Source organism: Salvia splendens, chromosome 17 (genome assembly GCF_004379255.2).
Source record: "Salvia splendens isolate huo1 chromosome 17, SspV2, whole genome shotgun sequence".
Lineage (NCBI taxonomy): Eukaryota > Viridiplantae > Streptophyta > Magnoliopsida > Lamiales > Lamiaceae > Salvia > Salvia splendens.
Window position 1 is genome coordinate 27,275,513 of NC_056048.1, and position 281,313 is coordinate 27,556,825.

The window sequence follows — 281,313 nt, forward strand, 5'->3', positions numbered from 1 at the left end:
CAACTAAACGTAAATTTTTTGTTGAATATATATAGAAGAAACATAAGAAATAAAATGCTTATGTCAATAAGTTATACATATGCGGAGTTCCAATATTTCTGTTTTTCCCAATCAGATTATAAAATAACGTCTCTTGGTGATTCTCAAAACAATATTTTTTAATTTCCTTTTTTATTTTTTTATATTTAAATTAAACAACAATATTGTAATTATTTACCAAAGATGCCATTTTGTACGTGAATGATACAATTGAGAGAAAGTTGAAATTTCGTGATTTCATTTTATGTTTCACTTTTTTTTCAAACCTTGTGGGACTGAGTCACGTGAGGAATATTGCTTCATTGGTTAAATTGACCAGTTGTTGAAACTATATAGTCGTGTGAACGTTCGTTTGGAAGGTCCCAGTCTGCTTACCCTCTGTTTCACAATGCTTTGATTATGAAGGTTGAAACCATGTCACTGCCACTGAACTTTTGTTTCGATGTGTATATATATTCATGACACGAACGAAATTTTGATCAGTTCGTATTAGGTTAATACAACTAGAGTTGTCAAATATTGCCACACTAGTAATGTTGGCCCAAGTGAAGCAGTTGGCTCGGTCTGCTTACCAAACCCTAGTTTCACAATGCTTTGATTATGAAGTCTCAAATCAGGCCATTGCCACTAACGAACTTTTGTTTCGATGTATATACACCGGCGAACTTTTGATCCGTTCGTGTTGGGTCAATACAACTAGAGTTGTCAAATATTACCGACTCGTCTCAATTCGATTTATCACACTAGTCATGTTGGCCCAAGTGAAGATGGATACAAATTCATTTGACTCCTTTGGTTAGGATTAGAGTTAGACTATATACATTGTTCGTTTTTGAATTGGACAAAAGTTAATAAATACGTAATTGAATTGGAATATTTTGGAAGTGCCACAATTTAATATTTTAAACATGAAAAGGGGTGTAGGACTAGAAGTTTTTAGTAATATATTTTTATATTAATGGCACATATTAATTTCTACTGCATAAAATATTCTAATCCTTTTAAATGCAAAAAACAAATCGCCCACCGTGGGTAGCCCCACGACCACAAGGTTAAGAGCCTTGCGCTCTACCAACTGAGCTAGACGGGCTTGTTGTTTTTAAAAATATTCAATTGATTAATAACCTCTTTGTTGTATTCTTTTTAATAAAAAGAGTCATTTAATTTAATATGAGAAAAAATATTATGGAAATAGATAAAAGATAAATCATAGAGTTTTTCTAAGTTCTAGTTAATCACATAAGGTTGCATTCGTGTGTGAATAGTGTCTTTTGATGATAATCAACATCGAAAACAATGAACAAGTAATCCAAAATATTCATATACGAAGAGATCACAACCAAGAACAGCCCGAAACAGAGGCATCTTGGTCGGGGCGTCATGCTCGTGCTAACGACGTTTGATTTGTTTCTAGGTAAGGTAATTTCATAAATTCGAACACACCGAAGATGAAGGTATGAAAGGTTGTAAATCATTTTGGAAGGTGAATTTCATCGTTCAACTTTCTTCCACTGGTAAGAACACAAACAACAAATATTAGTAACATAATAATCACACAAAAAAGTACGCAAAGTATTTGAATATAAAAAAGTGCTATCTGTAAAGAGCAAGAACCGCACAATAACAAAAAAAATTCAGAAAATTTAGTGATGCAATTGGAGAAGGCAGTGAATAACTAAGTGAGTTACGAACTAGCATATGACATATATTTATTAATTTATAGCCATGAATTCGAATTGTATCCATTAATTCTCTATTTGTAATGGCGCTAATGTTAAATGGTGCAACGAACAAATCAATTGTTAGGAAAATATATTTATAACCTAAAAATATCTTATTGGGTGACTTAGCATTGCCGACATAATAATATGCATTGTGTGTAATGTGTATCAACAAATTATACAATGTTTATTACATGGTATAAAATTCAAACATTTTCCAAAATGTTTATTGGTCCAAAGTGGAAGGTAATTTTAATTATTTTCCCACACCACGGCGGTTACGTCATTTTTTAGTCACGTATTTGAATTGGATGCAAAATTGAGATAATTTAACGATTTTCCCACACCACAATGGACGGTTACATTATATTTTTGGTGCATTCTCTTTGGCATCTTAACAAACATGGCAGCCACCAAGATTAAATTGGTCCAAAATGGTAGGTAATTTAATAATTTCACTTATTCTAATTATTGAATAACCGTTTCAATAATCATTGAGAAAAAAATGGTTAGACTATTGAGAAAAAGGTGTACGTCCTATAGATAATTTTTTTGGCTACTTTTATATTTCATCTGTTTTATAGTAGTGGAGTTATTTTGCATTTTAGTACGTTCCATAGTAGTAAGTCATTTTCCTTTTTTAATAAAAATCAACACATTTCTTCTCACTTACATTACTCTCTTTTACTTTATTCTTTCTTTATCTCTCTACCTTTTTTCATTTTCTACCTTATTCTTTCTTTACTTAAATCATTTAACACAGTTTTTTTTAAATTGTGCGCCGAAAAGAAACGCTTCCACTACTGCTGAACGGAGGGAGTATTGTATACAGAAGGTGATTTAATGATTTTACTTATTCGAATTAATAGACAATCATTTCAATAATCATTAAGAAAAAAATGGCGAGACTATAGAGAAAAATACAAAAAACCTTTTATACTGCCTTCACTTAGTACTAACATCGCCAGTTAATATGAAATCACGGCTACATCATTTTATTAACGACATTAACATCCTCCCGATATTCATCGCCCTCGCCTGCTTCATCCGCAACGACTCCATCGCCGAATTCCCCTATCTCTCTACAAAACCCTAGAAATCCAAGAAATCAAAATAGACGAAAACCCTAATGACAAAGACTGCGATTTTTTCACTGGGAAATGGGTGTTTGATAACGTCACCCACCCTCTCTACAGAGAGGATGAATGTCGGTTCTTGTCGTCGCAGGTCACTTGCCTGCGAAATGGAAGGAGAGATTCGCTTTACCAGAACTGGAGATGGCAGCCGAGAGATTTCTCACTGCCTAAGTAAGATTCAAAAATAAAAGTTCACGAAAAAAATCAGAAAATATTGAATGTTCGTGTATTTACTGAAAAATAATTTCTTGAATATACTATTTTTTTAGGGAATAAATAAAAAAGTATTGAAAGTTCGTGTATTTACTGGAAAATAATTTCTTGAATATACTGTTTCTTTTAGGGAATAAATTAAAAAGTATTGAAAGTTGTGTATTTACTGGAAAATAATTTCTTGAATATACTATTTTTTTTATGAAAAAACAAATGCTAGAGCCGCAAAACGGCAAGCTAATTAATGATTGATTGTGGAATTTGGTTTAGGTTTAAACCAAGATTGTTGGTTGAGAAGCTGAGGAATAAGAGGATGATGTTTGTTGGGGACTCGTTGAATCGAAATCACTGGGAATCCATGATTTGTTTGGTGCAATCTATTGTCCCTCCAGCTAGGAAAAGCTTGAACAAGACTGGTTCTTTGTCCATTTTCAAAATCGAGGTTATTAATTTTTTAGATTTAATTATCAAATCTATCTCGACTTTCACTACCTTCATCGATTTCTTCTCGAACTTTGAAATTGATCGGTTTCACTAACTAAAACGATCAACAGAATGACCTATATACGTGTGATAATAATGAACATTGGTTCTGCAGTTCTGCATTAAAAATTAGTTCTATTTTGATCAAAATTCTAGTATATAATTAATCAGGATAAATATTATTAACCTAATTATTTGTTGTAATTATTTAGTCTTTCAAAATATAATTATTGCTATTCAAGTAATGTTTTCTGTCTGGATCATTATCTAAACTAGGGCTGGGGAAAAATACCGAAATACCGGCCTTATCGTACCGAAAAAATACCGAAAATACCGAATTTTTGGTATACCATGATTTTCGGTATGGTATGATACCTTACCGAAATATTTCGGTAAGGTAAAGGTCTGAATTTTTATATACCGATGTATACCGCGGCATACCGAAATTCGGTATATACCGTAATTTAAGGTATATACCGTAAAATATAAATATAATTATATATAAAATTGATTTTATATATTTTTAAATTATAAAATCTATTGTGAAATATAAATATAATATGAATAAAATATAGTATTTAATATATTATTTAAATTATCAAATATAAATAGTATTCTAAAAACTCAAATATTCAATTTTCATTGATGTTGAAAGTAAGGTATACCGCAAAATTATAGTATACCGAACATTTGTACGGCATACCGAAAATGAGGTACGACATCGGTATGAAAATTCTCCATCCTAAAAATAAGGTATACCGAAGTTCGGTATACCAAAAATTTTGGTAAGGTAAATGTATGAATTTTTCGCATACCGAATTTACGGTAAGGTATACGGTATGATGGTTTCGGTAAGGTATACCGTACCTACCCACCCTAATCTAAACATAATAATTCATTGTTTGTTTATATATTTTTAATTTGGGTAATGCAGGATTATAATGCCACGATGGAATTCTACTGGGCCCCATTATTGGTAGAGTCGAATTCAGATGATCCTGATTCGCACAGCGTTTTGGATCGCATCATCATGCCTAAATTAATCCAAAAACATGGAAACAATTGGAAAAATGTGGATTACCTCATCTTCAACACTTACATTTGGTGGATGAACACACCCACTATGAAAATTCTGTAAGTTACATTCTCACAATAACTAATTAAATAAAATAATAAAGTTTGATTGAATTTTGGTTCGTCCCGCACATGTCAATTTGAATGATAAATCCCAAAGTTTCCAAATTTTATTAATTGCCTCATGATATCATTTTTTAATGCAAAAAATCGATGCTAAATTGGTTAAAGTTTTGGGGTTATCAATTAAAAGTGAGGTAAAATGTGTAATGATGTGAAAACATGGATGACTAAAACGAAGTCATTTTGGGCTTAAGAAACTAAAAATAATAGCACAAATTTGGTCAAATGGGATAATTGAGAAATTTTGAAACTTCATGATTTGTTCTTCAAATTTTAAATGGTGTGGGATAAACCAGAATTTCATCAAAGATCATGATTTTATAAGCAATTAACCCTTCAATCGTATATCTGTAACGATGGAACAAGCACGTGTGGACAAGTGTAGTGTGAGAGTCCGCTGAAGCACCCTCAGCCGTAATATATCTTTATCTCACTCCTGTCACATAAAATTACACTTCTTTAATGACATGATTTCAATGCTCAATTAGTAAAGCAGAAGATAAATAGATAGATGAAGTTAGCAGAGTATAATTAGTGGAAAATGTGGTACATCTTACGAGAGAGGAAAATGTGGCCAAAAATAGAAGCTGGACTATTTTTATGGGAGGTACGAAAATGGAAAGTAGTGTCGATTTTTATAGGACCAGTAGAGTATTTATTTTGTGAAGAATTTTTTTGTCATAAAAAAAACTAATCTTCTGCCCTCACCCCTCGAAACAGGCGAGGATCGTTCGCCCAGAACTCTACAGAATACGACCAAGTTGAAAGACCGGCCGCCTACAGAAGCATGCTCGACACGTGGTCATAATGGGTCGACCAAAATGTAGATCCAAACCGCACCAGAGTTTTCTTCATGAGCATGTCGCCTTCTCACACCAAATAATTAATTTATACTATAATTATTCCATCTTACATAATATGATGTAATTAATTAATTAATTATAATAGGGGCACGGATTGGGGCAGCACGGAGGGTGTGAAATGCGCTAAAGAAACGGCGCCACTTGTCGACGCCGCGGCGGCGCTGGACATGGGTGTGTACCAGAGTCTGTTTGCCGCGGTGGCGGATGTGACGGGTGCGATGAGAGTGCCTGTGAGTTTCCTTAACAACACCCGGCTGTCAAAGTACTGGAAGGACGCGCACACATCGCTGCACATGACCCGACATGGTAAGATTTTGACGGCCGAGCAGAAGGCGAATCCGGCGAAGTTCGTAGACTGCATACACTGGTGCCTGCCCGGATTGCCGGACACGTGGAACGAGCTCCTTTATGCTCGGATCATCTCCCATTCTTGACCGTTGACGGACTTCTAGTTTTTTTTGTTAATTGTTACTTTCTCCTTCACAAGGTAGATGTTATACATTCTTTTATAGTTTATGTAAAAAAATGTCATATTTTTTTAGAAACAATTCTCTTTCACATTAATATATAAAAATATATTTCTCTATATTTACCTCTTATAAAATCTCGTGTCATTATTCAAATATGATACTTACCTCAGGGAGGAGAGATTATTTATAAAAAAAACTTGCTGTGATTGGGATGTAAAGAAATGAGATTGCAAGTAATTGATTTTTTCGATTTTGGGTATAAACTTGAGAATGCTCAACATAATTATTGCAATGCCTCCTTATATAAACTGTGTTTTCGAAATCTGATAAAAGTTTATACCATGGATTAAGTGTGTGGGGCTGAACAATAATGGCCCAAAATTGAAAATATTAGTAAATAGTTGGGTAAGTTTAAAAGAATTTGTAGGCCTAATTCCGAATTTAGTTTTTGGGCTTTTAAATCAGTAGCCCAGAATAATTTCTTGGCCTAGTTTAAAATTAAATTGTTGAACCCAGATAAGTTAATCTTTTCATAATAAAATCTTTGGATTAATTAAGGAAAAATGAGATGAAATATCCATAAGGAAGATTCCAGGGATGAGAAAAAAATTTTGTTTTGAGATCAAGTCTTAAGAAATCAATCTCCGAATTAAGTGTAAATCAAATGATTCAAATCTAAAATGTGTGCATCTCTATCCCCAATATTCTTTTCATGCGAAATAAAATCTCATTTTATTTTAATTGACGTATGCGATTTAAATATCCATCCAATTATTTTTATTTTTAATAAATATACCAAACATTCTACTAAATCATTTGACTCATATTTCATTATAAAATTAATACTACTGAAAAGCGGAACTCACATTTTACCAACTATTATCACTTTATCTAAATATATAATTGAATCATAACAAACTTACTGGACCAACTGAAATCGTACACTTATATAATTGAATCATAACAAACTTACTGGACCAACTGAAATCGTAAAAAGTGTACTAATACATTTGTAAGTAATTGCCGTTTTGTAAGGATATGGAGTAGTTATTAGAAACACGAATTGAAATTGTGACTTCAGAATGAAAAATTATGAGACTATCCAACTTAATGAAACAGTTTAAATTTGAGTTACACAATGACATATAGGCCAACTAGATCTTGGGTTCTATTTAGAGGTGGCAAAATCGTGCATTCTGTGTCGTTATCGTGTCAACATGATAACGACATGACACGATAACAACAAACATGTACACGACCTGTTAAGAAAACTCCAAACACAAACACGACCCGCTACCCTCAAACACGAACACGACACGAACCTATTAACGACATGAACCACTTCGGATCAACACGACACGATAACAACACATATATGACACGACGCAATAACGACACTATAATAATAATATTATAATATATTACTATTATTTCTAATACTAAATTTTAAATTTTAATTTTAAAATTTTTAAAAAAATAAAAAAAATAATAATATTATAATATATTAATATTATTTCTTAACGTGTAACACGAACACGACACAAAGTTTTCATGTCGTTATCGTGTGGACACGATAAGGACACGAACCCAATAAGCTTTGACACATGCTCCCTCCGTCCGCCATTAAGAGTCTCATTTATGAGCGACACGAGTTTTAAGAAATGTTAAGAAAAGTGAGCGGAAAAAAGTTAGTGGAATATGGGTCCCACTTGTATATATTAGTGTTAAATAAAATGTGAGTGAATGAGTTAATGGAAGGCGGGACCCTATTACCATTTATGGTAAAAGTGAACCGGGACTCCTATTCGCGAACGGACTAAAATGAAAAAACGGGACTCCTATTCGCGGACAGAGGAAGTACCCATTAATTTCGTGCGGGTTCGTGTCGTGCCAAAAATTGACAGCACTGGTTCTATTCAACAATAAGATGTGAGTAATTAAGATAATCAATTATTGGTTAGGTTGTGATTTGCCAAAACATGTTGTTTTGTGTACATAATTTTACAGCTAAGAAAATATTTAAACATCGTCATTTAATTTTCTGTCTTCAAAAATTAAGGGACCGGCTAAAATTTTATCAAATTTTATGATTTAAATATCTACTATTCCTATCAATAACGAGACATAGGAAGTACATTTTTAAATTCATTTTACGAATTTAAAAGGTACCTTGATGTCGGAGTTATTTAAGTTTTCATTCCGACCTCTTCGTAATAATGTGTCTCACTATAAGCGGACACTCCAATAGTCCCGCCCCTTTTTGTCCACGGTCCCAATTTTTTTGTCTACGGCCCCAAAAATTTGTTTCCGCCACTATAGTGGACACTTCCAATAGCCCCAAGCTTTTCTTCATTTATGTTAATTCAATTATAATTAAATTTATCGGACTATACATACTTAGAAGAAAACGGCTATACGAGAAGAAATTAAAATTAAACACTAAATTTTCGTCGTATTAAAGTACATGAAAAATTATACAACGAAAATTTAATCTATTGAAAATCACAAAGGTGTTCACACTGCGCCGCCTCCCCTACGTGCCCAAACTTCTTCAATCAAATCGGCCTGGAGTGTAGTATGTGCTGTGGTCCTGCGCATATCAGTGAAACGTTGGATCAAATATTCATTGCTCTGTGGTACGCCCATCTGGATCGGGGCGGAGGCAATACCGTGACTTGTACTTGCGCCCTCTTCTGGTGCCGAACGCTCTGCCGCAAATCCTTCATCTTATATTATCATATTATGCAATATGATAAATGCTAACATAATATTCGCAACATCATCTTCGTGCCAAACTCGTGTCGGGCACCGTATAATGGCCAACCGCGATTGGAGGACACCAAAAGCCCGCTCAACATCCTTCCTAGCACTCTCTTGTTTGAGCGCAAAATATTGTTTCTTCGGTCCAACCGGTTGGCGAATTGTCTTGACGAATACGGGTCACCGAGGATATATCCCATCTGCCAAATAGTATCCCTTACTGTACTGCGTGCCGTTGGCAACGAAGCTGATTTCTGGACCCTCCCCCTGACACTCATCGTTGAAGAGCGGCGATGACTGAAGAACATTGATGTCGTAGTTCGAACCTGCCACACCGAAATACGCATGTTAGATCCGCAAACGGTAGTGAGCAACGACTTCCAGAATCATCGATGGATGTTTGCTTTTGAATCCAGTTGTGAACTGGCCTTTCCAGGCCACCGGGCCGTTTTCCTCCACTCCCAATGCATGCAATCAATGCTTCCTAACATTCCTGGGAACCCGTGGATCGAACTGTGCATATCCAGCAGTCTCTGACACTCATCAGGGCTGGGCTTTCGTAGGAACTCCCTCCGAATATTTCCCGGATCCCCTTACAAAACTGCCTAAGCACCGTTAGGCTAGTCGTCTCACCCATCTGTAGGTATTCATCGAACATATCAGCTGGCCCGACGTAGGTAAGCTGTCGGATTGCAGCGGTGCACTTCTGATGCGTAGACAGCCCGATCCGGCCAGCGCAATCACGCCGTAGGGTGAAACACCGGTAACGCTTCCCCAAATTCGTCGCTATATGGTTGAAGAGTCGTTGCTGTCACACCTCAACCCCCTGACGTATACTCTTATAATAAATAAATCTTGTATCATAAAAGCAATCAATACACGTGTCTAATTCATAGAACACTCATATTATACAAGTTCAAACCAACACTTATCCGATACATATTTCAAAATATCCTGTAAAGTAGTGGATCCTTCTCACCACTCTATATACTATACATTTATCTACATGCAAAATGATGAGGAGGAGAAGGTTGCCAATATGCGTCAGCCACCGAACCTGATAACAAATGCAGTTCCTACAACCCACGTCAACCAAAAACTTCACTGATATCTTATTCCTGAAAAATATTAGTGGTTTATATGAGCCACAACTCAGTATATATAAATTTCCACCTTCAATCTCACATGATACAAACATCAAGCATATTCTTTTATCAATACATATAATCAGAACAATATATATAACATAATTTAAAAACAAACCATTTCATATTCATATGCATATGCCACTCTATTCAGTTTATTATTCTGTAACAGTCAAGCCTGGTATCTGCCCGGGATTCCTCTATGATTGACCCGTAGGTCCCATTATGATTTGACCCGAAGGTCCCACTGTGATTTGACCCGAAGGTCCCAATATGTTTGACCCGAAGGTCCCAATATGATTGACCCGAAGGTCCCAATGTGATTTGACCCGAAGGTCCCACTGTGATTTCAGATCCAGGGCAAAACCGTCACAGATCCTCTTTAATCCAATGATTCACATAATCGGTATCATGAACACATCATTTGCACCAATAACATATCCATATCATATTCCATCAAATTATCCAATATATCTAAACAAAAATGTTCATTTCAGCAATTAAATATTCATATCATATTCGACCATCAAAATCAAACAATTCATAATCATATCAATTTCACACCATATAATCAAATAATTCACTCCAATTCAACATATAACAACCAACCACATAACACATGTAAAACTAAAAGTGTGATTTATACACACCTTATCATGATAGGTAATCTGGTCGAACACTAGCTCTTGATTCCCGATCTACGTTCCTTGATCCTTTCTACCTTCGGGCTATTTTTCTGCCTTCCGACTCCAACTTCTCGTTTAATTAATTTTTTTTAACTTAAAAATTCCCTTGTTTTAAATCTCCCACTCTCTGCTAGCTAAACTCATATTTCCATCGTAATTCTTTCCATTTTTTTAGTAATATAGTCAAATAAACCGACTCACATATATTAATTAAATGACTCCCTTTTTTGTGTTAATACGTGTACTTCAAATGACTAAATAATTGCAATCCTACATTTATAAGTCTACACGTGGGACTCTAAAATGAGTCCTTATCCCAAATCTCATCTTCATGGTAAGTACTTAGTATATATTTGGGGTTTACATAATATAATACCCATGCACATCTACTTCCATCTACAAAAAGACACATATGCACACACTTATAATATTAGTATATGATAATTAAAGAAAATATATATTATATGCATATAACTCAATTAAGTTAATCATCTAACTTTATAATTCCGTTTAACTTATACACACATATAAACAATTCTATTCATTAGTCATGAAAAATAAAAATCATTCTTATGATACCCATAAAATATATATAATATGCATTGAAAGTAAAATATAAAATGATGCATGTTTCGGGTTAGGGATGTTACAATTTTTCCCCTCTTTAAGAATTTTGTCCACAAAATTCGCTTTCCCCATGAGTTAATGCATCCGATAAAATCACTAACCCGTAAACAGATGTGGATAGTTCTTTCTCATTTTTCTTCAGTTTCCTAAGTAGCCTCTTCGACCATGTGATTCTGCCAACTAACTTTAACTATTGGGATCTCTTTTCTTTGCAATTGTTTAACCTGTCGGTCTACAATATTAACTGGTTCCTCTATGTAACTCAGATTCTCAGAAATCTGTATATCAGGATCTCTCAGAACATGTGACGGATCAGACCGATAACGTCGAAGCATACTGACATGGAAAACATTGTGAATATGTACTAATTCCGCCGGTAGTGCTAACCTGCACGCCAATGGTCCAACTCGTTCGACAATATCATAGGGTCCAATATAACGAGGATTCAACTTACCTTTTTGTGTTCTCAGTAACTTATAACAAAATATCGTAATTGCATTCTCATTTCAAGACTATAATAGCTAAAGGCTTCAACAAACCTGTAGACATATGATTGTCTGCTTTAACAAGTTGACACGTCAAATACCTCGAAACAAACTTTACGACTTTCTTCTTCCTCTTCTTAAGATAGTATTCGATGGTACAATCATATTCTGTAAGAAACTCCATCCAATGTCTTAGTCTCATATTCAACTCCTTCTCATTCTTTAAATATTTCAAACTCTCGTGATCAACCAAAATTCGACGTAGTCCTCCATATAAATAATGATGCCAAATCTTCAAAGGAAAACCACACTGTTAAATCCAGATCAGAAATAGAATAAGAAGCTTCATGTACTCGTGATTGTCCTTGACGCATAAGCAATAAACTTTCCATTTTTTTAATAGAAATCCAGATCAGAAATAGAAAACCAAATCCATGTTGTAGTGCATTACTGTAAATAACATAATATCATGTACCTGTGGAAATAACCAATATAGACGACATAGTCAATCAATGCTTCAACTCATCAAAATTATTTTGACATGCTTCACTTCATATAAGATGAGAATTCTTCCGTAATAACTTCTTCATCAATTCAACCATAATCGAGAATCATTTTCAGTTGACAAATACTTCAATATTCTGTATATCCATTTCTATTCTTTAACCTGATACCATGTGTCCCAATAATACCATATGATCTAGCTAAACTCACACTTACCCAACCTTGCAATAAGCTGTTTATCTCGCAAAACTTGTAATACTGACTGCAAGTGATTAGCATGCCTATCTGTACTTCGTGAAATATACTAGTAAGTCAATAAAAATAATCACTAAGTGATATAGGAATGGTTGAGAGACTTTGTTCATCAATGACATAAATAATTGTAGGTGCAATAGTTAATTTGAAAGGTATAACCAAAACTCATAATGGTCGTACTGAGTTTAAAATGGTGTCTCTGCAACATTCTCTTTAGTTATCTTCAACTGATGATATCTTGATCGAAAACCAGTTACATACCTTGAAATTGATCAAATAAGTCTTCTATTCTCGGTAATAGATATTTATTCTTCATAGTCACTTGATTCGACTTCCAATAGTGTATATAATGTCGCAGTGTGTCATCTTTCTTCTTCAAAAATATTATTAATAATCTCTAAGGTAAAACAGTGAGTCATACATATCTCTTGTCTGACAAGTAACTGTTTCTTAAACTCCTGAAATTCTAATAAAGACATTTGATAAGGATGAATAGAAATAGATGCAGTACCTGGTAGTAACTCAATAGTGAAGTTTATCTCTTGATCAGGTGATACTCCAGAAAGATTTCTACTTCGAATAAATTGAAAAGTCGATGTAGCTAATATAAGACAAGTTGCAATTGGTCGATACCATTAAATATCACTCGATCTCATCTCGATGATTATATTACCATTTCTTTAACATGACAAGCTGCCTTAGTTCGATGAAGTGACAACCAATTTATACCCGTGATAATATCAAATTTGTGTATGAACAAGGGAATCAATATCCGCTGGCAGCTCAACTGAATTAACTCGCACCACAGTCTAGATAAACCATGTATACTGAAACAATGCCAGCTCATAATCAACAACAAACATAGTTCATGTTTAAAGACAGAATCTCTCTTTACTTCATCATCACAATACACTTCTTGCATATATTTATCATAAAATTCTCTAGGAAAATCGTCTGAATTTAGTACCAAAGATTGTATAATAGCTTGTGGGACTGCTTCTCACCAATAGTAAGTATTGCTTCAAAGAAGAGACACTGTATAATCAAAAAGCTCATCTGACATACAACTCATCCGATTGAACATATGTTCTATCCTTTTCAACCATATCTTGGTCTCGGTCGGATCAGTAGTCTCATAAAGTCAACAATTCTATTTTTCGGTGCTATTTAAAGTTTTTACCTCTTTGACTCATCATTGGTCCATGTATTTACTGGAAATCACCATATGATGCAATATGTATATGAGATGCTTCTATAATTAATTGATGATGCAGGGCGGCTGACCCTTCTCTCCTCAGTGAGATATGTTCATGACAATACAAATGCAAATGAAACTTATAACATAAATGTATCATATGATATACATGAATACTATGTCCCAGCGGGATTTTATCCCCGCTCTGATACCACCTTTACTGTCACACCTCAACCCCCTGACGTATACTCTTATAATAAATAAATCTTGTATCATAAAAGCAATCAATACACGTGTCTAATTCATAGAACACTCATATTATACAAGTTCAAACCAACACTTATCCGATACATATTTCAAAATATCCTGTAAAGTAGTGGATCCCTCTCACCACTCTATATACTATACATTTATCTACATGCAAAATGATGAGGAGGAGAAGGTTGCCAATATGCGTCAGCCACCGAACCTGATAACAAATGCAGTTCCTACAACCCACGTCAACCAAAAACTTCACTGATATCTTATTCCTGAAAAATATTAGTGGTTTATATGAGCCACAACTCAGTATATATAAATTTCCACCTTCAATCTCACATGATACAAACATCAAGCATATTCTTTTATCAATACATATAATCAGAACAATATATATAACATAATTTAAAAACAAACCATTTCATATTCATATGCATATGCCACTCTATTCAGTTTATTATTCTGTAACAGTCAAGCCTGGTATCTGCCCGGGATTCCTCTATGATTGACCCGTAGGTCACATTATGATTTGACCCGAAGGTCCCAATGTGATTTGACCCGAAGGTCCCACTGTGATTTCAGATCCAGGGCAAAACCGTCACAGATCCTCTTTAATCCAATGATTCACATAATCGGTATCATGAACACATCATTTGCACCAATAACATATCCATATCATATTCCATCAAATTATCCAATATATCTAAACAAAAATGTTCATTTCAGCAATTAAATATTCATATCATATTCGACCATCAAAATCAAACAATTCATAATCATATCAATTTCACACCATATAATCAAATAATTCACTCCAATTCAACATATAACAACCAACCACATAACACATGTAAAACTAAAAGTGTGATTTATACACACCTTATCATGATAGGTAATCTGGTCGAACACTAGCTCTTGATTCCCGATCTACGTTCCTTGATCCTTTCTACCTTCGGGCTATTTTTCTGCCTTCCGACTCCAACTTCTCGTTTAATTAATTTTTTTTTAACTTAAAAGTTCCCTTGTTTTAAATCTCCCACTCTCTGCTAGCTAAACTCATATTTCCATCGTAATTCTTTCCATTTTTTTAGTAATATAGTCAAATAAACCGACTCACATATATTAATTAAATGACTCCCTTTTTTGTGTTAATACGTGTACTTCAAATGACTAAATAATTGCAATCCTACATTTATAAGTCTACACGTGGGACTCTAAAATGAGTCCTTATCCCAAATCTCATCTTCATGGTAAGTACTTAGTATATATTTGGGGTTTACATAATATAATACCCGCAGCACATCTACTTCCATCTACAAAAAGACACATATGCACACACTTATAATATTAGTATATGATAATTAAAGAAAATATATATTATATGCATATAACTCAATTAAGTTAATCATCTAACTTTATAATTCCGTTTAACTTATACACACATATAAACAATTCTATTCATTAGTCATGAAAAATAAAAATCATTCTTATGATACCCATAAAATATATATAATATGCATTGAAAGTAAAATATAAAATGATGCATGTTTCGGGTTAGGGATGTTACAGTTGCGACATTCTGAATCGCCGGCGGAAAATCTCGGGTGGATAACGGGGGTTATCCACAAAGTAGTCCGCCATTAGACGCTTGTGCGCTCCGGTATGGTCTCGTTGGAGGTCCGCCGATGAGTAATCGCCTGAGGGATCGCGGCTCCGGTAACGGGCTGCTTCCGCCGCGAGCGTCGCATCCTCCTGGGAGGCCTGGTGTTGCACCTCTTGAATAAGAGAATTCCACGCGTCATTCCACAAATTGTCCATTTCAGTCCACAAATTCTAGTGAGAGAAAGTTTGAGTGATGAAGAATTGGAATGGTGTGAAAATAATGAATGAAATGAGGTGTATTTATAGGTAAATTAAATTGAATTAAAAAAAAAATTGCCTCGTACCGGCGCGTCGGGCACCGCACCACTATAGTGGATCCAGACTTTTTAATTGGAGCAATTTCATAATAAATATACATAACACACAACAGAAATAGATTTATATATGTATATATATAAAGAAACAGAATAAGTATATGAAATTACAATGATAGAACTACAGAATATAAACTACCTAAGATCTATAAAAAAAGAAACAGATAAGTACAGTAAAAGAATTGCAATGGTAAAAATACAAAATAGAGAAATACGAGCCTAGTAGTAGGAGAGAGACGTGTATAAATATGTTAAGAAGCGATTTATTTGGGGATATAGTTGTACCACCTTGTTACGGGCTGGGGCTGGGGCTGGGGCTGGGGCTACTAGCACGCGATCTGGCACCGCAAACAAATGCACAATCACAAAAAGGATTGTTTTTATCATCTTTTTTGCAATGGCTCCATTGATAAGGTGCTGGATTAACTACTTTCATGCATTCCCCACGACAAAATTCAGGATCGTTTGGGTCACATTGAGTGGGATAATATTTTCTGCACACCGCTCCATGAACCACACAATCTGAAACGAATAAGAAAAACAGTCATTCAACTATAACTTGAGAAAATACACATTCGAATCGTCATGTTCCAAATGATAGAAATTTGGAATGTATATGACTATCTTTTGGTTACCCAATTAATATGATTCACTAAAGATTAAGTTTGTGCTAACGTGTTTTTAATTTGTTATGGAATTAAGTGTCGATACTATGTGAGATTTTCTATTTATTGAGGGATCGAATAGAAAATGAAAGAATATTATATTTTATATAAACATAAGCTAGGGTTATGGTCCTCAGACGTCAGAAGAACGATTTGATATCTCTATATTCTCTCTACAGACTATCGTGAAGAAGTCTTTGAAAAATCCATAACCGTTGTAAAGCAATTCTGCTATTCAATTCAATATGAATCAAGCTACACTTCAGCTTTACAGTTTCTTCTCCTTCTCCGTTGTTAGTAGCTAATCATCATACAGGGGTTTATAGAATTGTTCATTCAATTATTTCACATTATTAATTTTTCTTCCCTCATCAGTGCACAAATGAGTCTTTTGGTGAGGTACATTTTTGAAAAACTTATCTTATTGAAACGATGTCATATTGAGCATCGCCAAAAGGTTAACGAAATTTCAATATTTCTTTATTGTCTCATTTGTGTACAAACAACGTTGTTTGATGATGCCGCTCAATACGAAGTTGTTTCACTAAAAAAAAGATGGAGGAGAAGAAGATTAAAAAAATGTTTATTTTAATGTAATGATATTGTTTTGAGCATTACTATAAGACATCGCTTTATACGAATTTCACATGATTCTGATATAAATTACTGTTATCATATATCAACTTGATACCTGATGCAAGAGCAACGAGAACGACGATGAATAAAATCGACTTCAAAAATTTTGCCATTTTGAGGTTTTGAATCCTGTGATAGTATGAAAATGAGACTAATAATTAGTTGGGTTCTTTTTAACTATTGAGATTATATTTGTTGGGATAGTAGAAGTGGAATTGGTGGCCATTCATATTTAGTATTGGGATTGATGGATATAAACAATTTTTTAATTATTAAGAAAAGGCATGAAGTTATGGCCATTATCAATATTTAGTATTAGAATTGATGGATATAAATAACTTTAAAATTAGTAAAAAAAAAAGAGGAATGATGTTTGGATTTGTTCAAAATTAAATTCCAAAAAATCTGATCATTTGTTTGGATTTGTGCATCTAAATAATGCTTATGCTGCTTTTCTATATTTTTATTTTCCTCAAAACTATTAGATTGTAAGGATTGTGCAATAAAAAGCCAATTAAAGAAATAATGTTAATATATATGTTAATTTAAGAGTACTTAATAAATATGGAAAGAATGGTATTATTTTATTTTCCTAAGAATAAATTTAAAAGTTAAAACTACCACATTGTGTTACTCGTTAATAACTATAGAAAGAATGGATTTCATAATTATATTTATTGTGTAGTGATTCGGTTTGAAATACGATGTGCTCGGATTTGGCCTCTTTAATTATTCGGAAAGATTAATATTTTGGGCCTCTTTAATTTTTCTTGAGGGGAGGGGGATTTGGGCTGCAAGAATTAAATAGGAGAACCATTTGTCAAATTAACATCTTCATTTAAATTACTGTTTTCAAACATAAAGGGATTGGCAAAATTTTATGAAATTTTGTGATTTAAATATCTATTATCCTTATAAAAAGCGAGATATAGGCGGTAATAAATTTAAATTCATTGTATGAATTTAAAAGATACTTTATTTGTTTTATGTTAATTGAGTAATTTTTTTATTTTGGAAAGTTCCATGATAATTGAGTCATTTATGATTTTAATAAAAAGTAACCATCTTTTTTTACTTTATTCACTATTCATATAACACACTATTTTTAATCTATGTGCCTAAAAGAAGCGACTCTATTAACAAGGAACGGAGTAGCTTACTTTGACGTCGTGACTCGTGGTTATTAAGAGCATCCACTACGCGTCCCGCGCGCGGCTCGTGTTCCGTCCCGGAGGGACGGTTCCGCCGCGGGACGCGTTGATACCATATGGAAAATAGTGTTGATACCATATGAGATTTTTCATTTGTTGAGAAACCGAATAGAAAATAAAAGGGTTTGATATTTTGAATAAATATAAGCTAGAGATATCAAAAGAACGATTTGATATCTCTATACTCTCTCTACAAACTATTTTGATGAACCTCTCTGATCGTTTAAAAGATCTATAACCGTTGTAAATCAATTCTGTCATTCAATTCAATGTGGACCAAGGTCTTAAATAAAGATGATAATCGAGAGAGGTGAAATTCATGGAGCTGTGCATATTGACAGAGAAGGTTTTTAGGAGTAGAAGATTATTTGTATTTCTGTGTTGTGTTGACAATGTAATTCAACATCTCAATATATTGGTGTGAATATTTTCTATGTATGGAAAACACGTATCAATCCTAGTTAATTGATTTATTCTGCAATCTTCTCTCCTCTTGATACGCTTTGACACAATGTACGCTTTGTTCTATAGTTTTTGCTCATTCTCCATTTTTCTTGATTAATATCATAGACATGTTTATGTAATTGTTCATTAAGTTATTTCAACGCCAAACATTTTGGTCAATCCTTATGGTTGAACAGTGAAAATGGAATACTAAAGTACTAACACATTTTCAAATTTTCTTCCCTCATCCGTCCACAAATGACGTCTTTTGGAGTTGTACATTTTCAGAAACTTATTTTAATAAACGGTGTCATACTGGGCATCGTCAAAAGGTCTGAAAACAGAACATTAAATAACAAAATTTCAATATTTCTTGATTTTCTCATTTGTGTACAAACAACGTCGTTTGGTGATGCCGCTCAATACGACGTTGTTTCATTAGAAAAGAATAATAAGGAAAAGAATAATAAGGAAAAGAAAATAAAATATATTTAATTTAATAAAATAATGTTATTTTGAGCATTACCAAAAGACTCATTTTACACGAATTTCACATAATTCCGATTTAAATGACTATTATCATATATCAACTTGATACCTGATGCAAGAGCAACAAGGACGATGAATAAAATCGACTTCAAAAAAATTGCCATTTTGAGGTTTTGAATCCATCCAGTGGCAGTGTATGAATATGGGATTAATAATTTGTTATGGAATTCGCTAGTTTCGGACATATATATCTACCTTATGAATTAGTTGGGTTCTTGTTAACTATTGAGATTGGGCTTGTTGGGATAGTGGAATTAATGGCCATAATCAATATTTACTATTGCGATTGAAGGATATTAACAATTTTAAAATTAGTAAAAAAAAGCATGAAGTTTGGATTAGAATACAGGTCTTGAATTTTGTTAAGCACTGAAATGGATGTTGAAATTTTAATGATATATTTTAATATAACATGGAATTAAAGATAAGCTTAATATATTGGAATTCTTATTAGGGATATTGGTCTCTAAAATCATGAACTTTGGCCAAAATTTGGTGTTTCCCATAAACATTAAATTGGTCTAGAATATCACAAACTTTGCACTTTGTTTGGTATTTCTCACTGCATGTCTATCACCATATTTGACTAACTTACGAGGCTTTTTTTTTTATCATACTTGACACAACTAAATCAATGTGTTTTTCTACGTGATTTTTTATCATACTTGTTATGAACTTAAAAAGTGGTTTAAAATTTCATAAAACGCATCACGGTTGCCCACGTAAAATAAGATTTTGATGAAAATATCTTATTTGTGTCAATTTGGGATACCAAACAAAGTGCAAAGTTTTTTATATTCTAAACCAATTTTAAAGTTCATGGGAAATACCAAATTTGGGGCAAAATTCGTAATTTTAGGGATCAATATCCTATATGGTTTTCACAATTGCTCATCGTAACAAAATATGTACAGTATGTCACAAATATGAGTAGTTTGCAAAATACTGATACTAGCGTGTTATAATTTTATAGTCTTATTTTCTTTTGCTATGCGGATATGAAATAATTATATTAAATGATGTTTAAATTGAATTTGTGGTATAATTCAAATTTAAATATTATTAATATCACAATTTTGCCAATTATAAAGAAACATAAGAAATACATATATCAATAAGAAGAGTGATCCATTGCTAACTCATTATTTAATTGATAACTATAACTAATTTAAGACCATAGGATTTAAGAAAACGTGTGGTCTACACTATGCCACGTATAATTTTCATTTTTATTAATTAAATCGAAAAAGATAAAAAAAACTATCAAATTAGGTTTTGGATAAAAATGTCAATATAGTGTTTCGAATATATCAACACAATGCTTTGAAAATGTCAACACAAAGCTTTGAGAATGTTAACGCATAGCTTATATTGACATTCTACATGTATTATATTGACATATTTTATATATCATGTTGACATTTGTTGTTGTACGAAAAAATTGAAAATTTTCGAAATTGTTTTCAAATTTTGACATCGGAACATATGCAAGTGAGATCTCGTTATAATCCTTATGAAATTATCTTTAATTTGATAAATGTTGTGCGAAAAAATAATTTGAATCGAGAAAGTTATATGCGTTTTAAAGTTATAGGATATTTTTCAAAAGTTAATTACAACTAATTTGTTGTAAATTGACCTTAATACCCTTACTGACGTTTTTGGTTGATCGTATTGACATTCCGGTGCTAATGATCTAGACCCTTAATTTGAATATCTAAATGCTATTATTTAGTTGTAGTTAGCAATTAAGTATTGAGTTAGCAATATACCGCTCCCCTTTCAATAATTTATATATATGGATAATAGGAGGTGTGTTATATTGCTAACTCCCTCTTAAATTCCTAACTACAACTAAATGGTAGACATTTTATCATTAAATCAAGGCACAAGATCATTCATCTACGAATATCAATATAGTGTAAAAAAATATCAATTAAAGTTATTAATGTCAATTAACAAAAAGTTAGTTATAACTATCTTTTAAAAAATATCTCAAAACTTTAAATGATTATAAATATCTCAATTTAAATTAGTTTTTTACATAACATATATCAAATTAAGATAATTTTATAAGGATTCTAACGAGATCTCACTTGTATATGTTCCGATGTCAAAATTAGAAAAAAAAACATCAATTTTCGTATATTTTGGGTAGCAGTTCAATGTCAATATAACTATCATAATATGTCAATATAATACATATAAAATGTCAATGCTAAATTGTGTTGACATATTCAATGAATTGTATTGATATGTTTAATATACTATATTGATATTTTGATCAAAATCCCTAATTTTGGTAGTTTTCTTATCTTTTAATTTAAATAATAATGAAACGAAATTACACATGATAATTTGTAGATCACTAGATCTCTACTAATCTTACAGATTTAAATTAGTTGTAGTTAGCTGAATTAACAATTGATCATATCTCTGGATAATAGACACTTAAATCATGAAATTTTATAAAATTTAGCCAGTAAAATAATATTTAAAAATATAATATTAATTGATAAGTTTTAATATTTCTCAATTATTCTATTAATATATAAAATAATGTCTTTTGATGATACTCAAAATAATATTGTTTCATTAAAATAAACGAGTGATGTTACTTTGGTTCTTTGTGTGTTTAGAGTTTAGCATTTCTGTTGTTATAACTTGACTGAGGTGTTGTTGTGCTCTCTGTTTTCGGTTTTGCGTCTTGACTTTTGGCCGCTTGTCTTCAACTTTGCTCGCTGCTTGTTGGCTGCCTGGCTCGAGCCTTTTTCATTTTATAATAAATCTCATTTTATTATAATGGACGCATGCAATTAAAATCTCCATTCAATTATTTTTATTTTTAGTAAATATATTTAACATTCTACTAAAAGCTGCATATATTTGTAATTAATTGTCGTTTTCTAAGGATATACTAGTAGTAATTAGAAACACCAATTGAAACTGTGACTTCAAAGCGAAACTATCAAATTATCCAACTAAATGAAACAATTTAAAGTTGAGCTACACAATGACATAGAGGCCAACTAGATTTTGGAATCATTTCATAAAACAATAAGATGGGAGTAATTAAGATAATAGATTATTGGTTAGGTTGTGATTTTAAAGTTAACTGAAATATTCATTTACCGAATGACAAGTATTTGTATTTCTCCCTCTGTCCACTACAAGTGAGATGTTTCTTTTCGGTCATTGTTTTGCAAAGATAATAATAAATAGTTAGAGTGAAGAAAAAGTAAGTAAGAGAGATAATATTCTAGAAGAGTGTCATATATATATTATTCTCTTATTTATTTTACTTTCTCTACATTCTAACTATTTATTATTATCACTTTTGCAAAACAACGTCCGAATTGAAACGCCTTGAAGCTGTAGAATACACTTGTGTATAAAAAATACATTGAAGTATTACATTTAAACTCTTATTCCGCCCCCTCTGATTTCGTGGGCAATCAACACTCATATGCACAAACACAATAAGTTCTGGATATAATATCTGCATTGCAAAAGCTCCATTGAAGATGATATGGACTAACTGCAATTTGGCATGGTGTAACACAAAAGGAATCATTATTTCTGTCGCATTGAATATCCGTGCCCAATTTGCATGACATTCCACAAACCAGACAATCTAAAACGAACAAAAAAAGGGTCAACAAAGAGTCAATAATATAGAGAAGAGTCTGGTGAACATTTTTTATTTTTAATGTAATAAAAAGTACTACTAAAAATCAACAAATCAAAGACAAAAGAAAGGATAAAAGTATATATTTAAAAATTGAAATCAAATGTGATACCAGATGCAAGAGCAACGAGGACGACGATAAACAAAATCGACTTCAAAAATTTAGCCATTTGTGTTGTTTTGAAAGATGGGACTAATTATTCATTTTAGAATTTGCGTAAATAGTAGTTAGGACATATCGACATTAGGAATGAATTGATTATTAATTAGGTTCATTGGGTAGTGGATTTACTAAATATTCCGATGGTGCGACGATCTCATTGTAATAATTTTATTTTCCTCGAATCTATTACTAGAATGTAAGGAACAATCTTATGCATTTATAGAAATAATGTTAACAAATTTGGAAAGAATGGTAATATTTTATCTGCCTAAGAAATAAGATCCATCACGTTTTGATACTCTTTGATTGAATGGTGAAGATATTTAACTGTCATTATTAATTATATTTGATTGTGAAGGGATTTTTTTAATCAAAAACACCCAGTATGGACGGGGTTTAGGCAGACTCCCAACGAATAAAATCAAATATGATGCTCAAATCAAAATATATTATAATTTAAAATTATTAATAATTCCTAATAATAATATTAATAACAAAATAACTTTATTTATACAATATTTATACTAGTAGAGTCCCATTATTTATTGTTAAATTATACTAGTAATCATATTTATTATTAAATTATTTATTTATTATGACTATTATATTATTTCATCAATTCATAAATTTGAGTAAAAGTTTAACGTAATTATTAAAATTATGAATCATTATTATATAACGACTATAATCATGTTCTCGTCTCGATCAGTAACTTATTTGGAAAATCTTAAGTTGACTATTAAATTGTAGATTATATTTTAATAGTGATTACTACTAAAAATTACGGAGTATTATTTTATTAACTAAAAATTTAATTAGCAAAATCTTACCTTAATTATTACCTCAATTAGATAGTTTAATTATTATGCGAATTAGTTATTTAATTAAATTAAATTGATTAACAAATATTAATAGTTTGACAAACAAACAAGCTCTACATGGGATCGAACTGGGTAACCAAAGAAATGGTGATTATCATATTATGCCAAAGAAATTGGTGGCCAGATTGGAGTTGTATGCGATATGACAATTAAAAAATAATTCAAACATCGATCGTCATTTAATTTTCTGTTTTCAAACGTTAAGGGACTGGCTAAAAAATTTTGTGATGTAAATACATACTATCCCTGTAAATAACTAGACAAATGAAGTATTAATATTTTAAAATTTATTTTACGAATTTAAAAGATATCTTACTTTGACGTCGTGGTTATTAATTAAAGAGAAATCATACACATAGTTGGGTAGTATTTGATAGAAATCCGTGGGTTCCATCCTAAAATCAATTGGTGATAGGAGGAGAGGCCCATGAGACTTATATAGTGGATTAAGCTCTTTGTGTACACCGATGTGAGATATTTTTTATGTTCATTTTATGTTTCAATTGCCAACATTATTTGATTTATTGGACAAGGCGAAGCATTGGTTAAGTTATGATAGGTTAGTTGAGATTTTTGTTTGGTTATGACAAGTGTTTTTGTTTGATGAATTGCCAAAACTATAAAGTATTTTTATTTCACTATAAATAGGCATACTTGTGCATTATTTATTATATAAGATACATTGAAGTATTCAGTGATGAAGCTAGGAATTAATGTTGGAGGGCTCAAACGACTGTTAACAACTGTGATTTTTTATGTTGATGTTGCCAAAAGCGATTGTAGCATTGGTAGTCAGATTTGCACGAACGAAAAATAACTATTAAGAGTGAACGAATTATACGAAGTAATAAAAGTAGAGATACGTAAAATAGTTATTGAGTGAAGAAAAAGAGATATGGATTATGTGCAAATTAAAAAAATAAGAAGAAAACATAAAAAAGTGAAACATAGAAATAACGACGTTGTAAGGGAGGATCGAACTCATCATCTAATGCTTCTAATAGTACGAAAACCGTTCATTTTTAATGGGACAATCGAAAAAGGAAAACATTTCATTTTTAACGGGACTGAGGGTTTATTACATTTAATTTTTTATCGTTTTTCGGGCCTCTTCATCTTCGGGGGCAATCCACCACTGCATGGAAATGCGCAAGCACAAAATGTATTGTTTATATCATCTGTATCACAAAAGCTCCATTCACCAGGTGATGGATCAACTATTTTCTTGCATGTTCGAACACAAAATTCAGTATCTTTTGGGTCACAATGAATAGGATGATTTTTTCTGCACACAGCTCCATGAACCAAACAATCTGAAACGTATTAGGAAAATAGTCATTCAATTTTCTATATGAGAACCCAATATTATGGAATTATAACTTGAGATAATAGACATTTAAATTATGATGTTCTAAGCATTCTGGTCAATTCCTTATGGTCTGAAAACAGAATATTAAGTAACACATTTACAATTTTCCTTGCCTCATCCATACACAAACGATGTCTTTTGGTGTTGTAAACTGTGGTGTTATTTCATTAAAATGCTAAAAGAAAAAAAAAAACTTATTTTAATGAAACTATTCATATTGAGCATCGCCAAAAGGTTTGAAAACAGAGCATTAAATAACGAAATTTCAATATTTCTTGATTGTCTCATTTGTGTACAAGCGACATCTTCTGGTGGTGCTGCTCAATATTACCGTTGTTTCATTAAATACAAGAGGAAGGAAAAGACAATAAAAAAAATGTTTATTTTGATGAAACGGTGTTGTTTTGAGCATCACTAAAATGGGTTGTTTATACGAATTTACATAATTATGATTTAAAAGACTATTATCACATATCAACTTGATACCTGATGCAAGAGCAACGAGGACGACGATGAATAAAATCGACTTTAAAAATTTTGCCATTTTGAGGTTTTGAATCCGATGAAAGAATATGAATATGGGACTAATAATTCGTTATAGGATTTGCTTAAATGATAGTTTAGGACATATCCACCTTATGAATTAGTTGGGCTCTTTTTTAACTATTGATATTATCATTAGGTTTGTTGGGACAGTGGAATTGATGGCCATTCAATATATAGTATTGGGATTGATGGATTAAAAACAACTTTAAAATTAGTTAAAATACAATTTGGATTTATACAAACAACTTTACGTATGATTTTTGCATGAAAAATTGAAATTTGATCAACTTTTATAGAAGTTGGAAATATTAATTTCACATTATATTATGAAAATTAATAAAACGCCCACCGTGGGGCTCGAACCCACGACCACAAGGTTAAGAGCCTTGCGCTCTACCAACTGAGCTAGACGGGCTTGATGTTTTATAGGACCTTTGATATATAAATATCTTTATATTTTGTGTTCTTTTTAATAGACAGAGTCATTTATTTAATATAATAGTATGAGAATCCAATGTCATAGATGTATAAATTGAGATAGTAGACATTTAAATCACAGAGTTTGTCAAGCCTTGGTTAATTGTATAGTGTCGCGTGTGCATATAATGATTTTGATGATACTCAATACGACGTTGTTTTAGCAAAAGATTTAAAAATAAAATATTAAATAATGAATACAATAAACAAGTCCAAAATATTCATATAAAAGAGACCATAACCAAAAATAGTTCAAAACAACAAAAGTCTCACTGCCTGATAAAAAAAGGACTCAATTTCTCAAATAAAACACAAATAGATAGCAAATTTACAAAACAAGCAAGATTAACTTAGTGATAAAAGCAAGGGTTGAGCGACATGGCGTGTCGTATAGCTTTAATATTATGCCTATTTCATTTCTATATCTTTGTTGTTCTTCTTTATTGTAACTCAAGGAATTATAATTAAAAGACAATTTTATTGTATTGAATGGGTTAGAATTGGGAAATACACATTTCATCAGATTTTAAATCATTGCAAAAGAGTACAATCAAGATTATTAAAATCACCAATTAGTAAGTATTATTTATTTTGTTATTATTATAAAACATCTCTGCATAAATCTCTCAATCAAATTAAGAAAGAATAAACCATTTCTGGGATGCCTCTGACGCTGACAGCGTAGAACGGGTTGATCACGCCGAGCACGAGCCACGTGTACTGCATTTGGGCCACGGAGATGTTGGATGGAGCCGAATATGAGAGAGCTTGAAACATTCCTGGGACTCAGGGAGTCGATGAGGCAGTACGAGAACTTGCCCCCCGAACCTCCCCGCGGCCTTCACGGCCAGTGAGGGGTTGCTGTATCCCAACCCCATCACGCCGTCCGCGACTTGGAAGCTTTGGCCGCGGACGGACTTGCTGCAGCCAACGAGGACGTCGTTCAGCCTCGCCTCCCTCCCTTTGGCGAGGCTGAATGAAAGGACGGGGTTTCGCACGCGTGTCGTAAGCGCGTGTCCCTTCCTATTCAACAAGATTTATAAGTTCCCACTTTCCAACATACTATTAATTAGCATATGGTAAGTTAGGGTGTCGAACCCACGAGGAACGGTAGCATCCGTTATGTATTTCCACACTTAGAAAGGTTTTGGCGATGCCGCCACGCTCTAAATTGGGGTGGGAACTAAACTACGAAATGCAAATAAAACTTAAGCTAAGATTGGGAACTAAAAGTGAAAATAACATGCAAGTAAAAGAAAGCATTTAAACAGGAACGCAGACTGGGCAAGTTGATAAACTGGGCAGTTTGGCAGAGAAAATAAAAGCAGTGGCGAGAAAATTACAACACTTAGCGAAAATAAGAACATTCGGAAATAAAAACAGAGCAACAACTTGCATGAGCATGCCTAAGATTAGAGAGCAAAAGAGACTAAGTTAAAAGACTAAGGAAAATAAACTAAGTGTTATCACCTAAAGGAAGCTAGAAACTAGGATTGTGACCTTAAAAAGTAGCTAAACTAATTAAGTCTTAAAAGCTAAACTAAATCACATGTAAGTGGAGGTTGAGTGCAGAGGTTAACTAAGCTAAAAGGGCTGCCAAAAGTGAAATGAAAGCATGTACTTGTTGTCTCCCAGCTTCTATTACCCAAGGTGTAAAACCATTGGATAAAAGATTACAACTAATGGTCCTTTCACTTAACTTCTAAAACCTGATATCTCTCCTAAATCCACACCATAAGGCACGAAAATATGGAGGACCAAAAGAGTAGATGGCTGCTACATAACTAACCAAGCAAGAGAAACACCAAATCATCAATTAAACTACCTAAACATGCATTGAAAACATCAAATGAAAAGCTGAAAACTAAAGCACTTAAACATGATGAAAGAAGCTTCAAGAACACTTAAACATGGTGAAAAGAAAATGCTTGAGAAACTGATTTTCAAAGCTTGAAAGAAGTTTTAACTAAACAAGAACATAACCAACACTAGAACTAAACAACAAGCTAAAACCGAAATTCAAACAAGAGCTAAACTTAAAGCACATTAAACACAAACACTTAGAGAAATTACTACTTGAAATGAGCTTTTAAAACAAGAACAACAACAATAACTAAGAGTGAGATTTATGCAAAAGAACTACAAAGTTAAGAACAAGCAACTAGAGAAAATAAACACTACAACTAAATTACTACTACTTCAACCCATGGTGAACAAAGATCTTGGCAGCCTTGAAGTTGAAATCTCTCTTCTTAAGGAAGAGAGAAATATTCCTAGAGAGAGAAATAAAACTAAACTAAAGTAAAGCTAAGTGGTAAAGTGACTAGTGGTTCTTGTCCTTGGAAAGTTAAGTATTTTTAATACATATATCCAATAAAAGATATTTCCTTTCTTTTTTACTTTCCAAGGGAAGAAATGGGCGTGTGTAGCAAGTGGGATACATCCTTCATAAGTGTGTGGAAGTGGCTTTAGTCATTTTCCCGTCAGGTTCAAACTGGCCAGTCCAACAGCTTGGGCAGTTTGAGTCTTCTTTGCCTTCTTCCTACACTTTCTTCCATTTTTTCACATTTTGCCCTCTTTCTTGCATGTTTTCCTTTTCACGCCTTCATTAAGCAGCTTCCGAACTTAATGATCCATACCCTGCCAAAAAACATCTTTTTTCATGCAAATATTCAACTAATAAGTGCGAAAAGTGATCGTTTCCGAGTGACGAAAACTAGCCTATCAAACCTCCTCACACTTGGATCATACTTGTCCCAAGTATGTAGTTGGACATTTTACTCAATTGCTAGTTTAAGTCACTTCCCTCTACTTTCTAGACAAACACACACACACTAACTAAAACAAAATATAACACAAAGACATTTACTAAACACAAACAAACACAACGACTCGAGAAACACATGATAGACAAAACAAGCAAGTTGTATGAAAAGCGTAATGATCCCCCAAGGACCAAGCTCAAAACAGATTTTTAAAACATAATTTTTTTCATCGAACAATGTGGTTCCAACCGTCGGTCTCATCAAGATAGTTAAGCATATATCACAAGCAAAAGATTCACTCCCTATCCCTCTCAAAATGTAAGGACCATTCTCTCAATAATACTGACGAAGATGCAATCAAGGAGATATCACTTTATCACATGTAGCTCAAGAGGGTCTTGTACGGGATGTAATGGGGCTTGGGACCATTTAAATATTGTCGGTTAGATCCTAGGGGTCATAAGCTAGTGAGTGTAGTACAACAAAAAAAACTTGTGCTTATTCTTCAAAGAGGTACTAGAAACTCCAAACACAATCACCCATGATCAAACCAACACTAGAGATGCGCTTCACTTTCTTCTTCTTCTTTTTCATCTTTTTTTTTCTTTTTTCTTCTTCGATCTACCTTCCCACTCTTTCCTTGCCAATTTCTCTTTGTTTAGCTTCCTTCCTTTTTTCTTCTTTTTCTGTTTCTTCTTTGTCTTTCTTCTTGTGTTTTCATTTCTTCTTCTTTTTTCTTCCTCTTTTTCTTTTCATGATAGCCACCGTTTTTTTTTCTTTTTTGGTGGGGGGAGACAGATTTGTTTGGAAGTTCACAAATGCAATCTCTTTTCCAAAATGTGGTGATCATGTAGGAGCAACTAAGCACATTTATTTTGCACAAGAGGGAAACCATTTTCTAACTTGAAAAGAAATGTAGGCTCAAGGTTTCAAAATGGCAACTAGGGGTAGCTCTTTTCGGTTGATGTAATCACAAAGAATAAGGCTCAATTTGGCTTTCCTAGTGCCCTCTATCTATGTCATAGTGACCAAGCGATATCAACTATCATGCAATGCAATGTCATTCCATGCTCGAAAACATGTAGAAAGTGTTCTACTTTGAGGCTTTGAACCTTACCATTTATGGGTTTTTATGCTAGTGATAGTGCTTCACATTTCCATCGTACTCAACTTCATTCAATCAAAACCACAAGTTCTTGAATAGATTTTTCAAAACAAAGCAAGTCTCTCTTTTTTTGTGCTACGATTCAATAGGGAGATCATTACCAAATCATGCATCAAGGCTTGAAAAAAAGATAAAACACAACTCTTTACAAAAACGACACAACACCAACACGACCAAACAACGAAACAAACCCCCTCCTCACACTTAGACCTTGCTTGCCCTCAAGCAAGTTTGGTTAAAATGTTGAAAAAGGAAACACATCACATAAAACTTAGAAAGCCAAGAACAACACACAAGAATCCCGCCTCCTCACACTTGGGCATTGCTTGCTCGAGAGCAAGTAGACCAAGTGTTTAGAGAGAGATTACTAACAACACGAAATACAATTACAAAGGCCGGCAAAGCCACAAAACATGCAAAACAAGGCCGACAAGGCCAACACCAAAAAACTTTAAGTAAACACATACATCACACACACAACATATATACACAACAAATAAAAGAGAGGGTTGGATAGAAATCACCTCCCCCGCCATTTGCGGGGGGTACGGGCTGTTGCGGCAGATGGTGGCGGAGCTGGTGCAGCTGCCTCCTTGGGTTTCGATCCCAGCCTCATGTGCTGGGTTGGCGGCTCCTTCAGATTCAACTACTTTATCCACTTTGGCATCCAGACTGCCCTGTTCAACAAACTGGGCAGGATACATGTGTTCTTCCAAAAAAACATCATCAAATCTTGCTTTCCAATCCTTCCAAGTAGACGCATTCAACTTCCTTTTAGGGTCCCTATAGAGTTTAGAACCCTTCTCTGAACTCATGTAAACCACACAAACATCGGGGCTTATACACACGATGTCGTCGGTCGAAGTCCAACCGGTCACCTCCTTATGCCTCTTCAAAACCTTGATCGGCTCTTTTTCTTGACTCTTGTGTAAGATACTATTGATGATCATGGAAATGGTGTCATTTTTTCCCAAAGATTTGAGTTTGGAAGGAAATGCAATCGGCTCCAATTTAGGTGGATGAATCTCCAATGATCGCAACTCTTCTTCCACTCTTGGACTGGGCAGTTTATTCTGACTGGGCAGTTCCTTAGGATCAGACAATTTACATCTCTCAGGTGGGTTTGTGTGATTCCTCTTCTTGCACCAAGTCATTATTTCAGCCTCTATCTCCTCATCACTAAGCCCTTGAGTGTTGAATAACTTGCATTCACTAAATTCTTTGAGCTCAACGTTTTCTTCAATGGAGGGCAATGGATACATATCTTGCAAAAACTCGGCATCAAGAAAGTCGGGACCTTTCAACTCTTTGATCAACTTTTCACCTTGGCCATTTTCCATATCACTATTAATGCTAATGGGGAGAGTGTCATTTTCCCCAAAGCAGACATGCTTGAGGTTAGTAGGCAGCGACTTCAATTCCAATTTTGGAGGCCGAACTTCCGACGACACCAATTCCTCTTCTGCCCTAAGACTGGGCAGGTTGCACTGTCTGGGCAGTTCGTCTGGATTGGGCAGGTTACTGGCAGATTTTGCATGCTCCATTTTGTTGCACCACTTCGTGATAGCCTTTTCTGGTCTCAAAGGTATGGGTATAGGCCCATCGGATTGAATGATGATTTTCTCTTCAGTCTCCTCATCGCTATCCTCTTCATCTTCAAACCAAGCAATCACCTGACTTGGGCAGTGTGTTGCACTAGGCAGTCTGGGACCCTGTTCCAATGATTCCCTCGGTCCGTTATTTGAGTTATTGTTGAATGATGCTTTCAACTCTTGCCCGGACCTAAGGGTAATCTGATTAAGGTTCTCCTCTCTTGGTGGTTGCACTTGAGCCGGAATTCCTCCACCATTCCCACGCATATCATTGATGCAAGTCATCAATTGTGCCATTTGGCATGCAAGATGATCAAAACTAATCATTTGCTCATATTGTTCGTCTTGCATCTCATGCACCACATTGTAATTGGCTTGCAAATTGTTTTGCATGAGTTGTTGGGATGTGATTAGATCATCCATCATATCTTCTAAGCACATGGGCGGCATTGGCGAATGATTTGATTGATATTGGCCGAGTTCTTGTGGCTGGAAACACGGAGGGAATTCTTCTTGATCGGGAGGCCAATAAACATGATTTTCGTATGGCCCTTGGAAAGCTTGGTGATGTACTTGTGGTGGTGGACCTTGATATTGTTGGTTCGAATTGGTCCATTCAAAATAGGAGTAATCACCCCATCCATGATCGTAAGGATCTGTGAAATGATCCATGATTCCCTTTAATGGCGCACCACTCTCATCATTGCCTCTTGAATAGGTTTCCTCGTCAGTTCACTCTTAACTTTCCGACTCTTCAAACTGGGCAGTCTGGTGAACAGGGCAAGTACACGGACTGCCCAGGGCATAAAGCCTAGCTTCAGCTTGTTTTGTCAAACGTGCGTCCTTGTGCAACCTCTTCGCCGTTTTCTCGATTTCAATATCAAACAGCAGCCTTGGAGAAGAGGACCTGCTCATAAACTAAAAATAAAATAAAGAGAAAAAAAGAAAACAACAACAAAAAAACAAGTCAAAAACTATATACAATAAATGTAGGAATACATAACGAGACAACAACACCGTTCCCCGGCAACGGCGCCATTTGAAAGGACGGGGTTTCGTACGCGTGTCGTAAGCGCGTGTCCCTTCCTATTCAACAAGATTTATAAGTTCCCACTTTCCAACATACTATTAATTAGCATATGGTAAGTTAGGGTGTCGAACCCACGAGGAACGGTAGCATCCGTTATGTATTTCCACACTTAGAAAGGTTTTGGCGATGCCGCCACGCTCTAAATTGGGGTGGGAACTAAACTACGAAATGCAAATAAAACTTAAGCTAAGATTGGGAACTAAAAGTGAAAATAACATGCAAGTAAAAGAAAGTATTTAAACAGGAACGCAGACTGGGCAAGTTGATAAACTGGGCAGTTTGGCAGAGAAAATAAAAGCAGTGGCGAGAAAATTACAACACTTAGCGAAAATAAGAACATTCGGAAATAAAAACAGAGCAACAACTTGCATGAGCATGCCTAAGATTAGAGAGCAAAAGAGACTAAGTTAAAAGACTAAGGAAAATAAACTAAGTGTTATCACCTAAAGGAAGCTAGAAACTAGGATTGTGACCTTAAAAAGTAGCTAAACTAATTAAGTCTTAAAAGCTAAACTAAATCACATGTAAGTGGAGGTTGAGTGCAGAGGTTAACTAAGCTAAAAGGGCTGCCAAAAGTGAAATGAAAGCATGTACTTGTTGTCTCCCAGCTTCTATTACCCAAGGTGTAAAACCATTGGATAAAAGATTACAACTAATGGTCCTTTCACTTAACTTCTAAAACCTGATATCTCTCCTAAATCCACACCATAAGGCACGAAAATATGGAGGACCAAAAGAGTAGATGGCTGCTACATAACTAACCAAGCAAGAGAAACACCAAATCATCAATTAAACTACCTAAACATGCATTGAAAACATCAAATGAAAAGCTGAAAACTAAAGCACTTAAACATGATGAAAGAAGCTTCAAGAACACTTAAACATGGTGAAAAGAAAATGCTTGAGAAACTGATTTTCAAAGCTTGAAAGAAGTTTTAACTAAACAAGAACATAACCAACACTAGAACTAAACAACAAGCTAAAACCGAAATTCAAACAAGAGCTAAACTTAAAGCACATTAAACACAAACACTTAGAGAAATTACTACTTGAAATGAGCTTTTAAAACAAGAACAACAACAATAACTAAGAGTGAGATTTATGCAAAAGAACTACAAAGTTAAGAACAAGCAACTAGAGAAAATAAACACTACAACTAAATTACTACTACTTCAACCCATGGTGAACAAAGATCTTGGCAGCCTTGAAGTTGAAATCTCTCTTCTTAAGGAAGAGAGAAATATTCCTAGAGAGAGAAATAAAACTAAACTAAAGTAAAGCTAAGTGGTAAAGTGACTAGTGGTTCTTGTCCTTGGAAAGTTAAGTATTTTTAATACATATATCCAATAAAAGATATTTCCTTTCTTTTTTACTTTCCAAGGGAAGAAATGGGCGTGTGTAGCAAGTGGGATACCTCCTTCATAAGTGTGTGGAAGTGGCTTTAGTCATTTTCCCGTCAGGTTCAAACTGGCCAGTTCAACAGCTTGGGCAGTTTGAGTCTTCTTTGCCTTCTTCCTACACTTTCTTCCATTTTTTCACATTTTGCCCTCTTTCTTGCATGTTTTCCTTTTCACGCCTTCATTAAGCAGCTTCCGAACTTAATGATCCATACCCTGCCAAAAAACATCTTTTTTCATGCAAATATTCAACTAATAAGTGCGAAAAGTGATCGTTTCCGAGTGACGAAAACTAGCCTATCACTGAACCTGACGGTATCGTTGGCGAATATGCCTAGAGTGGCTGAGCCATCCGAGTAGCTAGTCATGTGAAGAAAAAAAATCAGATTAGATGCTATTAATTCAATTTAAAAAGAGAGTATAATGAAGGAATGTCAGTGGAAATATTAATGGATAGTTAACTTATTTTTAAAATGATGAAGTTTGGTAAGATTTGATCAGTTTTGTTATATTTCAAAATTTGAATTACAAATCACAAGTTTCAAAGTTGGTAATTATCCCAGGCAAATGGAATGTCGAGTTGGCAAACAAGTGTGAGAGCATCCACTACGCGTCGCGCCGGCGTCCCGCGACCCGTCCCGGAGAGACGGTCCGTCGTGCGACGCGTTGCAGCTCGCCGTCCCGTCCCGTCCCGTCCCGCGTCCCGTGTCGCCGAGACAAGCGACCAGCCGTCTCGCCACGCACCTAGGCGACGTGGCGCGACCCGGCGACGTGCGTGACGCCCACTCGCCGGCCCGCGAGTGGGCGTCGTCACGTGCTGACGCAATAAATCAATTTTTTTTAAAAAAAAATCGAATTTAAAAAAAAATACTTTATATTTATAAAAATTGTTTTTTATATTTAAAAATAATTTTTACAAATAAATAAATACAACAAATTCGTAATAGCCCACATATATTTGATGGACTTGCGAATTTATGAAACTCATTCTTGGTTGCTTCTCTTTTATAGAGACAACCTTGAATGTTTTATGTTCCACTTTCAATGTGGGACAAAGTCATCCTTGGTTGCTTCTCTTTTATAGAGACAACTTTGAATGTTTTATGTTCCACTTTCGATGTGGGACAAAAAAAATTCATAGTTGCTTCTCTTTTATAGAGACAACATTGAATGTTTTATGTTCCACTTTCGATGTGGGACAATGTCATTCTTGGTTTCTTCTCTTTTATAGAGACAACCTTGAATGTTTTACGTTTCACTTTCGATGTAGGACAAAGTCATTCTTGGTTACTTCTCTTTTATAGAGACAACCTTGAATGTTTTACGTTTCACTTTCAATGTGGGACAAAGTCATTCTTGGTTGCTTCTCTTTTATAGAGACAACCTTGAATGTTTTAAGTTTCACTTTCAATGTGAGACAAAGTCATTCTTGGTTGCTTCTCTTTTATAGAGACAACCTTGAATGTTTTATGTTTCACTTTCGATGTGGGACTAAGTCATTCTTGGTTGCTTCTCTTTTATAGAGACAACCTTGAATGTTTAATGTTTCACTTTCGATGTAGGACAAAGTCATTCTTGGTTGCTTCTCTTTTATAGAGACAACCTTGAATGTTTTATGTTTCACTTTCGATGTGGGATAAAATCATTCTTGGTTGTTCTTCTTTTATAGAGACATCCTTGAATGTTTTATGTTTCACTTTCGATGTGGGACAAAATCATTCTTAGTTGTTTCTCTTTTATAGAGACATCCAAGAATGATTTTGTCCCACATCGAAAGTGAAACATAAAACATTCAAGGATGTCTATATAAAATTGTATTTTAAATTATGTCATTTATATTTTTTTAAGATTTTAATTATGTTTTTTTTTTATTTTAAGTTGTATTTTTATTTTTTGCTGTAATGTTATTTTAATTTTAATGAAGTGTGTTTGTTTTGATTGAATTGGGTTGGAAAAAAAATAAAAAATGAAATTGAATGAATAGTAATTCAGGGACGGAATAAGGGACGGAGCGTTGCAGGTTCCGTCCCTTAGTTAAGGGGTGGAGGAGTAAAGTACAGTGGGGCCCTCAAATAGCGGTCAAATAGTAGTTAAGGGACGTTTTAAGGGACGGTATAGAGACAGCGTAGTGGATGGCCTGAGATTCTGGTACTATCAATGAATAGTGGTGCAAATGTGTATTAATATGACTGATGTATACAATTAAACGACTTTGTTTTGTGGTTTAGAAACTTAAAACTAAAATAATTTTGATTAGATTAGACAATTTGAGAATTTCTTAAACTCATGATTAGGGCTCCCTCCGTCACATAAAGATTGTCTCACTTTGACCGGGCATGGATTTTAAGAAATGTAATGAAAAATGAGTTGAAAAAGTTAGTGGAATGTGGATCCTACTTTTATATAATAGTTTTATAATAAAATGTGAGTAAGAATGAGTTAGTGGAATATGAGGTCAACTACCAAAAATGGTAAAAAGTGAAATGAGACAAATTTTGTGGGACGGACGAAAATGGAACATGGGACAATCTTTGTAGGACGGATGAAGTAGTACTTTAAATTTTATTAGTTACATGATAAACTAGAAATGACTTACTCTCAATTTTCTATATTGGTTCGTCTCATATGAATTATTCTATTTTATTTTTACTATTTTTTACAGTAGACCTCACATTTCACTAACTTTTTCAACTCACTTTTTTGTTACAGTTTAAAAACTCCGTGTCAGGTCAAAGTAAGACACATATAGAAAGATCTATAGAGTATGCAATTAATTTTTTATTTTATTACAAAATATGAGTAAAACGAGACATTTATGAGCAGATATCTACCTCTACCTGTAATCATATGAGCATGGGTCGAGCATAGAAGGACAACGTGAGAGAGACGAGAGATCAGCAAGATCAGTCTTGCAGACTGCGGAAGAGCAGGGAAAAGTCCTGAACGACGACGAGCGGTCGGCGTGGAAGACACGGCCGCCCTGTACCTCGCCGCGGCTGCATTTGCTCCAAGTCAGGTCGCTCCCCGTGTCGGCGATCAGCACCACCTCCTGCGGCGGCGGCTCGCCAGGAGATGGCTCGTCCCGAATCTCCTGGACTTGCCGCCTTGAACCTCACTTTTCTTGATATCGCGCGTGCGTGAACCGTGTCGCTGTCAACTAACCGCCGCAGCCGCTCCACCGAGCGCCACCGCGGGCGCCCCGAAACATCTCATATTTCACCCCTCGGTGGCCATGGACACAATGGGAGGTGATAAAGAGGAGAAAGAAAATGAAAAGTGGTGAGTGCGACATGTTTATTGTGACTGATCCTACGAGTTATGTTTAGTTTGAATTAATTGTTCAAAACAGCTTTCTCAATGTTCACACCTAATTTATATTGATTTAAGGATTGATAAATATGGACAAAATGTTAATTACTATAGTATTTTGTTTTCCGAAGAACTATTAGGAAATGATGGTGTTAGATTGAGTGATGAGGATATTCAGTTGTCACAATAATATTTGATTATGTAATACTTGAGTTTAAAGGGAAAAGTATATTATGTGAATATCGTCCGTGATCACCGATCTCGCTCAATGCACTTTTATTCTGTTTTATATATTTAGTTTGATTATAATTTATTAAAAATTGTTATTTACATAAATAATTTAATAGGTTTCATAAAAATAAGAGCTCAATTTGTTCGTTTTGTCAATAACTTCAAATAAATTAATAGAATGACAAATCAAAAACAATAAATTTTAAATATTAGAATTAAACTATATGTATAAAAAAACAAATAAAGCTACATGTGCATTAAACAAGATTAGTGTTCACGAATGGTACTCAAATAAAATATGCAGCATATCATTTTTTCATGAATTTTAATAGATGTTTATGATTATGTGTTAATAATCAAATTTATTTAAAATTTTGTCAATTTATCATAATAATTTTATTGTAATCCTTAGTGGAGTAATATTATACTCCTATTATGTTGGTCAAAAACTAAGTTGAAATCCTTAGTGATATTTCACTTTTAAATTTTATTTTGAAAAATAATTACCTCAAAAACTATTAATTAAATATATACAAGTTGAAAAAGTAATTTTAAAAGTGATGATATAATTGGTAAGTTGAAAATAGTATAATAGAATTGATACAATTGCTATCAAGGTTATTAAAATCACCAGGATAGTGATAAATATACATACATCCATAAATATACTTATAAATAATTAAACATTTTAGATATTTAAATTAAAATAACCTTATAAATTAATATTACTGATTATTTTAAAATAAATTAATACTTCATACTCATATTATATATTAACCCTTGTGCAACGTATGAGGAGCAGTGAGACTTATAAGCCAAATTAAACTAATCATGTGTGATATTACAAGATTAGGTATTACTCCCTCCGTCCGCAAATAGAAGTCCCACTTATTTCTGGCGCGTTTTAAGAAATGTTAAAAAAAGTGGATGAGAAATAGTTAGTGGAATATGGGTCTCACTTACCCTTGGGAAACTACATGTATTGGGGGAGGGGCTTTAGCCACTAATGAATTGATTTTTTTAACTTTTTTTATTATAAATTTTAAAAATTTATCCATATTATATATATATAATTATATAAAAGCCCCTATTAATAATCTAAATTACCTAAAATATTATTTTATAGTCAAATTATGAAAATTTAGCCCCTACTAACGTTTATTTATGCGTCCGCCACTGCCCACTTATATATATTAGTTTTAAATAAAATATGAGTGAGAGGAGTTATAAGTGGAATGTGAGACGTATCTACCATTTATAGTAAAATTGAACTGGGAATCCTATTCACGGACCGGAATGAAAAAACGGGATTTCTATTCACGGAAAAGAGGGAGTAGCTCATATCTATTCAAAAGAAAAGTGAATCTCAAGATGTTTGGTGGAATATGTATATAGTATAACATAGACAGTCCAATTCTTGTACTAATATAACTTGGATCCAACGAAAAGTAAATATCAAGATGTAGGTTGAATATACATATGCATAACATACATAGACAGTTCAAGTACATATATATACAAAGATTTCTTTACCTTTACTTTTCTCAAACACAAAGCTACCACTAATTGATTATGATTTAATTAATCAATTTTAAGAATCTTAATGACATATCAACTTATCAACTTGGGTTGTTGCTCGAGGAAAATTAGGATTTCATTGTCTCATAATTAACAATTAGGCATTCAAAATTAATTAAAAAATCATAACTAGCACCTAATAACTATAATATTTTTTTTTCTCTTTTTCCCCTTCATATTCGTTGTTGGCCGATCAATCGCAACTAAGTTACCAAAAGAATAGTTTTCTAGATTTAATAAGATTTTCAATTTTCGTGACAATTTGTAATTAAGGGTATTATAATTAATAATGACTCATCGATCAATTGGTATACAATAATGTGATCATTTTAACTTAATAATGTGATGTGCATGGGCCTTGTGACACGTTCTATACCTATATTATAGCAATTAATAAATATAATTAAACTAATAAACTTATAAAAAAATGAAAAATGAATTTATTCAGATTGACTTCACATACTCTAACGATGTTAAGAGGTTTTATTAGATTTTTGTCAACCACGCAGATTGTGTGGAGATTGGGAGTTGGAATTACTTTGTCGAATAAATATTTTAGAGCATCCACAATGGCTTTAGCCCAGCAATAGCCCAGCCACAAACTCCTCCCGCCACATCATCAGCACTATAAATCTTTCTGCCACATCATCAGGACAAGCAAATAGCCCTGCAATAGCCTAGCCACATCACTCAAAATTACATAAAACAAATAATTAACACTCACACAAAATACGGAATTAAATTTACGACATAGATATGGGAAAACCCAATAATAATATTAAAATTTTAAAAAGTACATTAATTAAAAAAACACAACTAAGAATGAGTTTGTCCCACATCGAAAGTGGAACATAAAACATTCAAGGATGTCTCTATAAAAGAGAAACAACCAAGAATGAGTTTGTCCCACATCGAAAGTGGAACATAAAACATTCAAGGATGTCTCTATAAAAGAGAAACAACCAAGAATGAGTTTCATAAAAAAATACATTAAATAAAAAAAATTAAAATTGGCTGGCCGATTGCTCGCCGTTCGGGAGCCTACAATGGCGGCCAACCGATCGGCGAGCGTATCGGCCAGCGCCCGAGAATCGGTGTGCGCACGCCGATTTTTTGGCTGATTTGGCGCTCGCCGCTTGCAATGGTTCAGCGAGCGGACCGGCGAGCGCCGCGAATCGGCTAGCCGGTGCGCTCGCCGCCATTGTGGATGCTCTTATAGCAAGAAAATAGAGGTTAGTTGTTTAAATAATGAAAGTTGCACAATACTAGTATTTGACAGTGTAAAATACAGTATAATAATTATTGCATTCTCTTGACAGAGGTACCATAAAAGTTTGTAGTATCCAATTTTGATTAATTTTGATCATATGTAGTAAAATAAGTGACAATGATTGAGATGCAATTTTTGACCCTTAATTAGTCCACTACATATATAATCATCATCTATTTCCCAACAAAATATATATTTATATAAATCATCACCTTAAGATCATCAAATGCAAAACATCAAAGCATGAAATTCTTGAGAAATGGACCGAAATAGATCAAATAGGCGATCCCTATTAATTTGCGCATAGAAGATAATATAGATGACCAACTAAAAATAATTAACTTAACTTTTTACCAAATAAAAAAACTTATGTCTCTCTCATGGAACCCCATAATGATTCATTGAATTCAAGAAAAACTCTATTAAATTCAATTTTTATATCCGTTGTCATTTGTCAGCCTCACTATCTCAGGTTGAGTGCCATCACTACTTCAGTGTTGTGTTCACTTCATTCTCCATCGGCTTCCATTACCACGATGACCGCTATCTTCCGACACCAGCCCCACAAGTTATGTGTCCTGACACTAATGACAAAATGATGACCGGCCCCTTCGTCGACCAATGAGAGCAGAAAAAATTCTTTAAATCAGGTTTTGGAACTATCTCCGACTTTCCGAGCTGAGTTCACTTACGTGATCCATTGTCGCACCACTTCCACCTTCTAACACAAGCCCAACAAGTTCTGTTTTCTGAATCTGTCATTATCAGACATAAACCAACATTGCTGACCAACCGAATCTTCAACTTAACTCTCTTCCATTCCAACACACACACACACACTCAGAGCAGTTAGCTAGCACAGTAAGCTGGTGAGAACGACAACCAGCCCGCCACCATCAACCTAAAACCCTTTCCTTTCAAGACACCCCCATTCCACCAAATCCCTCTCTTGAAAAATAAACAAACCAATCAACCATCACCATCAACAACAGCAACCTTTCCATCAAAGTCTATGTAACAAGAAAAAAATCCCTACTCAGTCACTTTCTCACTCCCCTTGCTTCTCTAATCATCAAACCTTCCCCATATATCCCCCCAAAATCAATCCATTTCTCATCACCAAAACCCTCAATGAAGCCCACCGCCTCCTCCTCCGGCCGCAAGGCTGACCCCACCCTCCCGATCTTCATCGCCCTAGCCTCCGCCTTCATCCTCGCCTGCTTCATCTACAACGAGTCCCTCCCCGAATTCCCCTTCTTTCCCTCCAAAACCCTAGAAATTCAATAAACTGAAACAGTGGTGAATTCGAGAACCGTGGTGGAGGAGGAAGTTAACGTTGCTAATTCCACTGCTGAAGACGGCGGGGATGGCCGGAAGAAAGAGCCTGAATTCCTCGAGGAAGACGGAGAAGTCGAAAACCCTAATGACAAAGAGTGCGATTTGTTCACCGGGAATTGGGTGTTTGATAACGTCACCCACCCTCTCTACAGAGAGGATGAATGCCGGTTCTTGACGGCCCAGGTCACGTGCCTCCGCAACGGAAGGAGAGACTCCTTTTACCAGAATTGGAGATGGCAGCCAAGAGATTGCTCACTGCCTAAGTAAGATTAATCTAATTTCTTGAATATTTTATTAACTAATTAATGAATTTTGTTGGATTTGGTTTAGGTTTAGGCCAAGATTGTTGCTTGAGAAGTTGAGGAATAAGAGGATGGTATTTGTTGGGGACTCGTTGAATCGAAATCAGTGGGAATCCATGATTTGTTTGGTGCAATCTGTTGCCCCTCAATCTAGCAAGATCTTGAACAAGACTGGTTCCTTGTCAATTTTCAAAATTGAGGTAAGTAATTTTTTTGGCTTTAATAATCAAATGTATCTTGACTTTCACTACCTTTATCGATTTCATATCGAACTTTGAAATTGATCGATATCACTAATTAAAACGATCAATAATATGATTTTCGTGTGATTTAATAATGAACCTTCATGTTTTGATTTTGTGGTTCTGCATTAGCATTAGTTCTATTTTGATCACAATTCTGTATAACTAATAAGGATAAATATCATTAACCCCAAATACAATTATTGCTATTTAAAGGAAAGCTTTCTGTCTGAATCATTATCTAAACCTAATAATTCATTGTTTGTTGCTTGTGTGACAATTTTGGTCCCATAAATGTTAGTTTCCCCCACTTTCTCAAGTACTATTACAAGTTAAGACTTCCATGTCAGCAGCACCTTCCAAAAAATGTGACACTTTTTAATTCCAAGTCATTATTTGTTAAATTTTGATATGTTTACTGCAGGATTATAATGCCACGGTAGAGTTCTATTGGGCCCCATTCTTGGTAGAGTCCAACTCAGATGATCCTAACTTGCACAACGTTTTGGATCGCATCATCATGCCTAACTCAATCCAAAAACATGGCAACAATTGGAAAAATGTGGACTATCTCATCTTCAACACTTACATTTGGTGGATGAACACCCCCACCATGAAAATTCTGTAAGTTACATTCTACAATAACCAAATTTATACAGTATCCTCCATCCGTCCCACTCTAAGTGAAGCATTTCGTATTCGCCACAGGATTTTATACTGTTTTTTTGTTTGGTGCAATAAAGTATAGATAATGATATTTCCATTTTGAAAAATGTGTCAATTAGATTGTGACATTCAAAACGAAAAATGTACTATCACTTGGAGTGAGACAGAAAAAGTATTTGTAACGCGAAACAAGAACACATGTGGATGTGGACAAGCGTAGCGTAAGGGTCAACTGAAGCACCATCGACCATAAATATAACTTTATAGCATTTATTTTGTCTGTTTTCGAGGTATTTTTTTCCTTAAAAAGCTAATCTTCTGCCCTTAACCTTGATATAGGCGAGGATTGTTCGACCAAAACTCGACCGAATACGACCAAGTTGAAAGGCCGGCCGCCTACAGAAGCGTGCTCGACACGTGGTCGCAATGGGTCGACGAAAACGTTGATCCAAACCGCACCAAAGTGTTCTTCATGAGCATGTCGCCTCTTCACATCAAGTAATTAATTTATACAATTAACATAATTTGATGAAGCTATTTAATTAATTAATCAATTAATTATGTTAGGAGCATGGATTGGGGCAACCCGGAGGGCGTGAAATGCGCTAAGGAGACAGCGCCGGTCGTCGACACCGCGGCGGCGCTGGACGTGGGGACGGACCGGAGGCTGTTCGCGGCGGCGGCGGAGGTGACGGGTGCGATGAGAGTGCCGGTGAGTTTCCTCAACATCACCCGGCTGTCGAAGTACCGGAAGGACGCGCACACTGCGGTGCACACGGTCCGCCAGGGGAAGATTCTGACGGCGGAGCAGAAGGCGGATCCGGCGGCGTTCGCCGACTGCATACACTGGTGCCTCCCCGGATTGCCGGACACGTGGAATGAGCTCCTTTACGCTCGGATCATCTCCGATTCTTGACCGTTGATGGATTTGTGGAGTTTTTTTTTTTGAAAAAAAAATGATGTAAAGATGAAATTGTTTTATGTAATGGAAAAGAAAATGAAATTGTAAGAGCATCTCCAATGCACGGATGTCCCAATTGGACATCCACTAGGACTTCCCAAAAACACCTCATGCCACGTCACTAGGACTTCCCATCCCACTGCCACGTCACTAGGACTTCCCCTGCACAATTCGCCCTTCTCATCGCCCTTCCCACTAGGACTTCCCGCAATAAAAAAAATCACAAATTCACAAATAAAGCAATTTACGTTTACGGAAATAAAATTTCAACACGAATACGAACGGGAAAAATTAACAACTTCATTAAAAAAAAACATACATGATTCGAAAAAAAATTTACAAGTGGTGAGAATGAAATGAAGTTCAGCGAGCCGTATATATAGAGTTTTTAAAAAAAATAATACCGGACGTCCGACCCACGCCACAATGGCGGACGTCCGCCCGTCGCCCGGACGTCCGAGGACATCCGACGTCCTTACAGGACGTCCGTATCCGAGTTTCTTCGTTACAATGGCGGACATCCCGGTCGCCCGTCGCGGATGTCCGACCGGACGTCCGCCATTGGAGATGCTCTAAGTAATTGAATTTTTGGTTTTTTGGGTATAAACATGAGAATGTTCAACATTGTTATTGCTATGTCTATGGAGTATGGACCATGTTACGTTTTATGTTTGTGCATAATGTCATCGGTGTGATTATCTTGTGTAGATTCTGCCGTCGTTGATTTCGTTTTATTTCTAATTCTTGGATCGAGTTCTGTTTGTATTTGGTATGTCGTTCAAGAGATCAGTGGATAATATTATTATATAACTTGGTGTGATGAAACTTTTTCTTCTCTTTGAGGCATATTGGATAAAAAATAGTGTGTCAATTAAAATGTGATAAATGTTTTAGACGATGAATAATATTGTGACTATTAAAATTTAGCATACGTACCTTTGAACATGTAAGAATCATGACTGCATTATTTTGTTGATTCTCTTTTTATTTTAAATCTCAATAAAGTAAATAAATCATAAGATTTGCATATATTATGGTAGAATGAAAATCTGGACACCGACCGACGTTACAGCATTTCTTTTTTGAATTGGGTCCAAGAAAAGACATTGACTTCCACCTTTTCAAAAAGGAAAAATAAAAGAAAAAGAACATTGATCTCTAAAATAGACATATACTTTATTCTTCTTCTATTAAAATATAGCTTTATGTCATCAATTACCCTAAATCATAGTTTACTACAAAGACATAATGACCACATTTTGGTACAAGTAGCAAATATATAAAGAGACCATATTTATAACTAGAAGTAAAATTCAACCCAAACAACCTCGACAAAGATTTCTTCAATAAGTAGTCAAATATTAGGAGATATCAATGTAATAACGCGTCAAACTAGTATTTCATTTCTATATTAGAGTTTCTAAATAATAATACTATTAGTATAGTCGTATGGCTTTTATTAGTGGTGAATATTTGGATTTCAGATCAATATTTGCCCAATCTGAATTGGCTGTGATTCAAGAAAATATAAATATTAAATATCCGAAAGTTTAAATCTTACCCAGAATTTTTATAACTAAATTCCAACCAAACGGAAATATGTGCAAAATATAAAAAAAATCCAACATAAATATTTATTATTATATTTATTAGACTTAGTTGATAAAATATTTTTAAATTAAATATCTGGTAGTGATAAATGTACATAAATTATACATACATAATCGTATTTTTTTTGACATTTTACATTGAAAATTAATTTATAAATATGAATTTCTAACTTAAAATAAAGTACATATTGTACTAATCATTCCATAACAATTTAGGGAAATATTAAAATTTTAAATTAAATACCAACAAATTTAAGAAAAAAACTCGAAATCATGTGAAAATTTATTATAAAATTTTCATATCACTTCTTTTGTATTGGTATATAATAATTTATAATATAACAATCAAATTTAAAATTTAGAGGTATTAACTATTATGCACGTGTATAATTTATGTAATTCAATTTATTCTTATCGGAATGTTGGATTTTTTCGGTTTTAGAAATCAATCCGAAACGATTCGATGTGATCCGAAATTTGACTTTCTAAAAAAGTAAAATTAGATTCGGTCTAAATCCAAATTAAATTTAATTGTTGGATTGGATTCAAAATAATTATTCAATCCATGAATATGTTACTCTATTTTCCCCAATTTAGTGCTCGCAATACTTTTTGATTAAGAAATCAGAAAAATTCTCAGTAAAAACAGCGGAATATGCGTGTTTGACCATTGACAAAATTTAGTCATTAAAATCTGCCTCCTCACTCAGTTGACCGCTTTTTGCTGGAAAGAACCTCTGGCTTTACCCACTCTCATTTAATCTCCACGCTCTCAACTTTTACTTTTTTGGGTTAATTATGTAATAATAATAATAATAATTTCTTTTTCTTTTAAATTTGATTGTAAGAAATTTTGCAGTCTTATTTTATTTTCTCTCTGTAAAGTATGCAAATAAAGAACTAAAATATAACGAATTTCTAATGCATTTTAATAAACAATCGATTGGGCTAAACCAATTTTTGTAGTTTTTATTTTACAAAATTAATTATTTTAATATTTTAATATTTTTTCTATGTTATTTTTGTAAAATATTTAATTGTTATGTATCATATTTTATGTTCCACTTAATTCATTAAATACCATTTCTTATACTTTTAACAAAAAAATTTCTAAATTAATGTAGAAAGAAGAAAATACAATTCAATCGAGATAATCATGAAATAATTACCAAATATATGGAGCTAATAAAGTCTTTATTTATTAGCGAGTGATTACAAGCGCCTTACTCGAGCGCGTGAAAGTTTATGTATCTCTTCACCTGGGAAACGACGACGTTTACGGGCTTTCCTTCACCACCGGCATCACGCTATATATATAGCCCGAATTTCAGAGCTGAAATTTATAGTATCACTGAAATTGAAGAAAAACCCACAGCAAAAGGCTGAATCAACTCGCAAAAAAAGGATCATATTCATTTGACTAATAAATTGGGGAAGAATCATGCATTGTGCTGTAGCAGCAGTAAGCTCTCCGATATTCACGCCTTCGCCGAGAAAGATGTCGCCGGTTTTCTGCAAGGCTGCCACCGCGCCGCCGCCGCCGCTCTCTTCTGCGTCGTCGTTTTTCCTCAAGCAAATCGCGCAGCCATTGGATAATGGAGGAGGAGAGGAGGAAGGAGCAGCGGCGACGAAGGCGCCGCAGGTGTTGAAGCGGAAAAGGCCGGGGAGGATTGATATTCCCGTGATAAGCTTGAAAATGGAGGAAGCTAAAACGAAGTCGGATTCGGATAGGTCGAGCGAGGTCGTGTTTGAAGGGGAGGGGTACTCGGTTTACTCCAAAAGAGGGAAAAGAGGTGGCGATTTGGAGGATCGATATGCAGCTGTTGTGGAGATTCATGGCGATTCTAAACAGGTTGATTTCCATTTTAAGCCTTTTAATTTTCGATATTTGTTAATAGATGTGATTTTGAGATGTTTTTGCCATGGATTGATTATGTTTGAAATTACTGGAGATTTGAATTGATTTGGTAATTGGATCCATGAACATTAAGGCAAATTAGAAGGATAGATGCGTTTATAATTGATGAGAATTATCGGTCATGGCATAAAATGATGGAATTCAGATATGCAATCTCTGTTTAGTAGATATAGAATTAATGTTGATGAATAATTCATTGATGATTGCTTGAAGATGTGAATTGAGGAGTTAAAGAGTTTTGGGGATTTGGTATAGCCTAACATTAGCCATAACTGTAAATTTCAGGCATTTTTTGGTGTTTTTGATGGTCATGGAGGAGCTGGAGCTGCAGAGTTTGCTTCAAATCGTTTGGAGAAGAACATAATGAAGGAAGTGGTGAAGAGAGGCGACGAGATGGAGGAGGCTGTGAAGGAGGGGTATCTAGCCACGGATTCTGAGTTTTTGAAGAAAGATATCCGTGGGGGGACGTGCTGCGTGACAGCTTTGGTTCATAAAGGAGATCTTGTGGTCTCCAACACCGGAGACTGTCGTGCTGTGATGAGCCGTGGAGGCGTTGCTGAAGCCCTTACAGTTGATCACCGCCCTTCGTTGGTTGAAGAAAGGGAGAGGATCGAGAGTCTGGTGAGCATTCCATCTCATTGAGTATGACTCAATTGTTTCAATCCATGTTTGCTGATGAGATTTGAATCTGTTTGTAGGGTGGCTATGTGGACTGTTGCCACGGCGTTTGGAGAGTGCACGGATCTCTTGCTGTGTCAAGAGCAATCGGAGACCGCCATCTCAAGGAATGGGTTGTGGCCGAGCCAGAAACTAAGATATTCAAGATTAGACCAGACTGCGAGTTCTTGATCCTGGCCTCGGATGGCCTGTGGGATAATGTAAGCAAGCAAGCTTCATCCATCGTCTTCATGTCTTCGTTTGCTTAGGGCAGTCTACACATTGGACGCTGACTCCTTTCGTGTCTATTGTTGCAGGTTAGCAATCAGGAGGCGGTGGACATCGTCCGTGATCTATACGTGGGCGTGGATAAGCCAGAAACGCTCACGGCTTGCAAGAAACTCGCGGATTTGTCACTGACCAGAGGATCTCTCGATGACATTAGCATTATGGTTGTTCATTTAACTCAGTTCATTTAATCCATTGAAATGAGGATGGTGTAATTTGTACATTTTAATTACTACAATTTTTTAACTGATTATTAGTCTGAGTTTCCAAATGAACAGTCGTTTGGGAAAACAGACCTGTGATTTGGTTTATTTTATTTCAAATTCTATCTGTGATTATGAAAATTATGATTGATTAATTGATTGCTTGATGATGAAGGTGAGGGATTGGCTGTGTGTATGAAAACGTGTTATTGATGGGAGGAAATGAAGTTTATGTTAGAATAAAATGAATTGTGTAAATGAGTAGGTCATCATCCATTGATGCACATGGTCAATTGTGGCTGCTGATTCTTTCTTGTGAAAGAGGGTATTCGCTAGGAAACGTGTTATTTTGCAATTATTTGGAAATATTTTAGTATATTCAACAAATTAATTAGGATGATTCCAGTTTCCATGAGAGGTAGCTTCTTTAACCACTCACTTTGGATCTGATTTGCTCGTACGAACTTTTTATGATTTTAAATTAAACATGTACCTTACAATGTGCGTAACACTCTCTCAATCCGCCAAATCGAAAACGTTCATAATGCTTAGCGATACACATTTTAATAATTTTGGATGGGTGTTAGTCCATGAAAAAGGAATCTCACATTATTGCTAAGTGTTTTGTGGGTGGAGAAAGAATACTAGTATTATTTTCAAATATTAAAGATGTGCCAAATAGTGGTATTTGTAAAATTATTAGGTAGAATAAATTAATAATGAAAGAGATCTTTTGTGGGGCAATGTCCCAAATTATGTTAACATAAAAAAGATGGATGCATACGATTATACGAGCGAGTATCTGAAATTTGATGTTTTATGCATTATTACACACCTAGAACAACAAGGTAATCAATTACATGCATGAAAATATTTTTAGTGATCATGAAAACATTTCTTTTGTCTTAAAATTTGAAATGGTTGGTCATATATTGTTCTCTCTTGGGAAAATAAATCATAAATATGTGAGCAATGGCCCAACTTGAAAATCCTTAACGTTAAACAACGTTGATTAATTGGGCCCGATTTAACACCTGGCTCTTGTCCATGTAGGAGCCCACACGAAGTCTGCATAAAATGATTACTAATTGCAATACTAATATCTATATAATTACAAATAAATAAACATCTTATAAATCGTTTGTGAGATTGAATCGATACTTAGATTTTCATAAAATATCAAAACTCAACTTTCATTGAGGCAACACACTATCAATTTCATATCCGAACATTCGAAATTGCAATTCAAACAATCAAGAAGCTATATTTTCATCTCGCCACTTCCAACTCATCTGCTCAAATGTTACATACCAGTACTATAAAATCTAAGAGTATCCGCATTAGGCCCGCTGCGGCGGGGGCGGTGGCTTCGGCAGTTCCGCGGCGGCCTATTGTGAGGAGCCGCTCCGCCGCGCCGGTCTTCTTCCGTTTTTTTTTCTTCTTAATTTATTTTGTGATGATGTGGCGGAAGAGTTTTGTGGCTGTGGACAAGTTTTCGTGACTATAGTGTGGTTGTTCCAGACTATTGTGGATACTCTAAAAGTCTTATTCAATTTAGAGTTTCGATACATGACAGACGTCCAGATCATAACTATAAATGTATTAACAAATTTTGAGGCGACAAAATTGCTATAAATAGAAAAATCAACTCATACACTTTTATTATTGGGTCTAGTTTGCAATAAGTTGTAAAATTTAATTAATTTGTAAATTAACTTATAATATTTTAATTAAAATTTTAATAATTAAATTAAATTGTTCAGTTCTCATCTAAAAATCTTAATCAAGTTAAAGTTTCCATATATGATAAACGTCTAGATCATAACTACTATACTACAATAGGTATTAAAAAAGTTTGAAGTGACAAAATTGCTACAAATAGAAAGATAAAACAAACACTTTTTTTTGTTTAACCACTACCGAATCCGTCTTTTGGCGGAATCCGACTAATCCTGCTCGACTGGACATGCGGATTAAGGCTGAAAGTCTCCCGACGGGTAAACAAACACTTGCAATAAGTTGTAAAATTAAATTAATTTGCAGATTAACTTATAATATTTCAATTAGTATTCCAATAATTAAATCCAGACGATCAGATCTCTATCATTTAAAAGCGTGTTGTATATATAACCAGAAAACTAATAAATTCATTTCTTAGTTTAGTTTCTCTCACTAGAAAGAAAGCACCCCTCCACTTGCTCTCTCCATCTCTTTTCTTCTCTAGATCTCACTCTCGTTGGTTACCAGAGGGTTCAAGGGGTTCTCTTCCGCTGCTCCAGATCTCAGAGCGCCTGTAGGCGCCGTCGTATTTCCTTCCAATTTGTACGATCCTTGACCAGATCCGGAGCTCCGAACGAGGGATTTGACTCGCCGTCCGTCGTCATGGCGGCCGCAAACGCACCGATCACCATGAAGGAAGCCCTAACGGTATTAGTTTGATCGTTTACCCGAGCTAATTTCGAACTTTGATTCAATTTCTAGCTGCTTTGACTATTCAATTGGATGAAACGATTCAATTTGGCTTTATTATCAATTGGCGTGATGCGCTGGCACTGTCGATCACTTCGGAGTTCCGAATAATTGTTTTACATAATCTCGTTTACTTTTGATCGCAGATCTATCGATTATGTTCTTAGGCTTTTGTGATTTGACTCATTTGAGCTGGTTTCAGAGGAATTCATGTTTTTTATTGTGTCTTGTGGTGATTGCAGCTGACTAGCATAGGGATCAATCCGCAGTTCATTACTTTCACAAATGTGACTATGGAATCTGATAAGTTTATATGTGTGCGGGAGACTGCACCTCAAAACAGCGTGGTTATTGTGGATATGAGCATGCCGAATCAGCCTTTGAGGCGTCCTATTACTGCTGATTCCGCTCTTATGAATCCAAATTCTAGAATATTAGCTCTGAAAGGTGAATGAGTTCTTATTGGTTCTTTTGGTTTTTGAATTTTTCTATATGTTATATTTCATTTAGATGTATCGAGTTGATTTTAATTATTTCAATTGGGGGCCTCAATATGTGGAAATCGATAACTTGTTTAGTCTGCCTTACTTGTGGTGAACTCAAATTAGCCAAAGGCATATTATTGTCTCTGCATATCTGACTCTCACGTGCCCAACTGCCGTTTAACATAAGCTGGTATAATTAATGTTTTTCGATAAGCAACAATCATGAATACATAGAGAATATTTGAAGTAGAACCAATGAACCTTTATATAATGAGAAATGAGCTGCAGTTGTCGATAGAGAATTTAGAAATGAACTATGCTATGATTATTATGGGTTTATTATGCCCCAGCATCAAATATTATTTTCTAATGGAAACTTCCAAAGCAGCTAAAAGAGTAAGGGTCAACAGCTATTAACATAGGAATTAGGAAGTGAGTTTTTTGGTATTCTTATGTCAAGAAAAATTCCTTTGGTTACTCTAACTTAGGATTTTATGTCAAGGACTCAAGAAGGATAATCGTGATTGCTATTTTAACTTAAAGTAGGGATCGGAGTACAGGGTTTGATGTTAAGAAGACTGAAGATTATTTGTACTTAATTATTGTCTTAATGCTTGCGAATTTCTGGTCATAATTATTCTATGAAGACATCTGTGCATTGTGATGTCAAATGCAAAAGACACGAGAAGTTGAGTGATTAGAACTGGTAGGAACTTTTTTACTTGCTCAAACAACTTTTTCTAAATTCTAACCAAAATTTCATGAAGGCCTCACATTTGTGGCAGAGCCTGATTGCAGATTTTGTTCTTTAGGGTGTAGACTCTGTCTGCTTTGTATATTATTTCTCACTCTCTTTATTTCTCCACCAGTTTTCTGCTTCTTCCTAAATTCCTGTCAGTGATATCTTGGTGGGTGTCAAGTGGTCGTAAAATGGCTGGTATAAGCCACCAATAGTCGGCTATCCTAATTTTGAGTAGTGAGGCCATGAGGGAGTGAGGTGGTGTCTGTTGTTGTTCTAGATTGGTATTATCTTGCTGAAGTCCTTGTTTCGTGGGTGCACATGCTCGGGCATATTCATTTGTATAATTGGCATGCTTTTATTTTTTTGGTTTCAATACTGATTGCCTTTCCCCTTTAAATGTATTGAAGCCGGACTCCCTGGAACTACACAAGACCATTTGCAAATATTTAACATTGAGGCAAAGGCCAAACTGAAGTCGCATCAGATGCCTGAGCAGGTACGCTTTTCTTACTTGTTGAAGGCTTTGGTCCATTTTATATATTGTTTTATATCATGGCTAGATTCTAGGTGTTGATTTGCCTGGATATTACGTTTTTCAATAGGTTGTATTTTGGAAGTGGATTACACCTAAGATGTTGGGTTTAGTTACGCAGTCATCAGTGTATCACTGGTCAATCGAAGGTAATGACGTCATATTCTTAGCATCTGTTTCAATTTTGTTGGTTTTTACCTCTTTGTGCTCTCTTTTCATCTCTTTATGATCAGGTGACTCTGAACCTGCAAAGATGTTTGATAGAGCTGCCAACTTAGCAAACAATCAGATAATTAATTATAAGTGCGACCCATCTGAAAAATGGTTGGTTTTGATTGGGATCTCTCCTGGCTCTGCTGAGGTGCGTTCTTATTACAGTTTGATGTGTTTGAATTAATGAGTTTAGATTTGGATGTGCTCTCCTGGCTGTTCTATTTAAAACCTCTCATTAACATCAAGAGTTAACACTTTCTAGTTGGTTCCTGCATTACATTGTGTCTGTACATCATAGTTCTCATAAATTATTTGCTTGTATAGTTGTATTGTTTACCTACCTTAATTCATGTGTTCAACAAGTACATATCTTACTGGTTTCTTCTATAGTGGCCTTTTGTATCTTAATTCATCAGACACATCGTCTGATGGCTGTTGTACCTCTATGTACATTTATTTACATGCCAAAACTGGTAGTGTAAATATAACAACACTACTTTCCACTAGTGAGACTATGTGAGTAATATAATTGTTCACATACTTGGTCGTGGAACTTCTTTGTGGATTAAGTCAGTGATTTTACTTTGTGTGCTGCTGTTTTGCTGTTTTGAATTTTGAAGAGTACCTTGAATCAGTTGAACCAAATCGTAGATACTACTAGATGCCAGTATTTCTGGAAGGAAGAATGCGCTTGTGGTAGCCATTTGTGTCCTTTTACGGGATTTAAAATAATTTTACTTTCTTATCTAACACGCTGTTAAGCTCGGTTCTGTTCATATAAGTATATAACAATAATGCCTAAGCTCATTGGATAATGATGTAACTCCTCTTTTTCTCTTACCGTCCCTTCGATTTTAGGTATTGGGACTCAGTTCAATAGAATTCAACTGCAGATATTTTGTGCTTCAGTGACCATAAGATATTATTTTATTTCTGTCTATCGGTTTATTTTTAAGTTTTTATTCTTTATTATTGAAAACTTACATAGTAAGATGATATATTTCTAGAGGCCGCAACTCGTCAAAGGAAATATGCAGCTATTTTCTGTGGATCAGCAACGTAGCCAAGCCCTTGAAGCACATGCTGCATCATTTGCATCTATCAGAGTATGTATTAATTTCTTTGGATTTGTGATATACAATATGCTGTTTCAATGAACATATTTAGTTTTATACCTTTCTGTCTACTGTGAACAGGTACCGGGTAATGATAAAGATTCCATTCTAATTTCCTTTGCTACAAAGACCTCCAATGCTGGCCAGACTACATCTAAGTTGCATGTTATTGAGCTTGGTGCTCAGCCAGGTGGACTTATCTTCCTTTCTTTTCTTGTTTTCTGTCATTGTCATATATTCTCTATATAAGTTGTTGGGTAATTTATCATGTGTGCCTACTGTCTCATGATCCTTTTCTCTTATTCTTCATCTTACAACTGCCAACATTTTTCAGGAAAACCAGCTTTCACCAAGAAGCAGGCTGATCTTTTCTTCCCTCCAGATTTTGCTGATGATTTTCCAGTGGCCATGCAGGTACCCTTGTTGGAGTACTTTTATAGATGCTAACCATGTCATTTGGCATCTTGTTTTTGTTTCACAGTGCTTATTATATATATATATATTTCATTTTTTGCAGATTTCCCATAAGTATGGCCTGACATATGTGATCACAAAGCTTGGCCTGCTATTCGTATATGACCTTGAAACTGCAACAGCTGTATACAGAAACAGAATAAGCCCCGACCCAATATTTCTAACATCTGAAGCTTCATCTGTTGGAGGTTTCTATGCAATTAATAGGCGTGGCCAAGTTTTACTTGCCACAGTGAATGAATCGACTATTGTCCCATTTGTCAGTGGGCAAGTACGTTTTCCAACTTCAGAACTTCTACACATAGCATCATTTTTTAGAGAAGTTGTCCGTGTTTCAAGAATTTAATGGTTAAATGGTTATTGGCAGTTAAACAATCTGGAGCTTGCTGTAAATCTTGCCAAAAGAGGAAACCTACCTGGTGCAGAGAACTTGGTAAATTTTTTTCTTTGAGTTTGATGGTTACAACTATCTTCATTCCTCATGTTATTTGACAAGCCTATGAACAAAAAAATCCTAGTTTCCTCCCTGCATTTGTTTGTATGCTTTTTTCTAGACATTTCTGGGTACAACACCATCTTTTTATGCAGTCAAATTTGGGGAATAAATAGATTTTAAATTACTCCAATTTATTTTCAGGTTGTTCAGCGTTTCCAAGAATTGTTTGCTGAGACAAAGTACAAAGAGGCTGCAGAGCTTGCTGCAGAATCTCCGCAAGGCATCCTTCGGACACCTGATACTGTTGCCAAATTTCAGGTACATTATGTTCTTTACCTATCAATGATTTTCCTCAGTGCCAACTGCCTAGTGTGCAGCTGGTGGAACTAATGTTCAAATGATATCATTCGTTAGCACTCTCTGTTTGGTTCAGAGTGTTCCTGTACAAGCTGGACAGACGCCACCTTTGTTGCAGTATTTTGGAACACTTTTAACAAAGGGAAAGCTCAATGCATTTGAATCTTTGGAATTGTCTCGTCTTGTGGTCAACCAGAACAAGAAAAATTTATTAGAAAACTGGTTGGCTGAAGACAAACTGGAATGTAGTGAGGAACTTGGAGATCTTGTCAAGGTGAAAACTCAAAAGATTTAATGTATCTACTGCTTTACTTGTTTACCTTTACCCTAAAAACCGTATCTCTTTTTTTTCCTGACACGAATCTGCTTCATGTCAAACCTTCTAGACTGTTGACAACGACCTTGCACTGAAAATATATATCAAAGCCAGAGCTACACCAAAAGTTGTGGCTGCTTTTGCTGAGCGTCGGGAGTTTGACAAAATCTTGATATACTCGAAACAGGTCTGGGTTTAAGATAGCCAGGTCTCGCTATTAATGTCTTATCCTTTGTTTAATCTGCTCAACAAAGTTATTTGTCTTGAAACAGGTTGGGTACACACCTGACTATCTTTTCCTTCTGCAAACCATTCTTCGAGCAGATCCTCAGGTAAACTAAACAAATTCTGATCTTTTCATTATATTAGGATGTGTGCTTGTATTGTTTCAAAACTCTTGTTTTTTTGATGACTTATAATGTTAGGTAGTTATCATTTGGAGCTATAATGTTCTTTGTGCCTGCAGGGAGCTGTTAATTTTGCTCTGATGATGTCTCAAATGGAAGGAGGTTGTCCTGTTGATTATAATACCATTACCGATCTGTTTCTTCAGGTTCGTATATGTCTTGTTTTGAAACTATTCTGACTTACATTACCAACATATTTTATCCTCTTCTCAGTTTGCTATTTCTTGTAAGCCAACCTGGTAATATATATGTGGCCATGAACTTTTTTTTGCACCAGAGGAACTTGATCCGTGAAGCAACAGCTTTTCTATTGGATGTTTTGAAACCAAATTTACCAGAACACGGCTTCTTGCAAACAAAGGTTAATATTTCATCCTGTTTTTAGTCAACATAATTTTACTTGAATCTTTCTAGAACATGGCATGACCACTTTTCTCTTTGTACAGGTCTTGGAGATAAATCTTGTGACATTTCCAAATGTGGCTGATGCTATTTTGGCAAATGGCATGTTTAGTCACTATGACAGGCCACGTGTAGCACAGCTATGTGAGAAAGCTGGTCTTTACATTCGGGCACTTCAGGTTTTGGCCATCTTCTTCTTCTTCTTCTTTGGAATAAATATTTATTCATGTATGTCTTGATCAATTGACTTTTATTTGTAGCATTACTCTGAGCTGCCTGACATCAAGCGTGTCATTGTGAACACCCATGCAATTGAGCCACAGGTTTGTAAAACATTTGTTGATTTTTTCCGTGTCATAAGTTGGTCTTATCAGTGCTTTATGGCCAATCGTTTCAGGCACTTGTGGAGTTCTTTGGGACACTTTCCAAGGAATGGGCAATGGAGTGTATGAAGGATCTCTTATTGGTTAATTTAAGAGGAAATCTTCAGATAATTGTTCAGGTATGACTATGATAAGTGTTACAAATGCGGTTCCATAGTACTATTATGTTTTGTCCCTTGACTCCCTTCAAAACTCTGGTTTATGACGCTTTTCCATACTCCATCACTAAAGTGTGTTGAAAAGTTACCCTTGGAAGATTTAATCAAATTAATAACAAATCTTGGTGTGTGGTAGTTGTCTTATGTTGTGTTGTTTTCATGCAGGTTGCTAAGGAATATTGTGAACATCTGGGAGTTGAAGCATGCATTAAGCTCTTTGAGCAGTTCAAATCATATGAGGGATTGTATTTCTTCCTAGGATCATATTTGAGCTCCAGGTAATCTATTTACAAGGAGTCTTCTAGCATGAGTGGCCGACCTTTCCACTCAACATGATTGCTAATTAGTGTACTAATTATTTATTACCTGGCAGTGAGGATCCTGAAATTCACTTCAAGTATATCGAGGCAGCTGCTAAGACTGGACAAATTAAAGAGGTCGAGCGTGTTACAAGAGAATCAGAGTTCTACGATCCTGAAAAAACTAAGAACTTTTTGATGGAAGCAAAACTTCCTGATGCACGTCCACTAATCAATGTTTGTGACCGCTTCGGTTTTGTGCCTGACCTCACGCATTACTTGTACTCTAACAACATGCTCCGCTATATTGAAGGCTATGTGCAAAAGGTTTGTATTTCTGTTGAAAATTATCATATGGACAAAGATTATGTTATCCTTGCAAAGCTAACCTTGCTGTTTCTACGAATAGGTGAATCCAGGAAATGCTCCATTAGTTGTTGGACAGCTGTTAGATGATGAATGCCCAGAAGATTTCATTAAAGGCCTTATCCTTTCTGTTCGCTCTCTGCTTCCAGTTGAACCTCTTGTGGAGGAGTGTGAGAAAAGGTACTCTATCTGCTCTCTCAGCTTTTATTGGATGCATGTTTTTCCTTGAGATCCTTATGCATGGCCTCTGTTGTGCAGGAATCGGCTTCGCCTGCTTACCCAGTTTCTGGAGCATCTTGTGAGTGAAGGAAGCCAGGATGTGCATGTTCACAATGCTTTGGGTAAAATCATAATAGATAGCAACAACAATCCAGAACACTTCCTCACTACCAATCCGTACTATGATTCACGTGTTGTGGGAAAGTACTGTGAGAAGCGCGACCCTACGCTTGCTGTTGTTGCATACCGCAGAGGGCAATGTGATGATGAACTCATCAATGTCACAAATAAGAACTCTTTGTTCAAGCTGCAGTCTAGGTTTGTGATTAATGGCTTTATTCTATGGTTTCTTACTTAAGTACCTTTTTTCTAGAAAGTTAATCTGCCGTCATCTTTTTCTTCTCAGGTATGTTGTTGAAAGAATGGATGGCGATCTCTGGGCCAAAGTTCTTGATCCTGAAAATGAATTCAGAAGGCTGCTCATTGATCAAGTTGTATCTACTGCTTTGCCTGAAAGCAAAAGTCCAGAGCAAGTCTCTGCTGCTGTTAAAGCTTTTATGACAGCTGACCTTCCTCATGAACTAATTGAGTTGCTTGAAAAGATTGTTCTTCAAAATTCAGCATTCAGTGGGAACTTTAATCTGCAAAATTTACTTATCTTGACAGCAATCAAGGCTGATCCATCTAGGGTGATGGACTATATCAATAGACTTGATAACTTTGATGGACCAGCTGTCGGTGAGGTGGCTGTGGATGCTCAATTGTACGAAGAAGCTTTTGCTATTTTCAAGAAGTTCAACTTGAATGTCCAGGGTGTTAATGTGTTGCTTGACAACATTCGGGATATTAACCGAGCTGTTGAATTTGCTTATCGTGTTGAAGAGGATGCTGTTTGGAGTCAAGTTGCTAAAGCTCAGCTTCGTGAAGGCCTAGTTAGTGATGCGATAGAATCATTTATTCGTGCAGATGATGCGACCCAATTTCTGGAAGTGATCCGGGCTGCTGAAGATGCTGATGTTTATCATGACCTAGTGAAGTACCTTCTCATGGTCAGGCAGAAATCAAAGGAGCCCAAAGTGGATAGTGAGCTCATTTATGCATACGCCAAGATTGAGAGGCTGGGTGACATTGAAGAATTTATTCTCATGCCAAATGTTGCAAATTTGCCAAATGTTGGTGATCGCTTGTATGACGAAGCCTTGTATGAGGCTGCAAAGATTATCTTTGCTTTTACATCTAACTGGGGCAAGCTGGCCTGCACTTTAGTTAAGTTGAAGCAGTTCCAAGGGGCTGTTGATGCAGCTCGCAAAGCTAATAGTGCAAAGACATGGAAAGAAGTCTGTTTTGCGTGTGTGGATGCTGAGGAGTTCCGCTTGGCTCAGATTTGTGGTCTCAATATCATTGTGCAGGTATCCTATAGTTATACCGTTTCTATTTTGTATACATAAGATAAAATCAGGTTCCATTATCAAAATCAGAGAGCTATGAACTTCTAATACTTTGGGACCTTTTAACATTATCTTGGTCTTATAGGTGGATGATCTGGAAGAAGTCAGTGACTATTATCAGAATAGAGGATGCTTCAATGAGCTAATATCCCTGATGGAGAGTGGTCTAGGGTTAGAACGTGCACATATGGGTATCTTTACAGAGCTGGGTGTCTTATATGCCAGATACCGCCACGAGAAGCTCATGGAGCACATCAAATTGTTCTCCACTCGACTCAATATACCCAAGCTGATCCGAGCATGTGATGAACAGCAGCACTGGCAAGAACTTACATACTTGTACATTCAGTACGATGAGTTTGATAATGCAGCAACCACAGTCATGAACCATTCACCTGAAGCCTGGGATCACATGCAATTCAAAGATATTATTGTCAAGGTTGCCAATGTCGAACTATACTACAAGGCCGTGCATTTCTATTTGCAAGAGCACCCAGATCTCATCAATGATGTCCTGAATGTCCTTGCTCTTCGTGTGGATCACACTCGTGTTGTGGACATAATGCGAAAGGTTCACTTTGAATTAATGTGTTATATATGCCTATTAACTTTGCAATTGTTTGGTATTGAACTTTTGAGCTTCAGCATTAATATTGTTCTAAGGACATTCATTTTTCACCATTTAGGCTGGTCACCTACGTCTTGTTAAGCCATATATGGTTGCAGTCCAGAGCAATAATGTCTCTGCAGTGAATGAAGCTCTGAATGAGATCTATGTAGAAGAAGAAGATTATGACAGACTACATGAATCGATTGACTTGCATGATAACTTCGACCTGATAGGCCTTGCCCAAAAGGTGAGTTAAAATAATTATACATACTTCTTCTGTGACCTATTAATTTTTTTGAAATATCTTATCTTTTCTCTGTCTGAACAGATTGAGAAACACGAACTGCTTGAGATGAGGCGTGTTGCAGCCTACATTTACAAAAAGGCAGGCAGATGGAAGCAGTCAATTGCATTGTCGAAGAAGGATAACCTCTACAAAGATGCAATGGAGACAGCTTCACAATCTGGTGATCGTGAACTTGCTGAAGAGTTGCTAGTTTACTTCATTGAAAAGGTATGCCACTGAATTACATATAAGATCTTCCTTTCTGAAGTTATCAAAATATTATGATTAGGAATTACATAAAATATATCTCCTCTTTTTACCTCTCAACATATTTTTTTTCTGTAATTAACCAACAAATTGGTTGACACAATACTTGTTGCTCTTAGCAGTTGGTTGACTATGTTTTAATTTGTGCTAATCACCTCGTATTTTGAAATTTGTTTTTAAAGTTTGTGGCAACTTATCATAGTGCATGAGATATGTGTTTCAAATTTTCATGTGGAGCCATGTGAAATAGTTAATTGTCAATGTTTGGATTTCTGGTGTCTTAACTATTGTTTTGTTGATTTGTAGGGGAAAAAGGAGTGCTTTGCTTCTTGCCTATTTGTTTGTTACGATTTGATTCGCCCGGATGTCGCACTTGAACTAGCCTGGGTGAATAACATGATTGACTTTGCCTTCCCCTATCTGTTACAGGTAACAATATTCTCTCCTCACCTTAATAATACGTATATCCCTAGGTCGCTCATAATATTTAGAGAGCCACCAAAACTCATGTAATTTGTGAACGAGATCGCTTGCTGCATACGTAAGTTCGTAACCATGTCCAACTCTTCCCCATATTGCAGTTCATCCGTGAATATTCTGGCAAAGTTGATGAGCTAATCAAGGACAAGATTGAGGCTATGAAGGAAGAGAAGGCTAAAGAAAGCGAGGAGAAAGATGTCATCATGCAACAGGTATAAATACTAACAATTTCTGTTTGCAGATCAGTCGTTGCATCTGTTCTTGTACTTAAGTTGCGATCATTGTCCTCATTTTGCAGAATATGTACGCCCAGTTGTTGCCTCTTGCTTTACCGGCCCCGCCAGGCATGGGTGGCCCGGGTATGGGAGGGGGTTATGCTCCTCAGCCACCCCCGCCCATGGGTGGCATGGGCATGGGAATGCCTCCAATGCCGCCATTTGGGATGCCATCGATGGGGTCTTATTGAGCCCGAGCTAATTCTCAGATAGTTGGTGAGTGAGAAGAGGATTTCCATGTCCATGTCGATGGACTATTTCGTGTTATCTAGTAGTCATTTGTCAAGTACCTCGCTTCCCTAGCAGTTGAAGGGGCCAGTGGTGGAGTGACCCGAGTCGTTGCTCGGGCTTGAAAATGTGGTAGGGTGTGGATATGGGTAATATTCTTTGGTAGTGAGGCATTTTTTTGCAGCTCTAGGCCGCAAGCAAGCCGAGGTTACTTTGTATCTTTAAAAAGCAGTTGTTGGTAAACAAATATTACGGACTACTTTGCTTATTGTCATTTTCTTCCTTTGTTTGAATATATACTTCCTCGATTTAGAAACATTATATTTTATTGCATCAATCAAATTAATGCTTGTAGCTTGTATTCTTTATAGAGACGAGTTCAATCTTTCAATACTTGTCAACTTTGTACCATTTTATTTCAAGATAATGTACGACTATAAAAGCTCTCTAATTTGAAGATAATGTGTAACTAAATTGGATCTTCAACTTGTAAGTTAGAGGAGAAATATCTTAGCAACTAGTTGTGTGTTGTGATTATTTAGTCTTGAATTCTATTTGTCCATTAAATGTTCTAGTTTGACTTGGGTATGATTTTACGAAATTGGTTGTAGTGCACTCTAAGTTTCAGTTTTATATGGTCTATTTGTTTATAAAATTAGTCATTTTTTATTTTTGATAAATTTAGTTATTTAATGTGATGGTAGGGTAGGGTCTATTCTTTACTAATTATCTTTTATCTATCGACTAATTAATGTAATGTACTCGAATGAGTCATAAATTGTAAGGAATATCTTGAAATGACAAAACAAAATACAATTAATTTGCACAAAATGGGTATATTATTTGTATATCTTTATTATAAATATTTTTATGATAAAAATAAATTATTTGGATTGTAATGAAAAATAGTTGGTACCTTTCCTTCCCAAACACGCATTAAGCAATTATTACAGTATATTTTTTTCATGATCTCATTAAAATTTCATAATTCATGCTCTATTTTCTTGTAAAATTGTTGCGTATAATGGAAATTTTATACTGAAAAGCTTTACTAAAATTTCCTTAGCTGAATTTCAACTGCCGTTAGTTAGTTCAATGGCTTCACTCCGCATCTTGACTTTGCCTCTCACAACCCTAATTTTGGCGCTATTCGTCAGAATCATCTTCGCCGTAGTTTATCACCGGCGAAAGCGGAGGAATTCGGTCGGATTCTTCCATCCCTACACCAACGACGGCGGTGGAGGCGAGCGAGTGCTATGGTGCGCCGTCAAAGCCGTCCAAGAGGAGTCGCCTGACCTCGATTGTGTCGTCTATACCGGCGATCATGACGCTTCGCCTGAGTCTCTTGCCGCTCGAGCGATTGATCGATTCGGCGTCGAGCTGATCCGCCGTCCGAAGGTACATTCAGTTTCTACTAAATGCTGTTTTACGCAAATCTCCCTCAGCAATTTGCTATCATTTGGTTTATATTGGTTATGTATTGCTTTGAGCTCATTGGATTACTTTGATGAGCTTAAAGTGATGCACGATTTTTAATTTCCATGTATAACTAAAGAAGCAGTGCTGTTTTTATGTATGAGTTACCTTTGAAATTAGGTTGATTATGGTTTAGTGAATGTGGATTTTAGTAGCATTGTATGTGCATCAAGTGTAATGTTTGTGGAATGTTTTCATTCTCTTTGTAAAGTGGTTTCTAAGCAGGATTGGTAGTTTGGAAATGATTTTCTGCACTTCATGAGTTAATAAATCTCTTTATGTTTTCTACTGCGTTGTTTTGATAACTAGCAGAAGATTATGCAAGTAGAGCTCCTACTGATTAAAACTGTGTCACTTTACCATGGCTTTGAGAATTTCATTTAGAAGACTGTAGCAATAACTTGCTCTGATAGTTTTTTTTGGTAATCTTTTGCTTTGATAGGTGGTGCATCTTTACAAAAGGAAATGGATTGATGAGACTACTTATCCTCGATTCACTATGATCTGTCAGAGCCTTGGTTCGATGTACCTTTCATGGGAAGCCTTATGCGCATACACTCCACTGTATTATTTTGATACCAGTGGGTATGCATTCACATATCCCGTTGCATGGATGTTTGGATGTAAAATCATTTGCTACACGCATTACCCAACAATCAGTTTAGACATGCTATCCCGGGTTAATGCACGGAACTCTATGTATAACAATGATACTTTGATTGCTAAGAGGTACAATTGTTACTTCAATCTTTGTTCACATTTCGGCATATTTTTCTATCAGGTCTCTGTTGTATCTTCCTGCTGCTGAAAATTTTGTTAATATATGATGCTATGTCATTTATCTCCCTTGCGTTTGTTTTTTTATCTGCTCCTGATATCAAGATGAAGTTAATATGTATTTTTCCCTTAGTTTGATGGCATATGCACAAGAAATCATATGAAACAGATAATTTCGTGAATTTCCTCATTTGATGAACCTAACACTACTTTCTCCTGCCAGTGCCTTTTTCTCACAGTGCAAAGTCATCTATTATAAGCTTTTCAGCTTGATGTATGGAATTGTAGGCTCTCATGCACATCTTACAATGGTTAATTCATCATGGACACAATCTCATATTCAAAAGCTTTGGGGAATTCCAGATCGTATCAAGAGGGTCTACCCTCCCTGTGATACTTCTGGTCTTCAGGTGTGTAGTTTATATCCCATTTTCTGATCCATGCTTACAGATATTTCTAGTGATTATCCAAACAGATCTTCTTTCGCTTGGTGAAACTGAATTAATGCTTCTTTAGCATATGATATATAGGGGAATGTAAAATTTAAGTACTACTACTATGTATGATGGAGATAATAAAATGGTTTATCTTGATCACATATTAGATGTCATTGTGCTTCATTTTGTATGGATTTCAGTCTGCTTCTATAACTCTTGAAATGTGTCTCTAAACAGATGCTGGCATTAGAAAGGTCAATGGAGCCAATAAAGATTATTTCCGTGGCTCAATTTCGTCCTGAGAAGGTGGGCATTTTTTCAGACCAAGGTACCCATGCTTATGGAATCAATTATTTCTGGGTCTGTTCTCCCCTGTATTGGTAAGTTTCAACTTAGATTTTGATTTCTTATGAAACAGGCACATCTGCTTCAACTTGAGGCATATGCTGCTGCCGTCAAGATTTTGGATTCAGATCTGCCAAGACCGAGGCTACAATTTGTTGGGAGCTGTAGGAATGAAGCCGATGAGAAAAGATTGCAACACTTGAAGGATCGGACCAAGGAGCTTGAATTGGATAGTGATGTGGAATTCCACAAAAATGTAACCTACAGGTATGCAATATTTTCCATCCACGTTACATTATATGTATCGTAGACTTGTCCAGTTCTTTGACTCGATTGCCAGTCTAAATACTGATCATCATAGACCTGCCCAGTGCTTCTGTATTTTCATCATTGGAGTGTCAACCAACTATGCACTTTACTTGGAATCGCAGCGTGTCTAGTGTATTGCATTTACATCTTCACAGCGGCATATATCTTTGAGATTACATCTTAGTTGCTAGCTGTCACAGGAGCTTAAGTAGTGCTCTAATTTCATATTCCCTACCTGTCACATGCTTATAGTTTCTAGAGCCTGTTTACTTCTTTACATGTTACGACGATAAGCTTCATACTCTGTTCTCTTAATCCTCATCAGTGAGCTGGTGAGTCTTTTGGGTGGTGCTGCAGTAGGAATTCATTCCATGGTGGACGAGCATTTTGGCATCAGTGTGGTGGAATACATGGCTGCCGGTGCCATACCAATTGGTTCGTATCCATATTTAGTTTATGCAAAGCGCTTTCGCCTCACCATTAACACAGTCTCTTGTGTTCCTCTTTTCAGCACATAACTCAGCTGGCCCTAAGATGGACATTGTGTTACCCGAAGATGGAAAGCAAACAGGATTTCTCGCGAAAACTTTGGAAGAATATGCAGATGCCATCCTTAGCATTATCAGAATGCCGGCATCCCAGCGACTTGAGATGGCTACTGCTGCGAGGAAACGAGCATCGCACTTCTCGGAACAAAGATTCTATCAAGATTTCAAATCTGCAGTTCGACCAATTATGTCAAATACCGCTCACTCCGTGACATAATTTTATCATACAAACACACACACAGCCTCAACAGTAAAATTTGTTCCACCAACTTAGACTGATGATGATGACTTAATTTCCCCCTCTTTTACTACCCATAATATAAATTGTCTCTTTTTTCTTCATTGTGTTGTTATGCTTCTCTCCAGATATTGATCTTAGTCGATAAAAGAGAAAATTGAGTTGTATTTTCTATTGGCATTCCAAGTTAAAACTAACACATTTCATCTTTTGGCGAGGATGGATGCACATGCTTGCTTAGACATTACATTAAATCTAAGCGATAAATGTCGCTAAAATTGCAGAGTTTAGGGCTTTGTTCCATACATTTTCAATAATACTCCGTCCGTCATTAAATGTCCTATTTTCCCCTTTTTGTCTAACCGCCAATAAATGTCCAATTTCACTTTTACTATATTTAGTAAGTTGACCCTACATCCCACTAACTTATTCTACTCATATTTTATTATAAAAAAACGCAGGTCTCACATTTCACTAACTTTTTCTATCAACTTTATTTTATAAAGTCAAACAATTTCTTAAAATCTGTGCCGGTCAGATATGAGACATTTAATCATCGACGGAGTAATTACGAAGTTTTATTTGGTGTTTGGTTTTGATTTGGTTGGAACGACCGTTGAGTAATTATTACTCATTAATTAGGCATGTCAGTTCAAACTATGCCAAAACTAATCGCAGTGAAAAAGTCTATCGATTTGGTGTGATTCAACTGTTTGAGAATAACCTCGTATTTGGATTCTAGCTTATGATGCTGTCCTAATTTAGCCTCATTTATGTCCATGACATGGACGTGAGGATAGTTGACATTTTTCCAGTACAATTTCGTTTAATTGCACCTAAACCAAGATCAACAACTCGTTACGATTTTGGTACTATGTTTCTAGATTACATGTGATGTGGTTAGGCTTTTTTTATCACCAATTTGCAGTCTATTTAGGTTGTTACTGTGAGTTGTTGCTATTCTCGAGAATTCGAAACACGAGACATGATATGAAAGATGATCAGATCCGTCGATCCTTATAGGTAGGGATGTCAGTATAGTCTAATATCTGAATATTTCATCATTCAGTTGACATTATTTGCAAAACAGGATTATTAGTTTTCTACCGTACACACATTTTTGGTTTGCAACATTAGTGCTTTTCTTGAGAGTCTGACAACTCAAAATGGTGGCTCGTGTACTGGTGGCATGGGGAAAGAATTAGTCGCACCAACATGTTTGTGACCAATGAGGACGCTAATCCTTATTTTCGTAGACCGAATAAGTTCTCTCTCTTTATAGGTTTGACTAATTTTTTGTGAATAATCATAAATTTATTTTCAGCTACGTGTATACACAGTGTAGACATAGAAATCAATTTTTCATTTCTAAGCACAGCTGAAATACTACTAATCTTGATAAGTCACAATATTAGGTTCATTGGTGTCGATAGTAGAAATTAGTAATTCATCTTCCCTAATCCTATCCTTAACAATAATCTCTTTTATTGACAAGAAATATTAACCATGCAAAATTGACATAAATTATTTAAAATTGAAGATATTTTACTTAGACCTAAAGTAAATCTTAAAGCCAAAATGTGAGCTTTAAATAGATCATGTTAAACATTGAATTAAGTTCTCCCATCGCGTCACAACAAGGCCAACAACCGACATCTACATACTCTCTCTTTAAGATCCCAATAGTTGAAAGGAGAGAGAAAAGTGATCAACAACCAAACCTCAACACCCACTCAAGATTCTCTATACCCCAATCATATTATATTATAAATAGAATTTTACTTATTATTATACATTAAAATATAAGAGTACATGCATGTTACTTATAATAAATTGAAGTACGAAATTTACATAGTATGTATATTTGGAGATGTAAAGAAGAGAGAAAATTTACCTATATTGTATACCTACGATAAATTGGCTAAATATTAGTATTTATTTTAATTTGCTAGTAGCTAAAGATTTTCTCCAAAACTGGTGATTGATGTAGTTCAGAGTATTATTTACCTTCACGAGTTTTCTGGTCTTTACTTTTGTGTGTTTTGTGTATGTTGTTTTGAACTTCTTCTTCGGCTTGAAACTAATGTGAGACTAATACTCTCTAGTAGATGAGGTTGACATATATTGTCAGAGTATGAATTGTTCATTTACTTTTGTTTTCTTGTATTCGTTTGTTGCTTTTCTTCTGTTGTTGTTTTGGATAGAGCGTTTGCTTTTGTTTATATTTTGATTTTACTATTACTTTTTAGAATGAACTGCTTTTTGTTATTTTGTTCATCATCATCCTTTGACTTCAAGCGTTTTATAACACAAAAAGATTAATTAACATTCAGTAAAATCCGTTCAACAAAAAATTAGTGGAGAAAAGAGTACTCGTCATTAACAAATAGAAATAAGATCACGAAAATGTGATCAAAAGATTAATTAACATTCAGTAAAATCCGTTCAACAAAAAATTAGTGGAGAAAAGAGTACTCGTCATTAACAAATAGAAATAAGATCACGAAAATGTGATCAAATTATATAATTACAAGTAGCTAGGAAATGTTAGAAGGGGACCCACACAATGACTTAGTCGTGAAAGTAATAATTGAAGGAGTTTTGTAGTGTAATGAATCACTATCTTTTTCAGCCGTAATTTGGCTCATGTTAATGTAAAGTGAAATGGACCACAATAGTGAAATGATTGAGTTAAAGGAGAAAAACAAGTATGTTTTGCATGCCTTCACTTAGATAGTTATCATTAAATTCAAACAATTTATATCTACCACTTATTTTATTTGTCCAAAGATCTTATTCTCAAAGATCTATACTTATCTTCAATATGCACTATTGATTTAGATAGCCTTCAAATGATTTTTCTCCACTTATTATTCCTATCCACACTCCTATGTGGTACATGCGGTCAGACCATACTGTCTTAATTAAGTCATTATGTCGTACATGCGGTCAGACCATCCTATCTTAATTAAGTCATTTTTTAAGAAATAGTGATGTTTATACATTAATATAGTAAATTTTATGAAGAATATCTATCGCTTATAATAAACACAAATGAAAATGAGACTCTTTCTCGATTCATAGTATGTCAATCATTTTTATTAAAATTCATGTAGCCAATTTGTAATTGTTGATAATGTTACAATGAAATCATGAGTGTGTGAACTAAAACCATGACCAAAAATTTCATATCTTTCACATTTAATGTAGTTCCCTTACCATCAATTAATATGTTATCCGCATTTCGCGCTCAGCCATTCGAAAATAAATACAAAAAATAATTAATACGATTGAAATTTCAGAAAATAATAATAATAATAATAATAATGTTTCAAAAGAAAAAAAAAGTCCAATCACCGGTATATGACAAATATCTAGTCACTTAACACTGTTACATTAATTATTGATATAAAATAGAGAGATAAGATTCTTTGATCCAACATTGACTGTTTAGTTGCTCAAAATTAAATTAATCCGAGATTACATGAAATTTCATCGGTATTTGACATTTTGTAACGTGCTAAATCTAAACAATTAAACAATATTTAAACAATATTCGTAAAACAAAAAAGTAGTGTTTTGAATTTAAAGTAAAAATGTTCCATTTTGAAAAATGAACCACTAAGACTACGATAATAAAAAAGTAGATCAAGAGATTAATATGGAGTATATATTAAAGTTTAAATGCGTAAATCATATTGCATCATCACCTCACACATGAGTCAAAGCAACATTCTCTCCATCCAAGACTCCTCCAACTTCAAATCTCATCATGTCTACATAATCCATTTTTATAAACTTTCTCTATTTCCTAAAATAATCCATTCTATAATATAACATTCAATATTCTACAATATGTTATTTATTTCATTTACATACTTTCTCTATTTCCTAAAATAATCCATTTTTACATTTTGATATACCTACCAAATATAGTCCATTTTGATATTGTCCTACAACATATCGATTACTATCCTTAACTTATCGTGCGACTTACTATTTCTACCACGACCATAACTATCTTCACTCACAACACTGCAACGCATATGAAAATTTTGTCATTCACAATACTTCAACCACCTTTATTAAAATCCATACGTGAAACTTTAAGCCCGTTTCACTGCAATTCAACAATGTTCGTAGCCGTAAGTAAAATTTACCAACTAACAAAATCCAATGATAAATTTTCCAAAAACACGCTTTCATTAATGCCGCCGATCCTTCGGTTATCCATCGATAAATTTTTCATCGACATGCTTTTAACTTGTTGTTGATCCATCGGTAATTCGCAGTTTTCATAATTATCGAAGAATTTTCAAGATTTACTTACGAAAAGATCCGTCGGTAATCTCGGTTTTTTTTAGTGTTGTGTTGTGTGAATATATTCATGTATCAAAAATTCCAAAATAGTATAATATGTTAAACACAAACTAAATAATTAATTCATAGAGAAATAAAAAATGGCAACAATAGAAGAAAAGTACAATCATATCGTTACCATAATATCCACTTTGAATATAGTGTTATCCAATCACCATCTCTCCTTCTCCACTTGTATAAAAACCAACTTCTCTTCACTCTCTCACTCACCATTTTTTCCCCTTTCTCCCAATCAATGGAAAATTGCTACTGGCCGATCCTCAATCACACCGACGAACCGCCGTGGCTCCTCCCTCCCTCCTCCGCTGCCGACGACCGAGCCGCCTCAGCCTCCCGAAGCCACAGCGAAGCCGAGAAACGCCGCAGAGACAGAATCAACGCTCAGCTCTCCACTCTCCGCAAACTCATCCCCAAATCCGAAAAGGTAATTTCTCTTTCGAATCAAATCAAAATCAAAATCAAATCAAAATCAAAATCGAATCAAAATTGAATCGAAATCTCACTGAATTGATCGATTCCGATCAATGTAGATGGACAAGGCGGCGCTGCTGGGGCACGTGGTGGATCACGTGAAGGAGCAGAGGCAAAGGGCGAAGGAGGCGAGCAAAATCAGCAGCGGCATGCCGAGCGAGATCGACGAGGTGATTGTCGATCAAATTGAAGACGGATCGGAGCAGATCAAGGCGTCGATCTGCTGCGACGATCGGCCGGAGCTCTTCGCGGAGATCGGGAGCGCGCTGAAGGCGTTGGAAGCCACCATTGTCGAAGCCGACATCACGAGCTTGGGAGGGAGGATCAGGGCTAATTTCGTCATTTCCCCTTCTTCTTCTTCTGCCGCGAACCAGAGCGGTTCGATTAAAATGGCCCTTACCCGGCTCCTTATCTCGTCCGGGTCGGGTTACGGCGCCCGGAGCAAGAGGCAGCGGTTCTTTTATCCCACTCTGAGTTGAACTTACTAAGGGAAATTACCGGGAAAATTATGAAATTCGATCAAATGGTCCGTTCCATAGGTTTAAAAATCAACTTGAGAACTATACAATTTGGACGCGATTATACAACGACGAAAAGCTGATCGACTAAATGTAATATATTGTTGATATATTCCACCGACCGACGCCTTTTCTTTATAAATAGACGACATCGTTCAATTTACCAGTAGTACGTCCATATATGATTTTTCTACCTATCATATCAAATGGAGTACAATTTCACATAAAAATTGTCATAGGAAAATTGCGAACAATTCAACAACAATCATGGTTTTTCGTCTGAATTTTCAAAGTTGTGAATTTTGAAAATTGATGCATAGTGAGCTTGTAATCTTTTTATTCATCCACACAATCAACTATGTATATATTTAAATCTCTCACTTATTAGCTAATGAGAATGGAATGAATGATATTCATATTGGGCGTGTGATAAAAAGAGTAGTATAGTTTTCTCATAGTGTTGTTGTACCTAATCATGTACAAATGTAATGTTTGGTTCAAATAGATTGTTTGTAAAGTGGGATTGAGTGAAGTAGGAGATTTCTTGGTATTTGCCTAATACTTGCAAGCATGTAAGAAGATTTGAGCAAACATTTCCGAAATAGGGGGGAAATGTTATTAGTCAAGTTAAGGCCAAAGGAAATGATTAAAATGGTGCATTATTAGGCCATCAAAATTATGGTGGAAATATTTTTTTTGATAAACATCCTTAAAAATATGAAAAACACTTTGGGCAAGTTGTTGGAGAAGAAGCATGAGGTAGGGGTCGAGTGCCACCCCGGCCGGCGCATGCCACAAATGCTCCCAGTCAGTGGCGAACGCAGAAAACAATATTGTGTTCGCCATTGCCCCCACTCAGTATAAGGCAGGCGAGGGCAGTCCATCTCACTATGTGCAAGTGGGAGAGCTCAGTAGTGGAGTACTATATTTTATTCTTAAGTGTTTTTGTACTAATTATTCATTTTGTTTTATGTGATAGAATTGATTTTGTAATCTACATATAAAGTTCCTATTTGACGATTAGATATCATAGTGCTTTTAATATTTATAAGAATAAAATATGTTACGATAAAATAATAAAATGTAGAAAAATATTGAAGAACTAAAATTTGTTCGGAGAGGATCCAAATCCCCAATTTCGATATATTATGAAATTGATCATATGATATAATAATCAATTCAATCCATTGATTAATTCAATTCCGGTCCGATCTCTTTAAGCCCGTGTGAATATGGGCTCAAATTGTATCATTTTGTTTAATGGTATTACTACTATTTTAAGAATCTCAAAATATGGACTTAGTGACTTAAATTAGTCTGTCCATTTTAGAAAAAATAAATTGTTTCCCTATTCTTTTTTATAGGAGTATTTATAAGGCAAAAATAAAATTTTGATGACTACTAATAAACCCGCGCGCCTTATGCACTACTTTATTCATGACTTATCATGTAATATGTATATGGATTTAGATGGACTTGCAACTAATTACTTAGTTTATAGCACTAGGTTTAATTAGTGCAATTGAATTGAGGTTTAGGTGTAATACTTAACTTTCGTCTCGTTACAATTATCAAAGCAAAGCACTTTAACAAGCTGTAAAAGAATAACTATAAAGTACTGTCTAATCCAAGTAACCAACATCAATCTCCAATGTGCATTATACAGTCAACAAGTTAGGCAAAACGTAGATAACACAAAATAAAAATTAATACAATTAAATTATTAGGCACATGCCTAAGTTAGTATCACTAAAATAAGAAAGTGAAAAGCACACACAGCCAAAAAAGACAAATGATAAATAAAATAATAACATAAAAAAAGACGAAATGTTTTCATCTTGAAAGAAAAATTAGTAATCATCCATCAACATCGTACTCTACTTGTTTAATTTATGTTATCATTAAATTTAAATTTATCCATTTGGTTTGATTTTAATATTTTAAAAATTATTACCAAAGTCGTTAATTTTAAAAAACATAAAAACAAAGTTCCGTTTGTTATATTATTAATTTTTTGAAATTACAAAAAAATAATGGATAATCGAACTTTGGGTTTTGTTTAATTTTTAAAATTAATGACATTATATTAATAATTATTTTAAAAGAAATTAGAATCATACTTACTAAATAGATAAAATATAAAATTAATTTTAACGTATACTCTACTAAACTAGACCAATTGAATAGATCTCCATTCGATATGAATCAGACATTGTCCGCTACAATATATTTTCCCCCTCTCTCATTTTAATAAATTACAAATTTATTAAATTATCTTTTATCCTCAGCCATAATGAAAACGATCTTTTACTTTATGATAACTTAACAGAGTGGTTTTGATTTTTTTTATTACTTATGAATTCCACGTGCCACTTCTTTAAGAAAATGGGACCAGCCAATAATCAGAAATTCCGATAATGAAATTAGGCCACATTTTTTATTTAATTTTATAGTTGGTGGATGGAAGATCTCTATAAAATAAGATAAGTATGCAATTAGGCCAAATGGGCAATATATATTTTATTTAATTTGTACTTTAATACCTTTCTTGAGTTTTGGCCAATTTTCTAGGTAAGATATTGTCCATTACAAAATTAATTGACCAATTTAGATCAACTGATTTAGGAAGCAGAACAATATATTCTTTTAGATTTACTCAAAATCTAACATGTGGAGTATGTAAGACTAAGATCGCTTGTATTATTAAATGATGACATCATCTTTACTAATTTGACTGAAGTAGTAGTATAATGTACTAATGGATTAATTATTTAGTTTGATAGACAATTGCCTTTTTTATTATTAGTAAAATATTATTATGAAATTTCTAATTTTTTTAAAATATGACATATTATAATTTTTTACTATGGTATACTTGATTCTCTTTTGTGCATGGCTGCACCGTTATGATAGTAGTATTCTATTCCTAATCTATTTAAGGCATATTTATTTAACATAATCTTTTTGATAATATGGTGCTGATGTCATTTCAAATATAGTCATCACTCTATTACTAACTCATCAATATTATTACAAGTAAACCTTAAATTTACATTTTAGCATCAAATATATCAATGCTTCCCAACCTAAAAATTGCGAATCCGTGACCCAATTAAAACAAAAATTCTCACCTAAAATCAGTTACCCAACGACACAACAACAAAATTATCCATATATATAAATTTTCATTTTAAAATTATCCAATTATCCACAATGCAATATCCCAGCAAAATAGATTCTCCTTAAATCTATGCAAAAAAAGAGCAAAAGAATCTCCCCCCGTTTTGAGGGCCTCCTTTTTTCCCCCCTGAAATAAGAAAATAAAATCCAAAAATGAAAACAGCGAGTCAAACAGGCGAGTCGACTCGGATGGCGGCGCGGCAGAGCGGGCAACTCGAGTGAGTCACGAGCCACATGTCGACGCACTCGGAGTGGAAGCAATGCCGGCACCGCGGCAGCAGCTTCACCTTGTCTCCGTCGCCGAATACTCCGAGGCATATGCAGCACTCGCCGTCAGAGCTGATCGACTCGGTTTGGCTGTGGAGGACGATGGGGAGGCTGGCGATGGAGGCGGCGTCGAGGCCACGCGGCAGCGCGTGGGGAGGCTGGGCGCGTGAGGCGGAGGCGGAGGCGGAGGGGGAGGGAGGCGGGGAGGAGGAGAAGCGGCAGACCCAGCGGGCGTAGAGGAAGAGGAGGGCGACGAGGAGGATGACGGAGAAGAGGACGACGACGAAGAAGAGGGTGTGGCCGCGGATTTGGAAGTTGCGGTCGTCGAATTCGGCGTAGTGCCACTTGAACGGCTGCTCCGGAGACGGCATCGGCATCAGCGGCGGCGGAAATGGATTTTGTGATTGAATCGGATTGGAATTTCAGAATTTGGATCGAGAGAGAGAGGATTTTATTGAAGTTGAGAGTGGCGACTTGTTTATTTAAGGGTGTCCACAGTGAGGAGCCCGCCCCAGCTTTTGTCCATAGCTCCAATTTTTTTATCTATAACCCAAAATTTTGTTTCTGCTCACTACGGTGGACACTTCCAATAGCCTCTAAATTTTATAATCAATTTTTATTTTAAAATATTTTTAGTTTTAATCAGGTATAATTAAAATCATCGCAGTGTAAATAATTAGAAAACGAGGTAATCAGGGCTGAATATTCGTTGTATTGCAAACGGGTAAAATTATACAACGAATAATTAAACTAAAATACAACTAAAAACTCTGCCACCTTCTACTCGGTGTCGGAGTCGGCTTCCTCGTCGGAGGTGAGTAGTATTTACAGAGGTAAATAAAAAAAAATGTAAAAAATCGACAAAATGTCAACCGCCGCGCCGATCGCCGCCCGCTATGGGAGGCGCGGCAATAGCCGCGGCGCACAGGGGAGCAGCCGCGTCCTCGCCCCCCGTCGCCTATCCGTCGTCCGCCGCCCACCGCCCCAGATTCGTCGTCTGCCCCGTGAGCGGACACCTCTACCACTATGGACCGCCCCGAGCTAGCCGCGAGGCGCGGCTATAGCCGCGCCTCACTATTGTGGTGGCTCTAAGTAGAAAAGTTTTAGGCTTTAGCATTGCACAAGGGGAAACGGGCACGCGCGGACGGGGGCGCGTTGGGGGAAAATAGAGATCTAATTGAGCTAAAAGTTTTGGTAGATTTCATATTTAAGTAGAGTAGGTACTAACAGCATCCACTATATGGGCGGCGCCTGCCTCCCCCCGAACCGGCGGCTAACTATAGTGGGTGAAGCGTCCGCCCCGGTGCGGACGCTTTTTTTGGGGTGGAAAAGTGATCGGCGACTAGGCACCGAGGACGCGCCAGGTGCGGTGTGCCGCGCCAACAGGCGAGCCGGCCTATAGTGCGGCGGTGAGCGGCGCGCCGGCAGGGGCCGGACAATTTTTTTTTCAAAATTTTTATTATAAATACCACTCCTCCACACACATTTTCACCCACATTTCAAGCTCCATCCATTTTATTCACTCTCAAAATTTTCACTCTCTAAAAATGCACGGTGGAGGCGACGAATCATCCGGCACTGACGAATCGGGATATGGCAACAATCCTCCTTCCCATCCGTAGGGATCGAGTCAAACTCCCCCTCTGTGGGGATCGAGTCCCACGCCCCCTCCATTCCAGTCGAGGTCGCCGACATCCCCCGCCATGGCAACAAACCCAATTTCGGGGTCAGGCCTCTATTCAGAGGAATTTAGGTCGCTCGACATTTAGAGATTACAGACCCAACATGGACGCGCTTAACCATCCGCGACCGGAGACCCCTTTCCAATCCAGCCAATTTCCTTTCACCGATGCAGATAGATTCGCACTAGAGCAGATGATGGGTTGTTTGAGTCCGGGATTACCGGATACTCCGCCAGCCCGTGTGGATACGCCCGTTCCGACGAGAGTCGGCAGGTTCGGTGGGGCGGGTGGAAGCGGCGGCGAGGGCAGCGAGGCAACGGGGGCCGGCGGTAAACGGTCCACGCACTACACCAAAGCGGAGTCCATTGCTGTGGCGAGGGCGTGAGATGCCGTCACATAGGACCCCATAATGGGCACCGATCAGACCGAACCGAGCTTTTGGAAGCGCGTCCTGTTGGCATACAACGAGTTCAAGCCGAGAAGTGCCAAATCGGGTGACGCGGAACATCTCCGCAAAAAGTGGTGTAGGATTCTGAGAGCCACCAAGAAGTTTGCGGGCATATACGAGAACAACCTGCTCACTGCTGAGAGTGGCCGAAGCGAAGCCGACGTGAAGGCACTGTCTATGTCCTAATTCAACACTGAAGGCTATCCGAAGTTCAACTCCTGGGAGGAGTATCTCATTCTCGAGAACTGCCCGAAATTCAAGGCCATCTGTGCAGAGGAGAGGGGGACAACTCCTGGGGCGAAGCGAACTAGACACAACATAGCCGGGGACTACAGCAGCGGCAGCGGCTACACACTTTAGGCGCCCACAGGCAAGAGCCCTTCGGCTACACACTTTAGGCGCCCACGCCCTCCGGGCCAACATGCCTCTATCCGAAACGCTAGAGTGGTTGCAGGTTCCTCCCGCCTTTCGTTGGCCACGTCTGGATCGCGCATCTCGCAGCCCGCCCCTATACCGCACTCTGTGGGCATTGGTCCCCACGCAGTCTTGCAAAGGAACCTTGATGTGCTGTTGATGAAACAACTGCAAGAAAACTGCCGTTTCTACGAGACCGCAACCGACCCGATCACCAAGGATATATACTACGCGCTCATGTGTAGGATCAAGGATCAACTGGGGTTGTCTGGGGTTGGGGCAGCGGCGAGGGGGGGCAGCGAGCGGCAGCGGGGGAGGCGGTGGAGAAGAGGAGGCGGAATCCGACTCCACCACCGAGTAGACAGTGGCGGAGTTTTTATGTGTATTTTTTTAAATGTTCGTTGTATAATTTTACCGTTTCCGTAATACAACGGATATTTGTTAACTCATTTTCTAATTATTTACATTCCGATAATTTTAATTATAATTGAATTAAAATATACAAAAAATAAAATAAAATGAAAAGTGACTACAAAAAGTGTCCACTATTGCCGCAGACACTTTTTTTTGTGGGCGCGGACAAATAAGAAGTGGTTGTGGACAAAAAAGTGGCAGGGCAATTGGAAGAGTCCACCTTATAGTGGATGCTCTAAGATTGTCCACAATATCGGTGGTGCCGCGGCTCCCTATTGCGTGGACGAGGGCACACAGGCCGGCGGATGGAGCTGCGGGCATGCTGTTGTGTGCGAAGGGGGGGGCGGTGGCTCCTATTGCACGGAGCCGACGAGCCGCGGCGAGGACGCTAAAGGGGGCCGACGGTGGGAGAGAGTGTCCATGGACACTCTAATATTGGTGGATATTGGATTAAGGTAATCAAATTGAAATTTGTCATCAATTGTGAAGTGTAATTTAGTATTGGTGGATATTGGATTAAGGTAATCAAATTGAAATTTGTCATCAATTGTGAAGTGTAATTTAGTAAAGGATTTCATACACGAGCAATATTGGAAAGCAAATCAATTGTAAAATTAAATCTCATAACTTAATCTTAATCTGAATAGATAATTTATATGATAATAAGTTTTAGTTATTTTATTTTAATTAAAATAATTTCATAAGTTAATAACTTAATCATAGATGAATAATTATATAATAAAGTTATAATAACCGAACGATGTATTAAGTTTGATTTTTTTCAGTTATATTAAATGAAAACGTTTGAACTTTTCTTATCTTATCATATTAAGAAAATAATACGGGTGATATTCAGAATGGTGTTACTTAGTTTAAATAAGAAAGAAATAAAAAAAAATATTTTAATGAAATAAGATGCTTTAATTTCATGAACGTAGCACGAAGGACATATTCTATACACGGATAAAATAATTTTAAAATATTAAAACTTCATAATTTAATATTCAATTTTCATTGATCAGTATTCTTAGTTTAAATTGATATTATCCTATTTTAAATGCAAGGAATCAAACATCGAGTTACATTTAGTATAATGATATTAGTCTCGATTTAATTCGACTCAATGTTTTAAAAACCGGACCGGACCGGCCGGTTCGATCTATTCAACCGCGAACCGGTCGGTGGTCCGGTCCGGTTAGCACTATAAAACCAGTGACATGTTCAACCGCCATGAACTGCCGAAACCGGCCGGCCGGACCGGTCTGGCCGGGAACCGGTTCAAATGCTTTTCAAAATTTTATTCTAAAATTTTGGCTTTGATAGGGGTCGAATTCAAGACCTCCCGGTGAACTTACCAACAATTCTACCACTACACCACAAGGACTTCTTGGTAGTAATATGAACATAAGTTATTTTCATATGTTAAACACAAAATATTTTATCTATATAAACTAATAATCCGTGTTTAATACGTATATATGTATATTAAGAATATGTGATTAATTATATTAAAAGTTTACTACTATTTGATTATATACTAAGAGTATCTACTATTAAATTTATGTTTATTCATATATCTTTGTGTATAATAATATTTTACCGCATTACTTTTTGAAAATAATACTATGAACTTATTTATTTTTATACATAAATATTAAATTTTTTATTTACCACAACTTACTACTAGTATAATTTATATATTTAATTATATTTGTTGATAAAAAGTTAATAAAATTCTTTTTAATTATATTTAATAAAATTCTATCATTCACTAAAAATATATTCTTTTTAATTTTATATTCTTTTAAGATAATTGATTTTAATTTTATATATTCTTTTAAGAAATTGCTAATTATAATATATTTCTTATATTTTAATTATACTTTTACAATCACTAATGTTTTATAATATAGGAGTTTATAATTATACATAGAGTTTAATACTAGTTTTTTATATTGTGTATTATAACTTATTATTGTATTTAAACTTAACGTCATTAAATATTCTAATATACTAGTACAAGACTTGTTTTCTATAATAATACTATTAAATGTATAATACTATAATATTTATTGATAAAATATTTAATTAAATTTTATTATTTACTACTAAATAAATAAATAAATAAATAAATAAATATATATATAAACAGTATTCCGGTTCAACTAATGGTTCGATCAGTGAACCGGTTGAACCAGTGAACCAATAATGACGCCGGTTCGCTTGCCGGTCCGGTTTTTAAAACATTGATTCGGTTACATTTATACCGACAAATGATTTCTTAACATTGCATTTATGAGTCAAAACGACGTTTAGTGTTGAAAAAGAGTCAAAATTATATCTTTGTCATGGGGTATTTGAATAAGAAAAAAAACGAGCTGGTCTATTTTCGTTGAATATTATCTAGAAAATATGATAGCAAAAGAGAAAAAGCTAAAATAAAAGCGATTAGACGCTATATAAATATCTTCCGATTAATTATAAGGACATGGGATATTTGACACAAAATATATAAAATATCTTCTTAGTATATAGTATAAGGACATGTGATAGTACTTGACAAGCCAATACATCTGAACCTTGAAGCACAAGTGATAGATATTATATGGTCAAAAATAGCAGCTAAATTGTAAAAGTGTTTTGTATTTTGTACAGCTTGAGATGATTCATATTAATAATAATACTAGAGTCATGAAATTTTATAATTCAAATTTAATAAATGGTATATAGTGCTAATTGGTTAATTAACAGGTGTTAGAGCATGATATAATTATGTCACATTAAATCGACTAACTTACACAAGATAGATCAAATTTTGTTACACATCACCTATCAGTTTGCGCAATGATGTTATTAGGCTTTAACCTTAGTCGGTGTCTCACGCGTAAAACTTAAATTTTCCCGATTTTCATTGATATTTATTAGATAAGACTCTTCGTAAACACATCTATTTTTAAAATGTGTTTATATAGATTGAAAGGATACGAATGAACAAGTGTCAAGCAAACAGTTTCAGACTAATATTTAGGAAAAAAATTTCAAAATCAATTAGTACTTTTTAGTCCTAAGATACGAGGTACCTGTAAATAAAAAACAAAAATAGAGAATAATTTTGATTTATTAAAATGCCCAACCTTCTTATCGCTTGCCTTGCAATATTTTTCAGCTAAGAATAGACAAAAGTATGAGAAATTAATTACTTCTATAAAAATGAGTAGTACTTATAATAAACATAATGATATAATCATTTCAAACAAATTTAAAGTGTAAAGTCGTTTTCAGACGTTAATCATGAATGTTGAATGAATTGAACTTGAATATAAGAAAAGTAACATAGATTTCATTATTATAAAAAAACAAAACACAACTGATTGCTTCTAATTACAAAGTGTAGAAAAGATAGGATTGTGTCCAGTTATGAAAATATATATCATCAATAAATCAAAAGACAAACTATTCCACCAACTAAGTGACAAAGAAACAATGACAACTATATAGTGAAAATGAGGAAATTGACTAACTGTCTTAATTCTCGTGCTATACCCATTGCCTATATTGACAGAGGGGGTATAATTTTACAGACCACATAATAATGTGTTCGGACCATTTAATTTTGATTCATATTTATACTTCTAATTTTATTTCCATTTGAGATAGTAAGTTTAATTACAAGTTTTTGAAGGAGAAAAAAGGAACTCCAATACAATACAGTGCAATTGCATATCATCCACAATTTTCACATCAACCATTCTTCATCTCCAAAGATAACTGTGAAGGAAGATTGTATTGATTTAGTCAAGAAAAGAATCAAACATGAGTTGTTTCCCTTTTGCTTTTATAACTTTATATCACTTTGCTTTATGGTTGAGAGAGAAAAAAGCAAAAGTGGTGGGAATAACTGATAATTTGATGAGTGAGAATCATAATGCAGGAGTGAGAATATTATTAGCATACCATCCAAAAGTTTACCCACATTCTTCATCTTCAAAGATAAACTTTCAACCATTTTCTCTCTCTAAATCCATTTCTGCTAACCATGGAAGGAGTGTCTTCAGCAGCCATTGATGTTCTTGTCCAAAACCTGATCAACCTTTTCAAGGATGAGTACTCTCTTCTTCGAGGTCTCGATGAAGATGCCCAGCAGCTGCAGAGTACTTTGGGGACGATTCAAGCCTACTTGAATGACGCTGAGAAGAAATCCATCACCCAAGATGCTGTCAAGATCTGGTTGAGGGAGCTTGAAGCCGTGGCTTTCGATGCTGACAATGTCTTGGATGAACTCAGCTATCATCTTCTCCACAAAAAAGTGAAGAAAATGAAGACTCCCAAAGGCAAGGATAAGGTACTCCGTACTCTCATGCTTCTCATCATTTAATGGCATTTTGCATCGGCGTGATATGGCTCACACGATCAAACAAATCAATGCTACTTTTGAGCGTATGAAGAAAACGGCAACAGAGCTTGGCATTCAAAGCATGGTCGTGAGTGCACCTGTTGCTATTACTCATACTTCCATTGAGACGGATTCGGTCAGTCTTGATCCAATCTTCATTGGAAGAGATGATGATGTGCCTAAACTAGTTCACATGCTCACTCAGATCCAAGGTGATCGGATCTTTTCCATGGTTGCTCTTGTCGGAATGGGGGGTATGGGGAAGACTACGTTGACTAGGAATGTCTTTAACCATGAAAGCTTAAAGGCTCGATTTGGATCACTTATTTGGGTTCATGTTTCCCAAACTTTTGATCCAATCAGTCTTTTCAACAAAATCTATTCAACGTTGACTTCAAATACTGGTGATAGAGTTGAGATCAAGGAAGTTATCCTGAAAAGGCTTAAAGAAGTTCTCAATTCTAAAACTTATATTCTTGTTCTTGATGATGTCTGGAATGAAGATGTTCAAATGTGGGAAGACTTTATAAATTCCATGTCTGGAGTTACTTCCACTACGGGAAATGGCATTTTGATCACTACCAGGAGTGAAAAAGTTGCTTCTACTGTTAACCCATTTCATATTCATCATTTGAATGGCTTATCAGATGAAGACTGTTGGTCCATAATCAAGGCCAAAACTTTTGATAAGAATGGTGAAGTTCCATCCGGATTTGAGATGGTTGGAAGAAAGATTGCTAAAAGATGTCGGGGTTTGCCTTTAGCTGCCAATGTAGTCGGAGGAGTGCTTCGCTGTAAGTCCGAAGAAGAGTGGCGCTCCATCAATGAAACTTGGATTTCAGATGACGAAGAAGGTCAAAATATCTCAAAAATATTGATATTGAGTTTTGATCACTTGTCTTTACCATCGCTCAAGAAGTGCTTCACGTTTTGTTCGGTTTTCCCCAAAGGTCGGAAAATTCGGAAGGAGGAGTTGATTGAACTATGGATGGCAGAAGGGTTTCTTCAACCAAGCCGAAGAAATGACATGGAGTCCGTGGGCGACATGTATTTTAATGTGCTTCTACAGAACTCTTTGTTGCAAATTCAAATGAGTGATGATTATGGAAATGCTTCAGAGTGTGTGATGCATGATCTGGTGCATGATCTTGCATCTTCTGTCTTATCCAATAATGAAGATGGTAGCACTCCATTTCGATACATGTTTCTCAACCAAGAATCAAGTCCTATTCCGGAAAAAGTGGCTAAGCATTTGCGCACAGTATTCTTGGATTGTGAAACTTTTGATGCGAAGTTGTCAAACTTTGAATGTCTGCATAATCTGACTCTTTCGGTTGATTATAAAGAGCTGCCCGATTCAGTTAGGGAGTTGGTACATTTGAGAAATCTGAATATTTCAGATACATATATTAACAAGTTGCCCAAGTGGATTGGTAAACTCCATCACTTGCAAACATTAAGAGCATGCCGGGAGTTAGAGAATCTGCCAAGTACGTTGAAGCATATGTTTAACTTAAGGCATCTTCATATCTATTCTCATACAAAGTTGCCAGAGGAGATTGGGAGATTAACTAGTCTTCGTACACTCCCTTACTTCACAGTAGGCAAAGAGAAGGGCTTCCAAATTGAAGAGCTCGGAAGTTTGAATAATCTCAAAGGATCACTAGAGATTAAAGATCTGGAGATGGTGCCTGATAAGGAAGAGGCTCAGAAAGCAAATATATTTCAGAAACCAAACTTATTTGATTTGGCGTATGCGTGGAGTGATGATAGAGAAAATGAAAGAAACGATGAGAGTGTGTTGGAAGGCCTCCAACCTCATCCAAATCTGAAGAAGTTGAAGATTTCAGGATTCAAAGGAAAAAGATTTCCAACATGGACTGAGAAGATGGCAGTACGTGATTGGCCTCATTGCTCTTGGGTACCGCTTCCCAACTTGATTAAAATAAAACTCGTGGAGTGCTCAGAAATAGAGGAAATCCCAACGCTGGAGCACTTGCCTAATCTCAAGTCTCTTTCTTTGAAAAAATTGAAGAAGGTGAGGTTCATAAATGCTTCGTCCAATCATTTAACATCACTCAAAATAGAAGAGTTAGATAGATTGGAATGTCTGCAATGGTTTTTTCATAACAATCAGGATCTCTCATATTTGTATATATCAAAATGTCGTGTTTTGAGAGAATTACCAAATGGCTTGAACACCCTCCATTCTTTGGAGAATTTGTTTATTTTTTATTGTGAGAATCTGAAGTCGATTGGGAATCCAAGTGGCGGAGCACGACAATCACAGGGGATTCTTCGTAGGCTGAGTATTGAAAGGTGCGGAGAGCTGATGGAATTGCCGTGTGAAATGCTCGAGTCGTGGGCCCCTACAATTGAGGAACTTGCATTGGAAGGATTAAGGAGGCTAAAGAATCTACCAATGCTAATTGACTGCCTCGCTAAATCATCTCGTCGTCTCATACATTTGACAATCAGAGGTGTTCCTAAATTGAAGGCTGGTAGTAGTGGTAGTGTTGAGAGTTGGGATCTTAGCAGCTTGAAAACATTAAGCATAGATGTGAGTGTGGAATGGTCAAGAGAGGATAGTGTTGGCATTGCAGAGACTGTGGAAGGGATGCTGCAAAGATGCTCCAACTCACTTACTGACTTAGAATTGAAGGGGATGGAAAATTGGGAGTGGCTGCCCCAATCAATTCAACATCTCACCTCTGTTTATATATTAATATTGGAGAATATAGGAGTAGAAGAATTGCCCCAATGGTTGTGGAACCTCTCATCTTTAAGAAGGTTATATCTATGGAATTGCAACAAGTTGAAGCGTCTGCCCTCTGTGGATGATTCGAATAAATTAGAATGGTTATATATAAGTGATTGTCCGGAACTACGCATTGATTCGGAGTGGCGCAGCCACCATCGCCATCTGCAAATCGAGGTCGATGGCCAGCCCGTGTGAATGTTTTAGCAAGTAAGTATCATTTCCTTTTCATATTCTTAGATAAATTAATTGAGAATATTTGTATTATATGATTTTTGTTGTTATAGCTACAGTTTATGTAAATTCACGGTTCGAAAGATGTTTCCCACTTTTTCTTCATTGTTTTCTTTCATCAAACTTTACTAACAAATCAGATCTAAGTTATTTTTGTTGGGCACATGTCAAATGAATCTTTTTTTCTTTGATTTGCCAATCTTTTTTTCTTTGATTTGCCAATTAGTGCAATTTTCCAATAAAACAAAAGTGCAACCAAATTTAAATTCTTAAGCATTGTAGTAATTAATATGCTAAATATCATGATCTTATACTACACATGTGATTGTAGTGCTTTAAATTCCTCTCCTCGAAACTGAAAGAGATGGATAAGCTTCATTAACCATCTTATACCACTTTATGATGTAGTTCCAGCTGACGAGCTTAGAAAGTCACGGTCTCAGAATGACCTGATATTCACACAAGACTTGTGAAACAAACTAAGGAATGAAAAGTTGGATTTCGCTGGAGTGTTGATGCATGGTAAGTTTTTGGTCACCGGAGGTCGATTGAGGAATAAAAACATCATATTACAATTTTTCAAATTTAATTTTCTATTTACGTTTGTTAATTCCTTTTTTCGTTTTAGGGTTCGCACCTCATATAAATAGTGGAAAAACTGTATTTTGAGTACATGAAAGAGAGGGATCAGAATAGGTAGGAGACGCAATAGAAAGGAACTTTTTCTACCAATTTCATTTTAACAGTTTTTTCATATCTATACTAATATAAAGTGGTAATTGTTTGAAATGATAATTTTGTCCTTTTTGGCTGGAAAATGAGATGGATAAGTGAGTGGTATATGACTATACTGTCTAGAGCCATGTCAAAAATAATTGGATAAAAAATGGCTCAATCAAATGCAAACTACTTGAAGAAGATTTTGTCCAATCAAATGCAAACTTCTTAAATAAGATTAAAATTACTTTTAAATATATGCACTTGAATTGCATTTTGTGGACTAATTTTGTAATTGCAGTATAGCAGGTGTGATTCCGCTTGGAATCCGGCAATGGCTCCGTCGTTAGCTGGCAGATGAGGCAATGAAGAGGAAGTGGCGGCGACGCTGCTGTGCAGGAGGGGTTATGGGGCCGGGCACACCACCCGTGATGGAGCACACCTGCTGCTGCGGCGCAACCGCTGCCCAACCCGCTGGAGTCCTGGACTGACACGCTGGCAAGCCCGATACCTGAGAGTCACAATTTAATAAGTAAGTACCATTTGTCATAGCAACCATTTAATAAGTAATGTCGTAGAGTTGTGCATCAAAATTTGAGCCAAATTAACACGTCTAAACTAGTTTTGATTAAAGTGTTATGTTAATTTTTAAATGTGATTTATATATAAAATATAACCAAAATTCTAAATTCACGACTTAATTTTCAACCAATTCTAAATCTTATAAAAGTGTTACTTCTTCATCGCAACTTTCATCTAAATTATATAGTAATTGACATAAACATTTCGATTTATATATTAATTTATTTTTATGTATAAAATATTTAAGCATTGTATTATTATCTTTGCCTATGAAAAATTGTCATATTTTTCTAGTTTTATTCGTTCTTCAAAATTATTCTCTATCTATTTATGATAAGTTTTTCTTTCTTATAGGATGGAACATATTTTTCACAAAAACTATTTCGAACACTTTTTATCTCTATGTTTTTCTTATTGTAATTAAGATATATTCTTAACTATAAAAATCATTATATTATCTTCCTTCTCTTTTTTTAATCTACTTACCTTAGAATTTATCTTTATTATTTGAAAATCTTATGTCTCGTGCATAGCACGGGTAATAACACTGGTTTTACTGATGCATCTTATTCATATTCTATTATTTTTACTAAAGTCGGACAATATACTGTGAACAAAAGGGTTTAGGGTTGAGCACGATTTAATACACAATTGGTAAAGTAAGAGAGAAGTGGAAAGAAAAAATAATTAAAATATTTTTCGTAGAGAATAGGCCTCACCTCATTAGAGAGAAAAAGGTTTTAAAATTTAGAAAGATTATATTTTTGTGGGACAGACTAAAAGGAAAGAATGTACTACCTCCGTCCCTGAAAGTTTGTCCCATTTTTCCATTTCTGTCTGTCCCTCAAAGTTTATCCCATTTCACTTTTTTAGCCATAGGATTTCAGTCAGCCCACTCCTAATCCCTAGAAACTGAGCTTCAGTGCTCGATAGAGCCACTACCTTTTACTTCTTGCTCCTCCAAGTGACAAGATTTCCCCCTACGAAGGTGAAGTATCCGGCGGTCGACTTTCTATCGTTTGGATTTCCAGCCCAATCAGCATCTGTGAAACCATGAATTTCAAGGTGTCCATGTTTTTCAAACATAATCCCATGTCCTGGTGTTCCCTTTAGGTAGCGAACAATCCTCAAGGCCGCTTCCCAATGAGCAGCTTGGGGTGCATGCATGAATTGAATAATCACTCCAACTGCATACGCAATGTCAGGTCTGGTATGGGATAAGTAGATCAACTTCCCTACTAGGCGCTGGTATCTTGTGCGAGGGGTTGATTCCGCCCCTTCAATTATCTGAAGACCATGATTCTGTACCATAGGGGTGTCCGCTGGCTTGCAATCAAGTAGCCCGGTTTCTGCCAGGAGATCGAGTACATACTTCCTTTGGTTAATAAAGATTCCCTTTCTTGACCTCAATACCTCTATTCCCAAGAAATACATGAGTAGGCCCAAGTCCTTCATTTGGAATTCAGTAAACAATTTTTTTCTCAACTGGTTGATCTCATCCTCATCATCTCCTGTGAGTATCATATCGTCCACATAAATAATTAAGCACGTGATCTTTCCTTCCATTTTCTTCAAAAAAAGTGTGTGGTCCGAGTTGCTTTGCTTGTACCCATACTTCTTCATTACCTCCGTGAATCTCCCAAACCAAGCTCGTGGTGACTGTTTGAGTCCATACAAGGTCTTCTTCAGCTTACAGACCTTTCCTCCTTCAAATTCCCCTGAAAAACCCGGCGGTGCCTCCATGTAGATGGGTTTCGACAGTTCACCATGTAGGAATGCATTGGTTACGTCAAACTGGTGGAGTGGCCAATCTCTGTTTGCCGCTATAGAGAACAACACCCGAATGGTACTCATCTTTGCAACCGGGGAGAATGTTTCGGCATAGTCGACTCCATATGTTTGGGTGTATTCTTTCGCCACCAGTCTTGTTTTGTACCGTTCAATAGATCCATCTGGCCTCCTTTTTATGGTGAAGACCCATCGACATCCCACTGTGCGGACTCCATCTGGCTTTAGACATACCTCCCATGTTTTGTTCTTCATCAGGGCCCTCATTTCTACTAGCATAGCCTCTCTCCAATGAGCAATCCATATGGCTTACTCTGCTGTCCCTGGTAGCTCTTCTTCTTCATAGAGGGCTGCTGCAAACGCCCTTGCCATCTCACTCAAATTCGCCTTTGCCAGATTTACCACAGAATACCGACTCTTGGAGCTAGTCCTTTCAGGGCTATAGCGCTTTGCTGGTATTCCTCGAGTGCTCCTCGGTGGAAGTACATATCTTCCTGTGTCACCGTCAACTGCTGTATTCTCTTCTACACCAGACTCATTAGGAGTAATAACTGTACTGTCTGAGCTAGTTTCAGGAATTACCTCAGATATCACTGGAGGAGGATCCAACTGAGACGTAGGTGATTGAGGAGGCTCCACAGTAGACGGGATCGGCTCGGCGGTGACACTAGCTCGCTCTGTTGGTCCCGCCAGTGAGTTGCCTGATTGTGGCGACACAGCCCAACTAAGGGGTCTAATGTTATCACTCGGGTTCTCCCCCTGACTATCACAACTCTCCCCCTGACCCCGAGTTTGGGCTTGGAAAAAATATTCACACTCCAGAAAATTACAGTTCATGGTTGTTATTATTTTCCTAGAAGTTGGGTCATAGCAACGGTACCCTTTCTGGTTAGTCCCATATCCCAAAAAAAACACACTTAAGAGCACACGTTGAAAATTTACTTCTTTCATGTTTGGGAATATGTACATAAACAGAGCATCCAAAAACTCGAAGGGGAAGAGTTAGAGGTTCATGAATTGTAGTAAGGGCTGAAAGAACCTGTAGGGGGGTTCGCATACCCAAAATTTTCATAGGAAGGCGATTGATTAAGTACACAGCGGTAGCAACAGCTTCAGGCCACAAAAATTTTGGGACATTTGAGTAAAAAAACAGGGCTCGGGTGACTTCCAAAATTAATCTATTTTTTCGTTCTGCTACTCCATTCTGTTCCGGGGTATAAGGGCAAGTGGTTTGATGAACGAGGCATTTACTTTTAAAAAATTCTGCCATTTCCTTATTAACAAATTCTCTACCGTTATCAGACCGAAGGACCTTAATGGAAGTTTGGAACTGCGTCTGAATTAAGGTGAAGAAACTGACAAATTTTTCAAAAATTTCTGACTTATTTTTCAAAAAATATACCCAAGTTAATCTTGTGCAGTCATCCACAAATATGAGAAAACATTTAAAACCATGATCACCAACAATAGGCGCTGGACCCCACACATCAGCATGTACCAAAGAAAAAATACTCTTAACTCGAGTCTCGCTAGATTTGAAAGACTGTCTGTGGCTTTTCGCCAAAACACAAGATTCACACGAAATGTCTTTAAATTTAGAAAACTTAGGAAACAGAATTTTAAGATAACCCGAGGATGGATGTCCCAATCTGCGGTGCCACAACCAGGCTTCTCGATTAGCAGATCCGTGAGCAAGCATCGCGGTGCCACCTTGTTGAGTAATCTCATCCACATAGTAGAGGCCTTGACGCTCAGTGCCACGCCCAATTATCCTCCTCGTCCTGATATCCTGTAAAACACAGAAATTGGGATGCATCAGTAATGTACAATTGAGCTCCTTAGTCACGTGACTAATGGACATGAGTTTATGGGATAATTTGGGCACATAAAGGCAGTTGGACAGCTTTAAAGTTGGTGAAATTTCTATGGTCCCACTTCCACTAACGTCTGTCAGTTCCCCGTCGGCAGTTTGAATCAAACTTTTTGTAGCCTCATTAATCACAGAAAAATCATTTTTATCATATGGCATCGTATCCGTGGCCCCGCAATCAAATATCCATCCAATCTCCTTAGAATTAATTATACTTCGGGCCATAAGTGCAGTAGAAATTTTTTCTAAGGGTGCAAAGGGATTTGGGGTCACATATGATATTTTAGACAAGGTTGGGGCTGTTTTTCGGTTTTTAACATGCTGAGGGGTAAATTGAATACAACAATTTATGTGGGGGTCAGATTGTAAATGGTGGGGTACTTTCTGTATTTTAGGCAAAATATGAGGACTTGATTGTAAAAAGTTTTGTGGATTAGGGCTAGACAACCCTAATCCGTTACCTCCAACGCCAGACCCGCCTCCTTTCCTCTCGGCGAACGCTGCTTCTCCGATCATCCCGTCCGCCTCTCCACATCAGCCGCCCCATCCGGTTCTGGAATCTCCATCTCCGGTCCTTCCCCGAGGGTTGGTGGCCTCGCGGTTGCCCCCTCCGATTGGAAACAATCCACCGCATCCGCTTTCTTCCACCCCGATTGCTAATCTGGCCTTCACCTTTTGATTTTCGTCCCACCAGTCGGGAAATCCGACAAGGAGGAAGCACGATTCTCTGGTATGCTTCTGTTTTCCACAATGGGAGCACCACATTTTTTATTTGTCCGGTTTGAATCATGTTCTACGGTTGGGTCCGGTGGCGCGTGGCGGTGGAGGATGATTGGGACGTTGTTGTGGTAGATTCCGGGCAGCGAAGCCAAGCCCTACTCCACCCAATGATGAATCGTCGATCGCCGCGCCGGTTGGAGGATCCTTGTTAGCTGCTGGCGGCATAATTTTGAGCCGGGTAGTTTCTCGTTTCACCCGTCCGTACGCGACTTCGGCTGAGGGCAGTGGTTGCTCTTTGAGGATATCACGCCGGATTCCGTCATATTTCTCATTCAATCCGGTGAGGAATTTGAACAATCGTCTTGTTCCAATGTAGGTTCGAAACTGTCCGACCCCTTTATCGCAGCAATCAATTGGGCGATTTTCGCATCGATCTATCTCTATCCAAATTCTGTGGAGACGTCGCCAGTAAGTCTCGAGTCCTTGTTCTCCTTGCACTATCTTACTCGCATTTTCCTCCAAATCGTACAATAGGTACGGATCGGAGGTGCTTGCGAATGTGACGAACAAACTCTCCCATAGAGCTTGTGCGGTTTGGTGGTGCGCGAAGTCCACGACAATATCAGTTTCGATATTATCGACTATCCATGAGAATACGATCATGTTGGTTTCTTCCCATTCGGTGTAGCCCTTTGTCCCCGGTTCTGGTGGCTGTGGTACGCCTGTGATGTACTGATTTGCTCACCTTCCTCCAATGGCTATCTTCATCAGTTTGTGCCATAGAGGATAGTTATTTCCATTGAGTTTGACTGCGAGAGTAACTTGTTTACTCATCCTTAATCTTGTATCTTCTACGTGTGGTTTCTCTTCTTCGTTGTCTGACATTTTTGTGGATTTCTGCCCTGTTTTTGGTCAGAGGTTTGAGGAGGGTATTGAACTATGATGAATCAATTTCTGAGTTCACCAATTTGGATCGAAAAGCATGCTCTGATGCCATGTTGAAAGGCTAGTTTTTTATTCATCTCGATGGCTCTTTTACAATGAAGAGTGGAGGCTACCTAAATACACAATGAGATCTTCTATACATGGTAAGGATTTGCCCTGGTATCAATTATCATTAATGTGTGCATATCAATTCTAGGTCCCTAATTGATCCTTGATTGATTTCTTTCCAACAGTTTGGCTTCTGTTCAGTGGGATCCATGCGGGTCCAAATAATTAACAATTAATCGAATCGAATACCTTGACGCAGTGATCAGTCTCGATAAGTAAGAGTGTGTTCTTCTATTCATCTGATACAAGCTCTGCCTTCCCGCCTCTCCTCTTTCTGTTATTCATCTGCCGTGTCTGCCAACTGCGATTCATTTCTTCAAATATCTAAGTAGTGTCTTAGATCAAAAAATACAATTCAAGCTTTTAAACTCAATATCTAAATACAGAAGTTTAACACTCAAATAAGAACTTTTACACTCTTAAATTAATAATTAGTCATGTACCACAACATATCATTCAAACTAGATTAACCTACACCTTCTTTGGTAAAAGTTTCATAACCAAATCAAATAGACGCCATCATTATCCTCCCTTCGTAGTGGCTCACTCATCATCAAAATGGTGGCAGCGCCAAGTGTGCATCCCCCTCTTGTAGTCATCTCTCTCAAGAGAAGAATCACATCGTCCATCTTGATCCTTTTCAGAAGAGCTTGAACATAAATATTGTAAGTCACACTGTTGGGAAAGCACCCTTTTTCACCATTTGCACCATCAAATCCTTAGCCTCTTCTATCTGCCCTTCTTTGCACATTGCAGCAATAAGGCCGGTATATGCTATAACATCAGGCTGCACATTTCTGGAAGGAAGCTCGTTTAACATATCCTTTGCTTGTCTGAGTTTACCATCATTGCACAATCCTTCAATGAGGATGTTATAAGAAACTATGTCTGGAATGATGCCTTTGTTTTCCATGCTACGTAACATGGAAAATGCTTCATCAATACGATGAGCATTGCACAAACCATGTAACAAGATTCCAGAACTAATTCTATCAGGATAAACTTGTAGAGCTTCCATCTCTTTGAACAACTTCAAGCCCTCTTCACATCGACCATCATGAAATAAAGTCTCCAGCATTACGTTATATGAAATCACATCTCGCTCTAACTCATTGGCATGAATCATGGTAAAAAGACAACAAACTTCATCATCTCGTCCCATTTTACAATACCCGTTCATCAAGCTAGTGTAGCTTCTAACATCAGGCTTGATGCTGGATTTCACTGCTAGTTGAAAATTTTTTCTAGCTTTATCCATTTCTCCCAGCAAACTATACCCCTTTATCAATTCTATATAACAATATTTGGTTGAACACCAATTTGCTTCATAGCGACTAGCATATACTCGGCCTCTTCCATCCTTCCCTCTCGGCAAAGAGCATCCACAAAAATACTACAAGTAACCACATCTGGGAGGACTTTATTCGATATCATCTTCCTTAACATGTCTTCAGCCTCCTTCCCTCTACTATGATTGCATAACCCTTCAATTATTGAATTATATGTTACAACATCGGGTGAAATCCCCTTATCACCCAAGGTGGAGAAGAGTTGGAGGGATTCGTCGACCTTTCTATCTTTTCACAGACCATCAAGAACTATGCCGTAAGCATAAACATTAGGTTTGCAACTTCCTTTTTCCAATCGACTAAGCAATTCGAGCGCCTCAAGACAGGGACGAAGCCACATTGGGGCCTAGGGGGCCACTGGGCCCCCAGCTATTGAAATTATTACTATATATGGAGTATACATTCCTAAGATATACAAGCATGTTGGTAGTCGAGTTGGTTTGATATTCCCCTTTCCTTCTTGAAGTCAGTTGTTCAAATCCTAGAAACAACAGGGTTTTTGTTCCTTTTTATTTTAGTAGTGGTATTTTATTTCCTCAAAACATCTCATTTCAATTACTCTTGAATCTTAATATATGCCATTTGTATAGACTTTTGAAAGCTTTATCACTTATTAAATATTAGACTTTATTTATAGTCTACTTTTTAATTTAGTACTTTATTTATAGTAGTCATTATTCTGGCAACTTTTTTTAATACTTTAAATATAGTAATTAGTTATTATTCTAGTCTATTTTTTAAATTTTTTATGAATGATAAATGTAGTAATTATTTTAAAACATAAGTACATTGTCAGTCTACTTTTTAAATCACAAATATTTGGTTAATTTGAAACATAAATTGATCGAAAAACATGAAGAGCTCTACCGAAAGGATACTATAAGCTTTCGAATAATGAATATGTGTGAAAAATGATATTATATGCTTTATTTGATCTTACGATTTATAATCGTTAATAAAAAATGTTATTAATAGTATATAAGATGCAAATACGGTCATTTTCACGACATTGTGCAATTTTGATGTCGGGATTGATTTTTACTAAAGTTGTTGTATATATCTCTAGTTTCTATCACTAGTATTTATTTCATTACCATCTCCATCCCTCACTATTCCTTCCACTTATGTTGCAGTTGTTTACGGGGATATTAATGTCAATGTAAAAAATAGCTCACAGTTATAAACAGTTTTTGGGCCCCAGGCAAAAAATCTTGGCTTCGTCACTCCCTCAAGAGTACCTCCAACTTTGCATAACCCATTAATCAAAGCACCATAGGTACGTTCATCGGGATTGCACAGTTGCTCCGCAGACAACTTCCAACACAGCTTTGCTACCTCTGGGATCCTTCGACCAATACAAGCCCTTTGATGAGAGTGTTAAAAGTTACCACATCTGGTTTGTAGCCATGCTTGAAGAAACTGCCTAAAATCGCAAACCCAAAATCAGGTCTTTTCAGTCGGCAGAAGCAATCGATCGCAATACTCAAGGTGTAGTGATTTACAGGAGCACCCCTTTGAAGCATTTTGTCGAACAGGTGAAGTGCAAGTCAGTATTGCTTTAGCTTGACCACAGCACTCAATAACTTGGTGAAATCAATAACAGAAGGGGGCGGATGCATTCTCAACATATTCTGGAATTGATCGATGGCATCATCGGGCTCACGTATACAGCTGAAATCAAATCTGGGATAAGCAGAAAAGCATCGAATTTGGTGACTAGCATTGAGAAGGGAGTGATAATATAGGGATTTGATCCAACAATTTGACAGAAAACTTCGGAAAATCAAGGCAGAGTTCAAAGACATGATTTTGATTATCGATCTGGAATTCTTGGGTTAATTTGGTCAGTTTTCTCGATGTGTATTGAAATCTTTGGAGAGTTTATTTAATTGAAATCTTAGGTACAAGAAATGTCAATTATAGTGCACATTCAACTACTCCATGAAATATTAAATTTACTTCCAATCATAGTTTAAATGTTAAATAATTAATATTTCATTTTTACTTTTACTATGTTAGGCTAAAATGAAAAATTGATCTATTCCCTAATAAATTACGTATCAAATGACAAGACTAAATAATTTCCCAAATTTATAGTAATTACCACGGGTCTACTAGCGGACCCATTGATTTATTTCGCACAAATTTATAGACATTTCAATAAGTGAAAAAGCTTACTCAAGAATTTAAAGCTGCTTCGTACCCAAAAGCATCGATAAATCTTCAAAATAAGTTAGTTAAGGACGGACGAATTACGTATAATTCCCTCAAATTTATTTCTAACAATCACTTGAAATTGGCCCAACATCCAAATAAAGCTACAATCACTTGAAATTTGGCCCAACATCCAAATAAAGCCCGAATTCCTTGTTTCAGCTACTAATATGGGCCTAGTCGAACGAGTCCTTGAATTTCTTTTTGTAACTAATAATTCTTCCTCAGCAGGCTTTTATCAATGTATGCATTTTAATTGCAATAAAATTAATAGCATCAAAATCAGAAAATTAATTAGTACATTCAATAATAAACAAATTGAATTCCACGCATAGTTCTGAAAAACTCTAAAATTCCCACCTGATATCCAATCCACACGTTTATTCGAGTACCCTAATACCCAATGCGAATATTGTAATCACAAACCAAAAAATTTACTCCCTCCGTCCCATTAAATATGTAATATTTGGGAATCGGCGCGGATATTTATGTAGTGTTGTAATGAAGAGAGGAGTATATTTATGTAGTATATTTAACATGACTCCCATTGATCATCTGTTACCCTAGCATCCAAAATGGAAGATGTCTCGCCGGACGTCGGACCGGCGTGCCGGACATCTGCCCGGGACATCCGCCATTAGGCGAGGGAGGAGCGGACGCGGACGTCGGCTGCGGACACCGCACATCCACGGCTTTCTGAGACGTCCGTCGGGACGTCCGTCATTGCGGTGTCCCGACGGATGTCCCCGATTTTGGCGGAAGTCCCGACGGATGTCCCGATTTTTTATTATTTTTTGTGGATGTCCTTAGGGATGTACACCATTGTGTAGTGGGATGTCCTTATGACGTGGCAGAAGATGTTTTTAAGAAATCCGTCGGGATGTCCGCCGGGACATCTATCCCATTTTGGATGTTACTTCAAAATTTATACATATGATAAGGGGAGAGATGAAATATGTAATACTATTTTCAGTTAATTTCTTCCGTTATCATTATAACAGTATATTATTTGTGTGGTTTCAGTTCTACATGTTATAATCATTTTATTAGCTAGCAATTGTGAATCTTGTGATACAGAGAGCCCACACGTCTGCACATATTTTTTTTCAATGATCAAAATTCAACATTTAAGAACACAAACATTACTCTATATATCATCAAATCTGTTTGATTAATTACACACTATTATGTATAACACAAACCTAATTAAAAAAAAAGGAACAATCAATCAAGAATTCAACACATAATCCTTAAACATACTCCCCTCTTCCTCTAAAACATAGTAAAGAAATTAAATCCCTCCAAATCTCATGCATGATGCAACTTACTCATAAAATACAAACACACAATACTATACTATATATATATTCTCTCATAATCGTATAATCTCCCTTCATCTCTCCATCTCCCAAAACCCTCCATACTTGCATGGAATCTCAAAACCCTAATTCTCAGATACTATCGAAGAAGAACGGATCACCATAGTCCCAAATGCTCGTAACAGGATACTCATCCTCGTTCGGAATCAACGGCCACGACGGCGAGCTCACGTATCCATTCATCACCGCCGTCGGATCCGATATCGCCGCCGCGGGCTCGGCGATCGACATCAGCGAGCTGATCTCACCGTATCCAGCTCCACCTTGCAAAATGTTCGTATTCTGAATCTGATCTTGAGCTTGATTCTGATTCAGATTGTGATTTTGCTGCAGAATTTGGCAATTTTGATTGTTAGGGTTTGGATTTGCCCTAATTCCGGAATCCGATTCAGAAACCCCCAAATCCGAAATTCCGTACGGCTTGGGCGCAATTTGGGGCAAAATGTTAGGGTATTGTACGTTAGGGTACAACCCGTACTGCGCGGCGTAATTTGAAATCTGCGGCGGCGGCGGAGCCGCCATGAGGCCGTATCCCGACGGCCGCGGCAGGAGAGGGCGTAGCGTCTGCGCCGTGGTGGTGGAAGACGACGACGAGCTGCTCCTCGACGTCGATTGCGAAGAAGACGAGCCGCAATATCCTCCGCCGCTGCAATTTCCTCCGCCGCCGAGGTTGAGCTGCGCGCGGGAGCCGTAGAGGATGACGGCGGCGCGGTCGTAGGCGCGGGCGGCGTCCTCGGCGGTGGCGAAGGTGCCGAGCCAGCGGCGCGTCCGCTTCCGCGGCTCGCGGATCTCCGCCACCCACTTCCCCCAGCTCCGCTGCCGGACGCCGCGGTAGCGGAATTTGGCGTTGTCCGGGCCGCCCTTGCCCTTCCCCTTCTTTCCACTGCCGGCGGCGGCGTGATTTTCCTCGGGAGAGGGGTGATTGGGGTCTGAAATTGCAGCGCCGCTCATGGTGAGTGGTCGCGGAGAGCGGTGGGGAAATGGAATCGAAGAATTGTTTTTTTTTCTAGAGAGAGAGAGGGAGAGAGAGAGAGGGGTTTGGTTAATTTGCCTCGTTGTGTGTTTACCCAATGAAGAAGACTGTGGGTTTGAATGCTGCTGTTGAAAGGGTTTCGAGTGTAAATGGTGGAAGAGGGCGGTGCTCATGTGGAGAAAATGGAATCTGTGTATTTTTGTGTGTGTATTCATTTATACGGTATTTATACGACAGTGGTGGGGACAGAGGGAAGGTACACATTGGAATATTGGGACATGCAAAAATTATCATTTTCTTCAATTGGAATTAATATATGGGATAAAGTGAAGAAATAAATACTTTGAATAGGTAGAATACTTTTTTGGTCCAAATTCTTGGGTGAATTTTGAAGAGGGTGAATTACTAATATGTTTAGAAATCCAGTATAGTAGTAGTAAATGGTTACATGAGAAAGGAATTGATCGGATCACAAGATTGAATATGGAATTCGAATGGTATCAAATAGAACTATGATGAAGAATAAGATGAAACAACATTTAGCAAATTTGAGAATGGGTAGGAAGAAATGGTTAGATCCTTTTATTCTAATTTCTCAAACATACAATGGATTCATATATGTAAATTGGGATGCTGATTCATATATATATATATATATATATATAGATAAATTGTCCGATGACCGCAAAATTTTCAATGAACATTTGGATCATTTTAGTTTTGAATATAAGAGCCATTTTCATATAGTAGTATTTCATTAATTATGAATTTGAAACATATTTTGGATTTGTCATGTTTTACTTTATACTACAGTTAATTGTATAGAATATTATAGGGATAGTTTATCATATAAGTTGGAGTACATTTTTGCGTTGATTTAGGGTTTGTAACTTTTGAAATATAAAACCACCAGTTTTGATTTTTTTGCAATTGTCTCGTAATTATCAAAATCAAAACAAATGTAACATAAAACCATGTCGTTTCAAATAAAGTGTAATTTTAGTAAAGATCCAAAAATATAATGACAACATTTTATCAATAATCACATTGTTTGTCATTTGTTGTCCTATCATATTTAATGTATTTTTTATTTTATAGACAATTGCTAACAAATAAAAAATAATAACATTAGTACTCCTATTATATTTCAAAAATTGTGCAGCGACCAAATGTAACAAAATGTTATACCAATTTATTTGACAATTATCCATTTATTATACTATGCTACGCAAATTAGTTATGTTGAGTATTAATATAATTTCATAGAAATTTTATAAAGTTTTAAAAATAAGTATTATGGTAATTCTCTAGGGGTCCCTTGTTTATCTTTACTACGGTATAGGGGTCTCCACTCTCCACTACTTATCACAAATAAAACAAAACCCCAATAATTTAGATATAGTGATGAAAATCTATGAGTCATTCTAGAATCTTGTGCCAACATGAAAATTATATTACTGATAACATATTTTAGTTGGAGGAGAATTGTTCTTTAGATTTACATGAACTTATTTAATTAAAGTAGTATATGTAGACAGAAAAATGATACACTTATGTATGTATTGGTTTAGGGGCTAAATGTCTCAAACTTGATCTTATTATGTGACGATTAATGTTAAATTTAGTATTGCAATCACTAAGATAAAATAAAATAAATCAAATAAATGACGTGCCCTAATAATTTTAACCAACTTTTAATTGTAAATTTAGTTACAAATTGATTGTAGTTGGTGAATCTCTAATTTTGTATTATTGAATTGCATTTACATGTGTTGTCCTTGACATAAGATCTGTTATAATATACGATCAGTATCTCTGACTAATTTTGTTACATTTATACTTCAATTAATTATTTATCTGTTGTCTGACTTAATAATTTGCTTGTTGTGTGCTTCCTTAAATTTCAAGATAAGTATTCTTGTAACTCTGTTTGATATAAATAAATATATTTAATAAGCATTGTCACAATAGCACTGTGTGCACTGGAGTCGATCGGATTTATTCCTTCATTTTTTTTCTTTCGCCTCTTACTTTTTTATTTGATCAAAGAACGGAACAAATATAATATCTTTAAATTAGATTGAACAAAGATATTTCTTGGAGTATGAGGAAGTAGTGACTGAATTAATTGTAACATAACTTGTCTAACTCTAGTACACTACTATATAAAGCTAGCATGTCAACCTTATTAAAGCCACAAAGCATGTTTGATTTACTACTAATGATAATTTATCATTTACATCCCGAATATTTGATTTGTTGTCTTCGATTATTTATAAGTTATTTTTTAAAAAATTTTATTTAAAATATATTGTTGTTGGTTCTCCATCCCATCACATAAAAATATGAAACAAAAACCATTTAACTACTTACTATGTTATTATTACCCGTGAAAATAGAAAAAAAATGCTAGAAATTAAAATAATTATTTTGATCTAGATTTCGGATTTTAATTTGGCTTGTTTAACAAATTTAGTTATAAATTCACAAATAAGACTAAGTCACTACTAGTGACAGAACCAGAAAATTAAGTAAGCTAGGACTGAAATTTAGATAGATCGTACATTATTTTACCTCATCACTTACTTTAAAAAAAATAACACCTACAATTATCCACCCTTCATAATGAGAAATTTTTATTTTCTTTACCCACATATATAGACAAGACATGCTTTAAACTTTTTTATATATAGATTCACATGTATAGATACACAAAAAATTCAACACTTACTTTTAATATCACATTATTGTATAGACTAAAGTATAGACTCACTGGGCCGACCCCTGGGTCAGGCCCGGGCCCACAAGTGATGGGCTCAAACCGGCCTCGGGCCCGTCCCGGGCCACGTGGCCCCAGGGCGACCCATGCGACGGAGTTCAGGAACTAGCTGCTGCCGGCGCCGTCGATCAGGCAGTGGTTGAATGCGGCTGCCAGGACGGCCCATGCCAGGTCAACTGCATGATGACTGGCGGGGCTGAGGGTGTCATCACTTCATGTGACAGGAAGCTCCTCCACTGCATGATGTGCGGTGGGGGCGAATCGAATTCGGTTGTCGTGTAGGTGGAGGTGACGGTTATGAATAGGGCGCCCTGGGCGTTGCACGCGACCTCGAGCCCCGGGTCTTCGGCCCGGACTCGCACCGTGCCCGCGAGCGGGTAGTAGGGCACGAGGGCCCGGGACAGGGCCGTCTTCACATTTTTGGTGATTGCGTCTTGATCTACTCCGTGGCGGGGTTCGTAGACGAACATGTAATCGGTGATGAAACGCGCGAAGAGCTGAGAATCGAGAGCGGAGAGACGGAGAACGTGGTTCGGAAGGGGTGATGATGATTGTTTCGGTTACATTCACATTGCTAGCCATTGTTGATTTATTTGTGTCTCTTAACAAACACATTTATATTTATAGGCAGGGTTAGGTGTGTTGAGAAAACCGGGTAATTTTCTCTCAAATAGTGAAATGAACCGATTCAGTAATTTTAGAGTTAACCCAATGGGGTCTACTCGATAAAATTACTTCTCCAAATAAATTCTTTGGAAAGACTGGCGGGGACACTATCCCTCTTAAATACCAGATTTCTAACATAATTTATCAGTCGGTGTATTTATCACAATATAAAAACACCCAAAAGAACCGTACAAAACACTACTACCAAACCCGCAAATAATATTGAATACAATATCCAAATAGAAAATAAACCAAGAAATAAATGCGGAACAAAATAAATAATAAAGAAAGAACACACCCGAAACTTTGATAACGGAGTTCGGCCAAATTGCCTACGTCTCCGAGCACCCTCTGCAGAGCCCGCTTATATTTAGACGGAGAAGGAATATAATATTTGAGGTACATTACAAATGAGGGAGGAGTGCTCCTTTTATAGGCAGCTACTCCCCCCAACTTCTAACTCCCCATCGATGTGGGATGAGAAAGTTTGACAAAAGTCAAAGTTTGTAGGCAAACTTCAACAAATCTCCACCTTGGCAAAATTTTAAATCCCACCGAACACAAATCTTCTCCCTCTAAACAGACGACTCGCGGTGCTTTCATATTGGCGCAGTCAAGTGCTAGCTCCAAAACGCAGAATATTAACCAAGTTCAAACAATGTTCAAACTTGGCTCTCGTTACCACCTTGGTCAACATATCTGTAGGATTCTCCAAAGTTGAAACCTTTCTGATGACAATTTCCTCTTCTTCGAGAATTTCCCACACAAAATGATAGCGAACATCAATGTGCTTCGTCCTTGCATGAAAAACCTGATTCTTTGCTAAATGAATAGCACTCTGGCTGTCAGAATATACTTCAAGTTGTTTGTGTCCAACACCCAATTCTTTCAGCAACCCATGAAGCCAAATCGCCTCCTTCATAGCTTCAGTAATGGCCATGTACTCTGCCTCTGTCGTAGACAAAGCTACCGTTGACTGCAAGGTAGACTTCCAACTAATTTGCGCACTAGCTAAAGTGAACAAATAGCCCGTAGTAGATCTTCACTTATCCAAATCACCAGCATAGTCAGAATCACAATATCCAACTGCAAATGACCAAGTGATTTATCCTGCTCAAACATCAAACCAATATCTACAGTATCTTTGATATACCGCAGAATCCATTTCACAGCTTGCCAATGACCCTTTCCTGGATCATGCATGTATCTGCTTACAATACCAACGGCCTGTGAAATGTCTGGTCTTGTACACACCATTGCATACATCAAGCTTCCAACTGTGTTAGCATAGGGAACTTTTGCCATATATTCTCGCTCATCTTCCGTTTTTGGAGATAACTGAGAACTAAGTTTCAAATGAGGAGCAAGTGGGGTACTTACAGATTTGGAATCATCATTTACACCAAAACGTTGTAGTACTTTGATCAAATACTGCTTCTGTGTCAGCCAAAGCTTGCCTCCCTCTCTATCTCTTGTAATCTTCATACCGAGAATCTTCTTGGCTTCCCCCAAATCCTTCATCTCGAACTCTTTACTCAATTGAGCCTTCAATCTGTCAATTTCAACTTGGCTCTTTGATGCTATCAGCATATCATCAACGTATAAGAGTAGGTAGATGTAGGAATCATCTTGAAGTCTGCGCAAATACACATAGTGGTCATATTTGCTTCTTGTGTACATCTGATCCTTCATAAATTTGTCAAACCATTTGTACCACTGTCTTGAAGACTGCTTCAATCCATACAACGATTTGTTCAACTTTCAAACCCAATTTTCTTTACCAGCAACCTTGAATCCCTCCGATTGGGTCATATAGATTTCCTCATTCAGATCACCGTGTAAAACCGCGGTCTTCACATCAAGTTGAGCTAGCTCCAAATTCAACTGCGCTACCAAAGTCAACAAAATTCTAATGGAGGAATGTTTAACAACAGGAGAAAATACCTCATTGTAATCAATTCCCTCCTTCTGGGCGTAGCCTTTAGCTACTAATCTTGCTTTGTAGCGAACATTATCTTTGTTAGGAAATCCTTATTTCTTTGCAAAAACCCATTTACATCCAATTGCCTTCTTGCCTTTCGGCAATGGCATCAGCTTCCACGTCTTGTTCTTCTGAAGAAATTGCATCTCTTCTTCCAAAGCACCTTTCCAACCATCGCTTTCTGAACTTTCAATAGCTTTCGAAAAGATACATGTAACATCATCAACAACTCGAAGCGCATATGCTACCATATCCGCAAATCGAGCAGGTTTCTTATTTTCCCGCCTCGTTCGCCTGACTGCAATTGGCTCTGATTGCTGCGAAGGTTCTTGGGGTGGAACCTCTTCATCACCTGACTCTTTTTCTTCCGTAGGAGAGTCATTTGTGGTGTTCGTAGTTGGGATCACAACTGCTTCTTCGAACTCCACCTGCTTCGGTGCATACTCCACCTGCTGCGAAGTATCACTACTATTTGGATTTACCTTATTCAACATGGAAGATTCATCAAAGGTAACATCCCTACTTACAATGGTCTTCTTAGACTCCAAACACCATAACCGATATCCTTTAACACCAGCACTGAAACCCATAAACAAAGCCTTCTTTGCACGTGGATCCAATTTTGACTCAGTCACATGATAATATGCAATAAAACCAAAAATACGCAAAGAATCATAATCAGTTGCAGGTTTACCGGACCATACCTCTAAAGGAGTCTTGCCATCAATGGCAGAACATGACAAACGATTGACAATGTGTTGAGCGTAGCCCAAAATTTCCTGTCTAGCCCAACATTAGACAGCATACAACGAACTTTCTCCACTAGTGTTCGATTCATACGCTCTGACACTCCATTCTATTGTGGTGTATTTCTCACTGTGAAGTGCCGAACTATGCCACACTCCTGGCATATATCTTGGAAAGGATCACTCTCGTATTCTCCACCGTTGTCGGATCGGAGAACCTTGATCTTCCTCCCCATCTGATTTTCAACTTGAGCTTTCCATTTCAGAAAAATCCCAAGGACTTCATTTTTGCTCTTCATAGTGTACACCCAAACTCTCCTGGAAAAATCATCAACAAAGGTGACAAAATAGTGTCTACCTCCAAGTGACGGAGTCTTGGCAGGTCCCCACACATCTGAGTGCACGTAATCCAGAATTCCCTTCGTATTATGGATTGCAGTGCCAAATTTCACTCTTCGTTGTTTTCCCAGAACACAATGCTCGCAAAACTCTAATTTGCAAGACTTCGCACCTTTCAATAATCCTTGCTTGGCGAGAATTTGCAATGATCTCTCACCAGCATGTCCCAATCGCAAGTGCCAAAGCTTCGTCGCCTCTGCATCCTTCTTGTTACTCGAAGTTGCAGTTGATACTGTCCCAACAACTGTATTACCTTGATAGTAATACAAATTGTTCTTCCTCACACCTTTCAGCATCACCAATGCTCTTGAAGTTGCTTTAAAAATTCTATCTCGCATCATCACAACTAGGCCTTTAGATTCTAAGGCCCCCAATGAGATGAGATTCTTCTTCAACAAGGGACACGTACCGCACATCCTTCAAAATTCTGGTGGATCCATCCTGATTCCGTAGCTTGATTGAGCCTATCCCGGCTGTCTTACATGGACTGTCGTTTCCCATGTAAACAAGTCCGCCATTGAGTTCTTCAAAATCAAAGAACCACTCCCTGATGGGATACATATGATAGGTGCAACCTGAATCCAATATCCACTCGTCTGGATGCGATGTTGAAGGTGAAACCGTCAAAGAACAATCTGACTCCGCATCATTTTTGCATTCAGCAACATTTGCATCTTGCGAAGCCTTTTCTTTCTTCTTCAACTTTGGGCAGTCTTTCTTCCAATGTCCTTTCTCATAACAGAAAGCACACTCATCTGTGGCAACTCGCCTTTTCGATTTGGACCTTCCTCTTCTCTCCTTTGATCGGCCTTGTTGACGACCTCTTGCCACTAATGTTTCATCTGTAACTGCTTTGCCTTTCATTTTATCTGTCTTTCGCAATTCATGACTATACAAAGCAGAACATACAGTATCTAAAGACACATTCTCTTTACCGTGGAGTATTGTGGTCTCTAGATGTTCAAATTCATCAGGTAGAGACGACAACAACATCAATGCCAGATCCTCATCCTCAAATTTCACATCTAAATTTAGCAAGTCTGCTACTAATTGGTTAAACAAAGTAATGTGTTCATTCATAATGGTACCTGGTCGGTATTCAAATCGGAACAACCTTTTCTTCATAAGGAGCTTATTCTGACAACTCTTCTTCAGAAATTTGTCCTCCAGTGTCTTCCACAATCTATGTGCAGAAGTCTCATTCTTGACAGCATACTTCTGTTCCCTGGACAGACACGACCGAATTGTTCCACAAGCTAACCGATTTATGGTACTCTAATCTTTATCATCTATATCTTCTGGTTTCTTTTCTTCAATGGCAATGTCAAGACCCTGCTGGAAAAGAGAGTCTAGAACCTCCCCCTGCCACATACCAAAATGGCTAGTACCGTCAAATATCTCCACCGTCAATTTCATATTTGACAGTGGAAACCTCGACCACGATAACGAAAAACTAGCCATGTTTTCTTGATCATTACCCGTCATTACAGACTCAAAATAAAGTATTCAACATTACAAACAAATAGAACCAAGGACGAATCTTGGCTCTGATACCACTTGTTGAGAAAACCGGGTAATTTTCTCTCAAATAGTGAAATGAACCGATTCAGTAATTTCAGAGTTAACCCAATGGGGTCTACTCGATAAAATTACTTCTCCAAATAAATTCTTTGGAAAGACTGACAGGGACACTATCCCTCTTAAATACGAGATTCCTAACAGAATTTATCAGCCGGTGTATTTATCACAATATAAAAACACCCAAAAGAACCGTACAAAACACTACTACCAAACCCGCAAATAATATTGAATACAATATCCAAACAGAAAATAAACCAAGAAATAAATGCGGAACAAAATAAATAATAAAGAAAGAACACACCCGAAACTTTGATAACGAAGTTCAGCCAAATTGCCTACGTCTCCGAGCACCCTCTGCAGAGCATGCTTATATTTAGACGGAGAAGGAATATAATGAGGGAGGAGTGCTCCTTTTATAGCCTGCTTATATTTAGCATGCTTATATTTGAGGTACATTACAAATGAGGGAGGAGTGCTCCTTTTATAGGCAGCTACTCCCCCAACTTCTAACTCCCCATCGATGTGGGATGAGAAAGTTTGACAAAAGTCAAAGTTTGTAGGCAAACTTCAACAAGGTGGAGAGGGCTTATTTTGAGAGAGAGAAAGGTAGAGACAATATTGCGAGAAAAATTGAATAATAGAAATACACTTTATAAAATTATAATGGAAATTAAAATACGAGATTGAATGATATACCATATATTGCGATGAATATTTGAATACAAGAAAATACAGTTTAAAATTTATAAGATTAAAATGGAAAATAAAATACATATCGTTAAAGTTTACTAAAACATGTTTGGAAGGGGTGATGAAGATTGCTTCGGTTACATTTGAATTTTTTTTTTTTATCGTAAACTTGTTCATCTACAGTTATATTTTGTGGCACTTTTTTCTATTAAATAAAGTTTGAAGATGGGTTCTTATTAATTTCCACCTTTTCCGAATTTTGAATATGGATAAATTTAAATTTTAATTCTTAAAATGCAATTCTATCAGTAATAATTTAAATATCAATATAATTATCTCAATTACCATTATCATGTTAATGAGGCTTTAAGTTCATACCTAATAAGATCTGTATATTGAATCAGCATTTTGTGGAGTTAATGAGGGTTTAAGTTCATACCTAATAAGGTCTGTATTTTGAATCAGCATTTTATGTCGCGGAAATTTGAAACTCTATAAAGATTCTTGATTGTAGTAAGTAATTTTAGAGTAATTCACCCACTTTCTATACTTTTCTCAATTATGCATATAATTCTTTATATAAATTACACATTATACTCTTTGTTCTATAAATACTTTCTCATCATTCATGATTTTGTTAATTTATTTACCTAGTCTCAATTTCTTTCCTTTTTCCTATCTCATTTTATTTATACTATTATACATCCCAAATATATTTAATTAAATTGATAAATTAAAAAAAAGCACATGTCTTCTTATTTAAGACATTAAGTTTATTAAAGTTAAATTAGTACTATAACCTAAATACATAATAAAATTAAGAAAGCCTACCCGATATAAATCAACGATAATAAGAATGAAATCTAAACCGACGAAAATAACAATGATGTGCAGCTTAGTTAATAAAACATTTTTTCTCCATGTTCAGGTTAGCAGTCGAATCATCAAGAGGATAAATGAAAAACACTTAATAATCCGCAAAATGACCCGATGAAAATAAAAAGACTAGCTCTAACTAGCTACAACAACTAACTAACAAAATCATACTAAGATAATTTATGTAATTAGTTAAGCCAATAGACTAGAAAGTGACGTCTCTTTGAATATTTTGGTGAGAACCTCATAAGCAGCTTGAGTTGGATGAATAGAGTCCCAAAATAAATATTGCGATGAATTTGTGCAAACTCGAGCATATTTACTACAAAAAGGTCCTAGCTCCCACGAGCCACTTCCACAACATCCCTCGAGTGTGTGCTCCAATCCTGAAATTAATTCACAAAAATTGTATCACCTCATTAATAGTCTGCCCCGTCACGAGTAAAGCGAGTTATTTCTTCTGGACACGAGAATAAAAATAATATTCAGTGAGTTATAGTGAAGAAATAATAAAGGTTTAATTTTTCAAGAAAACGAAATGCATCATTTATCTTACGACGTTCAAATGAATAATTCAAATCATTTACATTAGACGAAAAAAATTAATTAGTGAGAAATGGAAGTATTGGCTGACCATATCTGCTAGGGTTGTTGATCATATCCATCATAGGATTATAGATATCAATATAAGCAATTTTCAGTTGTGGCATTTCAGTCACAAATTGATTGATGTATTGCTGAAGCCTTTCGTTGAATTGCGTTGCATCTGCGTTATGCTGACTCACACACTCACGTTTGAACCCGAATTTGGTTGAGATGTCGAGCGGTAAGCATCCCACCGGTGGCATCCCCAACACTCCCACTCTTCTTGCACCCCTCTTGTACAATTTCTACATATGAGAAAAATTATTGTAAAAACTAGTATAATTTTCGTTAGAACATGGAAATTATGGTCAGAACGATATAAATATTTGTTCACCATTAACGGTCACATTTAGGACCAACGAAAATTTTAAGAAATGTGAAAAAAATGGATGTAAAAAGTTATTCGAATGAAAATCCCACTTTTACTTAAGGACTATGTGATCTAAAGTAAAAGTCAAATGAGATATGTAATGACAGACTTCCCTAAATATTAAAATGAGACATTTTGGCGGACATGCTGAAATGAAATATGAGACTTTTAATGGTGATGATACTAATATGAAAGTATGTAATTTGGATTTTCTGAATTTTTCATTAAAAAAGACAATGTGAACTTGAATTTTGAAGGAAGCAAATTCCATTCCAAACCAAAAAAGAACAAACTAAATCTAAAATTTTGGTTTTTGTCTCATTCAACCATATCATGCAAAAAATATTAGGTAATTACTATATGAAAAATAAGAATGAAAATCACCTTGACAAAATCTTTAAGATTTCCGAGCAAGAACTCATGGTAGGCAGACACAGAATACGTCAATCTTCTGATCGGAATCGCGTAATAGTTAACCAACATGTCATTAGTTCCACCGGAGATCAAATACACAGCGTTCTTAAGTACGTCGTCCGTGGGACCATCGCCAATGTCTAGCCTCATGGTCTCCCTTGCCGCCTCGAAGTTCCTGTTGTTGTAATGAAGATCATAAGATTGGTGATTCAAGGAAAAATCAAGCCTATAATCAGAGCTTATTCAAATATAAAATTCATGTCACCCTTGTTGTTAACTCAGAATAGAACTATATATAAAGAGATTAATGTAACTATGTAAGTTCCATTTGCCGAGCTAGTTATCTGACCTAAAATGTATATTCTTATCATACTTATTTTGTAAATCTCATCTTCCCATCAAATGGCCTCTAGTAGAATTGATTATCAATGTATAGTCCTAATGATTTTTAGTACTAATCTTCCACATTTAAATTCTACTCCATCTGTCTGCTATTTAATGTCTCATTTTTTTTCCATCTGTCCGCCAATAAATATATCACTTCAGTTTCACTATATTTGGCAAGTGGACCCCACATCACTAACTCACTCTACTCATAAAATCAATATATAAAAATTTGGCTCACATTCGACTAAATTTTTCTACAAAGTCAAATAATTTCTTAAAAACCGAGCAAGTAAAAAATGGGACATCTATTGACGAATGGAGTATTTTTTATCACCTGTATTGTGCCGTCATGGTGAGCACCCCGACCTCATCTGCCGTGAGGTCGTCGAGGCCCGAGCACGTGGAGGCGAAGCTGACGCCGGTCCGCAGGGTGTCGCGGGGGGCGGTTTGCATGTTGAGATACGGCTGCATGAGGGGCTTGAGGCCGAGGTCGTGGACGAGGATGTCGGCCGGGAGCATGCCGTTGGAGAATCTGCCGAAGGAGATGGTGTCGTGGAGCTCGGCGGCGTAGGGCGGGTGGTCGGCGCGGCAGATGGTGCGGAGGCCGTTGTTGTTGCCGGTGTCGAATATGGCGTCTCCGAAGGCGTACACGGCGGTTGTGCTTAGTGGCTCTGCGGCTGTGGAACGGAGGAGGGAAGTGATTGAGATGAGAATGAAGAGGAGATGTGTGGTGTAATTCATTTTAAGGGTTTAAGTGTAGAGTTGAATGGTATGTGTATATATATATATATATCTGTGGAGAGAGATAGTTTGAAGTGTTAAGATTCACATTAAGGGGTTTTGGTTTACTCTGTTGAATAGGTATGCATGTGGAATGTTTCAAAGAGATTTTGCTTTGGCTCATGTTCTTGGACAGACGTGGAAATTTATTTTGGTAGAGACTATATTTTAAATTTTGAGTTTGGAATTTTGAGACAATAGTTGTCTTATTTTTTGTCGTGGCATAGAGGCTTTTGCACAACGATTCGCACAAAATACTTAAATTCGACAACACTATGCGAATGCAATTGTTGCACATGAAAAGTTTCATACAAGTGATGTTTGTTTATAATCAGCTTTCCGTTATTTCCGAGAACGGATGCATAAATTTATTATGGTAAAGAGCTATATATTCTAAATTGGAGTTCAGAATTTCAAAAAAGTACTCCCTCCGACCCATAATAGATGGCACACTTAGAAAATGATACGGGATTTTAGGAGATGTTGTCTTGTGTGTTAGTTGGAAAGAAAAAATAGTATATTTATATTAATGTGTGAGAGAGTTTTTCCTAAAAAAAGAAATGTGACATCATTTGTGGGACAAACTAAAAAGGAAAGTGTGACATCTATTATGAAACGGAGAGAGTATATAATTAATTTCCTAATTCTTCTTGATTGCATAGGTTTTGCACGACAAAATACAGAAAATTCGATGATATTATACTATTAAAAAAATTACTATTGAAAATTCGCACAACTATTTATGTAAGGATATGCATATTTGATGAATATTTGATCAGTTCATATAAAAAATTATTTACCACTTTATTAATTATTTTCATTGTGATTATATCAAAAATTCTTAGACCCATTGGATATTTCCTCGAAACCAACAAGGATCCGGCCCGATAGAATTACCGGGCAGGACCAATAAAGCCCATTTATGATGTAGCCCATTGCAGCTGGATGAACAAATCTAGCTCTATAAATACTGATACTCATAATTATAATATCAAACCCTACAATATAAGATTCCACACAATTGAGAAAGCCGCAGCTACACGAAGAGCTAGGTCAAAAACTCACCGCCTCCATAGATTCGGTATGAATTTTTTTAGATTGTTCGTTTTATTTATCTATTTTTGCTATCGTTTATCTATGTTATAATTCAGTTTTTGCTCCCCCAATTCAATTTTGTTAGTGACAGACACCAAATAAAAATTTTATTTTTTGCCAATCCCAGATTTGAATTTGAATATTTGATTGCTGTGGCCGAGATGAAGCAATACTCTGTTTCCCTTCATCTGTTCGGGCAAATGCCTCAAAGAGTTGTTCATGTAGATCTGTACACTCTGAGTGTGGCGATTGATTGCTTTTGCCGACTGAAAAGAACTGATTTGGATTTCGCAACCTTGACAGTTTTTGTAAGAGTTGGCGGGAGCCTCGGCTGAGAAACTGTGTGAACCTAATGAATTTGGTCTGTAGTACTTGTTCAAGACGGGTGTAGCTATAAGCTATATTGACTTGATGAACGGGTACTGCAAAAAGCTTTTTGTAGATGTTGGTGTAATGAATGAGATAATATGTCGGTAGAAAAATCATACATCTAATGATTTGAAAGTGTAAGTGGTCAAATAGTTTTATGCGTTTTTTATATTTTTTTTAATTTGCTGATTGTATACTGATGTGTAGTTTGTACTTTTTGATATGCAGTTTGTACTCCTTCAAAGACTTGTCCAACATCTACATAAAAATCTTTTCAATGAATGCATTAATGCATATTGGAAAGAATTTTAGGTAATTGTGCATTTTACTACAGACTTAGTTAGATTCTTATTTATAATCTCATATACACTATCTCTTGCTCTGGTTTTGTTGTAGTCATATTTCGATATTCGAATTATTGGGACAGCTATTTGTGAATTGATTGATTGTCATTGTATTCGGCAATTTGTGTGAATGTGGCAATTTGTGTGAATGTAGATTAAAATGTAGAATTACAATTGATGCATTTGTTGGATTAGTATGTATTGTTTTGGCCGTAAGCAATGGGGTTAACGGTAATTGCACTGGCTACACTTTGGATTAACTATGCGGTCATTGCGTTTTTTTTAGAAAGATGCAAACGCATAATCGTCGTTATAATCATAACGACGATTGCGACGAGCATAAGAGAAGGTGACGCTGGAGTGGAGTGTGCCCGATTACAAGCGGAATTGGAAGATGAACTCCCACATCCACCAAGCCATCATAGCAGCTCGCGCATAGAGGAATCCGAGGATTCAGATAAGCAAACAATGTCGTTGTTAACCAGTTGAAGATCTCAAGTCAACAATTCCATCAAATGAGAATCAAGTCAATAATTCCATCAAATGAGAAGAAGTGTAAGAATAAATTAAGTAAACTAGGGCATTGCTAGAATAGTTGAAGAACCTTAGTCAAGGAGAAGTGAATTATAGGTATACTATCTTTATCCATAAAATAATTCCACCAAATGAGAATAGTAGATTAATTACTACATTTATCTACAAAAATAGTTTTTGTAGTGGATAAGTGTTTTACTACAAAGTTTGTAAAGTAAGAGAATAATTCAAGGAAAAGATATTGAATTATTATTAGTGTAATCTAATACTCACCATAATAGATAGAGATGCTTATCATAAATAAAAGAAAAATATTGACCTGTTAAGATTATTTCTATGGATTTGGTAATATTATGAATTAAAATTAAGTTTAAAACAATTTTGTATTAATACTATTTTGTTACTCTTTTGATTCGTTTTAAAATTTTAAAAATGTTTTAAGTAATTTCAAACAATAAAAATAGAAATATTAAAAGTTATCTACAACATTTCCTAGTGAAAAATACCAATGTTTCGAGCTTCTTTGCAAGTAAAAGAAAAAAAAGGCTAGAAGTGCTTGGAAATTCGAGCTAAATGTATTGCTCGAAATTGCTTTATTACAAGTACAAATTGGTGCTTGGAAAATTTGAAGTACATATAGGTGGTGCTCGGATAATTTTGAGCACTAATAGGTGCTTGAAAACTAACACATTAGACGACTGCTTTGACTACTTAGCGAGCATAACTATGTGCTTGAAAATTCTTCAGCCTTGTGCTTGGAAATTATTAGCAGAAGCCTATGAAGCCTATTGTTATTAGCAAATAACAATAGGTGCTCATAACGCACTTAATTAAGTATATTACGTTGTACGAGCACATTTGATTATTTCCAATGAAAATGGTGTTCGTAAAAGACCCTTCTTTATAATGTATATTTTACTTTTACTATATATTTGGTATGAGATGTATATGTACTTATAGCTATTTGGTAATGGGCGGCACAAATTTGAACGTAAAGATGGTAAAGTATGAGATATAGTATAGAAAAATGGTTTAAGTGTTTTTAGTGAAAAGCGGAATTTTAGTGAAAAGTGAAACTCACCTCATTATATTTTTTTTAAAAATAGATAAAGTCTAATTGTTTTGATGGTCCAAAACACAAAAAATATGACTATTTTTTGTTGAGGGGTGGTATAAATAAACTCATTAAGATATAGACTTAATAAGTTTAAAGTAATAGTGGTTGAGATTTTTTTTATATTTTAAAAATAAAAATTAAAAATATCTAAATAACCTGAAAAAAAGATCAACAGTGCATAATAAGAGTCATATTTAGTTTCGGCACATGTTTTAAGGAATGTAAAGAAAATTAGATTGAACTAGATAGTGAAATATAAGTCTAATGAGTGAATAATACAGTATTAGTTTTATAATAAAATGTGAGTAGAATAAGTTGGTGAAATGTGAAACTACTTAGCATTTATGGTAAAAATGAAATATGACTCTTAACGGGGGATGAGGGCAAATGGAAAAATAGGACTCTTAATGTGGAACGGATGGAGTATCTAAAAATTATTATTATTATATGAAACAAATTAGTTTTTCACATAAAATTATTCTCCCTCTACAAATTCCAACCAAAGTGCATTGCATACCGTATTATTTGTCCAAAATAAACAATTAATTAGTAGTACTACTTAATTATCGAAACCTCCAAAAATTGCTTAGTTATAGGAAATTTTGTGATACAAATAATTCTTCAAGAACAGCATAACATACATACATAAGTATAACTTGGGAACATGACAATAAATTCCATTATTTGTAAGGTTTGCGATATGATTCATTGTTTTTCAAAAGCCACTTCTTAGAGCATAATTGAGACTGAATATCTGTCCTTGATGATAACTTTAGACGAACATTTACATAATTTGGGTTTATGTAATTTGGGTCATGTTGAAATATGTTTCACTGTTGTGCGAAAGAGTAGTTCATTATTATGCTAAAATGGATGTCATTTTGTGCTTAAATTTCAATTGTTTCTCTTTTATAAAATATCTCAAAACTTTAAATAATTATAACTCTCTTTATTTAAATTATTTTTTACACACACCACATATCAAATCAAAGATAATTTTATAAATTTTTAAATTGTAATTATAATTGCATATGTTCATGTCAAGAAATTTGCATGAAAAAAATGAAATTTATAAGTATTTTAGTATACTTTCAGCACATAATAAATTACCGAAATCAAACCCTGCGCGTCCATTTTTGTATCATATGATCCAGATTTAGTCTTGATTACAATATAAGAGGGTTATCAACCTATATATGGGGTGTTCGGTTTGTAAAATTATATCTCATGATTAAATATGTAGTGTGTTTGGTCAATGAGATTGAATCCTACAACTCAATGTTGGATGGATAATCATGTGATAAATAGTTATAGTCCCCCTCCAATTAAAATAATATCACAACTCAATCCTAAATTATATCTTGATACTATTTTATCTAGAAACCGAACACCCCAGTATCTCATGGTACAAGTATCAATTACAGTTACCATACCTCAATATTTTACTTATAACAAAACAAAAATGCTAAATTCCGGAGACAAAGATCTGCACATTGCTCAAATTCTTTAATACCCTCACATCCCCCAACACAAAGATTCACACACTTTCTTGATTAATTTTACCTGTCCAATTCAGATGAGAACAATTAATCTGTACACTAAAATAGTTATTTTTAAAATCTCTGCATACAATTCAAGAATCAAGAAACAAACAAACTTCTTGAAAAAAAATCTCACTCAGAAAATTGTCCCATTCACAAACTCAGATCTAAACAAGCCACCTCATCCCGATCCTTCCACGCAACCACCTCCTTCGAGGGCGAAAACAACGAGAGCGACAAGCTGCTGTCGACCTCTTCATGATCATCCGTCGTCTTCATCTTCTTCATATTCGTCTTTAGGGAGAGAGTGAGGTCAAGATCTAGGTGCTTTCGTTTCGATGTGGCTTGTTCGAGTGCTCCTCTTTCTTGGTAGAAGTTTGTTGTTGGAGTTTGATTAGTTTGCCCGAATCTTTGATTGATCATCAAGTGTTTTTGATCAAGAAATTTCCAAGAATTTCTTGATAAGTATGAATTTGGTGATGGCTCATATAGTCCATTTCTGGCCATGTGTGGTGCTTCCCAGTTAGTGGTTATTGAGCTGCCCAGGTTGCCCGGACTGCCCGGGATGACATCTCTATATCTGCAAAATTGTTGGAATTAGGGTTTGGAAATTACTGAATTAATTTAGTTTAGTATTTCTTAATTTTTACATACCTCAAGCTCTGATTATTGAAGGTTTGTAGCATTGGAAGCTGGCTGAGGTTATAGATATGTCTGTCTCCAGCATCAATTAGAGATCTTTGTTGTGAAATCACTGCAATTTCATCAAATCAATTAGTAAATTTATATGAACACAAACCCTAATTTCTAAAAAAAGTTAAAATTATATACCTTCATAGGGATCATCAACCTTCTTGCTCCTATACATCTAAATCATCAAAAATACTTCGTCAATTAAATCGAAAATCTTCAAAAAAAATTAGAAAAAAAATTATTAAAAAAAGACATCTTTCTTCAAAACCTAATCACATGATTTTATACCTGAAGATGGCTCTTGACATGAGCAATGCTTAGCCCTTTAACATTCATTAATTGCAACACCAATTTCGGCGTCGCTTCTGCAAAAAATTGATAAAAAATTAAACTTTTTTCTTTCAAAAATTGAAGGAAAAAAAAAACTAAATTTATGGATTTAGAGGGCTCACTTTCTTCTCCACCAAGCCTCTCCACGGCGTGGGCGAAGCAGAGGTGGAGGTCCGGGGTCCACCGGAGACGTGGAGTCTTCGACCGGACATACTGCCTCACAGATCCAGAGCTAGCCTTCTTCCCATTGTTCTCTTCAACTGTGCTGTTGCTTGAGCTGTTCCCATTCAAGGCCTTGCTGTTGCTTCCATCTTCGTCTTCGTCTCTCTCGTTTTCTTGATCATCAATCTGATTCTGGCTCTTTGAACCCTCCATGTCTTCAATCTCTGAACTTTTCATGTTGAGATTATCAAGATTTGATTTTTATCTCAATTCAATTGAGATCTTTTCTTGTTTTTGGAGTTTTTTTTGTTTATGTGAGGGTAGATGGAGGAGTAGGGGAAGTTGTTAGAATTGGGAATGAAAAATCTTTGTTGGGGAATATAAAGAAAAATTCCTTCCCCTCTCTCTTCTTCTCCTTCTCAAGTTTTACTTTTTTAGATGCATGTTGTCATTTGTGTGTCTCTGTCAACCACCTAGGCGTTGATGATCATGTTGCCGTCAAAACTATTTTTTTTGCTGAGAAAGTGATAACACTGCATTAATTAAACGTATAAAGTCATTGTATTCACAGTGAAATTATTGTGTTATATATAAAAAATGAAATGTTTTGCTATTCGTGAAATTTGAACCTATATATGTACTAAATTCATTCAAAAAGACGTGGTCAGCATAAATCTTAACGATCAAAAGAATGAAAATGGTTTTTCGTTCTCACAATATTTAAGGGATTTGCATTTGGAACAATATACTAGTATATACTAAATGAAAATTAAATTTTATGGTTAAATAAAGGGGTAGGAATTTGTATATATTGACTCGAATATAATCGTTGATTGAGAATGAAGACCGTTAAGTCAAAATTTGGATCACCCTACCGAAACTACTCAGCAATATCATCACACTACTTGTATATATTCTTGTATGTTAATTAATTTGGCTGTCAAAATCCATTGTTAATCTATTCCAATTTTATAAGGTTTCACGCATCATATTTTCAAATCATGTAATTAACCATTTATTGCATGTAAACTGTAAATCATTTACTCATACATCGGTATAGATGAATAGGAGTAGTATATATGATTAATTAATATTATGAAAAGTAATGCCTTAGTTATATAGTTGAGTGCGAGCATACTACTTATTTGAGAATTCGATATTAGGGCCAAATTAATTAATTTTTATGCATGTGCAAAATGGGTCCATGCACATATATGAGTAGGAGTAACAGAGAGGATGAGGACTGAAATTATTAAATGAATTAATTTATATATTTATATAAATCAGACAAAACTTGTTCAGACAAGAATCAAGTAAACTGTCTTGAGCTAGACTTATAGCAGTGCTTGTTGTCAACAAGTAATAAAGAAATCTGAATTTTAGATTCTACATATAGACAAGAAATCCTACAACCATTGGTGAAAGCAGAAAACGAAACTCGTGGATCAGACACAGGGTCGGTCAACCCCGACCTCATATGGATCTGCCATTGGCTGCAACTTGAATCTTACCTAATTATTTGATCAATATTCATTTTCTTTCTTTTTTAAAAAAAATTCTTATGGAATGTTTGTACAAAAAAATTAGGGTTGCTTCCTTGCTTCAATTAGATGCTTCTGGTTTAGTTGAGTATTTAATTATAGAATGGCATAATGCAAAAATTAAGCATGTTGTAAGTGAAATACAGTATTAATTAATTAATTAATTTCATATTGTTGTTTTTTTGTTTTATTTGAAAGGGCCATATGTTACTGGTGATTTGGTGGGCGGGCATCTAGCTAATGCTGTCAGCTAAGTCAACTATTTCATGTCTCCTTATGCAAGATATTATTATTTCTTACAAGTTTTTGTTTAAAGATGATCTTGTTTCCCATTTTAATCACTAGAATTTAATGATAATATAGTTATTTACATCTCAGTGAATAAATAGGTTTAATATTATATTAAGAAATTTCAGATATAACACTATTCTTAAACATAAAAAATGATCATATAAGTTATAAATATATCAGACTTTCTAAGAATATGTGCACATTAATATGGGTACATACAGTACAATATTCTTTATGTACATACTCAGCTACACAGTGTGTTGTCCCCAATAATTTGAAGAATTTCTAGTGATATTTTAGTAATTTTATACCCTTAAAATTAAAATCTAAAAAATATTATTTGGAAATAAGGAATTTGTTCTATAAAAGCTATAAATAGGATTTTTTTTATAGATTTGTTAAATTCAAATAAGTTGAGATTAAGTTTTGTTTGAATTTCAAATGAAATCATATTAATTAAAAAAAGTTGTGAAATGTCTGATTTCGTCACTACAATGTTTTATAGATCGAAGTCAATAATTATCTTCAATTTTTATTTTAAAAAAATGAGCAATAAATCGACCAAAACTATATATGCTGTCAATGTTGTAGCATTGATGAGATTCATGTGGCCTATCTTTTGTGGCAGGAAATTAGAGCTCAATATTCTACGCTCGTGTGTATTTATTGGACTGTGAAGGGCAGCATAAAAGTAGTTTATTTTCAACTAATTCTAAACAAAAGACAATCTTTTTCTCATTATTGATCACAAGCATCTTGCCCTCAATTCTCAACTCTAAAAAAGCCAACTCAATAACTTAATTGCCCCTTTTCACTTGTGACATTGTGTACAATAAATGGGGAAATTTTTTGCATGTCCATTTCAACACTATGCGGTCGCGTATGTATGATGTAAAGTGGTATTTTATCTCGTATATACTTTATCTTAATAATGAATTTAGTATATTTTTTACAATTAAATATACTTGTATAGGCGAAATCTCGCACCGAAAATTCTATATATATTATACGTTTTGGTGCTCTATTCGGTCGGTATCTCACTATCATTTGTTTTTCACTACAAAAATGGCTAAACTAATAAAAAAAATGTGTAGGCAACAAAGTCCAAACACTAAGCAAAACCGATACAAAAAAAATAACACGTGAACAAGGCCACTATCATTTGTTTCTTCATACTTCTATTTAGTTTCATTTTCTTGTGTTACATTCTAATTATATAATATTAGTTAGGGTTTATTAATTTTATCTTTGAATTAGGTATATATCAATTCCTTTTAGTGTCAATTTCATTTTTTTTCAAGTAATAGTTAGTTATTGCTATTGATTACTATTTCATAATTAGATATATAATTATTTTAAAGATTCAAATATGAGAGATAAGTGTTGAACTATGATTTAATTTTATAATGTGACATGGTCATGAATATATTAAGACAGATTGGAGCTTATTTTCCTTCACTACAAAAACGGAAATTCACGAAATCGATATGTTGATAGACAATAAAATAATTATATATAGGAAGCTAAGTGAGTCATCATAGCCGGATTATATAAAGTTTAAGTAGTAGGAACTAGAGGTCCATAAATAATAAGATCAAGATTATTCAGAAAAAATGCTTCAGATTTATTTCTAACAGAAAAAAATATAATTGCACCTAATAATTTGTCTCATATGATAAGAAAAATAAGAATAATTAGGTGGTAGTGGTGCTTGTGAGTTGTCTTTAATATTAAACATCCAAGAATATTATACTCCCTCCGTCTCAGTTTAGGAGTCTCAGTCATTTCTTTACACCTGTTTTATAAAAATGATACTAATAAATAGTGAAAGTGAAGAAATGGTAAAGTAATAGAGAGAATAATATAGAGAAAACTCTTCCTAATATTATTCTTTCTCTTATTTTACCATTTCTCCACTTTCACTATTTATTATCATTTTTATAAAACGGGTGCAGAAAAGTGATTGAGACCGCTAAAGTGGGACGGAGGGAGTACTTATTATATATACACATATAAATATTGTTACGCTACCGATCATCATCCGTAAGCACTGCTATTGTTTAAATCACGTTTAGCTTTATCTGTTTTATTTTATAATTAGATTGTTTCTAGTTCTTAAAAATGTTTATTAACCTTACTAATTTTATAAATTATAAAAAATTAAAGCTCAATTTATTATTTTATTCATTTATTTAAAATTATAGGAAAAATGAACATATCAGGCTGTGATTTTTTATTCGAATTAATGGCATTAGTAAATTTTTGAAGTATTTTAGAATAAAAATAAACATTTACTCCCTCCGTCCCCAAAGAGTATGAACATTTGGTTCAACACGGGTTTTAATGCATAATTGGAAAAGTAAGAGACATATAGAAAGAAAAAGTTTTTAAAGTATTGTTAGTGGAGAATGAGTCTCACCTCATCAGAGAGAAAGGAGTTTCCAAACTTAGAAAGTTCATACTTCATACTCCCTCCGTCCCATGTTACTCGCACTTTTCATTTTAGGCCGTAAAATTGAAATTGATTTTTAGTGTAATTAAATTAGAATTTTAAGTGTAATGAAACATCAATTAATAAAGGAGCTCTTAACTTAAACTAACATATTAATTAAATATATTAATTCTAACTTAAACTAGAAATAGTGTAAATAGTTTGTGACGTGCCGAAATAGAACAGTGCAAGTAACATGAGACGGAGAGAGTACTCTTCAGGGACGGATTTAAAATGAAATAGTTCATACTTTTTAGGGACAAAAGGGAGTATAACAAAATAAATAACATTAATATAGATTAAACGAGATCAATGCTCATATATAAATGATGCTCACATAATTTATGTATGGTGCTCATATAATTTACTACTATTATTTGTGTGTAATGTTCATGTAAGGTATCCATCCCACGAAAAACAAAAGAAAAGAAAGAAATGAAAAGGATGGTTTGAGCAAGATTCATTTGGAAGCACATAAGCTGTAAAGTCCCCCCAACAATACATGTATTTTCTTTTCCAATGAGAAATGTTGCAATCTTTAAATTTTATTTAAATGTTACTATTATTCTTCTAATAATAAGAGTTAGCATAATATATCGACTCATACTTTTATAATTATAGTTTGCTTGAAATCCCAATCCAACTCGGAAAGAATAATATAGTCGCATGCAACCACCATAATTAAGAAATAAATTGTAATATTCCCCACTAATTCTAAGTGTTAAGTCTTGTGAGAAAAAATATGCTTAAGGTCACTAATCAAGATTATCGATCGTTGATTAGAAATGGGGTTTGTTGAAAATGGAGGGTGTGGGATCTAAGTGCATGAGACCTAATTATACTTGCATGCATAATACATTGCATACAATTAAGTAACAAAAATATTATTTGTTGAAACCTAATCCATGTATACGTATGAAGGTTTTGGAAGAAGAATAATAATTATTTGTCTTTCACTCAATAATTGTAATACAAAGGTATTTTTCGTCTCTTTGTCCCACGTGACTGACATCTCACCATCGTATATATCCACATCTCAAATAGTATTTTTTTATTATTAGTATTATTATTATTATTATTATTTGTTTATTATATTTAATTTGCTTATATCTCTTTATATTACATTGAATTAATGTAGTAGTATAATTAATTTAAGGGTACGTATGTAGTTCGAGGATAAAATTATAAATTCATTTAGGGACACGAATAAATGTAGTGTATATATATTATTCAATACCTCTTTAATTTATCAATTATTCACATGCATCCTTTGCTATGATGAACAATATAGAGCTATCTTGTTTGATGATCTAATTCTTCGAATTATTCAATTTTGCATAACATTCTCCTCAATGAATTCATTTCACTATTTTAGTTTCAGTTTTAATATCAACAAACTATAATAAAAGTGGATTTTTAAAAAAGATTTGTTAAATTTCTGTAAGTTAAGTTCAATTTTTATTTTGATTTTAAAAGTGATTATAGTAAGGAAGATGTGAAATGTTTTATTAGACCCCAACGTGAAATATCTTGCTCGAACTTATCACAATATATAGAGTATAATATACTCAAAATCATTTTAAGCTAATTTTGTTATTTAAAATTATCAATCAAAATACTACTGTAAAACTTTTGTGCTCATGAATAGCATGACATGTACACGAGGGAATCACGGAATTCATTGTGTGACCAAATTTTTTGGAAATTCTAAACAATTTTATCTTATCTTTACTTACAACAATATGTATATTTGATTAATTGTGAAATTGTAGTTCGATAGCACTTTTTATTTATTGCAATACTTTTTTAGGAAACTTTATCCATATACTTCGAGATTTGTACTAAAATATTAATTAATTAAGTGTATGGTATATATATTTATGTAGAATATTTGCTACGTGATATAAGAATGCCAGTATATATTGACTCCCACCAAACAATAAATTAAGACTTATCCAAATTAAAATCGAAAGCAAAAATAATATTGGTATACCTAATATGAGAAAATATATTTATTTCAAACATTTTAAACTTTATCTTCGAAATTAATGACATATATAGAGATCGATGGTCGATACAAGAAATTGACCATTCCAAGACTACCCTTTCAACAAAGATATTCATAGATTTGGTATTAAGACCAAGTAATAGTTGGACCTAAAAAATTGGCATAAACAATTGGACTTCCACTTGGAAAATATTTGATAAATTATTGCATTCCATGCATCCCTCTTTAAGCAAACAAGAGATTCCAATATGGGCCATGGTTAGGTCATTATAATGTTTTCTCTCTCATGAATCATTTTTTTTCGTCGATGCCATGGAGCTAATATTTTTTCAATATTATTCATTTTTGTGTGCTTATTTAAAAAATATATTTTTCATTTATTCTCTTATATGAAATCACTAGTCCAATCTCACTGACTTGTTTGTTGTATTTTAATTTTATTGAAATATTGTTGTATAGTTGTATAGTTCATCGATTATTGATTTGGATATGATCTACTTTCATTTGGGAATTGGTACTCTATATTTTATTCCCAATTCGCCCCCAAAAAATTATTTGAGCTAATTTATATTAGGGGAAAAGCCAAAATACAATTACTGCTTAATTATTATACTCTCTACATCTCAAATTAATTAAGACAATTCTAATCAACACAAGATTTAAGAAAATAGAATTTACAAATTTAAGTGGAGATATAATATAGTTCGACACAAGATTTTTAAAAAAAATATTACGAAGTTAAGTGGAGACATAATATAATACTCCTAAGAGAGAAAATAAAGTAGATTATTAAAAAAATAATAAAATAAGAGTATTGTGTTAATTTTTTACTCCATTAAAAGTGGAAATAGCTCATTTAGCTTGAGACATACCAAAAAAATTACTACAACATATGTTAACTACAAGATCTTGAATGTACAACATATGTTAGTAAAGAAAAGAAATGTGAGTAGCATTCATATTTTCATGAAAACAAAGATGGAAGTAAAATACAATATCAACAGAGGAAACCTTCACCCTCAGCAAAATCAATTACTCCATATTCTTAAAATCTTAAAACGATTCAACAATAAAAGCAAAGAGAAATTCAAGATTCCTTGAATGATCAAATAAGTAATGCAGCTTCATCTTATTTGAAATCAAGAATTAAATGTTTTTTCCATGGTCAAGACTCAAGAAAAGGTCTAATTGAATCTAATTTAGCTGCATCAAGAAATTGTTTCAGAGCTGTCTATTGTTGGGCATGAAGAAGAAAAAATTTACTCAAATTCAAAATCTGCAAAGCCGCCGCCGCTTACCAAAACACGAAATCAACTTGGAGACGAGAAGCAAAACTGTACACCGGTCTTTCCTTTGTCGTGCTCTTGTTTCTTCAGGATATAGCAGTAGTTTACCTGTTCAATAAGAGAGATAATGAGCATCAACACTGATTTTCATATTTATGTAACATTAAGTTCTGTTTTCCTCCATCACCCTAACTAGAACTTTGTTATAGCACGTAGATAGATACGAGAAAGCCTTTTTCCCGGACATTATAGGATGATATTATAATGAAAATCCTCCAAATAATACTAGTCCCATCATGCAATTTGTAAGCTTAGAGCTCAACATTCTCGATACGGAAGCAAGATTTGTATAGAGAGAGGGAGAAAGCAAGAGAGTTGTATTGCATAGGAGGGGATGCCCGAAATCCGAGGGTGAAATTGTGAAATTATATGTACTATTATATGGTAATTTTGTCAAATAATGAATCTTAGAAGACAATGAATGACTAATATCATGGGTTGGGGAAGGAATGACTATCCTGATATAGTGGGAATGGTGATTTCAAATGGAATGACGATTCATGCAAAAATATCGAACCAAGCAAAGCACGTCTTTATTCTTTAACAAAATCAACACAGAAGAGGAAAATGAAAAAAGAGAGAAATTCTTGAATGAGAAGAGTATAGCTGTTTACCTCCATGCGGAATAGCTGAGTGGGCACGACAAGTCCAGCTCCCACAGAGCTTCGGAAAGAATCCTTAAATTTCTGAACAGAAAACTCCTTGTACGAATTCTCACTCAATTTATTCAGACTGCCAGTGCAAGCAAAGACGTGGCCATGGATGCCAGCATTCCTAAGAACGCTAAGAGGTAGATCAAACGAAAGGTCTGCAAAGGCAGTGAAAGCAAGATCTCCGCCAACATTATCTATTCCAGAATCATCGGGGCTCCCATCGTTTGGGTTATCTCTGGTGACTCGTCTAGGTTCAGCGAGACCCAATCCTCTCGACTTGAAACCTAAAATTGATGTCGGTCCTATCAAGGAGCAAACTGGCGAAGTATTACCTCCCATGAAGAACCTCTCAGGCAGATACGTGGGACTACTCAAAGATCCCCTCCCCCATGGAAGCAAAACGCCACCGGATATCCCAAAGTTCAATGCAGCCCGATAGAATCCAAGGGGGATAGCATAACGAAGATCAAACTCCTGTTCAGCAAAGAGATAATGTCAGATGAAATATAACTTAACTTATCAGTGAACGTAGCACCCTCCAAAATACGACAATCGCTCACAAACTCTACAGCCAAGACAACATTGTTCAATTCAGAAATGACAGAACGAATAATAGGACAGATTTTAGTAAAACTTAAATAAGTAACAATTGCTTTTAATAACTCAGGAACATCATTAGAGGCATAATTGCAATTGAAAAAGTACCATGTAAGAACTGAAGTACTTTCCGACTATATGAAATGATAACTTTAAAAGGGGAGCAAATACCTGACGGAGAAAGCGCAAGCTCCGTAAATCAGGAAAAAGGCCACCAATTTGAGTGGTGGAAATAAAAGCATGTCCTCTAGTAGGCCTCATTGGTGAATCTCTGTGGTCAATTTTAAACGCATACTTCAACGCTGACACCAGATTATGTCCGAGCTGCCTCCTCACTGTGTAGGAAGACATTTGAGATGGATCCGTTAAAGTCCGCCAAGAGAGATTGTAAGATAGGTCATGGTTCCCCGTTGACAACAGACTCAGTGAGAGCCCAAGCGCTCGTTCTTTGTAGGAAGAGAACTTCAACCAATCCTGGGAAAGCAGAGATATCCTCCCAGACACTGGAGTAGGAATCGATTTGAATCGGGGCAAAGCCACCCCTGAGCTGACTTCCAACGACTGACCCCAACCGTAAGCCAGTGAGCCATCCCACAAATCTCCATACCCCAACAGATTTTTCAGTCTCGCTGCAGCTTCTAGAGACCACGATCTAGCCTACGGAAGCACTTTAGCATATCAAAAAATTAAGATAGAAAACCATCATTTCATCCATACAACGATACAGCTGCTGAAGCAAACAAAGAAGAAACTACTCCATTGTCACAAAAATTGATTCCAGCACGCGCGAAATCAAGATCTATCCTACAGGAAGTACTAGAAACTCAAGCACGAAATCAATATGAGTCATCAATAGGATTTCCCTAATCCTCCCTTCCCGAAAGGAAAAGGGCAACAACTCATCCAGATTCCAGAAAACTGCAGAAGTAAGTGAAAGCATTCCGTTGCACGAAATTTCTATCCACCATACTTGGAAAAATGACTAATCTTGAAGATGTAAAACATCCAAACCAAAGTAACAGTTAAGAATCCAATCTCTCATTTGCTTTACAATAATATTTTTTAATTTGTATGCTAAATTACTACTGAAATTATCAATCAAATCCACATTCTGCCTTTTAAAGTCACTGGTTTCTTTGCTATTAGTCAATTTATCACAATTTTATTGCTAACCATTATATGCTATAAGATCATAGCATCATAAACCCTAACACCATATCCCAATTCCAAATAACCGTCAATCCAATTACAATGATTCCTAAATTTAGTGACCACATAACAAAATCCCCAATTCCAAACAGCAAAGAGAATAATCAATCAATTAATTTCAAAATTAACACCATCAATCCAGCAAAAAAATACCTCAGGCTTGGAATAAACGCCGAAATCCCCAGAGAGCAAGCTCCCCTCCGAGACATCAATGACGACATTCGCCGTCCCGGGAAGCTCCGGCGGGCCAGCGTCGAGCGTAATGCTAACCGAATCGAAGATCCCGAGACGCTGCAGCTGCAATTTTGCGACGCCGGCGGCGCGCAGCAGCTGCTGGAAGGTGTTTGCGCCCGTGAACAGATGCTCCACCTCCGCCTCGATCACGGAATCCTTCGTCTTCTTGTTCCCCTTGACGACTATGTCGTGGACCCGAACCGGAACCCGCTCCGACGAGAGGCGCCGGAAGAGGGAGTCCATGTCGGCGCGGTCTCTCTGCATCCGGGCATCCGGAGACATCGATTTGTCATCGCTGTCGTCGTCTTCTTCCAGCTCCGAGTCGTCTTCGTCGGCTTCATCGTCTTCGATTTCATCGTACTCCGGATTGGGGGTTTTCGGGTCGGATTCGGGGTGGGCTTCCATGGAAGGAGTGGCGGCGGCTCGTGGGAGTGAAATGTGGAGTGGAGAAAGAGAAATGAGCGGCGGCGATTAGCGGCGGAGGGGCGGCATTTCTAGTTCTAGGGAAATGAAGGTTGATACGACGTTGTTGTAAGCGGGATCTTCTAATCGATAATTAAGCAAAAGAGAGCTTTAATTTTTTATTAATTTATTTTTCGTCTATGATTATTGTTATGTGAAACTTAGGTAATCTTTTTAATTGTTGAAATAAAGTTATGATCAAATTATATTCTTTGTATCGATATACCGGTACTTAAATAACATCATTAATTTTAAATGTTAATTTAGAGAAGTAGTGTAAGACCTTGGTTCTAGCAAAGAAAAATCATGGAACACAAATCAAAATCCTACAACTAAAAAATTGTGTACAAAATTATAAATTTAGTATTATATACTAGTACTAGTTTATATTTACAATTCAGTAACTGCAAGATTGTGATCAAATTTCAATAATTTACATGATCAAATCTAATGTAATTTTGAAATAACGATCGTAATTCACAAACTTTTTAGTCATTTAAAACTAAGTTAATGATCGAATCTATCATAATCTCTATTGATTTCATCATTTTATCTATGACGTTTTTCAATTTTATTCCAATTTCTTCAATCATAACTTTTATAGTAGTAAATTTTTTTTTTCAAAGTTTCACTAATGGAATGTGACATGATATTTTTCTTTCAAATAATAATAAAATAAGATTAATATTTTAATTTTGTAAAATAATTATATGAAAATGATTGATTAAATTAATATAATGATAAAGATTGGGGTATAGTGATGTTTAGAAAAACTAAGATAATATGAATACAACTAAAGATTAGGAATAAAATTGATAAATAAATTTATAAAATAACAAATGAAATTAATAAAATTATGCTATTGGTTGAATTGAACCGCTCGAACGAATTCAAAATTTGTATACACAAAAAACCCCCCAATTTCTGCTAAATCTGTATTGTGCGCCAATTCAAATCCACCAAGCAAGAAGATGTCGGAGACGAGCAGCGCTAAATCTCCTTCCGATAACCTCTTCCCTTCGCTGATCTCCGACATCAAAGCCTACAATGGGGCGGATCCTCTGCTCCCATGGCTTCGGTAACAATCTCACTTTATGACCACTCCACATTTTCTCCATTTGCTGTACTTGCATTTGCTTCAATTTGATTGTGATTCACTCTTCTCCGTTAATTGATCCGAGCAGCGGGATAAAGAAGCTCAAGGAGAAGCTGCCGCCTCAGCTCCTGAAAGAGAAACTCCCTCGATTTCTCCAGAAATGCGCCGAAACTTTCATGACCGACCGCTGTTACTCCAACGATATGCGATACCTCCGCGTTTGGCTGCAATTGGTACCTATTACTTTATCTGATGTTTCTGGTTAACGTTTAGTTTGATTTTGTGTTTGGGGAGCTTTGAGCTCATTGTGTGGGTATGAGCTCATTGGTTAATTTAGGGTTTTGAAAACCCTCAGTACTAATAGTGGTGATTGATTGGATTAAATTTGGGGTTTTTTTGCTTTTTAATGATTTTTTGTATGTCTTGTGGTGTAGATGGATTTTGTGGAGGAACCGAGAGCGGTGTTGAAAACAATGGAGACGAATCGGATTGGGCTGAAAAAGTCGGTGTTTTACCAAGCGTATGCTCTCTATTATGAGAAGCTGAAGAAGTTTGATGCAGCTGAGAAGATTTATCATCTCGGAGTGCAGAAGTGAGAAGCTTTTTTAGTTAGTAGTGTTATAGCAACTTTCATGGAGAAATCTTTTGTTCTGAGCTCTCTAATAGACCGTTCATTCATCTCGATTCAGTTTGCTTTTGGAATTTTGATTGAGTTTTAAAACCATGTGATGGTTGTGCTTATGATCTCAAATTCCAGCTTAGATTTAGCAGGAGTTGTGTGTTGCTTTTAAAACATATGAATGATGCAGAAGTGTGGTTGCATTTATTATTGCTTTGCTGAAGTTTTAAATCGTCTATGCTTGTACAGCCTTGCAGAGCCTGCTGATGAGTTGCAAAAGTCATACGATCAATTTCTCCATCGGCAGGAGCGAGCAAAGAATAAGAGAGTTCAGGTTTTTCTGTTCATCGCTTTTTTTATAGCTACTTTTCCATCATTGTCCAGGTTCGTATATTAAACCACGCCAGCTCATAGTGCAGCTACAGGGAGGGAAAACAAGCAAGGGAAGATTGAACCACAATGATGTTGGAAGTTGCAAAGAGAAATTGCACAAAATGGATGGTCAGCCTACAGATATGCGGTGTAAAGATCATTTGCTAGGGACAGAAGCTACTAAGTTTGCAAATACTGGAAATAAGGTGTCGCTCCAAAGCTCCCGGAATGAAATGCTCGTAAAAGAATTAAATTCTATCAGTAATAATGGAGGGCTTGATGAAGAACTTTATAGAAAGGTAGTTCTAAGTGACTCCGGAGTTGAGGGACAAGATGAAAACAAAAGGCTCTGTAGTGATGACACGGTTGTGGTTAGGTTTGTAGATACTGCGATTGTTGGGAAATCCAACGCAGAAGATGCACGCCATCATGGTCTTATTGAACCTACGATTAATACAAAAGAGGCCATGAATGCCATTAATACCATGTTCCAGGAGCCGTTAGAACCCTCAATCTCGGGCAGGTCAAGAAGAAACAAGTCTAGTATTGGTAACAATGCAGAGAATGGATTTAGTGTTTTCAGTGATGAAAGCTTAGAGTCGAAGCAGAACTCTCCAGAGGTTCGATCGCTGCCCCAACTCACACCACCTGACACTAATCAGCCTCTGGGCGAATCATTTGAAATATATGTGGATGGCGAGGAAACTGTTGATGTTAAAGAGATAGCAAATGGGAAAGGTATACCAGCTCGAGATACTAATCCTGTTGACATATCTATTAGCCATGCTACTGTGTTTGCTAGACCAAATGATCACCCTTCAGCATTTAAGGACCCGAATCTTAGGAGGCCAATCCGGGAGGATACAGCAGTTTATAGATTTGTAGGTTCAACCATTTCTGATGAACCGGAGGTCGAGAATGCTTGGCACCATGGCCTTGTAGACCCCACCATTAATCTGAAGGAGGCTATGCAAGATATCAATAGCATGTTCGGAAAGCCAATTGAGTTCACAAGGAAAAGAAGGCCAAGGAAACACGTCGAATCACCTGAAGTGAAAGACCATAATGGAGGGTTTCTCATACTTCCTGATGATGATGATGAACCAGAAGATACAAAGCCTGATCCTGCTAGTGGTTTCTTTCGAAAACCTATTGCTTCGAAATGTAACCCTGATCAGAGCCGAAACAAAATGCCAGAAGATATGAACAATTATTCTGGGTTTCTAATCCTTCCTGATGATGAAGAAGATAACCAACAAGAGAGCTCCTTGCCAAGTTCGTCTACAAGAAACGACAGTGATTTGTTTGAACAAACTGTGTGCACCAAAGAGGCAATGGATGAAATAAACAAATTGTTTGCAATGCCAATGGATTTTTAAAAGCCGGTAAGTGAGATTTTTAGTCCCCTTTTTCACATTCTGATAATTTGTTATAGTTTACTTCATATACATGTGAAGTAGTTCCTCTCATGTGTTCCGATGCTCCTTAAAAAGGTGTGGGGAAGTAGTTAAAAATGATTCAAAAATCAAGAAGCTGCTTAGTATACTTCATTAATAATTTAGCTTGCATATAGAATGTTTTCAATGATTGATAAACAACATAGGGAAAAATGGAAATTGAGCTTAATCAGGGCTTGGGGGATCTAATAATTAACATCGGGTTCCTCCTTTTGAACACAATTATTCGGGCGGAAAGCCAGTGGACCCGCAGCGTATATCACTGCCTCGTAGTTACTTCCGATGATCCTCTTGTCTTCATAGCGAAGTGGAGCACCGTTGAGTCCATAATTGACATTAGTGAGAAGATTGCAGGTTTTGAGAGGAGAAGACACCAGTTTTACTTTGCATGAATGCAGGGGATGATCCAAGAAAGAGTGGCTCATCTTGAATCCCTTAAGCTCCGCGTAGAAGTAACCATTTTTATCAGTATTAAACGCCTTGTAGTAGCTTATTCGGTTTCTGTGATCCTTGCAGATGACGCCGATGGTGGCCGCTTTAATAGGCTTAGCTCCGTTCAGGTGCCACGACCCGTAGTTCTCACAGCTTTGGCAGTAGACGAGGCCTTCCACCACCACATCGGTCACCTTCGCTGCTGGTTTTGGGGTTGTCTCGTAGGCATTCGTCAAGAGCGGGAGCAGGGTGAGGAAGAGGAGAGGAAGCATGGCAAGGTGTCGACGGTTTGCCATCGTTGAGACGATACGAGGTAGGAGGACTGTTTCCCAAGATTTTGTGTTGTGAAATGCTGAGATTGTTGCTGGTGTTTATAGTTGGGTTGTGGGGTTTGAATTTGAGCAAACGTGGAAACAACTAAAACGATTTATTTGGATGGTTTGGGGTTCACATTGTTGACAACGTGACAGCCACCTTCATATATAATTTGTGTGTTCAGTTTAACTGACTTCATTTTGTTTGGTATTTCATATCATAATATTGAGTGATGAAAACATTCTGCTAGGAACTTTCGTTGCAGATTTTATCCAAATTTTAGGCCTTGTTGCAAATTAGATCTAATGTAATCTTGTTGTTGGTAGAAAATTTGTACTTCTAATTTTTTGCATTAGTTTAGAAGTTAGATTTAGATAATTATTTGAAGTTGGTACTTATAATTAATTGAGAGCTTTTAAACCTCATTGTGTGATCGTTTTTGTTTTGTCAATTTTGTGGTTGAACATAGGGGATTCAATTAACAATGAATATACCTAACAATAATTGAAATCAAAAGTTATATACAATAAAGAAAATCAATATGTCTCATTTTTCTGTTACAATTCCATCTCCACCTTAGTTGGCCTCAGTCGACAGAATCTCAAGCTCCTCCCACCACAGGGGCGACAGTTTCGGGACGGGCCTCGTCCGGCCCTATCCCGGTGATCACTCTCAGCCTCGTGCACACCTCTTTCATGGATGGCCTCTCATCCGCGCACCACCTGATCACCTCACCGATCTCTTCGACCTGATCTTCCCAATACGTTCCCAAAGTCGGGTCAACCATTTCCCTCAGCGGTTGCGTTCTCCTGAGGTAGTCCGACGCCCAGTCTTCGAGAGTGTCACTACCCGCGGTGTACGGGAGCCTGCCCGTGATCATCTCAAACAGTATCACGCCAAAGCTGTAGACGTTGCTCTGTGGATCCGTTTGCCTCTCTGCTGCTGCAGCGCCCTCATCCCAGAAGGCGATGTCCGACACTTTGGCAGCGTAGTCTTCGGTTAGACAGATACACGAGGAGGTCAGGCTTTTGTGGGCTAATGGAGGTGTTAATTGGTGCATATGCTCGAGGCAGTACGCGATTCCCATCGCGATTCTCAGTCGCGTTGTCCAGTCCAAGTGTTCGGCTTCTTTTACTGCAATGTAGGTGGAGGAATGACTAATAGATTCAACTCATAGAGATATGAAGCAAGAGGAGTCGAGCGCTTACTGTGAATGTGCTCGAACAGAGTCCCGTTGGGAGCATACTCGAAAACCATCATTCTCGTGAAGGGCGCCTGCTCCTCACAGAAACCGAGTAGGCTGACGAAGTTCTTGTGATTCACTTTCGATAGCGAGTCAATCTGAAACGCACACGAAAAGGGCGTTGGCGCCAAGAAAAACCATCAACGACTAAATCTCGTTACTCTAAAATCGACATAAAACATACCCTCTTTCTGAACTGGCTTTCGAGATTGCTAGACCAGTCCTTCTCAGATGACATGGCAACGGAAGTGACTGCTATCTCAACTCCTCTCAACAACGTGCCCTTATATAAAGTACAATTCGAAGCTGAACCAATCACGTTGGTAAAGTCTTCACAAGCAGCCTCGAGTTCGGATCTCTTGAGCTTTCGGACACCTGAGACACCAAGCAACGGAATATTTAGTGACTCGGCTCGAAATTTAAAAAAGTATGCAATATGTATACAGCAAGCTAATTTGTGACTAACCATGAATGCCAACAAAACCTTGGGGCATATCAGAGTATTAAGATGTTAAAGACACGGTTTGAAGCTTATAACGAAGATGTTTCCTAAATTTGATTTAGGAAACACTTTAGTCTTAGTCATTATAATTACAATAATTTACTTAATAACATTTCAAAACGGATTTCTGTATGTTTCTACTAACAAAACTTCCATACATGTAATAGTTGTAGACTATATCTATGCATCAATCAATCAACAACTAAATATATAATCACAAATTAACCTTGGATGATAAAGTCGTTTATTAGAAGTGGATGTTGAGGAGATGGTGAGGAAACAGATCTGAGACTTGAAAAACTGAAAGATTAAGTGAAATAAGAGTCAGATATGTTATCTGAAAAACCAGAGACTTACAAAGTTGACTTGATATTACCTGAGAGTTACGTCTGTAAAATCAGAAGCAATAGAGGAGAAGGAGGAGTTTTGATGACAGAGTTGCCAGATCTGCTCTCTCTTCACCACAGCTGTCACCGAGGCAACGAATACGCCATCTTTCACCTCAAAGTCCCAGTTGCCACAATTTGATTCAGATGAAATTGCTAGCCTTCTTCTCAGAAATTAATATTAAAATAATTGGCTTTGACTTTTCATATATTTAAATATTATTCCCCAAGTCTTGTTTGGTTTTATTTTACTGAATTTAGTGAATATTATAACTCCCTCGTCATATGAAACTAGAATAGTAACATCAATAAGAGGTTGAATATTCAAGTAGTAACAAATGAAAGTTATGTTGTATGGATGACATATATAATGCACAGTTCAAGTATGAATATTGACTTTTAGAGCATCTCCAACGGTGCTCTGGGCAAGAGCATTGTCCTTGCCGTCGGCAAAAGCACGGCTGTGCTCGCCGCTGCGCTCTTGCCGAAGAGCAGGACAACGTGGCAGCGTTCCATTGGGCGGTGATGCCCAATCGCCCCATGTGTGATTGAGCGTGTTTTTATTCCGTTTTCTTTTTTTAATTCATAAAAAATTGAAAATAATTCAAAAATAAAATTAAAAAATTCGGATTCCCAAAAATATAGCCGTTTTTCGACTGTTTTTTTTTTTACATCAAATAGTAGTGATATCAGTCGATCTTTCTCATCAAATATCAATGTTTTACTTAAGATAGATAGGTTTATAGTTATGGTTGCAATCTCAATTTTGTAGCCTATATATATAAGCATATGTGCTTGTGTCTTCAATTAGGAAGCAACAAGATTCATCAATTATGTAATTTTTAATTTTTTTTAATTTATAATATTATTTTGGGTATTTTGAATGGGACCCTTGAATAGTGTAAGAGCATGATCTTGCTGAATAGCATGGATGTGAGTGTTGCGCTATTGCGGAAGAGCATGGAATTAAAAATAAATAAAGGTGGGTCTGGGCCCACATCCGTGCTCTTGGCAAGAGCATGGATGGGGATGCTCTAACGAAAATAAAGTTGTCCCCCAATGAATTCCTTTACCAATAGACCTGAGCTTAACCATCCTGACCTGACCCAAAAAGTATTAGCCTTCGGCTAGTGGGCTAGATCAAACCAGCTCGTATATGAACGTACTCTAATACTCCCTCCGTCCCACTTAAGATGACACGTTTTCCTTTTTAGTTTGTGCCAAATAAGATGACACATTTCCTTTTTTAGAAACTCTCTCTTTATTGAATTAATACACCCAACTACTTTTTCTCACTCCTATTAAAATATTTATTTTTCTTTCTCTCTATTTTAACATTTACACCCACTCTTTATCTCTTCAATTAAACACATTAATCAATAACTCCTAAACTGTAGTGTCAGCCAAGAAATGTGTGATTTTAGCCGGGACGAAGGGAGTAGCACTTTTTGTGGTTCGAGAAAGCTCAAGTATTTATTACTAACATAAATACATTTTTTTTAATATGTCAAAAATTGGAAGTGGACTAAATTGGTTAGACATGACTCACATGAGTATAATGAGATCAAAGTAACTTAATTACTTAGATTCATACTTTAATAGCTTGGCAAACCTCAATTCACATCTTCACCAAAAAATTAAAAAAAACATATTTATATATAAATATATTAACCACCTTACTACATAGCACTTGAATTTACACCAAGAGGAAGCAAGAAGCTTCCCACAACAGGCAATAAACATAACAAACAATGCCTCTTTCAATTCCACCTCCACCTTAGTTGGCCTCAGTCGACAGAATCTCAAGCTCGGCCCACCAGAGCGGCGACAGTTTCGGGATGGCCCCGTCCGGCCCTATCCCGGTGATCACTCTCAGCCTCGTACACACCTCTTTCATGGACGGCCTCTCATCCGCGCACCACCTGATCACCTCACCGATCTCTTCGACCTGATCTTCCCGATACGTTCCCAGAGTCGGGTCTACCATCTCCCTCAGCGGTTGCATTCCCCTGAGGTAGTCCGACGCCCAGTCTTCGAGAGTGTCACTACCCGCGGTGTACGGGAGCCTGCCCGTGATCATCTCAAACAGTATCACGCCAAAGCTGTAGACGTTGCTCTGTGGATCCGTTTGCCTCTCTGCTGCTGCAGCGCCCTCATCCCAGAAGGCGATGTCCGACACTTTGGCAGCGTAGTCTTCGGTTAGACAGATACACGAGGAAGTCAGGCTTTTGTGGGCTAATGGAGGTGTTAATTGGTGCATATGCTTGAGGCAGTACGCGATTCCCATCGCGATTCTCAGTCGCGTTGTCCAGTCCAAGTGTTCGGCTTCTTTTACTGCAATGTAGGTGGAGGAATGACTAATAGATTCAACTCATAGAGATATGAAGCAAGAGGAGTCGAGCGCTTACTGTGAATGTGCTCGAACAGAGTCCCGTTGGGAGCATACTCGAAAACCATCATTCTCGTGAAGGGCGCCTGCTCCTCACAGAAACCGAGTAGGCTGACGAAGTTCTTGTGATTCACTTTCGATAGCGAGTCAATCTGAAACGCACACGAAAAGGGCGTTGGCGCCAAGAAAAACCATCAACGACTGAATCTCGTTACTCTAAAATCGGCATAAAACGTACCTTCTTCCTGAACTGGCTTTCGAGATTGCTAGACCAGTCCTTCGCAGATGACATGGCAACGGAAGCGACTGCTATCTCAACTCCACTTGACAACGTGCCCTTATAGAAAGTACAAATCGAAGCTGAACCAATCACGTTGCTAAAGTCCTCACAAGCAGCCTCGAGTTCGGATCTCTTGAGCTTGGGAACACCTGAGACACCAAGCAACCGAATATTTAGTGACTCGACTCGAACCTCCATGCCTTGCTATGCATAGCAATAAAACATAAATTTAAAAGAGATTCATAGCGTAGAGGTACCGGTTACAAATACTCTCTGCAGCTGTCCACTTAGCCCCGTAGCCCATGGCTTGACCGTCGAAACTTTACCATATTGATAGAAGACGACGCCAATAACTAAAAGCAAAAGCAATAGAGAACCACCAATGGATGCAACCAATACAAGTGTGTGATTCCTTCCATCACTTTTAGCTGGTGCTGCTAGGCTCGTTCGATTCTCTGCTTCTGGAAATATTGTTTGAGAGTTATTGTTAGCAAGAGGGGCAGAGGAAGAGGAAGGCGGTGACTGCACAGGCGAGGGAGACTGGGGCACGGAAGGAGCAGGTATAGGAGTCGGAGGATCAGGAGCCGGAGTTGAAATTGGTGGTGGAGATAAATCTGGATCCGGAGTTGTTGGTGGTAGGAATTCTCGGGCAGGGGTAGGTGGAATACGGAACCTGAAGGGCTGTTGTCTCCTAGTCGGGGTTTCTTGCAACAATTTTCGTTCTCCAACGTCTCGTTTTTCCCAGGAAGTCCTGTGGAGGTAATGGATTCATCAACTTGAAAAGGAAGGATAAAACAAAGACTACAATTATAATAACGTTAGAGTATAACGCATCAACCTCAACGACTCATCAGAAACATAGACGAACGAACAAGCTACCATTCAAGAATCATGCTTATTCAGGATCTAAACAGATTATGCATACCATGGCGTAAGTAAGCTTTCACAAGCTGCCTCGTTGGATCTCGACAGCAAGCCCTCCTCCACTTGAGCTTCGGATAGCTTCTGAAGCTCGTAAACCTCAGGACTTATGTCACTAATACTCTCATTATTGTCGAGCAAACTGCATCACAACAAGATTTCTATTCATCAGACACAGAAAAACGCGTTCTACATAAGGAAACGAGCATGCTTCGGTTTAGTCCAACGTACAGAAGTGTCATCGAAAAATTGTTGCCTAGACTACAAGGGAGCTTCCCACTGAAGTTGTTATATCCAACATCCAACACCTCCAATCCTTTTATGTGTGTGATTTCTTCAGGGATCCCACCCGAAAACGAGTTGTTTCGCAGAATTCTTCAAACAAACAACTCAAAGTAAATCAAACTGCAAACAAGCTACAAAATTGGGAATGAATTTGAACTGTTTCAACACAATCTTACAGAGATTTCAAGTGACTTAGGATCCCAATATGAGGAGACAAAGTACCTCTCAAACAAAGATCTTTGAGGTTTCTGCAAGCAAACTAAACATCAAGAATTCCCAAAATCCAACTAAATCAAACAACAAATTAATCAATTGACCATAAAAATCACTCACAAATCAACAACATATCCCTTTGAGCAGCCAACACCAGACCAAGAACAAGGATTCTCCAATCCAATTTCATCAATCCAATTTGACAAAGCTCCATGTGGATCACTCACAATTTCTTCTTTAAATTTCAGCAAAGCCACACCTATTCAATCAAGAGAGTTACCCCACTTCATTTTTCCCCTTCCAAAATTTCATTTCTAACCAAAAAAAAAAAAGCATACCTTCATGATTGAGAGAGCAGCAAAAACTGAAATTGAGGAGAAAAAGGCAGCATAAAGCAAATGCAGCCAAGAACAGATTTTTAGATCTCCAAAACACTTTCATTTCATCAGAAACCAATTCTCTCAGCCAAGAAAGGAAACCAAATGATAAACCCAAGCTCCAAAATGGGAATAGAATCAGTTTCTTGAGAATAGTTCAACCACCTAACCTGGTTGACTCAGTCGAGCAGACAAATACAAAAACAAGCAACTTGAAAAAACAATTGATAGATAAGTGAATTGGAAGCAAAAGGGATAAGGGTCTGCAAAAGAGTACTCGAATGTGACTGTGTAGTAAAGAAATACCCAAAGATGAAGGGATGGGATCCCCTGCTGTGGTGGGAGCACAGCAGCCCTCACCCAAACAAATTTTTTATATTAAAATTTTTTTTTTTTTATAATATAAATTTATTATTAAAAAATTTGGTTGTGTGAGGGCAGCAGCCCCTGCTGTGCTCCCACCACAGCAGGGGATCCCCATCCAAAGATGAAAACGCGTAATCAAGCTGCCTTAATTTAACAGCAAAAAACTGATCAAGAAAGGACCTTTTTTATGGTTTGACTCTTAAAATAAATACAGCAGAATTTTATTCGAAGAATCTCAAAAAAGGAGGCTTTTTTATGGGGAGATTTATGCATGAGAATGCTTCTGATTTGGGGGAGGGATTTTGCAAATTGAGAGAGGACTTTTCTCAGGTGATGTGCCGGCCGTGACTTTTCAAATATGCATTCTTTTACTTAGTATTATCAAAACAAATACTAATAATTTAATTACTTACTAACTTACATTCTTAATTTATCATAATTTATAATTTTATATTTCGGCACCGCTTGATTTTGTTTGTTTATTCCTCCATTTCTTGCGTTGGACGCATTGATTTCTATTCATAAAAAATGTTAGTGAGCCAAATCAAACATTTTAATTATGTGCATATTTCTTATTTTATAAAATTTGAATTGGTATGTTTTTATTAGTATGCCAAATCAAACATCATAATTAATGTCCATATTTCTTATATTATAAATTTTGAATTGGCATGTTTCCGTCTAATCTTAAGTGATTGACTATTTTTCGGTACGTGTTTGAGAAAATAATAATAAATAGTTGAAGTGGAGAAAAGGTAAACGATTCTCTTCTATATCATTTCCTCTTTTACTTTACTTTCTCTCTATTTTAATTACTTATTATCATCTTTATAAAACAACGGTAAAAAAGAAATCAATCACTTGAGTTGGGACGAAGGGGAGGGAGTATATAATTTACTTTAATGAAAATTTCATTCGGTAACTTAGCTGATTTAAATCTGAACTTCAATTGATATATTATTCAAACTTGAATATTCGTGTGACATTTCGACGTCAATAAATACAATTGCACGATAAATTTAGACCTGCATTGTTTTTCCTTTCCCCCCTCTTTCCGATATAGTATTTCTTAAAAGGACATATATAAAACGACATTGTATCATTTTGTCACATAATTCAATTTATAATAATGACGAAAAACCAGCTGTCAACTGAATTCTAAACTTGAACTTTATACTATTGTTAATAATCAAAATTTGATCTAAAATTGACATTAATAGTAGGGGTGGCAAATCGTGCGTCTCGGGTCGTTATCGTGTCGACACGATAACGACACGAACACGATAACAACAAACACGAACACGACCTGTTAAGAAAACCTCAAACACGAACACGAACACGACCCGCTACCCTCAGACCCGAACACGACACGAACACGACACGAACCACTTCGGGTCAACACGACACGATAACAACATGTATTGGAAAGTGATTAAATATTTAAATGAGATATGACCATATGAGACTATGAGAGTCAATTTAATAAATACTGAAAAATGAAAATAATAAGAATTAATAATATTAAAATATTATTTGTTAACGGATAACACGAACCCGACACGAACACGTATTGTTAACGGATAACACGAATCCGACACGAACACGGCACGAAATTTTCGTGTCCTTAATGGGTCGACCCGATAAGGACACGAACCCAATAAGCTCTGACTCAAATCCATTAATTTCGTGCCGATTAGTGTCGTGTTATCGTGTCGTGTCAAAAATTGTCAACCCTAATTAATAGTGTAATAACGTCGAAATTTTGACCTCTTGTTATATTTGAGCTTTATTTTCTCAACTTATCACATGTATTTGTGGGGAGAAATTTAGAAAAATATCCCCTACGTATTTATCAAGTTAGATGAATGTATTTCCCAATAAATTATGTTAGGTAGCAAAAACTTGTAATTCTTGGATGTGTGGCTGGCTATGATGGTGTAGCATGTGATGGTATATTATTTTGAATAATAAAAGTAAGAGTGACGTGGATTGAATTAATGAAATATTTCAAATAAAATGGATGTATGATGGTTTACTAGTAAGAAACAAGAAAGCATGGACAAGTCTATGCTATGGTGGTGGGGACATTATTATGAGGTTGAGAGCCCATCCATTTACAACTAGTATTAATGGTTTTGGGCCAACTATAACTCCTCTTTTAATATCTCCTCCATAACCCTTTTATGGAAAGTGAATTCAAATATTTTTTTGAAACATTTTACTAAAAAAGTTTATTATTAGCTTCATCCCACTTGTGCTGTTTTATGACCTAAATAAAAAGAAAATAAAATAAGTGAGAGGAAAAAAATAAAGATAATATTGATGTTATTTTTATTTTAGAAAATATGTCATTTTTAGTTAAATAAATAAAAAATAATATTTTATTTTTAACGAGACACAAAAAATATTCTCCTTCCTCACTGTGGTCTCCTACCTGGGTCAGATTCAGAGTCAAATGTTAGAGTGGCCACTAAAAGGCGGCCACTAAAAGGCGGACACTCCAATAGCTCCGCCACAGTTTTTATTCATAGCCCTAGTTTTTTTGTCCATAACCCTAAAATTTTGTTTCCGCCACTATGGTGGACACCTTCAATAGCCCACAAATTTTATAATCAATTTTCATTGTATAAATGTTTCAAGTAATTATGAATAAATTTATCGGACTATACGTAATTAGAAGACGATGACTATACGTGAAGAAATTAAAATTAAACACTAAATTTTCGTTGTATTAAAGTACATGAAAAATTATACAACGAAAATTTAATCTAGTACAAATCACTAAGGTCTTCACACTATTGAATCAGAGCATTCCACGTGTCTCTCCACAAATTGTCTATTTCTGACCACAAAGTCTAGTGAGAGAAATTTTTAGTGATGAAGAGTCGGAATGGTGTGAAAATAATGAATGGAATGGAGTGTATTTACAGGTGAATTAAATTAAATTAAAAAAAAATGGGCGTCCACCGGCGCGGCGGACACTACGCCACTATAGTCGCCCCACCTATTCGCCGCGTCCGCCAAGGAGGAGGCGAAGGCCCGTCCGCAGCCTACCGCCCCCATTTCCTTGTCCGTCCCGGGGGCGGACGCCAACTCCACTATAATTCGCCCCGGGACCGCCCCAAACCGCGGCTAACCATAGTGGACACCCTTATGTGCCCATGTGAGTGCTCGCTCACAGAAGTCTATCTCTTTTTTTTATTAATACAATCTTTATTCAATCCCATAATTAGTGACGAATTCAGGTTACTATTTCGAGACCAAATTTATCATAATTTTGTAAATAAAGAAATAAGAGTACTAAAATTGTTCCATTTAGTGGAGAAACATTAAAATTAAAGTAAGTAATAAGCTTGGAAAACATTTTACACTTTACGATTCATAAGTATTGAAACAATGGGATATACTCCCTCCGTCCGCAAATAGGAGTCTCGTTTTTCCATTTTAGTCCATCCGCGAATAGAAGTCTCGGTTTACTTTTACCATAAATGGTAATAGAGTCTCACATTCCACTAACTCATTTCACTCACCTTCCATTTAAAACTAATATAGTTTCACTAACTTTTTTTCACCTATTTTTCTTAACATTTCTCAAAATTTCTAGTAACGGACGGATGGAGTAGAATCTAAATCAAGCTAAGAATTGTTGCCTCCAAAGCCCCTTCTTCCATACTAAAATCAGCCAAATACGTTGAACATTCTAATGATTGAACAGATAATTGTAGTATTGCAGACATAAATTCTTGCTATATCCATATTAAGTGAGTAAGTGACGAACAAATACCTTACAAAATATTTTGCATTGATCAAGAAACAAAAAAGATTAAAGATCCAACTTTCGATCGGCTCACATGATCCCCCGATCCAAGCGACCATCAACACATCTCTTCCCAAGAATTCATGCATATCTTATCTTTGTATTGCATGAATATCTATCTTTCTCGATATCAATAACGTAACGACCACCACAACACATCTCTTCTCAATTATTCATAAATTCCTTATCATTATACAGATAGCTATCTCTTGACATCAGTAGTAAAACCGATTCATGTAGTTATTAAACCCGTATTTCATGTAAGATAGCCTAAATCCTTTTATCTTATGTGTAATATATATCATCTCTTTTCATTTTACTAATAAAAGAAATCGAAAAATTAAATAAGTTAACGAATATAAAAAACATCTTTCGTAATATCCCCAAGCAATTAACTACTAGTACTAAACCCTTTTCATTTTTTCATTTTACTAATAAAGAAAGATCGAAAAACAAAATAAACTAACGAAGATAAAAACATCTGTTGTATTATCCCCAAGCCCAAAGACAATTTTTTACTTCTTTCCTCAGTTCCATTAAAATATGTACACTTTTCATTTACTTATGTCCCATAAAAATATGTGATTTTAAAAAATTTATATCAATTTAATAATATAGGTCCTCATATCCACTAAAACTACTTTAATTACCATTCTTCATCTCTCTTACTTTACCATACAATTCTCGGGATAGGATCCCCTGCTGTGCTCGAATGCACAGCAGGGTGCTGTGCCTCTCCCATGTAAATAAAATAATCAAATAAATAAATTAAATAAATTAAATAAATAAATTATTATTTTAATTGTATGGGAGAAGCACAGCAGGGGATCCTATCCTCCTTTTTCACTTTACCAATTTTATCTTAATTTCTGTGTCATCCTCGTTGCACCTATTTTTATTGGATAGAGAGAGTATAAAACTTCTTAATCCATTTTCATCAAACACATGCTACTACAAACAACTAAACCAAAATCTTAACCACAAAATTCAAATTAGCCTCTAACAAATCAATCTAATTGGAAGTATACTTGCTCTCTGCAACAACAAAAAAAATGAGAATTCATTTTCTTCTTCATCAATGGAGAAACTCGTCCAGCTCTCCGACCACGAAATCCTCATCGACTTCTCCCCAAACACCAAATGCCGCACCACAATCCGCCTCAAATCCCTCCTCCCCTCCGCCCCCATAGCCTTCAAGCTCCAAACCTCCTCCCCCCACAAATTCCTCGTCAATCCCCCCACCGGCCTCGTCCCCCCTCTCTCCTCCGCCTCCTTCCAAATCGTCCTCAAACCCCAGTCCCACCCACCCCCCTCCTTCCCCCGCTCCCCCTCCGACCGCTTCCTCCTCAAAATCTCCCCCGTCCCCGAATCGCCCGAGTCAACTCACCCTAAACTCGCCAACCGCTGGCTCGACCGAGTCGACTCAGTCCCGAACCAGATCTACGACGTGAAGCTAAAGGTCTACTTCGTAGGCAAATTCCTCCTCTCCCACGCTGTTTCCGGCGGGGATCTGGAATCGGTGAGGGGGATAATCAAGCGGCAGCGCTCGATCGTCCCCGATCTGGCGGATCGGGAGGCGGATGCGCTGTACCGGGCCGCGGCGCGGCACAGCGGCGTCGCGGCGCTGCTGGTGGACGCCGGGCTGAGGATCGGCGGGAATGATGAGTTGAGGTGGGCGGGGAAGGGGTGGGTGGGGATGCACGCGGCGGCGGCGTTCGATCGGGCCGGGGAGATCGAGGAGAGGGTGAGGGGAGGGGAGGGGGTGGAGTGCAGGGATAGGGAGGGGCGGACGCCGCTGATTCTGGCGGCGGGGAAGGGGAATTTGAGGAGCGTGGAGGCGCTGGTGCGGATGGGGGCGAATGTGGACGCGAGGAGTAAGGATGGGAGGACGGCGATGTACAGGGCGGCGGCGAATGGGGATTTGGCGGTGGTGGAAGTGCTGGTGGCGGCGGGCGGGGATCCGACGATTGGGGATGTGGAGCATTGCCGGTCGGCGATTGGCGTAGCGAGGGATAAGGGGCATGTAAGTAATTTCACAGCTGATTAACTCAATTTTTGTTTGTTTGATGATAGAGTTTTTAAAATGATTATAATTTGATTGCGATAAGATAGCTTTGGTTTATGTTTGTTGGTTTGAGTGGAAATTAGAGATTATTAGTTTGATATACTTAGTACTTAAATAGTAATGAGATAGTTGCATGAGTTTTAACGGGAATCATAGTGTTAATAATGACTAATAAATGTATTAAGCAAAGAAAGTGATGAGTCATATACTAGTATAGATGGGCAGGGGCAGTAATTTCAATGATAATCTACTCAATTTTGTTTGTTTTTTGATCTTCACATTTAATAAATAGACTTTAAAAATGATTATAATTTGATTGCAATTAGCAAGGTTTGGTTTATGTTAGTTGCATACTGTGTTTGAGTGGAAATAAGTGATTTGGAATTTGATACTAATGGCATGTTGTATGAGTTTTAACAAAAATCGTTCAAAACTGAAAAAAAAAGGTTATTATGATTGGATAAATGGTTATATTGCACTAATAATGATTTAAAAATATGCTATGAGCGAAGTAAGTTGATGAGTTATAATATATTGTGCATAAAATCAAAATTACTAAAAATGAGTAGTACTACTTACTATATTTAGGAGATTGATGGAGTAATTAATAAGAGTACTACTATATTAGATTGAATTAATTGTTTGAAACTTTGGATGTTTATCTTCTATTAGAACTAAGATCCATCGTCCATTGATAAATTCTCTTTTTTCGGTATTCCTCGTTGCTTGCAATAAAAGTAGGAGTTTTCGAGATTTGCTAAATTGTGGTGCTCTAAGTGAAATTCTGTCAAAAATCAAAGTAAATCTCAGCCCTTAATAATTGGATTGAATGATTGTGATAAGCTATATTATTAGCCTAAGATGGTACATTATTAGCCTAGCTACATTATTAGACTCAAACGATACATTATTTTGCTAAAATAGTACATTATTAGCTAAGTTACATTATTAGATGACACGTAACATTAATCTAATCGTTAGATCACAAGATTTAATGGACTACAAGTGTTTTAATTTTGAACATTATTTAGCTTATGAATTTGAATACATCCATTTGTAGTAAATTTAAGTTTAATTTATGTTTTGGTTTTAATAGAAACTTAATTGAAGAAATTGTGAAATGTCTTCTTAGACAATAAGCAAGCTTTTTAATTTATGTGAGTTGCTTCATGCCTTTTTAGTACTTTATGTTTGAGTGGGAATTGGTGATTGTCAATTTAATACTACTACTATATGTCCTAAAAAATTTTGATGGCATATGTTACGAGTTTTTAATAAAGTGGTTGAAAATTGATTGACATATTTGTGAGCCCAGAAATGGTCTCACCTTAATTATGGATAGTGTCAACAATGATTTTTAATTTATGTGTTACAAGTGGAGATTATAGTGAGTCATATAGTAATAGAAAGAGTAATTAAATTAATAAAATAAAATAGTAAAAATAATGAACTTGAACAAATATTTATGCTTTCCAAACTCTAATCTCATGACAATTGTGTAGATGGAGATAGTTAAAGTACTAGAGCAAGGAGAAGCAGTGCTTCGCGCAGCTAGGCGTGGGGAGCTCGACACCCTCGAAGCCCTGCTGGAGAAGGGAGCGAACGCGGGCTTCTGTGATCAATACGGCTTGACAGCGCTCCATGTGGCCGCCATCAAAGGGAACAAGGACGTGGTGATGATGCTCGTCGAGTTTGGTGCTGGCGTGGAGTGGCAGGACGCCGAAGGCCAGACTGCGCTGCATCTTGCTGTTGAAGGCGGGAGCGTTGAGACCGTTGAGGTTCTCATTTGCAGAGGAGCTAATGTGAATGCCACGACCGCCAAAGGCGCGACGCCACTCCATGTTTCAAAGCTGATGGAGTACGAGGACATAACGAAGCTTCTCCTCGACAAAGGAGCAGCTTCCGTTGCGCCCTCCGAGGTTTGATTTGTTGGATTATGAGCCTGTGTGTAGAGTTTTGTGACATAGATTTGGTCTGGGAAAAAAAAAGGTTTCAAGAGTCTCTAGAAAGTGTAGTTATCTTAGAGAAAGGGTTTGTAAATGTTTAGATATTGCAATTAAAATTGTTGTTGTATATCTATGATTATACTTCTCCTTAACCATTAATTATGGGATCGAGTAAGTTTTAAGATATGTGAATGAACACGAATTGAAAATCATATGCGGATGTCAACGTGAGTTTAACGATGTCATCTATTAATACAGAAAATCACGCCGTTTGGTCGAAAAATATTAATAATATATAACATGTGGATGTCAACGTGAGTTTAACGATGTCATCTATTAATACAGAAAATCACGCCGTTTGGTTGAAAAACATCAATAATATATAACATGTGGATGTCAACGTGAGTTTAACGATGTCATCTATTAATACAGAAAATCACACCGTTTAGTTGAAAAACATCAATAATATATAACATGTAGACGACCGAATTTTGTCACTTATGAAAATCGTGGACAAATCTAAATTTTATGGTTTTTGACTTTTCATGGCAGATTTTTTTAGTTGCGTCACAGCTCAGATTTTGAAGATAATTTTTTTTTAAATTAAATTTTTTTTATATAATTCAGACTAAAAGATATAATGAAAACTTATTATATACTCATACTATAATTGTACTCCATGGTGGTGTTCGGTTGCCAAGATAAAATAATACCAAGATATAATTTAGAATTGAGTTATGAGATTATTTTAGTCATAGGGGGTTAGCTAAGACTAATTATCCCATGATTATCCATCTAGGATTGAGTTGTGAGATTGAATCTCATGAACCAAACACACTATAATTTTAATCCCGAATACAATCTTGCAAACCGAACACTCTCGTATGTAGTACAGAAAGCCCAAAGTTTGTTAGTACTATTATCCAACTACTGAAATTTCCAAATTGGGTTCTTGATATTTTTATAATATATTTCATTTAATAAATGATAGTACATATATTAACTATAATATCAATTTTAGCATGCTGATTGCTGACAAACTTTGACTAATATTATTATTCTAACAGACTAAGATATTGTTACACATGAAAACAAGACATTCATCATTTGTTTTAGTAGTATTTGATTAGTACTGAGAGTGAAATTACAGTAACACCCTTCATATTACCAAAGATTCCAAACAAAATAAAAAACAAACACAGTTCTGAATGTAAGATTTTTGACAGATCAAGAATCTACAATCGACAATAATTCCTATGTCATAATGACATTGGGACCAAAAATCAGAAAAAATAACATTTTCTAAAAGAAATGCAATTATAAAAGTTGCAACTTTTAGATTGGTTATCTATCCCCAAAAAATTTGAATGCCCCACACAATTGGAATTATTAAAATCAATTTTTAATTCTAATATAAAATAAATTAAATGGTGAGATTATTGCTTCTTGTAACCACAAAAAAAGGTTCATTTGTTTAAAAGTATACTCCATGCCTCCCTAAGTTAATAGGCATGTTTTTCATTTTGGATGGTACAATTTTCTATATATTTTTTAATTTTTTGTATTTCTAGTAAGGTAAGTCTAATTTTCTACTTAAGATATTTTAATTATTTTTTCTTTATCTCTCTCCCACTTGATCAATTTTATATTGCAACTTGTGTTGTCTACTATTAAGACTATTGATAATTGACGGAGGGAGTAAAATATACTAATGTAGATTGAAATATGTGAGGCTGGCCAAATTCTTAAATAGGTGAGCATCCGATAGTATATTTGTAATGATGTGTATGTTTTGAATTTGATAATATCGAAATCGTATGAAACTCTGACTGTATGGCGGATCTTGACTAGTTACAATTTGACGTAAGACTTCCCTTATATATGTGCACCAGAGTCTGTGTAGTGTAGCCCCTAGTTAAAAGCAATACCTCTTGTGTTATCACTATGTGTCACACACACAATCACATTATATGTATGTACATAATTTGTATTGGCTTTTAGAAAATAAATAATTCACATATATCACTATAGGAAAAGAAATCGATAAGCCGAGTCACATACATTGGGGACCAATATAATAGATTGTCGTTTCAATTTTGGAGAAGATTTTGGCACATGATGGTTAGTAACTTAGTATAGGTTATCACCTCATATTCACATGTGAGATGAAAATTAGGAGAAACATCCATTCCAAGAATATTGTCACATTTTGCTCCATCAATAAAAAAACTTCAATGTTAGTGTTAGAGTGATGCTACTTGGGTTGGCTATGATGGGATTTACTTATTTGCAATAACTTTGGTTCAGATAAATCGATTCATTTATCAGTAGTTTAGTAAAATATTTATTCACCTAAACACATTTTTCTAGTGACTTAGAGCATCCACAACGGCGAGCAGGACGATGTCCGTGCCAGCAGCACGGAGACCTCATCCGCCGCTGCGCTCGCGCCGCTGGCACGGCGCTGCTCGATGCATCGAGCACGTCCGTGCCAGCAAGCAGGTGACGTGGCAGGCACTGATTGGCCAACGGCTCTGCTCGCCGTCCGTCCGTGCCAGCAGCACGGCATTGCTCGATGCATCGAGCACGTCCGTTCCAGCGAGCAGGTGATGTGGCAGGCACTGATTGGCCAACGGCTATTTGATTTTTTTTAAAAAAATCGGTTTTTAATTAAAAAAATCGATTAAAAAAAATTCCAACTTCTCAAAAAAATTATATCCGTTTTCTACCCACTTTTATTTTTTTTTCATTTTTTCCCCCAAAAATACACATTTTCATCTATAAATACCCTCATTTTCACACCTAAAAATTCACACAACACTACACAATTCTCATCTACATTCTCTCATTTTCATTCTCATCTACATTCTCTCATTTTCATTCTCAATCTTTCTTCCACTCCTACAACATAACAAATGTCCGGCCACGGCGATCACCCCCCGGGCTCCCACGGTTGGAACCCCGATTGGTTCGGTTCACAACCGTTTCCTAGTCCGGAAATGGAATATTCGGCCCCTCCTCAAACCCAAAGTCCAGGAGTTCCGGGTGGCTACCGGCCTTACCCAATCGACGACCAAGATGCCCCCGAAGGGCTATACGGGTGGACACCCGAGCCTAGAGCGAGGTCGAGCGGCCCCTCCCAAACTCCGACTCCTCCTACTCGCGGTGTCCTCACACCGTACACTCCGGCGGAGATGGAGCAATTGTTCAAGGCGTTCTTGTCAATCTCCGAAGATCCGGAGGTTGGCACGAACCAATCCGGCGATCATTATTGGTGGAGCATCTGTCGCCGGTACAATGAAAACCGGCCGGCGGGAACAATCGAGCGCAACGAGAGTATGGTGCGCAACGCCACATACAGAGCCAACGAAGAAATCCAAAAGTTCCAGGGGTATTACCTCCAGGAATAGCGGTCGACGAGGAGCGGTCGGAGCGAGGTCGACATCATTAGTTCCACCTTGTCGACCTACCAATCCATGAACTACAAGTCGTTCAAGTACCTCAACATTTGGCAGGAGACGCGGTCGCATCTGAAGTATAGGGGAGACGTAACATCCTCCTCTAGCGACTCCTCCAAATGGTCAAGGTCGGTATCCCTATCCGACGCCGGCTCCGAAGATGTGGCTAGCCAACTTTTCCGGAGCTAACTTGGGTATCCCTGATGCCGGCCCGAGCGGTTCCCAACGCCGACCGCAAGGAAGGAAGAAGGCGGCGGCCAACCGCCGTCGCGCCGCGACTCCATCCGGCGATGCTCCCGAACCCGCTCCCATTCCCGTTCCCTATGCGCCACCTCCACTCCCACCAACTCGTTGTGGGCGATTTTGGCCCAACTCAATATGCCCGATAGGTCAACTATGACCCCCACACAACTTCGATCGCATGAGGCCATGATATTGGGTCTCCAAAAACAATTGGGGGTAGTGCCGCCGGATGAATAGTCTTCCACTGAGGTATTTTTAGCCTTTAATTATGTAATTTTTAATTTTTATGAGTTTAATTATGTAATTTTTAATTTTTAGGATTTTAATTATGTAATTTTTATTTTTTAGGATTTTAATTATGTAATTTTTATTTTATTTGTAATTTATAATATTATTTCGGTTTTTTAATGAATTTTAATATTATGGAAATGTTTTTATTTAAATTGAATAATAGAATGGTGGGACCCTTGTGCTTGTCCTTGCGGAAGAGCACGACTGTGGGTGTTGTGCTCTTGCCTAAGAGCAGGCAGAAAAAGTGGGGCCGGGCCAACAACCGTGCTCGTTGGCAAGAGCACGGTTGTGGATGCCCTTATATAATTCATTTGATCAAAGTATCATATCCCTCTTAAATAGGAAAAACAATAATAATACAAAGATATTTGAGTATATAACTAAGCTCATTAATATAGTACTCCATGCGTCCGCCATTGCTTCTCACTAATTTTCTTTTCGGTCCGTTCGCCAATACTTGTCACACCTACTTTTGCTACTTTTGGTAATTGACGCCACATTTCACTAACTTATTCACCTCATATTTTATTACAGTATAAAACTAGTAGTATATAAAAATAGAACTCATATTTCAATAATTTTTTCAACTCACTTTCTATTACGTTTTTAAAAACCTGCGTCGGATCAAAGCGTGACATTAATCAGTGACGGAGCCACATGGGAAAAGGGGGTACCACTGTACCCCAAATATGTACGTCTTAAAGTATTATTGTAGTGAAACTTGGCAATAGCTCTTGTGGTCGGGTGGTTCAGCATTTGGTCTTCCTACTTTTTGGCCAGTGTTCGAATCCCCCTTATGCATATTACTTCTAAATGCTGTGCATTTCTTTTTACTATTAGACATATCAGGGAGTTCAATTATTTTATTTTATTTTATCTCAATGATCTTATTTGATTTTACTTCTATCTCTAGATAGTTTTTTAATGTTTTTTTACTTTTATTTGAATTATATTCTTAACGTGCTATAAAATTGAAAATTCAACTAGCCTAGAATATTTATAAATGATCTATTGCAATTTATTTTTATATCTATGTAGTTTTTTATTGCATTTTTACTAAGTATAATATGAAATATATTCTTGATGTGATATAAAATTTGAAAATACAGTTAATCAATTTTCTTTTTCAAAGATTAGGTATGTACTGCATTTTTTTTATTTTTTATTTTTTCAATTATATTCTTAATAGTAAGTACTATGAATTTGAGTTTCTTTCAAAGATTAGGTATACATATATTTTTTTATTTCAGTTATAAGTTTAATGCTTATGTATGAATTAAAGTTCAAAATTCAATAGTTTACTATTTTTCTTATTTTGTTTTGTGGTTTTTTTACAAATACAAACTACTTTATTAGTTTTCTTATGCTACTATTTTTATATTACTTTTAATACTTCTTATATAATATAATTATTTGTCGTACAATTCGTACCCCAGATTAAAAGTTCTGGATCCGCCACTGGCATTAATGACGAAAAAAGGAAGTACTTTCATTCTCTACTTAAATTCATAAAAAATAGCATTTTATGACTAGTCATAATGTCCATTCCTGACTTTATTAGTCTTTATCCAAAAATTTATCCTATCGATGATTCTGGGACATGAAATTAAATAGATTTGATAGTTATGCATTAACAATGGTCTATGTTCTTACACTATACAAAAGTTTTGGATTTGAAAATTGATTTTTAGGTATTACTTAGTACTAGTATATTCTAAATCTTATAAATTGTTTTCACACCCCAATATTGAAAAAGTTAATAAGTTTGTTTACATTAGGACATATAGTCGAAAAACTAGGAAACTAATTATCTGTTTTAAGTAAATCAATCATTAAATTTTATAGTATATCTTAAACTTTAACATTATTTTGAATTTTGCAATTTAATGAGATCGCTTTGGCCTTTCAATTGTTGTAACCATCATTAACGTTACTGATTGCGATGCGTTCAAAGTCTCCTTCCCAGGTCATTTCTCAACACGTTCGCTCTTTCAAGATTCGTCTCTTATTCTTTACGCATCACTTAGTATCTTTTTGAGGATTGTCTAATAGGTTTAAGGATCTTCTATATGCTATGAGGAGGCTGTTTAATTTATATACTTAGGAGTTAGGACAATACTCAATCCGAAAGAACTAGACAAAACACAATTTTTCTTTGCATAAATGAATTTTCATCGACTCATGTCACACTTAGTTTGTTTTGTTATTTCATTCTATTTTTACGTGGGATTGAAATTAGAAATTGATTCTACCGTTGTCTACTTTGAAATGAAAAAGGTCATTTCAAAAGAAGGTTTAACAAACACTTTTACCTCACTAATCTACTCAAATTGATACTAATATTTATAATTTCAATTACTTTCGTGAATAATTATCGCACCAATTAAATCACGTGTACGTTAATACATGTACAAAATGATGATGATCTTCACGTCCAGCTAATCAATATATGTTGGATTTTGTAAGTCACTGTTGATATAAAACAATCAATATGAAATATCTTTCTATATTAAAGACACAGACAGTAAAGTTGCAATTTTTTAATGGCCAACAAGATTCAGATCCAACTAATTATTTAATGAATCACTTTATCCAAAAGGACTATATCAATTTTATTACATTATTTTAATCTGCATGTAGACCATGAAACAATGACAAATGAATTTGTGGTGATTTTCGTTTACATTTACCCAACACTCTATAATCGTAGTAACTCGTAAGTTTGGAATGGACCAGGTAGAAATAGATCATTGTAATAGTTCTATTCTTACTATTGCTAATGACTAAATATTTATTTTTATATCTTGTTCAATCATCAATTTCCTTACAAACTTGAGTCTTAACAATGCATCTCAAAATAGTAAGATCATATTGTCTGATGATTATTCATTTCACCCAACTCATTCGACTAATCTAATATAAAATAAATTCTATTTATCTATTTAAATTATATAGTAGTACTCCCTACGTCCCACAAGAGATGTCACACTTGTGGGACGATAAGAGACTTTAGGAGGTTTTGTTTTGTGTGTTAGGTGGAAAGAGAAAATATAATATTTATATTATGGTGAGAGAGAATTTTTTCTGAAAATATAAATGTGACATCTTTAGTGGGAAAAACTAAAAATGAAAGTGTGGCATCTTTTATGAGACATATGGAGTATTATTTTGTCTAACTTACAGAATATCACCATATTGTATAGAAGTTATTCATCAAAATTGCACCATATTTGATTATATTCTTCATTTCGACACTATTCTTAGATCATTGCAATTTTATATTCCCTCCATCCCCGACGAGTAGGTGAATTAGATTCATTACATAAAATAATTGTACTAATAATTCCAAAAGAAATACAGACAAACACAATACACACAACAAAGTAATTTGCGACATTTCCCTTCACAACGAGTTGCTCATCCCTCATCCACTACCACATCTCTTCGCCAAAAAATCGCGACGAGCTTTTCATTTTTGGTGCGTTGTTAATGCCCTTATTTCCCTATCAAAATAGCAAAATTCAACTCCGTATATAAATTCAAATTCATTTAAATATCTCTCAGTCAAAAGAAGAAGAAAAAAATACTCTTAACTACTAGTAATAGAATTACTATATGAAGGGGGTAATTAGAGCATCCACAATGGGGCAATGCTCCGCCACATCATCATTCTATCCTCCTACCCTTCTATCTGCAGTGGGACGCCCTAAAGTCCGCCCTATAGTTTTCACTACTGTTTTGTTAATTAATTTTTGTTTTCAAATATGTCATGCAAAATAATAAAAAAGCACCACGATTTAAAGGCAAATCCTACATTACTTAATTAAAAAAAAGTTACAAGAGTTAGAAATAAAAAAACAAGTTCACTACAGATAAAAAGGGCATACTCTACATCATTCCCAACTTGAGGCGCAGATCATCGATCATCCACTTGAGGCATTCGGCTTCGGCCGGGTCCTCGCACTGCCTGAGGGCGTGGTGCGTGTCCAACAACGTCCTCCGGTTGGCGGCAGCCACCAACTCCGCGTAGGCATGTCCCGCAGCCAAAGTCGGGGTCGGGGTCGGGGTCGCGATCGGGGCTAGGGCCGGGGCCTGTGAGGATGTCTCCTTTGCCTTGCCCTTGTTCTTGGGAGGACATCGGTTTGCCGGAACTCTCATCCTCGTACATCGGCTGGTTGAGGTCCATCGGAGGTGCGTCGCTGTCGCTGTCGCTGTCGCTGTCGCTGCTCGTATAATTACCGGCGGCGGTGTTCTTCGTCCTCTTCGCCGCAACCGATAGGGTAGAATCCCTACTTGGAACTTCTGCGAATTCAACACTTCATTCATGTTGTAATTTACATTTGTTTCAATTTAGTACAAAAAATATTAAGTTTACATATTTTATACAAAAAGTTACATTAGTGTTTTAAATTAATACATTACGCTAAATATTTTAAACACCGTTAGTTAGTTTATAATTTGTCCAACTTATCATCATAATAAAAGAATAATTAGATATTTAATACAATTAATCACTCTAAAAAATCAATTCTTCCAACAATTGATCGTGGTTTAAAACAATTCTGTCTCTCAATATACTCTATTTTTTTATTATACTCTTTATAGAACACAGTATAAAATAAATCCGTATTTCATCTTTACAAAATGGCTAATTTGAGTTTCACACAATCAATAAGTTGATATTTTATTTTTACAAAAAAGCTTCAATATCTTTTTGGTTGCATGTATTCTCCATTGTTACATGAGAAAGCTTCGACAATAAAATGCAATTCGCTAATTTGATGGTGAAGAGTGGTGATTTTTTTATGTGTATTTCATTTTTGTGAGTAATAAAAATAACTGTGTTTAAAATAATTAATGTAAAGTTTTAATTGAAACTTTTTGTACAAATTTGAAATATTGATAAAACTTTTTGTATGTATGATTTAATTGGAAATAATGATGTTAATAGGGATTTAACGAAATATATTAGTATTTTAGAACACAAAGTAAATTTTTTATATGAAATACGTAAAGGTAATATTTTTTTTTTTTATGAAATAACCTTTATATACGAAGTCATAAAAACCTCCACCTTTCCCCTTCAATTTCCCAACAGAAGAAAAATGAAGACAAAAATGCATCCATCTCTCCTCCTCCTCTCACTCCTCATCCTCCTCCCCTTCTCCGCAGCCTCCCCGCCGCCGTTCCAGCGCTACCCTCTTCCCTCCGACCGCCGCTCCACCATCCCGCCCCAAACGCAAATCGAAGTCACCCGCCCCCTCCCCTTCGACGCCCTCACCCCCGCCTGCACACTCCCCCTCTTCAACCACACCTTCGCCCACACCTCCGGCCTCCCCCCCGCCGCCGCCAACTACTCCGCCCCCCCTCAACTGCACCTGGTCCAACGCCGCCCTCCACTTCTCCGCCGCCGCCAACGGCACTCAAATCGACCGCATCGCCGCCGTCTGGCTCACCGGCGCCGAGCTCCTCCGCACCAGCACCCCCCAATCCACCCCCGACGGCGTCTCCTGGTCCTTCACCAAGGACGTCACCCGCTTCTCCGCCCTCCTCCGCCGGAAAAGCCTCTCCCTCTCCGTCATGTTAGAGAACACCGTCGACGAATTCTACACCGGCACATTCGACGTCAACATCACCTTCCTCTTCTACAACATCCAAAATTCCCCAATCCATAAACGCCGCTCGCTCAATTCGAGCCCTAGAAAAATCATACGCAATCAACGGCGGCAGTCAGCCGCGATCAATGCTTCACTCGAGCTAGACCAAATCCCCGCCGATTTGATCATCCCGGTCTCCGCCGCGGGAGAGGAAGGGTACTGGTTCAAAATCCAGACCGGAAACGACGCCGTTTACCAGGGGATTCAAATCCCTAACAACACCTACAGAGCGGTAATCGAGGTCTTCGTCTCCGCTCACGGCGACGACGAATTCTGGTACACGAATCCACCGGATTTCTACATCGAGAGCAACGGATTGAACATCACGCGCGGCCACGGCGTCTACCGCGAAGTTCTCGTCACGCTCGACGACAATGTCGTCGGATCGGTCCTCCCCTTCCCCGTCATCTACACCGGCGGCATAAACCCCCTGTTTTGGGATCCAATCGTCGCAATCGGCGCTTTCAACCTACCTTCTTACGAAATCGAGCTCACTCCATTTCTAGGTATTCTACTCGACGACAAAAAGCACTATTTCGGATTCGGCGTCGCCGACGCTATCTCCTTCTGGCTCGTCGACGCAAATCTGCACCTCTGGCTCGACGACAGTCCAGTGAAGGTCCAAGCCGGTCCGATCAAGTACAAAAACCCTAACAATTGCGTCGAGCGCGAATCCAGCTTCGCGCAGCTCAACGGCAAATTCGAAACCGAAGGAGAGAGACAAACAGAGTTCTCCGGCTGGGTGTACTCCAGCGCCGGAAACGTAACCACGCGCGTTATCACCAAGCTCGAATTCGACAACGAGATCAACTACAAGAGCAACGGAACGATCGTGAAGGTCGAGCACGAGGTGACGGTGAGGAAGCAGATCGAGATCTCGCTGCCGTCCTCCGGCACGGTGGCGAGCTTCAGCGTGGAGTCGAAATACCCGCTGGAGCTGAAAACGACGTCGGTCGCCGGATCTGGACCGGATAACTACCTCGTGTCGACGGAGCTGGAGGTGTCGTACGAGGAGGAGAAGAAGATCGACCACTTCCAGAGCAAATTGAAGAACAAGCAGGAGTGCAGCGGCTGGATGTTCGTCCATGGCGAGGACGTGCTCTCCGGCGCCGGAGCGACGTCGCAGACTTACACGGTGCAGGATAGCCTCGGATGCTACTCTCGGAAGGTCTCGGCCGACGAAGGCGCCGTCGTCACAGACACCGAGAATTTCCTCTGCGCCGCCGGAGTTATTTCTGGATCATCTGCTTAGAATTTTCGTGATTTCTGTGTGTTTTTGAGTTATTTTTGCATTTGTTTTTTCGATTAGGGTTTGGGTTAGTGTATGATTATGATTGAATAAATTTTATTTATGAGATTTTATGTGATAACTCTTTTGATTATGGGTTAATGAGATACTCTTCTAAGTTCATTTCTTCTTTTTTTTATAGCAATTTCTTGCTTTTTTTAATTGGAGATAATTCATACTAGTAGTAATTGTTACCCATCTAGCTCTTGTCAACTCGAACATCTGATTTCGGTTTAGTGTTTCTTTTTGGTTGAAGGATTGATCAATATTGATTATCGTATACCTATAGCGGTGATGATTTTAACTTTTGATTTTGAAGTATTTTTACCAACTAAGTTGCGAGATTACTAATCTGTTAATTAATCGATGAAGATTTAGTATATCCCAAAAGAAGGAGCTTAATTGAGTGGATGAAGAGGGGAATGAATATAGTTTATTCTTTGCTATGGACTATGTGTAGTTTCATTCACAATATTGTTATGCATGTGAAGAAAAGAAATGTTGTTTAGTCCTTTCCACGATTAGATATGAACGGATTATAACGATTTTGGGTGGAATTAGTGGGTCCATTCAACTTTTGAATGTCACAACTTTAACATTTTGTAATTATTCAATTAAAATCAAATGTGCATTATTGAAATGGACGAAATACTATAGCGTATCATGTGATTCGTGTGTATGTATCACTCTAGTACCACACACTGCACCAGTGTACCTGCATGCATCCCAATCAATGACCAAAACTAATTAATACTCCCTCCTCCAATTAAATATGCAACACTTGTTTTTCGGCACAAGATTTTATGCTGCGTTGTTTTGTAAGTCAATGAAGAGAGAGTAAAGTAAGATAGAAGAAAATGTAGAGAGAGTATTGTTTTCATTTTTAGAAACGTTTCATTTCTAATTGGACAGAGGGGGAGTAATTTTAAATCCTAATCAATCACTAACTAAGTACTGTTAATCAGTAATTACGGAAAAGATATTAATGTATCGATTTCATTTTTCCACATATTTTTTATTTCTTTTTAAATAATTATAGAGTATTAGTACTATTTTACCTTTTAAAATAAATATTCATTTCTTCACAACAAAATACCACTTTTGCCATTTCTTGTCTAACAACAAATTAGTCTACTATTTCAAAACTTATCAACAATACACTACCTATGGTGTGACTCATAATACCCATTGATACTACTTCAATTCTATTTCTTTTTTCTTTCTTTACTTAACTAATTCATTTGGGATTCAGGATTATGGACAAAATTGAAATTCAGCTATAGATGTGCATTGAAGAGAATTAAAAAGAAACCACCAAATCAAGGTTGAAAAATTGGGTTAGAGTAAGACTAACAAAAATGTTGCCATTCCCGAATTATCTGAGGTCAATTTCACCCATCCTTGTATATTCTTACCCTTCGCTATCTTCATCACCACTCAATTTATTATCCTTTTTACAAAATGAATACAGAAAAGTAAATGTGACAATTAATGCAGAGCGAAGATAGTATAAAAATATACTCCTATAAAAAGTAAAATAGTGTTGGGAGTATTAATAATAGAAAAGAAGCATTACATGAAATGAAAAACTTATATAAAAATAAACTAAATTTAAGAAAAATATCAAAATAATAAAAGTGGACTGCATTATTTTTTCAAGAGGCTGAAGTGGTACTATGTAGTCTTTTAGCATATCATATGTAGAATTGATAACTACTCTTTCTCATCTTACTCTCATTTGACCACGTGTACCTATATGCATTATGATCTCAATTCATGAATATCTCATCGGTTCAAGAAATCAAGACAAGTGTATCGAACCATTTTCTAAATAAAATGAAACTATAAATAGCGGACGGGAGAGTTTGTCATAAACCCTCCTCTCATGTGCAATTTCTCAACAACAGAAAAACAAACTAAAATGCATCCATCTCTACTCCTACTCTCACTCCTCCTCATTCTCCCCGGCTCCGACGCCTCCCGGCCGCCGTTCCAGCACTTCCGCTTCCCCACAACCCGCCGCTTCGCCTCCACGTCACTCGAGAAACAAATCGAAGTCACCCGCCCCCTCCCCTTCGACTCCCTAACCCCCGCCTGCACTCTCCCCCTCTTCAACCACACCTTCGCCCACACCTCTGGCCTCCCCCCCTCCGACGCCAACTACTCCGCCCCCCTCAACTGCACCTGGTCCAACGCCGTCCTCCGATTCTCCGCCGCCGCCAACGGCACGCAATCCGACCGCATCGCCGCCGTCTGGCTCGCCGGCGCCGAGCTCCTCCGCACCAGCACCCCCCAATCCACCCCCGACGGCGTCTCCTGGTCCTTCACCAAGGACGTCACCCGCTTCTCCGCCCTCCTCCGCCGGAAAAACCTCTCCCTCTCCGTCATGTTAGAGAACACCGTTGATGAATTTTACACCGGCGCATTCGACGTCAACATCACCTTCCTCTTCTACAACGTCCGAAATTCCCCAATCAACAACCGCCGTTCACTCAATTCGAGCCCTAGGAAAATCATACGCAATCACCGGCGGCGATCAACCGCGCTCAATGCTTCCCTCGAATTAGACGAAATCCCCGCCGATTTGATCATTCCGGTCTCCGCTGCGGGAGAGGAAGGGTACTGGTTCAAAATCCAGAACGGAAACGACGCCGTTTACCAGGGGATTCAAATCCCTAACAACACGTATAGAGCCGTGATCGAGGTCTTCGTCTCCGCTCACGGCGACGACGAATTGTGGTACACAAATCCACCGGATTTCTACATCGAGAGCAATGGATTGAACATCACGCGCGGCCACGGAGTCTACCGCGAGGTACTCGTCACGCTCGGCGGAAACGTCGTCGGATCGGTGCTCCCCTTCCCCGTGATCTACGCCGGCGGCATAAACCCCTTTTTTTGGAGTCCAATCGTCGCAATCGGCGCTTTCAACCTACCTTCCTACGAAATCGAGCTCACTCCATTTCTAGGCATTCTACTCGACGACAAAAAGCACTACTTCGGATTCGGCGTCGCCGACGCCATCTCCTTCTGGCTCGTCGACGCAAATCTGCACCTCTGGCTCGACGACGGTCCGGTGAAGGTCCAAGCCGGTTCGATCAAGTACAAAAACCCTAACAATTGCGTCGAGCGCGAATCCAGCTTCGCAGAGCTCAACGGCAAATTCGAAACCGAAGGAGAGAGAAAAACAGAATTCTCCGGCTGGGTGTACTCCAGCGCCGGAAACCTAACCACAAGCGTAACAACGAAGCTCGAATTCGAAAACGAGATCAACTACAAGAGCAACGGCACGATCGTGAAGGTCGAGCACGAGGTGACGGTGAAGAAGCAGATCGAGATATCGATTCCGTCCTCCGGCACGGTGGCGAGCTACAGCGTGGAGTCGGAATACGAGCTGGAGCTGAAAACGACGTCGATCGCCGGAGCTGGACCGGAGAACTTCCTGGTGTCGACGGATCTGGAGATTTCGTACGAGGAGGAGAAGGAGATGGGCGATTTCGAGAGCGAATTGGAGAACAAGCAGGAGTGCAGCGGGTGGATGTTCGTGCACGGCGACGACGTGCTCTCTGGCGCCGGAGCCACGTCGCAGAGTTACGAGGTGGAGGATAGTCACGGCTGCTATACTCGGAAGATATCGGCCGATCAAGGCGCCGTCGTCGCCGATTCACAGAATTTCCTCTGCGCCCTAGGCCGTGTTTCTGGATCATCTGCTTAGAATGCAGATTTCTTGTGTTTATGCTTTATCGCGTAGTGTATGATATAATTAAATAAGTTTTAATTTAGGAGATCCGTGTGATTACGATTTCGAGCATGAGTTAATGCGATGATTTTTCAGTTTAATCCCTCTTTTTTTTGTCGCAATTTCTTAGCTTTGTTTTTCCAAAAGAGAGTTAATAGTAGTTTTAATAGAGAGGGAATCAGGTTGAGCTGGGATCATCTTTAAATGCCTGCAATTTTCAAAACATAATATATACGCTCATGGTAATAACACCCTACTGCAGGAATTCTGAAAATAGATTTTTATGTATCTAAACTCAAAACAGATTATGAATCTCAATATCAATTCAACCTTACAAAATATTGTAGGTTGAAGATTAAGTTACGTTTCAATCAATATAAACCAAAACCCAGACAAAGAAATGGTGCAGGAGGTAAGATACAAATTAGAGTAAAGGCCAAAATTGGTCCTGAACATATAGCCATTTTACGATTTTGGTCCTAAACATTATCTTTTGGATTTTTTGGTCCTGCACATATGGACATTTGATCATTTTGGTCCTGCACATATGGAAATTTGATCATTTTGGTCCCCCGTCAACATTTTCGTTAAAAACTAACGGTCAACATTATCTTTTGGATTTTTTGGTCCTGCACATATGGATATTTGATCATTTTGGTCCTGCACATATGGAATTTTGATCATTTTGGTCCTCCGTCAACATTTTCGTTAAAAACTAACGGTCAACGGTCGATTTTTGACTAAAACAATGGGTTGGGTCGGGTCGTGTTTGGGTCGGGTTTGAGTTACACGTTAAGAAAAAAAATAATTATTTTTTATTAATTAAAAAATTATAAAACTTTAATTTTTAGTTATTTTTGTTGATTAAAAATATTATAACGACTAAAACATGATGTTATTATACGATTTAAACATGATATTACACAATAAAATAAAAAATTACCAAATTAAAATAATCATTTTTTAATCAAAATAATAAAATTAAAGTATATTAATATTAAATCTATATAATAAAATTAAATAATTAAAAAATTATTTTTAATAAAATCTAAGCATAATATTTTCTTCAAATTCATGAAAAAATTAATTAAAAAACACTATACTTTAATTTTATTAATTAAAAAATATTAATTAATTTTTTAAGAATATTATGCTTAGATTTTAACGAAAATATTATGCTTAGATTTTAAGAAAATATTATTTTTTTCTTAACGTATAACCCAAACCCGACCCGACCCAACCCAACCCATTGTTTTAGTCAAAAATCGGCCGTTGATTGTTAGTTTTTAACGAAAATGTTGACGGAGGACCAAAATGATCAAAATTCCATATGTGCAGGACCAAAATGATCAAATGTCCATATGTGCAGGACCAAAAAATCCAAAAGATAATGTTGACCGTTAGTTTTTAACGGAAATATTGACGGAGGACCAAAATGATCAAATGTCCATATGTGCAGGACCAAAAAATCCAAAAGATAATGTTTAGGACCAAAATCGTAAAATGGCTATATGTTCAGGACCAATTTTGGCCTTTACTCTACAAATTATGATAAGAATCAAGATGATGAATTTAATTGGTGTTATTTGGGTGATAAAATGGCAAACAAGATAAAAAATAATAATGCATTTGATATGCTTAATAGATAAAAAACATTTTTGTTCTTTTAATTATATGAATTTATATAATTTCATGTTTTAATGTCTATTTAATTAATTACTATGTTTTACATGTTAGATTTAAAATGATCATTTTACAGTCGGTTGTATTAGCATGAATTTATGTATAAATTATGTTTTTAATTTTTACTTAACTATTTCTAAGCTAAAAATAAGTGAGGTGCTTGATAGCCTAAATTAATTACGGATAAATATAAAATGGCAATTTGTTTTTGTTTTTTTAATCTTATTTTGATTATGATTAAATAAATTAATTAATCTGAGTTGAGGGATGATGCAATCCAAATAGGGTCGCACCAACTTTACTTAATGGGAATGCTTTTTCACATGGGCCAAGCGGGCCGAGTTTATTTAACTTTTTGATAAATCAAGATTAGTAATCTAATCATGCCCGTAATTATGCTACCAAACATAGCCCAAGTGATGCAGCAAAATCTGTAGCTTCTTCATCCACTGATTCCATCATAAACTTCCATGAGTGTTCCTTCTCTTTATCCACTTCTTCAGTTCTATTGAAACCATCAAATTTACAAAATTAAATTTGTCTTGTTCCAAAATTACTTCCTCTTGATTAGTCATCAAAACAAACTAGATATAAACGTCTACGTTCTAAAAAATGGAAACTCACACTTGACAATATTATTTTAAGGACAATTGTACATTGTTAAGAATCAAGAGCATTGGATATATTTAGCATTTAACCCCACACAACGCAACGAAGCATATTGGGATTCAGAATTAAAAAGAAACCATTGAATCAAGGTTAGAAAATTGGGGAAGAGAAAAACTAACAAAAATGTATACAAATTCCAAGATTTCAAAAGGCAAAAAGAGGGGAAAGGGGAGGTTAAAGTTTACTCTGTTATAGCCATTCCCGAATTCTCGAGGTCTATTTCACCCATCCCGGTATCTTCTTCGTCTTCACTGTCTTCATCACCACTGACATCTTCATTTTGCTGTCCAAGCTTAGCCATATGTTCTGCGAGTAGCTTATCCTCCCGTTCGCTCACCTGAACACAAAATTATACTCGTTAAGTACACATATGTATGTTGATAGGTGTGTTGAAATTAAGAGCAAAATTTTAAAATTCATATTTGATCTATAGCTATAGCTTACCGCTCTTGGTGGTTCCTTAACAGTAAGTTTTCCTTTTTGGCGTTCAATCTCTTCAGTGCACGCTTGAATTGCCTTGGTAAGCACTGTGATTCCTTGCTCCTAACATTATTATAAAATAAAAACGAGCATTTAGAACCGTACAAAATCCATTTTTAGTTCACAACACTCTTAGATATATACATAAGTGATTACCTTGTCAAGAGTCTGGGTGGTAAGGACATAAGCTGGAGCAGCAACAAGTTTCATTTTAACAGGACAATCGTCATTGCCAACAGCTTCAGCTTTACGCATTGCTTCCTGTGAACATCACCAATAAATCAGTACTTGCAAAAAGAAGTTTTGCTTTGAGTAAGATGCATAAAAAAGAAGAAAAAAGATCGAATGAATAAGTGAAGGATGAAGACCTTTATGTGCAGAACACCATCAAACTGAAAACATTTCATTTCAATATCTGCACGAATCTTCAAGGGTTGAGGCGTCATTCTTCTCCTAATATTTTTCACTAAAGCATCTTTGACTTCCTCTGATATTGCAGGAACCACTTTCTTCACCTAATAGAATGACCGCATGTAAAAAGCATGTAAAACTGATGGAAGACTGAAGATAAATGCTAATCTTAATCTGAATGAACACTACCTCTTGTCCATCAGGACCAGCTTCTGTGATTTCGCGAGTGAGGGTATCAAGAACTGAGTTGGGATCGTTAACCATCACTTTGAATGCCTGTATTTTTAAAAATATAAATTACTAGAAGGATAATAATAAAACGCTACTTGAGGCAGGAATTCTAAACAATTTTTCTTTATATATAGTATACTAAGTCTCACCTCAAATGCATGCCCATATTTCTTGTACAACGGCCAGCCAACATGAATATACAGATCCTACCAAAATATACATGTCATTAGTGAAAATGCATGTTAAGATATCACAGAATGAGATGGATATCTTTGCGTCACTGAGTGTCGACAAAACATAGAAAGTACCAAAAGAAACGTAAATAACCATAGGTACTCTTTCCAACTATTTGGAGATGAAACTAATTCAAGATTTAGTGATTTACCAAACCATAAGTTCATCAAACAGAGAACACACTACATATCTTACAAGCAAATGAAGTTAATAGCACCAATATACAACCAAATATGCTGACAACCATATTATGAGTTACATAGGCATGAACCAACTATATAATATACCTGAAAAATATCATTCTACAGATAATAATACATCTACTTTCATAAATACGCCATCATGCCAACACACTCCGAATTAACATGTGAAACTCATGAAGTCTATTAACTGTAATACTATCATGACCATGAGGTGAGGTTGGCAAAGAGTTTATGAGTGTAAACTATCAATTCAAACATTATACAGTAAAATACTGAATTTATAAAATAGATACACCCAGTACGAAACTTGAAGACTAATTACGTTTCAATTAATATAAACAAAATCCAGACAAAGAAATGGGGCAGGGGACACTACGTGACGCAGCAAAATAAACAGTTCTACAGCTTCATCCACTTTTTCCGTCATAAACCTCCAACAATTTCTCATTATCCAATTCTCTACCTACTTTTGTTATCAACTTCTCTAAAACTATATGAAATATCACAGAACTACTTCAGTTACTGTACGATCAGGGATCTTGTTTGCACACAAGCATCAAATCATAATATCTTGAGATATTCAATTCTAATGAAACCATCAAAACAGTATATCAGCAGATAATTTCCTGAACAATGAAACAGAGATCTAGCTACCTAAATCAGTATATAAAAACCTTGAGTTATTTCATTAAATACTAATCAAACATTAAATCATTATGATCAAATATGGAATATTCAATTTGTCTTGTACCATAACTAATTCCTTTTGATGAGTCATCAAAACAAACTAGAGCTCAATTTGAATGTTAAACTAGAAAACGATGGCAATATTACCTTATAACATGGTTAATTCAACAACACAATTTCTTTAACTAAACCTACCAAATAATTATACATTCAAAGCTACAATTCTACAGAACATATGCAAGCACCAGTTCACCTCTTCGAATTCCACACAAATTAAACTGAAGACAAAGGAGAACCATGCGTAATCACTTACTTCACTCAATTTCACAATAGCAACGCAAGCAATTAGGTTTTCCAATTCAAACACACAATTTTTCAACACAAATCAATCCAAAATAAAAACAAACCTCAAGATCAACGCTCATGGTCTCAGCAACATGCCTCATGATCGAATGCACAAGCTTGCTCTTATTGAACCTCTCCTCACAGCCCTGGATGTCCTCCTCGGAGACGCGGCGCTTGCTGAGATCAATATACCCCTTCTCTTTGTCGACACGGAGCACCATGACGGGCTCGATGCGGCCGACCTTGATGAGGCTGCTGATGCTCCGAATGCGGCGGCGGGAGAGCTCGGAGAAGAGAATCATGCCTTCGATGTTGTTGTACTCGAGGAGCGAAACGTACGCGCCGCTGTCGGCCATGCTCTTGACCTGAATCATCACCGCCTGGTCCACCTCCGGGTACCTCGCCTCGTACATCCGGCACTCCAGATTCGGCCCGTTTGTCGCCATTGAAAACGGGTCGGATCCTGCCTGCGGAATTAGGGTTTTGGAGAGAAAGCAGCAAGAGAAAAAGGCAGTAAAAATGTTTGTAGTGAGAGAAAATGAGGTTTTTAGCGGAGAGAGAAATCAATTAATAACAAAAAAAAGTTAAATTATCATGTGATGAAATTTAGATAAAAGATCTTTTACATTTATATTTCGCTTTTTTCTCTAAATAAACATAATGTTATTATCTTAAGAAAATATTGATATAAGTGCTAGAAATTGGAAAGTCACACTCGACGATTATAGGATTTAAAAAAACAATTTATTGAAATAGGTCAAAAGATTATTTTAGAATGTGGTTCAAATTATATCTATATAGTAGTAATACGCTATTTGCGTAACTAAGGAATAAGAATTTTTGGCAATGTTTTGACATTTATTTGAATTGTATGAAAAAAAATCACATACTCCTACTATCTAATAAAGTAAATCTATATTATTTTGGTCGAGCTTTATTGGTCCAACAATTTCGTCCAACAATTTCATTTATGATAAAGTGAAACGTGAAATCAATATTTACTCTCTTTTTAACATACATCATTTTCTATTACAATTGATCTAAAGAAGTTGAGGGATAGAGTATTTTAAATTGTCCTTCAAGTTATATCAATATAATACACTATTTACATAAAAATTGAAGAATTATAAGGCTTTTGATGTAATATTTATGGCTCAAAATAAATATTCTCTCCATCCACCAAAAATTAGCTACTACTACTGTTATGTGGGTAGATTCAATTTTCCAACAATGTCTTAATATAATTATATAGATTTTTTTATAATAGCTACATCCCCTACATACTACCCCCGAAATTGATAATTTTCTAATTCATGAATTTAATAAATACCTGTCAAATGATTATTTTCTGCTCAAATATAATTTATCTGTTCAAGTAAATTAAATAATAGACTGCCTAATTTTCACGAGTCCCTCTACTCCAAAAAATAAATTTTGCTTAAGAAGTGATTAAATGTAAACCAAAAAATAACTTAAAAACAAAGTAGTTTATTCTAGCTTTATTCTTCTAGTTCTTTATTTATTATATTTATTTTACTTAATCATAATTACATTTAATGTAAAAGAAAATAATTATTGAGAAATTAGAAAACTCGCACCTTCATTTTTAGTTATATATTAATATTAATTTTATGTTAATAAAAAAGTTAGAGAGAGAGAGAGAGTGAGAGTCCATCACTCAGAAGCTGTTGGCTCTTTTGTTTGTTTCTCTGATTCGTTGGAAAACGAAAATTCCATTCCCGAATTTGGATCTTACTTCGCGGAGCCACAGGATGGGCAATCAATTCCAACTTTCCAGTGATCTGATGGTAATGGAAGAATCTCTTTTCGCGCGATCATTTTTGTGCTTTTTTGGATCGATGCCTCGAATCTCTCTGCATCTGTGCATTTCTTATTTATGGTTGTAAGATTTGTGATTTTGAGTTTCAGTTTTTGCTGTCGCATTTGGCTGGTTCAGTGATCTCTGATGGGAAAATGTTTGGGTCTAATTGATGATTATTGTTGTTGGTATTGGGATCTAGAGGGTTGGATTAGCTAGTGTGAGAGCTTATAGTGAATCAGAATTGGCTTGAATCTTAAACTGTGAGTGATTTGATGAGTAATTGAACTGCTCGGGTTAAGGATATGCTAATCTAGTTCTGGATGAATGAGTTGCGAAAGGGTTCAGCATTGTGGATTTAACAATGATCTAACAGTTTATTATACATAGTATTAGACGAGCTGCTGTTGATTGATATCAAGATTCCATCTTTTATTTCTGTAGGACTGATTTATCTGAATTGGTGCATTGTATAGCGTTTGCAACCAGGATGGATTGGGCTCGATGATGAGCTTTATTGAAACTTTTCTCGTATCAATTTCATGTAGTGAACTGCAACATGTTTGTTGAGTTGTGTTGCACTAAGTTGAAGCTCTAGGGGTTGGTTATTACGAACTGACTTTCAATTTAAAGTTCTGGAAATTGGAATGATTTGGTGTTTAAACTAGGTTGAGTTACTGACCATCTGTATACTTGCTAGGGCGACATAAGATCCTCAGATTCACTAAGGCGAGCTGTGTTTATTCAAGTTATAGCTAGTTTAATAGTGGAGACATGATTTTCATTGGAATTTAATAGGTCACTTGAAGAAGATTTAGGATTTCATTCTATAGGAATTGAGATCATGAGGCATGATTTGATTTGATTTGATATTCAGGTTAAATTCTAAGATTCTTTTTTTAAGTCATGGAAAAACTGGTATATATGTTCTGTAGTTTTTCAGTCCATAAATGATTCACCTTCATCGATTGACACGACAAATTTTACCATGTTGATTTTGCAGGACTTTTTTTTATCATTTTGCATTAGTTCCTAGCATTTAATGAGTGCAGATCTTACATGTGGTCTGCTTACTTCTCGTAACTTTTTCTAGAGGGGGTAGCAGCTGCCTGCATTGCTACTTTTGCTCCTGCAAAGATGGTCTTCAGCAAAATTTCAGAATTATTTTCTCCCGGACTGATTCGTTTATCAGCATCTAACAAAGCACCCGGGTCGCCTATACCTGCTTCACCTAGTGGTCTCCCCAAACCTGAGAAAAGGAGTAATCTAAGACTCTCCTATTCCCTTCAGGATTTGTCTACTTATCGCCGGCTTGATATAGAAGAAGGAAATCAAAATGCTGGAGTAGAAAGAAGTTCAGGTCATGCATTGCCACCATATATCTTTGAGAAGGAAATAGGAGCAGCAAGTTTTTTGAAGGAGAAGTTATCACCAGGAACTTCATCCAGAAAGAAGAGGTGGATTACAGTAATCTGTATTCTCATTGGCTTATTTCTTGTTTCATGTCTGTCATTTGGTCTCCAAAATCTTTACACAAACTGGTCTAGAGGAACTAACAGGTTCTATGTTGTCGTAGACTGTGGTAGCACTGGGACACGTGTCTTTGTATATCAGGCTTCTATTAGTCACGAAAAGGACAACAATCTTCCTATATCATTAAAATCTCTGCCTGAAGATTCCTCTGGGAACTCTGTTGCCCGGAGTGGGAGGGCTTACAACAGAATGGAGACTGAGCCCGGGTTTGACAAATTGGTGCATAACATTTCTGGGTTGCAGAAGGCAATTAAACCTCTAATTGATTGGGCTGAGAACCAAATTCCAAGAAACTCACATAGTAGTACCTCTCTTTTTCTTCATGCTACAGCTGGAGTTCGTAGGCTACCGAGTTCAGATTCTGAATGGCTGCTTGAGAATGCTTGGCTGATCCTGAAGAGGTCACCTTTCTTGTGCAAAAAGGAATGGGTTAAGACTATCACGGGTGTGGAGGAAGCTTATTATGGATGGATAGCATTAAATTATCACACTAAGGTGTTTGGGTCGATTCCCAAAAAAGAAACATATGGTGCACTTGATTTGGGTGGCTCATCACTTCAGGTTACTTTTGAAGGTAAACAAGGTGACCTTGATGAAACGAGCTTAAAATTAGGGATTGGCCCTGTTAACCATCATCTGAGTGCCTATTCTTTGGCCGGGTATGGTCTCAATGACGCATTTGATAAATCGGTTGGCCATCTTCTCAAAGGGCTTCCTCATATTAGTAATGCCAATTTGACAAGTGGAAAAGTAGAAATTAATCATCCTTGTTTGCAATATGGTTACAAAGAACAGTATATGTGTAGACACTGTTCACTTTTAGAAGGTGGGAATTCTGGAGTACCAGTTCAGCTTGTGGGAGTTCCAAATTGGGCCAAATGTAGTTCGCTCGCCAAAGCTGCCGTCAATAGATCTGAATGGTCAAACAGTAGCGTAGGAATCGATTGTGGGCTTCATCCATGTGCTCTTGCTGAAAATAAACCCCGTCCTCGTGGCCGGTTTTATGCTATGTCTGGTTTCTACGTCGTGTACCGGTTCTTCAACCTGACTCCTGACGCTACTCTTGATGACGTGCTAGAGAAAGGCCACAGATATTGTGACAAGTCTTGGCTTGTTGCTAAGAAGAGCGTCGTTCCTCAGCCTTTCATCGAACAATACTGCTTCCGAGCTCCATATGTGGTGCTCCTCTTGAGAGAAGGACTGCACATTCCTGATAGCCACGTGACGGTTGGTTCGGGAAGCATAACTTGGACCCTTGGGGTCGCTCTATTTGAAGCTGGAAAGGCATTTCCGTTTTCTGGTAAATCCCGCGGCTATGATATATTTCAAGTGAGGATAAACCCACTGTTTGTTTTAGCTTTCTCTTTAGTTGTGCTGTTTTTCTTGGTCTGTTTCTCGTCATGTGTTGGCAAATCATCGATATATCTGCGGAGGCGATATCTCCCTCTTTTCAACCACAAAAGTGTGTCATCGGCATCCGTTCTCAATATCCCTTCTCCTTTCCAATTCAAACACTGGAGTCGTCCGGTCCACATAGGTAAACTTCCTCTTACTTTCGCAACCTAAATGCGATTGTTTCGCATATGCACGCATGTTTATACATAATCTCTCAACTTTGTTGTTGTTTTACAGTAGATGGAAGGGCTAAGGATCCGATGAGTCCAGTTCCAGGTACTCATGGTGGCGACAAGTTCACCAGATCACACGTAGCGCACAGCTACTCATCAGGCAGCTTGGGAGAGCTCCAGTTCGGAAACACTAATGTTGGCCCTGCCTGGACCCCTCCGAACAGAAGCCAAACGCGTCTCCAGAGTAGGAGATCCCAATCGCGGGAGGATCTCGTTTCTTCCATGGCAGAGGGAAATGCAATGAAGCCCTGAGACCAAACACCCGCAACCAAGAAAGTGAACAACCAACTGCAGGTCTCTTGAGTGGAGTGGTTGCTGCTGCATGATGTTTTCCCACAGAAACGAGACGTGGAAAGACGAAGCGGAAGGATGGAGTTTGGAGATACATAAAAGGTACATATGAATGTTGTTAGGTGATGCCAATAACATGAGGTTAGTCTCTAGCTAAGTTTATATATTCATTCATTGAGGTTATTTTACTCTTAGATTTATAGGGTTGGTCACCTCTATTTGAACTAAGACATTTATTTTAGTATTCTTTGAAATCACACACATATATATACTTCCTCCGTTAGTTGTCCCTTGTTAAGTAATTCGTACTTCTTTTTTAATATTTCCACTATTGTAAGATTACAACTTAGTTGTAGCAATTAAGGTGCTGAGGAGATAAAGTTTGTTCTCATAAAAAGAGTATGGATTTTTGGATAAGTTTGTAATTACATAAATAAAGTAGTGTCGAACGCAATAAAATTATGAAAACACTTCAGAGAATGTCATTTCCAACACGTTTCTAGATAAATTCACAGCTCCATCAACTTAACTAATTCCAATCTATAAAGATGGTGTATTGGTTTTTATTCGTTTAGCATTGAACATACTTGACAAAATTCAGACATGATTAGCTAAACACATATCTAAGTCCTTTTCATTGATGGTAACATCTAAGGAAAGGCAAAGTACAATTAACTATAGATGCATCAACACATAACAACTCAACAGGAAAACTCATAGACAGGGACTAGCTAATGAATAACGAAGATGCTAAATTAGAGTTTGTCCATAAAATTCGTCTAGATTTATGTGGGATTGGAACAACATAAAAACCAACCAATAATCCAAAGCATGGAAAACACTACAAACAATCAAAACCATTGAGACCATGGAGTGATTGATGTGAAGAAGATCATGGCACGTTCTGGAGTTGGTACTAGTCTATGGAGAAATCCTACGAACTTCGATCTTCTTTTCTGACTTTGTCCGAACTATATCCTTAGCTTCAATCTCAACCTATATGGTGTGAAATATATCTAAATGAGTCAAAGAAACACTCTCAAATGCACGAATATAATTCTATTTGATTCACATCACTTCCTAGTTTCTTGAAACCTTAATTAACTTTTATTCAATACCAAAATTTGTCTTCAAAAATGATTTCCACACTAATTATATGATGTGCAAACCTAAAATGAAAAGGAAATAAAAATGTAAATAAGAAATAAAATTTGAAAATCTGTAGTATGATGTTTTAATTCCTCAAACGGTCTCCGATGACCAAAATTCATTATGCATCAACACACCTCCAATGTCTGATTCCTTAGCCCGTTTCACAAGTCCTATGTGAATATCAAATTATTCCGAGGCCGTGACTTTTTAAGATCGTCGGCTGGAACTGCATCAATAAGATGAACTCCATAAGATGGTTAATGAAGGAGAGGAATTTAAAGCACTACAATTACATACATAAGAATTTAAATTTGTTTGGAATTTTATTATATGGGAAATTGAACCAAAGTAATTGCAAAAAAAAAAAAAGAAGATTCATTTTACATGTGTCCAACAAATATAACTTGTCTCATTTATGATTCTCAATATTAGCAAGGTTTCATGAAAGAAAACAATGAAGATAAAAAAGGCGCACAGCTTAAAGAATTTTTTTTACAGAATCATCTTTGTAACCGTGAATTCACAGAAGCTGTACCGATAACAACAAAAATCATATACTATTAATATTTGTCAATTGATTTTCTCTATGATCGGATGGTTCTATCTTAAAATTGTTTTGACAATTTGGTAGTTTTGGAAATATATGTAAAACCGCAGGCCAAATATAAAAAAACAGAGAGGGATCCATTGCTTCTGCATATTCTTTTCGTAAACGGATATTTATAAATGATACTTGCAACAACATTCAAACGGGTTAGCCACTCTGAATCAATCCGGGCAATCTCTAATTTTGATGCACAACTCTACAACATTACTTATTAAATGGTTGCTATGACAAATGATGGTACTTAATAAATTGTGACTCTCAGGTATCGGGCTTGCCAGCGTGTCAGTCCAGGACTCCAGCGGGTTGGGCGGCGGTTGCACCGGAGCAGCAGATGTGCTCCAGCACGGGGTGGTGTGCCCGCCCCCATAACCCCTCCTGCACAGCAACATCACCGCCACTTCCTCTTAATTGCCTCACCCGCTAGCTATCGACGGAGCCATTGCCGGATTCCAAGCAGAATCACACCTACTATACTGCAATCAGAAAATCAGTCCACAAAATGCAATTCAAGTGAATATATTTAAAAGTAATTTTAATCTTATTCAAGAAGTTTGCATTTGATTGGACAAAATCTTCTTAAGTAGTTTGCATTTGATTGAGCCATTTTTTATCCAATTATTTTTGACATGGCTCTAGGCAGTATAGTCAAATATCACTCACTTATCAATATCATTTTCCAGCCGAATAGGATAAAATTGTCATTTTAAACAATTGCCACTTTATATTAGTATAGATATGAAAAAACTGTTAAAATGAAATTGGTAGAAAAAGTTCCTTTACATCATGTCTCCTACCTATTCTGATCCCTCTCTTTCATGTACTCAAAATACAGTTTTTCCACTATTTATATGAGGTGCGAACCCTAAAACGAAAAAAGGAATTAACAAACTTAAATAGAAAACAAAATTTGAAAAATTGTACACGCTATATTCATCCACGCTATATTTTTCTACTCGGCATTTTTTTAGGTGTACAGAAAAATTGGTGGAAAAAGTTTATAGAATATTGATTTCATTTTCATTTCATGGAAATAGACACTATTACCTTTTTAGTACGTCACGTAGAAATAATTCATATTCATTCATGAAAACTTTGAACCTTCCCATACTATATTCAGTCCATGTTGGAAATTTTTTTCCTTCAAATCCTGAAATCTTCAACTTCTTCAGATTTGTATGAGGTTGGAGGGCTTCCAACACACTCTCGTCATTTCTTTCATCTTCTCTACCATCACTCCACGTAATACGCCAAATCAAATAACTTTGGTTTCTGAAATATATTTGCTTTCAGAGCCTCTTCCTTATCATGCACCATCTCCAGATCTTGGATCTCTACTGATCCTTTGAGATTCTTCAAACTTCCGAGCTCTTCAATTTGGTAGCCCTTCTCTTTGCCCACTCTGAAGTGAGGTAGTGTTTGGAGATTAGTCAATCTCCCAATCTCCGCTGGCAACTTTGTACGAGAATAGATATGAAGATGCCTTAAGTTAAACATATACTTCAACGTACTTGGCAGATTCTCTAACTCCCAGCATGCTCTTAATGTTTGCAAGTGATGGAGTTTACCAATCCATTTCGGCAAGTTTACAATTTCTGTATAATAAATATTCAGATTTCTCAAATGTACCAACTCCCTAATTGAATTGGGCAACTCATTATAACCACCAGAAAGAGTCAGATTATGCAGACGTTCAAAGTTTGAGAATATAGTACCAGGAATTCCACCTTTCAAGAATAATGTACGCAAATGCTTGGCCACATTTTTTGGAATAGGACTTGATTCTTCTTCAACAAACTTGTATCCAACTACAATACTGCCACCTGCATTATTGGATACGACAGAAGATGCAAGATCATGCACAAGATCATGCATCGCACACTCTGAAACATTTCCATACTCATCTTTATCTGCAACTTGCAACAAAGAGTTTTGTAGAAGCACATTAAAAAACATGTCTCCCACGGACTCCATGTCATCTCTTTGGCTTGGTTGAAGAAACCCTTCTGCCATCCATAGTTCAATCAACCCCTCCTTCACGATTGTCCGACCTTTTGGGAAAACCGAACAAAACGTGAAGCACTTCTTAAGTGACGATGAAGACAGGTGATCAAAGCTCAATTTCAATATTTTTGAGATATTTTCCCCTCCTTCAGCATCCGAAAGCCACTTTTCATTGATGATGTGCCACTCTTCTTCGGATTTACCGCGAAGCACTCCCCCGACTATATTGGCAGCTAAGGGCAAACCCTTACATCTTTTAGCAATCTTTTTTCCAATCATCTCGAATCCTGATGGAACTTCACCATTTTCATCAAAAGTTTTGCCTTTGATTATGGACCAACTTTCTTCATCTGATAAGCCATTCAAATGATGAATATGAAATGGGTGAACAATTGAAGCAACTTTTTCACTCCTGGTGGTGATCAAAATGCTATTTCCCATAGTGGAAGTAACTCCAGACATGGAATTTATAAAGTCTTCCCACATTGAAACATCTTCGTTCCATACATCATCAAGAACAAGAATATAAGTTTTAGACTTGAGAACTTCTTTAAGCCTTTTCAGGATAACTTCCTTGATCTCAACTCTATCACCAGTATTTGAAGTCAACGTCGAATAGATTTTGTTGAAAAGACTGATTGGATCAAAAGTTTGGGAAACATGAACCCAAATAAGTGATCCAAATCGAGCCTTTAAGCTTTCATGGTTAAAGACTTTCCTAGTCAACGTAGTCTTCCCCATACCCCCCATTCCCACAAGAGCAAGGATGGAGAACATCCTTTCCCGTGGTAGAGTTTGGGTGAGCATGTGAACCAGTTTAGGCACATCGTCATCTCTGCCAACAAAGATTGGATCAAGACTGATCGAATCCGTCTCAATGGAAGTATGAGCAACAGCAGCAGGTGCGTTCACAACCATGCTTTGAATGCCAAGATCTGTTGCCCTTTTGTTCATACGCTCAAAAGTATCATTGATTTGTTTGATCGTGTGAGCCATATCACGCCGATGTAAAATGCCATTAAATGATGAGAAGCATGAGAGTACCTTATCCTTGCCTTTGGGAGTCTTCATTTTCTTCACTCTTTTGTGGAGAAGATGATAACTCAGTTCATCCAAGACGTTGTCTGCATCGAAAGCCACATCTTCAAGCTCCCTCAACCAGATCTTGACAGAATCTTGGGTGATGGATTTCTTCTCAGCGTCATTCAAGTAGGCTTGAATCGTCCCCAAAGTCCTCTGCAGCTGTTGTGCGTCTTCATCGAGACCCCGAAATAGAGAGTACTCATCCCTGAAAAGGTTGATCAGGTTTTGGACAAGAACTTCAATGGCGGCTGAAGACACTCCTTCCATGGTTTCAGAGAAAATTCTTTTGCAAGTGTATTTTGAAGATGAGGAATGCTTGTGGACGATATGCATTAGCATTATGACCCTTCCCCACCACACTCTCAATTATTGTGTTTGAGCAGCTTTTTTTCTTTGAAAAATTTGTTTGAATTCGAAATTGTTTAAAGGAAAGATTAGGCTCAATCTTCATTTTTCGTTTGGGCCTGTGTCTTTTTATATTAAACTTCCTCATTTTTTATATTTAAACCTTTTAAGAAATAAAGTTAGTCAGTTAGACATGTCATGAAATATACAAATTGTGTTCGTGAGTTTGGTCTTTTCTTTCACTTACTTGGACTTGATTCTTCACACATGGGCCGGGCCTTAAATGGATTGGGCCTTGCTACATATATAGGGGGAGGGAGTGTCTTGTATATTTTCTAGTAATTCAACAAGATTGATCTCTTTCTATAGAAATTATCACTACAAGATAGTATTTAAAAATCATTGTTATTGCATACATTAAATTGTACTACTCCGTACTATTTTCATCCACGCTATATTTTTCTACTCGGCATTTTTTTAGGTGTACAGAAAAATTGGTGGAAAAAGTTTATAATATATTGATTTCATTTTCATTTCATGGAAATAGACTGATACGATCCTAACTCTCTTCTATTATAATTATTTTATTTAGATATCATAGGGATTTAGCATATCTTCTTTTATTATTTTGTTTAGATATTATAGGGATTTAGCATATCTTTTTTGTATCCACACATATTATAAATATGTGTGGAGTCTTCCATAATATTCATTCAATGAAATACAATATTATTTTGGCCAAGTCCACGTGTGATTCTTTGAATCCCTAATTCCTTACGCTACCAGCTACCCGACGGAATCTCTCCGCGCACAGCCGGAAACGTATATCTGATCTGTAGCCGTTGCCCGACGGGTTGGAAACCGCGCACAGCCGCCCAGATTCGTCCTCCGCCGACCCTCACGGGCGCCGGATTTATCTCTTCATAGTTGTTCTCTGTTCTACAACTGGTTAGGGATTTAAGTCCTTAACAATTGGTGCTTTCATTGAGAGATTAGTTAAATTAGAGATTTTCGTATCTTTTCCATATCTTTGTTTTCTTGTTAAGTAAGTTAGTTATTAGCATTATAAATAGGAGTTATTGTAATCATTTGAGAAAGCAATCAAGAATATCAATATTATCGTTCATTCTCTTCTCCAAGTGAGAAAACCGTCGAGCACTCGCCCGCTACAAACATTTATCGATCGCCGATCTACGGACACCGATCAGCCCGATAGGAGGTTTATCCTATCAAATTGGTGCTTTCATCGTGATCTCACCTTCCAACACGCCGATCGAATCACAGCTATATCGCTGCCCGACGGGAATCCACCGCGCACAGCAACTAGCCACACCGATCGAATCATAGCTACGTCGCTGCCCGACGGGAATCCACCCGCGCACAGCAACTAGTTATGCCTTCCCACCATCTCGAACCGAAGTTGCGTCGCTGCCCGACGGAAGATGTTCAACGCACAGCACCAGATTTGGTTTCTGATGTTTTCGACTCTCTTCATTGTGTCGTAGTTCACACCTTGAGGACAAGGTGGATTTCAACCGTGGGGGAGTTGATACGAGCATTATTTAGTTAGTTAAATTAGAGATTTGCGTATCTTTTCCATATCTTTATTTTCTTGTTAAGTAAGTTAGTTATTAGCATTATAAATAGGAGTTATTGTAATCATTTGAGAAAGCAATCAAGAATATCAATATTATTTTATCGTTCATTGGCTTCTCCAAAGTGAGAAAACCGTCTTGCTAGACGGGCGAGTCGGGCACTCGCCCGCGACAGATATTTATCGATCGCCGATCTACGGACGCCGATCAACCGGATAGGAGGTTTATCCTATCATAGACACTATTACCTTTTTAGTACGTCACGTAGAAATAATTCATATTCATTCATGAAAACTTTGAACCTTCCCATACTATATTATTTTACCATTTATAGACTCTACCATCCACTAATGTTATTTCAACTATATTTTCTATTTTTCTCTTACTTTATCTGTTACGCATTAAAACTTATGTCGTCCTTAAAGTGTCTATATCTATAGAACAAGGAGAGTATATTAGTTTTATAATAATTGTATCTGAGATTGAGTTAGTGAAATAAGAGAATAATTACAGTGAAATGTGATTTTATTAATAAATATCCATTTTTGATAAAATGAGAAATTTTATTATGGATGGAAGGAATATTATTCAAAGTGAAAAATCAATCATGCCATCCATTCATGCAATATCTATCGACCAAATTGAGCTATAGTTAATATACCTCTACCAATCCTTGCATGTCTATGGTATATACCATCACCTACGAATGCTCGTATTCCGAATATTCCTAATCTCAAAGTCGTTGTAATTATTTATCACACTTTCAAATCCAAATTTATGAATGAACCACTTATTTCAATCCAACTAAACTATTCCAAAATCCATTAGCTAGCTATCTCTATTCCTAATGGTGGTTGGAGATTTGAAATAGTATCTAACGACTTAAGAAAGCAACTTCTTTGGTAAGAATAAAATAGACCATATATCTTTGTCGGTCAAGAGCTTTACGAAACATTACATCTTAAAGTGGTGATTGGTAACTAGTTGAATTATCAATTAATTAAATTTCTACAATTGCATTAATTATTATTGATTGTATATATTTAGTTGTTATTAAGTCAATTTTAAATTTTCTTCTTCCCACTTTACCTTAACTACTTGATTTCGATGCATTAATTTTATTGTGTGTTTGAAGCTTCATGCAAAGTCAGCAACAAACTTACCAACTTTGTTCATATTCTCCTTTTCTTGTTCAACCATCTAAATCATCAAAGTACTTTATTTGCTTTCGTTCAATGTGACTTAATGGGGTTTTTTTAATTAATTAATTACATAAATATGTATATCCACCACTCAATTCTTCATAATAATTGTTTATAGTATTTCTACATAAACTAACAACGGTGGATACAAATGGGAAGGGAAGGGAGTTAAGCCTCTACTAAATGTTTTATGTTATTAATTTTGTTGAAATAGTTCGAAATCATCTTTTGGTATTTACTGGCGCTGAAAGGGAAGAAAATTGGCCGCCAAAATAATTTTGAGAAAAAAGGAGATGAATAAATAAAATGTCATAAATGAACATTGTTTTATAGTACTTACTAATTAATATGTAGATAGGTCCAAATAAACACCACGTGGACTGATGATGGGTTACACTATTATCTTAATACAAAAAATAGACACCTTAATTTCTCATGACAAAGATAGGAGTGACATATGAATCGTCAATAGTTATGATAAACAATTAAATTAGTTAAATACGTCGACAATAACAAAAGTGTACCTCACTTACGTGTCCTCCCTAATGCACATTGTTCTTGAATAAAATTTCTATTTTTATAAAGTACATATAATTACAAAAGTCTCTTTGGGGCATCCGACAAGGTATATAATTAATCTAATTTAAAATAATATTTGTTGGATGAATGCATAACCTAATTCGAATAACATTACGAGCAAAAATTTTATAGTTAAACTAAGAACCTAATTCGAATAACATTACGAGCAAAAATTTTATAGTTAAACTAAGAACTATTTTCAGCCATTAGATGATGAAGTTCTTTTAGAGTTTGAGAATTTTCGACCCGACACAAATATACACGAAAATAATGAACTGGTGCAAGCTTTATGTTTGTGTCCTTATTGGGTTGATCCTATAATCATAAGATTCTTCCATGTTACTATTGGTCTAAACAACAAAAAATAATTAATAAATACCTTTGACCCGTCCACAACCATTAGTGACGATTATGTGATGAGAATGTGAATATATATCATCAAATAAAACTCATACTACTATTAATATATATTAAGGGTGGGTTTAGTTTGATAAGCTAGTAAAACCAATTACTACTATATATATTAAGGGTTGGTTTAGTTTGATAAGCTAGTAAAACCAAGATATACATATATCTAATGCATCCAACAAATATAACTTGGTCTCATTTATGATTCTTTTACATTAGCAGAGTTTTAAGAAAGGAAACATGAAGAAAACAAAGTTTAGGAAGTACATGTAAAACCGCGGGCAAAATATAGTAAAAAACAGAGATGAGTAGTCCATTGCTTCAACAAATTCTTGTCCTAAACGAAATACGAAAAGAAAATGATACTTACTTGCTACAACATTCACAGGGGCTGGTCATGGACCGTGATATATACACGTTGATTGCGGTTGCGCCACTCCGAATCAATACTTAGTTCCGGGCAATCTCTAATACTAACATATAACGCTTCTAATTTAGTGATGTTCTTCGAAACATCCACACGCTTCAACTTGTGGCAACTATATAGACCAAACGATGCTAGAAATGGGAGATTCCACAACCATTGCGGCAATTCTTCTGCTCCTATATTCTCCATCCTTAACCAACTCAGAACAGTGAGATTCTCAATTGATTTGGGCAGCCACTCCCAATTTTCCACCCCTTTCAAAACTAACCCGACAAGTGAATTGCAACATCCTTGCAGCATCCCTTCCACAGTCTCCGCAATGCCAACACTAGCCTCACTTGACCATTCCACACTCACATCTATCTCTAATGTTCTCAAGCTGCTAAGATCCCAACTCTCAATACTAGCACTACTAGCAGCCATCAATTTAGGAACACCTAAAATCCTCAAATATGTGAGACGAGTAGATGATTTAGCGAGGCAGTCCATTAGCGTTGGCAGATTCTTTAGCCTCCCCAATCCTTCCAATTTAAGATCCTCAACTGTAGGCGCCCACGACTCTAGCATTTGACGCGGCAATTCCATCAGCTCTCCGCATTCTGTAATATTCAGCTCACGGAGGATCCCTCGTGATCGCCCACTTGGATTCCCAATCGACTTCAGATTCTCACAGTACATAATACACAAACCCTTGAGAGAATGGAGGGTGTCCAAGCCATCTGGTAACCCTCTCAACACAGGACAACTTGATATAGTCACATATGAGAGATTCTGATTGTTAAGGAATAGCCATTCTGGCAGACATTCCAATCTATCTAACTCTTTTATTTCGAGTGACGTTAAATGATTGAACACAGTATTTATAGACCTCACCTTATCCAATCCGTCCAAAGAAAGAGACTTGAGATTCGGCAAGTGCTCCAGCCTTGGGACTTCCTCAATCTCTGGGCACCATACGAGTCTTATTTCAATTAAGTTGTCAAGTGGTACCCAAGAGCCTTGAGGCCCATCTTCTACTTCCATCTTCTCACTCCATGTTGGAAATCTTTTGCCTTGGAATCCTATAATCCTCAGCTTCTTCAAATTTGCATGAGGTTGGAGGCCTTCCAAAACACTCTCATCATTTCTTTCATCTTCTCTACCCTCATCCCATTCAAAAGCCAAATCAAGTAAGTTTGGCTTCTGAAACATATTTGCTTTCAGTGCCTCTTCCTTATCACGCACCATCTCCAAATTATGAATCACCAGTGATCCTTTGAGATTCTTCAAACTTCCGAGCTCTTCAATTTGGTAGCCCTTCTCTTCTCCCACTGTGAAGTGAGGTAGTGTTTGGAGATTAGTTAATCTCCCAATCTCCGCCGGTAACTCTATACGAGAAACATAGAGATGCCTTAAGTTAATCAAGTACTTCAACGTACTTGGCAGTTTCTCTAATTTCCATATTTTTGCTCTTAATGTTTGCAAATGATGGAGTTCACCAATCCACTCTGGCAAGTTTACAATATCTTTAGTTGTAATATTCAGATTTCTCAAATGTATCAACTCCCTCACTGAATTAGGCAACTCTTTATAATTATGACCGGAAAGAGTGAGATTATGCAAACATTTGAAGTCTGAGAACTTCATACCAGAAGTTTCACCATGCAAGAATAATGTACGCAAATGTTTGGTCTTCTTTTCTGGAATAGGGCTCGATTCTTCTTGGAGAAACATGTATCGAATTCGGGTGTTGCCATCTGAATTATTGGATAAAATATTAGATGCAAGATCATGCACAAGGTCGTGCATCACACAACTTTCCACATTTCCATAAGCATCACTCATTTGAATTTGCAACAAAGAGTTCTGTAGAAGCACATTGAAAAACATGTCGCCCACGGACTCCATCTCATCTCTTTGGCTTGGTTGAAGAAACCCTTCTGCCATCCATAGTTCAATCAACTCCTCCTTCCGAATTTCCCGACCTTTGGGGAAAACCGAACAAAACGTGAAGCACTTCTTAAGTGACGATGAAGACAGGTGATCAAAGCTCAATTTCAATATTTTTGAGATATTTTCCCCTCCTTCAGCATCCGAAAGCCATTTTTCATTGATGATGCACCACTTTTCTTTGGATTTACCGTGAAGCACTCCCCCGACTACATTAGCAGCTAAGGGCAAGCCCTTACATATTTTAGCAATCTTTCTTCCAATCATCTCGAATCCTGATGGAACTTCACCCTTTTCGTCAAAAGTTTTGACTTTGATTATGGACCAACATTCTTCATCTGATAAGCCATTCAAATGATGAATATGAAATGGGTTAACAATTGAAGCAACTTTTTCACTCCTGGTGGTGATCAAAATGCCATTTCCCGTAGTGGAAGTAACTCCAGACATGGAATTTATAAAGTCTTCCCACATTTGAACATCTTCATTCCATACATCATCAAGAACAAGAATATAAGTTTTAGACTTGAGAACTTCTTTAAGCCTATTCAGGATAACTTCCTTGATCTCAACTCTATCACCAGTATTTGAAGTCAACGTCGAATAGATTTTGTTGAAAAGACCGATTGGATCAAAAGTTTGGGAAACATGAACCCAAATAAGTGATCCAAATCGAGCCTTTAAGCTTTCATGGTTAAAGACTTTCCTAGTCAACGTAGTCTTCCCCATACCCCCCATTCCGACAATAGCAACCATGGAAAAGATCCGATCTTCTTGGATCTGGGTGAGCATGTGAACTAGTTTGGTAACATCATGATCTCTTCCAACAAAGATTGGGTCAATACTTAACGAATTTGTTTCAATAGAAGTATGAGCAACAACATCAGGTGCACTCACAACCATGCTTTCAAGGCCAAGCTCTGTTGCTGTTTTCTTCATAGACTCAAAAGTAGTATTGATTTGTTTGATTGTGTGAGCCATATTACGACGGCGCATAATGCCATTAAATGGAGAGAAGCATGATAGTACCTTATCCTTGCCTTTGGGAGTCTTCATTTTCTTCACTTTTTTGTGGAGAAGATGATAGCTGAGTTCATCCAAGACGTTGTCAGCATCGAACGCCACGGATTCAAGGTCCCTCAACCAGATCTTGGCAGAATCTTGGGTGATGGATTTCTTCTCAGCGTCATTCAAGTAGGCTTGAATCGTCTCCAAAGTCCTCTGCAGCTGCTGAGCATCTTTATCGAGACCTCGAAGCAGAGAGTACTCATCCTTGAAAAGGTTGATCAGGTTTTGAACAAGAACTTCAATGGCTGCTGAAGACGCTCCATCCATAGTTTGGGAGAGAGTAAATGATGATAAGTTTATCTTCCAAGATGAGGAATGCTTGTGGTCTTGTGGACGATATGATATGCCTTTATAATTTAACTCAAACTCGCATTTAAGCTCGACCTTCATTTTATCTTTGGGCCTGTTTTCTGGGCCTCAATTATACTTCCTATTTCCTAATAGTATACTAACGTTTAAGAAATAAAGCTATACGTAGATATGCCCAAAAGCTTCACGAAATACGGGCTTACGTGTTTCTAATTGGGCTTTCTTTCATGTAATTGGACTTGATTCTTCATATATGATAGGGCCAGCTGGGAGGGAGGTCAAATAAATATTTTTTGTTATTCCAATCAGGCTATGAACAAGATTGATATTTGTAATCACTAAAAGATTTTGAAAAATACTCCATCCGTCCATGAAAAATAGGACACATTTACTATTTTTGGTTGTCCACGAAAAATATGGCAGATTCAAAAAATGAAAGTTTTCAACAACTTCTCTCTTACTTTTTTTCTCTTCTCTGTTACTAATAATATGGACCACACATTCCAATAACATTACTCCTCTCTTATTTTTTCTCTTCTCTGTTACTAATAATATGGACCACACATTCCAATAACATTACTCCTCTCTTATTTTTTCCCTTCTCTACTACTAATAATATGAACCCCACATTCTACTAACACTACTTCTCTCTTACTCCCTCCGTCCCCCAAAATTCGTCACCATTTAACCCGGCACGGGTTTTAAGAAATATAATAGAAAGTGGGTTGAAAAAGTTGGTGGCATGTGGGTCCTACTTTTATATATTAGTTTTATAATAAAATGTGAGTGTGAATGAGTTAGTGGAATGTAGGGTCCACTACCAAAAATGGTAAAAGTGAAAGGTGACAAATTTTTAGGGACGGACGAAAAAGGAAATAGGTGACAAATTTTCAGGGACGGAGGGAGTACTTTTTTTCCTTCTCTCTTACTTTACCAATTCTACATTAAAACCCGTGTCATTCATAAAGTGCCCTATTTTTCGTGGACGGAGGAAGTAATTGTTATTGCTTACGTTTCGTCCAAAATATGTTGTTCAGACTTTGACTCGATATGAATTTTTTAAAGTGTACAGAAAAATTGGTGGAAAAAGTTTGTGGAACATTTATTTCATTTTTATATTCTTTTTGTCACATAAAAATAGACATGATTTCCTTTTTCGTACAATCTATAGAATAATTCATATCCATTTATGAATTTTTTTTATTATTCTCACTTACTTTATCATATATCGAGCATGGGTTGTGATCTGTTGCTAACTTTTCTTAAATTACTAACTTGCTAACTCATCAACGTAGTGTATTAAAAATGTCAATACGATGATACTGAAATGCCAACATAAACTTACGTTGATATTTTAATTCATTGCGTTGACATTAATATTTAAATGTCAACACAGTTTATTAAAATGTCAACACAAATATGTGTTGACATTTTAATGTGATTGTATTGACATTTTTAATACACTACGTTGATGAGTTAGCAAGTTACCGATTTAAGAAAAGTTAGCATTATAACGCACCCCTATGGAGCATATTATTCTAATGCTATTTCAATTATCTTTTCTCCTTCTCCTTTATTTTACTAATTATGCATTAAAATTGTGTCGTTTTCAAAGCGCCTACTTCTATGGAATGGAAAGAGTATATATTACTTTTATAATAGAATATAAGAATGTGTTTAGGATGAATTAGTGGATTGTGAGAATAATTATAGGGAAATGTTATATCCATTTTTGATAAAACGAGAAATTTTATTATGGATGGAAGGAATATTAATATTCTACGTGAGCGATGAATTTCTTCCAAGACATTATCAGCATCCATACTTGATCGGCTTCCTTGGCTGATACTTCTCTGCCTTGGCATCGAAGATCTTCTGCTGCTCAGGTTCGGAGCTGTTGGATGCTGCTGCGGCTGCTCTCCTTGGATCATTGGTGGGATACTCGTATCATATTACTACTAATATATTTTTACAACCATTCATTCATGATTTCTTCTCTAAAATTCGTCCGTAAAATTCCTCTAGATTCATGTGGTGTGGGAACAACATAAAAACCAGGCAATCATCCAAAACATGGAAACACTATAAATACTCAAATTAAAACCAGTGAAATCATGGAGTGCTTCGATGTGAAGATCGGTTCAGATCTTCTTAAGATTTCCAAAATTCATCATGCATGAACACTCCTTCAGGGAAATTCAGTGTTTGATTCCTTAGCCCGTTTCGCATGTCCCGTGTGAATATCAAGTTATTCCGAGACTGACTTTTTAAGCACTAGAACTGCATAAAAAGGAGGGATAAGATGGTTAATGAAGCTTATCCATTTCTTTCACGTTTGGAGGAGAGGGAATTTAAAGTACAACAATCACATAAAATCATGAGATTTAGCATATTACTACAATGCTTAAGAATGGACTTTTGTTTTATAGGCAAAATTGCACCAAAGTAAATGCCAAATCAAAGAAAAAAGATTCATTTGACATGTATCCAATAAACATAATTGTCTCATTTATGATTCTCCATATCAATAAAGTTTCATGATAGAAAACAATGAAGACAAAAGGTGCACAGAGTTGCATGAAAAGAATATGATACTTACTTGCAACAACATTCAAACGGGGTGGCCATCGACATAGATTTTCAGATTTCCATGGTGGTTGTGCCACTCCGAATCAATGCGTAGTTCTGAGCAATCTGTAATATACAACTCTTCTAATTTAGTGAGGTGCTTCAATGCATCCACAGAAGGCAGACGCTTCAACTTGTTGCATCTTTCTAGATATAACTCTGATAGAGATGAGAGGTTCCCCAACCATTGGAGCAATTCTTCTACTCCTATATTCTCCAATATTAATACATAAACAGAGGTGAGATATTGAATTGATTGGGGCAGCCACTCCCAATTTTCCATCCCCTTCAAACTTAAGTAACGCAATGAGTTGCAGCATCCCTTCCACAGTCTCTGCAATGCCAACACTATCCTCTCTTGACCATTCCACACTCACATCTATGCTTAATGATTTCAAGCTGCTAAGATCCCAACTCTCAACACTAGCACCCTTCAACTTAGGAACACCTCTGATTGTTAACCGTGTGAGACGAGTAGAGGATTTAGCGAGGCAGTCAATTAGCATTGGTAGATTCTTTAGCCTCCTTAATCCTTCCAATACAAGATCCTCAATTGTAGGGGCCCACGACTCTAGCATTTCACACGGCAATTCCATCAGCTCTCCGCATCCTATAATTCTCAGCTCATAGAGGATCCCTTCTGATTGTCTTGCTCCGCCACTTGCATTCCCAATCGACTTCAGATTCTCACAATAAAAAATAAACAATTTCTCCAAAGAATGGAGGGTGTCCAATCCATCTGGTAATTCTCTCAACACAGGACATTCTGATATGCACAAAGATGAGAGATTCTGATTGTTATAGAATAATCGTTCTGGCATTCTGGCAGACATTCCAATCGATCTAACTCTTCAATTCTGAGGGACGTTAAATGATTGAATGAAGTATTTATGAGCCTCACCTTCTTCAGTCTGTACAAAGAAAGAGACTTGAGATTAGGCAAGTGCTCTACCATTGGGATTTCCTCTATCTCTGAGCAATTGGAGAGTTTTATTTCAATCAAGTTGGCAAGCGGTACCCAAGACCCTTGAGGCCCATCACATACTTCCATCTTCACAATCCATGTTGGAAATCTTTTGCCTCTAAATCCAAAAATCTCCACCTTCTTCAGATTTCCACGTCATTTCTTTCATTTTCTCTACCATCACTCCAACAAAACGCCAAATAAAATAAGTTTGGCTTTTGAAACATATTTGCTTTCTGAGCCTCTTCTTTGTCATGCACCTCCTCCAGATTACAAATCATTAGCCTTCCTTTAAGATTCTTCAAACTTCCAAGCTTTTCAATTTGGTAGCCTTTCTCTTTGCCTACTGTGAAGTAAGGTAGTGTTTGAAGACTAGTTAATCTCCCAATCTCCGCTGGCAACTTTGTACGAGAATTGATATGAAGATGCCTTAAGTTAAACATGTACTTCAACGTATTGGGCAGTTTCACTAAATTCCATATGTTTGCTCTTAATGTTTGCAAGTGATGGAGTTCACCAATCCACTTGGGCAACGTTCCAATCCATGTATTCGAAATATTCAGATTTCTCAAATGTATCATCTTCCTAACTGAATTCGGAAACTCTTTATCACCAAAACCAGAAAGAGTAAGATTATGCAAACATTCGAAGTTTGACAACTTCGCATCAAAAGTTTCACATTCCAGGAATAGTGTGCGCAAATGCTTAGCCACTTTTTCCGGAATAGGACTTGATTCTTGGTTGAGAAACACGTATCGAAATGGAGTGCTACCATCTTCATTATTGGATAAGACAGAAGATGCAAGATCATGCACCAGATCATGCATCACACACTCTGAAACATTTCCATAATCATCACTCATTTGAATTTGCAACAAAGAGTTCTGTAGAAGCACATTAAAATACATGTCGCCCACGGACTCCATGTCATCTCTTCGGCTTGGTTGAAGAAACCCTTCTGCCATCCATAGTTCAATCAACTCCTCCTTCACGATTGTCCAACCTTTGGGGAAAACCGAACAAAACGTGAAGCACTTCTTGAGCGATGGTGAAGACAAATGATCAAAACTCAATTTCAATATTTTTGAGATATATTCACCTCCTTGAGCATCTGAAAGCCAATTTTCATTGATTAAGCGCCACTCTTCTTCGGACTTACTGCGAAGCACTCCTCCGACTACATTGGCAGCTAAAGGCAAACCCCAACATCTTTTAGCAACCTGTCTTCCAATCATCTCAAATCCGGATGGAACTTCACCATTTTCATCAAAAGTTTTGGCTTTGATTATGGACCAACATTCTTCATCTGATAAGCGATTCAAATGATGAATATGAAATGTGTTAACAATTGAAGCAACTTTTTTACTCCTGGTGGTGATCAAAATGCCATTTCCCGTAGTGGAAGTAACTCCAGATATGGAATTTATAAAGTCTTCCCACATTTGAACATCTTCATTCCATACATCATCAAGAACAAGAACATAAGTTTTAGACTTGAGAACTTCTTGAAGCCTTTTCAGGATAACTTCCTTGATCTCAACTCATACTCACATTAGACCTTCACTTTCTTTGGGCCTGTTTTCTGTATGGGCCTCAATTAAACTTCCTCGTTTTTTTATATTTAGCGGAGGAAATAAGATTAAAACTTCTAAGAAATAAAGTTAGACATGCCCAAAAAGCTTCATGGAAATACTGGGTTTACATGTTAATTGTGTTTGTGAGTTTAGGCTTTTCTTTCATTTAATTGAACTTGATTCTTCATAGATGGGCCTAAAATGGATTGGGCCTTGCTATATATATAGGGCAAGCCTAGGGGGAGGGAGTAGTAACTACATGCCAATCAGTTTGTATAGAAATTATCACTAAAAGATAATTAAAAATACTATTGTTATTGCATGCATTAAATTTTAATCTTTTCGTCCGCTGTGAAATGAGGAGTGGGGTGTGTTATATTTTTAACTATTCTTTAAAATTGTTTTAACAACTAAATTGTATGAATTAGATATTCAAATCAAAGGCTAACATCATTCAACTCGGAATATCAAAATATTATAAAAAAATGTCAACAAGGGTATTAAGGTTAATTAACAACAAATTACAAATTAGTTATAACTAACTTTTGAAAAAATATCACAATACTTTAAATACATATAACTATCACAATTTAAATTATTTTTGCACACAACATATATCAAATTAAATATAATTTTATAAGGATTCTAACGAAGTCTCACTTGCATATGTTCCAATGTCAATTTTTGGATTTTAATGAAGCAGTTTAATGTCAATGTAGTTATCAAAATATGTCAACATAATATGTATAAAATGTCAATTCGAAATTGTATTGACATATTCGAGACATCGTATTGATATCTTTATTAAACTACATTGACATTTTGATCTAAAACCCTAATTTTGGGAGTTTAATTATCCTTTTATATTTAAATAATAAAAAAAGAATTTACACATAGCAAATTATAGACCACTAGATCTCTAAACATCTTATGATCTCTAATTAGTTGTAGTTAGCAATTTAGGAAGAGTAAGCAATTGATCACACCCTGATTGCTAACTCATTATTTAATTGCCAACTACAACTAATTTAAGACCATAGGATTTTAGAAATCTTGTGATCTACAATTTGCCATGTGTACTTTCGTTTTTCAATTTTTAATATTAAAAAGATAATAGCAACTATCAAATTTAGGGTTTAGAAATACAATGTCAATACAGTGTATGAAATACATCAACACAAAGACATGACAATGTCAATACAATTTCATATTGACATTGTACAAGCATTGTATTAACATATTATGTGCAGTGTATTGATATAAAGCTGTTAACGAAATTTATGAAATTTTTTGATAATTTTTTTTCAAATTTTGACATCGAAACATATGCAAGCGAGATCTTGTTAGAATAATAAATTGTCTTTAATTTGATATATATGTTGTGTGATATTTTTCAAAATTTAAATCGAGAAAGTTATATGCATTTTAAAGTTGTGTGATATTTTTCAAAATTTAGTTACAACTAATTTGTTGTAAATTGACCTTAATACCCTTATCCACGTGCAACTTTCGAATCCAAGTATTCGAAATATTCAGATTTCTCAAATGTACCATCTTCCTAACTGAATTCAGCAACTCTTTGTTATCAGACAGAGTAAGATTATGCAAACATTCAAAGTTTGAGAACTTCGTATCGGAAGTTTTACATTCCAAGAATAATGTATGCAAATGCTTAGCCACTTTTTTCGGAAGAGGATTTGATTCTTTGTTGAGAAACATGTATCGAAATGGAGTGCCGCCATCTTCATTATTGGATAAGAAAGAAGATGCAAGATCATGCACAAGATCATGCATCTCACACTTTGAAACATTTCCATACTCATCTTTATCTTTAACTTGCAACAAAGAGTTTTGTAGAAGCACATTAAAAAACATGTTGCCCACAGATTCCATGTCATCTCTTTGGCTTGGTTGAAGAAAGCCTTCAGCCATCCATAGTTCAATCAACTTCTGCTTCTCAATTTCCCAACCTTTGGGGAAAATCGAACAAAACAAGAAGCACTTCTTGAGAGACGCTGAAGATAGGTGATCAAAGCTCAATTTCAATATTTTTGAGAAATTATCACCTCCTTCACCATCTGAAAGCCGATTTTCATTGATGAAGCGCCACTCTTTTTCGGACTTACCACGAAGCACTCCCCCAACTACATTGGTAGCTAAGGGCAAACCCTGACATCTTTTTAGCAATCTTTCTTCCAATCATCTCGAATCCTGATGGAACTTCACCATTTCCATCAAAAGTTTTGGCTTTGATTATGGTCTTGGTATGCTGGAATGATGGGTCGGATCCCTCGTGGGAACCGCGGGAGGTCATGAAGAAGCGTTTTCCTAGCCTTCCGCTTGAGGACAAGTTGGTCCTTAACTGAGGGGGAGTTGTTACGAATGCAACTACACCAACTGACGTGGAGCAGCAAGCTCAGGAAGAAGAGGTGGTACCGGACACGGAGGAGCAGCCTGCGGTAAGGGAGAAGGAGAGCTCGTCGACGAGGGCAAGGGAGTTGAGGCCGAGAGACAAGCTCAAGATGCCGGCCAAATTCCAGAACTTCACCACCAAATAGGCGTGAAGTTCATATCATGGCAGCAGCTTTATTATTATGTTTTTCTTGTTAATTTATTTTATTATTTCTTTTGAGATATTAATTTATTTTAGTTGAGTCCGGCTAAAACTATAAGGCCCCGTTTGGGTTTTCTTTGTTGGTTCTTTTCCGTAACAGTATCACACAACAGAAATTGAATTTTATTTTTCAAACAATAATATCTAACGTATGTAATTTAGTGAGGTGCTTCAATGATCCACAGAGGGCATACGCTTCAACTTGATGCAGCTATGTAGAGATAGATACTTGTGAATGATATGCAATCACACTGTCAATTAAGGTGCCGTTCGGTTGCCATAACGAATAGCATGAGACTATCCATCTAGGATTAAATTGTGGGATTATTTTAGTTGGAAGAGGAGGCTATAACTAATTATCATGAGACTATGCATCTAGGATTAAGTTGAAGGGTTCAATCTTATGAACCAAACATGATACATATTTAATCATGAGATTTAATCTTGCCAACCGAACACCTCCTAATTGTATTGGAGTTGCTACTATTTTTCTCCTTCAAAAATTTGTATTTGGACTCCTTTTTTCTTTCGGCTCGTTTTATTGTTTGGGCCTCGATTAAACTTATCCCAAATGAAAATAAAATTAGAAGTATAAATATGGATCAAAATTAAGTGGTCCGGACACATTACTACGTGGTCTGCAAAATATTTATCGTTACATTAAATTCAAAATCCAATATATAGGAGAAGTATTTACTTTTGTCATGACTTTGGAACTATATATTTCACCGTGCAATGTTTTTATTCCATGTCGTAGCTAAACTTCTTGGCCACTATAAGCTTTACCCTAACAATCCAGGATTATAATTATTATTTCACCGGGCAATGTTTTTTAAATTAATGATTTCATTAAAACAAATGAAAATTACATGAAAAGGGCAGTTGGAGTATTGTAGCATCGGCTAAGAAAATTTAAAATTAAAATCAAGGAGTATTATACACTGCATGTCCTAATGAAGATGATATTTTTTGTTTGTCACAAACAAAGAAGGTGATTCATTTCTAAAAATGAAATACTACTATATTTAGTTATTCTTTTTCTATTTTATTTCCTCTTCACTTAATTAACAAATAAATTATAGTATAAAATTCCTTGAATCCAAAAAAATGCCATTTTTGTTGGAGCCAAGCCAAGGAAGTAGTAATAAAACATAAAAAGATGTGGCTTTGGAAGACGTAATTTGGTGGCAAGAGTTGTAATTTGATTGTTTGGGAACTCATCCAAAAACCAACTAATCAATGTGGATTGGGAATTGGAGACATTTGCATCAAGAACGTCTCACTTCTATCTAAATGGTGGTGGAAATTATTACCAAAAACCATTGCAGAAGGATACTGCTAATAACATTTCAACAATATTCAACCATATCAAGTCTCGTATAAACTTGATGTGTTGTTCCTTCAATCATCACTCAACCTTCATTAATCCTATCTCCTCTATGTGCTAAGAATAAATCAAGATTCAAAAATTATATATGTTCAGACGTCTCTTTATCACAACTGCTTGCAAATAAAATGATTAAAATTTATCATGCAACAGTACTCCTCCAATGTAGTCATAGTCATGTGTTCGATTCCGAGAGGAATTTAAAGTAATTTGACAGTAAGTACTCCAATGGATCCACAAATCAAAGTAAAAAAAATATTCATCCACATAAACTGGTGTAATAGCATTAACATTTAGAAGATTTCAGACCTCAATTCCTTAGCACGTTACCAACTGGGACACCGACGACTACGACCCCATCTGTCTTACTGAAGTCCTGAGTTTGCATAAACTATACCTATAACAACAAAAATCATATATCATCAATATTTATTTTATCTATAGTTTTATATTAAAATTTTCAAATTTAGTAGCTTTGGAAATAAATGTAAAACCGCAGGCAATATATTAAAAATGGAGAGAGATCCATTGCTTGGTGTATGGAAAAATGATACTTACTAGCAACAACATTCAAACGGGGTGGCCATCGACATAGATTTTCAGATTGCCATGGTGGTTGCGCCACTCCGAATCAATACGTAGTTCCGGGCAATCTCTAATATACAACTCTTCTAATTTGGTGAGGTGATTCAATGCATCCACAGAGGTCAGACGCTTCAACTTGTTGCAATTCCATAGATATAACCCTCTTAAAGATGAGAGGTTCCCCAACCATTGGGGCAATTCTTCTACTCCTATATTACTCAACCTTAACTCATCAAGAAGAGTGGTGAGATATTGAATTGATTGGGGCAGCCACTCCCAATTTTCCATCCCCTCCAAACTTAAGTAACGAAGTGAGTTGCAGCATCTTTGCAGCATTCCTTCCACAGTCTCTGCAATGCCAACACTATCCCCTCTTGACCATTCCACACTCACATCTATGCTTAATGATTCCAAGCTGCTAAGATCCCAACTCTCAACACTAGCAGCCTTCAATTTAGGAACACCTCTGATTGTCAAATATTTGAGACAAGTAGATGATTTTACGAGGCAGTCAATTAGCATTGGTAGATTCTTTAGGCTCCTTAATCCTTCCAATTCAAGTTCCTCAATTGTAGGGGCCCACAACTCTAACATTTCACACGGCAATTCCATTAGCTCTCCGCACCTTCTAATACTCAGCCGACGGAGGATCCCCTGTGATTGTCTTGCTCCGCCACTTGGACTCCCAATCGACTTCAGATTTTCACAATGATGAATATACAAACTCTCCAAAGAATTGAGGGTTTCTACACCTGCTAATTCTCTCAACACTCGACAATTTGATATGTACAATAATGAGAGATTCTGATTGTTATAGAATATCCATTCTGGCAGACAATCCAATTGATCTAACTCTTCTATTTCGAGTGATGTTAAATGATTGAACGAAGCATTTATGAGCCTCACCTTCTTCAGTCTGTACAAAGAAAGAGACTTGAGATTAGGCAAGTGCTCCAGCGTTGGGATTTCCTCTATTTCTGAGCAATTGGAGAGTTTTATTTCAGTCAAGTTGTCAAGCGGTACCCAAGAGCCCTGAGGCCCATCACGTACAGCCATCTTCTCAGCCCACGTTGGAAATCTTATGCCTTTGAATCCTGAAATCTTCAGCTTTTTCAGATTTGATTGAGGTTGGAGACCTTCCAATACGCTCTCATCATTTGTTCCTTCTTCTCTACCATCACTCCACGTATACGCCAAATCAAATAAGTTTGGTTTCTGAAACATATTTGCTTTCAGAGCCTCTTCTTTATCATGCACCATCTCCAGATCTTTAATCTCTAGTGATCCTTTGAGGTTATTCAAACTTCCGAGCTCTTCAATTTGGAAGCCCTTCTCTTTGCCTACTGTGAAGTAAGGGAGTGTACGAAGACTAGTTAATCTCCCAATCTCCTCTGGCAACTTTGTATTAGAATCGATATGAAGATGCCTTAAGTTAAACATATACTTCAACGTACTTGGCAGGTTCTCAGACCTCCAGCATGCTCTTAATGTTTGCAAGTGATGGAGTTCACCAATCCACTTCGGCAAGTTTACAATTTCTGTTTCATAAACATTCAGATTTCTCAAATGTATCAACTCCCTAATTGAATTGGGCAACTCTTTATAACCACCAGAAAGAGTCAGATTATGCAGACGTTCAAAGTTTGAGAATATAGTACCAGGAATTCCACCTTTCAAGAATAATGTACGCAAATGCTTAGCCACATTTTTTGGAATAGGACTTGATTCTTCTTCAAGAAACTTGTATCGAACTACAATACTGCCATCTGCATTATTGGATACGACAGAAGATGCAAGATCATGCACAAGATCATGCATCATACAACTTTTCAAATTTCCATAAACACCTCCCATTTGAACTTGCAACAAAGAGTTCTGTAGAAGCACATTAAAAAACATGTCACCCACGGACTCCATGTCATTTCTTCGGCTTGGTTGAAGAAACCCTTCTGCCATCCATAGTTCAATCAACTCCTCCTTCAGGATTTTCCGACCTTTGGGGAAAACCGAACAAAACGTGAAGCACTTCTTGAGCGACGGTGAGGGTAGGTGATCATAGCTCAATTTCAATATTTTTGAGATATTTTCACCTCCTTGAGCATCTGAAAGCCAATTTTCATTGATTAAGCACCACTCTTCCTCGGACTTACTGCGAAGTACTCCTCCGACTACATTGGCAGCTAAAGGCAAACCCCGACATCTTTTAGCAATCTGTCTTCCAATCATCTCAAATCCGGATGGAACTTCACCATTCTTATCAAAAGTTTTGGCCTTGATTAAGGACCAACAGTCTTCATCTGATAAGCCATTCAAATGATGAATATGAAATTGGTTAACAGTAAAAGCAACTTTTTCACTCCTGGTAGTGATCAAAATGCTATTTCCCGTAGTGGAAGTAACTCCAGACATGGAATTTATAAAGTCTTCCCACATTTGAACATCTTCGTTCCATACATCATCAAGGACAAGAAGATAAGTTTTAGACTTGAGAACTTCTTGAAGCCTTTTCAGGATTAGTTCCCTCCTCTCAACTCCATCACCATCTGAAGTCAATGCCGAAAGGATTTTTTTGAAAAGACTAATTGGATCAAATTTTTGAGAAACATGAACCCAAATAAGTGATCCGAATCGAGCCTTTATGCTTTCGTGATTAAAGACTTTCCTAGTCAACGTAGTCTTCCCCATACCCCCCATTCCCACAAGAGCAACCATGGAAAAGATCCGATCTTCGTGGATCTGGGTGAGCATGTCAACTAGTTTAGACACATCATCGTTTCTTCCAATAAAGATTGGATCAAGACTGAACGAATCCGTCTCAATGGAAGTATGAGCAATAGCAGGTGCGTTCACAATCACGCTTTGAATGCCAAGATCTGTTGCCCTTTTATTCATACACTCAAAAGTAGCATTGATTTGTTTGATCGTGTGTGCCATATCACGCCGATGCAAAATGCCATTAAATGATGAGAAGCATGAGAGTACCTTATCCTTGCCTTTGGGTGTCCTCATTTTCTTCGCTTTTTTGTGGAGAAGATGATAGCTGAGTTCATCCAAGACGTTGTCAGCATCGAAAGCCACGACTTCAAGCTCCCTCAACCAGATCTTGGCCGAATCTTGGGTGATGGATTTCTTCTCAGCATCATTCAAGTATGCTTGAATCGTCTCCAAAGTCCTCTGCAGCTGTTGAGCATCTTTATCGAGACCTCGAAGCAGAGAATACTCATCCTTGAAAAGGTTGATCAGGTTTTGGACAAGAACTTCAATGGCTGCTGAAGACGCTCCATCCATAGTTTTGCAATGGGAAATACTATTCTCTAGACTCTCCTACATTGTGACACCAATTGTCCTTCATAATTATATTTGGGCTAAACAATTAATCACATGTAAGTAACAGAGATGAGAATAAAAAGGAAATTGGTTAGACATTCTGATCACGAGAACAAACATTTGACAAATTTGTTCTCTATAATGACCATGTTTTCGATTTATGAGAGGCGATTTAGGATTTATGCTGGTTAGAATCAAACGGCTGTATAGATTTCTTGTCAAAATTCTTCAAATTTCATTTTTCTTCAAATATTCTGTTAATTGGTAGTATAAGATATATAAATTCTACCAAGTAGTTTGTGAGCTTCGCGATGATTAGCAACAATCTTAAGCAATTTGGGTTGAAATCTCTAAGTCTCTACTTCTTAACTGAACAACAGAGCACATGATATTAGTTGATATGGAATCTATATATGAAACTACAAAAAACAAATACTGCATATAAATAAGAAAGGGCACTCCATCAACAGAAAATGGAAAACGAAAGTACTACTTACTTGCTGCAGAAGAAATTGCTCTCTCAATCTCTCAGATCAATTTCAAATATTGAGAATTTGAATTTGAGGTAGCAAAACAAATTATCTCAGCAGGGCATCAATTATTGAAAAGTTAAAGCTAGTGGCTATTTTAAAATTATATTGTTGACCATAATTAGTCATTATTTAGTTTAAAGTCGAAGACTCTTGTTCGACGACACCCCACAGTTCTAAGGCCATCCACCACGCCGTTCCTTAACCATTCCTTAAACTACTATTTGCGAGTCTTACTGTATTTTTTTACTCCATTCCTTAACTAAGGAACGGAACCTACAACCCTCCGTTCCTTATCCGTTTCTTAACCGTTCCTTAAATTACTATTCATTCAATTTCATTTTTTATTTTTATTTCCAACTCAATTCAATTAAAACAAACACACTTAATTAATAAAAAACACACAACATAAAAAAAATTACAACTTAAAATTCTAAAAAATAAAAAACACACAATTAAAATCCTAAAAAATTAAACGTTGCATAATTTAAAATACAAATTTAAAGAAAATAAAAAAAACTACTCCGCCTGCGAATCATCCCCCGAAGGCGGTCGAGGTGGAGGGGGAGTCGGAAGGCCAAGTTGTGCTGCCATATGCCCGGCGAATCATCCCCCGAACCCCGCCGTGCCCGGCGTCGACGAACCGAAACCACCCAGTGTGTTGTACATGGTCTCCCAATCGTTAAACGTGTTGAGATCCCACCCGCCGGAGCCGGCACCGCCGAAGTTGCCGTCGCCGGACATTTTTAGATGAGATGTTAGATGAAAATTAGAGAGGAAATGAAGTTGATTTAGGAAGAATAGATGTGTAGTTGTGTGTGAAATGAGAATGAATTAGGAGTATTTATAGAGTAAAAAATAAAAAAATAAATAAAAAAAAAGAAAAAAACGGATATAAATAAACGGTAATATTACCGTTAAAAAAAATTTAAAAATTGAATTTTTTTAAAAAAAAGATTTATTGCGTCAGCACGTGACGACGCCCACTCGCGGGCCGGCGAGTGGGCGTCACGCACGACGCAGGGTGCGCCACGTCGCCGAAGCGCATGGCGTGACAGCCCGTCCCGTGTCTCGCGACGACGGGTTACGGGACGGCACGACGACGGGCTGGGGACGGAACGCATCGCTGCAACGCGTTCCGCGGCGGTTTCGTCCCTCCGGAACGAAACGCGGGCCGGCGACGGAACGCGTTGTGGATGCTCTAACAACTACTTGTAGTGGGCTAATTTTTTTTTTTAAAAAAAAACTTTAACTATTTATCCTATCAGTTGAAGAAATAAAGGATGAGAATTTAAAGGGCAGGATCCTCTTTTCCAGCTACGTATTCCACCTACCATGATCCTAATCAATACAAGTATTAATTAATTAATAATATTAGAATTATATAATGAGTCTTAATTAATACTTCCTCCGTTTTAGATTAATTGATTCCAAAATTTTTTGGATATCTTAGGTTAATTGACCTATTTCTCTTTTGGTAAAAAAAAATGTAACTATGCTCTCTTTCGTAGTACTAGTATATTTTATTTTGTCTCAAGCTTTATTTCTATGTTTTACTACAATCTCTCTATATAACTATAAAAATACTATTTTCGTTTATGATTAATTGTTTTAACAATACAACTCATAATAATTTTGTTGATATAAGGATTTCAATTCATAAATTGGAGAAGTGGTGATATAGAAATTAAATCTCATGGGTTTTATTTTTTAAATTAAACACCCAGTATTCCGTATTCTAGACGGTATACTATTTCAAAATTATACTACTAACTAAATAATTAAATAACTCATAAAATTATTTGAGTTTAAGAAATAAAGGATTTAAGGCCGGAAAAGTTATATTATATGGCTAATTAGGATAGCTAATTAGGAAATACTCCTAAGTCCTAACTCTCTCGCAAGGGTTTCAATATTCAGAATTAAGAATTAAATGACTAGATAGCTATTAGCTAGTGGACTAGTGGATCTGTCAATATTTATAATAGTAGTAACATTTATAAATATGCTAAATTGTGAGAAAAACTCAATCACAAATTTTTGTCAAATTTAAACATTTTTATCAATTTTTTCACGTGACTAATTTAGCGTTTAATTCTGGTGAATTTTATATTACAAATTTCTTAAATACATGTACCCTCTGACGGACCTTTAACTTTTTGGGCCTCGAATAAACTTAGAGAGGCAGCGAATGCTTGAGGCTCCACTGCACGTAAGGGAGGTTGCATTGTTTAATTTTTTTTATTATTTTAGAGGTTTTCTTTTTTCATTAATCTTGAATTAAATTTTATTGATCTCTTTTAGATTTTATTAATCTTCAATAAAGGTGACTTAACTCATACTTGCATTTGGACTCAACCTTCCTTTTTCTTTGGGCCTCAATTGAACTTCCCCATTTTTTTCTATTTAGTGAAGGAAATGATATTGGAGGTATATATATGAATAAAAAATAAGTGATGGAAGGGCTAAGGATCCGATGAGTCCAATTCCAGGTACGATGATGGTTGCTGCTGTATGGTGTCTATCTTAAAATTTTTCCAATTTGGTAGTTTTGGAAATTCATGCAGGCAAAATATAAAAAACAGAGAGGGATCCATTGCTTCTGTATAGTCGTAGCTAGTTTCCCATCCTTTGAAATAGAATGAATGATGCACTCTGCTTATTTCTTCAAATATCTAAATACGATTCTTGATCAATCTCCACAATCCAACCATCAAAATACAATTCAAGCATTTAATATCAATATATAAACAAAGAGATTCAACAGCCTAATTAGAACCATGTCACACATACCATCCAAACTAGATTAGCCTACACCTTCTTTGGTAAAAGTTTCATAACCATATCAAATAGAACACCATCATTATCTTCCCTTCGAAGAGGTTCACTCAACATCGAAATAGTGGCGGCCCCAATTGTGCATCCCCCTCTTGCAATCATCTCTTTCAAGACAAGAATCGCATCGTCCAACTTATTCCATTTGAGAAGACCTTGAACAAAAACGTTGTATGTCACACTATCGGGCAAGCACCCCTTGTTCACCATTTGCACCATCAAATCCTTAGCCTCTTCTATCTGCCCTTCTTTGCAAAGTGCACCAATAAGGTTTGTATATGTTATAACACTAGGATGCAAATTTCGGGAAGGAAGCCCGTCAAACACATCCTTTGCTTGTCTGAGTTTACCATCTTTGCACAATCCTTCGATGAGGATACTATAAATAACTATGTCTGGAATGATGCCTTTGTTTTCCATGGTGTGCAACATGGCAAATGCTTCATCAATACGATGAGCACTGCACAAACCATGTAACAAGATTCCATAAGTTGTTGTAGTAGGATAAACTCGTAGAGCTTCCATCTCTTTGAACAACGTTAAACCCTCTTCACACCGGCCTTCACCAAATAAGGCCTCTAGCATTATGCAATAAGAAACCACATCGCGCTCTAACCCTTTGGTGCGGATCATGGTAAAAATACGACTGACTTCATCAATTCGTCCCCACTTGCAGTACCCATTCATCAAATGATTGTAGCTTCTAACATTAGGCTTGATGCCAGATTTCACTGAGAGTTGGAAAATGTTTCTGGCTTTGTCTACTTCGCCCAGCAAACAATATCCATTCATCAATGCATTGTATGTAACAATGTCAGGTTGAACATCAATTTGCCTCATCTTGACCAGCATATGCTCGGCCTCTTCCATCCTTCCCTCTCGGCAAAGGGCATCTATAAAAATATTACAAGTAAACACATCTGGGCGAACATTATCCGATATCATCTTCCTTAACATGTCTTCAGCCTCTTTTCCTCTATTATGATTGCATAACCCCTCAATTATTGAATTATAGGTTACAACATTGGGTGAAATCCCCTTCTCACCCAAGGTGGAGAAGAGTTGGAGAGCATCGTCGACCTTTCTATCTTTGCACAAGCCATTAATAACTATGTTGTAAGCATAAACATCAGGTTTGCATCTTTCTTTTTCCAATCGACTAAGCAATTCAAGCGCCTTAAGAGTGCCTCCAGCCTTGCATAACCCATTAATCATAATAGTATACGTATATTCATCGGGAGTGCACAGTTGTTCCGCAGACAACCTCCAACACAGCTTTGCTGCCTCTGGGATCCTTCCGACCAATACAAGTCCTTTGACGAGAGTGTTAAAAGTTACCACATCAGGCTTGTAGCCACGCTTGAAGAAACAGCCTAAAATTGCAAACCCAAAATCAAGTCTTTTCAGTCGGCAGAAACAATCGATGGCAATATTCAAGGTGTAGTCATCTACAGAAGCACCCCTTTGAAGCATTTTGTCGAACAGGTGAAGTGCAAGTGTGTATTGGTGCATCTTCACCACAGCAGTCAATAACTTGTTGAAATCAATAACAGAAGGGTGCGGATGCATTCTCAACATATTCCGGAATCGATCGATGGCATCATCGGGCTCACGTATACAGCTGAAATCAAATCTGGGATAAGCAGAAAAGCATCGAATTTGATGGCTGGCGCTGAGAAATGAGTGAAAATATAGGGGTTTAAACGAACAATTTGACAGAAATCTTCCGAAGATCATGGCTGGTTTCATAGACATGATCTAGATTGTGGATATGGAATTATTGGGTTAATTTGGGTAGCTTTTCCTGGATTTCAACTTTCTGCAATTATGATCAATTTTTAAAAGACGGATGGACTATATATATCATAAAATGTGAAGTTGGATATATTATTTATGTAGCTTCACCCACAACCGTGCTCTTGCCAGCGAGCACGGTTGTGAGCCTGACCCAACTTTTTCTATCTGCTTTCTGGCAATAGCACAACATCAACAGTTGTGCTCTTCCTCAAAGACGAGCACAATTCAATTTAAAATTCAATTAAACAAAAACATTTCCATAATATTAAAATTCATTAAAAAAAACCTAAATAATATTACAAATGACAAATAAAATAAAAACGACATAATTAAAATCCTAAAAATTTAAAATTACATAATTAAAATACTAAAAAAAAACTATTCGTTGCCGAATTTCGCTCATATGTGTTTGATTAAGTCTTCTTGTAGCTCAATGTGTATTCGGGTATCGCACATTGTGTGCCTTGTCTCGATCCTCTGGCCCACCGTCGTATGCACACCTCGGCGTGGGGGAGACCTCGCGGTTGATGAATGTGTGTATTTATAAATGATTTTGGGGAAAAAAAATCAGAAAAACGGGCAAAAAAACGGCCATATTTTTGGGATTTGGAAAATATATTTTTTTATCGATTTTTAAAATTAAATACCGAATTTTTAAAAAAATAAAATAAAAATATTCGAGGGCAACGGCATAGCCGTTGCCCAATCGCGTGCCGCCACGTCAGCTGCTCGCTGGCACGGCGCTGCTCGATGCATCGAGCAGCGCCGTGCCAGCAGCGGCGGAGCTCGTCCTTGCCACCGTTGCATCGAGCAGCGCCGTGCCAGCAGCGGCGGAGCTCGTCCTTGCCACCGTTGCAGATGCTCTGAATGAAATATAACTATACAAGAAAAGGTTTGATTTTTTTAATATTGAGTTTAGATTTAAAAATTTACGTATTTATCCAAATAGATCGATAATAAAAAGAGAAATGCAGGGAGTAAAATTTTTCACTCAAGCCATGGTAGAAGTTAATGGAGTACCATCATAAAATCAATTATGCTAAATGAAGTAACCCATTAAACTTATATAATTGTTTTAATTTCTCGAGTATACATATGTAAAACATTTGTTTCATTTTTCCAATAGCTGCTATAAGCCCTTACAACCTCTCTTACTCACCATCTGCGCACACTCCAATCCCATGCTCGATGATGGCATGCTTTTTTTCAATTTTATGGTTGATAATAATAAGTGAATAGATTGGTATTCGACCCTACTTTATAATTTAAATTACTATTCTTAGTATGCCTATACACTAGTACTAGTAAGTCACACCATTTAACTTGGTATATATTTGTAAATATGCCATTAGAAAACTTTGGCTGAGATAATTGTAAATTTTTGGAACCGGATAATATATAATAATTCCGTTTTCAAAAATTGTGGGATTAATCTAGCTTGTACCAAACTTAGTTTGTGGTATACGTATTTGACAATTTCCCCTAAAATCAATATCAATACAGTGGCGTATGCAAGTGGGAACAAGAGGTACAACCCCAAAATACATGATATTAATACTATATTTACTGGAACTTATATAAAATATGTGTTCTAGTGGTAATTTGTTGGTTATACCTTTCCACTGCCTTGAGTTCGACCCTCCTCTAGATCGAAAACCTTTATTTTTATTCTCCTTTCTCTCTTTTATTTTTAATTATGTTTGAATATTTTTTATTTCTATACTCACATGTTCATTTTTGTTATGCATTCTCCTTTTCATTGTTTTTAATTATGTTTATGTTTGAATACTTTTTCTTTGTGTACTAACATTTTTTTTTGTTACAGTATGTAGCACTAGTTTTTTTAGTTAGTTAATTATTTGCACTCCTACTAACATTTTCATTTTTGTAATGTACTAGTATAGTAACTAGTTTTTATAGTTAAGTAAAAATTTGCAGTCCTATTTTGTTTCCAAAAATAAGGATTTTCTACTATGCTTTAATTATTTTGATTTTCCCTATTATGTTTGTTATTTATTTTAATTGTTTTATTTATTATATTATACTATATTATATTTTTTTTATCATTTTAGGTATTGTATCTCATACCTCAAATAAAACAATTCTTAGTTTTTTTTATTGCTTTTATTTTTAGTATGAAATTCTTATTTCTAACACTTGATGTAATATTATTTTTAGTAAAATTCTTACTTCATTTAGAAAAGTTCTCACTGTTTAAATTATTTTCATAGTGAATACTATTATTTTATTTATATCATAATTATTTGTCGTACAATTCGTACCCCTAAATTAAAAACTCTGGATACGCCACTGTATCAATACATAGAGATTTAACAAATAAATAGGAACTTAGCACCCCCCAAAATAATTATACTAGGGTATAATATATAACTAAATATGCGTATGTCAAATCTAATTCTTTTTTTTTTCAGATTTTTCGATTTGAAAATAGCCATTTCGAACCGAACAAAAAAATTGAGTTTCCAAGAAAATTAAAATTAAAATAGAACGTTATATCTCAAACTCTATTTATACCATCCTACAATAACCTCGTTTATCAAACGTATGTGTTAATTTAATTGCAAATACAAGTTAATAACAGCAAACGTAAACTTAATTAGTCCATTCAATTAATTAAATATCAAGTTTATTTCCACCCATAGTTCAATATATAGTATATAAACATATAATAACATCAAACGTAAACTTAATTAGTTCATTCAATTAATTAAATATCAAGTTTAATTCCTCCCATAATTCACCAGTATATAAACATATTTCTATACCATAGAAAACAAAGCAACAATCTCTTATATAAGTATACTACTTCACTACCATAAAAATTAGTGAGAAAAATGGCTTCTTGGTGGAAAAAGACGATCTTCATCGCTCTCATCATCGCGATCGCCATTCCAACTTCGTTGGCCCACAAACGAAGATTCCGAAGATCGGATGACTCGAACTCAGACGATGCGGAACAGTACTTGAGAGATCTTTGCTCTGAAACCGATAGATCAGACGCGTGTTTGAACATCGTTAAATCGGAATTACACCGATTTAACCACGTTATTGGAGACATCAATGACAAAATAATCGACTTGGCCTTGGAAAAATCCGAGGAATTCCGAGATCAGCTCAAACAGTGGCACAAAGACTCCAACGACGAGAGGTTGAAAGAGAAATACCGTTCGTGCTCCTCCAATTACAACGACATCAATCGCGACCTCCAAGAGCTGCAGAGGAATTTAGATTCTGATGATGATCGAAAAACTTCGGATCTCATCGAGGATATTGAGCACGAATTGGATGAGTGCAAGCGGGAATTCGGGCAGGGTTCATTCGACCCTGGCCATGTTGAGGACCGGAACAATGAGCTCGGAATTTATTCTGACCTTGTTAGGGTCGCAATTGACCGTTTGGAAGATTTCTACAAGGAGACTAATCACCAATAAAATTGATCAATTTGTCGAGAGGATTAGTATAACATAAAATTTAAAGCTCGATTTGTTCTCTTTTCTTCTATAGCTTCGAATAATGAATGAATACAAAAATTTTGAGGTTTATTTATTTTTAATTTCAAGTAAGTTGAGGTTTGCTTTTTTAATTACCTGCATGCATAAGAAAAGATTGAAGTTGATTTATTGATTTGCGAATTTATCTAACCATTAAAATTGAGACATAATGTTCTCTATAAACAGTTATACTTCTAAATGGTGTAATACTACCAACTCTTATTTTCCATTTTAATGGAGCAAGATCAGAAGTTATTAAATTTTTAAATATGCTACCATATTAACATAAATACAAGTAAATATTATAATGCCAATGTCACAATGGTATTCATTTATGAAAGCATAAGTACTCAGTTCTAATCAATAAAATACAATTAAAGCCAGTTAGGCATATATAAACTATTTCTCCTTCATTTGATATGAGATAATTACTAAAATATAATAGGTGTCTGAAAAAGAATCTTCATTGAATATTATTATAATTACATGAAAAAATGTGTGCTTTTGTGAGGGGCACGAGGGTCATTTAATGCCCTTGCATGTATTCTCTCATCTAGACATGTTGTGGAAGATGTCTGTTTTTTTCATTCTTCATAAGAATTTCTTGTCTTAAAATTTTCAACCAATTTGGTGTATTCATTATTATCTTGAGTGGTGCTAAATAACTTATAACTGCTCATATATGACTTTAGATCTTTTTTTATTTCAATTTTATTAAATAAAATTCAAAATTTATATGTAAAAAAACTATTGATAAATTATAAAAATAGAACAATTTAATAGTACTTGAGAATTAATTAGAATTATTAATTTATGCGTATATACTAAAAATGCTTGTGTGGGCAGTCATCAAATGTAACTGTATAGTTTTTCCTTGTATTTTACGTTAATTTTATTTTGTTTCTCGGTGGTATAGTATGACATTATAATTTCATTTCATATATAATTTGAGAAAACCAAATAGTAAAATTCATATTCTAAATATTGATCAAAAGTTTCTAGTCAAATGAAATTAAATGACCAAACACAATGAACTGCAAAATATAAAAAAACATGTATCTATCCTACTTAAAATTCAAAATATTTAGTAATCAATGTTTCATGCATGAAAGTTAACAAACCAAGCATCTAAAAATTGTTAGAATCAAGAAGAGACAAGGAAAGAAACTTGGAATCGTGTGAAGAACAATTAATGCAATGAGCTTAGGGTTTGTAAAAACCATCAATTTCTATATTAATCTCTCTGGGAATTGGGCTTCATTTTCTTACCTCTTAATTTGATGTCAGGCTCTCATTAATTGCTTTGGTATGCTAATTGTACAATAAAGTTTTGGTCCATGTAATAAGCTTCAATTTTTGGAATCTTGCTATTTTTTTAGTTCTATGTAGTGGACCAGCATTTAATGTGTCTTGTTTGGGAGCTATCAAAATTCCAAAAAAAAAAATTCATATTTACTCAACCACCATACACCTAAAATTCGATGTTAGTTTGGTCGTATTAAAATTCAACTATATTATAGTACAGATATATAATATGACAAAAAAAAATGTCATCATTAGATGAAATTGTATGTAGAATAATCAATTTTATCATGTTTATACATTTTCTGATCAATTTTTTCAATTTTTATGAGAAATCATTGTAATCGTTGTATCGGGTACTCACTTGATATCTCGTCCATATTTTGTAGTAAGCTAACATTTCCCCATCATAGATTACAAGAACATGTTTCATTAACTATTTGCATATATACTTAATTTAATTATTTTTAATGATTAGAGTGAATTTAGTATAGTTCAAAAAATGTTCTAATGGTTTATGTTAACTTTGAATTATTTCTTAGCCTTTACTCTATGGACTAAACATTAGCTATTTGGTCAAATTCCTAGATAACAATATGTGAGATTGTCTCATTGAAAATGTATTAAACTGATTTCCTCAAATAAGAAAGTATAATTAATTAAGTGGTAAAATAAAATTGACTTTAATTTGAACCACTTTGTGTCTCAAAGTAAATTTTAATTATTATTTGTGGTCATTTCTAGAAGTTGAACGACATGAGTAATATTTAAGAAAGAGTTTTCATATCTGTATTATTTGTATATCTTAGAAAATCACCCACATAATTAAAAATGTTATCTTCATTTCAGTTCACGACACTTTCACTACAAAGCTGTTCATTTTAATTATCAAGGCAAAGTGAGACTAAAAACAGTTAGATTATCTACCCACCAATAAAATAATTAATTAATAATATATTATTAATATATGCAAGAGCCACACCCAACATGTATAATTGAGTCCTCCAACTTTTTAATTACATGACTTTAACCATTCCTTACACTATTATAAATCATGTGCAATAAATATTACTCCCTTTATTTTTTTTTTATCTACGTTTCCTATTTTAATTGCTTTAATAAGTGTCCAATTTTAGATTGTGAAGGATAAAAGTATAACATCCTTCCTATTTTACTTGTATTTATTTATCTTGGAATTAATTTGATAATTTGTTTTATTATGTATTTATTTTTTCTATTCTTTTGATAGGTTTAATCTAACATCCAAAGACAAAAAAGGAGAGAACATATTCACACATAAAAGAATGATTAATACATGATTGAGATATTAGTAAAGAATACTAAGTGTAAATATTTTATAATTAATTTCATGTGACACATAGTGGAAGTGTGGATGAACACATTAATTATTGTTATCAGAGAAAACTGGCACTTTGTTATGTTCACGTCTAGTTATCAGTTCACAATTAAAACCTTTTCATGTGCAAATAATTTTGGCAATAATAAATAAAATAAAATATAAATTGGGGGAATAATGTGAATATACAGTACACCATTCCTAGTTTCTTACTTATAGCACTGACAAAACCTTACAATTTGGAAATTGTAGGGATTGAATACAATAAAATCTCCATATATAATGTCAAATAGTATTATCTGGGCTCGATAAAAATATCTACGATTATTTAAAAATAGAATATCACATAGAAAAATATTTTTTTATTAAATGATGCAGTAACGAGAAAAATGCTCCTATATGGAAATTTTTAATCAATTTATACGTGGGTCTAAATTAAAATGGAAGATAAAATAAAACTCGATAAATACAATAAGTATAAAATTTAAAACAATAAATTAACTGCAAAAATCCAGGTTTGACTAAGATTCGATCTAGTTCTGAAAATAGAAGAATCCATGGAATTTTCTAGGAATTATTTAATTTGTTTGTCACATCAATAAACCACTGTCACTTCATCGTGAGTCGTTGGAATTGTTTTGGTTGTAATCAAATAAATTAAGAACAAGCAATTCCCATATCTTTCATAGTACTATTGCTTATGAAGATGAGAGTATTCTAGTAACTTTTTCTTATATGGAAGAATACTAAATCACTTGTACAATTGTTATACGTTTATTACTCCATAAGACATATTTTTTTTATCACAAAATTTAATATGAATGGATCTCAATTGCTTGATGCAGTTAACTACGAATACAATTACTCTACACATATTCAATATAATAAATTTTATGTATTTAACCAACCATAGTAAAAGAACATATTTTGATTTAAAATTTACTCCCACTTAATACCTTTGTCTTTATATGTATATCTAAAGGAAAGGTTACGCTACACATACATCTTATGTCAGCATTGTTCTTACTTAGTTGATGTTAATGGTATTATTTTATTTTTATCTCCAAAACTACATTGTTTAAAATTCAAAGATTGATGTATTATTCTTATCTTATAAACAATGTGTTATTACATTAGATAATTGTTAATGAAATTCTAAATTGTAACATACAAAAGAAAAGGGACAACAACAAAAATCTGATCCGAGAATTAAGTGGCTTGCTTACTACTATATTAATATTTCCCAGTTATCAATTTTAATTTTTAAACAAAAAATGTAGCAGATTATATACCGATGAAAATGCTAAGCAGTCGAATTAATACAATAAAATTAAAATTTAACTAAAGTATAATTAGGTCGGCTGGCTCTATTTGATTGCATGTGAAAATATAAAATCACCAATAATAAATATTAGTATGAAATAAATAAATAAAAAGGTCTAAATAAATTTGTGACCATCGTCTGCATAAATCCCGGGGCCCAGAAACCATTAAAATGAATGTGTGTATTCACATGAATGTTTTGCCTAAACAAACATTCACATTGAGTTAATCTTCACTTTTGGACTAGGGTTTTCTACAGATTTACAAAAGTGTTTTAATTAATATTTAATACTATGAAGTTTAATTACATATTTGTATATTTTAAAACTATTACACATTTAAAGAGGATATGAGACAAAAGATGTTTACTCAAATTGTCAACCAATCAGAGATTTTGGCGGCAGTCAACGTTCACTTTGCTAAATACACACTTCATTTCAATTTACATGGAGCAACCAAAAATCTTTTTATAAAGCAAAATTTCTCTAACTCCCACTGTTCTTTAATTTACAAATTTTTATTTATTTATTTATTAATTATTATTATTACTTTATATATTCGTTTGAAGATATATATTTCATAATTATTAAAAAAAAGGCACACACTAATCCTTCTATATTTTAAAGTGATTTTTCATCTATAATTATTCACTGCCTAAAACACTTTAAACCTAGTAATTAATTTTTATTATGATTATATATATGTACGTTCAAATAAACACATGTCGATTGAAGATACACACCAATCACGAGTTTATTTATGTGAAACAAAAAATGATGTATTATTAGTCAAAAACTTTATTCTCAATTTGTAGAAAGTAGAAACTATGACAACATACTATATTTTGTAAAAAAACAAAATAATCTCTTCAACCGCAACAATTCATACTACTAGTAACTTTGATTGTTAATAAAAAAAAAGAACTCCAAAAAACAATACCTTCCTAGTAAATTTACCAAATTGTCCTCGCCCCTATCTATATAAAGCAATACCTAATTAATACTACTCCATCTCCTAATTAGTTCACACTAACACACCCTTTTTCCATTATAAATACAATTACAACTCTCTTCCCTTTTTCTCTCTCTCTATCTCTTCCATACTCAAAGTTTCCACATCAAATCAATGGGTGGTACCTCGCCGTGCGCCTCGTGCAAGCTCCTCCGCCGCCGCTGCGCCAAAGACTGCGTCTTCGCCCCCTACTTCCCGTCCGACGACCCCCACAAGTTCGCCATTGTCCACAAAGTCTTCGGCGCCTCCAACGTCAGCAAAATGCTTCAGGTAATTAACATATTAGTCCCTTCGTGAACATCCAAACGGTCAATTATTTTTTAAAAAACACATAGACATTTCAAGTCAAATTATAACCAGGGGCGGACGCAGAATTATTCTTTCTAAATTTCGTACTTGAAATATTGAAATGTAAATTTTCCAACATATCAAATATTTGATTGTATTATAAAAAATATCTTAGTAGGGACATTTAAATGTCCCTAACCACCCAAAACACTACAATAAACCTTTAATTTTTTTTTCGTAAAAGTTCAATCTCCCTGTAAAATATGTTCGATAAATTTATTTAATAAACGATAAAAACATGTAGGAGCTCCCGGTGCACCAAAGGGGGGATGCGGTGAGCAGCCTCGTCTACGAGGCGAACGCAAGGGCGCGGGACCCGGTGTACGGGTGCGTGGGGGCCATATCGTACCTGCAGAGCCAGGTGTCGCAGCTCCAGATGCAGCTGGCGGTGGCGCAGGCTGAGATCGTCTGCATCCAGATGCAGCAAGACCATGAGCAGCAGCAACACAACATCAATCAGCTAATGATGGATGAGCATGAGAAGTCGTGTTTTCTGCAAAACAACTTTATTAGTTTCTCTAGCGCTACTTCAAATGTCGCTAATGTAAACTACGACTCTTTCAAGAAAGAATCCCTGTACGGACATGACATGGTCTCTTAGCTAATTCCATGTTACAAAATAAATTAAATTAGTTTCATGGTTGGTTTTTAACTTTTAATTTTTTGTATTTCAATTCTTTTACTATTATTTATTTACATATCACACACACACACACACATGTTTTTACTTGGTCATACATGCATTGCTTATTGAGAATATAATGTGTGAACAATAGTCAAAATTGTAAATTAGATCACTTTGGTAAAAATGGCATCTAGATTTTTCAAAAGTCATATTCATATTATGAATACAAGATTGTATATATAATCACACTATTTAGTACTCAGATAGGAAGTAATTTGACAATGAAGCGCAACTTAGTAGGTAAGACGTTTCCCCTTCAATGAATATGTTCGAGGGTTCGAGTCAGCACGAGGTAATGAGAAACCATTATTGATTGTCTTTTAACACAAAAGACATAGGCAAGGTCAATTAAGTAAATGATGAGAGAAAGAGGACAAGTACATTATTAATTAAGATGGGTGCCAATTAACAATATGAGTAAACAAGGGTAAATTCTTAAGTCAACCCTAGCATGTGGAACTCATAAACAAATTACTTAATTAAACTTAGTTAATATAGATATATTATATTTTTTCAAACATGCAGATTAGTATATTATATGAATGAATGCTAAAGGGCGGTGCCAATTTTAAAAAAATTAATTATGAGTAATGGCATCCATTAATTCTGTAACAATTTGATTTCAAGTATGGGTCAAAGTTTTCCATTCTCATAGTAGAAAAAATCCAGTTACACATGACATTTTATCAATATATGAGTCTCAAATCCTTTATTCTTTCGTACTTATAAATTTGTACAATTATATAATAGTAATAAACTAGTTAATCAATTTTGATACGGCATATATGATTGAGAAGAGTATTAAAAGTTAAAGAATTAAAATATGAAAACTATTTATTGTGTGTGTAAATAGCTTGGTTCACGTGGGATTCAAGAAGGTGCTCAGTTCATGGACTCCTATATTTTAATATTCAACGACATATTTCACTTTCTTCACCAATTACACGTCTAATCAGCTGCTAATTGTTGAGAGAAAATCTCAATTAGTCAATTAATATAATGGGAGTTTTTTTTAATTTAGAACTCTCCTACCTTCCACTCACTTCCTTATTTTGTCTCATTCTTGTGGTTTCAAATCGCTACAGAATTAGAACATAGTTTTGGGGATTTATTAGATGGAAATGATCTGCAGCCCGATGTAGTAAATGAATTATATAGTTAATTCATTAGTATTATATTTATTATAATTGATATAAATATTTTTGTGACTGAAACTGTAATCTTAATAACATAAATAAATGTAAAAAAAATCTCAAAACGAGATTATTTAACGTTTTTTTTTTCATATTGGGGCAGACATTAAATATAATTTATAATTTTTTTTGGAGAGTTATGATATAGCTGCGTAACTTTATTATTATGTTCTTGTTCTTGTTCTTGTTATTTTTTTTGGGTTTTTTTGAGCAATCGCAATTATTTAAGCTTGTAGTATATGGCCTCAACTTTTATGAAGAATTCGAGGAAATGAGCATTATAGGAAGAGGCGAAATTGGGTCAAAGTGAATTAAAAAGCATAAGATTAAAATCATGGAAATTTCTGATAGAAGACAAACAAGAAAACATTTGTGCAACCTCGAATTTTGCTGATTCCCTTTTGAAAATAGAACAATAGATGAATTTAAACCAATTTCTGGTTTGATGGCTCGAGGCCAATATATATGCTTCCAAAATCTTTGTTTCATCATCTTAAAATTATTTGAATATAATGTAGGAAAAATAAATGAACTTATGCCTTATTAATGATGAGATCCATCACCTAGTTTCAAATATTGCGTAACTTACAAAATTAATAACATCAAAAACATCATTTTGAACTGTTGAATCATATCAAATAGATATATATAACTAAAATACATAGAGTTAATGTGGCCTTAGTATGTAACAAACATTTCTATGAAAAATGCTTACTTATTTTTTTACGTATAATTAATAACAACTAAAATAGGACATGTTTTTACCGCATAAAAAGAACATGTCCCATTTATGGCCTCGATTTTGCATATGCGGCTCTTTCCGAGTAGTGATAAATGTATAATTGTATGTATATAATCGAACTTTTTTAATATTTTATATTAAAAATTGATTTATAAACATTAATTGATTTAAAATAAATTTTATACTAATTATTTTGCAACCCTTCGAGAAAAAATTAAAATTTTAACCTAAATATTTATATACTTAAGAAAAAAATATATTTTTTACTAAATATTGTATAATTAATTCGAATCAAGCTCAAAATAATGTTACTATTTGATATAAATTTTCTATATCACTTCTTTTTTATTACTACATATAATACAATAAATAATAAAATTAATTTTTAATTAAATTCAATTAAATTTAAAATTTTAAGGATATTAAGTAGACGTACAATTTATGTATGTTTATCTTTTCTCTTTCCGGAATTTTTCCTATAACACTAAAATAGCATAATTTTAGTACAAACTTAATAGTATATATATAGGGGAGTGTTATATTGTTAACTCAATACTTAATTGCTAACTACAATTAAATAATATCAATTAGATATTCAAATCAAGGGCCTAGATCATCAGCCCCGAAATGTCAATACGATAAAAAAACGTCAATAAGGGTATTAATATCAATTTACAACAAATTAGTTATAACTAACTTTTGAAAAATATCACATAACTTTAAAACGCATATAACTTTCTCGATTTAAATTATGTTTTCGCACACATATATCAGATTAAAGATAATTTCATAAGGATTATAACGTGTGACGCCCCGGAAATTTCGATCCCTCTTTGAGATAAATCGGCTCTTTTAGCTTAATTAATTTTCATTAGAAGGCGTAAAATGTTTCCGTTGTAATTCTCAACGTTGGATCAAATAAAGTGTTTCGTTGGAAGAATTGAAGTTCAAGGAAGTTTACTTCAATGATGAAAGTAAGAAATGTGCTTTTATTAAGAGTACATTTTGGAGATACAATTACAAGGAGGATGGAAATACAAATTGTACATACTTCGATTCCCGCACCATGTAACAACTAATCCTACTCTAAGCTATGAGAGGAACTAAGATCAAGCTAGTAGCTAACTTAGGTTTTGGTCAAGAACTATGCAAAGCCTAAGGTTTAGCTAATTGCTAAAACTGGCAGTGAAACAAAGTATGTAATAGATTCATCTCTTTTCTCCCTCCACATCTTCTCGATTTCCAGCACACAACACTCCAAGAAGTGCAGCCATAGACCTGCAAAAATTTCACAAGAAAGGAGATTAGAATAGACTCATAGTAGGGGAATAGGGGGGAGACCAACCAAAATGTAGAAGGGGACGAGATGAGCTAAACAAGATAGCCAAGGACCTAAATCAAGGCTGTAAGAGTCAGCCAAGCTGTTTTGATTGCAAGTATCATCAAAAGAGGATCAAGATAAAAGGCCCCAGTAAAGTAAGCTCCACCACCAAGCTCATTGGAGCAAGAGAAACTTCATCACCAAGGCTGGAAGGACAGCCGAGGAGAGCAGCCCCAGATATACACCAATTTAGCATGATCAACATTGTTAAAGCTCAAAAAGGGTTGTAGCCAAAATTAGGAGCTCAATGCCCAAGATTCTGCCACAAGAGGCCAAGGCATTTTGCCTATAAATACCATCGTCCCCTTCCCCACTTCACAATTCATAAGAGGAGCAACAAGGGATGGGAGGAATGGCAAGAGAGCAATTCAACAAACAAGAGGAATTCATTGGGCGAGGTAAACCCCATAACTACACCCTTTCGCATCATGTAGAACAACACAGTTTTTAGCCAAGAATATAGAGCAATAGATTCCCACAACAATAGCATATCACATAAGCTAAGCCTCAACAATCAAGAACCACAATATAGAGTCTTTGCCACAATCTTACTAAAGTAGACACCAAGTACTAGAATCACAGAACAAGGCTTTGTGTAGCAGAATGATAACAAACTCTCCCAGTAAATAAGAACACCCAAGTGCCGAAAGCGATAAATCAATCGAGAACTCCAAATCTTAACTCAAAAGAAATCGAGTAGAAGGGGATAGGGGAGACAACTTAGCTTCTTGTCTGAGAGGATGCCTGACGGCAACGAACGGAGACGGAGGCCACCATGCGGCCTCCGTGGAGTGAAATGGCGAGTTGCTGGAGCACGAGATTGAGGCGACGCCTCTCTCTGCCACTGATTTCGCTGCAGGAAGAGCCACGGTTCGGCGGAGGACAAGAGACGGCAACCGGCGTGAAACTGCCGGAGAAACGTCGAAAAAGAAGAGGCGACGCTGCCGGAGCAGCAGCGTGCGAGGCGGATGCGGTGCGAGGATGACCCCCGCTAGACTCCAGCGACGGCTCCGTCGAGACGGCGATTCGGATGGAGGCCGATCGACGGCGATGGCGGGCTAGAGCGCTTGCTAACGAGGCGGAGAAGCCGTGAGGAAAACCGCCGCTGAATCCTAAAACTAGGGATTTCAATTTTTGAATAAGAATGGGAGAGAGAAATTCACGATGGGGAGGAAGTATATTTGAGTAAATTGGGCCCAATGATTTAATCTTTAGACCATCCACAATAGGCGCCCAGCGACCGCCCAGCCGAGCGCCGGCGCTGAGCGGTTCGCTGGGCGGTCTATTGCAGCCGCCCAGCGGCTGAGTGGAGAGAGAAATCGCGCAGCGCTGGGCGGTGGCGTAGCGCTCGGCGGTCGGCTGGGCGGTCCGTTCGGCGCTATTGCAGCTCCCGGATCGCCCAGCGCACCGCCCAGCGCGAAATTTAAATTTTTTTTTTCCGAAATACTATATATACGCGCTTTGCTCGGCATTTTCATTCGCACCACTTGTTTTAACGAGTACTCTCTCTATCTTAATTTCTGTTCAAGATCAACAACGCAAAATGAGTAACGCTGGTGGTAGTAGTGGTGGTAACGGAGGGGATGCTGAGGAGTACGAACGTCGTATGGCCGAGGCGTTGGACGCCTATACGACCAACGCGATAAACCAATGGATGGAAAGTGCCTTGCAGCCGGCGATACCTCGACCTCCCCACGTGGTCCACCGCCGCAGTGTGATTGATCGGGATCACGTAGCTGCACATCAGCGCCTATACGAAGACTACTTCGCACAGGAGCCTCGGTTCACCGCCAACCTTTTCAGGCGTCGTTTTAGGATGACCAGGGACCTGTTTATGCGTATTGTCAACGCTTTGGAGTCTCGATATCTGTATTTCCGCTTCAGACACGATGCGTCTGGCAGACCCGGCCACACACCTATTCAAAAGTGCACTGCGGCAATCCGGCAGTTGGCCTACGGAGGCGCGGCAGACATGTGGGACGAGTATCTCCACATCGGTGAGACGACTGCCCTGCAATGTCTGAAGAATTTCTGTCTGGGAGTGATAGAAGTATTCGGTGATCAGTATCTGCGAAAGCCTACCCCCGAAGACTGCCAAGATCTGTTGCGGATGCACGGGAGTCAGCATGGGTTCCCGGGTATGTTAGGCAGCATTGATTGTATGCATTGGGAGTGGAAGAACTGTCCCACAGCCTGGAAGGGGTTCTACACGTCCGGCTACAAGGGAAAGAATCCCACGATGATCCTGGAGGCCGTAGCTGATTACCGGCTTTGGATTTGGCACGCGTATTTTGGGATAGCTGGTTCGAACAACGACCTCAACGTCCTCAACTCGTCGCCACTTTTCAACGAGCAGTGTCAGGGCGTCGGTCCGGTCATCAGTTTTGTCGCCAACGGCAGCCAACATGATATGGGCTACTACTTGGCGGATGGGATATACCCTAGGTGGCCCGTCTTTGTGAAGACGATCCGATGCCCAGGAGATGAGAAGAAGGCCTACTTTGCGGCACGGCAGGAGTCGGCGCGCAAGGACGTGGAGCGCGCATTTGGTGTGCTCCAGTCTCGATGGGGGGCAATTAAGGGTCCAACGCGTATGTGGGATGTCCAATGCATTGCTGACATCATGTACGCATGTATTATCATGCACAACATGATTGTCGAAGATGAAGGTGGCGAACTGACCAATTGGGTCAACGACGAAAATGAAGCCGGTCCAAGCCACGGCGTGGCCGCCCCCAACGTACGGAGTGGGGTACCTAACGATGAAGCCGGCCTCTTACAAGCACATGCCGACATGCGCCAAACGGCGGCTCATATTCGACTCCAAAAGGATTTAATTGAAGAGTTATGGGCACGGAGGATTGACCGCCGTTAGTTTTTTTTAATTATGTAATTTTTTTTAATTAATGTACTTTTTAAATTTTATTAATATTAGTGAATTTTCTCTTTTTTGTGTCGTAAATTAAATTTCGCATATTGTGTGATTGTTAATTATTTCATTTTGTATATATTTGTTAATAGTGATGTGGATATTATGTGGCTGGGCTATGGCTAGGCTATTGCTGGGCTATTTGCTTGTTTTGATGATGTGGCAGGAGGATTTTTAGTGCTGCTGATGTGGCAGTGGCTGGGCTATTGCTGGGCTATTCCTATTGTGGATGGTCTTAAGGGAACTTGGGCGTGGAAATTTATTAATTAATTGGCCAATTTCTTCTCTATAATTAAGTGGTGTATTTGATTGGGCCAAGAGATTTTAAAGACTCAAGGTCGGACTACCTAGTTTTACTGGGCTTGGAATTTAATATTGTTGAGTGGAATTTATTTCGAGTTGAAGCTCAATAAGTCAAATTCCCGGATAAAGTATTAAGAAGGACGGACGTGGAAACGAGAGACGCGAGAGCCGACCGGCGTCGCCCCGCAACGCCATGGCGGCCTTAAGAAAATCCGAAGAAAAGGATTGAGAAAGGGATTTTCCAATAATCCATATTTTATTTAAATAAGTGCCCAAATAATTATTTTAGAGAGAATAGAAATTCTCCAAAGTTATTAAAGTGAATAAATAAACTCTGGAGAGTAGTGAAGCCCGAGGTAGGATTAAGAGAATCCTATAAGACGAAGCTAAGAGATAGGATGCATGCATTCTTTTCTCAGAAAAATAGTTCGAGTGCTAATTAGCGTGCTACGCTATTTATTCTTTCCAAAGGAAATTATTCAAGGGGCAAGTAAAGCCAACCGAGGATTTGTTAATTGGAGATAAGCATACAAGGTGAGCTTTCTTTTAATATCCAGCACTATAGTGTGGATATAAAGCAAATGTTTTGAAGTTATGAAATATCTTTTCTCAAAAATGAAGATGTGATCATCTCTTTTAAAGTTGTTGTCACGCCATAAAATATTTGTTTTTTTGAGACCTGTCTGTGAGGGCTATATGCCGAGAGTTTAGCGATGCCAAAATTTTAGTAACGAATTCGGTTCCCAATAGGACCGCAAATCCTATTCGAAATGACGTGCACGAGCGCTGTGAGCCATCCTAGAGAGAGGTTGGCCAGCGAGGGTGTTTGTTGAAGGTGGCCACCTTCAACGGCACATTAGATACTCAGACAGGGAGAGAATATCAAGAACTTAGACTGATCAGTCGGACTTTTAAGATCACAAAAGAATTTAGTATGCTCGGGCCTTTTTAAGAAAAACCTCGTGTGATACTGTTGATGGGTGACAACTTATATATGTATGTTTTGTTTTCGGCACGTGTCCACTGAGTACTCCTGTACTCAGCCCTGCATGTATTTATAAATGTGCAGGTTGAACGTCAAGAGGAAGGAATATTGATCGGAGTCGATGCTATTGAATAATCAAGTGGATCTCTCTACGATTCGTGTCTTCATACACGAAGTCGTTTAGTAAGGACCTATTCCGCTGTACTTTTGTCAAGTGAGAATTTTCAAAGTCTCACCTTCGAACTCTGATTTAGTTGATACGATGAATTATTCTATTTTGAGATCTTGTAATCTAATACTTGCATTCTAATTTGCGGTATCAATTGATTGGCCTTTCGGCAAGTCCCTTGAGTTCTTTTCTCGTTTCGTTAAATCCGCTTATTAGTCACAGATTTCCCGCTTTTGCTATCATTAGCAAAGTGCGGTCGTGACATAACGAGATCTCACTTGCATATGTTCCGATGTCAAAATTTGATTTTTTTTTTAATTTAAATTTTTTTCGTACAGGAACAAATGTCAACATAGTATATAAAATATGTCAATATAATACATGTAGAATGCCAATATAAGCAATGAGTTAACATTCTCAAAGCATTGTGTTGACATTCTCAAAGCATTGTGTTGATATTTTCGAAACACTATATTGACATTTTCATCCAAAACCATAATTTGGTAGTTTTTTCCTTTTCGATTTAATTAATAAAAATGAAAATTACACGTGGCAAATTTTAGACCACAAGATTTCTAAAATTCTATGGTCTTAAATTAGTTGTAATTAGCAATTAAATGATGAGTTAGCAATTTGTCACTCCCCATTTCTTATAATTCAAAATACTTTTGATAAATGAGTATAATGAATAAAAATTTGTAACTTAATATTGCTGTTGTAATTGGGCTCATTTAAAAAAAGAATTGGGCTTTCCGTAAGATTTTCCTCCGCCATTACATGCCTCAAATTTCCTCTGCATCCATCTCCCAAATTCCCCGCGACTTCTCGATTTCAACGAGATTCATCGCCAATTGCTCGGATTTCGATAGAAGCTGTCGTTTGCCAGATTCGGAGAAGAAAATGAGAATTGGCGGTGCACAATTTCTCGTTCTAGTATTTGTGGCGGCGATTCTCCACCGCGTCGCCGCCGCGTCGTCGTTGTGTGAGCTCAATGTCGAGAAAAACAACATGGTCTACTACTACAGCCTGGACGCGCCGGTTCGTGATTTTCCGCACGGCATATTGAGTGAAGATGGGTAATTTTCCTGATGCTGTTGCCTATCCTGAATTCATTCTTCTTTTGATTGATTTGTAGCTGTTGCTGTGGCGACCTCGTTGTTAATTTGAAACATAATCTGAAAATATCGCTGCCAGAAGCTTCATGCACATATGCTGTTAATAATGGGAATGCATGTTGTTTAGCTGAATTAGGGAATTTGGAGAACGTTTGAGTTTAAAATTTTGAGATGTAATTTTATAGGTGAAAATTAGGAAATTTGAAGTGGTGTGTGATGTAATGCTCATGGTTGCTTGTATATTAATTTATGTACTCTTCAACATGACATAAGCACTAATGTGCGTGTTTGTGTGCTCATGGACTTTGTACAATATTCCACCTAGTGTACATAGAGAAGCTCCTATTGAATAAGAATCTTCTTTGCATTGCACAGCGAAAATATACAAGTTTTGATGTTTTCCTCTCTTTTTTTCTTTATTTTTTGGGGGTGATTTAGGTATTATAAGGTGGCTGCAAATGGGACCGTCGTTTGGTTTCAGGTTGGCTCCATCAGGTTACTATTTTAGATTTCTTTTCCATTCAGTAAAGCTACCACATATAAGTTGTATAGTCAGTTTTATTGGGTTGCCGTTGACTCAGTGTTATCAATCTCGTATGGCGGCTTATGGCGGTTCGCCTAAAACCGCCACAGGGATATGGCATATTAGTATGGCGGATATGGCGGATATGGCGGTCAATAATTAAATAAATAAAATAATACTTATTATTTATACATAATTCAAAAATTGGAAAATAACAAAAATATAACATCTAAAACTCTTAAAACAATTAATAAAGCATAAAATACAGCTCTAACATCCATGTTTCTTGCATAATGCCCCATTCCTAAATGCAGTACACACGCAATGTTGTCAAATGGCGGATATGGCGGTGCTATGGCAGTGCCATGTTGCTATGGCATTTCCACCACAGAACGCCATGCCATAGCGCCATGGCGCTGCCATATCCGCTATTTGATAACATTGTGTTGACTGCTTGTGATACTTAGCTGTATATTGTTCTGGGTGCTGAGTTAATTGAGATACTTTTAGTCGATTAAATTACTACATTTTTATGTATATAATTTTCACTGTTGACTTGGAGCAGCTATGTGACACAATGATATTCAACCATGATCCTCCTATGTGCGTTGGGTGTAAGGTAATGACTTCTTTTAAGCGGCACCGTTTCGCATGAATTTTAATTTCAAATATTGGTTTATGGTAACAATTTCAGGAAGTGGTTAATTTAATTTTATGTATTGGTCCCAATTGCATGATTTATATTGCTGAAGGTAATTTGTTAAACAGAATATGGTTTCCGGGAAGCAAATTTTTGCTGCAAGTTATATGAGTTGGGATAACAGGATAGCTACAGTGCTTTTGGGGATTTAAAGATGGGATTGGCTATAGAACTAATAATTGCATTTGCACCTTGTCATTTGCCAACTTTGAAATTTTTATTCAAAATTCCAGTTGATATGAATTTGGGAACACCGAACACTGGACCATTAACATGACTGATCAATTAGGTTGGGTGCCTTATTATCTAAAAATGGAAGTAAGAAAGCTATAAGTTTGAGTGAACTTTTGATATGTGAATTCTTTTACTTCTGTAGGACTGTGGTGGTCAATCACACTGTGGTATGGGTTGCAGTGCACTTGTTTCTAGCAAGATAGAAGGTTAGTACTTACTACTACATTTATGTTATCCAACAGAACTATGATCGAAAGTCATATAGATGATTGTCGAGTTGTTAAAAGTGATAGATTAAAACTGAGCAGTGAATTTACGTAGGATCTTTCTTTTTGTTAAATGAAAAGGGTTCTAGGGAGTGTGCATTGATGGAGGAATTTTTTTTATCTCTGGCGTATATTTAGTCTGGTCCATCAGGTGTTCTTCTAGGATTAGGCATTGGCTTAGATTATAGGTATATGAATTCGTCGAATAATTATGGATCTGACTTATACTTTTGACCTTTACCAACTCATTGTTCTAATAATTACATTAGATTTCTCTTGGAGGACGATGTTGTGATTCATTCATTTTTTTGAGGTAATTTAAATGTTTATTTGAAACCTTAAGGGGAAATATTATTCGTTCCCTCTTCTTTAGTGCATTCCATTTGCTTTTATTGCCTTCAATGTTTGAAATTATGTTGCTTAATACAACTAATATGTGGCATAGACACCACCATATAAGGAAGTGCTAAGTTAATTTATTCCAGAAAATCAAATATACTGCAGGTTATCCTGTTTGTACAAGTCTTGGTCATCCTTCAAGCACACTCATTGATGTCCTTGGTAAGTTGTTCTCGTTAATTTTTAAAACAGAAAGTCTGAAACACAAGTCACATTGATTCGACAATTCTTGCCTTTTGTGTTAGAATCCACAACTGGCTATCACCTTTATGTATTTCATGTTTATGGTTCTTAGTACAAAATTTGGTCTTATGGTTCCACTTTATGGCAGATAAGAAGAGTCCTGAAAAAGGTATAATTGTTAAGATGACAAACAGTGGCCCGAAGCGCAACTGTTCACTCTCTGTATCAGTTATATGTAATTCAAAAGGAGTTCAAGTATGATGTAGTTCTTATAGTGATTCATCTTGTTCCATCATGCTACTATCAGGTTTAGTATTTTTTTTGACTAATTGGCCATATTGCTGTTTTTCAGGGTCCTCAGATGTTGGAGATTGTTGGTGTATGTGATTATGTAAGTCCTTGATATCTTGTCAAGTCTCAGTCTTTCCTAACCACCTTCTTTTTATGTTTCTGTAAATAAACATATTTCTGTAAAGTTTAGTTTTTATCAGATTAGTGTGCCTACTTTCAGCTTTTAGTTCTAAAAAAAACCCCTTGACTATGTGAAAAGTTTGATTTAAGTTCTGCTAGACATAATTCGGGCATGGAATGATGAGTCACATTGTTGATTCTTAAGTAAATTGTAGCTTAATGTGGGTTTTATTGATTAATCATCTTTTGTGAATAACAGTTCAAGTCAGCTTTCAGAACATCAATAACAGTTTAATTTCTCTATGCATTATACATTTAATAAAATATGCTAATTCCTCTTGTGTTTGAAATTCTCCTATTTTGATGTTAAGGATATCTTATGCAAAATTCCCTATCTTTCACTTCTGAAACAATTGACTTTTACATCTAGAAACTTTAGCATTATTTCTTCATATAGAGAAGGTCCGATGGTGTTTTGTTTTTTCTATGATCTTTTCCTCATACAGTTGGTAGGATGAATACAATGGAGCATTGTGTGTCTTCATAGTATCATCTCGCAACCATAGATATTGCATTAGCAATGCTATGAATATTACAGATGACTCTTTTTTTAGTGGTCTGTAGTTTGGCTCTAAAATAGAATGGATTCTGTTATATAACTTTATTAATTTAAACTGCCAGAACACAGAGCTAAAGCATCCACTAGGTTGTCCCAGGACTATATCCTCTAATGGAAATGGAATGGGCTGGTTTGGTACGTTCATCATCATGTAAGTTCATTTGAAGCGTGTGAGAACCATTATTTTTGCACCCTTTGTTTGCAAAAAGATCATTTCTTCCTTTTTTTTGTAGAATCTTGTGCCTCTTTGGATCTTACTTATTGGCTGGTGCGGTGTACCGGTATTTCTTCCTGCATGTTCGTGGAATAGATGTATGCAGACCCTCTATCCTTTTCTTATGCATTTATAATTTTAATATTTTTTTATTATTGATCATAATAGGTGTTGTATATTTTTGGGTTATCATGTTTTGTGTGTCCAACTTTCATAAAAAAAATATCCTAGACCTGCGCTTTCTCCTCAAAAACCCCCTCAACTTTTGATTTATGTCCTGCTTGACATAATCTGGCTACAAAACGATGAGTTAGCTCACTTTGCCTAGCTCTTAGGTGAGTGAGTTATAGTTTGATTGCAGCGAATTTTGTTTTTCAATATGTTCTGTGTCCCCCTACTTTACGATTTTCAAAAAATATTCCCAACAAATGAGACATAAATTGACTTTTTCTCCAAAATATAGTATTTTAAATAAAAAAATAAAAGTTGGGGACATAAAACATGATTAACCTAAAATCCACCTAAAACCTAAAGAGTTGACTCATAATTCCATTGCGGGGCCACTAGAAAATGCCTCTAGGCTTAAAATACATTTTAAAACCGTGCTTCAATTGTTCCATGATCATGGTTTTGTACGATGTTAGAGAAGAATCATGATCTCCTTATGAAGATATCTGTATGTGAATATTTAGTATGCCGCTAAGTATTTATACTTAAGACAAGGCTTTGGTGCTGGCCTCTTTCAACCTGCAATGTATTTTTCATGAATTAGAAGAAACAGAATCTGGTCATGGAGCCGTACCTTTTTTTCTTCAGTTGCATCACTGTGATTTGATACATCTGTTGATTTCGATATTCAGGTAATTCCCAACCTGGAGTTGTGGGCTAGCTTGCCACATAGAATACAGGTACATCCAATTTGACAATCATGCTTTATCCCTTCCGTCGTTGATAGACTTTCTGCCTACTTAACTTTCGTATATCTTCTAACTCCCCACCGTATTGTCTGCAGAATTTGTATCACTCTTTGATTCGGAGATTCACAGGACCTTCACAAGTACACAGGAGCTCGTATTCTCCAGTCGATTTCTGAGCTGAATCATTCCTTGTCACTGCTGCGAAGCTTAACTTTTGAGAGCACAAGAGCTCTACGGCTGAGGGTTATTTACGCCCGCCTATACTTCTGCGAGAGATCTACAAATTGCTTGTGCAAAAGATGATTTAATTCTTGCTCAAGTTGGTCACATTTTTTACAGATGATGTGTAGCATCTTGAGTATTGTCTATTGTTGGTAGTCTCTTTTGAAAATAGATGGTCTTAGTTTAATAATGAAATCTTAGTTTATCAACTTTTGCTTTCATCTACATGTTTTGTTAGTTTATAAGGATGCTACAACTTATTTTCAACTTCTACTTTTTTTAATGGCATTTATTATTTGTAGGAGAGTAACTCGGTAAAATATCTCACGTTGAAATTGGGATATTGTTGCACCTACTCAAATGATTCTTTTATTGATAACTGTACAATGATTTCCAATTTCAATTGATAAAGAAACTCACGAAATTTGGGACAAAATCACAACTACTGAAGTTGAAGTTTCACCAAGAAGCATAGGTACTCCCCACCAAATTCTTACCAAAACCATTCATATGGAGTAACACTTTATATAAGTTCATCTATCTTGTTTTTCCAAACACATACTTAATCAATTACATGACCCATGAGTGAAGAAAATGATTTATCGTCTTTCCACTATAACACTTGTATTTGAAGCCAAGCAAAGTTGGAAGCTTTCCATTCATGTGATTCCATCATTGCTATTAATCATTTGATTTTTAATTCATATATCTAAAAGAAATGACAAAAAGTACTCCCCCGTCCCCAAAGAATATACACTTTGGAGACGGCACGAGTTTTAATGTAAAATTGATAAAGTAAAAGAGATGTAGAGAGAAAAAATAAGTAAAGTATTGTTAGTGGAAAATGAGTCTCACCTCATTAGAGAGAATAGACTTTCCAAAATTAGAAAGTGTATGTTTTTATGGGATGGACTAAAAAAGAATGAATGCATATTTTTGTGGGACGGAGGGAGTATAAGAGAATGATCATATAAATATTGGTTTCTCTTTTATTTGTAAGAGTAAGTTTAATTAATTTTGAATTCCAGGATTTTTAACTCATACTCCTACTATATCTGAAAGAAATGACCCAAAAAGTAAATGAGAATGATTATATAAATATTGGTTTCTCTTTAATTGTAAGAGTAAGTTTAATTAATTATGAATTCCTGTATCAATATTACATACTCTTAATATACTCCCTCTATCCCATAATAGGAGTCACAATTGGTGTGAGCACGAGTTTTAAGAAACCAATATTCACATGATGTTTTTTATTTATGAAATTTTATCTGATATGACAATTAAAAACTATCCTCAATGAGTTAAACAATATTGTTTTAGTCGATTCATTAAGAAAATCAAATCAATTGATTGAAAAATATGAACAATATTACACATACGTAAACCATAACTTTTCACTTTGAAATAATTAAAAAATTAAATCTAAATTTAAATATTTTTTAACTGCTTTTAAAAATTACAGAAGATATTAAAGATATTAAAATTTGATTGAGCTTCATAATTTTTCTGCCAATTTGCCATAATATTAAAGTCATAAATATCAATAAAATTTCCAATACTCAATTTCTAACTTATCTCAATAACGTCACCAAAAATCCAAACTCAAGATTAATTTCAAAACCAAAATCACTGTCACAAACTGTAAAGCATAGCCATCGAAACGCACCCTCCACCTTCCATTAACACCATAATTGTACATTGTTACAAAACTAAACTAAAATGAATTAAATTAAATATTACTAATATTCCTTCCTTTCCAATTCACATATGCCAAATTTATTATAACCAAAACAATCCCTCATACCAATGAAACAACTGGAATAAAACCTTCCTCCAAACTAATCCACACTTGTATTCATTCAAACAACAAAATTATCACAAAAAATGAAGGCACCGCCGCCTTCCTCCGCAGGGCGCGGCTGCCGCCGTACCTCTTCGCCCTTCTCGCGTTCATTTTGTTCGTAACAATCCTCTACGGCGAGGACTTCCGCTGCTTCTTCGGCGGCCAATTCTACGACTACCGCCCTGAGCGAGCAAGTGAGTTTTCGTGTTTTGAGTCGAGTCGAGTCGAGTCGAGTTGAATGTGCGTAACTGTTTTAAGGGGTGGGTTGAAGTTCGGGTGGATTGAAGTCCGATGTGTCACACCTGCCCACACATTTGGGGTGTGTTAAATTTCTGGGCACGTTTGGGGTGCGTTAAATTTCTTAAATTTTGTTTCACATGTGATAGAAGAAGGGGTCCATGAGACTTATATAGTGGATTAAACTCTATGTGGACACATATTGTTACATTTAATTTATGTTTCAATTGCCAACACCCTCCCTCAAACCCTCCAAGGATTAAACTCTTTGTGGACACATATTGTTACATTCATTTTATGTTTCAATTGCCAACACCCTCCCTCAACCCCTCCAAGGTTCTAAACTACTCTTTGTGGACACATATTGTTACATTCATTTTATGTTTCAATTGCCAACACCCTCCCTCAAACCCTTCAAGGTGAACCTTAGAGGGGTTGGACTTGTTTTATAATCGGTTGGACAACTGACCCAATTTTTTCCGATCGGTTAGACCACTGACCCAAATTTGGACTTGTTTTTATAATCGGTTGGACAACTGGCCCAATTTTTTTCGATCGGTTGGACCACTGACCCAAATTTTAAGCCTAGATATACTGATGGGTCAGTCTTTTTTTCGGTTTCAACCCAGATATTTTGACCCACAATCGGCAACCCGCTCTGATACCATGATAGAAATCCATGGGTTCCATCCTAAAACCAATTGGTAATAGGAGGAGGGGCCCATGAGACTTATATAGTGGATTAAGCTCTTTGTGTACACCGATGTGGGATATTATTACATTCATTTTATGTTTCAATTGCCAACACCTCCGTCCCCCAAATATTGTCCCACTTTGACCCGACACGGGTTTTAAGAAATGTAATGAAAAGTGAGTTGAAAAGGTTAGTGAAATGTGAGTATTACTTTTATATATTAGTTTTATAATAAAATGTAAGTAGAAATGAGTTAGTGAAATATGAGATCCACTATAAAAAATGATAAAAAGTAAAAAACGTCATTTAACGCATACAATAAACATATTTTTTCTGAATCTCCCGCCAAAAAACGTCTCAACTATGGAAGAACAGTAGAAGTAATTTTCTTGACAACCAACATTATGCAATTAACTTTGGCTCAAAATTAACACCTCATGCATGAAACACACAGTTTCAACGCGACATTAATGCTAGAAACTCTGCGAGATAAAAGAATGATGTTTGTGGGCGACTCTCTAAACCGGGGCCAGTTCGTGTCGATGGTGTGCCCCTCATCCACATGATCATACCCAATGACCGAAATAGATTCTTCTCTTTCGGGGTTGATTTTATTTGGAAGGATTGATAGGGAACAAGGGAATTTTAATTCTGTGTAGGACCTCGAATGAAGGTGCACGAAGGAGAGGGGCCTGATTCATCGATTTTAGATGCACGGAATGAATACTCATGTGATGATGCCAAAAATTTTGCCTGCTCGAGTTCTTCTTTAGATTCATATGGTGGTGCTGAGGCATCTGTCCGTTCCTTTTGTGATTTGCAAATGAGGCTTTCCAAAATTTCAGCTACTAGATGAGGCAAAACCTCGGAATATATGTTGCAAGAAGAAATTAAGGATGCATATGCTTCTACTTGTACAGTAGTCTCAAAGATTCAGCCAACACCTCCGCCACTGCCTATTTTCTTGCCGATTATCGAAAGTGATTTCAAGGTTTGGCTTCAAGGAAATGTTCATGATAGGTTGGATATTTTGATGTTAAGGAAGATGATGAACTCTTCTTTGATAAAAGAGGACACCGATGATTTCTATGTGGATTTGCGTATCTGTAATGTTGTAGTTATGAATTACCGTTTAGCATTGCTCGACGCAGATGCACAATTGATCCCTCCTTGGATGGACTCGTGTTGTTTGAGCATTCGTGGTCGCGTTGACAAGATCCCCATTTTAGCGTTGAATTATCACGAGCCCGCCTTGGTGATTTTTTATGGAGATAATGAAGGAAGACACTCAGCTGTTCGACGTGCGTTTGATCCCGGAGGTGATAGATCTCGTCAAGCTTATGTTATCAGCGACTCTCTTCTTTGCTTCTTCGTGTTCCCACCTTGAGGACAAGGTGAATTTTAACCGCGGGGGAGTTGATACGGTTATTATTATTATTATTATTTAGTTAGTTAATTATGGATTTGCATATCTTTTCCATATCTTTTGTCTTGCTCCTTAAGTTAGGGTATTTAGCATTATAAATAGGTGTCACTGTTATTCCTTTCAAAAAACGAATGAATGAATATATGAATTTACTTTTCTTTCTGTTTTATTTTACACACTTTGTTTAAGCCTGAGTTGTCGACGGGATTCCGCCTCACGGGACTTCTCTTTTATCTCTTTTATCGTCCCCGACATCTTGATAAGGGAATTACCCTTATCAGCTACTCAATTGGGAGGTGATGCGAAGGGCAATTGCTACAACGAGACAGTGAGGATAGATGTGAGAAGGGTAAATACTTGGGATTAGACAACGATAAGAGTGTGATGAAGGTGATAGGGGAAGAGTTCGTGAAGTTGAGAAATCCGATAACGTTTCTCAACATCACGCAGTTGTCGAGCTACAGAAAGGACGCACACATATCCGTTTATAAGAGGAAATGGAGCCGTCTGACGCCCGAGCAGGTCGCGGACCCGACGACCTATGCCGATTGAGAAGGGTAAATACTTGGAATGAACTTCTTTTTGCTAAGCTTTTATATCCTTGATATATTTCTATTTCTCTTTGAGTTCGTGAATAGAGAATAAAGTATGAAAAGAACTTAATGATTGAATTTTTTGCATATTACTTCTTTTTCTCTCTACTTTAATTTTCTAGCTTAACTAACAAAATTCCATTTTTATAAATTTTGTGGGTAGGATTTTAATTTGTGGACATATATTCCAAAATGACAATTTTTTGTGGATGGGAGTATTATACTTTATAATTTGGAGATTTAATTACTTTGATAGTATGATATTTTTCCATTCATATTCTTCATATTTTTTAAAACAATATTAATCTCAGATGAACTACTTAATGATTGTATAGAGGAAATAAGTACTTCACCCGTCCATCAGTGTTCATTTTGTTATTTTTGTCCATCTACCAATAAGTCTCATTCATTTTTGGTAATTGATCTCACGTTCCACTAACTTTATTCCACCCACATTTCGTTATAAAAGTAAGCAGGATTCACCTTCCACTAACCTTTTCTTACCCACTTTCTATTATATTTCTTAAAGTATGTGTCCGGTTGAATGTGGCCTTATAATAGTGGACAAAAGGAACATTAAATTTGGTTATAATTTTCAGTTTGGATAATTGGCTTTCTTGAAACTAGAAAAGTTAACAATCCCAATTTCATTTAGTGATTTTTTTTCTAAATTTGGATTCGGATATTTTTGTACTAGTATTTTTAATTGGTTCCCTAGTGGCCCCCATTCGGATATTTTTGTAGTATTTCATTTAGTGTCTTTTTTCTAAATTTGGATCGGATATTTCTGTAGTATTTTTAATTGGTTCACATTTACATTTTTCAAAATTCAAAATTTCAGAATTGTGCAAAAATCCAATCAATCTGGATAGTCATCGCTATGTATGTGATAAATAATTAAATGGAAAATTATATAAAAAAAATTCTTGATGATTGATCAATCTGGATCGTCCTCTCTATATATGTATGTGATAATTAATATTTTATCCATGATTCTTGCGTCCTCCAATATTAATAGATGATTACTTCTTTTGGCACTCAATTTTAATACTTGATTGGTATATTAAGAGAGAAGAAAGAAGAAGAAAAATTAATTGAAATTATGTAGTAAATGGTGGGACCTATAAATGATAAAAAAAAAATAATAAGGAGAATATTGTTGTCATAAATGGGTATAGACTAATTCTTTGAGGCGGACGGAAAAGGAAATACGGTATTTCTACGGGACGGAGGGAGTATATATATTGCATTCGTCCCTTAAATATATAAACTATTTTCTTTTTAGTTTGTCTCTTAAAATTATGAACTATCTAATTTAGAAAACTTTTTTATCTCTAATGAGTGAACCCATTTCCACTAACAATACTCCAATTATGCATTAAAACACGTGCTTCTTCAAAAAGTCATATTTTTAAGGGACGGATGAAGTATAATATATGTATAAATATATTCAGTATTCACGGTATAAGTACATTTTTACGGTATATATTATTATCCGTGTATGGGAGTGATCAATTGTTAACTCATCATTTAATTGCTAACTACAACTAATTTAAGACCACATGATTATAGAAATATTGTGGTCTATAATTTGTCATGTGTAATTTCGTTTTCATTTTTTAATATCAAAAAGATAATAGCAACTATCAAATTTAGGATTTAGAAACACAATGTATGAAATACATCAACACAAAGACATGACAATGTCAATACAATTTCATATTGACATTGTATAAGTATTGTATCGACATATTATGTGTGATGTGCATTGATATAGAGCTGTTAACGAAATTTATGAAAATTTTCAAAAAAAAATTCAAATTTTGAAATCAGAACATATGCAAGTGATATCTCGTTAGAATCCTTATGAAATTATCTTTAATTTGATATATGTTGTGCGAAAAAATAATTTAAATCGAGAAAGTTATATTCATTTTAAAGTTATGGGATATTTTTCAAAAGTTAGTTACAACTAATTTGTTATAAATTGACCTTAATACCCTTATTGACGTTTTTTATTGATCGTATTGACATTCTGGGCTGATGATCTAAGCCCTTGATTTGAATATCTAATAGCTATTATTTAATTATAGTTAACAATTAAGTATTGAGTTAGCAATATAATACTCTCCTATCGGTATATATACAGCTTACCTTAAATTACAGTATATTTCGTCATTTCTGTAAGCCATGGTATACCATGGTATATATATGAATTATGAAATTTCATACTACCAAAATACTTCTCTAAGAGCATCTTCAAGAAGGGAAGATATATAGAAAAGGTATATCATATATTTACCTTCTTAAAAAGTGAAATATACCCTTCTAAAAAGTAACATATTCTAAAGGAAAAAGGTATATAGAAAGGTAAATTAATTCTTTTAAATAAAATAATCATACAAAATGCATTAAAAAGCATAAAGTGTAATACCTTCTCAAATACCTTTCCCCTTGGAGAATGATTTTTCATGAAAAGAAGGTAAATATGGTAGTTATAAGATTTTACCTCTTCATTGATGGAGAGGTAAATATACTCTTCAAAATGAGAAAATGTATAATACCTTCTCAAATACCTCTCCCCTTGGATAATGATTTTTCATAAAAAAAAAGATAAATATGGTAGTTATATTAGTTTATCTATCCATTTACCTATCTCCTTGGAGATGCTCTAAGTATCATGCCTTATAGTAAATCACAGTATACCAAAAATTCCGTATACTTTAGTACAATAAGTTCAATATTTTGATATTTTTCCACGTCCATCAACATACAATATATAATTAATCGAAAAAAATGAATTCATCGAACAAATGTAAATATAGGTTGGGTTAGTTTCCATAATGATCGATACAAAAGTCAGAAATATCATTAAATCTTCCAAAACTCGATTTATTTTAAGTTTAAAAAAAATAAATCTCAAATCTGAAATAGACTAGGTCAGCGAACAAAGTTGCAGATTTTGGCAGTTTTGTTATTGGATTACCAACAGCTAATAAGAGTTCGTTTTGCATAATGATTGATATTAAAGTCGAAAATATATAATTAAAATCTCAAGAATTCGCTTTCTTTTTAAAAATCCACGATAGGGTAGGTAGTTGATTGACCTTGGATAAAATAATCGACGCACAACATTATAATCAAAATGAACCCTGCACGTACTATCAAAGTGAATAATGCATATTGAGAAATGAAATAAAAATATCCTCACAAACATGCATAGAGAGATAAGGTTATACTAAAATGACAACCCAAACTAAAATAACAATCTACTCCCAATAAAGACCTTAAGATTTAGGAGCAGATTCAACCTTAACTTGTCTATGTATCACAGATTGTTTGATTATCTCTGATTTCATATTGCAGATTGCTTGGAAGCATATGCCGAGTTGTTTGCCTAGGTTGTCATTTTAACTATTGTGTCACCATAGTGCTCTGATTTCGTATCTCAGGTTGCTTTGAACTATATGCCAAGTTGTTTGTCTATGTATTGCAGATTGATTGCTTACCTAGGTTGTCATTTTAACTATGATGTCACCATAGTATATCCCGATAGAGATAAGTTCAATCATTATATGATGAACTAGTACTCTATTTAATTGATTTTAATATAAAACATTATGCATTTTCAATGACTGTCAGCTGAAATTTTAATTAATCAAATTGTTATATCTAAAATTTAAAATTGGTTTGCTAGTTCATGGAGGGCTGATTTAACCCAATTGGTTTGCTTGTTCATGGAGGACCAAAATCATTATTAACTTTTTTATGGGCTACTCATGAACTTTTATTAATATATTTATCATGATTGTATCTTAATGCAAAATTTAAACTAAACTAAATTAAACTAATTAGAACTTATTCATAAGGAAAGTTCAATATTTTAAGCTCTTCTATCCATAATTCATCCTCCAAAATGAGTGGATGGTTTCAACTTTCAAGGATATTGAGTTTAAGGAATTTGTATATGAGATCATTGTCATTTAAAACACTACTTTTCATTGGATTCTATTCGATAACTTACATTAGTATTATTTAAACTGGAATATAAATTTATAATTTCAATTTTTCATAATTGTCTGGTAATGAGATAATCGTGCGTTAGGATAGATGTTGACCTTAGATAAAATTATTGCAGCACATGAACCATAAAAGATTAGATATTCATTTGAAAATTAAATTAAACCTACCACATTCTGTCTAAAATATTGCAACCATAATTGTGTGTTGATTCAAAACTAAACTAGAAATTCCTCTCAACTATTGCATACTTGTATTTATTGACTCCTCACGCCTAATTAATCAACACAAAATTATTACATAACCACAAAAAATGGATGTGCCGCTGTCGTCCTCCGCCGCCCTCCGCCGCAAGGGGTACCGGCCGCTGTACTCCTTCACCCTAGTGGCCCTCATTCTGTTCATCACGATCCTATACGGCGAGCACTTCCTCATCATCTTCAGGGGGCAATCCGAGGTCCACCGCCCTCACCAGAGCTCGTCACCGTCACCAGTGAAAAGTGAGTTGTCGTGTTTTGAGTCGAGTTGAGTTGAATGTAACATAATGATAGAAACACATAGTTCTATCATAAAACCAATTGTTGGTAGGAGACAGGGACAGAACTAGAAACTTATACCTTTATAACGGGAGGGGCAAAAATATATATGTCTTAAATTAAAAAGGTTTAATAGGGGCAATTAGTGAGAAATTAAAACAAATAAATTTTATGATAAATAAATTATACATATGTGAGGAAATTGGAGGCTGGGCATTTGCCACTTTTATAGACATATATGAGATTTATATAGTGATTTCAGTTTTCTCTTTACACTAATGTAAGATAGTTATATTTTTATTTTAAGTTTCAATTGCCAACGCATAAAAAGTGTGAATTTGTGTTAAAGGGAAGGATGGAGAAAAGTTGGCTTTCGCGGTGGGAGAGGCGGAGAGGGGCTGCGACGTCTTCAGTGGGCGGTGGGTGTGGGACGAACGCGGCCCGCTCTATGAGGAGGCTGAATGTCCGTTCCTTACCTCGCCGGAGACGTGTCAGGAACACGGCCGCGCCGACACGGATTACCAGCATTGGCGATGGCAGCCTCATGCTTGCTCTCTTCCAAGGTTTCTCTCTGTGTTCAGAGTTCTTTAGATACGATTATTGTATATATGTATTTTCTTATTGGACGAATGCAACACCTTTATTTGACTTATATTAGGTGTAAAATTCAATTTCACGTTCAAAAATAAAATTGCAATTTTTCATGATAACTTGGCTCAAAAATAACATCTGATGGGTGAAACGCGCCAGTTTCAATGCGTCGTTAATGCTAGAAACTCTTCGAGACAAGAGAATGATGTTTGTGGGCGACTCTATAAATATGGGCCAGTTCTATTCGATGGTTTGCCTTGTCCAGAAGTTCATACCCTCGTACGATGCTCGATCCATGACTTGGAACGGTTCACTCGCTGTTTTCGAGGCCAAGGTAAACGATTCAGACCACATGTTCATTCTTATTGCTTTATGTGAAATGTATTATCCCCATTAATTGTCTCATATTTGACCTGATTTTACTAAGAATAGTGAAAAGAATAAGTTAGTGGAATGCGAGTTACTTTTATAAATTAGTTTTAGAATAATTGCGGGTGAGAAAATTACTGGAATATTAGGTTCATTTACCAAATATAGTAAAAATAAAATGAGATAATTAATGGAGACATGGCAAAAATAGCATAGCAAAACAGGACAATTAGTGAGCACCGGATAGTGTTTATTTATTTAAGAGGTAAAGTCAACTAGTCTTCCACCACATATATTGATTTAAAAAAATGTCTTATGTACCCGCAGTCCAAATAGAAAAATGAGACATTTAAAATAGCTCGATATATTTACAGGATTACAACGCGACAATAGAATTCTATTGGGCGCCATTTCTCCTGGAGTCGAACTCCGACAATCCAGTCATACACAGAATAAAACCAAACGACAGAGTGGTGAGGAAAGACTCCATCAACAAGCACGGCGACCACTGGAAAGGCGCCGACATAATGGTGTTCAGCACCTATCTTTGGTGGATATCAGGTCTCAAGTTCAAGATACAGTAAGCATTGCCAAGCTAAAATAAAATTTCATATAATTAACATCGTCGGATTTTTAATATTATGTAACCGTGGAAAATTCCAATATACAAAAATAAATTTCTGCGTGCGCCTCAGAGAGGGAGCCTTTGACGACGAAGACATAGGCATAGCAGAAGTGCCGACAGAGGAGGCTTATCGGATGGCGATGAAGGGCATGCTGTGGTGGGTTAACGAAAACATGGATCCGAACAAGACGAGAGTCTTCTTCACCACCATGTCTCCCACGCACGGAAAGTCAGTGATGATCATAAATTGTCACACATTTTTAATAACAATGTCTAAATGCAAATTATTGAATAATAGTATCTTACAGTGCCTTTGAATGGGGAGCTCACGAGTACGGAAACTGCTACAATCAGACAGAAATGATAGATGATGCAAACTACTGGGGATCGGATTGTAACAAGAATGTGATGAATGTGATAGACGAAGAGTTGAGGAAGTCGGGATATCCGATAACGTTGCTCAACATCACGCAGATGTCGAGCTACAGAAAGGATGCCCACTGATGAATCCGCGAATTTCTGATGTTTGTAAATGCTGGTAGAGAATGAAAATGCGGATCACGACACAGAGATTTTACGTGGTTCGATTTACGGAAGTAAATCTACGTCCACGGGAAGAAGGGAGGGCAAGATTGTATTGCTTGATCTGGGATTACAGCTTACAACACAGACTAGCTATATGGTATTTTATCTCTAGAGAGCTTAACCTTTTTCTATCTGATCTAAGTTCTATTTATACATTGAACTAAGATCGTGGCTTGCATCACCACTAATGATGGTTGTGGATGTCGTGGAGGTCATGCATGTAGCGTAGGTCATGGCCTACGATCGTGGCCTGAGTTGACACCACGTGGTAGTGGGTGTGTTGGAAGTTGTGGAAATCCTGTATGGGTCCACTAACTCCTTGTTCGGTCGAATACTGAGACCGAACTGCTTTGGTTGCCGATCTGAGAGTAGAGCTTGATGCCGACCTGAGAGCAGAGCTTGATTGGTTGGCTTTTACCGAGCTGTAGGCTGAGGCCGAACTCTTACTGAGACCGAACTGCTTTGGTTGCCGATCTGAGAGTAGAGCTTGATGCCGACCTGAGAGCGTGATGGTTGGTTGGCTTTTACCGAGCTGTAGGCTGAGGCCGAACTCTTTGGTAATGCCGAACTCATACTCTTCCTTGGGCTTTGGGCTGATGGGCCGTCACTGCTGTTGGGCTTGTTTAGTCCGTACCCCATCACTACCCCCCCCGAAAGACGAAGTGAATCACTTCGGCGAAGCGAGTCACTTCGGCATTCTGGATAAAGGTACGGGGGAGGCTGACGTCAGGGGACGTGCCTTGCACGTGACTGCATTAAATGCGACAGTAAAATCCGGCCGTTGAATCCCGAAAAGGTGGGATTCGAAACGGTGCGACGATTTTGAAATCTTCGCCGAATCTGATAAATACCTCCTTTCTTCATCATTGAAGCACTTTTGCGACTGCTTCTTCTGCACTCTATCTCCTTTGCGTAAAAATTTCCTTCCGCTTTCAAGAATTTCTTCAGAATTTCTTCAGATTTTGCAAAGAGTAAGAACCATGTCTTCTTCTTCTTCTTCCGAGTTAGGTAGTGGTAGGAAAGGGGGCAAGGGGTCTTCTAGCCGGAAAGAGTCCGGAGAGAAGACTGTAGAATACTTTCACAGCGTCTTGAGTAAGGACACCGTGATATCTCTACACGAAAAATATCTTCTTCCCGGGGGGAAGGCGGTGGTTCCCGACGATGATCATAGGGCTAACGACCCGCCGGAGGGTTATGCCACCGTTTACGAAGCCTGCTTAGAATGCGGGCTTCGTTTCCCTCTTCCCCCACCTTTTGTAGAGCTTCTTGATTTTTTTCAACTCCCTTTAGGTCAGGTGACTCCGAATTCTTGGAGGCACTTGTCGGCTTTTGCTGCCGAACTCCGTAGGCTAGATAAGGATCTGTCTCTGCGGGCAATCCTTAATTTTTTCCAATTTAAAAGGAAGGGATCTTGGTTTTACTTGATCCCCTTACAGCCTTTTAGGGCATTCTGCAAAACCTAGTGGCCGAAATGGCAAAACCGCTTCTTTTTTTATAATAGGACGGCGGCTCCGGGCTTTCCCTGGAGAGGGCCGAAGTCCGTGATTCCTCATCCTCGGTTAGAACCGTTGGCCGAGCTCGAGGGCGAGCTCAATAAGATTCCTATGATTAGGAAACAATACTCGGAAACTGAGCTCGTCAAGGGCGACCTCGTGTTCAATATCTCGTCTTCGGACGAAGAAACTGAGGGTGAGGATTTCTTTTTTATGCTTTACTGCTTTAGCAGCGAAAACTAACCTTGTTTCCTTGCTTTTTGGCAGTGTACATGCTGAATAAGGCTAGCCGCAAATCTTCGGAGTCCAAGGAGCCGGAGAGGCCGAAAACCACCAGCTCGGCGTCTGATGCCGAGAGGACTCCGAAAAGGCAAAAAACCTCTTCGGATCCGAAGAAGCCGGAGTCGACTTCGGCAAAGGGGAAGGGGAAGGCCCAGAAGCCCCCGAGAGCGCCAGAGAAAGACGTGGTCTTGGCGCCTCCTTCGGAACATATCTGTGAGCCGTTTTTATGGCCCACGGACTTCGCCGAGGTGAATTCTCTTCTTGATTTTCTGGCCTTGCTTTTTTTCCTGTATTTTTTGTGGCCCCTTTGTTGACTTTTTTCTTTATCCATTTTCAGAGGAACGATATGCTCTCCAAGCTCGTCGCCGTCGAACTCTCCAAAGCGTCCAACGACTATGCTGAGATGCAGAGGAAATTGGCGGCTGCTTGTCACCGGGCCGAGCAGGCTGAGGCAAACTTTGAGAAAGCCAGAGCTGCTAGGATTTCGGCCCAGGATGAAGCTCAGTTTGCCAAAAACCAGCTCGTCATCCAGCGAGAGCAGACGAAACGGAGGGATGCTGCCGCCGTGGTTGCCCAAGGAGAGGGTCTCCGTGCTTTCGTGGAGAAACTCTTTCTGAGCCACCAATTCTCGGCCTTTGTCGGTGATCTGGTAAGGCTAATTACCGATAAGGGCGAGCAGGGGGCCGACGTCGTGCTGCCTCTGTACAGCCGAGAGATAGCAGCTCGGCTTCAGAATCTGCCGCTCCTTGAGGAGCTCGCTTCATCCTCGGTCCTGCTTTCTGCAGACCGAGTCCGGAGTTGTCGAGCTGATCGGGACGAGAACCTGGAGGCTATCTTTGCCTCCGTGGGACCCGTTTCACCCGCTTCGACTTACAACGGAGAGGGTGAGGCCGAGCCGCTGGAGCAGGAGGTCGGCGATAAGCAGGCCGATCAGGAGGCGCAGCAGATCGGCTACGGTGGCGCCGAGCAGGCTGGGGAGAGCAAGGAGGCAGAGGCTGAAGCTGAAGCAGATAAGGAGAAGGAAGCTGAACCCCACCGAGAAGGCGGAGACGAAGTTAGCGAAGTATGATTTCGTCTCCCTTCTCTTAGTTTAGTTTCTTCCTTTATGTAAAATGGCCTTGAAGCCCTCCTTGTATAGAAAATTTTTTTTTCTTATGAATGAAAAAATTCTTCTCTGCTCTTGTGTCTTCGTATAGCCTTTCGTACTCTCTTACCCCTGTTGTGGTTTACTACCTGCTCGGTAAGCTGAAATGCCGAACTGACGTAGCTGCTTTGTATTCTTAACTCTCAAGGAGCTGGAGGTACTTCACTGGAAGCGGCTGTACTCTTCGGCTTTAGACGAAGCTGAGAAAAGAGCTATAGCTGACCAGATGAAGAATGACGAACTCTTGGCTCGTTCAATGAAGCTGGAGACTGATAATAGGGACTTAGAGTCCGAAAAGAAGGATCTGGAGGCCGAGCTGAATACCGCCGTGGCTGAGAGGACTGCGTATGAGGATTTCATCAGCAGGCGCGGGGGAATGACCATCTCAGAAGTTCAGGAACGAGTTGACGAACTGTGGGAGGAATATCATGTACTCCGGAGGAACAATGCGCTGGAGAGCTCGGCTTGCCAACAAGTTGTGAAATCATTGCGGCGCTGGGCTTCTCGGTACGACATCGTTCTTTCCCGGCGTCCTCCAATCGAGAGATTCCTTAGGCATTTCTCGCCAACAGATGTTCATACTCCAGTTCAAACCCTTGATTCACTTGCTCAAAACCGTACTCCAAGTCAGCAACGAACTCTGGAACAGCCGGAAACGTCAAGACGAGAACAGGCTGAAGTTCGTAGAGGAGCTGTGATTATGAGTGAGCAAGATCAACAAATGCTTCGTGAAGAGACTCTTCGCCGCCGAGGTGCTAGGGCTTCCCGGGCTCAGAGAAGAGGTGGCAGGTCGATTAGAGCATCTCGTCGACCTGCTTATTCTGCAGCTGCTTGGAACGCCCGAACTCAGCTTCACGAGGATTTTGTGAACAGATGGCTCAACTTTAGCAACCCTGGACAGTAGAATAGTCCTTTGTAATAGCGTAACGCCATCTTGTAGGGTAGCGGAGTTGTGTGCCGAACAGGATTTGAAAAATGAAATTTTGTTTTCGCTTCTAACACTGTATTTACAGCTTAGCGAAAAAATTTCATCGTACTTGTCCTCGGTCTTATGAAGTAAACTTCTTTGACCGGACTTGGTCCTTGGTCTTATGAAGTAAACTTCTTTGACCGGACATGGTCCTTGGTCTGATGAAATAAACATCTTTGACCGGACTCGTCTTTGGTCTGATGAAATAAACATCTTTGACCGGACTCGTCTTTGGTCTGATGAAATAAACATCTTTGACCGGACTCGTCTTTGGTCTGATGAAATAAACATCTTTGACCGGACTCGTCTTTGGTCTGATGAAATAAACATCTTTGACCGGACTCGTCTTTGGTCTGATGAAATAAACATCTTTGACCGGACTTGGTCTGTGTTCTAATTTGGCGATTTTTGCCGCCGGGATCGAACTTTCCCTTGTCCTAATTCGGCGAGTTTTATCGCGTGGATCGGACTTTCCCAGTTAACCGAAGTGGTCTTATGCAGTAAACCTCTTTGACTAGACATGGTCGTCCCCGGTCTTATGAGGTAAACTTCTTTGACCGAACTTGGTCGTCCTAATTCGGCGAGGTTTATCGCGTGGATCGGACTTTCCCTTATTGCAGTTCGTTTCAGACGAAGTGCTTATTTCTTAAGCCGAATTGTGGTCTTGTATCTTCCTGAGAAGCTTGGACTCACAATCGTTGGCTTATTGCAGTCCGTTTCAGACGAAGTGCTTGTTAAGCTGAATTGTGGTCTTGTATCCTCCTTGGAAGCTTGGACTCACAATCGTTGGCTTATTGCAGTTCGTTTCAGACGAACTGCTTGTTTAAGCTGAATTGTGGTCTTGTATCCTCTTTAGAAGCTTTGACTCACAATCGTTGGCTTGTATATGTTCTAAGAAGGGGATCAGCCTTCGAAGAACAAGATACCTCAGTAACATTTGTAAGAGACGACACGCACATAGACAGACAAAACGCACAGACAAAACGCACAGAGACAAACAAAGACCAAGCAAACCAAAGAAAGCACATTGACCGAACAACTGACTGACCGGACTGTCTCTTACAAATGGAACTTTTTGAGGTTGGAAACGTACCATGTTCGGGGTACTTGTGCTCCTGACACGTGGGTCAATTTGTAAGACCCTTTGCCGAGGACTTCTGACGCCCGATATGGATCTTCCCATGTGGGTTCGAGTTCGCCCAGCTTTTTTGCTCGGCTTACTTCGTTGTTTCTCAAGACGAGATCTCCCACTTGAAATTGCAGCTTTTTCACCCTTTGGTTATAATACCGGGCTACTTGCTCCTTGTACTTGGCTGCTTTTATGCAGGCCAATTCTCTTCTTTCTTCGGCAAGATCTAGTTCGGCTCTCAGTCCGTCACCATTCATTTCTGAGGAGAAATTGAGTTCGGGGACTGGGTATGCCGATCTAAACCGGAATCACGGCTTCAGTGCCGTACACCATGGAGTTCGGCTCCGGTGTGACTTCGGTCATTTCGCCTGCCTCTGACTCCTCCTGCTTTGATTGCTATGCTTGATGGTGCCGATCTGATTGCTCGGCACTTTTAAGCGCAATCTGCAGTCTTGCTCTTTTTTGATCACCTCGGATGACCGCTATCCCTCCTTTAGTGGGGAAGGTGTTCGGCGAGGAAGCCTCTGATCGCTATGATCGGGCTTCTTTTCGTCTCCTCTAGATGAGCTGTCTAAAGACCGTTTTCGACGGTCTGCCTCATCGGCTCGGGAGAACTGGTCCGCAATGTCCCACATCTCTTGAGCTGTTTGCGGACTGCATTCCACGAGCTTTCTGTAGAGAGCTCCGGGCAGGATTCCATGTTGGAATGCCGAAATGATAAGTAGATCATTGAGATTATCTACTTGTAGGCATTCCTTATGGAATCTCGTCAGGAAGTCGCTGATCTTTTCGTCGCGACCTTGACGTATAGAAAGCAGCTGAGCCGAAGTATTCCGGGCTTCCGCTTTCTGAAAGAACCTCCTGTGGAAAGCATCCATCAGATCTCGGTAGGATCTAATGCTGCCTTGAGGAAGGCTGTCGAACCACCTTCTGGCGTTCCCGATGAGCAGCTCGGGGAACAGCTTGCACATATGGACCTCATTGAGACCCTGGTTCGCCATATTATACTGATAGCGTCCCAGGAAGTCATGAGGATCCACCAACCCGTCATAAGTCATCGACGGAGTTCGGTAGTTCTGTGGAAGGGGAGTTCGGGTGATATCGTCCGAGAACGGAGTCTTCAATGCTCCGTACATGGCGAACCCGACATCTCTTCGGTATGGAGGAGATCGAGGTCTCCTGTGATTCCGGTACCGAGGAGGAACAGGAACATGTCGGGGTTGAGGATTCTTCTTCCTGGAAGACACGGTACTACTGCGGTAGTGACTTTCATGTCTGGACGAGGAAGGAGAATCTACCGTTTTCGTCTTCGGCTGTTGGCTCTTTTGCAGGAAGGCTAAGAACTCATCCTGCTTCTCAGCCAAGAACAGCTTGACAGCCTCATTCAAATCAGGCTGCTGGGAAGACTCGGTGTGTGGACCTTTTGAGCGGCTTGTTCCTTCATCGTGAAAACTGGAAGTAGATGTCTCCCGAGGCTGTTTTCCGGACCTGCGGGCTGGACTAGCTTCCTCATGGTTTTCACGAACGGTATTACGGGTAGTGTGTGATCTGGTATGCATTTTTTTTTTTGGGGTGGAAAAAGGGTCAAAAATTCGCTTTATCACAAATTTGGTTCTCTGGTTCCCACAGACGGCGCCAGTGATGAGTCCGCGAATTTCTGATGTTTGTAAATGCTGGTAGAGAATGAAAATGCGGATCACGACACAGAGATTTTACGTGGTTCGATTTACGGAAGTAAATCTACGTCCACGGGAAGAAGGGAGGGCAAGATTGTATTGCTTGATCTGGGATTACAGCTTACAACACAGACTAGCTATATGGTATTTTATCTCTAGAGAGCTTAACCTTTTTCTATCTGATCTAAGTTCTATTTATACATTGAACTAAGATCGTGGCTTGCATCACCACTAATGATGGTTGTGGATGTCGTGGAGGTCATGCATGTAGCGTAGGTCATGGCCTACGATCGTGGCCTGAGTTGACACCACGTGGTAGTGGGTGTGTTGGAAGTTGTGGAAATCCTGTATGGGTCCACTAACTCCTTGTTCGGTCGAATACTGAGACCGAACTGCTTTGGTTGCCGATCTGAGAGTAGAGCTTGATGCCGACCTGAGAGCAGAGCTTGATTGGTTGGCTTTTACCGAGCTGTAGGCTGAGGCCGAACTCTTACTGAGACCGAACTGCTTTGGTTGCCGATCTGAGAGTAGAGCTTGATGCCGACCTGAGAGCGTGATGGTTGGTTGGCTTTTACCGAGCTGTAGGCTGAGGCCGAACTCTTTGGTAATGCCGAACTCATACTCTTCCTTGGGCTTTGGGCTGATGGGCCGTCACTGCTGTTGGGCTTGTTTAGTCCGTACCCCATCACCCACACTTCTATTTATAAACAGCAGTGGAACCCTCTGACGCCGGCGCAGCTCGCCTACCCGGTGAGCTACGCCGATTGTGCTCATTGGTGTTTGCCTGGACTTCAAGATACTTGGAATGAGCTTCTCTTTGCTAAGTTTTTTTATCCTTGATTGATTCTTCAAAGTGAGTGAGTGGTTTCAAGGGTTTTGTGTTATTGTAAGTGAAGGAAATTTGTATGTTAGATATGAATATACTTCACTTGTCCCATTAAAAATGAAACGTTTTTATTTTTGGATTGTCCGTTAAAAATGAAATATTTCCTAAAATAGAAAGAACACACTCTGTACTTTATTGAGACTTTATTGAGACGGAGGGAGTATATTGATCTGATTTAAAACAAGAAATCTACAGTTTTTTAGATTTGATTATTCAGCAAATATACAAACAAATGTTCCATGTGTTAGTGTAAAGATAAAACTAGAAACTCAATTCTACTTATCATAAATTAATTTTAGGATGAATTTATAGATTATTATACTTGGAGATGGGAAAGATATTGTTATTAAATGAATTAAAATAAATATTTTACATTAGTATAATAAGAGATCTAAAACTACGTGCTACTCCCTCCGTCCCTAATAATTCGTCACCATTTGGCCGGGTACGGTTTTTAAGAAATGTAATAGAAAGTGGGTTAAAAAAGTTAGTGGAATGCGGGTCTTACTTTTATATATTAATTTTATAATAAAATGTGAGTGATAATGAGTTAGTGGAATATGAGGTCCACTACGAAAAATGATAAAAGTGAAAAGTGACAAATTTTTAGGGACGGTCGAAAAAGGAAATAAGTGATAAATTTTCAGGGACGGAGGGAGTATATAAGTGTACTTATATAGACAATTCTACTTATCATTAATTGATTTTAAATTGAAATGTCATTCACTTCTAACATGATATTAGAACATGACATTGTGGATAGAAGCTTTAACTAATTCAATTGTATATCTAGACATAACCAAACACTACAAAAAAAAACACTATTTCCCGACCAACACTCGCCAAGCACCTTACTTGTGCTCGGAAACTACCGAGCACTTTTATCTTTGCTCGGAAAAATATCGAGCACTTTTACCTTTGCTCGCAAAACTACCGAGCATATTTACTTGTGCTCGGCAAACCAGCGATTACTTTTACTTGTGCTCGACAACCCAGCGAGCACTTATAACTGTGCTCGGAAATTACCAACCACTTCTACTTGTGCTCGGCAACATTGCAAGCACCTTTAGTTGTGCTCACAAAATATGTAACAATGATTAAAATGCCAATATGATTTCAAAAACTACAAGTAAAGAAGAAGAATGGAGATACTTAAAGATAGAAAAATATACGTATTAAAAGAAATAAAAAAATCGCCATGCTGAAATGGCGTGCAATAGCGCAGTGAAACCCCCGCTCGTGGCCGGTCTGAACGGCTGATACGGATTATAAACCAATTATTTGATTCAATTTTTTGCGAGAACGATTAGTTTCATTTAAAAAATTGGTCGTGGTATCGAACGCAATCGTATCAACTATTAAATCATCTATAAAAGCACCGAGCACCTTTACCTTTGCTCGGATAATACCAAGCACTTCTAATTGTGCTCGGCAAAATAGCAAGCACATTTAATTGTGCTCGGAAATATAGCAAGCACATTTAATTGTGCTCGGAAATACGCAATATGAATTTAATTATTCAATGTATGCAAAAAAAAAGACTTAGTATAATTATTCAATGTATATCATGCGAATTGAGGATAAATATTTTTCAAAATGTGCTCTGCAGAAAAAGACTTTGTGTAATTATTCAATGTATGTCAAAAATAAATTTCAATATCTATGGTGAATGATCCGCAAATTTTATACATGCGAATTTTTCGAGATATTTCTATGTACAAATAAAAAATACTGACATGTTTTAAATTATTGTTGTTGTTAAATAATTATTAATTATATTTTTTTATAATTTCCGAGCACATACATTGTGCTCGCCATTTTCCAAACACAAGTATGGTGGTCGGAATTATTGCTTAAAAATGTTTATATTATATGTTTAAAATAAATTTTAATATTTATGGTGAATGATCCACAAATTTTTATGTATGCAAATTTTTTGAGATATTTCTATGTACTAATAAAAAATATTGACATGTTTTAAATTATTATTTTTGTTAAATAATTAAAAATTATATTTTTTTAATAATATCCGAGCACGTATATGGTGCTCGGCATTTTCCAAGCACATGTATTGTGGTCGGAATTATTGCTTAAAAATGTTTATATTATATGTTTAAAATAAATTTTAATATTTATGATGAATGATCCACAAATTTTTATGTATGCAAATTTTTGAGATATTTCTATGTACTAATAAAATATATCGACATGTTTTAAATTATTATTGTTGTTGAATAATTATTAAGTATTTTTTATAATTTCCAAGTGCATTTTCCAATTCCAAATGTGTTTTTTTCATTTCATACACAGACAGTGTTCCTCATTCATACAGAGCTAATGCACCTTTAGGTCCTGGATACGGAGCTAGTCCCCGTTTCATGTCTCGAACTAGCCAAGAAGCTCTTGAACCAGCATTTTTGCATATGCCTAGATCTCTTCTAGAAGCTAGCTTTCCCTTTCCATTTCTCAAACCATTGTGCCCTGATGCTTCTTCCCTTGCTTGTTAAAATCTGGTTGCCCGAGCTAGTTCTTCTGGCTTTTCTATAGTCAGATATAGTCTACACTGATTTTCAGTTTAATTTCTTTTCTTGATTTTGATGATAAGTTTGTGTCAAATCATATGTTTCTCCAAGTTGATGATGCATGGAGATAATAGGTGACTGTTGCCTTCCATCTGTTTAGTATGTCATCTTTGTTTGCATTCAATTCCAACAAGAATATATACCTTTTTTTTATATCTATGTTGATGTTTTGTCTATTGTGTAGATTTCTTAAGGAGCATCGGATGAACGGGGCCGCAAACTCATACAACTTGCAAATTGGAGAAGTGCGAGCGGATTCAGATTAGCTTAACATAAGTGTAGATGGATTCGGGTAAACAAATCGTAATGCTGTAGGAGGAATAGTATAATAAAGCAATTGTAAAACTATTTTATTCAATTTAATTTTATTTGAATTTTGTTTTCGTTATTTATTCATTAATTAATTTGGATTTTTATTAATTTAAAAATAATAATAATAATAATAATAATAATAATAATAATAAACAATATATTAAAAAAAAATAACCTGTTCCGAGCACTTATATATGCTTGGAAAATGGAAATATTTCAGCTCGAAAATTCCGAGCATATGCATGTACTCGCGAATTTCCGAGCGTACACAAAGTGCTTGCAACATCCAATCACAAGTAGGTGCTTGGATTTTCCGAGCAACTGACTATGTGCTCGCCATGTTCCAAAGTCTGAAAATCATGTAAGTGCTCGGAATATTACGAGCACCTGGGTATGTGCTCGGTATTTTTTGAGCCCAATCGGGTTCTCGGATGTCCGAGCACTCTAAGGTGCTCGTATAAAAATTCCGACGAAGCAAGTACCGAGCACCTCGGTGCTAGGAAAGTGCTCCGCATATCCCGATTTTCTGAGCATTTTACCTTATATTTCCGAGCACTTGGTGCTCGGCAAAGCCTGTTTTTTTGTAGTGAAATATGACTCGTCCAACATTATATCGATTTCAATTTGGTCTAGTTCGACCAAGGGATGGTCCAACCTGATTGGAAAAAAAAAGTCACCACTTCAAAGTTCAACTTAAGTTTTAGGAGGGATGTTAGCAAATGAAACAAAAATGATTATCCACATTAGTATGAAAAGATAACTAAAATCATTATATAAGTCTTGTATAGTCTTGCACGTATATCTTATATGCGCTGCTAATAGTATATTGGGGATTATTAGGATCAATCCCCTCTGCGTCACCATTTCATCCGGGCCATAAGTGATTAGTCTATTAAGGGGGTGTTTGGTTTGTAAGATTGTATCCCGAATTAAATATGAAGTGTGTTTGGTTCATGAGATTCAATCCAAGATAGATAATCATGGGAAAATTAGTCATAGCTAACCCCCTATTACTAAAATAATCTCACAACTTAATTTACTTCATCCATCTAATTCAAGATTATCATTTTTTTCGATTTGTTTTAACCAAGATGAACAATTTTTGTTTTTAGAATAGACTCTCTCTCTATTGGCTCTCATCGTTAAAAAATTTAACCCATATAACTAATTATTTGAAAATTAAAGCAATAGTAGGCCCATTTGTGAAATTATAACAAGCCCAATATCTAAATAACCAAACCCATTAATTTTTGTTGGCCCCATTATTTAATTAACTCTTCTGTTCTCCAGCCATTCGCCATCGTGGCCATTCCACCACCACGACCGCCGCTCCCTTTACATGGGCTTTCACACAAATTTACTGTTAGTAGCCCATTAATTATTTGGGCCTGAAAATATAATTGGTCCATTTAATTATAGATTATTTTTCATACATACTTTACACATATCCAAAATCAGCTCTAATTCTACAACTTACTATCTCTATTTTAACATATAGCACTACATACAGAATAAATAAATAAAATGATTTTATTAATTATAAATCTAAAAGACATAAATACCTCTATTTTGTATAGTAGAGCTCAATGGGACTCGACACTTCTACAGCAAGGAGAAGTGCAGCGCTCAATAATAAGTTGAAATTAATTTTATGTGACATTGTCTCGAGAGAAAATACCGAACCATACATATCCAATCAAACTGCACTCGTAACATTCAATCTTATTAAATCCACCAAACCTAATACGACCATGACTAGAATATTTAATACTATTTCCGTCCTACAAGGATAAGCACTATTTTCTTTTTAGTTCGTCCCACAATAATATGCAATTTCTAATTTTGGTAACTACTTTCTCTCTAATGAGGTGGAACTCATTCTCCACTAACAATACCTTAATTACTTTTAGAAAATCAAGAATCACTTATTGTCTTATTAATATCGTGTTACTATTACTCGTGTAGTAACTTACATGCAAGGGCACAAGGCATATATAGCTTACATTAATAATATAAAACATTTAGTGATATGAAAGTTTTATTAGTACAATAAATTAATAATTGCATATACAGAGAGGACAATCATGAATTGAATGGCCTGCTTGGCCACTTGCACATCCTTTCATCTGAGAAAATTAAAATATTAAAAGAAAATTCATGGAAAAGAGAAAGAAAACCCCAAAAGAAATTATTAGTACAACAAGTTGGGATTTCTTTGTACAACAAGTTGGCTTCGATTTCAAATTAGGCGGATTAAAGCTGTTTGATTGATTCCCTCATTTCAACCAACAAAGTTGGCTACTTGAAATATATTTATATATATTTCTCTCTCTTCATTTCAATGTAGAAATATCCATGCATGAGAAAGTTAAATATATTTTCACTTTATCCACCTACATGATTTATAACAACCTTAGTCACGCATAATTTATATAGGTTTATGTGTGTGTTTTCTAGAAGCTCTACATTTTAATTTCAAGCCTAGTATAGAACTGCTCGTGGCATAAATATTTGGAAGTCCTACTTATTATTATTATTATTATTATTATTATTATTATTATTATTATTATTATTATTATTATTATTATTATTTACAATTTAATTGGTAGAAGCTTTCATTGTCCTTATATTCTTACGTGTGTGTGTGTGTGTGTGTGTATATTACAAATATATTTACAATTTAAGCGACATTCATGCCCTTCTTAATCCTCTAATTATTTAGTCATCAGTAACATCAAGTTAGTAAAAAGAAGAAACAGGTTAATACAGATTTAAGTCACTCCACTCTTATATGTGTGTCCGCATAAGCCAATATTCAGAGATAATGTACTTGTAAGTTGTAATCTTGTAGTATAAATAGATCTGAATTTTTTTTCTCTGTATATATAAATATGATCGTATTAAGATGTTACTTTTTAAAATATACTATATCCTGAGGTTTGATACAAATTTCATATCTTCATAGATCATCTGTTAAATATATTTACCGTTAATAGTGAATTACAGTACTCCCTCCGTCCCATAGTAGATGTCACACTTGGGGCCTGACACGAGATTTTAGGAAGTGTTGTTTTGTGTGTTAACTGTAAAGAGAAAATAATATATTTATATTAATGTGAGAGGGAACTTTTTTCAAAAAGGAAATAGTATGACATCTTTTGTGGGATAAACTAAAAAAGAAAGTATGACGTCTATTATGGGACGGAGGAAGCATTACACAATAAAGGAACAGCAATTTGACAGAAATTAGTATTCAAGGACTAAAAATGCCATTGTTATAAAGTGTAAACTGCTACAAATTCAAAAGGATTCACATAATAAAATCATCCATTTAAATCATTGCTTCGATGATTTTAGAGCTTAAATGTTTCCATTTTTTTGGGTTATGTAAAGATTCATATTGTTGCTAGTGTTAATTAAATTATGGACTCATTACTCGAACAAGAAATAAATTGCAGCAAGCATAATATAGTTAATAAAGTGTTCACAAAAATAATACTACTACTATTTTCATTCCTCGTTTCATTGTTTAATTATTTTTCTCATAATTCAGCTTGCACTGACTGGACGTACATATCATGCAGACACACATTTTCTCTAAATCATACCCCAATCAATATATAGATTTGGTAACCATTCCTAATTCACATTATTTATTTAAATGCACTTATTTCATTAAAATCCACAAGAAATTAGAAAAGAAACCAAATACCTAATAAGATATTGATTAATTCAAACATAAAAAATATGTACAGTAACTTACCAAAACACATCAAATAATGATCTCCAAAATATAAACATGATGTAAAACACCAATTACCATAACTAATCAGCCAATATAATTTAGTTTTAAAAGAAAAAAAAATTAGAACCCCGATCTACAAAGAAAAACTATCCCATCCTCACCAAATCCGATCGCGACTATTTTTTATGGACAGAAGAAGTATTATTTTTCTGCGAAATCTCCGCGAGAGACTGCAGATTGCACTTCACAATGGTGTCGACGAACGCCCGCGTCTCCTCCTCCGTATTCCCCGGCGGCACGTCCACCACGTACGACTCCACCACCACCGTGCCGCCTCCGCCTCCGCCGGCGGCGGCGACGGTGGTGACGGATCGGTAGTTCCGGAGGCGGTGATCGCCTCCGACGACGCTGAACCCGATGACGTGGCGCTCGTCGTCGAGGATCTCGAGCCGCTCGGTGCTGGTCCCGGCCGGGAGGCCGGACACCACGGCCACCTCCCGGAGGGTGCCCACCGCGCGGCCGTCCCCGATGATGACGTGGCAGCTCTTGAGGAATTTCTTGTACTCGTGTGGCCGGTCGAAGCGGCGCACCACGGACCAGACGGCCTCGAGGGGCGCGTCGATGGCCTGCACCGCCGCGGAGCAGCACTGCTCGGGGGCCACCGCGTGGGTATGGTGGCGGAGCAGGTCCGCTGGGAGGGAGGCCCCCGCGGCCGCGGCGGGGCAGACCTGGGGCGGCGAGGGCGCCTTCGGCGCCCTCGACAACCTCTGGGGTAGGAAGCTCATGGGCTTGATTATTTGGAGAGAAGAGGGCATTTCCTTTTTTTATTTTGTGGGTTTGTGAAATTGAAGTGATGGGAGATAAGGAGTGATTTGAGGTGGTATATAAAATGGTGGATGGATATGAGAAGAGAGAGGGAGACAAGTTGTAGTAATAAAAATTGGGGGGTTTTATTCATGGGAGGTTTGTATGATGGGAGCAAGTGGGAAGGGCAAGTTGGTGCTTTTGTTGTGGAAAGTGGCCATAGGATTAGGCTGTAATAACGTGTGTGGAATGACGAGAATGCCCCTGGGGGTATAACTGCCGACGGCCGTACGGGGGGGCCGGATTCGGGTGGTGGGGGGATGGTATGGGAGGGAGCTCCACTGTAATACAGATGTTCTGACAACAGACAACCTAAGCTAGCAAGTAGCAGTAATCTCTGCACTTTTTTTTCTTTTTCTTTTTTGTAATCGAAATTTTATTCAAATATTCCTTCATCTCATGATATGGGGATTACTGATTAGATATGGCTAAAATATCTTTTTAACTTCATATTTTTGATGTGTGACGATTTACATATGAATCTTAGCATGTCTAAATAGGATCATTTGTGCCATCATTTTCAACCGGTTCGATACATGGTTATTTAGATACCATGTTCGATTTTACATGAATTATATACGGTCTTATGCATTTACTATATCTGATATGTGAGAACAAGACTGCTCATTGAGCATAATGAGATTTTATCTCAAAACTAATGAATGGTAGGAAGAATGAATTACTAGGTATTTAAATTAATCTCAATCTAAGCTTAGCAGCATACACTCCTTTGTCTTTTGGTTCATGATCGATTTTTGTTCAGATATACTATATTCTTTCCTTATGTGGATAAGCTACGTTTAAGTCTTTCATATTTGTTTAATATCTGAATATGATCGTACATATCATGTTACATTCGATGGATTTCGGTTCGAGAATGGGTCTACTAGGATACCATGTTAGTTTTTATTCGAGCTATTTACGATATCATTCATTGAGACGTATATATCAAAATACATGAAGGAAATAAATTCATATATGAGTATCTCACTCTCAACATATGACCATTTTTTATCATCCTAATGTAATAGCACTTCATAAAAACATACTGTAGTATTCTCTTATTTTCACATACCACCTCGAATAATAAGTCATTTATAATTAGACAAATAGAGAATTAATATACTCTTTTTCCTGTTGACTTCGATAGGGAATTTTCAGTAGCACTAGCGATCATTTTAAATCGTCCAATACTAACCCCAAAATGCTTAACTTTGTCCCATCGAGAAAGAATTACGCATAAAGCAAGAAACTCAAGAATTAAAGTAAAAGTCTTTGTTTTTGTTGTAATTAAAAGAAGGAGAATGGAAAAAGGTAGTTTGAAATGAGATGACGATGGGTTATTTTTATAATGGACTATGTTTTTTACTTCGTTAATCGTTTTTTCCACGTTGGCATTTCAACTTTACAAATAGCTTCCGATTTAACTTATTTAAACAAGAATTTGTGGAAATTAACAAGAATTGAAATTTAATACATTGTCATTCGAATTTTGTGATTAATGTACAATTATGTCAGATTTATAGCCCCCTAAAAATCATTAATTACTTATGTATAGTGAATATATAACCAATTCACCTACTTCTAATTATCTAGATTTAATTTTCTCATAATCGGTTATAACTTACTCCATAAGCCATGTGCATGCATTCTATATTATTTTGTAAATTTATTTTGGAACACACAAATTTGATGCACAATATATATACCACACATATTATGTGAGATTTTTTATCCAAATTTTCAAGTCGAGTAAAATATATACACAAAAATCATAGACAAAACATCAAACTTGTAATGACATTGGATATTTTTTTAATAAAGTATTATATATACAATTTAAAAGGCATTTAATTAGTCCTTTTCTTAATTCTTATATATGGATATGTATTTTTTCTCTTCACAGGACGTCGGCGATGGTGTCTTTTGTCTTCCTTTTTTTCTTCAAAATTAAATGTTACTTTAATAATAAGAAAAAGTAGTTGTTGCTTTAATTTAATTCTTCTCAACGATGCTATTAAGAAGTTAATCATTATTTAATCAAGTGGTATATATATACTGAAATTATAACATCAACTATGTCAATTTTTTAGACCTCACCATTGGTACTATCTGTGGTCGCTATTGTTGTTTTGGAATAAATTAATTCAAATATATTTCGTAGATTTTTTCTTTTCTTCTACATATTTAACATAAGTTTAAATAACCCAATTTGGCAATTACTATGAGCACTTTCTCTCTTGTCTATTCCCACCAACTTTGATCAACTTGTAATCTTTAATAAATTCGTAGTCACGCTTTACAAGCTGTTTGCGTTTTGTCTAAAGATCTTTCTTCAACTTGATAGTCTTCTTATATTCAAACCCTACGGTTTGTTTGGTGGTAAAACTACCTTTGGTCTTAAAAAAATTTAGGCACATTTTCAAATAAAGAAGATATTCATAATAAAAATAATATAATTCTATTGTGTTATGAATTTTATTAAATTTTCCTGCATGGTGTCGTCATGATTATATTTTCCTTTTTGTTTATAATTGGGTTTAACGATGGAATAATATAATACCATGCTAACATTATTTTTTTTAATGTATACTTGTAATCGATAATTGATTATATAGATAAACACAGTATTAATATATATTAATACAAGTGGTTAAATATTGATTCAAATGGCCTCAACTATGTGTATAAAACTGAGGCGGCATCTCTCTTTTTTAATTAGATAAATATTTTTCTGCAAATCAAACTAAAAAGGTGATTAGAGAAAAACAAGAAACCCTAAGCTAATTTAATTTTAAATATTTAGGTAAATATCGCTCATTGTCCCAACGTTGGCCACGACAATAGATCAACATAAGTAAAATTGTGGATAATACGATTTTTAATGCTTAATTGGTAAAGTATGATATGAAAAAAATAGGTCAAATATGAGAGAGAGAGAGAGAGAGAGAGAAGTAGCGAGAAAGTTTTTACAAAAATAAAATTAAATAAGACTAATTTTGGTGAACATAGCTAAGTGGAAAGAGAGACTATCTTCGTGAACGAAGAGTATTAATCCATATTAGACTAAAATTGTATTTAACCCATAGATGGAATTCTAAAGTTGTCCTTCTACGTATAAAATAACGTTTCGAAAATGAGTTCACGTCATTTTAAGGATAGTTTGAAATCTAACAAAAAGTAAGTAATTTAAAATTATTCACCCAATCATCTTCCCAAATTCAATCCAATAAAACCAAAAACATACGACAAAAAACAGCAATTGGATTATGCAAAATACAAATATTAATTTAACAAACTATATTAAGCAATAGTCTAGAGAGAGGTTAGCTTTATGCTAACACATGCATGACCAGCTTGAGAAATTAATTAGTAGTGTACCAAATTGGGCAAGTTGTGCGATAATATCTCTACAATCTGGTCTTATTCAAGCTTGATACATACAATACTACCATTTAATGACAAAACTCATCACTAATTTTTAAAAATTTGGATTACAATCTTGAAGTCCATACATATAATTTAATCAAGCCCATGTATATATATATATATATATATATATATATATTAATTATTAATTTCGTAAACCCGTGTACCGTACATTGTATGTAGCAAAGGATGCATTTCCCTTTATGCATATAAAATACATAGCAATAATGTGATTATATAAAATATTTTTATAATATAGAGCGTATGTACCAACTAGTTTATCTTCTTGCTAGAAAGATTGACTCATAAAGAGACAACATGTAGTTAAAAATTTGAGAAAATCAATGGATCTAGTTGCTTTATTGGTGATGGACATCATGTTCTTGATCAAGTTGCACCTTGTTATTAATTTCAACTCCATTTGATAAGAGTTTGAGAGACGTTTCAAATTGTTAGGCATGAAAATGTCAAATACATGATGCACAACCATCCGTGGTCAAGTTGGGGCACTAAGGGTCGAAGAAGGGAAATCACCTATTCTTGAAACTAGCGTTTCTTAAGAGGAAAGAATCGGGTAAAATGGATTATGTGTAGGTCGGTATATCAATACTGATTCGATCTGAGCTCTCTAATTATACTTGGATGTACATGTGGAAATTTAGGAACTTTTTCGCAATTATCCTACGTTGAAAATATCTGATCACCTACATGTATTATATTGTTGGCAACTTCGTTTTTTTATATAAATAGACGACATTGCTTAACTCATCGACTGACGTCCACGTATGAATTTTCGGTTGTCATACTATATACAATTTCACAAAAAGAAATCGATGTGGAACAATTGCGAATAAATCCAATCCCCCTGGTTTTCTGATGAATTTTTAAAGTTGTGGGACAAATCTAAATTTGACCAAATTTCATTATTTTTCTAACAGTTTGTTTAATATAGATTAATGTATAGTTTATTTTGATGTATTGACCAATTCTAAATTTATTTGATCAATTAATAACTCAAACCCTAAATTATTTTTTTATGATCTATAGCACAACACAAGATAAACCCTATCTTATAGTTTGTTTAGTATTATTTGTATAAAATTTTTATATCGTTACAATATTTCATATCAAGAAGTTCATGTCTCTTAACAGATTTATCTAGGACTGATATAAGGTGACGTAGCTATTTAATAAAAATAAAAATAAAAATATAGAAACTTAATGACACAAATTTCAAACAGTATTTAATCATAACTTATTTATATTCATCTCGAATTCAGCTGCAAAAAAGAGAAGCATTTTACAAAGGAGAAAGTCATCCACTAGCTTATTCATATTCCTTAATCCCTTATGTATGCAATGACGTTTGCTTTGCCAAAAATGAAGAGTTAAAAATGTAAAAAAATATTTGATCATTCTTTTCATAGAATAAGTTGTGGGATAATTTTGTACTTTCACTTGGATTTCTAGAAATATTGTACGGATTTAGATTCATATTTGCTACTCATTGATCCTCCCTTAAATATCTTAGCATTTTACAATTTCAAAATATTAAATATTAAATATCTTATTTTATTTTTTCTATATTTAGGTCCGCATTTGATTATAGTAATAATATATAAAAAAGAAGACCCATACTTAATATATAAAATCATTATATTCACATTAAAATTAATTGCATTAAAAAAATGGATAATTCACAACTCATGGGATCTAAGTTAATGTGTTGGATTTAATCCAGCAAAGAGATATATCTGCCATAAAATTTCGGTAATCGAAAAATTTAAAATATATGTCTATTCATTTTCATTATATTGAACCGTTCTTACTATATAAGCACAGTGACACAGTGAATTAATTTGAATTATAATGACAAAGATTTTTGGATTGTTGTAGACTTATTTGATAGTGAAGCTTAACTTAATTTATAAAAACGTGCCCAGAACTTTTTAGTCATACTTGCCAAGTCTTTTTAACAAATTAAAACTTTCCATTGCTCCCAAAGTAAAAAAGATAAAAAAATATAAAGAAATAGTGGAAAAAACAAATTAAAATATCTATCAAAAAATGGTAATCTAGAATTTGTCAAGATGATTATGAACTACTAACAAGTAGTGGAAGATGGAAAAATTAAATTTTCACTCTCGATTTATACGAAGCACTTATTTATTCTTTCAACTAAAAATTAGCTCCAATTATTTCTGTCGACAATCATCACTCACCAAAACAACTTAAGCCATACATATAAGAGGGTGAATTGATAATATCTAATTACTAGTACTATGTATGGAGGATATTTATTTTATTATTTGTGGAAAATTCAATTAATACTGGAAATATCACTTCAGTCTGGCAAATTAGCCTGACTAAGGGGAAAATAAATTAAAATATTTGAATAGAATTATTAATATATGAACTAAGTTTGTGAGCTTATTATGCTATATATGAACTAGTTTGTGAGCACTATTTTCATTTAGTTCACATGTAATGTTATTTATTTTATATTATAGTATATTATTTGGATATTAACACCTTCAATTATTATTTACGTCATTAATTTGACAAGTTACTTTTAATTAAAGATCGATTAAAACTTCAAATAAACAAATAAAATAATAAGTTGAAATTTAATTTTATAACTTATAAAATTAATAGTGTCAATAGCAATTTTTAAAGTATTAATATTAAACTAAATATATAAAATAAAATAAATAACGTTAGAACAAAACACAAATTTAACTAAAGTGCTTAAAGAAAGAAACTTGAAAGATCAAAATTTACTAGAGAATGATAATGCCCTCAATCAATTATTCATTCATCCTGTCTTCAATCACATAATCTCATATTTTCTTAATGTTTTATTATTATTCATCTCTTTGTCCAGAAAATGGACAAACACATGAACTTCTTCATGAAAACAGGATAAAATTAAGGATCATAATATACATTAGTCACAGTCTAAACATGATGATATAGCATTCATCACATTTTCTTGAGGATACCTTTCCCTTTAATGACATTGGAAGCTTTCTCATTTTTCATGATCCGGTGGAACAGCGTCGCGCGGTCCTCTTCGACGATCTCCCGGAGCAGCTCGTCCTCGATCTTGGGCGCCTGCCAGTGAGACGGGTCCTCGACGTGTTCATCGCTGAAAATCATATCCGAAACCCACTCCTTCCAAGTAGTCCTGCTGTGCTTCTCCTCCTCTAGTGTGCCGCTGGCCAGCAGCTGATACACGTAGACAACTTTGTTCTGGCCGGGCCGGAATGCTCGGGCAATCGCCTGCTTGCTCTTGGAGGGATTCCACTCGGAGTCGAGCAAGATGACGCGCGAGGCAGCGGTCAAGCTGATGCCTTCAGCACAAGCTGTGATGGAGGCGAGCATGACTTTTGATGGGCCCCCTGGCTCCTCGAACTTGTCCATGACTCGCCCTCTCTCGAAGAGCTCGATGTCTCCTTGAAGCACGAGGACTTCTCGCCCTTTGCGCCAGCCGTAGAACCTCTCGAATATCTGCAGGAAAAGATTGATTGGGGCGATGTTGTGGCAGAATATCAGCAGCTTCTCTTTCCTGAGCAGGCATCTCGGCACAAGGTTCATAACGAATCTAACTTTGGAGCCCGACCTCATGTCGAACTTGAATTTCTCGAGATCCTCCAGTTCCTCCTGGGTGAAGTACTGGCCAGAGCAAGCTGTCGTCCGGATCAACCAAGGATGGATAGCACCGAGGGTGATCAGAAGCTCGAGCTCGAGAGGGAATCCCTTGTACACAGGCCTCTGGTTCTGAAGTTTCAACAGAACCTCTTGTTGAAGGGTCGTCGACTTCATCAGCAACGTGTAGCATTGCAGGCCGGGGAGCTCATCCGAGCTGCCTCCCTCATACGCATCTATGAACTTAGTAGTCAGCTTCCTCAATGTCTTCAGCGCTTGCTCCCTTTCTCCGTCTTTGTTGGAGTCTATTTTCTTCGAGATTTTATCGATGAGAAGCTTCCGCCCCCTATTTTCCAGCGAAAACTGCGTTAGTCTCTCTTTATTTCTCTTCTCATACTTGGGATCCAGCTCCTTCAGCACCTCGTTCACGAAGCTCGGCCTTGCTAAGAGAAGTGTGTTGAAATATTCACCGAAATTGTTCTGAAATAATGTCCCCGAGAGCAGAACCCTAAGTCTCGTATTAACCTTCATCAGAGCCTTTCTGAGCCTGGACTTCGTGCTCCTCGGATTGTGCCCTTCATCGAGGATCATGATTCCAGGGCACTGCTTGAGTAGTTGAGCCATGTATTTCCTGTGTGCGTAGGGCGAATCTTCCCGTGTCAGAGTGAGGAACGAGGTGTACCCCATGAGCAGGATGCTGGGATGTGAAAGCCATTGTTGCATCTTCTCAAGGCAGTCAAGAACGTGCATGACGTCTTGGTTGCGAGGAAGGCCCGGTGCGAGCTTCATTCTCTGCTTCAAGACCTCACCTTTATATGTTTGACCACCATGGATTTGGTATACAGGTATCGGCACCTTCCACTTGATTATCTCTTTGTACCATGTGTACAACGTCGTTTTTGGAGCTAGGACTAATGGCCTCGACCCGGGAAACAGCTTCAGGTAACTCACAAGAAACGCGATGATGAGCAAAGTCTTCCCTGCTCCAGGAGTGTGGGAGATGACACAGCCACCTCGTCTGTTCTTTTTCTTCTCCATTCGTGTTGGGATCAATGATCCAGCAATGTTCCGCCAAAGAAATTCGAAGGCCCTAGTTTGGTGGCTCCGTAGCTTATCTTTGAGTTCTGGGATCAGCGCCCACACGTTGTTTTCCCCGTTTCCTATTGTAGGTGCAGTCGAGAGAGCAGGAATGCAGAGCTGCTCGAGATCTTTATTTTCGCTCTTTTTGTATTCTGCATCCACATCGTCTCCGGTTCTTGGCTCCTTCACTGGGGTGCAGTGTGCTGTTGGAGTCTATAGAACAAAAAAGAAATAGAGGATAAATATTCATTTGTTCACTAAAAATTAAAGATTGAAATACCAAATAAAAACCCAACTCACAAATGGTGGCAAAATATCCTTTATTTCGGTCTCCACTGATCCACACAATTGGCAAACCATTCCGACTTCCTCATTGAGTCGATAATCATGTGCACACCTATTATTCGCTCCGATCCAGCTAGAGTTTTGCATTTCATCAGAGGGTTTGACATGAGACTCCTGTGGAATGTTCCAAAGAGACAAAGTCGATAATTAAATCATTTTGTAACTCAACCATATTAAGCATGAAAATTTCAAAATTCATGAAGATTCAAAAGTTATACCTCATTGTTGTCAAAAAGGTACCATGATGCCAAAGCAACTTCCATTTCATTCCACAACATATCGATCTCCGATATTCCTTCCTCATTGTTCACTCCTTCATCATTGTTCACAGAAGGTTTCTCGTCCGGATCCTTCTCATTCGAGGATATCTTCGACTGGTGCTCGTTCCACTGCTCAACCACCGGCGGCTGCACGGGCTCATTTTTTAGAGTGGCATCAATATTGCTCATACATCTTCTGATCAATTCTCGGCATAGTTGTGCCGTTACAGATCCCTTCCTGAAACTCCTCACGTCGTAGATGCTCTCTCGAACATAAAAGCAATCCCTCTTCAAACTATTCGTATGGCTGCTCACTCTTTGGTATTTTCGACGAGTGGCTTTTAAACCCTTCCTTCCTCCACTCTCAACATCCATGAAGTCCAATGTTTTCCTTTTTTGTGTGGACTGAAATCCATTCATATAGAAATATTTTGAAACCATTTCTCCGATATCTTTCTGATTCTCCTCAGGGACCTTGAAATTCATGAAATTTTTATCGAGGCCATTGTCTGCAGAACCGTCTGTAGGAACGATAGAACGCTCTTCTAATCGAGCTGCTTTGAGAGCAGCTAATGCCCGTTCAAACTTAGACATGCCTGATTTCTTACTGCTCTTACATTTAGGCGCGTCTGAATCCACATCATTTCCAGCGCCATCTTTGGACTTTCTTTTACTAGAGCTACTGCCGTTTTCATCCGAACGGCGTTGCTGAAATTCATTGTCGTCCTGAACTGAGAGAGCCCTTTGATACTCATCATACTCTTCTTCTTCTTCCTCTGATGAGCTCTCATCGTACTCCTTCATATATGTCTTGCTCTCTCCTAAACGAGTCACCTCAACCTCATAATCTGGAAGGTTATCGCAGCCCAAGTAACGATCTGGCTGTGCATTTCGACGTGTTGATCTCCGCAGTTCAGTGGGATCGTACGGACACAAGATCCCGAGCTCACATCCTTTGGAACCTTCCTCCTTGGTGGTTGGATCAACTTGCATAACCAAAGGGGTCAAAACTTCATTTTCCACCTTGAAACTCAAACAATACGAATGATTCGAAGAATCCGTTTGACCTCTGTCGGGATTGTATTCTGTAACCTCGTAGACAATATGATTATTAATTGATCTCACATCAAAAGCCGTTTGCTTCAGAATAGATGCAACAATGAGCCATGAGAGATCGGTGCAGAACATCCCGCTAAACAGCTTGGACTTTTGAACTGAAAAACAGTTCTCAGAGGATCCCCAACGGTAGTAATTGCTTTCTAATGGCTTCAGTTCGAGCTTTTGAAGTAGAGAAATCTGGTCGATCTTCAGCATGGTTGTTGCTTTACAAAGCTTTTTGTTCAACAGATAAAGATCGGGGCCTTGGTCGAGGTAGAAACTGATATTGAACTCACAATTACATGACGCGCCATCATGTTTTCTCTCGATGGATCTTATCTTCGCATCAACCCAGACCTAAACCACATCAACACCGGTTGATATAATCAATCAAAGACAAATGCGGGTCTAGTATGTAGTGTCGAAAATTATAGCTAAAAATGACAGGGCACTTCAAATTATGCAAAATGTGAAGAGAAATGTGACACTAGAGGCAAACTTCAGCACATCCAAGGAATATTCGTCAAAACTTACAGGCTCATCGCTCGTCTCATCGTCTGAATCTTCAGGATTGTGAAATGTAGAGAATACACAAACATCAACTCCTTGCCTTAAGAAGGATATACAGTCAGAGACAGTAGCTCTTTTTGACCTTACACGGAGATGCGACATTGGAAGATCCTCGTCAATGACCACTCCTTTTTTGACAATGTGTGACGAGATAGCCCCACCATTAATCTTGACGCGCTCCACAGGTTGCCATGAGCCATTCCAAAAGGCCTCAAATGCTACGAATTGGTAAAGTATGAAGCAAAAGCTAGAAGTCAATAAATATTTTCGATAACCAATTCATATTAAAGAAGATATACAAAAAGGTTAGAAACGGCTTTTACTAAATCATGGAGGAAAATGAAATTGATGTGAGTGAAGCATGTAAGTGACCATGTTCAAGACAACGAACAACGAACATTATAAACTGGCTTTCAACTTACGATATGGATCAAATGGATGGTTGCTCTGATGTATCTGCACCCTCTTCATGATTCCTTATAGAATGGGATGAATCCTTTTGCTAAAGAGAAATAAAGCACATCAAACTCAAACTCTGTTCAAGTCATTTTATAGAACATTTCAGTAGTTGCCAATCCAATTCTAAACTGTAAAAATATAATAATAAATGAAAATCCATCCTTGGAAAACCTCTACACAACATTTCCCAGAAAATTAAAAGTAGGAAAGACAACAAGTGAGATTTTCAAGGCATGAATTCATAAGGGGTTGGGAAAAACACACTTGTTTACTCAAAAATAGGCATTGGCTTTTTATAGAGTGATCTGACATGTGAGATCTGCTTCACCAAATATAAAATCTCTTTTTAATACAAAACCACAAAAAAAAATCACCAGAAACCTGCCATTATTTCTTTAATTCTGCAACATAGATTCACTCTGTAACCAAACAACACAATTAAATTTGCCAAAACAATCCCTCATTCCTCAATTTACACATAAAAAATATACCTCAGCCCTTCTTCTTCACTCACAAACCTGACAAAATCGCAATAAAAAAAACACAAATCACCGCATTGGAAAGGAAATCCACACACTGAAAACATCACTCACAGAAAAAGCAGAGGCAAAATTACCAAACTAAGAAATAACGACTCAGTCGCAATTCATCACCATCCAATCATTCACCAACCACTGCGAAAAGAGCCGAATCACAAAAATCAGCAAATAATTTCCACTTCGATCACACACACAAAAGAGGAAAATCGAAATTCACATACCTGAGGCTCAGATTCAGGCTAGAAAATGAGGCTTGTAGCTGGAAATCGCAATAAATAAGTGTGTGATGATGAATACAGCAGTGAATTGAATAGGAGAGAGAGAAAGGGGGAAATTGTTGGAGTTTGTGAAAAATGTCTGGCTTTTTCTGCATGGAACCGGAAAAAGAGGCAGTAAAGGGCGTTGGGAATCGAGCGGCAGAGGAGTGAGATTCGGTTGATCGGACGGCTGGAGATGGCCTCGCTCAGAAAGAGAGCAATGAGGGGTCCATTTTTCGATTGACTCTTTTGGTCTGTGAAAGAATCTATTGAATCGTCGTTAGTTTCAATTATTTTAGCTTTCATTGCTTTTATTTTCACTTTCAAGTAGACTCTATCACTGAAAGCATGAGGGTGAAGTCGAGCCGGTCCGATTGGTTGAACCATTTCAATCGTATGAGTTGTCGATGCAGTACGACGACACCGACAACTCGAAGGCCTAAATAACTTTGATTATAGTTGACTGATGTTTGTCGGTGCAGTACGACAACACCGACAATTCGAAGATCCAAATAACTTTGATTATAGTTGATTGATTTTGACGGTGCAGTACGACGCGATACATCGAACACCTAAATAATTATGATTATAGTAGATGTGAAAACGAAGGGTGATTATTCGGATTTCGATTATGTAATCTGCAAATAGGATTTTTAGAAGAAATAATTTGAAAGTCCAAATTTGTATAACCATGTCTCGTGAAGAAATCAAGAAAATTCAATTAAATAGAGTTTACAAATGTTAAATCATTAACTGAAATTTTTTAGTACTCCTACTACTTATGATAAATACAATTTGGATTTTCTTTAGTTTTAAATACAATTTGAAAAACATTAACTCATATTGCAATCTAAAATTAATAATGATTTTGAATTCATATTTCTGTTTACCTCTCAGATCAGTTATTTCAATTTAAAGCAGGTCAAAAATCTGAATTTTGAAGAAAAATAACATTAAATTTGTATTTAAATACGAGATCATTTATGAATCGAATTACTCTCTCTGTCCCCGATTAATTGTCACTCTTTGACCGGGCACGAATTTTAAGAAATGTAGGTAGGTAAGGGATGCAGCTGACGTTGAGGGAACTAACCGGCTAACTGCTACCTAGGGGTGGGTCGATACGATATATCGTATCGAAAACGTTGTATCGTATATCGTATCGAAAATATCGATATGAAAGAATTTCATATCGTTATCGTATCGAAAGTTTCGATATATCGAATTTCGATATATCGAATTTCGATATATCGAACTTTCGATATGGAGGATATCTATATCGTTATCGTATCGATATTTCGATATATCGTACCGAAATTCGATATATCGAAAATATCGATATATATCGTATATTCGATATATATCGTATATTCGATATAAACGATATATCGTACCGAAATTCGATATATCGTATCGAAATTCGATATATCGAAAATATCGATATATATCGTATATTCGATATATATCGTATATTCGATATAAAACGATATATCGAAAATATCGATATATATCGTATATTCGATATAAAACGATATATCGCGATATAAGGAAATTCATATCGTTATCGTATCGAAAACTTACGATACGGTATCGTTTCGTATCGAAAATTACGATATATCGAAAATCTGATAATTTTTCGATATTTTTCAATACGATACGAGCGATATATCATTTTTTCGATATTTTTCCCCAGCCCTACTGCTACCATAGAAATTGGTGTATAATTAATAGAATTCGCCACTTTTGTTATACCTCTCTTGAAATTAATTTAGATTTATAAGTAACAAATCAACATTCGATTTTTTAACCTTAAACGCTTACTTTGTTTGAGAAATAAAATCTCATGTTGTCTTTTTAAATGTCCATTATTATACTCCTTTTTTTAATTTTTACTGTATTTGATATAGATGTCTTATATTTCACAAATTTATATCAATCAGATTTTTTTGTAAAATATATATAAAAAAGTGATATTTATATTCCATTAACCTTTTGTATTAACAAAGTATTTCTTAAAATTCACATAAAATCAAAATGAGACTTTATTTCGTGGACAAGATAATTGGTTAATTTCTATTAGAATATTTTCAACTTATTAATTTTACATAGTATTTTTCTTATCTTGTAGTACCATTTAATAATACTATATACCATCAAATTTTCGCAAAAACGGTAAAATTATCACATGATGAAGTGGAAGACTTCGCCTATTATTTTTCTCCAAGTAATATTTTAAAAAATAATCATATAAAATGATTGATTAATTAATATATAAGAAACATGAGATGGAATTACAACTATTGCTATATATTAGGGATAAAATTGATAAATTATAAAATTAGAATAGAATTGATAAATTTCAAAATTTAAAATTCCTATATATCATAAATTGTTAATCATTAACCCAATTAAAAATATACGCTCTTTGAGCTTGACAAAATAATTATATAAACGGCTAAAATTAGAAACAACTTTTTTTGAACACCACATAATAACTAACGTACAAATATAATAGTAGTATTCTCTTAGTTTCATTTCTTCCTAAATTACCAACTCTTGACAAATTACAAATTATTAGTACCTCTTTAAACATTTTTCAGAATAGTGTATAAATGCAAGTGAAGCCCACAAAAAAAACATCTAACTGTATAAGGAGATCCAAACCACATCCACAAAACTTAGTCAGACAACAAACAATGAGGCAGAGCACACACTGATACCCGATTTTAACCAGACTCACGGTTCGACCCGAAGCTGGATCCGTGACTAAACTATTACCGTGCTCTCGACTCCACAGGCCGGTAACAGTTCAATCCTAAAACCGGATCCATCAATTCACAGTTCCAAACCAAAAACTGGTCTCATCCTTCAAGGCCGATTACGGTTTAACTGTTTGCCAAATCAAAACCGGCGGTTTCTAAACCGTGAACATCACTACGACAGTCTATCACCACAATATCAATAAGACTCAACAAGAAGTGATCTTGCCAAATGGCAACTTTTCTACTCAAAACACAAGTCACACACATATAATAGTATAAAGTTTCATTATAGCAAACAGAATGTACAGAACAAAATCTCTAAACCTACTTCACTCAAGAGTCTCAGCAGCTGCTCCCTCACATTCAAAACTTTTGGAGAAACAGCTTATTGTTATCAACCAAACCCTCACAAGAAGAAAACAAAAAACTAAATTGTTAGTATGAAATGGATACACAAACTTGCTGAGGGTAAAAGCAAGCTGGGGCCAAAAAAGTTTTCTGTTTATATACTGGGAAACACCCACACAACTCAAAGGTCCAGCCTTTAAAGAACACAATGTATATATCTTTTCTTTTCAAGACCATCTGCTTTAAACGCTTCACATGGCCAAATCCGAATCCAAATCTAACAATAGATCAGTCAACAAGAGATCATAGTCCTCCTGCCTCCCAGTCTTCAGGAAGTCGAGACCGTAATCACCCCCCGAACCCGCCTGCTGCTCGTGGTGTATAGGACCATCCATCTGACCTTCATTCGCACCATACCCCGCCTGGCCTCCGTACAATCCTGAAGAGCTGTACTGACCGTTATCGAGACAAGAGAGCAGCTCTTCCACGTCAAACATCTCATCGAATGAGAATTCCTCGGCATTAGGTGGTCTATCAGCCGCACTACCAAAAGAAGCCTCGGATTCTTGCTTAACCTCCTCCTTCGCGTCCTCCTCCCTTCCCGGGGCAACTTCCATCACTTCCTCCTTAATTGCACTCATAGGGGTGCTAGCATCATTCAATCTACTAGCGTCGGTCTTCACATTAGGTAATTCAACCTTCTGCAAAACCCCATTGCAACAGACCTCGGATACGCTAGAGTTTGTGGATTCAGACGACGAAACAGTCGTCCCTGAAGCCGACGAACTATAGCCCGGAAAGTTAAGCCGAGCACAGGGTCCATACATTGCCTTGGCCGCCTCATCGTAAGCATGTGCAGCTTCCACCGCTGTGCCAAAGGTACCTAGCCATAACCTGCTCCCCCGGTGGGGCTCGCGGATCTCGGCCACCCATTTACCCCATGTCCTCTGCCTAACCCCTCTGTAATTGGACAAACTATTATCAGGGCCACCTTTCCCTTTCATACACCCCTTCTTCGATCCCTTGGCGGGAGCCTTAAGCGCGGGTTTATCATCATCGAGTTTGGTGTTGTATTCCTTCCACTTCTCAAGTACCTCTGTTACACTCTTAGTTCCGCCCTTGCGGCTTCCTGATTTCCTCTTTCTATTGAAGTCAAGGGGCTGGGATGTCACATTCACTTCCTGATTTAACAAGGCCATGCCTCCGTTCCTGTAGAATAACAAGAAACTTAGTTAGATCACAAATTCAAAGAAGCCAGCACAAGTAGAAAACAAAATCGGTATCCACAACCACGTATTAAAGTAAACTAAACAGTGCAGGCACGAACCAAAACCTTTAAAAAGTTAGGTAATTGCATATTTGGAAGACTATTAGGAGTAATTTCTAGGAAAGCCCCAAATTGTTTTTCTTCCTCCCCCAGTATAACCAAAAGTAAAACCTAATTAAATAAGGATAAAAAGATCCATCCACATCCGAACCAAAAATATACAAATAAATAAGGAAAGAGACAGAGAAAAAGAAAAAAAATGAATAATTGACTAAAATAAGCCGAGATGAACAAGAACACCAGGCGTTGATTTCAAATCACAAACTCAGAATCAGAAAACAGAGCAAAGACAAATTTTATAAGTATCACTCGACAACAACACAAATCAAATATATGATTCACAAGCAAATCTCTTCAAATGCCAAAAAAAATTAACTACAAACAAAATCCCCAAATCGGAGACCAATTCAACGTACCTCTGAACAATATCTCCCGAAAATGGAAACAATTCCACAGTCTCCACCACGATTTCTTCTAAAAATCCTCTTTTTTCAGTAGCTTCTCCCGAGCTGATGCCGATTAAGTGCACAAATTGATTCAGCAGATCGATTTCAGTGTTCAATTTTGTGAGAGCTTGTGATCTTTCAGTTTTCAGTGAGCCAAGAAGAAAAAATCTCCGTGTCAGAACAGCAGGCTGCGTATTTATAGCATTCTCTAGATATTTCCGCGTGAATAAAATATTCTTAATATCGATATTATTTTATTGTGGTTCACGGATGACGTGGTGGACCGGACACCGCGTATCGAGACACGTGTCACGTGAAGGTTCCCGAAGTCCCGAACCACATTTTGGTGTACATTTTTTCTTTCTTTTTGTTTATTTAGAACTTTTTTATGCAGAGAGGGTTTGTGGTTGGCTGTTGCGACGCGTACTGTAGTTGCTTGAGAGCTAAGCAATCGATTGGCCACAGCTTAATCCCATCTGTTTTTTTTTTGTTATTGCTTTTTGGCCTCGAAGTGGTGGTAAATTTCAGTTTTACCACTGGCTTTACATTTTTTTTGTTTTTTTATTGAATAATGCTATGCGGTCACATTATGGCCAGCCATAAATTAATTAAATAACAAAAAAATTGATTTTTTTTCAAATTTTTAGTTTAATACTACTTGATTTTACTTTTATATCATCTTCATTATATGTTGCTCAACATGTTAGTGTTGCTCTTTCGTAGTTTTTGCTCAACTTATTACTACTGTCATTTCTTGATTGTTGCTCAACGTATACACTAATTCGTGATATTAATGTGTTTTACGTAATGGAATTCAAAGATAAGTATCAACTCACAAGTCCATTCACACACATATAAGTTTATATCGGTAATTCTAATTTTTTTATACATGTAAATGGATTAAATTAACTCTTTATGGCCGGCCACATTATGGCCATTTAGCATCACTCTTTTTTATTACTGTAGATTGAATAAAAATCTTGTTTTGGTAATAATATGCAGTATTTTTGGTTATTTTGAAATCAAAATTTTTATGGTAATAATGTGTGCGAATACATCGAATGAATAAAATAACTATATTTGTAGCGGAAATTAATTGCAATAAAAATTATGTTATATTATTTGAATTTAGCCATGAATATGATTGATTCAATAAGTGAGATGAACCAAGCATAGATCTCCACTATTTATAATTGAAATCATTTAAAATATTTGCAATTTTTTTTAAATATCTCTCTTACTATCTTGATGTCATTCATGCTACTGTAGTTTTTAATCCCAGAAACTAGTTTTTTATATTCTTTCAAATATAACCATTTTCTTGATTCAAATTATTTTAGTTTAATAAAATAATACTAATATGTAATATTTGCAAAGATAATACTATGTGAGACTTTAAAAGGAGCAAAATAAATTCATGAAACATATTTTTTGAAAACATTGCATTCTTATAAAATATTTTGAGAAAAGAAAATAGCCTATCTTATGTGATTAGTAAAACAATCTCGCTTAAGAATTTTGTTTACTTTTTTGCTCGGAGAATTATGGGGTTTGAAAGAAGTGTACTTTGAGAATTAAATTATATTTTCCATAAATATTCATTGGGAAATAAAAGATAAAACGTTGATGTATATCAAGAAAACATATTTCTTTCTTGTTAAATTAGTGGAATAAATGCACTCTACCTTCCCATATTTATAGTAATATGTTTATTATTGTTGTTAATTTATAATTTTTTATTTTATTTTACTTCAATTATAATTAATTACGATATCACATATTTCACTAACATCTTATTATAAAGTTAAGTATACAAATTTGCATGCATTCCACCCACATTTTTAGCAACATTTCTTAAAATTGTGTCTATACTAAACGAGATAATTTATCATGGAATATAAAAATAGAGTATTGTATTATATAATTATTATGCTCATTTCTTCTAATTCTAAATTAGACATTTTACTTTTTGAGATGTCCAACTCTAAACTATATACTCTGTATTTGTTAAAATAGAAATATCATTCTTTCTATTTTTTCAGTCTTTTTATTTTAGTTTTTTTCACTTAATCATAAAATAATACTATTACATAAAATTTCATGCAAACAAAAATGCTTACTTAGAATAGGATATCAAGGGTATTTCACATTTTAATTTTGATTTATTTATTTCACTTTTTCTCTATAGTTTTCAGAGATATAAACCATAAAATATGTGTAATGGTAGGCGAATTCTGCAAAACAGAAACGGGATAGAGTGGAAGTTGAGAGTGAGATCTAGAGACATCAAGAAAGCGGCGGAATGACATCAAGCCTATATGGATAGCGTGGGACCCACATCACAGACATGGCACTCGGACACAAGTTGTGGACGACTGCATGCGCGCCACGTGTCAGCGTCCCATACATGCAAAGCAAGCTGGTGACGTCACCACTTACGATTCTAGCGGAAGTCGCGAAATCCGACTCTCTTTTTTTGTCTCAAAAAGCGTAAGGTGCTGACGTGACGACTTTGCAAGAAAGGAACACAGATTTGTGGTTTTGCTCCTTCAGTCATTCCAAGCAACTTCCGCTTCCTTCGTTGAAGAGAGAATTCATTTATTCGTTACTATTACTATTGTTATTAAATTGAGCAAGTATTTCACTCTATTAATAGTGTTATAAGTGTAAAATAGTGATGGATTATAGTTATCTCAGAGTCCTAATTAAGTAGAGTCATTTTTTTTACTAAAAACAAAACATCCATTCACTCTTACTTTATTTCATCATCTATTTTACTCTTTCTTTATCTCTCCTACTTTTTTCTTTTTTCTATTTTATTTTACTTTCATTTAATCTATTCAAACACATTTCTTAATCTTCATGCCCAAAAGTTAGGTATGAACTTAGTTGGGAGGGGGAGAGTACTCCATAAATGAGTATATAAATTATTTATTTATTAAAGGCGATTGTTACGAAATAATGTATGATTTAGATGATTGTACTAAAATGATAAAATGTAATTAATTATTATGAATGGACTATTAAATAATTATTGCATTGGTGGGCTATATTTGATTTATTTTTATGTTTGGACTTTTGTTATTCATTATGGAAGCAGCCTTAGCCTTCAAGTATTTGAAGGGAGCCTTAGCCTTCAAGTGCTACTAGTACTTAAATTATGTTCCTTCCTAGAAAGTGTGAACTTAAACAATTTATTTATATCCTATTAAAATCTGGTTGCTCAAAATGAATCACTGTATATACTCTACACATGAATCGAATTCGCAAATTTTGACAAATGAATCAATATATATTATATGAGTCGAATTCGCAAATGTGTCAACTTTAAATAAGGATAATTGGTGTATATATTTTGAAAGTTTAGATAAACTCTGTTTTTGTACATAAGCTTTTACATATGGATTTAAATTATGGAATTATTGATTTGTTATAGTTATACAGGTAGTCAAGATCATGATGCTAATATCATTTAATGATTAATTTATACATATTATTGGATAAAACGACATTACGCAGTGAAACAATGTCCTATTATATTAAATCAGATCTCTATTTGTTAAATTAAGATTAAGTAAAATAAATAATAAAATGGAGGAAGAATAATCATTTGTGAAACGTTCATTTCCTTGTCTATAATATGATGCTAGTGCAAAATGCAAATCATAATAGGTTAATGTTAGCACTAAAATCTTAATTGGTCATAAAATCAAAATAAATCAACAATTAATTATTTACATATATATTTTATATTTTAATTTAATAAGACTAATTAGACTGAAAAAATAGTATTATAAATTTGCAGTTGATTTAATTAATTATGATACTTTTTGAGCTCTTGAACCACCAACGCAAGTATGAATTGAAAATCAATTAAATAAAATGAGTGTTGCGTTTCATTGAATAATAAAAAAATGAATAATATTGACGTTTCCACGTAAATAAGGCTTAATGTAATTGCAATTTTCCAAAGTCATTTATGAATTATTTTATGTAATTGGTCGCAAAATTATTGGGTTAATATTTAATTATATTTGGACTCAAAATATATTTCAAGAGCCCAAGCCAATGTTTAATTACTCTATGATTCAAAGCTTAGCTAATTCATCCTTACAGTAATGAAACAGTAGAAAATCGCTTTCCAATAATCAAATTGAACGAGAAGGTGCGACCGTATCCTGATTCCTCAACTGGCAATTTGATTTACTAGTATTTAATTTGGGAAGAAGATTTTTTCATGTTTCAACGAAAGCGATAGATGATTCTCGAAGTTTCTTAGTGTTTGACTTGTTCAAGCCAATACTGGTGTGCCGCCCGCTGTTGAATCACTAAAGTAATTGATTCAGCTTATGTTTCTTGTTTTCATTATTTCCCCCAATTTATGACCTAATTTCGTGCTTGCGTAGCTTAGTCAAACAAAATTGAATGCAATTTCATTTCGTCATCTAATTGATATGCATTTTCTGAAATGTGAAATGGTTCTTAGCTAATCACTATTTTTTCCAGAATTTGTAACTGTTGCTGCATTTGCTAGATCATGTTTAGAGAAGAGGCAAGATGAATCTTGCAATGGAATATAATTATTGAATATCTGGGGAAAAAAGAACATATTTTGAAATGTAATTAAAAACAGTACAGCTATATATTGCCTAAGAACATGAGCTGATTAAGCTGAAAGGAACAAAAATAGTAGAGATTTGCCTCAAATGTGGGGGGAAACAAACAACAATGGAACTCAATATGCTGCATCTTGAAAAATACTGTTTTCCCTTCTTGCAGGGCTCAAGAATCTACTGTAGAAATTATTGCAGGTTAACTAACAAGCAGGGAGATCTGCCGGAGCCGCCTCGAGCGTTTCCAGCTCGCCAATGCCGTTCTCTACTAGGAACGCCGTTGCTAGGCCCCAGCCGATGTGGACGTCCAAGTGACAATGCAGCAGCCACACCCCTGTTTTCAGGTCAATTTTTGATAAGTTAGTATCTCATTGTGACTAATTCGTGTTAGTTAGTTAGTTAGTTAGTTAGTTAGTTAGAAGTTTAGTCGAATCGAACCTGGATTATCTGCTACGAATCTGATCACGGTCCATCCACCGACAGGGAGACTAGCTGTGTTTCGTAGGGGAGGGTCTACGAGATTGAACTTGCTTGTGTCTCTGCTTGGGTTGAAATTTCCGAAGCCTTCAGCAACTATGTAGAAATCGTAGCCGTGGAGATGGATAGGGTGGTTCTCGGAAGTGAAGATGTTTGTTCCTTGAAGAACTACCTGTACTGTTTCCCCGTATCTCAGCTTGTAGAGTTTGGTCCCGGGAACAGGTTGCCAGAGTGAGCGGCTGACATTCCCGGTGTAATCAAATGTGATGGGAGGGTTTGCAGGGAAATCGGTTGTGAAGACGCCTTGTATCCGTTGCTGATGCGCTTGAAGCAGGGAGTAAGAGGATGGCAGCACGAACGATACATTGTTCATGCTGGCAGTGAATCGAGTCCCATTCGGACCCTGACAGGTGCTATTGCTGGCGCCGGGGGGGCAGTTTTTGAGCCCTAGTCCAGCGGTGAAGAAGAGATTATGATCGATTTTAGTTGGCACTTGGACTTTTCTTGGGCTTCGGAAGCTGGTTGTGAAGGCGGTGGCGGTGGCGGTGTCGTTGAAAGCCGGCATTGTTGGCATGACCGGCTTGATGGTGGAGCCTTTCGCTGGGCAGGGGGCGGATTTGTATTCAAGGATGGCTGTTGTTGTGGTGTTGTCGAATGGTGCGCCCTGAGCACTTGCGTACGCTCGTGCTGCAATGTAGTATCGTGCGGGTGCCTGGTTAGCGGTGATTAGGACGTCGGTGGTCTGGCCTGGCCCTAGCATGAGGACTGAGGTGGTGAAGGGCTTAACGTAGGAGGCATCGGCTCCAACCACCGTGAGCTTGTGATTGGCGACTTTGAAGAAGAGTTGCTGATTGAGTGCTGAATTGACAACTCGGAGAAGATTTGTCTCACCAGAGTCAACTGGAACAATTAGTGTATCTGCATCCGATGGAACGAATGTGTCGTGTGAAGAAATTTACTATTTGTAAGGCATCGGAAACAGAAGCAAGATTTGTAAGGCATCGGAAACAGAAGCAAGATTTGTAAACCAACCTTTGCTAGAGCAATTGTACAGGTCTCCAGGCTGGCCATTGATTGTGTAAGCATCGGAAACGTTGGGAGCAGCTCCTGTCCTCGTGGCTTGTCTCACAACAGCGATCGGATCAGCGTTCCACCATTCACCTAACCAACATTGACATCAGTCACAAATTGAGGTATTTTAAAGACTCTGGTTTTGTTGGTTGCTAATTGAACTGCACATTACCGAGCAGAAGGGCAGTTTCGTGCTTTGGCTTCTGGAAGGGATATGACTCTCCTGCTCTCGGGTGAATGATCAAAGCTCCATACACCGTAGCTCTGAGCCACGAACTGTGAGCGTGCCACCAAAGAGTACCTTCTTGTCCTTGGATGGTGAATCGGTAAGTGTAACTCCCTCCTGGTCTTATCGGGCATTGAGTCACGAATTCCGGCCCATCAGCCCATCCAGTCCTAATCTGCCTGACACCGTGCCTACAATATAAAACGAGTCGGATCATTTTCATTACACATTTTAGATTATTTCTAACTTCGTGCATGCAAATATTAGTCAATTACCAGTGAATGGTAACGTTGTACTTAGCTCTGTTGACAACGTTAACCACTAGAGTATCGCCATTGTTCACTTCCAGCGTAGGCCCCGGGAACATCCCGTTCACAGTGATGGCGTTCTGAGTCTTGCACAGCCTCTTCACTGGGGTTGCTTGCACCTGTTTCGCAAATAACATAAACTTCACGAACAAATGTAGAGGAAAACACAGTAGTTAGGACGGCTAGAAACATACGACAAAATCATGGTAGTGAACTTTGGCATTCGTTTCCAGCACATTGCCGGTAGAGAGAAACAGGAAAGCCAGTAAGACGAAACAGAAGCTGCTGTTTTTAACTCGTTCCATCTTCCTGTGGTATCGTCGATGGATGGTTGAAGAGACGGTTAGGATGAGCATTCGGGTTGTTTGTGAGAGAGTGGGAATTGCTTATATATACAGAGGAATGGAAGAGAGAGGGTGGTTCTGAGGTAGGCAGATTAGGTTAAGATAGTAAGATTAGGGGCTATACGTAGTTCAACTTTGTTTAGTAGTTGCAACCACTGGTTGATCAAGAATAAAGAAATCTTCACTTATGCTTAATTTACAAGACTTGTTCTTGAGGTGGGAGGTTAATTAATTATATTACGACTATTATTTCTCATTTTCTTTGATAAAACATTCTCATTGGAATCTTCCTTTGTGTGTGTGGTGATATTTGATACTTTGCTCATGCCCATCTTTCCCACCCAACTATTGGAAGTTGTCAACACAACATGCTCACACACACACACACACATAAAAAGTTCAAGATATATATTTTGAGTGTGTGTATGAATTAATTTGTGTGTAATTTTAATGAAAAGAATTAGTGTATTGATGCAACACTCCTTGTGAGAGATACCAAGTCAACTAGGGTATGTTAGTATGTTAGCTTATCTACATGTAGAAAAAAGGAGTTTGATGAGGCTATTATTTAGTGATGGGATTATTGGATTAGTAAACCAAAACAAAATGACAAGTTGAATGCAAATATTTGTGTGTGGTTAAAGAATTGGAGTAGAAACCATAATTTATTACTTTCGAATGAACTTTCTTTCCTCCAAGTTGGATCTTTTTCAAGTTATTTACACATGTTAGCTACAAGAAAAATTAAGGTGGAATAGTGATATTAAAACATTGTGAACATACTTGGAAATTACTCAAAAGTATGGATTTAGTGAATTTGATTTATTGGTCTGGCTTTATATTTTTGAGATTTATTGATCAAATTGATGATAAACAAAGGGAAATGTCAAATCTCATAATTAGTTGTCTATTTGAAGAGTGACTGAGCCGTAACATTTAACATGGTCCAAAAATGATTGGGTCTTTGACACAATAAAGCAACAACACCACCACATAGAATAAATAAATGATAAGTGAACAAATAGATGAAAGATAATTGTGGATTGCCATTTTACATTCAACAAATTGTGGATCTATTGGTTGAAATATTTTTCATTCCTACTAAATTTGTGAAAATGTGATTGATATAAACTTACCTTGGCAAGTTTGGACAAAATTAGGAGGCTTAAAAGTGTCAAAAGGTGGCAAAATTTTCAATGGTAAGATGGTATTCATAATAAACTAATTGTAACTAATTTGTTCAACCAATAGACTCATTTTTCAAAGAATCTTGGAGTTCTTTTTTGATAGTAATGAAAATTCAAACTATTGGTATCCCCATATTTCATATCTCATCTCAAATGCAATAAATTGATAGATGTAATTTTTTTAAAATCAGGGGACTTAGCTTGTGTGTGTGTGTGTGTGTTATAATTGTGTCAATTTTTTTGAAGTTTTTTACTTTATATAAAATCCAACCCTCATGCTAAATATGTGGTGGTGGGGTACAAGTATTTTTCATATATACTGTTATTGAAAAGTGAGAAAAATTCTAGATAGATTACGTACGTTGAAGTATGATAGAGAATGGTATTGGACAAAGTCTGTTTTTTGTTGATTAGGTGAGCTTAAAATAACATTGGGTGACAAAATAACTAGATGTTTATTTAATTTAGTCTCCATCACAATTTAGTTAAGAGAATCCCATAACGACAAGTTAAATAGTAGTGAAGGTAGGTAGCCTGTCCTATGTGAAAATATGTCTAACTTTTATGTTTCGTTTTCTTACTACCTCTCATAACAAATCATTTCTCGCGTTGACAATGCTATGCGCGCGCACATGTATATAAAATGGCGTAAGGAAGAGAAATGGGGCCTTTGTAGATTTTAGGGATGGGTAAATTCTATGGGTTAAGTTGTTACCGATTGATATAAATAACAATCCAATTTATTAAGATCAAAGTTGAACACGACAGTCCTTAACCCGAACACCAATCCGAATCAATATGTTGTATTCGTATTTGATACGACACATATTCGTTAGCTATATGATCATATTCGTGTTGGCACGATACGAACTCGCTAGTGCACAACAACCATGAAATGATTAAAAGTGTTGCGGTGGAGATATGTGCTGATGACGTGGTGATGGTGGTAGTGGCAGTGGCAGTGAAGACGTAGAATGGAGGAGCCACATGAAAAATAAAAAAATAAAAACATAATCGTAATAAAGTATTGCCGCTGTCCTATTAGAAATGAAACGTTTTCCTTTTTGGGTTGTCCCAAAAAAAATGAAAGGTTTCCTAAAATGGAAACAATACTTTCTCTACTTTTTTCTCCCTCTTACTTTACTCTCTGCTCATTAACTCATAAAACAACACTGCATAAAATCCCGTGCCGAAAACCAAATGTTGCATATTTATTGAGACGGAGGGAGTAGTAGTAATACAAAATAAAGAATAAAAATTAATTATATTAATAATAATATTAAATATTAATGGGTTATTGTAACATGGAAGTATCTTGTGATTATCGGATCAACCCAATAAGGACACAAACATAAAGCTTGCACCAGTTCATTATTTTCATGTATATTTGTGTCGGGTAGAAAATTCTCGAACTCTAAAAGAACTTCATCATCTAATGTCTGAAAATAGTTCTTAGTCTAACTATAAAATTTTTGCTCGTAATGTTATTCGAATTAGGTTATGCATCCATCCAACAAATATTTTTTAAGTTAGATTAATTATATACCTTGTCAGGATGTCCCAAAGAGACTTTTGTAATTATATGTACTTTATAAAAATAGAAATTTTATTCAAGAACAATATGCATTAGGGAGGACACGTAAGTGAGGTACACTTTTGTTATTGTCGACGTATTTAACTAATTTAATTGTTTATCATAACTATTGACGATTCATATGTCACTCCTATCTTTGTCATGAGAAATTAAGGTGTCTATTTTTTGTATGAAGATAATAGTGTAACCCATCATCAGTCCACGTGGTGTTTATTTGGACCTATCTACATATTAATTAGTAAGTACTATAAAACAATGTTCATTTATGACATTTTAATAATTCATCTCCTTTTTTCTCAAAACTATTTTGGCAGCCAATTTTCTTCCCTTTCAGCGCCAGCTTAGTAAATACCAAAAGATGATTTCGAACTATTTCAACAAAATTAATAACATAAAATATTTAGTAGAGGCTTAACTCCCTTCCCTTCCCATTTGTATCCACCGTTGTTAGTTTATGTAGAAATACTATAAACAATTATTATGAAGAATTGAGTGGTGGATATACATATTTATGTAATTAATTAATTAAAAAAAACCCCATAAAGTCACATTTAACGAAAGCAAATGAAGTACTTTGAAGATTTAGATGGTTGAACAAGAACAGGAGAATATGAACAAAGTTGGTAAGTTTGTTGCTGACTTTGCATGAAGCTTCAAACACACAATAAAATTAATGCATCGAAATCAAGTCGTTAAGGTAAAGTGGGAAGAAGAAAATTTAAAATTGACATAATAACAACTAAATATATACAATCAATAATAATTAATGCAATTGTAGAAATTTAATTAATTGATAATTCAACTAGTTACCAATCACCACTTTAAGATGTAATGTTTCGTAAAGCTCTTGACCGACAAAGATATATGGTCTATTTTATTCTTACCAAAGAAGTTGCTTTCTTAAGTCGTTAGATACTATTTCAAATCTCCAACCACCATTAGGAATAGAGATAGTGATAAGGCTAATTTCATGCATGGGTCTAGGGATTTAATTCGTGATTTTACTAGGACTAACGCACGTTTTAAGCCAGGTGTGTGAAGGAATTCGCCAGGTCCAGGAAAGAAGACCAAAAAATCACAAGGTCGAGGAACTGGCGATTTAGTGAACGATTATGAAGAGAATTGCTCGACGGAGGAAGCTCCAGAGTTGAAGGGTAGAATAGAGATTTCTACGAAGACTCAAGGGCTATGTCCGCATCTATAAAAGGCAGAAGCATGCAAGCTGGAGGGATCTCCCCGGGGGAGACCTCACCACAGTCTGTTGCTTAGTTCACTTTCCCACACACACACTTGATACTAGTTTTGAGGAGATCTCAGTTCGCACGTCCGGGTTTCATCTTAGCTTCCGAAATGGTGTAACACCGCTCTTGTTAGGAGCGAAGAAACAATTTATTTTCCGCTTTCCGCATTTTGCTTACTCTGCCGAGCTTCGTTGTTCGAAGCTCGGTTCGTTGTTTTCACCGAATAGTTTCTGGTTTAAAAGCAAGTTTGATTTTCCGTTATGGCGATTGTGTTGATTTCTGGTTTGATCGTTTCGCTTATTGAGATTTTGGAGTTTTTAAATTGTCTGAGTTGGATGCGTTTCGCAGCTGTTTACTGAGTTATTGCAGGTTAATGGTCAGATCTGGGAGATTGGAGTTGGATTGTGGAAGAATTTTGGTTGGATTTGCTGGATTTGTTGGTTGTTGGGTTCGGATGTCTTGGATCCGGAGTGGATCAAGCATTCTGACGTGAATCTGAGTAGTTTCGATCTGATTTTCATGCTTAGTTTACGTGTTTTTCTTTCATTCCGTCTAGTGTACGCAGATCTGATGTGTTTCCGAGTTGCAGCAAGATAACGACGACCAAATCTCTATATTCTGTTCGAATCTCGCTTTTTGCTCTGTTTGTTCATCTGCAAGTTCAATTGGGTGGAGAAGATGCATTTTGCTGCGAGCTAGGGTCAGAGTTTGTTAATCTGCAGTTCTTTCCGTACTTGCCATTTTTGGAATTATGGTCCCCACTTTCAGTCATATTCTGTTTAGCTAGATTAGGTAGTTGTTTACACTGTCTAGGAAGTGGTTATGTTTCTTGTTGTCGAAGTCTGAATTTACAAGTTTAACATGTCCTAGGTCTAGCATTTACATTTTCTGCCTAGGTCTAGAGTTAGTTTAAAATTCTCAACCCTTTTGTTGCGTGGCAGCAGCCATTTGTCTGTCCAAAGTCTCTGAGCACTACTTTGCGAGTCCATCTCTGTGGGATCGACCCCACTTCCCTATACTAATTCATAGTATTCGGGTTGAGGGATTTATATTTTTTGAAGGGGAGTCGATGTGTGTCCAACGACCAAGCACTTTATGTTCTCTTAAGTTCCTAGACCTTGTGCTCTAGTGGATTTAAGGAGCGTGGTGTCTTGACCAAGCGCTTGCAGTGATCTATTTCTGTGCACACGCGATAAAAGAAGAAAATCCTCGTTTCAGATAGTTAGCTAATGGATTTTGGAATAGTTTAGTTGGATTGAAATAAGTGGTTCATTCATAATTTTGGATTTGAAAGTGTGACAAATAATTACAACGACTTTGAGACTAGAAATACTCGGAATACGAGCATTCGTAGGTGATGGTATATACCATAGACATGCAAGGATTGGTAGAGGTATATTAACTATAGCTCAATTTGGTCGATAGATATTGAATGAATGGATGGCATGATTGATTTTTCACTTTGAATAATATTCCTTCCATCCATAATAAAATTTCTCATTTTATCAAAAATGGATATCTATTAATAAAATCACATTTCATTGAAATTATTCTCTTATTTCACTAACTCAATCTCAGATACAATTATTATAAAACTAATATACTCTCCTTGTTCTATAGATATAGACACTTTAAGGACGATATAAGTTTTAATGTGTAACAG

The 281,313-nt window shown here is 36.3% G+C and overlaps 32 protein-coding genes, 2 long non-coding RNA genes, 1 other non-coding gene and 3 pseudogenes across 47 annotated transcripts; 16 read left to right on the forward strand and 22 right to left on the reverse strand.

Annotated features, from left to right (window-relative positions):
- Positions 1-2,163: 2,163 nt before the first annotated feature.
- Positions 2,164-6,086, forward strand: LOC121774560 (annotated as a pseudogene).
- Positions 6,087-26,507: 20,421 nt separating this feature from the next.
- TRNAK-CUU lies at positions 26,508-26,580 on the reverse strand. Its single transcript has one exon. It is a non-coding gene; the product is annotated as a tRNA-Lys (tRNA).
- Positions 26,581-42,326: 15,746 nt separating this feature from the next.
- LOC121774561 (protein ESKIMO 1-like) lies at positions 42,327-44,596 on the forward strand (the record flags this gene model as incomplete). Its single annotated transcript, XM_042171410.1, has 5 exons — positions 42,327-42,640; positions 42,708-42,879; positions 43,346-43,545; positions 43,927-44,085; positions 44,155-44,596. Coding segments are annotated over 5 exons (1,194 nt in total), but the record flags the coding sequence as incomplete, so codon positions are not given.
- Positions 44,597-47,515: 2,919 nt separating this feature from the next.
- On the forward strand, positions 47,516-49,398 carry LOC121773371 (probable protein phosphatase 2C 25). Its single transcript, XM_042170216.1, has 4 exons — positions 47,516-48,010; positions 48,362-48,697; positions 48,775-48,954; positions 49,051-49,398. Exons 1-4 carry the CDS (start codon positions 47,600-47,602, stop codon positions 49,210-49,212), a joined length of 1,089 nt encoding a protein of 362 aa, XP_042026150.1. The 5' UTR covers positions 47,516-47,599; the 3' UTR covers positions 49,213-49,398.
- A 1,982-nt stretch (positions 49,399-51,380) lies between these two features.
- LOC121775523 (clathrin heavy chain 1-like) lies at positions 51,381-62,559 on the forward strand. The gene is made up of 30 exons (XM_042172603.1): positions 51,381-51,651; positions 51,936-52,140; positions 53,328-53,416; positions 53,523-53,601; positions 53,686-53,813; positions 54,673-54,771; positions 54,862-54,970; positions 55,115-55,194; positions 55,298-55,525; positions 55,622-55,687; positions 55,892-56,008; positions 56,124-56,321; positions 56,434-56,550; positions 56,636-56,695; positions 56,830-56,916; positions 57,048-57,131; positions 57,217-57,351; positions 57,433-57,495; positions 57,570-57,674; positions 57,879-57,991; positions 58,087-58,339; positions 58,422-58,558; positions 58,637-58,915; positions 59,004-60,006; positions 60,131-60,616; positions 60,732-60,902; positions 60,984-61,169; positions 61,515-61,637; positions 61,790-61,900; positions 61,987-62,559. The coding sequence occupies exons 1-30, from the start codon at positions 51,607-51,609 to the stop codon at positions 62,152-62,154; spliced, it is 5,124 nt and encodes a 1,707-aa protein (XP_042028537.1). The 5' UTR covers positions 51,381-51,606; the 3' UTR covers positions 62,155-62,559.
- A 664-nt stretch (positions 62,560-63,223) lies between these two features.
- On the forward strand, positions 63,224-66,538 carry LOC121775348 (GDP-Man:Man(3)GlcNAc(2)-PP-Dol alpha-1,2-mannosyltransferase-like). Its single transcript, XM_042172427.1, has 7 exons — positions 63,224-63,589; positions 64,110-64,396; positions 64,668-64,854; positions 65,119-65,187; positions 65,300-65,493; positions 65,861-65,970; positions 66,047-66,538. The coding sequence occupies exons 1-7, from the start codon at positions 63,287-63,289 to the stop codon at positions 66,298-66,300; spliced, it is 1,404 nt and encodes a 467-aa protein (XP_042028361.1). The 5' UTR covers positions 63,224-63,286; the 3' UTR covers positions 66,301-66,538.
- Positions 66,539-70,893: 4,355 nt separating this feature from the next.
- LOC121773466 (transcription factor bHLH51-like) lies at positions 70,894-71,856 on the forward strand. Its single transcript, XM_042170333.1, has 2 exons — positions 70,894-71,125; positions 71,232-71,856. The coding sequence occupies exons 1-2, from the start codon at positions 70,937-70,939 to the stop codon at positions 71,649-71,651; spliced, it is 609 nt and encodes a 202-aa protein (XP_042026267.1). The 5' UTR covers positions 70,894-70,936; the 3' UTR covers positions 71,652-71,856.
- A 2,988-nt stretch (positions 71,857-74,844) lies between these two features.
- Positions 74,845-75,706, reverse strand: LOC121773924 (RING-H2 finger protein ATL66-like). Its single transcript, XM_042170841.1, has one exon. The coding sequence runs from the start codon at positions 75,512-75,514 to the stop codon at positions 75,038-75,040; it is 477 nt and encodes a 158-aa protein (XP_042026775.1). The 5' UTR covers positions 75,515-75,706; the 3' UTR covers positions 74,845-75,037.
- A 6,784-nt stretch (positions 75,707-82,490) lies between these two features.
- LOC121773670 (disease resistance protein RGA2-like) lies at positions 82,491-94,830 on the forward strand. Of its 7 annotated transcripts, none has more exons than XM_042170574.1 (6): positions 82,491-85,456; positions 85,889-86,002; positions 86,499-86,729; positions 92,074-92,245; positions 92,336-92,425; positions 94,693-94,821. In XM_042170574.1, the coding sequence occupies exon 1, from the start codon at positions 82,493-82,495 to the stop codon at positions 85,442-85,444; it is 2,952 nt and encodes a 983-aa protein (XP_042026508.1). In that variant the 5' UTR covers positions 82,491-82,492; the 3' UTR covers positions 85,445-85,456; positions 85,889-86,002; positions 86,499-86,729; positions 92,074-92,245; positions 92,336-92,425; positions 94,693-94,821. The 7 variants fall into 7 exon arrangements, with proteins under 7 accessions (XP_042026508.1, XP_042026511.1, XP_042026507.1 ...); XM_042170577.1 differs by lacking the exon at positions 94,693-94,821 and adding an exon at positions 86,109-86,176 and having other exon boundaries at positions 86,507-86,729; positions 92,336-92,634; XM_042170573.1 differs by lacking the exon at positions 92,336-92,425 and having other exon boundaries at positions 94,693-94,830.
- Positions 92,689-94,678, reverse strand: LOC121773671 (annotated as a pseudogene).
- Positions 94,697-95,520, reverse strand: LOC121773672 (annotated as a pseudogene).
- A 1,704-nt stretch (positions 95,521-97,224) lies between these two features.
- LOC121774562 (ethylene-responsive transcription factor ABI4-like) lies at positions 97,225-98,103 on the reverse strand. Its single transcript, XM_042171411.1, has one exon. It carries the CDS (start codon positions 98,101-98,103, stop codon positions 97,225-97,227), a length of 879 nt encoding a protein of 292 aa, XP_042027345.1.
- A 10,342-nt stretch (positions 98,104-108,445) lies between these two features.
- LOC121774563 (GDSL esterase/lipase At2g40250-like) lies at positions 108,446-110,400 on the reverse strand. Its single transcript, XM_042171412.1, has 3 exons — positions 109,994-110,400; positions 109,243-109,447; positions 108,446-108,733 (listed from the first exon to the last, which is right to left on the reverse strand). Exons 1-3 carry the CDS (start codon positions 110,398-110,400, stop codon positions 108,446-108,448), a joined length of 900 nt encoding a protein of 299 aa, XP_042027346.1.
- A 1,044-nt stretch (positions 110,401-111,444) lies between these two features.
- LOC121773619 lies at positions 111,445-113,042 on the forward strand. The gene is made up of 4 exons (XR_006044817.1): positions 111,445-111,520; positions 111,662-112,040; positions 112,132-112,215; positions 112,534-113,042. It is a non-coding gene; the product is annotated as an uncharacterized LOC121773619 (long non-coding RNA).
- Positions 113,043-115,447: 2,405 nt separating this feature from the next.
- LOC121773927 (two-component response regulator ARR18-like) lies at positions 115,448-116,955 on the reverse strand. The gene is made up of 5 exons (XM_042170844.1): positions 116,585-116,955; positions 116,421-116,497; positions 116,271-116,307; positions 116,094-116,193; positions 115,448-116,019 (listed from the first exon to the last, which is right to left on the reverse strand). Exons 1-5 carry the CDS (start codon positions 116,859-116,861, stop codon positions 115,593-115,595), a joined length of 918 nt encoding a protein of 305 aa, XP_042026778.1. The 5' UTR covers positions 116,862-116,955; the 3' UTR covers positions 115,448-115,592.
- A 7,102-nt stretch (positions 116,956-124,057) lies between these two features.
- LOC121775284 (SAM50-like protein gop-3) lies at positions 124,058-127,528 on the reverse strand. Its single transcript, XM_042172341.1, has 4 exons — positions 126,914-127,528; positions 125,723-126,208; positions 124,916-125,428; positions 124,058-124,349 (listed from the first exon to the last, which is right to left on the reverse strand). Exons 1-4 carry the CDS (start codon positions 127,397-127,399, stop codon positions 124,266-124,268), a joined length of 1,569 nt encoding a protein of 522 aa, XP_042028275.1. The 5' UTR covers positions 127,400-127,528; the 3' UTR covers positions 124,058-124,265.
- An 841-nt stretch (positions 127,529-128,369) lies between these two features.
- Positions 128,370-132,167, forward strand: LOC121773798. 2 transcript variants are annotated; one of them, XM_042170713.1, is made up of 6 exons: positions 128,370-128,534; positions 128,641-128,785; positions 128,987-129,144; positions 129,421-129,505; positions 129,579-130,928; positions 131,517-132,167. In XM_042170713.1, the coding sequence occupies exons 1-5, from the start codon at positions 128,428-128,430 to the stop codon at positions 130,920-130,922; spliced, it is 1,839 nt and encodes a 612-aa protein (XP_042026647.1). In that variant the 5' UTR covers positions 128,370-128,427; the 3' UTR covers positions 130,923-130,928; positions 131,517-132,167. The 2 variants fall into 2 exon arrangements, with proteins under 2 accessions (XP_042026647.1, XP_042026648.1); XM_042170714.1 differs by having other exon boundaries at positions 129,591-130,928.
- On the reverse strand, positions 131,186-131,728 carry LOC121774564 (non-classical arabinogalactan protein 30-like). The gene has a single exon (XM_042171413.1). The coding sequence runs from the start codon at positions 131,726-131,728 to the stop codon at positions 131,186-131,188; it is 543 nt and encodes a 180-aa protein (XP_042027347.1).
- A 58-nt stretch (positions 132,168-132,225) lies between the features above and the next one.
- Positions 132,226-134,973, reverse strand: LOC121774565 (probable inactive receptor-like protein kinase At3g56050). The gene is given in 7 exon segments (XM_042171414.1): positions 132,226-132,386; positions 132,388-132,881; positions 132,956-133,088; positions 133,175-133,365; positions 133,719-133,792; positions 133,869-134,042; positions 134,960-134,973. Coding segments are annotated over 7 exon segments (1,143 nt in total). The 3' UTR covers positions 132,226-132,323.
- A 475-nt stretch (positions 134,974-135,448) lies between these two features.
- Positions 135,449-138,678, reverse strand: LOC121774841 (probable inactive receptor-like protein kinase At3g56050). The gene is made up of 9 exons (XM_042171707.1): positions 138,305-138,678; positions 138,087-138,225; positions 137,930-138,001; positions 137,700-137,843; positions 137,473-137,610; positions 136,805-137,298; positions 136,506-136,696; positions 136,287-136,419; positions 135,449-136,212 (listed from the first exon to the last, which is right to left on the reverse strand). The coding sequence occupies exons 1-9, from the start codon at positions 138,405-138,407 to the stop codon at positions 135,656-135,658; spliced, it is 1,971 nt and encodes a 656-aa protein (XP_042027641.1). The 5' UTR covers positions 138,408-138,678; the 3' UTR covers positions 135,449-135,655.
- Positions 138,679-143,469: 4,791 nt separating this feature from the next.
- LOC121775544 (protein VAPYRIN-like) lies at positions 143,470-146,719 on the forward strand. The gene is made up of 2 exons (XM_042172633.1): positions 143,470-144,549; positions 146,094-146,719. Exons 1-2 carry the CDS (start codon positions 143,605-143,607, stop codon positions 146,514-146,516), a joined length of 1,368 nt encoding a protein of 455 aa, XP_042028567.1. The 5' UTR covers positions 143,470-143,604; the 3' UTR covers positions 146,517-146,719.
- Positions 146,720-154,629: 7,910 nt separating this feature from the next.
- Positions 154,630-157,438, forward strand: LOC121774566 (peptide-N4-(N-acetyl-beta-glucosaminyl)asparagine amidase A-like). Its single transcript, XM_042171415.1, has 2 exons — positions 154,630-154,758; positions 155,702-157,438. The coding sequence occupies exons 1-2, from the start codon at positions 154,630-154,632 to the stop codon at positions 157,436-157,438; spliced, it is 1,866 nt and encodes a 621-aa protein (XP_042027349.1).
- A 1,957-nt stretch (positions 157,439-159,395) lies between these two features.
- LOC121774567 (peptide-N4-(N-acetyl-beta-glucosaminyl)asparagine amidase A-like) lies at positions 159,396-161,189 on the forward strand. Its single transcript, XM_042171416.1, has one exon. The coding sequence runs from the start codon at positions 159,396-159,398 to the stop codon at positions 161,187-161,189; it is 1,794 nt and encodes a 597-aa protein (XP_042027350.1).
- A 2,426-nt stretch (positions 161,190-163,615) lies between these two features.
- Positions 163,616-166,702, reverse strand: LOC121775279 (eukaryotic translation initiation factor 2 subunit alpha homolog). The gene is made up of 7 exons (XM_042172337.1): positions 166,219-166,702; positions 164,837-164,893; positions 164,646-164,732; positions 164,414-164,560; positions 164,202-164,306; positions 164,010-164,108; positions 163,616-163,902 (listed from the first exon to the last, which is right to left on the reverse strand). The coding sequence occupies exons 1-7, from the start codon at positions 166,600-166,602 to the stop codon at positions 163,747-163,749; spliced, it is 1,035 nt and encodes a 344-aa protein (XP_042028271.1). The 5' UTR covers positions 166,603-166,702; the 3' UTR covers positions 163,616-163,746.
- A 1,123-nt stretch (positions 166,703-167,825) lies between these two features.
- LOC121775242 (probable apyrase 7) lies at positions 167,826-171,710 on the forward strand. 3 transcript variants are annotated; one of them, XM_042172285.1, is made up of 3 exons: positions 167,826-167,964; positions 168,979-171,045; positions 171,141-171,710. In XM_042172285.1, exons 2-3 carry the CDS (start codon positions 169,113-169,115, stop codon positions 171,386-171,388), a joined length of 2,181 nt encoding a protein of 726 aa, XP_042028219.1. In that variant the 5' UTR covers positions 167,826-167,964; positions 168,979-169,112; the 3' UTR covers positions 171,389-171,710. The 3 variants fall into 3 exon arrangements, with proteins under 3 accessions (XP_042028219.1, XP_042028222.1, XP_042028221.1); XM_042172288.1 differs by having other exon boundaries at positions 171,144-171,710; XM_042172287.1 differs by having other exon boundaries at positions 169,069-171,045.
- A 2,346-nt stretch (positions 171,711-174,056) lies between these two features.
- Positions 174,057-178,522, reverse strand: LOC121773781. Its single transcript, XR_006044845.1, has 2 exons — positions 178,459-178,522; positions 174,057-174,230 (listed from the first exon to the last, which is right to left on the reverse strand). It is a non-coding gene; the product is annotated as an uncharacterized LOC121773781 (long non-coding RNA).
- On the reverse strand, positions 174,248-176,623 carry LOC121773780 (putative disease resistance protein RGA1). The gene is made up of 2 exons (XM_042170700.1): positions 174,899-176,623; positions 174,248-174,778 (listed from the first exon to the last, which is right to left on the reverse strand). The coding sequence occupies exons 1-2, from the start codon at positions 176,607-176,609 to the stop codon at positions 174,417-174,419; spliced, it is 2,073 nt and encodes a 690-aa protein (XP_042026634.1). The 5' UTR covers positions 176,610-176,623; the 3' UTR covers positions 174,248-174,416.
- Positions 178,523-180,781: 2,259 nt separating the features above from the next.
- On the reverse strand, positions 180,782-184,090 carry LOC121774568 (disease resistance protein RGA2-like). Its single transcript, XM_042171417.1, has one exon. It carries the CDS (start codon positions 184,088-184,090, stop codon positions 180,782-180,784), a length of 3,309 nt encoding a protein of 1,102 aa, XP_042027351.1.
- Positions 184,091-187,867: 3,777 nt separating this feature from the next.
- On the reverse strand, positions 187,868-191,612 carry LOC121774569 (putative disease resistance protein RGA3). Its single transcript, XM_042171418.1, has 3 exons — positions 191,447-191,612; positions 190,789-191,313; positions 187,868-189,030 (listed from the first exon to the last, which is right to left on the reverse strand). The coding sequence occupies exons 1-3, from the start codon at positions 191,610-191,612 to the stop codon at positions 187,868-187,870; spliced, it is 1,854 nt and encodes a 617-aa protein (XP_042027352.1).
- A 1,853-nt stretch (positions 191,613-193,465) lies between these two features.
- LOC121774174 (disease resistance protein RGA2-like) lies at positions 193,466-197,830 on the reverse strand. 3 transcript variants are annotated; one of them, XM_042171090.1, is made up of 3 exons: positions 197,709-197,830; positions 193,858-197,208; positions 193,466-193,696 (listed from the first exon to the last, which is right to left on the reverse strand). In XM_042171090.1, exon 2 carries the CDS (start codon positions 197,170-197,172, stop codon positions 193,870-193,872), a length of 3,303 nt encoding a protein of 1,100 aa, XP_042027024.1. In that variant the 5' UTR covers positions 197,173-197,208; positions 197,709-197,830; the 3' UTR covers positions 193,466-193,696; positions 193,858-193,869. The 3 variants fall into 3 exon arrangements, with proteins under 3 accessions (XP_042027024.1, XP_042027025.1, XP_042027023.1); XM_042171091.1 differs by having other exon boundaries at positions 193,858-197,230; positions 197,709-197,774; XM_042171089.1 differs by lacking the exon at positions 197,709-197,830 and having other exon boundaries at positions 193,858-197,582.
- Positions 197,831-200,403: 2,573 nt separating this feature from the next.
- LOC121773905 (putative pentatricopeptide repeat-containing protein At1g12700, mitochondrial) lies at positions 200,404-202,391 on the reverse strand. Its single transcript, XM_042170827.1, has one exon. It carries the CDS (start codon positions 202,329-202,331, stop codon positions 200,553-200,555), a length of 1,779 nt encoding a protein of 592 aa, XP_042026761.1. The 5' UTR covers positions 202,332-202,391; the 3' UTR covers positions 200,404-200,552.
- An 8,510-nt stretch (positions 202,392-210,901) lies between these two features.
- On the forward strand, positions 210,902-211,827 carry LOC121773906 (LOB domain-containing protein 12-like). Its single transcript, XM_042170828.1, has 2 exons — positions 210,902-211,148; positions 211,471-211,827. Exons 1-2 carry the CDS (start codon positions 210,993-210,995, stop codon positions 211,825-211,827), a joined length of 513 nt encoding a protein of 170 aa, XP_042026762.1. The 5' UTR covers positions 210,902-210,992.
- An 8,371-nt stretch (positions 211,828-220,198) lies between these two features.
- Positions 220,199-225,625, forward strand: LOC121774740. The gene is made up of 11 exons (XM_042171617.1): positions 220,199-220,689; positions 221,167-221,209; positions 221,817-221,870; positions 222,328-222,391; positions 222,956-223,012; positions 223,182-223,288; positions 223,386-223,424; positions 224,126-224,214; positions 224,297-224,375; positions 225,138-225,185; positions 225,290-225,625. The coding sequence occupies exons 1-11, from the start codon at positions 220,391-220,393 to the stop codon at positions 225,368-225,370; spliced, it is 960 nt and encodes a 319-aa protein (XP_042027551.1). The 5' UTR covers positions 220,199-220,390; the 3' UTR covers positions 225,371-225,625.
- Positions 225,626-232,218: 6,593 nt separating this feature from the next.
- On the forward strand, positions 232,219-244,472 carry LOC121774738 (protein trichome birefringence-like 33). The gene is made up of 7 exons (XM_042171615.1): positions 232,219-234,732; positions 235,118-235,331; positions 235,519-235,693; positions 236,103-236,308; positions 236,424-236,582; positions 236,662-236,856; positions 244,328-244,472. The coding sequence occupies exons 1-7, from the start codon at positions 234,546-234,548 to the stop codon at positions 244,470-244,472; spliced, it is 1,281 nt and encodes a 426-aa protein (XP_042027549.1). The 5' UTR covers positions 232,219-234,545.
- A 6,649-nt stretch (positions 244,473-251,121) lies between these two features.
- LOC121774739 (abscisic acid receptor PYL4-like) lies at positions 251,122-252,100 on the reverse strand. The gene has a single exon (XM_042171616.1). It carries the CDS (start codon positions 251,970-251,972, stop codon positions 251,334-251,336), a length of 639 nt encoding a protein of 212 aa, XP_042027550.1. The 5' UTR covers positions 251,973-252,100; the 3' UTR covers positions 251,122-251,333.
- Positions 252,101-258,226: 6,126 nt separating this feature from the next.
- Positions 258,227-263,904, reverse strand: LOC121774795 (SNF2 domain-containing protein CLASSY 1-like). Of its 2 annotated transcripts, none has more exons than XM_042171651.1 (8): positions 263,671-263,904; positions 263,527-263,584; positions 263,402-263,428; positions 262,874-262,986; positions 262,416-262,669; positions 260,742-262,238; positions 260,479-260,637; positions 258,227-260,391 (listed from the first exon to the last, which is right to left on the reverse strand). In XM_042171651.1, the coding sequence occupies exons 4-8, from the start codon at positions 262,920-262,922 to the stop codon at positions 258,433-258,435; spliced, it is 3,918 nt and encodes a 1,305-aa protein (XP_042027585.1). In that variant the 5' UTR covers positions 262,923-262,986; positions 263,402-263,428; positions 263,527-263,584; positions 263,671-263,904; the 3' UTR covers positions 258,227-258,432. The 2 variants fall into 2 exon arrangements, with proteins under 2 accessions (XP_042027585.1, XP_042027584.1); XM_042171650.1 differs by having other exon boundaries at positions 262,874-262,953; positions 263,671-263,903.
- A 2,826-nt stretch (positions 263,905-266,730) lies between these two features.
- LOC121775288 (dehydration-responsive element-binding protein 2A-like) lies at positions 266,731-268,760 on the reverse strand. Its single transcript, XM_042172344.1, has 2 exons — positions 268,560-268,760; positions 266,731-268,025 (listed from the first exon to the last, which is right to left on the reverse strand). Exon 2 carries the CDS (start codon positions 268,013-268,015, stop codon positions 267,068-267,070), a length of 948 nt encoding a protein of 315 aa, XP_042028278.1. The 5' UTR covers positions 268,016-268,025; positions 268,560-268,760; the 3' UTR covers positions 266,731-267,067.
- A 4,387-nt stretch (positions 268,761-273,147) lies between these two features.
- Positions 273,148-275,703, reverse strand: LOC121775108 (laccase-12-like). Its single transcript, XM_042172081.1, has 6 exons — positions 275,479-275,703; positions 275,252-275,403; positions 274,923-275,167; positions 274,712-274,840; positions 273,641-274,597; positions 273,148-273,536 (listed from the first exon to the last, which is right to left on the reverse strand). The coding sequence occupies exons 1-6, from the start codon at positions 275,638-275,640 to the stop codon at positions 273,406-273,408; spliced, it is 1,776 nt and encodes a 591-aa protein (XP_042028015.1). The 5' UTR covers positions 275,641-275,703; the 3' UTR covers positions 273,148-273,405.
- Between the last annotated feature and the right edge of the window lie 5,610 nt (positions 275,704-281,313).

Coding starts and splice junctions, on each gene's coding strand:
- LOC121773371 (XM_042170216.1), top strand. CDS start 47,600: ATGCATTGTGCTGTAGCAGCAGTAAGCTCTCCGATATTCACGCCTTCG. Junction 48,698..48,774: donor GGGAGAGGATCGAGAGTCTG/GTGAGCATTCCA, acceptor ATCTGTTTGTAG/GGTGGCTATGTGGACTGTTG. Junction 48,955..49,050: donor CGGATGGCCTGTGGGATAAT/GTAAGCAAGCAA, acceptor CTATTGTTGCAG/GTTAGCAATCAGGAGGCGGT.
- LOC121775523 (XM_042172603.1), top strand. CDS start 51,607: ATGGCGGCCGCAAACGCACCGATCACCATGAAGGAAGCCCTAACG. Junction 57,675..57,878: donor ATCTTCAGATAATTGTTCAG/GTATGACTATGA, acceptor GTTTTCATGCAG/GTTGCTAAGGAATATTGTGA. Junction 57,992..58,086: donor GGATCATATTTGAGCTCCAG/GTAATCTATTTA, acceptor ATTACCTGGCAG/TGAGGATCCTGAAATTCACT.
- LOC121775348 (XM_042172427.1), top strand. CDS start 63,287: ATGGCTTCACTCCGCATCTTGACTTTGCCTCTCACAACCCTAATTTTG. Junction 63,590..64,109: donor AGCTGATCCGCCGTCCGAAG/GTACATTCAGTT, acceptor TTGCTTTGATAG/GTGGTGCATCTTTACAAAAG. Junction 65,494..65,860: donor CACAAAAATGTAACCTACAG/GTATGCAATATT, acceptor AATCCTCATCAG/TGAGCTGGTGAGTCTTTTGG.
- LOC121773466 (XM_042170333.1), top strand. CDS start 70,937: ATGGAAAATTGCTACTGGCCGATCCTCAATCACACCGACGAACCGCCG. Junction 71,126..71,231: donor TCATCCCCAAATCCGAAAAG/GTAATTTCTCTT, acceptor CGATCAATGTAG/ATGGACAAGGCGGCGCTGCT.
- LOC121773924 (XM_042170841.1), bottom strand. CDS start 75,514: ATGCCGATGCCGTCTCCGGAGCAGCCGTTCAAGTGGCACTACGCCGAA.
- LOC121773670 (XM_042170573.1), top strand. CDS start 82,493: ATGGCTCACACGATCAAACAAATCAATGCTACTTTTGAGCGTATGAAG.
- LOC121774562 (XM_042171411.1), bottom strand. CDS start 98,103: ATGAGCGGCGCTGCAATTTCAGACCCCAATCACCCCTCTCCCGAGGAA.
- LOC121774563 (XM_042171412.1), bottom strand. CDS start 110,400: ATGAATTACACCACACATCTCCTCTTCATTCTCATCTCAATCACTTCC. Junction 109,448..109,993: donor ACCATGACGGCACAATACAG/GTGATAAAAAAT, acceptor TTACAACAACAG/GAACTTCGAGGCGGCAAGGG. Junction 108,734..109,242: donor ATCTTAAAGATTTTGTCAAG/GTGATTTTCATT, acceptor TCTCATATGTAG/AAATTGTACAAGAGGGGTGC.
- LOC121773927 (XM_042170844.1), bottom strand. CDS start 116,861: ATGAAAAGTTCAGAGATTGAAGACATGGAGGGTTCAAAGAGCCAGAAT. Junction 116,498..116,584: donor GAGGCTTGGTGGAGAAGAAA/GTGAGCCCTCTA, acceptor AATTTTTTGCAG/AAGCGACGCCGAAATTGGTG. Junction 116,194..116,270: donor GGTTGATGATCCCTATGAAG/GTATATAATTTT, acceptor ATGAAATTGCAG/TGATTTCACAACAAAGATCT.
- LOC121775284 (XM_042172341.1), bottom strand. CDS start 127,399: ATGGAAGCCCACCCCGAATCCGACCCGAAAACCCCCAATCCGGAGTAC. Junction 125,429..125,722: donor GCTTGCGCTTTCTCCGTCAG/GTATTTGCTCCC, acceptor TTTGCTGAACAG/GAGTTTGATCTTCGTTATGC. Junction 124,350..124,915: donor CTCAGCTATTCCGCATGGAG/GTAAACAGCTAT, acceptor CTTATTGAACAG/GTAAACTACTGCTATATCCT.
- LOC121773798 (XM_042170713.1), top strand. CDS start 128,428: ATGTCGGAGACGAGCAGCGCTAAATCTCCTTCCGATAACCTCTTCCCT. Junction 128,535..128,640: donor CCTCTGCTCCCATGGCTTCG/GTAACAATCTCA, acceptor TGATCCGAGCAG/CGGGATAAAGAAGCTCAAGG. Junction 128,786..128,986: donor TCCGCGTTTGGCTGCAATTG/GTACCTATTACT, acceptor CTTGTGGTGTAG/ATGGATTTTGTGGAGGAACC.
- LOC121774564 (XM_042171413.1), bottom strand. CDS start 131,728: ATGGCAAACCGTCGACACCTTGCCATGCTTCCTCTCCTCTTCCTCACC.
- LOC121774841 (XM_042171707.1), bottom strand. CDS start 138,407: ATGAAAGTGTTTTGGAGATCTAAAAATCTGTTCTTGGCTGCATTTGCT. Junction 136,697..136,804: donor GCAGAGAGTATTTGTAACCG/GTACCTCTACGC, acceptor TTGGTGTCTCAG/GTGTTCCCAAGCTCAAGAGA. Junction 136,420..136,505: donor AAAGCCAGTTCAGGAAGAAG/GTACGTTTTATG, acceptor TGTGCGTTTCAG/ATTGACTCGCTATCGAAAGT.
- LOC121775544 (XM_042172633.1), top strand. CDS start 143,605: ATGGAGAAACTCGTCCAGCTCTCCGACCACGAAATCCTCATCGACTTC. Junction 144,550..146,093: donor TAGCGAGGGATAAGGGGCAT/GTAAGTAATTTC, acceptor ACAATTGTGTAG/ATGGAGATAGTTAAAGTACT.
- LOC121774566 (XM_042171415.1), top strand. CDS start 154,630: ATGTCTCCTTTGCCTTGCCCTTGTTCTTGGGAGGACATCGGTTTGCCG. Junction 154,759..155,701: donor CGCTGTCGCTGTCGCTGCTC/GTATAATTACCG, acceptor CCTTCTCCGCAG/CCTCCCCGCCGCCGTTCCAG.
- LOC121774567 (XM_042171416.1), top strand. CDS start 159,396: ATGCATCCATCTCTACTCCTACTCTCACTCCTCCTCATTCTCCCCGGC.
- LOC121775279 (XM_042172337.1), bottom strand. CDS start 166,602: ATGGCGACAAACGGGCCGAATCTGGAGTGCCGGATGTACGAGGCGAGG. Junction 164,733..164,836: donor AATATGGGCATGCATTTGAG/GTGAGACTTAGT, acceptor TTAAAAATACAG/GCATTCAAAGTGATGGTTAA. Junction 164,109..164,201: donor CCACCCAGACTCTTGACAAG/GTAATCACTTAT, acceptor TAATAATGTTAG/GAGCAAGGAATCACAGTGCT.
- LOC121775242 (XM_042172285.1), top strand. CDS start 169,113: ATGGTCTTCAGCAAAATTTCAGAATTATTTTCTCCCGGACTGATTCGT. Junction 171,046..171,140: donor GAGTCGTCCGGTCCACATAG/GTAAACTTCCTC, acceptor GTTGTTTTACAG/TAGATGGAAGGGCTAAGGAT.
- LOC121773780 (XM_042170700.1), bottom strand. CDS start 176,609: ATGCTAATGCATATCGTCCACAAGCATTCCTCATCTTCAAAATACACT. Junction 174,779..174,898: donor CTTGAAAGGTGGAATTCCTG/GTACTATATTCT, acceptor TTTATTATACAG/AAATTGTAAACTTGCCGAAA.
- LOC121774568 (XM_042171417.1), bottom strand. CDS start 184,090: ATGGATGGAGCGTCTTCAGCAGCCATTGAAGTTCTTGTTCAAAACCTG.
- LOC121774569 (XM_042171418.1), bottom strand. CDS start 191,612: ATGACCTCCCGCGGTTCCCACGAGGGATCCGACCCATCATTCCAGCAT. Junction 191,314..191,446: donor GTTTGCCCTTAGCTACCAAT/GTAGTTGGGGGA, acceptor ACCTATCTTCAG/CGTCTCTCAAGAAGTGCTTC. Junction 189,031..190,788: donor AAAGTTGCACGTGGATAAGG/GTATTAAGGTCA, acceptor ATCGCTTATCAG/ATGAAGAATGTTGGTCCATA.
- LOC121774174 (XM_042171090.1), bottom strand. CDS start 197,172: ATGGATGGAGCGTCTTCAGCAGCCATTGAAGTTCTTGTCCAAAACCTG.
- LOC121773905 (XM_042170827.1), bottom strand. CDS start 202,331: ATGTCTATGAAACCAGCCATGATCTTCGGAAGATTTCTGTCAAATTGT.
- LOC121773906 (XM_042170828.1), top strand. CDS start 210,993: ATGGGTGGTACCTCGCCGTGCGCCTCGTGCAAGCTCCTCCGCCGCCGC. Junction 211,149..211,470: donor ACGTCAGCAAAATGCTTCAG/GTAATTAACATA, acceptor AAAAACATGTAG/GAGCTCCCGGTGCACCAAAG.
- LOC121774740 (XM_042171617.1), top strand. CDS start 220,391: ATGCCTCAAATTTCCTCTGCATCCATCTCCCAAATTCCCCGCGACTTC. Junction 223,013..223,181: donor CACACTCATTGATGTCCTTG/GTAAGTTGTTCT, acceptor ACTTTATGGCAG/ATAAGAAGAGTCCTGAAAAA. Junction 223,289..223,385: donor GTAATTCAAAAGGAGTTCAA/GTATGATGTAGT, acceptor GCTGTTTTTCAG/GGTCCTCAGATGTTGGAGAT.
- LOC121774738 (XM_042171615.1), top strand. CDS start 234,546: ATGGATGTGCCGCTGTCGTCCTCCGCCGCCCTCCGCCGCAAGGGGTAC. Junction 235,332..235,518: donor CATGCTTGCTCTCTTCCAAG/GTTTCTCTCTGT, acceptor GAAACGCGCCAG/TTTCAATGCGTCGTTAATGC. Junction 236,309..236,423: donor GGTCTCAAGTTCAAGATACA/GTAAGCATTGCC, acceptor CGTGCGCCTCAG/AGAGGGAGCCTTTGACGACG.
- LOC121774739 (XM_042171616.1), bottom strand. CDS start 251,972: ATGCCCTCTTCTCTCCAAATAATCAAGCCCATGAGCTTCCTACCCCAG.
- LOC121774795 (XM_042171651.1), bottom strand. CDS start 262,922: ATGAAGAGGGTGCAGATACATCAGAGCAACCATCCATTTGATCCATAT. Junction 262,670..262,873: donor CCATCCATTTGATCCATATC/GTAAGTTGAAAG, acceptor ACCAATTCGTAG/CATTTGAGGCCTTTTGGAAT. Junction 260,638..260,741: donor ACCTTTTTGACAACAATGAG/GTATAACTTTTG, acceptor AACATTCCACAG/GAGTCTCATGTCAAACCCTC.
- LOC121775288 (XM_042172344.1), bottom strand. CDS start 268,015: ATGGCCTTGTTAAATCAGGAAGTGAATGTGACATCCCAGCCCCTTGAC.
- LOC121775108 (XM_042172081.1), bottom strand. CDS start 275,640: ATGCTCATCCTAACCGTCTCTTCAACCATCCATCGACGATACCACAGG. Junction 274,841..274,922: donor CGAAACTGCCCTTCTGCTCG/GTAATGTGCAGT, acceptor AATGTTGGTTAG/GTGAATGGTGGAACGCTGAT. Junction 273,537..273,640: donor ATTCGTAGCAGATAATCCAG/GTTCGATTCGAC, acceptor ACCTGAAAACAG/GGGTGTGGCTGCTGCATTGT.